Source organism: Amphiura filiformis, chromosome 7, assembly GCF_039555335.1.
Source record: "Amphiura filiformis chromosome 7, Afil_fr2py, whole genome shotgun sequence".
NCBI lineage: Eukaryota > Metazoa > Echinodermata > Ophiuroidea > Amphilepidida > Amphiuridae > Amphiura > Amphiura filiformis.
In genome coordinates, this window is record NC_092634.1 from 55,383,080 (window position 1) to 55,631,424 (window position 248,345).

Genomic DNA, 248,345 nt, shown 5'->3' on the forward strand with positions numbered 1-248,345 from the left:
GGCAGATAGATATTCCAGTGAATGGCTCTTTTCAGAGCCATCAGTAGGCAACGAACGGTCTACATGTCTGATGTCCCTGATGTCTCATTCTTAGGTACTTTGTCCTGAAGAAGTCACAGCTACTCCTGACGAAAGCTTGACAGTTCCAAACTTGTCCGACAGCGAACTCGCTATAAACTTACTAGTTGTTATGAACCCCCGTCGTAAAAGCCTGTCCCACAATTTATATTTGTTTACTGCCTTGCATCGATTAACAATCACTAATATACAAAACCAGGCTGTTTCGGTCACTAAAAACTACTAAATACGTGTTAATATATGACGTTTAATGTCCATATAAGGAGTGTGACCATATGTCCAGCACCTCCTGGGAGATACTGAAGGGATGTTGCAGCCAAACAAAATTGTTTCGCTTGCTCAAGATCGCAATAGTTGGAGAAACCTCCGCAGCCGACTGATGATGATGATGATGACCATTGACACAGAATTGTAACGAGTCGAGTCATTTCATGATCGTGTCAAGATATTTTTAGGAATTGGTCAAGTCAAAAGATCTAGTGACGCTAACCCTAACTCTTTATCACCCTAACCCGATATCCGAACCATAACCCCAATCCTAACCTAATCCCTTACCCGTATAGTGCTATTCCGGTTAAAATCCAGGCCGTTTATGGAATACTTGACCTTAATCTTACACAGGGAGCATTAATTTCAAATAGGGTTACCTGAATGGGTGACTCCATTTTGAAATCCCTTTGTGTGAGATTAAGGTCATGTCTTCCATTAAGGGGTGTATGGATTTCAACTGAAATATCCTTTATATCTATTTTTTGGGATGCGGCACTTGAACCATGGATATAGTGAAGGAGCTTTATTGATCTCCCCTTCAAAAAAAATAATGCTGAATTTCTTTGACCTTGTGCAGTTAGGTCGTCTACCTCTATAATAATTATTTTTTGTCGTCATTTTTTCCTAAATAGATATATAGATAGATACTTGCAGCTGCATAGGTCAATGAACGCGCACGTGTAATAATTATTAGCGATTATGAAAGCAAATAATTATCATGTAATTATTTCCTTTTTCCGCGATTTGATTAATTTCATCGCGATTTATTTACTGGTTGCGAATGTCAATTGTTGAATGTTTAGGGTGTGCGCTTCGTAGCTGGAAGTCCCTGTGTTGTTGTTTAACATGTTTAATGGTTTATGGAATGATGTGCGGCTAGTGCCCAGGCTAGTGTCAGCGACAACCTGTAAAGTGTGCTGAGGCTGTGGATCAACGTCTTTGCGTAGCGCACTATAAATTAAATCACTGCGTGCCGTGGTATATTCAAAAATTGTTTTTACCTATTGCTATGGTAGTTCATCCGATTATTACGTAACTTCGCTATCGTATATAATTATGTGCTGAATACTGATCTGGATTATTTGTCAATCCGCATCAACATGATCAATTCATGCAGTCTGATTCTTAGTCTTAGTGCGCAGATCGTTATCAGTATAACTATATAAACAGTGGCGGCGCTACGGGGGAGGAGGCATTTCCCCCTCCAATATCCCCCCCATTTTACCCCCATCCCACCCTCTCCACCCCACTTTTGAGTCAAAACTCCCAAAATCACGTAAATTTCCACTTGCGGCAATTTTGCACGAAATTTGTCGACTTTGCCCTCCCCCCCCTGAAATTCACTTTTCCCCAATGCCCCCCGAACCTGTAACTCATAGGTGCTGATCTGGATTAATTGGCAATCCACATTGATATGGATTCACATTGATACGGATTCACAAGTATCGTGCAGATGTCTCACAAGGATCAACATCTCCCCTATGCAGGAAATCCATGGTGGCCTTGGCTGGGGCATTTACCCGAGGAGCTTCGTTTTGACGCAAACATATTTATCAAGCTTGATCAGCTAAAGGGGAAGGGGAAATGTTTGTCTTGAGGACTCTGAAAAATATGGTGACCTTGAGCAAGAGAAAACTTTATATTATCACTATAACTAAACTTGACAATCGGGGATTTTATACAATGTTTTGATGTTGTATGTTGATAGACCTGAACTTTTTCTGCTTTCTGCGAGTTAAATATCTGATTGTGTGTTCGAACCCTGGTAGTGGCTAGTATACGCTTTCATGCGTGGGAAAATTGAGTTAGCTTGAAATTCCCCTGTTCCTGGACAAAGAACTTGCTGCTATAATTGTCTCGTTGTATTAACCCGTACAAAACTCGGGGAGCTGATTCTGGTTGCGATGGTCATTTGTGGAATGTCTAGGGTGTGCGCTCTTGAAGCAGCAAAGTCCCTGTGTTGTTGTTAAATGGTAAGTGTGGGCCGTAGTGGTCAGCGACAACCTGTAAAGTATGCTGAGGCTTGTAGATCAACGTCTAGGCGTTGTGCCTGTGCGTAGCGCACTATAAATCACTGCGTTTTTTCAATTTTTTTTGCCCAAAGCACGGTGTTTTTCGTGCTAAAAAGGAAGATGCACGGGGCAATTATGGGCTTATTTTTACTTCTATTAGGATTTTCAGGAGACACCCCCCCCCCCTCCGTGGAAAAAATTCGGACACATAAGTCAAAAACGCATAGCCACATCCTCGATAACAATATACCTATGTTACTGTGTTTTGTTTTGTCTTTTGGCTTGTTTTTTTTTTTGTAATAATCATATCAGAAAGGCCTGAATCATAATAAGACTTCCTTGTATACTTTTTTGCAGATTGACATACATGATGTACTTTTATTTACGCGCAGCCCAGTTGGTTGTTTTGGACCATGTTTTTGATAGAAAAAGCATTTTAACAATTATTGACGCAAAATGCTTTTAATAATATGACCGTTTCAATCTTCATAAGCCGTAATTATATCGAGGGTTTAACGCAACAGAGGGCTATCTGCAATAGCTGCCCTATGGACAATTCGACCATTTCTGCATTCTATATTGTACACATATGACATCTGGCAGCTATTACAGATAGCCCTTTGTTACTAAACCCTCGATATATAGACCGGATCCATTTGGGAAGTAAATGTTCAGAAGTCACATTTACTTTTAACTTGTTATTCATTAAGATATCCGTAAAACATTATAAGCACGTGTAACCAATATCAAGCGTACTTTCTGTATACTGATATAGGCCTATTCCAACATCATTTTCAAGGTTAACAAAAATGTGAAACAATAATTATGATTTTGTACTAGTCCTGGAAAAATGACTCTCTATTTATAGGCCTATACTTAACTTTTAAGGAAAGTTTCAAGTTTTTGTCAATTTTGGAAAGAAGGTGCAAAACCACATAGGCTACTTATAACGTGTTTTTAATCGCAGAACAATGTAAATGTTATTTGCAGCATTCTAACAATTAACAGGGCATTTCGTGATCCATAGCATCATCCCCCACTTTTCTCGTCGAGATTTTTATATCACTGGAAACCTCTGGCTACATAATGTTTACGTAGGCCTACAAACAAAATTCTTTCAGATGAATTCGTTTAGCAAAGATATCGTGATTTGAATTTCGTTCTGGTAGGCCTATACCAGAACGAAATTACAACACATTGTCTGTGGAGCAGTGTAATACATTATAATCATATCATGCATAACTCGCAAACGCAAAATCGGAATCAACTGAATTTTTGGGAATAAGCTTTTTTCGTGGATATCTACTGAAAAATGTCATAAAAAGAGGTTGCTAGGATCACGAAATACTCCTTTAAGCCACACAAATTTCTACGTATTTACGTCCCGTTCCGGAACTCCATGTGAAATATTCTAACTTGAATTCTTCTTCATTATATTTACCAAATACTGTTAGAAAATTAATGGTCTTTTATAATGTTCAACTACAGTTTGAAACAGACTTTTCAGCTTTTAGATATTAACCTTTAAAATTCGGTAAAGTTGTTTTTGGACTACCCTGTATTGATATAGGAAGGTACGAAGTGGATTTTAATAGTAGGCCTATATAGGATGCTCGTCACGTATACGAGGCTGACGAAACTGTCCAATTTAGAATATGCTATCTACTGAAGATAGCACCAACCCAGCAAACACAAAAACGTTTTAAAAACGTTTTAAATAAGTTATATTTTGGCTTTTGGTTTAGGAAAAAACGTTTTAATAACATTAAAATGTCGGGTTATATAAAGGTCATGAAAACGTTTTAAAACGTTTTGTATGAAAACACACTACAACAATATTTTTAAAATGTTTTCAAAATGGTATTGTAAACTATTTTTGCAAACATTTTTTGCAAAATATTTTGTCAACACTTAAATAACATTATGTTAAAATATTTGCACCCAGCAAACACAGAAATGTTCTTAAAATGTTTTGTTCAAAACGTTTTAATAACATTTAAATGTCGGGTTATATAAAGGTCATGAAAACGTTTTTAAAACGTTATTGCAAATATTTTGGGCAAATATTTTTCGCAAAATATTTTTTCAATCCCAAAATAACATTCTGTTTAGAATGTTTGGTATCAAGTTTTCAAAAATGTTTTTGGAATGTTATTAAAACGTTTTATACCCTTTACATAACCCGACATTTTAACATTTTCTGTAAAACATTTTGTGTTTGCTGGGGCAGCCTTATCAAAAAATGTTTTTCAATGTTATGAAAACGTTTTATACTCTTAATATACCCTTTATATAACCCGACATTTAAACGTTTTCTGACAACCTTTTATAACCTTTTGCGAATGATGTAGAAAACGTTTTGTGTTTGCTGGGAAGCTGTGTGTGCGTGTAGGGTGGGTCGTTTTGGAAGACTAGACGAAATAATGGTCGCTGAGAATATCCAGTGCCAGTGCCACTGGCAAGGGAAGGGGTATGAACGTTTGGACAGTATTTATTGTGGGACATTAGAGCACATCAGACATATCGAATTGCATTCTGAATACGAAGAATGTCCTTCTGATATCAAATAATTTTGATTTTTGAAATTCGCAATGTAATACACATTTTATGGCAAATCATTAAAATTGATATTTTTGATATTTAACAGTACCGGTACTTGAAGTAAACTTTATAAATCTAATGATATATTCTTAAAGTGTATGTAGGTGGGATGAAAAGCCGACGATCAATTGAAAATTTTGACCTTTCGTATTGAAGATATGGATTTTTTTCCCAAAACACACAAAAAATGGGTCTTTTTGATAAATTTTTCAATTGATCGTCGGCTTTTCCTCCCAGCTACATACACTTTAAGAATATATCATTAGATTTATAAAATTTATTTCGAGGACTGTTATATATCAAAAATTTGAAAAATATCAAATTTTAATAATTTGTCATAAAATTTGTATTATACCGTGAATTTCAAAAAATGAAAATTATTTGATATCAGAAAGACATGCTTCGTTAATGTAATTCGACATGCCTGAGGTGCTCTCATGTCCCACAAAAAATACTGTCGAAACGCCATAAACGCTCATTCTAGATCCATTAATGAAGACCACGTATCAAAACATTGTAGGCCTAAATATTATCTCGATGCATAGGTTACCAATCGCATAAAGAAATTGCATATTAATCTCCCGCGTGTAGCACTACCATGACTACGAGGGATGTGCCACAAACACGGGTCTTATTTTTGGACCTAACTGAAGCCCAAATTTCAATTTTCATTTCAAGATTTCGTAACAATTTCTTGAATTTGGCCAAATATCTGGGATTCAGGTATACAAATGGGTCATATTTTCTTGGAAAATTGGTATATGGGTCCACTTTCAAATTATTGGAGACATGCATCCATACCCAAACCAAACTTGAGTCACCCCTCCCCTTCCCCCTCCCCATCAATCCATTAATTCTATAAGATGAATCAAAATGGTGGCGTCTATGCAGTGAATAGTATTCAATCACTAACTCAAATGAACAAAACAAATGTCATCTGAAACCCAAGACATTCGATCTGAAATATAAGATTTTGTCAAAAAAAAAAAAAACATCTCCGTGTCACGTTTAATCAGGACCATCTCCGTTTTTGATAATCACACTACATTGAATCACATTCATATAGCAAAATGCGAGGCATTTTTTTTTTCAATCCATAAAATTAGTTTTTTCTGTGACATTGTTTCTCTCCGTTCTCCGTCAGATTCTTCATCTCGCTAAGATCTCAACATGCTCACCTGATGAGACACAGTTCATTAACCTTGATATATACATATTCATAAAAATGACCTCTGAGTATGTTGGGTACAAAAACGCATACTTCACAATTTGAGGTCAAATTTTGGAAGTTAATACTGTTCACGCGGTTGTCGACTGTAGAAGACAAGTTAAAAAATTTCTTTAAAATTTGAAAAATTTCTTTAAAATTTGAAAAATTTCTTTAAAATTTGAAAAATTTCTTTAAAATTTGAAAAATTTCTTTAAAATTTTAAAAATTTCTTTAAAATTTGACAAATTTCTTTAAAATTTGACAAATTTCTTTAAAATTTGACAAATTTCTTTACAATTTGAAACATTTCTTTACAATTTGAAAAATTTCTTTAAAATTTAAAAAAATTCTTTACAATTTTAAAACTTTCTTTACAGTTTTAAAAATTTCTTTACAATTTGAACAATTTCTTTAAAATGTTAAAAATTTCTTTAAAATTTCTTTAAAATTTCAAAAATATATTTAAAATTTCTAAAATTTCTTTACAATTCGACTGCAGACGACAAGTTCAAAATGTCATTTCAGAATTGTAGCCTGCATTGGAATTACGATACTAGTATTTGGAATCAGCACGAAAAATGCATTAAAACGAGTACAAACAAGCCCTTTATTGGTTCAGTAGTTCTTGAGATAGCGCTTGATATTTGAGGAAAATAACACAAAATTTGGACTTTTCATGTTGAAGCCTATGGCTGTAATGAACTCATCCTTTGGAGTCGAGATCATGCATTTTGGCTGGTAGTGATATAATACACACTATAAGAGGTCGGTGTCCTACTGGGTTTTGAACGTGAACTGCTGAATGAATCATTCTTACATTCAACAACATGATCTATAGGGCTTCTACTGCTCAATCCCCATTCCAGAAAAATACAGCACTATTTTTTTTTGATTAAAAAAATATTATCCTGTTTTGCCAAATGAAACATAGCTGAATCCTAATCCTTTAGTTAGTCCTAACTGGCAATAAAAGTCAAATGTTAATATTTTTGCAATTTGAGGGAAAATGGTCCAAAAACATGCAATTTTGCATGTTTTCTTACAATTGTAGTCACAAAATTGTAAGACTTGGCACAATTCTAAGCATTCAACATTTTGAGTATATGGTAAGAATTAGCTCATAAATTTAATATTATATGTTATTTTTGCTAATTGGTTATGAAAAAGATTGGAAAATGTGTTTTCCAAAAGTTAGAATGCATAACTGGAAATTAGTCTTTGTTCAAGTCTTTAGGCTTGATTGTCACAGAATACGAAAAAGGTCGAAAAACGCCCTAAATATGCATGTTTTTGGTCCTTATTTCAACAAATTGACCAAATATTAAAATTTTACTTTCATTGCCAGTTAGGACTAATAAACTAAAGGATTAGGATTTAGCTATGTTTCATTTGGCAAAACAGGATAATATTTTTTAATCCAAAAAAATTAGTTCTGTATTTTTCTGGAATGGGGAATAGTGCTGAGCAAGACTGTAAAATGGTCAATGATCAGTGATTCCATGTATGATAAAAATAAAAAGAAGTAACATTGACAGTTATTTTTTTTTCTTTATTTCCGACGGGGGAAAGGACGATCACGTTTCACATTTTCAATCCTGGGGTTGTTTCTCTTACACCGACCTTGCTTCCAGGTATATGCTGAAAACGTATGTCTGTGATTGAATGACGTCTGTGGATGATTTGGACTGTTTTATTACCTGATGAAAGAATTATGTTTGATAAGACCTTGGATGTCGTGAGGGAATGACAAAACTGACATGTTTTATTTTAGATTGGTATTATTCGGGTATCTACGGTAGATAGCAGATTATTTTTAACAAATCGTTGTAACATGAACACGCGAGTAGTGTGTCATACCTCATTCAATTGTGTATTGTTGTAAAGAGCTGATATGCAAAAGGTCTTCCTTCCATCCCGGGGCTTTCATCCGCGTTAAAAAACACACTTTTTTGGATCCTTAGGGAACGGTCATTAATTACGCCAGGAGACAATGGGGGCATTTTAGGGGGAATGTGAAATTTTTTGTGTGAGGAAGAGGGAGGAATCCGACACTATTTACTTTGCCAGGAAAGAGGGGGAAATGCGAAATTTTGAATGGAGAAATTTTATAACATAGGCCTAGGCCTAAGCATGAATTTTGAATGGAAGCCAAGGGGGGCACATCTGAATCCCACATTTCCCCCGGCGTAAAGAGTGACTGGTCCCTTGTTGGATGGGGGACATCATGGTGTCGAGATGACATTTTTAAAACAAGTTCAGAAAACACTACAAACTTTTTTTTTTCCTACAAACAACCCCATGGAAAACCAATTGGGTTCTTTGTAGAACAAAAAGTTCTTTAGCCAAGAAAATGGTTCTTGTAGAACCTTATGCTTGAAGGAACCATTCAGAAAGATTCCTTAAATGGTTCTAAGTAGAACAGAAATAAACGTTATTTGGCCAACAAAATAATTTTATATAGAACCAAAATGGGTTAACACTCCTTTAAACTTTTCGTAACTTTGTTATGAGTCCCTGAATTAATTTATTTAAATTTAAAGGTTCTTTATAGAACTTTTCAAGGTTCTTTATAGAACTTCAAACATTGCTATATGGTGCTGTATACGGGACAAAAAGGTTCTAAGTTGCGCCTTTTTTTCTAAGAGTGCTATATCAAGAACATCGTCATCTTAAAGGTCGTATGAATAGCTTAAAAATAATGCTGATCAGTACCCTTATTTATAAAAGTGAAAACTGAATACATTGTCATACATAATACTTAACTATGTCTTTCTGTTATCCTTGACCCAATCGAAGGTCAAGTTCGGTATTGATCTAATTTTCACTCGGAAGCTCTTTCTTACACATCACTGAACAGTACATTAAAGCACACGTGAATTGATATAAATCGTCCGGAGCTTTGTTTTAAAATCATTAAAAGCATGTAATAATTAAATCAGCCCTTCAATATCAAATTAAGGATCTGTGATTCTTTGAGCACGTGTTTATGCTTTTGTTTGCCCAGTGACGTACCGACCGGGTGGGGCACCCCCGGGTGAGGTAGCACTCAGAAAAAACTCCAGTCCAATTTGACGAGACATCTGTAGTAAAATAAGATCTTACGAGATTTCAAGTTCATTTTCAGAAATTATGTCGATTTTTTGACCCAATCCGTGAGTGTGTCAGTTAATGTATTGGTCTGTTTTACAAATTTGTATAGACCTTCTGTTAAATTATGGTCTCATATGAACAGTTCAAATGCAACTTGAACACAATGCACGCTTTCCGTGTCCCGGTTGACCATGAACTGATATTTGCTGATTGTAAAATTGACGATTAGGCCTATCAATTTTTATGAGACGGCGTGTATGTAGGGATGGGATGTGTGTGCCTGTCTGAGGGTTGTGTAGGCCTACATTTATATATGTGTTGGTGACTGGGTTTGGTGAGGTATATTATAGTAATTCCTTGAATTGCTAAATTAGTAAAACGCCCTATTAATTGTCACGTTATTCTGTAGAATTATCAGATCTTAATGAAAGGGGATCGAATCATTTGGTGTCGAAATAATTTATATCAACAAGCGATGTACATATTACGGTCACTTTTGTTAAATATATATAATTTACCCGGGCTAATTATTTTGTTGTATATAAAAATTATAGAAGAAATGCTTTTATTTGTTCTTGGGAGTTTACTGTCTACTTAAGATAAGTATACAATTACGAGTATAAATTATGAAAGCAGGTGTTTTTTCATAACATCCCAGCAAACACACGTTTTACAGAAAATGTTTGAATGTATGGTTATATAAAGGGTATAGAAACGTTTTATATAATGGGTATAGGGTATATAAACGTAAAGGGTATATAAACGTTTTATATAAAGGGTATATAAACGTTTTAATAGCATTCAAAAAAATTTGAAAACTTGATGCAAAACATTCTCACAGAATGTTATTTATAAGTGTTGACAAAATATTTTGCAAAAATGTTTGCCCAACATATTTTACAATAACATTTTAAAAACGTATTCATGGCCTTTATATAACCCGATATTTAAATGTTATTAAAACGATTTGAATAAACGTTTTGAGCAAGGGTCGGTCTTCGGTGAACGGAACGACTCTTTTCAGAGCCACCGAAAACTTTTGCATATAGCAGATATGCGAGGTCAGATTGTTGACAAGGGAAAGTCTTCAGTGAATGGCTCTTTTCAAGGCCATCAAAACGTTTACATTACCAGATAAGCGACGTCTGTTTATTCTCTGTTGACAAGGGGCAGATAGATATTCCAGTGAATGGCTCTTTTCAGAGCCATCAGTAGGCAACGAACGGTCTACATGTCTCATGTCCCTGATGTCTCATTCTTAGGTACTTTGTCCTGAAGAAGTCACAGCTACTCCTGACGAAAGCTTGACAGTTCCAAACTTGTCCGACAGCGAACTCGCTATAAACTTACTAGTTGTTATGAACCCCCGTCGTAAAAGCCTGTCCCACAATTTATATTTGTTTACTGCCTTGTATCGATTAACAATCACTAATATACAAAACCAGGCTGTTTCGGTCACTAAAAACTACTAAATACGTGTTAATATATGACGTTTAATGTCCATATAAGGAGTGTGACCATATGTCCAGCACCTCCTGGGAGATACTGAAAGGATGTTGCAGCCAAACAAAATTGTTTCGCTTGCTCAAGATCGCAATAGTTGGAGAAACCTCCGCAGCCGACTGATGATGATGATGATGACCATTGACACAGAATTGTAACGAGTCGAGTCATTTCATGATCGTGTCAAGATATTTTTAGGAATTGGTCAAGTCAAAAGATCTAGTGACGCTAACCCTAACTCTTTATCACCCTAACCCGATATCCGAACCATAACCCCAATCCTAACCTAATCCCTTACCCGTATAGTGCTATTCCGGTTAAAATCCAGGCCGTTTATGGAATACTTGACCTTAATCTTACACAGGGAGCATTAATTTCAAATAGGGTTACCTGAATGGGTGACTCCATTTTGAAATCCCTTTGTGTGAGATTAAGGTCATGTCTTCCATTAAGGGGTGTATGGATTTCAACTGAAATATCCTTTATATCTATTTTTTGGGATGCGGCACTTGAACCATAGTGAAGGAGCTTTATTGATCTCCCCTTCAAAAAAAATAATGCTGAATTTCTTTGACCTTGTGCAGTTAGGTCGTCTACCTCTATAATAATTATTTTTTGTCGTCATTTTTTCCTAAATAGATATATAGATAGATACTTGCAGCTGCATAGGTCAATGAACGCGCACGTGTAATAATTATTAGCGATTATGAAAGCAAATAATTATCATGTAATTATTTCCTTTTTCCGCGATTTGATTAATTTCATCGCGATTTATTTACTGGTTGCGAATGTCAATTGTTGAATGTTTAGGGTGTGCGCTTCGTAGCTGGAAGTCCCTGTGTTGTTGTTTAACATGTTTAATGGTTTATGGAATGATGTGCGGCTAGTGCCCAGGCTAGTGTCAGCGACAACCTGTAAAGTGTGCTGAGGCTGTGGATCAACGTCTATGCGTAGCGCACTATAAATTAAATCACTGCGTGCCGTGGTATATTCAAAAATTGTTTTTACCTATTGCTATGGTAGTTCATCCGATTATTACGTAACTTCGCTATCGTATATAATTATGTGCTGAATACTGATCTGGATTATTTGTCAATCCGCATCAACATGATCAATTCATGCAGTCTGATTCTTAGTCTTAGTGCGCAGATCGTTATCAGTATAACTATATAAACAGTGGCGGCGCTACGGGGGAGGAGGCATTTCCCCCTCCAATATCCCCCCCCATTTTACCCCCATCCCACCCCCTCCACCCCACTTTTGAGTCAAAACTCCCAAAATCACGTAAATTTCCACTTGCGGCAATTTTGCACGAAATTTGTCGACTTTGCCCTCTCCCCTGAAATTCACTTTTCCCCAATGCCCCCCGAACCTGTAACTCATAGGTGCTGATCTGGATTAATTGGCAATCCACATTGATATGGATTCACAAGTATCGTGCAGATGTCTCACAAGGATCAACATCTCCCCTATGCAGGAAATCCATGGTGGCCTTGGCTGGGGCATTTACCCGAGGAGCTTCGTTTTGACGCAAACATTTATCAAGCTTGATCAGCTAAAGGGGAAGGGGAAATGTTTGTCTTGAGGACTCTGAAAAATATGGTGACCTTGAGCAAGAGAAAACTTTATATTATCACTATAACTAAACTTGACAATCAGGGATTTTATACAATGTTTTGATGTTGTATGTTGATAGACCTGAACTTTTTCTGCTTTCTGCGAGTTAAATATCTGATTGTGTGTTCGAACCCTGGTAGTGGCTAGTATACGCTTTCATGCGTGGGAAAATTGAGTTAGCTTGAAATTCCCCTGTTCCTGGACAAAGAACTTGCTGCTATAATTGTCTCGTTGTATTAACCCATACGAAACTCGGGGAGCTGATCCTGGTTGCGATGGTCATTTGTGGAATGTCTAGGGTGTGTGCTCTTGAAGCTGCAAAGTCCCTGTGTTGTTGTTAAATGGTAAGTGTGGGCCGTAGTGGTCAGCGACAACCTGTAAAGTATGCTGAGGCTTGTAGATCAACGTCTAGGCGTTGTGCCTGTGCGTAGCGCACTATAAATCACTGCGTTTTTTCAATTTTTTTTGCCCAAATCACGGTGTTTTTCGTGCTAAAAAGGAAGATGCACGGGGCAATTATGGGCTTATTTTTACTTCTATTAGGATTTTCAGGAGACACCCCCTCCGTGGAAAAAAATTCGGACACATAAGTCAAAAACGCATAGCCACATCGTCGATAACAATATACCTATGTTACTGTGTTTTGTTTTGTCTTTTGGCTTGTTTTTTTTGTAATAATCATATCAGAAAGGCCTAAATCATAAGACTTCCTTGTATACTTTTTTGCAGATTGACATACATGATGTACTTTTATTTACGCGCAGCCCAGTTGGTTGTTTTGGACCATGTTTTTGATAGAAAAAGCATTTTAACAATTATTGACGCAAAATGCTTTTAATAATATGACCGTTTCAATCTTCATAAAGCCGTAATTATATCGAGGGTTTAACGCAACAGAGGGCTATCTGCAATAGCTGCCCTATGGACAATTCGACCATTTCTGCATTCTATATTGTACACATATGACATCTGGCAGCTATTACAGATAGCCCTTTGTTACTAAACCCTCGATATATAGACCGGATCCATTTGGGAAGTAAATGTTCAGAAGTCACATTTACTTTTAACTTGTTATTCATTAAGATGCGTAAAACATTATAAGCACGTGTAGCCAATATCAAATGTACTTTCTGTATGATATATAGGCCTATTCCAACATCATTTTCAAAGTTAACAAAAATGTGAAACAATAATTATGATTTTGTACTAGTCCTGGAAAAATGACTCTCTATTTATAGACCTATACTTAACTTTTAAGGAAAGTTTCAAGTTTTTGTCAATTTTGGAAAGAAGGTGCAAAACCACATACTTATAACGTGTTTTTAATCGCAGAACAATGTAAATGTTATTTGCAGCATTCTAACAATTAACAGGGCTTTTTATATCACTGGAAACCTCTGGCTACATAATGTTTACGTAGGCCTACAAACAAAATTCTTGCAGATGAATTCGTTTAGCAAAGATATCGTGATTTGAATTTCGTTCTGGTAGGCCTATACCAGAACGAAATTACAACACATTGTCTGTGGAGCAGTGTAATACATTATAATCATATCATGCATAACTCGCAAACGCAAAATCGGAATCAACTGAATTTTTGGGAATATGCTTTTTTCGTGGATATCTACTGAAAAATGTCATAAAAAGAGGTTGCTAGGATCACGAAATACTCCTTTAAGCCACGCAAATTTCTACGTATTTACGTCCCGTTCCGGAACTCCATGTGAAATATTCTAACTTGAATTCTTCTTCATTATATTTACCAAATACTGTTAGAAAATTAATGGTCTTTTATAATGTTCAACTACAGTTTGAAACAGATTTTTCAGCTTTTAGATATTAACCTTTAAAATTCGGTAAAGTTGTTTTTGGACTACCCTGTATTGATATAGGAAGGTACGAAGTGGATTTTAATAGTAGGCCTACAGTATATAGGATGCTCGTCACGTTACGTATACGAGGCTGACGAAACTGTCCAATTTAGAATATGCTATCTACTGAAGATAGCACCAAGCTGTGTGTGCGTGTAGGGTGGGTCGTTTTGGAAGACTAGACGAAATAATGGTCGCTGAGAATATCCAGTGCCAGTGCCACTGGCAAGGGAAGGGTATGAACGTTTGGACAGTATTTATTGTGGGACATTAGAGCACATCAGACATATCGAATTGCATTCTGAATACGAAGAATGTCCTTCTGATATCAAATAATTTTGATTTTTTGAAATTCGCAATGTAATACCCATTTTATGGCAAATCATTAAAAATTGATATTTTTGATATTTAACAGTACCGGTACTTGAAGTAAACTTTATAAATCTGATGATTTATACTTAAAGTGTATGTAGGTGGGATGAAAAGCCGACGATCAATTGAAAATTTTGACCTTTCGTATTGAAGATATGGATTTTTTTCCCAAAACACACAAAAAATGGGTCTTTTTGGGAAATTTTTCAATTGATCGTCGGCTTTTCCTCCCAGCTACATACACTTTAAGAATATATCATTAGATTTATAAAATTTATTTCGAGGACTGTTATATATCAAAAATTTGAAAAATATCAAATTTTAATAATTTGTCATAAAATTTGTATTATACCGTGAATTTCAAAAAATGAAAATTATTTGATATCAGAAAGACATGCTTCGTTAATGCAATTCGATATGCCTGAGGTGCTCTCATGTCCCACAAAAAATACTGTCGAAACGCCATAAACGCTCATTCTAGATCCATTAATGAAGACCGCGTATCAAAACATTGTAGGCCTAAATATTATCTCGATGCATAGGTTACCAATCGCATAAAGAAATTGCATATTAATCTCCCGCGTGTAGCACTACCATGACTACGAGGGATGTGCCACAAACACGGGTCTTATTTTTGGACCTCTTTAATAGTATAACAATTGCCCCCTTTTCAGCCATTGTGGTATAAAAATGGGTCTCTTTTTTCACATTTTTCGAAGAAAATACCTAACTGAAGCCCAAATTTCAATTTTCATTTCAAGATTTCGTAACAATTTCTTGAATTTGGCCAAATATCTGGGATTCAGGTATACAAATGGGTCATATTTTCTTGGAAAATTGGTATATGGGTCCACTTTCAAATTATTGGAGACATGCATCCATACCCAAACCAAACTTGAGTCACCCTCCCTTCCCCTCCCCATCAATCCATTAATTCTATAAGATGAATCAAAATGGTGGCGTCTATGCAGTGAATAGTATTCAATCACTAACTCAAATGAACAAAACAAATGTCATCTGAAACCCAAGACATTCGATCTGAAATATAAGATTTTGTCAAAAAAAAAAAAAACATCTCCGTGTCACGTTTAATCAGGACCATCTCCGTTTTTGATAATCATACTACATTGAATCACATTCATATAGCAAAATGCGAGGCATTTTTTTTTTCAATCCATAAAATTAGTTTTTTCTGTGACATTTTTTCTCTCCGTTCTCCGTCAGATTTTTCATCTCGCTAAGACCTCAACATGCTCACCTGATGAGACACAGTTCATTAACCTTGATATATACATATTCATAAAAATGACCTCTGAGTATGTTGGGTACAAAAAACGCATACTTCACAATTTGAGGTCAAATTTTGGAAGTTAATACTGTTCACGCGGTTGTCGACTGCAGAAGACAAGTTAAAAAAATTTCTTTAAAATTTGAAAAATTTCTTTAAAATGTGAAAAATTTCTTTAAAATGTGAAAAATTTCTTTAAAATTTGACAAATTTCTTTAAAATTTGACAAATTTCTTTAAAATTTGAAAAATTTCTTTAAAATTTGAAAAATTTCTTTACAATTTGAAAAATTTCTTCAAAATTTAAAAAATTTCTTTACAATTTGAAAAATTTCTTAACAATTTGAAAAATTTCTTTAAAATTTGAAAAATTTCTTTAAAATTTGAAAAATTTCTTTAAAATTTGAAAAATTTCTTTAAAATTTTGAAAAATTTCTTTAAAATTTTGAAAAATTTCTTTAAAATTTGAAAAATTTCTTTAAAATTTCTTTAAAATTTCCAAATTTTCTTTAAAATTTCAAAATATATTTAAAATTTCTAAAATTTCTTTACAATTCTACTGCAGACGACAAGTTCAAAATGTTCTTTAAGAATTCAAAATTTCAGAATTGTAGCCTGCATTGGAATTACGATATTTGAAATCAGCACGAAAAATGCATTAAAACGAGTACAAACAAGTCCTTTATTGGCTCAGTAGTTCTTGAGATAGAGCTTGATATTTGAGGAAAATAACACAAAATTTGGACTTTTCATGTTGAAGCCTATGGCTGTAATGAACTGTAATGAACTCATCCTTTGGAGTCGAGATCATGCATTTTGGCTGGTAGTGATATATATAATACACACAATAAGAGGTCGGTGTCCTACAGGGTTTTGAACGTGAACTGCTGAATGAATCATTCTTACATTCAACAACATGATCTATAATAGGGCTTCAACTGCTCACTCCCCATTCCAGAAAAATACAGCACTATTTTTTTATTAAAAAAATATTATCCTGTTTTGCCAAATGAAACATAGCTAAATCCTAATCCTTTAGTTAGTCCTAACTGGCAATAAAAGTCAAATTTTAATATTTTTGCAATTTGAGGGAAAATGGTCCAAAAACATGCAATTTTGCATGTTTTCTTACACATGTAGTCACAAAATTGTATGACTTGGCACAAGTCTAAGCATTCAAAATCTTGAGTATATGGTAAGAATTAGCTCATAAATTTAATATTATATGTTATTTTTGCTAATTGGTTATGAAAAAGATTGGAAAATGTGTTTTCGAAAAGTTAGAATGCATAAATGGAAATTAGTCTTTGCTCAAGTCTTTAGGCTTGATTGTCACATAATACGAAAAAGGTCGAAAAACGCCCTAAAAATGCATGTTTTTGGTCCTTATTTCAACAAATTGACCAAATATTAAAATTTTACTTTCATTGCCAGTTAGGACTAATAAACTAAAGGATTAGGATTTAGCTATGTTTCATTTGGCAACACAGAATAATATTTTTTTAATCCAAAAAAATTAGTTCTGTATTTTTCTGGAATGGCGAGTAGTGCTGAGCAAGACTGTAAAATGGTCAATGATCCGTGATTCCATGTATGATAAAAATAAAAAGAAGTAACATTGACAGTATTTTTTTTTCTTTATTTTCGACGGGGAAAGGACGATCACGTTTCACATTTTCAATCCTGGGGTTGTTTCTCTTACACCGACCTTTGCTTTAATGCTTCCAGGTATATGCTAAAAACGTATGTCTGTGATTGAATGACGTCTGTGGATGATTTGGACTGTTTTATTACCTGATGAAAGAATTATGTTTGATAAGACCTTGGATGTCGTGAGGGAATGACAAAACTGACGTGTTTTATTTTAGACTGTATTATTCGGGTATCTACGGTAGATAGCAGATTATTTTTAACAAATCGTTGTAACATGAACACGCGGGTAGTGTGTCATACCTCATTCAATTGTGTATTGTTGTAAAGGGCTGATATATGCAAAAGGTCTTGCTTCCATCCCGGGGCTTCCATTCACGTTTTTTTTTTTTTTTCAAAATAAAACTTTAGGTGGATCCTTAGGGAACGGTCATTATTTACGCCAGGGGAGAATGGACGATTTTAGGGGGGAATGCGAATTTTTTTGCGTGAGCAGGAGGGAAGAATCTGAATATTTTTGTCAGGAAAGATGGGGAATACAACATTTCAAATTGAGAAATTGTGTAAGATAAGGGGGAACACGGAGATTTTGAACAAAAGCGAATTCACTCGGTCGGACATCCGGGAACATTGTCCCCTTCGTCCCCTTTGCACAAGCTAGCGCATAGCAACCAGCTCGAGAAAGGGGAACTGCACATGCGTACACTGGTTTTACAAGGTTATTTCCCCTTTGTGACGTCAGCCCGACCGAGAGAATGGGGGAACGCGAACAAATTTGAATCCCCCATTCACCCGGCGTAAATAGTGACCGGTCCCTTATCGAATGGGGGACACCATTTTGTCGAGATGACATATTTAAAACAAGTTCAGGGGAATACAGCATTTTAAATGTTGAAAAAAAAATGAAGATAAAGGGGAACACGGAGTTTTTGAACGAAAGCGAATGGGGGGGACGCGGACAAATTTGAATCCCCCATTCACCCGACATAAATTGTGACCGGTCCCTTATCGGATGGGGGACACCATGGTGTCGAGATGACATTTTAAAAACAAGTTCAGAAAACACTACAAACTTTTTTTTCCTACAAACAACCCCATGGAAACCAATGGGGTTCTTTGTAGAACAAAAAAGTTCTTTAGCCAAGAAAATGGTTCTTTGTAGAACCTTAAGCTTGAAGGAACCATTCAGAAAGATTCCTTAAATGGTTCTAAGTAGAACAGAAATAAAGGTTCTTTGCCCAACAAAATGATTTTAGAACCAAAATGGGTTAACACTCCTTTACACTTTTCATAACTTTGTTATGAGTCCCTGAATTAATGTATTTAAATTTAAAGGTTCTTTATAGAACTTTTCAAGGTACTTTATAGAACTTAAACATTGCTATATGGTGCTGTATACGGGACAAAAAGGTTCTAAGTTGCGCCTTTTTGTTCTAAGAGTGCTATATCAAGAACAGATCGTCATCTTAAAGGTCGTATGAATAGCTTAGAAATAATGCTGATCAGTACCCTTATTTATAAAAGTGAAAACTGAATACATTGTCATACATAATACTTAACTATGTCTTTCTGTTATCCTTGACCCAATCGAAGGTCAAGTTCGGTATTGATCTAATTTTCACTCGGAAGCTCTTTCTTACACATCACTGAACAGTACATTAAAGCACACGTGAATGGATATAAATCGTCCGGAGCTTTGTTTTAAAAATCATTAAAAGCATGTAATAATTCTCGCTATTCGCAATAAGGACGCCGCCAGCGGTTTGCGATGTATCATGGGAAAAATCGTGATGTATCATGGGAAAAGGTCGACATCCAAGACCGCGCAATACGAATATTACCATGCTATTACATAGGAACACGTGACAATATTTTTTAGTTTGTCAAAATAAAGGTGTTACACGCGAATCGATACTCAATAATACTTAATAATGTGATTTGAAATGTGCACAATTAATTTTTTCTCTATCGATTTGCGTGTAATACCGTTATATTGACAAACTAAAAATATTGTCACGTGTTCCTATGTAATAGCATGGTAATATTCGTATTGCGCGGACTTGATGTCGACCTTTTCCCATGATACATCACGATTTTTCCCATGATACATCGCAAACCGCTGGCGGCGCCCTTATTGCGAATAGCGAGAATTAAATCAGCCCTTCAATATCAAATTAAGGATCTGTGATTCTTTGAGCACGTGTTTATGCTTTTGTTTGCCCAGTGGCGTACCGACCGGGTGGGGCACCCCCGGGTGAGGTAGCACTCAGAAAAAACTCCAGTCCAATTTGACGAGACATCTCTAGTAAAATAAGATCTTACGAGATTTCAAGTTCATTTTCAGAAATTATGTCGATTTTTGACACTTTCGGGTCAAATTTGACATAATTTAATTCATGTAAAATTTGACTAGAAATTTACAATGAGTTCATATTTTACTGAAAAGTTAGAGTCAAATTCGATTAGAGCGTTTCTGAGAGTCACCCCCCCCACAAAAAAAATCGCCCGGTATGCATAGACTACGCTACGTTCCGCTTGCCATTTACATTAGCATACACTACAGACATTACTGGAGTAACACCATATTGGTGTCAACACACAGTACCAAAAGTGAGTAACGCAGGAGCCAATCAGCTCGTCGCGCTCTATAACATAACATGCTATTCGTTTTTAGGTTGTTTTATATTTTATATAAAATTATCTGGGGCTATCTTCAGAAGACAGAACAGCATTTAATGATTATCTTATATGCATTTTTTTAAATAGACAACATAAAACGAGGGATCTGAATCGCATATCTGGGGCTATCTTCAGTAGACAGCACAGCATTTAATGCTGTCTTGTAGGCCTACTGTTACACAACGCGTTTAAATAAGTGAATTAAAACGCGTAATAATTGATTCAGTAGATAATGGTATATACAATTACACAACACATTTAAATAAGTGAATTAAAAGCGAACAATGCATTATCTGGCACTGTCCTCATGCGACAGCACGACATTTGACAACCATTTTTATAAACTGTTGATAGCATCGTATGTTTTCTATTGTTGGCATAATTTATGTGCTATCTACTGCTGAAAGCATCATATGTTTTCTACTGTTGACATAATTTATGTGCTATCTACTGCTGATAGCATCGTATGTTTTCTATTGTTGGCATAATTTATGTGCTATCTACTGCTGATAGCATCGTATGTTTTCAATTGTTGATATAATTTATGTGCTATCTACTTCTGATAGCGTCGTATGTTTTCTATTGTTGGCATAAATTATGTGCTATCTACTGCTGATAGCATTGTATGTTTTCTATTGTTGGCATAATTTATATGCTATCTACTGCTGATAGCATCGTATGTTTTCTATTGTTGGCATAATTTATGTGCTATCTACTGCTGATAGTATCGTATGTTTTCTATCGGTGACATAATTTATGTGCTATCTACTGCTGATAGCACCGTATAATTTATATTGTTAACATAATTTATGTGCTATCTACTGTTGATAGCATCGTATGTTTTCTATCGTTGACAAAATTTATGTGCTATCTACTGCTGATAGCATCGTATGTTTTCTATCGTTGACAAAATTTATGTGCTATCTACTGCTGATAGCATCGTATGTTTTCTATCGGTGACATAATCTATGTGCTATCTACTGCTGATAGCATCGTATGTTTTCTATTGTTGACATAATTTATGTGCTATCTACTGCTGATAGCATCGTATGTTTTCTATTGGTGACATAATTTATGTGCTATCTACTGCTGATAGCATCGTATGTTTTCTATCGTTGACATAATTTATGTGCTATCTACTGCTGATAGCATCGTATGTTTTCTATTGTTGGCATAATTTATGTGCTATCTACTGATGATAGCATCGTATGTTTTCAATTATTGATATAATTTATGTGCTATCTACTTCTGATAGCGTCGTATGTTTTCTATTGTTGGCATAAATTATGTGCTATCTACTGCTGATAGCATTGTATGTTTTCTATTGTTGGCATAATTTATATGCTATCTACTGCTGATAGCATCGTATGTTTTCTATTGTTGGCATAATTTATGTGCTATCTACTGCTGATAGCATCGTATGTTTTCTATCGGTGACATAATTTATGTGCTATCTACTGCTGATAGCACCGTGTAATTTATATTGTTAACATAATTTATGTGCTATCTACTGTTGATAGCATCGTATGTTTTCTATCGTTGACAAAATTTATGTGCTATCTACTGCTGATAGCATCGTATGTTTTCTACCATTGACATAATTTATGTGCTATCTACTGCTGATAGCATCGTATGTTTTCTATTGGTGACATAATTTATGTGCTATCTACTGCTGATAGCATCGTATGTTTTCTATCGTTGACATAATTTATGTGCTATCTACTGCTGATAGCATCGTATGTTTTCTATGTGTGACGTAATTTCTGTGCTATCTACTGCTGATAGCATCGTATGTTTTCTATCGGTGAAATAATTTATGTGCTATCTACTGCTGATAGCATCATATGTACTGTTGACATAATTTAAGTGCTATCTACTGCTGATAGCATCGTATGTTTTCTATTGTTGGCATAAATTATGTGCTATCTACTGTTGATAGCATCGTATGTCTTCTATCGTTGACATAATTTATGTGCTTTCTACTGCTGATAGCATCGTATGTTTTCTAGTGTTGACATAATTTATGCGCTATCTACTGCTGATAGCATCGTATGTCTTCTATCATTGACATAATTTATGTGCTATCTACTGCTGATAGCATCGTATGTTTTCTATCCTTGACATAATTTATGTGCTATCTACTGCTGATAGCATCGTATGTTTTCTATTGTTGGCATAATTTATGTGCTATCTACTGCTGATAGCATAGTATGTGTTTTGTTGTTGGCATAATTTATGTGCTATCTACTGCTGATAGCATAGTATGTTTTCTATTGTTGACATAATATATGTGCTATCTACTGCTGATAGCATCGTATGTTTTCTATTGTTGACATAATTTATGTGCTATCTACTGCTGATAGCATCGTATATTTTCTATTGCTGACATAATTTATGTGCTATCTACTGCTGATAGCATCGTATGTTTTCTATTGTTGGCATAAATTATGTGCTATCTACTGTTGATAGCATCGTATGTCTTCTATCGTTGACATCATTTATGTGCTTCTATCGGTGACATAATTTATGTGCTATCTACTGCTGATAGCATCGTATATTTTCTATTGCTGACATAATTTATGTGCTATCTACTGTTGATAGCATCGTATGTCTTCTATCGTTGACATCATTTATGTGCTATCTACTGCTGATAGCATCGTATGTTTTCTATCGGTGACATAATTTATGTGCTATCTACTGCTGATAGCACCGTATAATTTATATTGTTAACATAATTTATGTGCTATCTACTGTTGATAGCATCGTATGTTTTCTATCGTTGACAAAATTTATGTGCTATCTACTGCTGATAGCATCGTATGTTTTCTACCATTGACATAATTTATGTGCTATCTACTGCTGATAGCATCGTATATTTTCTATTGTTGACATAATTTATGTGCTATCTACTGCTGATAGCTCCGTACGTTTTCTATCGTTGACATAATTTATGTGCTATCTACTGCTGATAGCATCGTATGTTTTCTATGTGTGACGTAATTTCTGTGCTATCTACTGCTGATAGCATCGTATGTTTTCTATCGGTGAAATAATTTATGTGCTATCTACTGCTGATAGCATCATATGTTTTTACTGTTGACATAATTTAAGTGCTATCTACTGCTGATAGCATCGTATGTTTTCTATTGTTGGCATAAATTATGTGCTATCTACTGTTGATAGCATCGTATGTTTTCTATTGGTGACATAATTTATGTGCTATCTACTGCTGATAGCATCGTATGTTTTCTATCGTTGACATAATTTATGTGCTATCTACTGCTGATAGCATCGTATGTTTTCTATGTGTGACGTAATTTCTGTGCTATCTACTGCTGATAGCATCGTATGTTTTCTATCGGTGAAATAATTTATGTGCTATCTACTGCTGATAGCATCATATGTTTTTACTGTTGACATAATTTAAGTGCTATCTACTGCTGATAGCATCGTATGTTTTCTATTGTTGGCATAAATTATGTGCTATCTACTGTTGATAGCATCGTATGTCTTCTATCGTTGACATAATTTATGTGCTTTCTACTGCTGATAGCATCGTATGTTTTCTAGTGTTGACATAATTTATGCGCTATCTACTGCTGATAGCATCGTATGTCTTCTATCATTGACATAATTTATGTGCTATCTACTGCTGATAGCATCGTATGTTTTCTATCCTTGACATAATTTATGTGCTATCTACTGCTGATAGCATCGTATGTTTTCTATTGTTGGCATAATTTATGTGCTATCTACTGCTGATAGCATAGTATGTGTTTTGTTGTTGGCATAATTTATGTGCTATCTACTGCTGATAGCATAGTATGTTTTCTATTGTTGACATAATATATGTGCTATCTACTGCTGATAGCATCGTATGTTTTCTATTGTTGACATAATTTATGTGCTATCTACTGCTGATAGCATCGTATATTTTCTATTGCTGACATAATTTATGTGCTATCTACTGCTGATAGCATCGTATGTTTTCTATTGTTGACATAATTTATGTGCTATCTACTGCTGATAGCATCGTATGTCTTCTATCGGTGACATAATTTATGTGCTATCTACTGCTGATAGCATCGTATATTTTCTATTGCTGACATAATTTATGTGCTATCTACTGTTGATAGCATCGTATGTCTTCTATCGTTGACATCATTTATGTGCTATCTACTGCTGATAGCATCGTATGTTTTCTATCGGTGACATAATTTATGTGCTATCTACTGCTGATAGCACCGTATAATTTATATTGTTAACATAATTTATGTGCTATCTACTGTTGATAGCATCGTATGTTTTCTATCGTTGACAAAATTTATGTGCTATCTACTGCTGATAGCATCGTATGTTTTCTACCATTGACATAATTTATGTGCTATCTACTGCTGATAGCATCGTATATTTTCTATTGTTGACATAATTTATGTGCTATCTACTGCTGATAGCACCGTACGTTTTCTATCGTTGACATAATTTATGTGCTATCTACTGCTGATAGCATCGTATGTTTTCTATGTGTGACGTAATTTCTGTGCTATCTACTGCTGATAGCATCGTATGTTTTCTATCGGTGAAATAATTTATGTGCTATCTACTGCTGATAGCATCATATGTTTTTTACTGTTGACATAATTTAAGTGCTATCTACTGCTGATAGCATCGTATGTTTTCTATTGTTGGCATAAATTATGTGCTATCTACTGTTGATAGCATCGTATGTCTTCTATCGTTGACATAATTTATGTGCTTTCTACTGCTGATAGCATCGTATGTTTTCTAGTGTTGACATAATTTATGCGCTATCTACTGCTGATAGCATCGTATGTCTTCTATCATTGACATAATTTATGTGCTATCTACTGCTGATAGCATCGTATGTTTTCTATCCTTGACATAATTTATGTGCTATCTACTGCTGATAGCATCGTATGTTTTCTATTGTTGGCATAATTTATGTGCTATCTACTGCTGATAGCATAGTATGTGTTTTGTTGTTGGCATAATTTATGTGCTATCTACTGCTGATAGCATCGTATGTTTTCTATTGTTGACATCATTTATGTGCTATCTACTGCTGATAGCATCGTATGTTTTCTATTGTTGACATAATTTATGTGCTATCTACTGCTGATAGCATCGTTTATTTTCTATTGCTGACATAATTTATGTGCTATCTACTGCTGATAGCTTTGTATGTTTTCTATTGTTGGCATAACTTATATGCTATCTACTGTTGATAGCATCGTATGTCTTCTATCGTTGACATCATTTATGTGCTATCTACTGCTGATAGCATCGTATGTTTTCTATCGGTGACATAATTTATGTGCTATCTACTGCTGATAGCATCGTATGTTTTCTATTGTTGACATAATTTATGTGCTATCTACTGCTGATAGCATCGTATGTTTTCTATTGTTGACATAATTTATGTGCTATCTACTGCTGATAGCATCGTATGTTTTCTATTGTTGGCATAATTTATGTGCTATCTACTGCTGATAGCATAGTATGTGTTTTGTTGTTGGCATAATTTATGTGCTATCTACTGCTGATAGCATCGTATGTTTTCTATTGTTGACATCATTTATGTGCTATCTACTGCTGATAGCATCGTATGTTTTCTATTGTTGACATAATTTATGTGCTATCTACTGCTGATAGCATCGTTTATTTTCTATTGCTGACATAATTTATGTGCTATCTACTGCTGATAGCATCGTATGTTTTCTATTGTTGGCATAAATTATGTGCTATCTACTGTTGATAGCATCGTATGTCTTCTATCGTTGACATCATTTATGTGCTATCTACTGCTGATAGCATCGTATGTTTTCTATCGGTGACATAATTTATGTGCTATCTACTGCTGATAGCATCGTATGTTTTCTATTGTTGACATCATTTATGTGCTATCTACTGCTGATAGCATCGTATGTTTTCTATTGTTGACATAATTTATGTGCTATCTACTGCTGATAGCATCGTTTATTTTCTATTGCTGACATAATTTATGTGCTATCTACTGCTGATAGCATCGTATGTTTTCTATTGTTGGCATAAATTATGTGCTATCTACTGTTGATAGCATCGTATGTCTTCTATCGTTGACATCATTTATGTGCTATCTACTGCTGATAGCATCGTATGTTTTCTATCGGTGACATAATTTATGTGCTATCTACTGCTGATAGCATCGTATGTTTTCTATTGTTGGCATAAATTATGTGCTATCTACTGTTGATAGCATCGTATGTCTTCTATCGTTGACATCATTTATGTGCTATCTACTGCTGATAGCATCGTATGTTTTCTACCATTGACATAATTTATGTGCTATCTACTGCTGATAGCATCGTATGTTTTCTATTGTTGACATAATTTATGCGCTATCTACTGCTGATAGCATCGTATGTTTTCTATCATTGACATAATTTATGTGCTATCTACTGCTGATAGCATCGTACGTTTTCTATCATTGACATAATTTATTTGCTATCTACTGTTGATAGCATCGTATGTTTTCTATCGTTGACATAATTTATTTGCTATCTACTGCTGATAGCATCGTATGTTTTCTATCGGTGACATAATTTATTTGCTATCTACTGCTGATAGCATCGTATGTTTTCTATCGTTGACATAATTTATTTGCTATCTACTGCTGATAGCATCGTATGTTTTCTATCGGTGACATAATTTATTTGCTATCTACTGCTGATAGCATCGTATGTTTTCTATCGGTGACATAATTTATGTGCTATCTACTGCTGATAGCATCGTACGTTTTCTATCATTGACATAATTTATTTGCTATCTACTGTTGATAGCATCGTATGTTTTCTATCGTTGACATAATTCATGTGCTATCTACTGCTGATAGCATCGTATGTTTTCTATTGCTGACATAATTTATGTGCTATCTACTGCTGATAGCACCGTATATTTTCTATTGTTGACATAATTAATGTGCTATCTACTGCTGATAGCATCGTACATTTTATATTGTTGATATAATGTATAGGCCTATATGTGTTATCTACTGCTGATAGCATGATATGTTTTCTATTGTTGACTAATTTATGTGATAGCTGATAGCATTATGCGCCATTTTTTGTCTATTAAAGCCATATTATAACATTTCTGTAAAAATGGATTAGTATTTATTTTCCATAAAATGTTAGGTTTTACTGTCAGATATGTCCCCTTTTAATTTTGAGCCGAACAAGTGAGGTAAAGCATAGAAAATTGGAATTTACTACTAGCGCCCATGCATGTTACTCCCGCGGTTATAATACGGTACTATCCTCGGGCTGTGTGTGTATGTGTATCCCGCACGCCGTGTACGTACTGTGCATACATGTTCGACTAATATTTCCATCGTAATAATAAAACGCCGTTTCCATCGTTTTATTCAAAATCTCGGATTTTGGCAAAACTACAGCACATAAAGTCTTGATTTTTGCAGAGTATCTTTATTGACTAAAGTACATTACAATCGTGTAAAAACCAGAATTTAAATTTTTTTTGAGGGCGTTCTCCACAGCAAATGTTATAATATGGCTTTAATAAATCCAAAGGGAAAATGTTCTGATTTAATTGTTAACGGATTATTCAGCGTCAGTTTTAAAATTCCAAGTATGAAATAAGCACCACAAACTCGCGTTTAATACACTGATACTGTGATAGGGAATAAATTAAAATATGCATAGAAGCGACTATTTAACCATGCTAATTACGTATTTTCGTTGCTACCAATATTAAATGATATAAAAAGAAATCCAGTAATAACAGCTAGATTCAAGGTTGCATTAAGGCTAAATGGGCTATTCCAGTTGAGACCCATACACCCCTGCCCCCTACACTCATAGAAATGACTTGTTCGCCTTGATGGCGCAATTCAAAAGGAGTATAAAGTTTGGACAACTCAAAAATAGTGTAAAAGTTGCCAAAACAAAATTCATTTTAGTTATCCGAACTTAAAAAATGCTGAAAAAACTCAAAAAGTTCCGTCAACTAATCAACTTTGTTGGCATTACTTAAAAAGTTGATGTAAGTCGTTGCGTCAACTTTTTAAGTAATGCCAACTTCTGAATTCAAGTTCAGGGAACTTAGAAAAATAAACAAGGTTCAAAGAACCAATTAGTTGAGTTATTGTAACTCAACATGTAAGTTGATGTAACTCGTTCATATTAAGTTACTGGTACTTATTGTTTTGAGTTATTCCAATTTGGTACTTTGTTACTTAATTCACGTAATTGGATCATTTTCTGCACAATTAGCAGTATTCAAATATTTATTTTTGTAATCAGTGCAAAATTTTGTATACTATAGCACACCTCTAGAAAATTATGCTAACCTAGTTTCGTTTTCTGAGTTGTAACAACTCAATAAAGTAAGTGCAAATGAGTGCGACTAACATAATGATATCGAGTCAGCGTTACTCAAAATTGTACGCGTTGGCATTACTCGGAAAGTTGACGCAACGACTTACATCAACTTACTGAGTAGGCCCTAATGCCAACGAACAATTTCTATGAGTGTATGGAATACATGATCTTAATCTCAACACAAGGGGTGTAGATTCCAAATGGAATCACTCATATAACCCCATTTGAAATTCACACTCCCTTCGAGGGAGATTAAAGTCATGTCTTCCATAGGGGGTGTATGGATTTTAACTAAGATATCGCAATGTACTTTCAGTCCTCCGACCTCGACGTACGTGTCCTTGTTCATTGCACTTTTTCCCGCGGTTGTCACGCCGTGATGATGAAAAGACGCATAAAACTTATAGTGATGGGATCCATTAAACTGAAGAGAGTGGACAATTAGCTGGTTCGAAAATGATGAAGTCCAACAGTGCGTACTTAACCCCTTATGCGCCGGTCATGGCAGCGACAATAACTTTTCATTTCATTCTTGTTTAACATGACCATATTTGGAAGTTTCGAGACATGCATAAAAATGAGTCCAAACCTGACGAAAACTTGGTTCAGTATTTTGGTCAATTCTTATAAAATATACATTTCCAATTTTGAACAGTGTTAAAAGAAAATCAAAACACGCGCAGTGCATGCTATGCCACCGTCCGTCTAATGCATACTTTTAATTTGACCGTATTCGATGCAGCATGTCTTCGTTATTTAAGCTATTCTCATTCTATTTCCAGCCAAAACTTCTAACGAATGTTTGATGACGTAAACTCGATAATATATTATTTCACCAGACATTCGACATCAAGTGTGTGATTGTCCGTCAACAAACATTCGTTAGAAGATAAAATAGAATCGAAATATATTGAATACTTGTTGAAAGAATATTCTTCGTCAAATATTTGGAGTATATATCGGCCTTTAAAGCATTGCCAGAGCGTCCGTGCGTGAAGGTCACACGCCTGCCTGCAGGAAGGACTATTTTGTGATTTTGTCCATATCATCATGCTCAGAGATCGCCTGGGGGATTGGAGGGACAGAGAGATAGGGAACTATGGCTCTGCCATAAAACGCAGTATATAGGCCCATGAACAAATTTCAAAACATACACTCTCAGAAGAAAAGGTGCAACTTAAAACCTTTTTTTTTGTCCCGTATACATCACCATAGCAATGTCCAAGTTATAAACAACCTTGAAAAGTTGTATAAAGATTTAATTCAGGGACTCATAACAAAGTTAAGAAAAGTGAAAATGAGTGTTAACCCTTTTTGATTAAAAAAAATCCCTTTCCTGGCTAAAGAACCCTTTTTCTGTTCTTTATAGAACCAAAAAAGTTCTTTAGCCGAAAATGGTTCTTTGTAGAACCTTAAATAGAAGAACCCTAAGTAGAACAGAAAAAAAAGGTTCTTTAGCCAAGAAAATGAGTTTTAGTACAAAATAGGGTTAACACTTCTTTTCACTTTTCTTAACTTTGTGATGAGTCCCTGAATTAATTAGAAAGTCCCTATTCTTGTTTAAATCTTAAACGGTTCTTTATAGAACTTTATTTTGAGAACTATATTTTGAGTAGCCTAGTCTGTCCCCCAATGTAAAGTACCGTATCTGCTACTACATAACAAATCAGTTACTGCATTTTGGGGAAGCAGATATAGCAAATTGCAAGGCCAGTGTATGTCACGGTTATTACCTATTTTAGGCATGGGTCAGCATAGACGATTTATCACGGGAATAAAAAGTTCGCAGTAATCTATAGTAGAAATCGAATTTGTGTTGATATGCTCAGATGGAGCAATGAAGCATGCAAGGTCGTCCTGATGATTGGATTATTCTATTTGAAATACATACACCCCCGTGGAAGACATGACATTAATCTCTTACACAGGTAGTGTGAATTTCAAATGGGGTGGGGTGAGCGGGTGATTCTGTTTAAAATCTACTCCCCTGTGTGGGAGATTAAGGTCATGTTTTTCATAGGGGGTGTATGGGTTTCAGCTGGAATAGCCCTTTGAGTACAAGGTTTCGTACATGTATTTATTGGAGAGTTGACGAGTTGCAGTTTTGGTGTCAAAATACGTGTTTATCGTAGATTTCTTTTAAAAATACTAAACAAGTTTTCATAGAAAATTCGGGAAAAAATGAAACTTGTATGCAATCTACACCGTGGAGAGGGCCAACGAACGCTTAAACTACTGCTACGTCATAGGCCTGTTTGTGAATATTCTAAATCATACTACTATACGTCACTTTCGGTATAAATCTTGGATTGGTGAAGCTCGGTCATAATATAATATTATTTCCAGGCTTCCGTCTACAGAATCAAAATCTTGTATTTAATCAGGTTATTCACACGTAGTATTAGGTATTTTTTACGTTCAGTCTATACACTGAAGATAACATTGTGCTACCGACTGAAGATAACATAGTGCTATCTACTGAAGATAACATTGTGCTATCTACTGAAGATAACGTTGTGCTATCTACTGAAGATAACATTGTGCTATCTAATGAAGATAGCATTGTGCTATCTACTGAAGATAACATTGTGCTATCTAATGAAGATAGCATCGTGCTAGCTACTGAAGATAACATTGTGATATCTACTGAAGATAACATTGTGATATCTACTGAAGATAACGTTGTGCTTTCTTTGAAGATAACATTGTGATATATACTGAAGATACCATTGTGATATCTACTGAAGATAACACTGTACTATCTACTGAAGATAACATTGTGATATCTACTGAAGATAACATTGTGCTATCTACTGAAGATAATTGTGCTATCTACTGAAGATAACATTGTGCTATCTACTGAAGATAACATTGTGCTATCTACAGAAGACAGCATGGTACTGTCTACTGAAGAGAATGTAGCATTGTGACATCTACTGAAGATAATATTGTGCTATCTACTGAAGATAACATTGTGAGATATACTTAAGATAACATTGTGCTATCTAATGAAGATATCATTATACTATATACTGAATATCGCATTGTACTATATACTGAATATTGTATTGCACTGCCTACTGAAGGTAGCATTGTGCTATATATTTAATTTTACTGGCTACTGAAGATAGCATTATGATATCTACTGATGGTAATTGAAGATAACATTGTGCTATCTACTGAAGACAGCATTGTACTATATATTGAATATCGCAATGTACTGTCTAATGATATCTAATATATCTAATGAAGATAACATTGTGCTATCTACAGGAGATAACATTGTAATGTCTAATGAAGATAGCATTGTACTATAGACTGAAGATCTCATTGTTCTGTCTACTGACGATAGCATTGTGTTACCATGAAAATATTGTCATGAAAAAGTAGAATTCGGAGATTTTTACAGAAAATTTGAAACTTGTCGTCTGCAGTCTACATCGTGGAGAGGGCTAACAAACGCTTGAACTTACTTGAACTTACATGGGCCTATTTGTGAATATTCTAAATCACACGGCTACGTCACTTTCGGTAATCTTGGATTGGTGAAACTCGGTCATAATATAATATTATCTCCAGGCTTCCGCCTACAGTGTCAACATCCTGTATGTAAATGAATAATCAGGTTATACAAACGTAGTATATTTAGGTCTTATGTACTTTCAGTCATGGTTGGAAGCCACTATTAAACTTATAGATAATCGAAAAAAAACGGGGTTTTTTGGCCCAAAATTTTTACGGTCACCATAACAAAAAATTTCTTGAGTAAAAAGGTTTTTTTATTATTTTTTAAAAACTAGATTTAAATATCTAAAACCCGTTTGTTTATTTTTTAAATTATGACCAATTTCATCAAAAATATATGAAATTTGGGCCAAAATCAGGCTTTTTTATATTTATTTTGCAAAATTGATACTTTTACATACTCTAGACCAAGACCAACAATTTAGAAGTTTTGAGGCCCAAAGGTTTCCATAATTCCAGGGTTAAGACCATCCTTAATTAATACGATTTCGGTCAAATTTTAATTTGGATATACTTTGCCAAATATTATTAACAACTGTCAGGAATGTTTTCTGGTCATTTTAAGCCAAACTAATGAGGTAATGAAAGAAAACTTACTTAAGAAAACTGTGGTGTTTTATTGGGGGAGTTTGTCATTATGACTTGATTCAAATTTGCTCTGTTGTCCTAAAAATACAATGAATTTGGCTGAATCCAATTAGGTGTGCAAACATTACAAATATGCCAAAAACAAACACGTTTGAAGAAAATTTACAAAACTCAAGGATCGTACATATGGCTTTGGTATATTTAGCTTTATGAAAGTATACGAATTAAACTATTTCATTGCTTCAAAGTGGAAATATATATATTTTAAGTCACAAAAGTCCTAAAATATTAAGGTATTTTGAAAACCTCATGTATATCTTCAATACGAAAGGTAAAGACTTTCATATGATGGTCGGTATTTCCCTTTTTCATCCCAGTCCCAGCTACATACACTTTAAGTTCATGGTATCAGATTGATCAAGTTTACTTCGAGGACTGTAACGACTGTTAAATGTTAAAAATATCAATTTTTAGTAATTTGTCATAAAGTTTGTATTATATCGTATATCGCACATTTCAAAAATATCTAAATTATTTGATATCAAAAGGACGCACATTCCTCGTATTATATTCAGCAATCAATTTGGTGTGTCTGATGTGCTCTCAGGTCCCGCAAAAAGTACTGTGTAAAGGTAGGTGACCGAGCCCTTAAAAATATATCGATCATGCTTGATCATGAACAATTTCAATAGTAACTGTATTATGTAGTACTGACATACTATTGAAATAAACTGGTAGATTAAAAAAAAAGATACTTAAGACTTTATTTTGATTGCATTTACAATTATGCCATTATTTGCTGCTATCTACTGAAGATAGCATTGTGCTATATATTGAAGATATAATTGTGCTATCTACTGAAGATAGCATTGTGCTATCTTCTGAAGATAACATTGTGCTATCTTCTGAAGATAGCACGGTGCTATCTTCTGAAGATAACATTGTGCTATCTTCTGAAGATAACATTGTGCTTTCTACTGAAGATAGCATTGTGCTATCTACTGAAGATAGCATTGTGCTATCTTCTGAAGATAGCACGGTGCTGTCTACTGGAGATTGGATCAATGGCATCGTCTCGTCGGGTTGGGAATATACCTCAAACTTAGCCCCCCCGTTGCTCCAAAGTCAGAATAAAAAATCATCGAAATACCCACTTTTGGGTGCAAAACTGTTCGGATATGTGCCCTTCCCCGAATTTGCGGCCAGACCTGTTATTGTGACCTCGTTATACCGTTGATTGCGATTTTGCGTTTGCGAGTTATGCATGATCATGTGTATTACACTGCTCCACAGGCGATGTGTTGTAATTTCGAATTAATCTGCAAGAATTTACATTAACATTATGTAGTTTCGAATTAATCTGCAAGAATTTACATTAACATTATGTAGCCAGAGGTTTCCAGTGATAAAAAAATCTCAACTTATTTTGAGAAAAGTGGGGGGATGATGCTGTGGATCACGAAATGCCCTTTTAAAGAATATAAATTTAATTATATCTGTTTTGGATGCGTGGCATTTTTTTGTTGTAATTATTTGATAAGAAATTATGAAAATCTGTTAAAAACATGAACTAAACTATTTTTACTAAAATATAAACTATTGCCAAAATAGTATTTGACCAGGTAATTACAAGTAATTTCAATGTTTGCAAGTCTTTCCCAGTTATTTTTGGTATCAGAGATGCCACTTTTCCTTCTTTTGCATTAATTCCTTCTTTTATAAAGTCAAAATTTCTGCACTTTTAATTAATTATCTTCAGCCCATTTTGGGACTTTTTATCCAAATTTATACATTATTTCGGGTGTTAAGTTTGTGTTTTATCTTCATGTATTTTTATTATCAAACAAAGAAATCACAGAAAAATCACAAGAAATCACAAGGAAAAAACAAAAAAAGCAGCATACAAAAATAGATTACAGTGGGACAACTAAAATAATATACAAGTGAAAAACAAGATCCACAATGTGCATGGGAAAAGAGAGAGTTACAATTCAAATCTCCATTTTTTAAAATGCACAGATAATTTACCTTTCCTCTTAGCAATATAATATTCGGTATCTTTAAGAACATTCAGAAAATGAAACGAAAGTAGGTTTTTTGTCCTGAAATTTACAGATGGATATCACTAGGATCCACAACATGCTCATCTATCAAGGCACAGTTCTTTAACCCCAATACATTTGTACATTCATTGAATGACCTTTGAAAACTTTGGGTACTAAAACTCATACTCTGCAACTTTAGGTCAAATTTTACACTATGATTGTTTAATTGAGGTTATTGAACTATGTCATTGGGATGAGGCCATTGTGGTCCATATAGTGTATGATATTTCAAACATAAGCAAATGTATGTGATATATTTATCTAAGGGCACTCCAAATAATTGATCAAATGTTGACAAATCAAAATCAATGTCATGTTTAACTTTGATAACTTGAACAATTGCCTCCCAAATAGGTTTAACAATATCACAATTGCAAAAAATGTGAGAAGAAGTTTCCGGAAATTTATCACAAAAAGCACAGTTGGGAGAATTTTTTCTTTTGATTTTAAATAAAAAATCATTAAAAGCAATGGCATCATGAAAAAATTTGAAATAAAATGAACGTAATTTGGAACTAATGGAACATTTGAAATTCCTAAGATGAATTTTTTTCACAATGTTTCAGGGTTTTTGAGTGGACCTAAGTGGCATCACCGGTATTTTCCACCCAAGCCGGTAAATGAATTTACTAGAATTTGGCAATATATGGGCAGCCCTGAATTATATTGACCTATTTCCCAAATATAATTAAAATGTTTATTTCGCCAATTCTTATACTGGTATTAAAGTAAATAACAACATAGGCCACAATGTTGCACAAAATAATAAAAGACCCATGTAGAATCACAGTCGAAAAGTGTAAGAAGTAATGAACAAAAAATAACTTGTATTTTTTTCAACATTGCAGGAAATTATTTTCATAATTAGGCCTATAACGGGAATTATAAGAAGGCCTAATAATATTTCCTATGCATGCTCAAAGACTTGAAATGAGCAAATTATGTATACTAGTATCTGGAATAGGTTCCAAATAATGTTCAAGTTTATTAAAATACAGGTCTCATTCAAGAATCCACATTTATGAGTTCAATGAATTCTTTCAGGTTTTGTGTGGAAATTGCTCAAAATAGAGTTCAATGAATTCTTTCAGGTTTTCTGTGGAAATTGCTCAAAATAATAAGTTTTAGCTTCCTGTACCATTGTGTACTATGTGATATTTATTCCTACTATGAAGTTGTAAATATGGTAAATAAATAAATCTTAAGAAAAGAGAAATCACTTTCATTTATTCAACAACACTTTCAAAATGCAAGTTGATTTCAAGAGATGCACCATGGTACTAGTTTTATGATAATTATTAATGGTGCCCAGTTTTATGTGGGCAAAATAATTTACTGGGTGGGCACTTTTGGGCAATGGGCAAGTTGAATTTACTGGGTGGGCAAAATAATTTACTGGGTGGGCAATTGCCCACCCAGTTAACATGCTATTTACCTCCTTGGCTAATCTACTGAGATATATCATTGTGCTAATCTACTGAGATATATCATTGTGCTAATCTACTGAAATATATCATTGTGCTAATCTACTGAGATATAGCATTGTGCTAATCTACTGAGATATAGCATTGTGCTAATCTACTGAGATATAGCATTGTGCTAATCTACTGAGATATAGCATTGTGTCAATCTACTGAGATATAGCATTGCGCTAATCTACTGAGATATAGCATTGTGCTAATCTACTGAGATATAGCATTGCAATATCTATTGAAGATAGTATTGTATTACCGACTGAGGATAATATAATATACTATCTACTGAAGATATCATTGTGCTACCTGCTAAGATGACATTGTGATATCTACTGAAGATAACATTATACTAACCACTGAAGTTGACATTGTACTATCTACTGAAGATAGTATTATACTATGTACTGAAAATAACATTGTAATATCTACTGAAGATAGCATTGTACTATATACTGAAGATTGCATTCAGATCGCAGCTATCTCAAGAACCACTGAACCAATACCAGGCTTACTTGTACTCATTTTAATGCATTTTTTCATGCTGATTCCAAATAATGGTTATGAAAATGTACAATTCGGAAAAAATGAAACTTGTATGCAGTCTACATCCGTGGAGAGGGCCAACGAGCGCTTAAACTACTGCTACACCATAGGCCTATTTGTGAATATACTAAATCATACTGCTACGTCACTTTCGGTATTCTTGGATTGGTGAAACTCGGTCATAATATAATATTATTTCCAGGCTTCCGCCTGCAGTGTCAACATCCTGTATGTAAATGAATAATCAGGTTATTACACGTAGTATATTAGGTCTTCTATCTACTGAAGATAACATTGTGATATCTACTGAAGATAACGTTGTGCTATCTACTGAAGATAACATTGTGCTATAATCTACTGAATACAACATTGTGCTATATACTGAAGAAAGCATTGTGCTATCTACTGAAGATAACATTGTGCTATCTACTGAAGATAACATTGTGCTATCTACTGAAGATAACATTGTGCTATCTACTGAAGATAACATTGTGATATCTACTGAAGATATCTACTGAAGATAACATTGTGCTATCTACTGAAGATAACATTGTGCTATCTACTGAAGATAACATTGTGCTATCTACTGAAGATAACATTGTGCTATCTACTGAAGATAACATTGTGCTATCTACTGAAGATAACATTGTGCTATCTACTGAAGATAACATTGTACTATCTACTGAAGAGAACATTGTGCTATCTACTGAAGATAACATTGTGCTATCTACTGAAGACAGCATGGTACTGTAATATAAATATCAACAAACAATATGCGATGGCTATTATTACAACGCAGGTTCAATATCCGCCCAATGAACCATTTTAACTTTTACTTTCACACAAAAAGCAATATATAGCGTAACTGATACGCTATATGTATATACTGAAATATAGATCCATTTGGTCTTAATTATGTTTAACTCTCTCACTTCATTATCGTTAATGTTTTTTATCATTCATTTGTGACTTGTTTAATATAGCTTTATATAATTTTGAAAGAAATTGTCGCTAAATGCAAACGAAAATGTTTTTGCATCAAAATCGTTCATTCTGTTGATCATCTTATTTTCGTCGTTGACTTCTTCGTCGTTCTCTCCTCTTTTTTCTTTATTTTCTTCTTCTTTTCACCTTTCTCATTTTCTTCTTCTCCTCCTTATCATTATTATTATCATCATTTTATTATTATCATTATTATTATTATTATTATTATTATTATTATTATTATTATTATTATTATTATTATTATTATTATTATTATTATTATTATTATTATTATTATTATTATTATTATTATTATTATTAGACTACGCGATCACCCTATATAATAATTTACCGGTCCAATTAATCTCAAGGATTTTTATCCTCGATACGGGGGCGATACAAAACAGTGGTATTTTCAGCGACTGTTACACACCGTATATTTTTATACACCCCTATTAAAAGGTGGCACACAGGATCACTCAAAGTAGGAAATTTTAGACATTGTTTTGTATTGTATCTTTAAAAGTAATGATGATAAGTACATACAAGTACACATTTTCAGAAAGGAAATGATGCAAAGAATCCAACTAGCATGGCAGATTTCTGCAAAAATTAACACTTTTTGAGAAAAGCGCCAAACTTGATTTTCATGCCAATTTTTTTCGGTCCGCTATAACAACTTATACCCTAAATATCGAAATTGACAAAAATGGCATATCTGTGTTCTAAAGACGCAAATCTAGAAAGTGTTTTCTCAAATTTTTTCTTCGTTTTGAAAATATACCTTAAATTATCTCAAATTTTGGTCAAAATTGAAAAAAAAATCAAATTTTGATCTTTTTTGACCCATATTTTTAAAACGAAGAAAAAATTCAAAAATTTAAGAAAACAATTTCTAGATGCGTGTCTTTAGAACAAAAATATGCATTTTCATCCATTTTGATATTTTGGGTAAGTTGTTATGGCGGACCGAAAAAATTGGCATGAAAATCAAGTTTGGCGCTTTCTCAAAAGTGTTCATTTTGCAGAAATCTGCCGTGCTAGTTGGATTCTTTGCATCATTTCCTTTCTGAGATATCGTGAAATTTGAATTTCGTTCTGGTATACCAGAACGAAATTGCAACACATTGTCTATGGAGCAATGTAATACACATAATCATGCATAACTTGCAAACGCAAAATTGGAATCAACTGACATTTTGGGAATAAGCTTTTTTTCGTGGATATCTACTGAAAAATGTCTTAAAAAGAGGATGCTATGATCACGAAATACTCCTTTAAAGTGTTCAATAGTAAAATGGTCATAAAGAGTTTATATAATTAGATGTTTAGTGACAATGAAAGTTCTATTGAATACAACTCAACTTGCATAATTATAATTGCTCACTTAATATTGAACAATTCTGATTTTGGAAGCTGCCAGTTTATTGATCGCGAAAGCCCGAGTACAAAATCCGACTATGTACACTTGGGAAGCTAACAAACAGAGGGAGTACGGTGACTGAAAATTAATATCAGATGTGAAAATCTATCAATTGCACACAAATTAATACAAATCAGAGTTTTATGCTTAAATGTAATAGCCAGAGTATGCAAAATGGGCAAGTGAACTACGTAGAAGTCTAGTTGCCCCCCCCAGTAAAAACCCCAAAATACAAATAATTCCACTTTTTGCAGCAATTTTGCGCAAAATTTGTTGACCCCCCTGAAATTAACTTTGCCCCCCTCCCCCCGAAAAAATTCCTGGCGACGCCACTGCACTGTTGATATGATCCCATAATCATTCACATGCAGCGGGAACAACAGCAACAGCAGCAGCCGCAACAACAACAGCGACGACGACTACAACAACAACGACATCAATAACAACAACAATAATAACACCACCAACAACAATAAGAACAACATCAATAACATCAACAACAGCAGCAACAACAACAACATCAAAACAACAACATCAACAAAGAGTAGCAGCAACAACATCAAGACAACAACAACAAACAGCATGCCACCATAAAGACCCACCCACTATCGTAATAAGCCATATATTATCCAAATATCCAAATTATCCGAAATATGCAAATTATCCGAAATATCTAAAATATCCTCAGTAGTCCTAATCATATTCAAATGATCTCAATCAAAATAACAATAATATCCAAATTATCCGAAAATATCCACATTATCCTAACTAGCCACAATAATATAATTATCTGAAATATCCAAAATATCCTCAGAAGGCCTAATCATATATTCAAAAGCAAAATTATCCTTATTAGCCTTAATAATATCCAAATTATCTTAAATATCCATATTATCCTAATTAGCCACAATATGTGCACATTAGCCATAATAATATCCAAATTATCTTAAATATCCATATTATCCTAATTAGCCACAATATGTGCACATTAGCCATAATAATATCCAAATTATCTAAAATATCCAAATGATCAGAAATATCCTAATTATCTGAATGAAAAATATCCTCATTAGGCCTAATACTATCCAAAATTATCTGAAATATCAAAATTATCTGAAATATCCTCATAATTATGCCCATGAATATTCAAATTATCTGAAATATCAAAATTATCCTAATTATAGTCATAATAATCCATATGATCTAAAATATCCAAATATCTGAATTATCTAAAATATGCAAATAATCAGAAATATCCTAATTATCTGAATGAAAAATATCCTCATTAGGCCTAATACTATCCAAATTATCTGAAATATCAAAATTATCTGAAATATCCTCATATAATTATGCCTATGAATATTCAAATTATCTGAAATATCAAAATTATCCTAATTATAGTCATAATATCCAAATGATCTAAAATATCCAAATATCTGAAATATAAAAATATCCATATTTTAGCGTTGATAATATCTGAAATATCCAAATATATCAAATATAAAAATATCCATAATAGCCGTAGGCCTATAATTGATAATATCCAAATTATCTAAAATATCCAAATATCTAAAATAACAATAGGTGCAACTATTATCCAAGTTATCCATAATAATATCCAGATAAGTTAAATAGATATTATTTTAAATATCTTAATAGCTCAATAGCTAAAGCTAATTGGATATTTGTCAGGATAATTTAGATAGTTACAATCCCGCACCTAAATGAATCTAACTTAATTTATGTAGCCAAAGTAAAATTAGTGAATCTACTAACTTGAAACTTTAACAGTTATGATGAATGTTAGTAGATATTCGTGATTTAGTATTTACTATGTAGGGGCCGCTGCATGTTTCCATTATTTTTTTATAAATGTAAATCCTTTGGCTTTCCCCATCCCAGACCATTCCCGTTTTATTTGTATACATTCAATACTTCCGCGTCTACAAAATACACGAGTGTAAATATCACAATCCATATTCAGGGGCCATGCAATTAATCAACTTGTTCCAGTTTCCGCCAATCACAGTACAAAAGTTGACATAATGAAGGCCGTTTAACCAATCAACGAAGCGCTTACTAAATAGGTCAGGGGTAACGAACTTGGGAGCCGTGGGGTTTCCACTATACTATTCATAAGGCTGCCACATGTTTATGTATGGTGAATTTGTGTCATTCAATATACGTGCTGTAGCGCTGTGGAGTACTATACAACCGATTTTCGCAGAGATCTGTCCATTTCTGCCAATTTTTGGAATAATTGGATATATTTACTGAAGGTATGTGTACTTGTTAATGATATCATGCAGTATGTATCGTTGATTTGGTGTTAAAATACTGCAAAATAGCAATTTACAGCAAAAATTTGCGCGATCTTTGTACTGTGCTGTGCTAGCTCATACAAGAGTGCTGCCTGTGCTGTTATGTTTACAATACGGGAGTGGATTGCCGAAGCCCTGTGCGAGCGTGTGTGTACATTGCATTGAAACGAAACAATATACGTTCATTGCCAAATATAAGTATATTGTCAGCAATATTAGATAATTTTCTGTTAATTTAAAACTCAGGGTTTTATCGTGACCAAATATATCGCTGTGTCTTAACTGTTTAGTTTGAATTATACCGCAAGGTCGTTTCATACAAACTGTATCAGCGTAGCGATGTCAGTGACCTCAGCGGCTTAAGACGGGGTTGCTGATTATGCTCGCTTACCGCACACGTACGCCAAAGTACGGGTCGCTAAAATCCTGACGTCAGTGAATATTAATACTGGTAAACTTCGGCCTAGAAAAAGTATTCCACATTAAAGACAATAGTCAATTTTACAGTCAGTGGAAATTATTGTTTGCTAGGTTATGACATGAAAATTGCAGTTTAATTTAGAATAGGTTAAGACAGAACTTTCGTACATGATCAGGACACTCCTGTATATTTTCATTATTTTGGTGGCAGGAGAGGGATTTGGTGGCAGGAGAGGGATTTGGTGGCAGGAGAGGGATTTGGCCCTTCTCCCAGCACGCAGTTCCTTATAAACCCTTGCATGACCTTTTAATTTCTTGGATAAAAAAATCATACCCTATTTCTGGAAGTCAAAGGTTGAGCAATGATTGACTTATAGATGTATTGAACTGTGTCATTGGAAATGGTGCTATTTTGGATTTTAGGGGTGATGAAAACAAATGCAATTTTAAATGCAAGAAGCCTTTAGTTAGAAGGACCACCTTAAAAATATTGATGCAATGTCAGTTTGATAAAATTTGGTTTAGGGTATCAATCCAGAGGGATGTGTCCCCCATGGCCCCACCTTTGGCACAATGACTAGTTTTTGTTCTTTTCAATTCAACTACTTTTTGACAATTCGGGCGGCCAAATGTGCCCCAACATTTGAAGACCGATTGACGCTAATGGTGGGAGGATTAGGCTGGAATAAAAACTTAAAAACTAAGGATTGCCAAATATTTTTCATCATAAATTTGAAGAAAAAAAATGTATATTCCTACAAATACAAAATGCAGGAAGGGCACTACAAATTTATAGGCCTACATATTTCATTTTTGCACCACATACCAGTATTGTAGGCCATCTCTCTACTGTCTATGATTGCATGTAGGCCATGATTTCTTTGTCATAGACCTACAGACTGCAGTGTGTATGCTTTGTTCCAAGCCCTAAATTCTTCTTCCCCTGAAGGTTTTTGACCTATAAATATTTACTCAGGATGTCAGAATATTGACCTGATTATATAACTCCTAATGAGTTGGGTAACATTAAATGGACAACAAAGAATGTCTGCCAAGGTCACTTTTGCTCTGGCCAATGACTGGACATTGGTCATTTGTATACAAATGTAAATTAGGCTCAAGGTTACTCAAATGTCAATAAGTCAATACAAGCAAAAGAAGTAGGAGACCTGGTCATTGATTGATTAATCAAGATTCTTAGCAATCTTGCAGTGGTGAATACCATTGCAAGTCACTCAAGGCCTACTTAGAATTTTGTGCAAGAACTGAATTATGATAAACAATTATAAGTAATTTGTATAAATCAAATCCAAGAAAGCCCTGGCAAGTATGAAGTAAAACATCTGTGGTTGGTGACAAATCAAATTAATCATTCAAGTTGCTCATTTACAACAGAAACTACCGGTACTACTAGCAAGCACAATATTCCCTGGGACACTTGTTCATATTTCGCACACACAAGCTTAAATAATAAGCGTCCATAGGAGTTCATCATAAATGATATTTAGATTCAGACCTATTTCAATCCTCTCCCACCCCACCAAGAGCAAACAATATTGTAGCACATTTTAAAATTGAAGCATTTGGTGTAGGGGTATGGGGAGGATCGTTAAACAGAAGTGCCCCAGCAATTTTGCACTTAGGAAGTTAGGACGTCATCATGTTCATTCTTTGTCAGGCCTCAGTCACCAACTCTCAAAACAGGCCCTAAAAGCCGCAGGGGGGGGGGAGTTACTCACATATAAGGTATACAGGGATGTGCCGCTCTAGAGGGGCGCTTTTTTGCACGAAAACCCTAAACGTGGGTCGTCCCGGTTTGAGAAAAAATCCTCAAACATGAGTCCTGATTTGAAATTTGGCATTCGGTGAGAGCAAAATGTAAAAGGTCATTGGGTGAGAGCATGATTTCTGGCATTCGGTGAGAGCAAAATGTAAAAAAATATGGGGTCATTGGGTGAGAGCATGATTTCTGGCATTAGGTGAGAGCAAAATGTAAAAAATATGGGGTCATTGGGTGAGAGCATGATTTCTGGCATTCGGTGAGAGCAAAATTTAAAAAATATGGGGTCATTGGGTAAGAGCATGATTTCTGGCATTCGGTGAGAGCAAAATGTAAAAAATATGGGGTCATTGGGTGAAAACATGACCTTTTTTTAAACCTTTGGGTGTAGGGTGAGAGCCAAAACAGCGCCACAGAAACCTCGAACATTGACTCTCTAGTTCTAAATGGTTTCAAATTTCTTTGTTTTTTCAAAATAACTAACAAAATCAGTGATAAATGAAAGTTGCTGTTCAAATTGAAAAATTAGGGTCTTTGGGTGACAGATCAAATGGAAAAATAAGGGGTCTGCGACTGCGTGTGACAGCATATGTTCGTAAACAAATATGGGGGTGATTGGGTGACCTCGACGCTGAAAAAGGGGTCTTAACAATAACAGCCCTCTCCCCCCGGGGTGTAGGGAGGGGGTGTATGGATTTTAAGTGGAATAGCCCAATAATCCAGTTTGTTTTCAAAGATGAGTTGCAGCATTTGGGCCACATGTTGTGTAAACAAACCACAACTGAACAAGATTGATTCTGGTTTCCTGAACCCAAACCACATCCATCTGTGACCTTTTCACATGGCAGATAGAGTTCTAGTCACTAGGCTCTACATCATGCTCATCTATCAGGGCACAGTTCTTTAACTCCAATACATTTATACATTCATTGAATGACCTTTGAAAATTTGGGTACAAAAACTCATACTCTGCAACTTGAGGTCAAATTTTGTACTATGATTGTTTAATTGAGGTTAGAGAACTGTGTCATTGGGATGAGGTCATTGTGGTCCATAGTGAGTGTGAAGATGTTACATGATTTACATCTCAATTAAGATAAAGGTACCTTTCTTTGTCATGCCCTATTTGATTGCTGATCACAAAAAAAGGATGGCAACCCCTTTTTGCTAAGTCAGGTCTCCTATAAATTGGTCAGAACAAAGATTGAGTATCTTTGGTCAGAAACAAAGATTGAGTATCTTTGGTCAGAAGATGATTTGTTTTTGGTGCCCAACAGGGCCGTGCATTTGGGGGGGGTGCGGGGTGCGACTGCACCTCCCAAATTTGCAAAAGTATACAAAAAGTCCCAAAATCAGGTTTTTTACGTTTTTTTGGTCAAAGAAGGTCCAAATTTGGGGGGAAAAGTCCACTTTTCACAAAATTGCCCCCCTTGGAAAAAAGTCCACTTTTTCAAAATCAGCACCCCCAAAAAATCCTGCGTCGGGCCTGGTGCCCAATGTTGCATAATTTACAATGTTGCATAATTTTTGTTAAATTCAAAGTATTCAAAAAACAAACTTATAAAAATTAAAAATAAAAAGTAGACCTACATGTATACCCATCAAAACCAGAGCATATTATAAAGAATTTTGGTTTTATTCATAATTTTTTTTTAAAAAGGAGCCTATATGAAAATATTGGTTAAAAAAAGCAGGGTTCTTGATTTTCAATTTTAAAATAATTTTTCCTTCCTCCGTATTGGTCCATGAGCAATGACAATAAATGTGCAGGTCCCTATAATCGACATCTGCAGGACTACATGTACTGCACTCTGTGACAGGTATCAGGTGAAGGTCGGATACATGTACTGGTTTTTCGTTGCTCAGAAATAGTCAAAATATAAATCAGCCATTGAAATTAGTCCAATTATGGCAATTATCCATCTGACTAAGTTCCATGGTAGAATTTACACACAGTAGCATATAAACTTTGACCCAGAAGAGCATGTTCCAGGAACCCAGCATCATACCCAGGTCAATTTCAAGGGTATTGTAGTGTGCAAGGTCAGGGTCAGTTACATAATTTTAGAAATTTCGCAAACCTTGCCCTACCACAACAAAAGGGTGTAATAACCATACTGTCTATGTTGTAACTTTAATATCCTTCAATATATCTATTAAATGTGCTATATATAGATATATTCAGAGAACGGCTAAAACCCAATGACCGCTCCACTCAACCAAAAAAAAGGCTCTAGGAATCTTGTCTAAAACCCCACGCCCAAAGTAACTTAAAACCATGATGTAATCACTCCATATTTAGAACAGTAATGGACTTTTTTGGGGGAAAGTGGCCTGGTCATTTGGGCATTGTTAATTTGTTATGATCAAAAGGCCTATCTATAGTAGTGTAGCTGTCATTTGGACTAAAATTGAGGTTTTTTTTGCCACTGTCCTACATTGTGCATACTCTAAATGGCTCCATGTTCAGTTGTATAAATACTTTAATAGGTCTCAGCCTATAGAATACTATTACTACTACTTGAAGACCCCTAATTCAAACCCTAAACCCTACTACTAGACTACTAGCCAATGGTTTTGGCCATTTAAAAATCTCAAAATAAACAATTTGTTAGTTGCACTGTTTTGTGTGGATTCTACAGGTTTAAATTCACTATGGACCACAATGGCCTCAAACCAATGGCATAGTCCAATAACCTCAATTAAACAATCATAATGCAAAATTTGACCTCAAGTTGCAGAGTATGAGTTTTTGTACCCAAATTTTCAAAAGTCATTCAATGAACGTACAAATGTATTGGGGTTAAAGAACTGTGCACTAACAGATGAGAATGTTGTGGATCCTAGTATTTGGCTTGGTTTGGTACAGGCACTACCAGCTGCAGAACCAGCCTTGAACTATAAAGTTTTGGTCTGATGAATTGGTCAAGGTTGTGTTTATTCTCCATTCTAGATCATTAGTTTTGGATAAAAATGGTTAAATTTCTTTGAAAAGTGTAGTATGCAAGTCTTGTCTGCAAAATCTGCGACCACTTTCAGGATTTATTGTGTTATTCAGACCCGTAACAGCCCTGTGGTAAGGTGCAACTATATATATAGGCCTACACGTACATCTCAGGATTTTTCGACAAGATATCTCTGCTGAATTCGGTAAGGTGAGATTACAATGTATGATATTGGTAATTTTTACCTTAGTGAACTGGACTCATTCAAGCACAAAGCTTAGATTAGTGTAAACTGTTCTGTTGATTGTCGGAAATTACCACATTGCTTATTATTACTTGAATCATTTGTGATTGTTAAGGGGGGGTACTACACTTCTGCACAATTTTGTGCCTATTTTTGCATTTTTCTCAAAAATTATAGAGCATTGGTGACAAGTAAGATATGTATATTATAGGGGCAAGGACTACAACTACTGCACTGGAAATTTTATTTCAGCACAGGCAACAGTTGTGGAGTTACAGTCAAAAATGAGGGAAAACCAATATTTGATCAATAAATCAATAACTACTTGCCTTGAGTTGCTGAATTTTCAGTGGCAGTAGTTGTAGTTCTTGCCCCTATCATATGCATATCTTACTTGTCACCAATGCGCTATAATTTTTGAGAAAAATGCAAAAATAGACACAAAATTGGCCAGGGGTGTTAGTAGTACCACCTTAAATGCATAGGATTTATTGTTTGTGCTGAATGAAACATGGGTAGATTTTGTGATGGTAATCATTGATTGGTAGAGAAATGTTTTTAAGGGTAGTTTTTCTGGTTGTGCTCAACTTGTTTTATAGGTTGGGTTTTAAGAAGTTTTGTTCATTCTGTCCAAAAAGTGTACATAATTTTTTTTTTCAAAATGCTTTCAGAGTGAAACTTGATTAGGGCAGGGATGTGAAGAAGGAGGGGGGGGGGGAGGAGGTCATCAATCCCTATTGCATGTGTACACTACATGTATATATGTAGTTATTCTTTTCATAATGGCCAGAATCATATTTTGCTTTGTTAGATAGGCCGGCCTGCAACATGCACGTGTCATTGACCATTATCAGTGATAATAGGTGGGGCTTTAAATGATTATTTTAAGGGTTTTAAATCACCTAATAATCTGTAATATGATTGTTATTTCCTATGAATATATCACCTGTTGCACCAGCAAACTATAGTCTACACAGTTCTGTGTTGTTAGAAACACTGCTTTACCCAGTACTGGCAAGGCAGTAGTTAGGGTTTAGGGTTAGGACATGGAAAGGTGATTATAAGCTCGTATTTAGGGTATAAAATGACAGAGAGTTAAAAATAAGGTGCCAAGTTTATGTGTAAATACTTGATTTTTATTTCTAGCAGGGTCAGAATTTCGTTTCACAGTGCTAGAATGCAGTCTTGATTCTTGCAGAATAACTTTGCAGTTGCAGGAATCATTTGATTCTTGCAAATCAACTTTTGTGTAAACTACAAAAGTTTGTGAGAATCAACTTTGATTCACACAAATCTGTTTACGGGAATCTTTGCGAGAATTGATTCTCGGATTTAGTATATAGGGGAACTATGGTGTACGAAGTATGGGGAACTAAAGCAAATTATTAAAAAACTTTAAAACAATATAACACATAAAAAATATAACACCACAAAATCAAATCAAGAAGTGTATTCAGTGGCATAGATTTCTTTTTGTCATGGGGTTGGAAAAAAATCAAGCAACTTTTGGCGACAGAGTAAGTTTATGGTACAAATGTGTGAAAAGTGTTCGAAAAATGTTGCCATCGAAGCTAAAATGATGAAATATGGTTCAAAAGTAGAACAAATTTGTGTGAAGAGCTAAAAAATTGGAACTTTTTAGTCTAAAATGGCCAAAATATTATGAGTTTTATTTGGTGAAATACCAACATACAGGTGTCAACATGAGGGGGAAGGGTGTCCGGTGTGTGTGATTGGACCATCACCCCTCATCAAAATAATGGGGGATTCGTCTCCAATCCCCTCGGTTCTACGTCTATCATGGTTGCATTGCTAACAATGGCATATAACTTGTCAAACATTAGCAACTCGCCTGTACAAATTTCACACATGGCAAGAAGCACACACAACAGCTACTATTTTTGTAATAAAAAAACGTAATTTGAGCATTGGAATGGAACATTACTTGACACCCTGTGCCAGACCAAGTCTATCCAATTATATAGCCTATACCCCATTTTAGGAAGCTTATGACATAAAGGGAAATAGCCAATCGGTCTATCTCATGAAATCTAGCACTACGTTAGATCATCAATTATAAGGAGTCCGCTGTTAAACCTCTCCAGAGGCTTGCGCTTTGTATCCCCAAATAGTCTCCATCCAGTGACTTAATTCAGTCACCTCCATTCAACGACCATAGCTCGAAATTTGACCTCAAGTTGTGGAGTATGAGTTTTTGTACCCAACACACTCAAAGGTCGTTCTATTACATGTAGAAGTATATTGGGGTTAAAGAACTCTGTACTGACAGATGAGTTTGTTCAAAATCCAAGTGGTACTGACTGGTCATTTGGTGATTCCTGGTGTTACTAAAAGATCCATGGACTTGTGGAAATGCAATGGTGACGGTAGGAAAAGAAGTCGGTTTAGTCGGGGATCATCGTGAGTGTCTGAGAGCGCCTGTTGATTCCAAAATAAGGTAGCAGAATCTTCCCCAGCGGAAAAACACCCAAGGTCAACTCGTTCTTGCACTTTTTGGGATCTAAGAACTTAATCCCAGATTTGCGGTGAAAAATGTTATTATAATGAAACAAGTGTCTGTTTCAGTTATATATTAAAGGTGATATTGTAATTATTTTAGATTTTTACACCCATATTTTTCGGTGACAAACAGCAGTGTAGCCAGGGAAAGGGGGTGGAGGTGGTCAAGAGGGGCTATTACCCCTGTGAGAAGTCTGCCCCCCCCTATGGGATGCTGGCCACCCTGATTATATGTAAGATATTTAGGCCTCTTGTACTTTTCCCTCTGTTGAAAGTTGCTTTGCCCCCCTCTGAGAAATCCTGGCTATGTTACTGGTGATAAAGCACAAGTGTGTGAAATGTGTTTGATGCACAGTGGTGTTATAAGTTATAAAATAATACAGACATAATGGTAATGTCAATATTGTTTTCAGGGGGAGCAAGGAATGAGGAAGAAACTGCCATCTCAGATGGTGAGACTGATGGCATTTTCTTATCTCAATTGCTATGTTTGTATGGTTGCCATCGGATACGCTATGAGTTGGAATGGTCTGATTGTCAAACGGCACAGTTCATTTAAAACATCTATTCAACATCTAGCTCAAAAAAAAAAGCAAAACGAGTATAAACTATGTATACACATAATATTCAATTCTTTGTGTTTTCTTTATTTCACTTTATTTCGCAGAACGTTAACTAATAAACAGATTTGGATATGGATCCGCAGGATAGCAAGGAGCCGCCGTGTAACTGCCCGGACCGGACAAAAGATGGGAGTATACTCTACAATTTACTAGCGAGTTCACCGGACTCCCCGGATACAGTCCAACACACAACAGAAAGATGTCCCATGGTGCATATGGTGAATAACGTATGGAGAAGATCGTGTCCCACCAACAATAGCGCCACCAATGCCACCGCCAGCTCGTCAACGTCACCTCCGTACCCGCCGTCGTTGGTCATTCTCAGACATGCTGAGGATACGTATCAGCAAGCAGCGCAGCTGCTGTTGAAAACCGTGGACTTTGTACGAAATTTACCCGCGATGCAGCGGCTGTGCACACACGACAGAGTCACGCTGCTCCAGCACTGCTGGGCCGAACTATTGGTACTTACCATGACGCAGTACAGATTCGAATTTGAAACCGAAGAACTCACGCTGCTCAGCAGCAGTAGCCATGACGACCAAAATCCGTGCAGCTGTTCCCATGGCAATGCTGAGAGCATGCTGGTTAAATGCTTGGTGGCGCTTCAAGGAATCCCAACGAAATCCGATGTGCATATGATCAATAGTTTCTTTACCAAATGTGATTTGTTACAATTGGAAGATAAGGAATACGCGTACCTTAAGGCCACTATATTATTCAATCCAGGTAAGAAAACAAACAAGATTATATATTTCACTTTTTTTTGTCTGCTCAACAATGTTGCATTGTTGTCCCATGCAGTGCGGCAACTATCAGTAATAATGATATCGTCATGTAAAGTGATAATTTTGGCATCAATCAAGTTGTTTTTTCTCTGATTAATACCAACTTATCAGATGATGATTTCTTGGAATGCCCCCTCCCCTGGGATGAAGTGTCACAGGACAAAGTGGCAACCAACATAAACCTTTTTCCAATGACATCAGATAATGATTTCTTGGGCTGTCACCCCCCCCCCCACCCCGATGAAGTTGAAAACCGGCAACATCATTTATAAACTGATAATTTGGGCATCAATCAAGCTGTTTTTTCTCACATGCCCAACTTATCAGATAATGATTTCTTGGGCTGGCCCCACTCCCCCTCCCCCTGGGGATGAAGTGGCAAAACTGGCAACATCATCATGTAAACTGATAATTCGGGCATAAATCAAGCTGTATTTTCTCTGATGCCCATTACCCAACTTTAACTTATCATTTATTGATTTCTGCCCCCCTTCCTCTGTGGATGAAATGGCACAGGTTCATGAAGCAACATAGGCCTTTTCCAATGATGTCATGTAATGATAAGATGGACATGGGAGAAGAACTACATGTAGGCCTAGCTTGATTTTGAAGATTATGTTGGCGGCTACTCAAACAATTGGGGCGCATCATGCAACACTGATCAGGCACATGGGAAAAAGGGGTTCATGGGAAAAAGATGTGCTACATGTATAAACAATTATTTTTACAGTCCTGTAGAAGTCGGTGTCACACATGAAAGCTGACAACCTTTCTTGAACTATCAGTAGGTCAAGGAAAAGGAAACCTTTGAAACTCCTTGCATTTTTCCAAGGATTTGTAGGGTACTTTGAAATCAAAAATAAGGTCAAGTTTATTAAAATATTAAAGTAATGGCATGATTTGGTACAAATTGACTGTGCCCCTATTGAAGTAATTTGTGTGGTGGGGAAAAATCACAATTTCCAGGATCTGTGGGAAAAATCAAGAAATGTGAGAGTCTGAGACTCTTTTTTTAGATCATTATACTACAATGTAGTATGCTGAAGTATCCCAGGACCACTTTGAGTGAAAATTTTGAACCATTTTGCGCCTTACGCGGAAATATACCAAGACCATTACGCACACACTTCAATATCGCTTTTGAAATCGAAAAGACAACTTTTGTGAACAGCTTGTCTCACAGGACTCATTGAAGTATTGTGAGTATATGAGCAAAGAAAAGCAAATTATGCGCAGAGATCAGGCTTGGGTTTTTCCGGAAATGATATCCAGCGATAATTATGATATGGAAAACATACTTGCGGGATTCGTTGCGGGAATGGGAATTGGTCCACAATTGTACAACCGGAATGACTGTATAATAAAAGAGCACTTCACGATCTCCAAGGTGTTGTTGACTTGGTTTGATGGCGAGATCAAATGTATAGTTGAATATACATTTTGAAATGGACTATTCCAGATGAAATCCATACACCCTTTGTGGAAACCATAACCTTAATCTCCCACACAGGGAGTGTAAATTTCAAATGGGGTTACCTGAATGGGTGATTCCATTTGAAATTCAAACTCCCCCTGTGTGGGAGATTAAGGTTGTGTATTCCACAGGGGTACATGATGAGTTTCAAGTGGAATAGCCCAATGTGTGTGTACATGGACTTGCCTTTAAGACTGAACTATAGAGGTGTGTTTACGTTGCAGGTCGGCATGGCCATCTTGTAGGTACATGTTTTCTGTGTCCATCTATTATGTCAAAGCTAAGTTTGCTACTGACGCTATGTATATTAAAAATAAGATTCACTACATGTCAAAAACAAAATAAGGTTTGCTAGGGTTAAATTCAGGATTGTTGCTAGGGTTAGATATAAAATTAGGGTAAGGATACATGTAAGGGTTAGAATTATTGTAATAATTGTAACCCTTACTATGTTAAATCTAACCCTAATAATACATTTAAAACATTAAAATGTTAGGGTTAGATTTAAACCTTTCATATTTGACATATGAAGAGCAAATTTAGAGCTTATTTCCAAACCATGTTAAGCCCACCAACACATGTTTCTGATTTATCTGTGCGATATTGCAATGGGTTGTGATGCTATAGGTATTATAATTTCAGTTGGATGTACCATTACAAGGCAAACAGTGGATGGATGCACAGTAACAATACTGTGTGAGGCCTTTGATTCCCAAATGAGAACAATAGTCTGCATATTGTTAACCAGCATTGTTGTGGTAAGAAATGGCTTGCAGATGGTACAACTCATTGTTGCTAATGTCAAACTTGTCAAAGAAATTGTGATTGTATCACGCAAGTAAATGAGAAACATGTGGTTGTGGACTTCACATGGTTTGGAAATAAGCTCTTCATATAGTCAGGGACTGATATAGCGAACCTTATTTCTGACAAAGTGTGCACCAAACTGCAGGCTACACATACCTTTTTACATTTTATACATTTCGTTTTTCAATTTATTTCACTTAGCAATAGGGGAATTAATACAAGTTATGGATCCTACTATTATGTGGTTGTGCCTGTCTGCTATAAATGGTCATGGTTATTTTGTTTTATTTGGACGATTTCTTGTCTCGACATGAGACGCGCCATAACCTTGATGCGTATGATCGTAAACCAGCTACATTGCCCTAGACATGATAAATAGTCGGCAATTAATACAAATTAATAGCACAGGTCGTAGACTTGTAGCCTTGAGAATGTTAGTAACCTTTGCGTTTACCTTGAAAGGGATAACATTTAATGATTATGCGTGAACCTTTATTTATCTAGTTAGATTCCTATCGCCATGTTAGAGTCGTCCGTAAATCGTGCAAGCTCGCTATTTGTATCAGAACCACAAGTAGTGTGCAATGTGAGTAAACTTTACACATGAAAGTGGCCAAATATAGCCCGTGTGTTATCGGTCACTCCTTCACATACGCCCATGCAGCTATGTCTTGCTATCGGTCAGTCACTCACTCGCTCTCAACCATAGCAACCTTGCACTTTTGGACTTTGATTGTTTTCAGTTTGCAAACTACTAGTATCTGAACTGTCCTCCGAGCTCTGTACAGTGTGTATTTTTAAATGAATCATATAGGGCCTATTCTTAATTTTCCAACGTGCTGTGTGAAACTTGTACATGTATAAGCTAATAATAATAATGACAACAACAACAACAATAATTTTGTTCTGGTACACCAGAATGTAATTCAAATTTGACATCCTATAAACGAGATTGCTTTTGTACGGAGGTTGTCTGCCTCCCCTATCCCTGAAACACAAGTGTGAAATTAAAAAAATCAAACCTGAACGATCAAGTTTTTTTTACAAGCATAATTTGCATTTCCCCCAGGCCCATAGCCAGGCGGGTGCAGGGGTGTGACGTACCCCCCCCCCCAATTTGCAAAAGTATACAAAAAGTCCAAAAGTTTAAGAATTTGCAAGCGTAGCGAGCCAAAATTTTTTAAGCTTTTTTGGTTAAAAAAGGTCTAAATTTGGGGAAGAAAGTCCACTTTTCACAGAATTGCCCTACCCCCCTTGGAAAAAAGTCAACCGTTTCAAATCGGCACCCCGCACAAAATATCCTGGCTATGGTCCTGTCCCCCTCAATGAATGAAAGGACTTTCGTTTAGGATGTCATCATACTTCTATGCATGCAGGAGCATAACACATGTACATGTTTGCAAAAATATATGTTCCATAGAAAGGAGATGGAAATTATATTTTTGCTCAAAATCACTCGTATAATGTTCTCAGATAGCTGGCGAATAGACTTTGCCGCATTCATGTATTCATGATATTCAGCAGAGAAATACGAAAGGCAATGAAATAAAAGCAATTTAACATTCTAATGATTTCCATAATTCCATTCAATTTTCTGCTCCGATAAATCATACACTAAAAAATACAGACCTTAGTCAAATTTGCTACTTCCATTAAAATTTTGCAAATGAAAATAATAAATTGCATACTTTACATCTATAAATATTGTAAAATGATTTTGAAAAAAATCATATGAAGTAGGAAATTAGGGAAAATTCAGCCCAGACATAGAGTATTTAATAATAGATACTTGTGTGTGCCAGGGTTTGTTGTCCTAGGGTTTTGCCTTGGCAGCTATACAGCTAGAGAGGGAAGAAGCTGCTGTGTACTGAGCCAGCTGTACTTGCACTTTGACTGTGTGCGAGTAGAGTCGATGCTAGTCGAACATGAAGGTGATGTTGTAAGATAACGCTGGAGGCCAACGTCCTTGAAGTTTTATACGCTCTGATAATTTGATAAGTATTAGGCTTGAACGTCTTTAGACTCAAATGGATTTTCCAATTAGCCATGATTACTCCCAACCCCATGCATTCTCCGTCAACGAGTGTGTACTTTTTTTTCATCTGTCATTCCGTCGCTAGCTTCCTCATGTGGGTTTTATTTGTTTTAATATAAAATAGCATGTAGTGTAGCCATTTTCTTAATTATGCATGCGTTTTGTATCGTAAGCATTAATGTATGGAGTGAAAAAATATGCAATGGAGGTAAAACTTTAATATTAGGAAACAGATTTATGAATGATTTTAAGGTGGTACTACACCCCCTGATAAATTTTGTGACTAATTTTGCATTTTTCTCAAAAAATAACTACACACTCGGGTAACAAAAGGTTATATAGGGGCAAGGAATCCAATTACTTCACTGAAATTTCAGTGATTCAAGACAAGTGGTTCATTATATATATGTTAAGAAATGAGGTACATTCTAGTGGTACCTCTTTTCTTATCATAAATAACGTACCGCTTGTCTTGAGTCATTGAAATTCCAATGTAGTAACTGGATTCCTTGCCCCTATAATATACGTAACTTTTGTTACCAGTGTGTTGTTATTTTTTGAGAAAAATGCAAAAATAGTCACAAATTTATCGAGGGGTGTAGTACCACCTTAAAGCTATGTTTTCTTAGACACTGTAATTTATGCGTGAGCATGTGTGGATTATCGGTGATTATTAACTACATTGAACTAATAATGACAGTGAACATGCATGAATGCATGCAGATTTATAATTATTAATTAATGAAATGGATTTGTGATTTTATGATGTGAATATAAGTACTCAAGCAGGCTGTTCAATTGAAATTCCATACACCCCTATTAAAGACATGACCTTAATCTCCCACACAGGGAGTGTAGACTTCAAATGGAGTCACCCATTCAGGTAACCACATTTGAAATTCACACTCCCTGTTTGGAAGATTAAGGGTTTGTCTTCCATAGGGGGTGTGTGATTTTAACTGAAATTGCCCAATATAGATAGTGATTCTAATATCATCTTGCTGAAAGGCATTCACTCAATCTCTTAATTGGTAAAGCTCAGGGGGAGGGAGGGAGGTAAATAATCAACTTTGGGTTAAGTACTAGGGATGCGCCTCAGAGAATCTGAAAATTTACACATGTACCAATTTTCCAAGCAAATTGGACCCACTTTTATACCCGAGGCTCATTAGAGGATATTTTTTTCCGACCAATATTGACATAGAAAAGGGGGACATTGTTATCGCGAAGTCTGAATCTTTGGCTTTCGAAAAGTTGCAGGAGATTGCTCAGACACACATTTTAAGTGAGGGTTTGTTGTTATGGACACATTAAGGTGGTACTACACCCCTGGCAAATTTTGTGCCTATTTTTGCATATTTCTCAAAAATTAAAGCGCATTGGTGACAACTTGACAAGTAAGATATAATGTATATTATAGGGGCAAGGACTACAACTACTGCACTGAAAATTTTATTTCAGCACAGACAACAAATAGTCACAAATTTATCAAGGGGTGTAGTACCACCTTAAGGGCAGTAAATTGAATACTAGTATTGGGTTTTGTGACTTGTGTGAGTTGTGTCTGTGGATGATTTTTAAAACATCTGCAAATTTCAACATTTTGAATCAGATTGTGCTTGTTTTGAACTCTTTTATCTTGTTTGTTTATTGTCTGTTTATCTTGTTTACTTTATTTTTTGTCAATGCGCATCTGATTCTGTTCTTATTTACCTTGACCCATTATGTCTATCTCCTTAAAAAGTAGGTTTGTTTTTACTGTCCATGCATGAGCGTAATATTTTCTTTTGATGAAATTTGCAAGTATAGATCTCCGGAAAGCATTGAAGGTATATGGTACAAAAAATGTATGCTGCAGTTTTTGTCTCTCTCTCTCAGAAGATATATAGTTATATTAGGCACCGGAGTTTTGCGCGGTTCGCGCAAAAGCGCACATTTTCGCGCATTTGGGTGTCCAAAGCGCATTTTGGGTTCCATCGAGAATGTTCACGATTTTGACCCATCGATAAGCTTAAAGTTAAAACTTACGATTTTATGCCCCAAATCGGCAGCATTTACAAGAAAATTCACGCAATATTGGTTCTAACTTCACTTATGTACATCAAAATACAAATAACGATCATTAAACCAAGCATAATGTGGGGAAATTTGCCCTTGCTTTCGACATTTCGATCGACGATTTGTGATGGTCGCCATCTTTATTTTTTATTTTTCCAGAAACTGGAAATGAACCGAAGTCGTTCAGAATTGATTGACAGGCCATGGTTTTACCGATGTTTTTCTCGTGTTTTGCATTGATAACATGGGATCACGCATTTTAGCGCATTTTGACCTATTTTTTACGCATTTTCGCAAGATTTTGAAAAGTGGTCAGCGATTTTGCCGCTTTTAAATCGCTAAAACTCCGGTGCCTAAGTTATATGGTCTGTATCGTAGGAAAAATACTATGGTCTGTTTAATTTGTCTCGTGCCATATCTCCAACACGACGATGGGACGTGATGACCGGACCATGCCACTGTATTCTGTAGATGAAACCAATCCCCATGACAACGGACAGTAAATCATAACCGCCAACCGGGCCCGGATAATGACCCCGCTATGACCACTATACATTTGTTGCACGTATAGATAGTCGGGATTATCATATATATCCCCACGTCGAAAGGACTGTATATGATTGACCCAACCATGACTGCCATATTATTATATTATGTAATAAAAAAAATGAGAAAAAAAAACCCACCAGGACTGTCCCTTGGTCACAACAATGGGGAATATCAATGAGAACGGAAAACACATAATTCCCAGTAGTGCGTCCGGTGCCTGCGATAAGTGCCATTACTGGCAGACACCGTCCGTGATTATATAAATAGACTGAGTGGACATGAATCGCAATCATCCCGACCCTAAGGACACAGTCCTGTAACCTCAATATGATTATGCAACCAGAGAATAACCTCTGGATGTTTTGGTTAATGAGCTGTGGTACTAGGGTTGAGGCTGTTGTGGCTCATCGTGTCATATCGGGTTCCTGGATAGGATGTATCATCCATTGTCTTGTCCTCATCGTTCTCGGGTAGCTCACTCGCTTGGACATTAGCCTCGTCTGTGCGAATTGGTTATTCCAGTTGAAATCCATACACCCCCTATGGAAGACACTACCTTAATCTTGCACACAGGGAGTGTGAATTTAAAATGGGGCTACCTGATGAATGGGTGACACCATTTTAAATTTACATGTACACCCCCTGTGTGGAAGATTAAGGTCATGTCTTCCACAGGGGGTGTGTGGATTTAAACTGGAATAGCTCTACATTGGGTGGTGTAAGCAGGCAGTATGTGCAGAAAAATGATGCGGGCAAGATTTAAACGACTGGGGATAATGCTAGCCATGGGTGTTAACCCTGACCGGGCAGCGATTTTGTGTGCATGTACGTTTGGATCATTGCGCAATCCGATCACGTGGGATGTTTGGGCAAGCAGTCGTTTTGTGCTGTTAGATTTTGTTGGATTGGAGTTAGTTAGGGTTAACAACTCTCAATGTTATCCCAGTTTAAGGGAAAGAGTGCCCTAATAGGCTGAATTTGTGCTGATTCAGCATAAATTTACATTTTTCTGTCACTATTTGACCTGAAAATATTTTGCCAAAGGGTTTGGGTGAAACGTATCCCCTGGTCACATCTCTGTTGCCTTTGATGAAGAGTTGAATGATTGGAAAAATTATTTCAAATTTTTGAAAATATACAATTTTGCTAGAAAACAAATTACATGTAAGAAGTTTTCAGCAAAATCATTCTGACCATGTCCACCCTAATCATACTCCCTTAATGCTAACCCCTAATCTAAGCCCTAACCTGAAACCCTAGTTATAAACCTTGCTAACCCTAATCTTAAATCTTTAATTTAATCTGTACTGTTTATAAGATGATCACAAAGTCTGAGCACTCGCATAAACATGATAAAATCTTCACTACATGATTTTATAAGCGTGAAATAAGTTTTATAATTATAAAATCAAACTTGTGTCTGTCAAGGTGAGCTAATAAAAAGTAATAATAGAGGATCTTAGAATGTTTGATGAATCGTCGTGGGCAACAGTAATAGCAATGGAGTTTAAATATAGCACTTGGCTGGAGTGATGCTAAGTACTGTGGCTTTTTTTCTTACGGCGGCGATTTTCTGGGACAAGTACGGTACGTTTGAGAGCCTTATTATGTGGCTTCAGGCAAGGCCAGCTCTATAGTCGACTCAAGATGATGGTACGAGAATTACCGGCCGTTGTGCATTGGTGTTGCATTATGTTACATAATTTAGATAAGTGATATATTTCTTATTTCATGATGTAGTAGAAAGAGTTTAGATTTGGCATACCAATATATTGAATGTGATTTGGAGTATGTTTAATTCATTAGGGAATAGAAAAGATAGTAAGATACCGGAATATACTCTATTAGTCGCCACCCTTTATTGAACGCCCCACCATTATTTTTTAAACCAAAATGTTTAAAAAATACTGAAACTTCCATCTTGTGTGAGGGATGAAATCAAAACTCAACCAGCGGTTGACTGCCATTTCCGCCCGGTTCTGTCTGGTTTCCAATTTATGTTTAGAAAGTAAGCTTACTATGGATATGTAGTTCTCAGGAGGATAATGAAGTCAACATCTAAAGGTGCACATTTTTCTTGGGTAAAGTTTTTTGGCCTGCCTAGCAAATTTGATTGCTCTCCTGTCCTGGGTCTCTACCCTATTTACTTTTTTTAGATAACCTCCAACACCAACCTTCATAGTTCATTTTTTCAATCAAAATTTTACTCCTCCCCTAATCATGACAAATGAAAATCGAAGTAGCACTCTATTATCAATATCATAACTACACCTTTATCATGGCAGTTCCTCATTTGCTCGCACTATTCCTTTTTAAAGGAATTTTTTTATTGGCCAATATTTGGTTAGCTTGATGGCGAAGTAAAGATCAGATATGGGAAAATCTTGAAATGCAGATAGCATCTTAATAAGTCAAGATGGGTTTTATAAGATTTATAAGGCAATGACCCTTCTCTCAAACTAAAACCAGCATTACTCTCATCCAAAATGCATGAACTAGTTACGATTACATTGACTCAGTTATGCCGCCAACATAATTAATTTAATTGAACATAAAGATTCATTATTATTTTTAAGGGGTGTGAGTGTTCAGTTTATAAGCTGATTTCAGCCTATTTATTGCCAAAATTTAAGCATTTTCTATTATTTTCATCCCATATTTGGGATTTTTACCCGATGTTACACTGTTTTTCATCTTTTTGGGCGAGAAACCTCTATCTTGACAATTCATTTGCTCGCCCTATTCCTTTTAAAGGAATTTTATTTAGTAATCTTCCTCTTTTATTGTCTGAGGCCTCTCACACCCCTGTTAATTATTGTCTTAAATTTCAATCATAAGTTTGCAATGTGATCTGTTGTGCAAACTGTAAGTGTATTCTTGATTCCGTTTAAAACTGGATGTTTTAGTTTGTGTACATTCTGAAGTATGGTATTACTTTTATTCAAACATGTTGTGATATATACACCATAAACAACAATGTACCGTATTCGTCCGAGTATAGTCCCATGTTCGAGTATAGTCCCACCCCCCATTTTTCTCAAAATTCCAGAAATTGTAAAAAAAAAAAACCACATTTTTTTAAAAGTTTTTTATCGGTTTCTTTTTGTCCAGGGACACTCCAAAACCCCCCAAAAACCTTTTTTTTTTTTTTTTGAAATTGAGTATAATCCCACCCCCAATTGTGAAAAATTTTCACCTAAAAAACGGGTGGGACTATACTCGGACCAATACGGTAATACTAATACTGTACTACATGTAGTATTAAAGTAAGCAAGATAAGAGCTTATCGCTAAGCTTTGTTTTCAGCTCAGCTCAAAATGACTCTACTTTTGCTTCAAACTGAAATTTTACTCTTCACGCCCCCTGAAAATCCATCAACTTTTGTTGTTTGGTTCATAATGGTTAATCGTTTTGACTCAAGCATGAAACGTTAATACAACCTTACAATACAAAATGATTTTTCCCGAGGCTTGTTTTTTTGTTTTCCTTTCAAACTTGCTGGAGGCTTCGCACTGTTGTTGATTCAGGTCTGATCAGGAAATCAAAAGAAAACACGAGGCTGTTGGAAAGAAAACACAGGGCTGTTTGATAGAAAATAAAACCCTGTTCTTGAAAAGAAAATCATCAGAAAGAGAAAGCTGGAAGATAGAGGCTTGAAGAGAAGAAATAGTCTTCAAGATAAAGTGTAATTAAGATGAAGGTTGGGTTCTATATCAATATTGGACATGTTTTATTCATAAAAATTGGGTGGGAAAATGAAGGCAAATTGAAGTGATGTAATTTAATATTTGCAATTATTGGGGCATTGCTCTTTGATTTCATGAGGATCTTAATTATGATCAACCTTCACTGCACAGTTATCTTAATCCTAATATACTTGTACATTTCAAGAGTGAACTTTGACTGCTGGGTATAAAACTCATATTCAACAATGTGAGGTTAACTTAGTGAGATATGATTGAATGCAGGTTATACTATGCAGTTAGGAATGAGGCAGTTTTGGCTCATAAGTGCTTTGGTAGCATCATGCAAGCAGAAGTAAGTTTCATTGTTTTCGTAAGAAAATTCAAATCGATTGCAAGAAAATAACAAGACATTGCAAATTCACTCACTATTTTGCCCTAAAAATAAATCTTTTTGTAAGCCAGTGGCATACATTATCATGGGTATAACAGGAGCATAGCGTTTTGCTTGGAAACATTATTGAAAATGAGAATTACGGTAGATTGAAATAAGTGACAAAAAATTCACTTCATGACAAATTCCTGGCATGTTAGAAAGTAGAAACTAAAAAAAAAAAATTATTATGCTCCACACATTGTTCCTGCTTTTAGGATGGCTTGCAAAATGTTGGTAGTTTAACATAACAATTTTATACTAAACAGTGAATCGTCCCATGAATCGTTCATGGTGGATATTAGTTGTTTAAAAATAGCTTCTTTATTTTACGTAATTTGCTGTTAATTGTGTAAAATACTTCACAAATCATAACAATAATGTTGATTTCAAGACCGTAAATATGAGACGTGATCAAATATCGTAAAATGGGCCATTCGTCACGGAAAATCAATTTTCATTTTCATTTTTTTTATGCATTTCACATTTGTGTACATTTATTAGTTTTACAATAATGCTAAAATAAAATGTTGTCAAAGTAGGTTACGTTTCCTTAGAAACAAATTATTTCTACATTGCTGAAAACAATGAATGTACCGGTATAGAGAATTTGTCCTCTATTTTTCAGTCATAACTCAAAAACTTTTTTTGATATACTGTAAAAGTGGAAACTTTTGCGGTACAATAATTTTCATGCTTCAATGCAACAAATTTTTGGTATCAATAAATATTTGAAGTCAAAATATTTGTCATCAACAAATATTTGTTCAAAAATAAAAATCACTTTTATCAGATTGAATAATGAATGAAATTATTCCACATCAAATATGAAAAAGAAGTCTGAACCAGGCTTTATGATAGAACCTTGCTTTTTAATCTTTAAAATTGTTTTCCAATATTTAATGGATTTTCAGAGAATTGCATAAAACATTTCCGTTGCTTTTCTAATCTTTTAAAATAAAAAAAATGTAGTCTGAATCTTTGACAAAGTGCAAATGTGAAAATCTTTGTATTCTGAATATAATTTCCTATTATCGTATATACGTGCTAAATCAAGCATTGACGAGTGTGTGTTTGTTGAATATTGATACATTTAATCAGCATTTATAGTGCCATTAGTTATCAAAAGGTTACAGGATTTGCAGTTGAAAAAATGGGCTATTCCTGTTGAAATCCTTAAACCCCCTGTGGAAGACATGTTACCAGTAATCTCCCACAGAGGGGGTGCAGATTGCAAATGGAGTCACCCATTCAGGTAACCCCATATGAAATTCACACTCTCTGTGTGGAAGATTAAGGTAATGCCTTCCACAGGGGGAATGTGAATTTCAACTGGAATGGCCTAATCTAACTTTACAGTTGAAAAATTGGGCTATTCCAGTTGAATTCCATACACCCACTGTGGAAGACATTACCTTAATCTCCCACACAGGGGGTGTAGATTTCAAATGGAGTCACATATTCAGGGAACCCCATTTGAAATTCACACTCCCTGTGTGGAAGATTAAGGTAATGCCTTCCATAGGGGTGGGTGGATTTCAGTTGGAATGGCCTAATCTAACTTGCAGTGTGCGGATGAAAGTCACAAGTAATCATTCCTCCGATTTAGTAAAATCGTCTGTAAAGGGAGACCCCGAAAAATTTTTCGCGATGAATTTTTTTTGCATCAGGCCCCCCTTACAAGTGTTTGTGAACGGTCCCTAAGTGAATAGAGGGAAAGAGGGATTGATGGAGGGTGGGAGAGGGAGAACATGATAGAGATCAACAGAGAGGGAGGGAGGGAGAAAGAGAGAGAGAGAGGAGGAGGAGGGGTAGAGAGAGATGAATGGAAAGATACAGAGATAGATATAGAGGTATGGAGGGAGGAAGAGCACCCCCACACTATAATTGTACTAAGGGAGTGAGACCAGGCATCAGACAGCATGAGAGGTATATTTAGTCCTCAAAATACAGGAAAGAACCGTGGTGGTTCTTCCCTGGTTTATTTTTTACACTTTTGAATATAGGGATTTAGGGTTAGGGTTAGGTCAGGAGTTAGAGTTAGGGTTTAAATAACCAGAAACAACTAGAAACAAGCCTGGGGAAATTCGCTAGAATCTTCAGAGTGTCTTACACTATTACAACATATTCCGCTCCTATACTTTTGCATTGGGAAGAACTTTGTGCAAAATGGTCGTATTATACAGTTCAGTATGAGAGTGAAGAGAAAATAATGCAAGGTCACAGGAGAGAAAGGGCAAAGAGAATAGGAAAAGAGTGGGGAGTAAGTGGGATGAAGAAAGCAAAATGGATATATAAAGACTAGTAAAGTGATGGAATGGTAATATAACAGGGAATCAGGCTTGATTACATGCATGGGTGAACCACCCACGTCTGTCTTGGCAGCCCTTGCACTCTCGCGTCTTACGACCCGACTCGTTGAATCATCAAAAATAACCTCAGCCAGACGGACATGTGACTTGGGATGAACTGTGTGTTATTAGAACATTGTACTTTAGGTATCTGGCAAAATATTAAATGAGGGGTTATTTTTGTCAAAACAAATTGTACAAATTTGAAATTTTTGTCTGAACAATAATTTAGGTTTCGTCACACTAATTTTTTCCTGCTTTGAAGAAACTTTGGGTACATTGTACATGTATGTACTTTGCATGTCTCTAGATTTGTGACATATATTTTTGCAAGAAATAATTTTGGATGAAGGAGGACTGATTTGTAAGTGCAGTACATGGGTGCACTACACTAAATCCTTCCGCATTTGGTGTAACCCTTCATAGTTCCGGTAAAAAATAGCACCTATGCGAAATATATCGGCGTCCCGAGGGAACCAAATTTGAGTGACTCTTGGTTGTTTTGATAAAAAGATAGAATAGGAGCTCAACATTACATATCTGTTCAGAAAATTTTCTGAATCGAATGTGCATGGGTAATAGGCCCTCGGAACAATATCATGGCCGGAACTGGTAATGAGGCGAGCGTGTCGGCTGAAATTCGGGATGGCGCTGTTCAGGAGTTCGTATATCTCAAGTTTGTCTTAACTTGTCCCGAAAAATTAAATTTAAATAAAAGTTTAATCTTTATTTAAGACATTGGTTTGATCAAAATATTAAAAATGTTGTTACATGGGGTAGAAAAACAAACTTACTTTCTTGTATTTTCCGTGTATTTCAATGGGACGATTATTTAGTGGTGTGTGCCCACATGGACAAGAAAGGAGTTCTCCACATTTTGGTGTATTTGCAGCATGTAGGGCGTTGGTGCTGGTGCTGCACTAATTCTGAGGACTCCAACAATATATAACAGCACACCGACACACTGCGGACCTTATGCTTAAGGAGGACCTAAATACGCATCCTCGCTACGGAAACCTAATTAAACAGCGAAAAATGAGGTCTTATACCCTACTACCCCCTAGATAGCTTATGTCCTCACAGTGTTAACCGTTTTAACACTTAGGACATTTGGACTATTTCGTAATTTTTCAGGTCCTCGGAAATATTAGTAAGGCAAGTAGGTGTGTGCATGCTGTTTTTAAAGTTGCTAGCATCATAATGACATGGGGGCAAGTGCCCCAATCAGTCAAAATTAGGCAAACTCCTTCAAAAAATATGTAAAAATGTCCCCCATCAGATAGCTCATGCTATGTATGCCACTATTTGGTTTATCAAATCTTGTTTGCATATTTTACTGTCTTTTTTAGGTTTTTAGCAGAAATTTATTATAAGACTAATCAAGAAAAAAAAACATTTGAAACAACAATAAGATCAATGTGGTATTCTACAGGCAATTTGGGTGCACACTTAATAATATTCACATAATGTTCACATCATTAATAAAAATCCCTTTAAAAAGGGATGTGCTGGGCCAAGTTGCTCGCACTGAGTAATATATTTCTTATCATTAAAAAACACACCATAACTTAAAATAGCGTTTTGAGGAGCACCTGATATATTAATAGAGGAAGCTTGGTAATGTAAAGTATAGTTTCAATCATTTAACGATACTTCATCTTCAATCATGTGTGGGTGTTTGTATTAAGTGTATATTAGGAAACAATTTGCGCAAGGTACATTTTACTTTGCACAGCCTGTATTAGAGCCGCTTAAAATTAATGTTTTGGTTCTCGTCCGGAGGATTTTCATGAATTGATGAGCATTGTTTAGTTTTCAGTCTTTTACAAACGGAGGAGGTCCTTTTATTAAATGTGAGATTCTGAGGGATAAGCATTACAAAAAGTTATCCAAAAGGTTGTTCTCTAATCAACTTATTTATCTGTATAAAGTTTTCCTAAAAAATCCCAGAAATTTAGGTTGGAGGCAGTGGTGTAGCCAAGACTTTTTCAGAGGGGGGGGGGCAAATTTCAGGTGGGCAAACTTTGACAAAAATGGGCTAAAATTACAAAGAAAAGCCTCTCACAAGGGGGGGGGCAAGACTTCTCAATGTTGGTAGGCATTAAGTAGAAAATAAGATTTTAAAGGAAATAAAATACAATTTTCAGGAGCAACAAACAATTAAGTTATATGTAATATGGCCTGATTTTAATGCCCTGGCAGTATAATAATGCTTGGCTAAAATAATATGTAAGGATTACATTTTACAATAATACATTTTATGTTTTGATTAAATTATTTTTAGCTGGAAGTGTTTAGTCTGATTGCGAATAGATGGCAGATATGATTTTGATATTTTTTACAAGGTCATCTTCTTCACGCTTATAAATAATATGCGAGAAAATTTATAATATTTTGTCTACAATTTCTAGTGTTTGTCATATTTAGACTAAACATAATTGTTTTCTCAGGTATATAGGTACGAAAACTTTCACTGTTTGCAGGCAGCAATTTTGCGGAAAAATAAAATCACTACCCCCCCCCCAAATTTCTGGTAAAACAATAGTATTTTTTGATGATGAAAGTTATTTGAGGTGTGAATGAGGATTTTGAATGTTGGTCTATTAAGAAAAAGTGAGCAGTGAAATTGTTTCTATTCATCCTCTGTGATAGTAATTGATGTCGTCGTTTTTGTCGTGACAGTGTTTTTGTTTAATTTTACATAACTTCTTAGTAATATCTTGCAACAAGACAAGCAGGGACATTATTTATTGCTTCGCTGTGTTGACATTTGCAAAAATTAATCCTCATTTGTCAAAATGTGATTTCAAATAGAAACATTTGCTTTTCCTTTTAAACGGGCAATGACTCCTAAAGCTATGTTCCAAAGTTATCCTCAGCTGTTACGGTAAAGGGCTATCTTATCAGGGTTGGCGATTTTTTTGATTTAAAAAAAAAATCAAAAAAATTGATTTATTTGATTTAAATTGGATTTTTTTTATTTAAATCAGATTTTTTTAAATTTAAATCGATTTTTTAATATTTTTTTTTATCCCAAGAACTGCTATACCCCATGATAAAGTCTAAAGAGACCAGTGGAATGCTAGACATATGCACAATCCTATCAGGTATTTACAAAAAATCAAAACATGTTTTCAGAAATCATGGGGAAAAAACCTGTTGAATTCTGCACCTCGAAAATGATTTGTTAGCAATAGATAAAATGACATCATAGAGGTATTTAATTGTATCCAAAATGTGTAGAAATATTACAAATGAAGTAAAACAGGCAATTCAAGATAGAAATTAACTTAAATTTATCAAAAACGGTAAAAACTAAAAAGTTGATTTAAATCAGTGATTTAAAAAAAAATCATTTGATTTAAATTGTGATTTAAATCGTGATTTGAATCAATTGATTTAAATCGCACCAACCCTGTATCTTATATTTACTTCCCTAACATGTTACTTCCTTTTGACGTATCTCTTTTTTATGAACTTTTTTCAATGACGTTCGCATGGTAAAAGGTAGGATCATTCATTGTTAATTTGGAAAAAAAAAAAGAAAAAAACAACAACAAAATAATGACAGTTTGTTATCCTTCATATGCAAACCATTAATTACTGTTTACCTCTCCATCTATCACATATTATAGATGCATTGGTTTTCTATGCATTTATAATATGTGATAGATGAATAGGTAAACACAAGTTAATGGGTTTGCATATTAAGGATAACAAACCGTAATTTGTTCGTAATTTTTCTAATTTTTTTTTTCAAATTGACTGTGAATGATCCTAGCACTTCAGAATAGGTCCAGTGGTTCTCCAAAGTCGCCGAGAACTTTTTGATTTTTTTTACTGATATCCGATCCGATATCGAAAATATCGGGCCGATGCGATATCCGATATGATTATCGGTTGAGCCCTAGTAAAAGGGTGTAACTTTTTCAGACAAGATACTTTACTTACTTTTGCCAAAGTATGTGCCAAAAATGGACCACAATGGCCTCATCCCAATGGCATAGTTCAATAACCTCAATTAAACAATCAGTGCAACCTCAAATTTCAGAGTATGAGTTTTGTACTCAAAATTGTCAAAGGTCATTCAATGAATGTACAAATGTATTGGAGTAATTTATGTAGAGAGGACAGTAAAATATTTTTAATCCGCTTTATTATTTGATTTCACGATTTTGAGCACAAAATAACAATTTTTGCATGTCATAAATTTCGTGCTAGCTTGGAAGCGTGCGAAAAGTGTAAGAATTAATGTAGCATGAAAACTTCCAACTTACTTTACTGTTCCGTAGGTGAAGGATTCATTCATATCAATTTCATGGTACAGAGACAAAATAAGATAAAAATACATAAACGTTTGTTTAATCTATTGTTATATATATGTGTAAATTTCATCCTTGAAAAACAGGAAATGAAACTTGCAGCAAGATTTGTTCCTCCGATATGAAAATCGGTCGTCTCGGATTTCATCTCGTAATCATCCATATATGCATAGTGCTTCTCAAGGAGGTTACGTAGATATGTCGTCCATTTGCGAATCAAGATACAAATCTTCAAGCAAGCGTGGTATTACCGCACGTGGATGCGTTACACAACTCACGAATGGCACCAAGTGTCACGGCCGGCCAGCAGATGTTAATTTTTCAGTGGGGTCATTATCTACATATCATTATATATATATGCAATTCCTAAGTGTGAAGAATCACTTGCCACTATGATCATTTATAAATAATCTCGAGATGTTCTGCCTAAGTTATGGACATGGCATAAGCATGTTTGTACTTGATTTTAAAAGAATAAAACATACTGATTTTGAAAAGTTACTTGATAGTAGTCACATTTTTGGAGTGTAGTATTTTGCGGTCAACTTCTGCACAGAGAGAATTAAAGCTTACTAGGCGGTTACCCGTATTTGGCGGTTCTCGACTGGGCGCGATTACCAGGCTGATGGTGACTGCACCCCCTGGGTGACCCCAGATGACCCCAAAATGACCTTCCCAAAATTTTGGCTTGAAATAGTGGGCTTTTCCATTTAAAATCCACACTCCCCTGTGGAAGATTTAGCTAAAGTCTTCCACAGAGGGAGTACAAGTTTTGAATAGAATAGACAATTGGGTAACTTCCATTTGAAATACTCACTCCAGTTGTGGAAGATATAGGTAAAGCCATAATACAGGGGAGTATGGGTTTCAAAATGAATAAGACTCAGTACACCGGTCGATCTTACCGTTTCCGATGTTGATTAAGATACTTCTTGCATCGATCCCGAGATGCGGAAAAACCAATAGTCATTTTGTCCCACATAAATGAATAAATAACAAAACCCCGATCCCCGGTGGACTCACCCAAAAGGTGACGTCACACCATATGATCGTCCCTTATCCTCCTTGGTCTCCGTCCGACACAGTCGTGCCCATCGATTAGTCATAGCACTGTGTATCAATTTCTCGACCAAAGGCGAGATATACTGATTGTAGTTTCACACCTTAGGTAAAACCAAACCGGTATTGTTCGACTGAGGATAGTTTTGACGGCATTTTCTGGCGAAAAAGTGACAAAAAAGCGATCCAAAACTTAGCTACATATCGTGCCTCCGTTTGTATACGGGACACGAGCAATTCAAAATGGCCGCTCGTTGGCGCCATTCATTTTGTTTCCCACATAAAACAACCATTGCAGCCTGTAAGTTACAATAGATGTTTGTACATACACATTGTATTTCATGTACGGTAGGTTATTGTTGCTATGTTAGGGTGATTACTCTATCGTTATGTCTTCATTACCGTCCAATAAAGACGAGTTAATCAGATATTCATACGGTGGGGATTGGTAGGGACCCGTCTGACATTTTAGTAATAAAGTTAGCCAGTCCTTACTTTACCACTAACGTTAGCGACCAGCCTCCGTGCTCAGGTTTGCTTACTGGGCTTGAGTCGGCGTGTTGGGGGGTAGTGCCCCCTCCCTTTTCTCCTCGCTTCGCCTCGGCCCTGTCGGGCTTGCCCTTCCCTGGTGACGGAGCGGGACCCACACCCGCTTTGTTTCACCCACAGGGAGTGCTCACGATCTTCTAGATGTCTTTCTTTTGCTTAGGACTCTCCGAGTTCCAGCTTGACGATTGGGATAGGCTCCGTCATCGCCATAAGGCGAAGAAGAAATCTACCAAGGGCACTGGTAAGGTCGATCACGGTGGATTCTGCTGTGACAGCCCCTATGGGTCATGGCAGGTCTGCTTAAGGGGCTCCGGTCCCCGGACAAGCAAGCGCGGTTCCTTCGGGACTGCTAAGCGCGTCCAAAGGCTCAGCAGCCAGCGAAAGCACTGACTATACGTCGGAGCAAAGTAGCAGGCAGCAGAGCGGTAACCACCAGCGAAAACCCTAAGCGGGTTTTGCAGCAGGAGGATACCAGTCGATCACGGTAGATTCTGCTGTGACAGCCCCTATGGGTCATGGCAGGTCTGCTTAAGGGGCTCCGGTCCCGGACAAGCAGGCGGTTCCTTCGAGGACTGCTAAGCGGCGTCCAAAGGCTCAGCAGCCAGCGAAAGCACTGACTATACGTCGGAGCAAAGTAGCAGGCAGCAGAGCGGTAACCACCAGCGAAAACCCTAGCGGGTTTTGTAGCAGGAGGATACCAGTCCTCTAGCGAAAATCCTCACGGGTTTTTAGCAGGAGGACACCCGTCTGTTGCAGGCATATCTACGGGCTCAAACAGCCACAGTAGTAGCCAGCGGACGGGCAGCATGCAAGGTACCCGGGCTTGCCTGGGTTGAACCCTAGCATGCATGGGTTCAACAGAGATGATACCGCTGACTAACGCTGTGGGTGTAGTCTTAGCAGAACCAACTGGGGTTGTCACGGCAGCGTTCCATGGCGGGACCGCCGAGTGATACCCTGGGCCCTAGAATAGCTGCTGGCTGTCCACAGGGACTGGCTGGCGATTATTCAGGGGTTGGGCTCGCAGTCTCTCACGGGACAGCGACCCAGGTGCATTCGGTGGCAGCTACAAGGACGGGCTACGGCTTGACTTCAGTGGTAGCCGCTATGCACCCGCCCATAGCTGCCGTGAGTGGTCCGCCACACACAGCGACCTTGGGCGAAGCTCTAGAGGGTACAGTAAGTAGCTTGAACAGCCTAGCTGATCAACAACCCACTTATGTCCTCGAGAGCCAGCGGAGCGTGGGTGATCCATTACCGTCAATGGGTCAATTACCCTCTCTTGATCGATCACTGTCAAATCAACAGGGCATAGCTCCATTGATTGGCGCTGCCTATTCAGGTGGCGAGGTGATTGATCGGGGTATGCTGCGCTCAGCTACCCGTGGTACTAGGCAAGCTCCCTCTAGCCAAGGGACAGCCGGTATAGCGGGGTACCCATACACGGCTTGATCCCCTTGCGGGGAGCGCAGTGAGGCATGGGTACAGTGGTACACAGCCGGGAGCCCTCACGGGCACCTACGCTGGAACCACGCATACAGCGGTACACAACCGGGAACCCTCACGGTACCCATGCTAGTACAAGCGCCGGTACCACGCCAGCACACAGCTTGATCCCCCAAACAGGGAACGCGTGTGGCGAGGGTACAGCGGTCCACAGTTGGGAACCCTCACGGGTACCACGCTGATACCGCACCGGTACCGCAGCACTCGCTTTAGTCGCCACAGTCTCTGTGGCAACAAGGGGGAGGCGGTGCTGGTACTGCAGTACCATGGGGTTACCCTGGTGGCGGATCCTTTCAGGGTCAGCTGCCGGCTGGGTATGCCCCGGGGTACCCGCCGCAGGGTGTTTCTTCCACGGCCTAGCACCGTGGCAAGTGTCGCCTAGCGATGGCCACGCAGTACCAACATCAGCTGTTGACCAGGCCAGCCGGCATGGGGCTAACTCAGATCTTGATCAGGGTAGGCCCCATGCTGCTAGCGCTAGGACGACGGCTGCGAGAGCATGCGGACCCAGTGGTGCCATGGCGGATACCTCAGGGTCTTGCGGGAGTACTCCCTCTTCTGCTGGCAGGTGGTCGGCGAGCCACACAGTGGTTATGCCTTCTTACCCGCTTTCAGATGCCCGTCCTCAGTTACCGTCATCGCCATCGGAGCATGATCACGGATACTGTGGGCGAGGAAAGGAGTCGGATCGGAAGCTGAGTCCGGTGGTGACATCACTACAATCTCCTTCCCCGCTGCCCCGCGAGGGGAGCAGCAGCACTGAGCGTCCTCCGGACACCCCCTAGGGGGGAGTCCATGGAGGAGGACCAGGGGATCCTTTCAGTAGGATGCTCAGCTGCTGCTTCCTCACAGGGGGCGCCTGCACTCTCATTCCCGGCAAACCTCACGGGTAGATATCGTGGGGCTGTCGAGCTCAGTAGAGCTATGGCGCCCAGCGTGCTTGCACGCTTCCTCTGCGTGTAACGCGGGAGGACCACGGGACCTACCTGAGGGGATCCGAGAGGGACCCAGATGCCGTCAAGCGTATCACGCTCAGACAACATCTGAGCTCTTCCGCGAGGTGAGCCTATTAGCGGTGCTAACAGCTAGCCTCAACGAGAGCTCCATGGGCCTAGCCCATAGGGTGTCCACTCAGCGCCGGGGGGAGGGGCCTGCCACCCCAATCGCTCAACGCGATGGAAAGGCAGGGTCCTTTTTCTCTTTGGATGCTTCTGCGCTACGGTGGAGGACCGTGCAAAGAAGCTACCAACGGGAGCACTCTGAAGAGGTCGGAAACTGCCCTTACCATGGGTAGGAGCTCCGACTTCAGCAGGCCGTGCACCACCAACAGTACCCGAGCCCACTACCTCTGCAGCACCCATTTCTGGGAGGCGCAAGGGTAGCACAGGAACAGCTGGCAAGCCCGAAGAAGAGCAAGCGCTCTTCCAAGGGAAGCTAGGCAGAGCATTCCTGGGGGGCTCAGCGTTTTTCCACAGGGGATCTCCCAGTGGGCGACCGCTTATGGCTTTCACCCAGAGGTGGGAAACCATCTCTTTGGCGCCTGGGTATGGTCAGTGGTGAGTGGGGGTTACAGACTGGCAACCCAGTCTCCCCACATTCGTCTGCACATTTCAGAGGTCCACAGTAGTGCCGTCAGGCGGCCCCCAGCGTCCGGGCACTACTGACAGGGATCACACAGCTTCTCACGAAGCGGGCGATTGTCCCGGTCTACCCCCGTTCTACTGGGTGATCTTGGAGCCATTGGCTCCAAGGAAGACTGGCGACGGAGCCCCATCCGAACCGCAGGCTGTTGAACACGTTCTTCAGGCCCAAGAGGTTCAGAATGGGGACTCTCGCCTCGGTGCTAGCCTGCCCCATCAGGGGCATGGGAACAACATCGCTAGATCTCTCGGACGCCTATCTGCATATGCCAATCGCCTCTCAAGATCGGAGGCATCTGCGCTCTAGGTACAGGATCAAAATTACCAGTTTTGATACCGCCATCCGCCTGTCCATCTCTCCCAGGGTGTTTAACACTCTTGGTCAGAGCGGTGGCAGCGTACCTGAAGCACAGGGGTGTCAACATCAGTTGCTACCTGGACGTTTGGCTCATATCTGGGACGCACTCCACTGAAGACTACGGGTCTCATGGGGTTGATAGTCCGTGGGGTGCGGACCCTGGATTTTTGATCAGCTCAAAAAAGTCCAGCGTGGTCCCGACGCAGACACCACCACTATTTGTAGGGGCCCAGATCACCCTCACGGAGGGGTTCGCGTGCTCTCACCCGGCGGGTGATTTAACATGGTGCGGTGTGCCTGACTCTTGGCGAGTCTCGGGCAAAACCCGCTGTGGCATGGATGAAGGTGGTAGGCCTAATGGCCAGTATGGTAGACCTCGTACTGTACTGCCGTTTCTCGTTAGGCTTACCCAACTACACCTTCTAGCCTGCTTGCAGGCCCAGTCGTCACCAATATCCCTCGCGGTTCCGTTGTCGGAGATCGGCGAGAGAACTCTGGTGGTGGACCCATCAGCCCAATTTGACCCAGGGTGTCAGGTTTCCTGCACCCCGGTATGTCACGTAGTGAGCGACCATAGCGTCAAAAGCGGGGCTGGGGGTCCACATCCACGGAGACTCCGTCTCGGGCCTATGGGGGCCATAGAGACAGAGTTTCACATCAACCTCCCTCGCTTACGAGGAGGTGATCGTGGAATCACATACCGTTGTCCTGACGGATAACACAACCGTGGTAGCCTACCCCAACAGACAAGGGGACTCCGGGCCACCACGATTGAGCCTGCATGCACGACACCTGATAGGGTGGTGCAAGTTCAGGCAGATTACGATGAGAGCGATACACATCGCGGGCGTCACCAGCATCCTCGCGCACAATCTGTCACGAGGAAGGGTGTCGGGACCAGCAGAATGGTCCCTTGCTCCGCAGGTCGCTCAGACGATCTTCAAGGGGATGTACCTCCCCTCGAAAGATCTGTTCGCATCTCATCGCAATCATCCACTGCCGGTGTACTGCTCAAGGGTCGCGGACCCCCAAGCATTCACCGTGGACGCTCTGTCCATAGACTGGGGAGGATGACAGCTTATGCAGTCCCTCCGATCTCACTACTCATGAGGGTGGTGGCCAAGATCGGGTGGGAAGACTGCATTGTCATTCTGCTAGCGGCAAGGCCGCTGGCACTCCCAGTACCAGATCTACTCCGGATGCCCGGAGCGGAGGTACCCAGTCTATCACTAGAGCACCTGCAGTTAGCTGCATGGCCCTTACCAGGGAACACGCAGCGGAGGATACTTTTCATCAGAAGCTGTTTTTCTCATCGCCGGGGCTAGGCGGAAGTCTACCCTCCGTACGTATAGCCAGAGTCTGGCTCCATACTACGCTTGGTGCAATGAGACAAATAGCTCTCCCGCTAGAGCCTCTGTGCTGCTAGTTCCGGAGTTTCTGACAGAAAAGTTCCAAGCAAGACTTCAGCGGGCCACTGGGGCCAGCTATAAGTCAGCTGTCCTCTCCATTCACCGAGGTTTCGAGGCGGGTTAGACTATCATAGCCGATGGTTACCTTATTAGTCTACGCCTCGACGGTATGTTCAACGAGTGTCTACCAAAAAGGAAAGTGATCCTCCTAAGGGATCCCAACACAGTCTTAGATTACTTTAAGGGTCACCTTTTGACCTTCCGTCAAAAGCGGCGCTTAAATACGTAACTCTCAAGATGGCTTTCCGGTTTGGCGTTGGCTTCGGACGGCGGTGCTGAGTTGCACACGGTCTCGAGGTTAGCTTCCGTGTTCACAAACACTGGAGCGACACTGTTTCGGCGCTCTGTTCTCGTGACTACTGAGCGGCGCGCGGTGCATACCGACATTCGTCCCTCTCCAATCCCCAGGGTTGGGCAAGGTTCGGCTGAAGCCAAAGATAGGCGGGGGTGTCCGATAAAGCGCTGCAGCACTATTTCTTCGAACACAAGCCTTGCGAGGACTCACGACCGCATTCATCACCCTTACAGAGCCTTTCGGTCCAGCCGCTGTCGCAATGGCTGGTCCAGGTGTTGGGGGGGTCCGGGGGATCGGGAAGGTTTCGCGTCCCACGGCCCACTCGACACGAGCTATCTCATCATCTTGGGTATACCGTTCGGTTGTCCCTTGAGGAGATCTAGCAGGCGGTGTCCCGGAAGCCACCTTCGCCCTTCTCTACGATACTTCCGTTTACGTTAGTAATCAGAGACGGGGCGGGAGGTTTACCGGGACATTGTTCGACGATCATAATACGGTGGTGTACGGGTACCAGGTTTTCAGACTATACAGAATACTCAGCATGGTAAGAACCAGTGTCGCTATTCTTAACCACCAAACTTATTAAGTAAGGAGGTTTATGTCTGTGATCGCGTGGTCTTTTTGTTTCCCGACCGTTGGGGGAAAATATTTTCTGACCTCGCGAAAACCATCGTTTACCGCTCGATCCCTGATCAGATGCTGACCAATCTTGTACCTCCATCCGTCGGTTACTTGCTAGATCGATCTTTCAGATGTTGATGCAAGAAGTATCTTAATCAACATCGGAACGGTAAGATCGACCGGTGTACTGAGTCTAGTCCCAAACAGAAATGTTTGGTAGACTCATAACCGTGCGATCTTACCTTTCCGATGTTGATTATCCCGACCCCGCCACCCCTACAAGTTTGGTCCGGTGGGGATCCCAAGTCGGATAAGGGCGATCATATGGTGTGACGTCACCTTTTGGGTGAGTCCACCGGGGATCGGGGTTTTGTTATTTATTCATTTATGTGGGACAAAATGACTATTGGTTTTTCCGCATCTCGGGATCGATGCAAGAAGTATCTTAATCAACATCGGAAAGGTAAGATCGCACCGGTTATGAGTCTACCAAACATTTCTGTTTGGGACTATTCTGACCAATTACATATGAAAAACATACTCCCCCTGTGGAAGATATTTCCAAAATCTTCCACAGGGGTAGCGTGGATTTTGATTAGAATAGCCCATTAGTGCAGCACAGGCTTAACAGAGTAGCTGTATATTAAACTACTGTAACTGATTCCCAGATTTTCTTGAAAGATCTACCACTAGGATCCACAACATGCTCATCTACCAGGGACACAATTCTTTAATCCCAATACATTTGCACATTCACTGAATGACCTTTGAAACTCATACTGGGCTACTTGAGGCCAAATTTTGCACTGTGATTGTTTAATTGAGGTTATTGAACTATGCCATTGAGATGAGGCCATTGTACTGCACTGACACATGCATATGAAACACTAAACTCTATATCTGTTTGAATGCATTGACACAACATGCTCATCTACCAGGGACACAATTCTTTAATCCCAATACATTTGCACATTCACTGAATGACCTTTGAAACTCATACTGGGCTACTTGAGGCCAAATTTTGCACTGTGATTGTTTAATTGAGGTTATTGAACTATGCCATTGAGATGAGGCCATTGTACTGCACTGACACATGCATATGAAACACTAAACTCTACATCTGTTTGAATGCATTGACACATTATGCTTGAAGAACCAGTAATGACTGAACTAATTTGATAACATTGACACAAATCACAACTAATTCCAATGCATTTTTATGCAATTAAATATAATCATAAAAATGATTAAATCTTCTATTTTTTATGTTATTGTTGCAAAATTTAAGAATAAACATCTTTGTCTTAAGAGGATTGAGCACTACAGATCACAACAACTAATTCCAATGCATTTTTCATAATTTTTATGCAAATATAATCATAAAAATGATTAAATCTTCTATTTTTATGTTATTGTTGCAAAATTTAAGAATAAACATCTTGTGTAATGGTCTTAAGAGGATTGAGCACTACAGAGAGGCTGTTTGTATAAGAGTCCATCTTGATCCGCACGGATGATGCGATTGGCTAACGCAAGGGCAAGTGACCTCAGGTGATTTCCCGTTTATGCCGTTTTCAAAGAAAAATATGATCCAAATTGACTGTAGGGAAACACTTTAGTACAAGGAAAACAAAGAGTGGCTATTTTGCCATCGCAGTGTTGACTTCATCAGTGTCCGTTATGTAATAGCGCGTGGGATGGATTTAGTCAAGGACGGTCAAGTCCGTATAAAATCGGCCGTCGTGTCCGGTTACTGAGAGAGATTACTCCTGGGTTGATGATAATGGAGGAGGGGAAATTGCCAACATTTTAAACATGGATTTGTGATATTAAATTGTTGATGACAGTGATTGTGGGATGTTTAGATAAATTATGAATCAACAGTTTTACACATAAATATTAACTTTTGTAATAGCCTCTGCTTTGGTCTTCTAGCAAGAGATTTGAGTATAAAAAATGACAAAGGTCTTGTATTAAACATAACAGTACCAAATATCACAAACTACAAGAGCCTAGGTGCCTCCCCTTTTAGTGGGGTGGGGTGCAGGGGCGGGCTACACAATGTACACATACAATGTAGGACACAATTTGGGGGAATACTGCCCTTAGCCTTGTGTATCTCTTTTTTCAAAATTTTAAGAGGAAAGATTATGTATTCGGAGATGCTATTCCAGTTGAGATCTTTACTCCTATTGAAGACATTTAATCGTCCACACAGGGAGTGTGAATTTCAGATTGCTAAATGGGTGAATCCATTTGAAATTCACACTCCCTATGTGGAAGATTAAGGGAATGTCTTCCACAGGGGTGTATGGATTTCAATTGGAATAGCCCATTGCACAAGGAAGAGAAAGTAAAACAAGTGAACGGAAATTAAGCAGCAGCAAAAAAACAAAACACTGTACATTCTATCAGTCTCGAGCTTAGGGTCACTTGTGGTCAACTGCAATGTCTAATGGCCGAAGTACACTGACCGCAGTGGACTATGCAGTTTTTCATAGATGGACGCACCAATGATTGTTTAATTAGTTTTTGTAACTCTGAATCATCTTCAATTTTTTTTCTTCCTTTTATTCTCACAAGTTTCGTCGGCCATGTTTGTCCGTCAAGTTATTTCAAGCTCATAGTAGAGTTAAGCTTAAAGGTCTTTGACATGGTTCTTATTCGCCTGGATTACGGTGTACTTTGGAAAGACTTTTGTTGAATCATTAATTTTGCCCTGGGGGATGCTTGCTTTGTCTTTTGTGTTAAAAGTGACTTAAATTTGAAACACTCAGAAACTCGGGGCAGGCATACTGTTTTAAACCACTGAAGGAGAAGAATTCTATGTTGAAACATTACAAACATACAGTCAGGCCCATATGCAGGGGGTGCTGCAGCCTCCCAAAAATTGTCAGTTCCAAAAAAAATAATAAAAAATTACAAGTGTAGGCAGCAAAAAAAAAAGTTTCTTTGTATGTTTATAGTCAAATAAGGTCCAAATGTTTTGAAAAATTTTCACAAAATTGCCCCCCCCCCCATAAAAAAGGTCCACTTTTTCAAAATCCACCCCCACCCCCAAAATCCTGTGTTCTGGTTATACAAGCTGTATCAAAATTGATTGGTATCTCAGTTTTTCTATTTTTCATTGATATTGTTTGAGTCTGACACATCAAAATTCAACATAAGATCCAAATAATTTGTAGATTAATTGTATAACAAGTCACAAATTATACTTTCTGGACATTTCAAGAATATCCAGTGTTGCATCTGGAAGATAGCTTTTCAATAAAACATAAAAATTGATGGGTACCAACGTTGTCAATAAAATTTCATTCATTCATTTATGTCAAATACAAAATTCTCTATTTGTCTCAAGACCTGAATTGAAATTCACCCTACTCTTGAGTCTTGACTCTTAACCCTATGATTACTACATGTACTTGCTGATTGGTTAGAAGAAGATTCATTATGATTTATTAAGCCAATCAGCAACATGGTAAGAATGGTGGTGGGGTTGAAGAGGATTGAGCTTAAAATACTTAGAAGCTGCATTTTAATTGGTCACTCAGATGACTATAACGCATAATGAACCAATCAGGAATGCTCTAGGAGCAGTAAGTTTTCAGGGGGTTAATAACATTTGTATACCTGTCACTCTGAACCACAATGGCCTCATCCCAATGGCATAGTTCAATAACCTCAATTAAACAATCATAGTGCAACATTTGATCTCAAGTTGCAGAGTATGAGTTTTTGTATCCAAATTTTCAGAGGTCATTCATTGAATGTACAAATGTATTGGGGTTAAAGAATTGTGCCCTGATAGATGAGCATGTTGTGGATCCTAGTGTGTACTGTACCAAACAGGTACATGTAGCTGACTGACTGTGGTATGCACAGACCATCACATTGAACCAAGCGCACTCTTCTAGCTCTATTTACTCTGCCCTAATAAAAGCTGCGAGGGAAAAACGATTCAACGCTTACGCTTGGGTCATTGAGGTGTCTCATTTGAAATTCACATTGTCTCACGAGCCTTGTTTTTGTAAAAAATAAAGTAATTTTAATCAAGCTATTTAGCTTAATATTAGAGAGGAAGAGCTGCTGAATTCTGCAGCACATGTACTGCGCAGAATTTGCTGTTGTTTTAGTTTCTGTTATTAGCAAACGTGAGCTGGAAAGGATTAATTTTAGTTGGCAGTTTCGCAGTCACGTTTGCAGCATCGTTTTAAAATTCTTGTCTTGTTTTAATCCCGAAGCTCGAGTTGAATGCTCCAGATAGAGATATAAATACATGCAGTATTTGTATTGAAAGTTTTGGAAATGTGACCTTTTATAGAGTTATATGTATATCAATTTTAATAATATTTTATGTAATTTTAATCTTTTTGTCAGATTCTTGGGAAAAAGGGATTTTAAAATTAATTGTAAGTGAGCTAATCCAGGATTTGTTTAGTTTTATTAGATATTTTGTCGTAAAAAATTGATCGTTTTTGAGAGTAGTATTATGGATTTAACTCTCACCATGCGGGTGTCGACCGGAGACGATAAGTTTCGATTTTTTTTTATTCAAAAATTTCAGAATTGTAAACTTTCATGACCATATTTGGAATCGGCATGAAAAATGCATTTAAATGAGTACAAACAAGCCTAGTATTGGTTCAGTAGTTCTTACGATAGCGCTTGATTTTATGTTGAAACCTATGGCCAGCATGCAGATCATTAAGTATGTCAGGCAGCAATTAATAGGAAATGGCCAATAAGTGGGTCATTGTTATAATATACATTGCAGGTCTTACTGATTTTTCCGTGGCTGCTTTTTTACTTCACGCTACATGTAGCTTTCTCTTCGTCCTTTTTTCACGTCTTGCAACCACACTTGAAGGAAAAAAAACCTGGTTATTGATTTCGCCCGTTTCGCTGGATAAGAAACCCGATCCCGTGGCGCTTGACTCGTAAGAAATAAAGGAAATGCTTTTTTGGCTTTTTGGTCTGCTGCAAAATTACCTTTTAGTGTGTTAGATTTCACCTGAAATGCATTGTGGGTATTATATTTTTTAATGTACTAAAAGGCATGTACAGTTGATATGTCGTGGGCTACGGAACATTGTATTGAGGTTGAGCGAAAGGGTCGAGGAGAAATTCAAGAGAACGGCGTTGTGAAAAAATAATGCACTTTCATAAATTGGATCAGGGATGTATTCTTTGAAACCGAATTAAGTGAAGAAGACAGACGTATTGTGCGATGAAAAGTTGTTTTTTCACCGATTTCTTTTTGGTTAATGGAAGGTGCCTGCATTGACTATTCAAATTACCTTTCTTTTGAACCAAAATTGTTTGGATTTTTGAATAGTGTATCTAAGCCTTTTGTGTCAATTCGGTGCTTTTTATATTAAAAGCACTTAGATAAATTAGTTGTGATTGGCAAACATTATTTTTCTTTTATAAGCTTAAGGGCAATGTGTTTCATTGCCTGGATTTTTTTTTTTTTTTTGGAGGGAAAAGGTATTTTGGCAATGTTTGAATAAATCTGTGAGTTTCACTCGTCAGTATGTCGAATGATATCAATATCTTTGACGTCTGATTGGTTTATTGATAACATCATCCTCAGTGGCAAAATCCATAAACATACGTAATAAGAATTGATTTGGGGTGTACACCTGAAAAATTAACGCTTGGAAAGTAACATTTTGTTTCATTTTCATTTTAAATCCATTTTTTGTTCGATTTGAGATTTAGGCCACTATAACTCATCAAATATACAAACATTTAAAGAAAATATGTGCTGTTTTTTTATCATAGTTACAAAAATATACGTAAGATTTGTTTTAAAGTAAGGTGTCAATTAAAAGCTAGTATTATAGGGTAGATATTGGTGGCCTTAACAAGTTTGAAAATGGCGTATATCGCCTTTTGGATCAGAATTCTTTAAGTATTCTATTTTGATGAGAGCAGATCTAATGCGCCCATTGCAGTACTTTCCCAGGAGTACTTTTTGCATTACTTTATGTGTAAATTTCAAAATTGCCAGTTTTTTGATTGGTTGGTTCACTCAGACGGATCACTACTGTATACATTGTTATTTTCACAAGGGTGTCCTTGCTCATTAAGAACCAAAACAAGTTCTTTGAGCTCCAATGCACCCTTTTGGTTCTGTCAAAATGTTTCAGACTTGCATAGAATCCGTTAAGAATACATGTAGTTTAGAACCTTTTAGTCTAACCAAAAGAGGTTCTAAACTATTCTGTAAAGGTTTTGTAAACTTGAAAATGGTTCTTCAAAGAATCAAAAAGAGTCATTTCAAGCTCAAATAACTGAAAAGAGTTCTAAAGGACATAAAAGGGTTCTACAGAACCGAAAAGTGTTGCAAGTCGAACATATATTTGAGTGATGCAAATATTTACATGTATGTATGTATGCAAGTTTCTAGGAAATTTGTAAGATTTCAGGACATTTTATTAACTTTATCACTGTCTGTTGATAGGTAAAGGAATGTTTAACCATTTCAGGGAATTTTGACCAATTAACCAGCATAGTAGTTAAATTGATGTGCATTGGAATATTGTGTCTATGGTTTTTTAAGCAAGTAGCACGGAGTGTCAATCGACATGTGCTTATTTGTCACTTTGAGTTTTCTCTCTTGTTCGAGTAATTGGACTGACAAGAATCGTTCCCAATTTCACTTTAAATGGTGGTAGTTTAAGACCGCTTAAAATAAACTCACAGATGTCGCAAGGACGCAAGCCCAGTTGTTTAACCCCATGAGAACTACCTGCCGATTGGTCAAAAAGAAGTTTTCATTATCAATTGGACCAATCAGCAAGATTGTTAGAATAATTCCACCAAAAATTGGGGTAAATTATTTCCAAAGCTCCATTCTGATTGGTGATTAAAGTGAAGATATCATGTAATTGACCAATCAGAGGCAATGTTACATGGCAGGTAGTGCTCAGGAGGTAAACACAACATCTTAGCATAGAATCTGTGATCTTACACTCCCACTTTGTTGCATCACCATGACTCATGGAAGTGATATAAGGGTCATGCGATCAGTGACTCCACTACCCACGGTTGTTTGATGGGATCATTTATTAGTTTTTCAAACAAAACATAATGTACATCCAAATTTTAGGCTTAAAGAGCTAAAAGCGAAATCATGCTAATGTATACAGATGCTTTTGAGTCATTCGCAACTTTAATTTCCCCTCTTTTACAAAATTATTCACTTTTATAGCAGTTTTTAAGCTTTTTCGGATATAAAATGTGCCTATTTGATGACAAAATTGGTGGCGCTATTTAGTTACTGGAAATTACTCTTTCAAGCTTTTAATACAAATAATTCCTTTTATAGTTTGATCAAATATGTTTATAAAATTTCCTTGTTGCTTGTTTCAACTATCCCAGCTGTTTTAATGGCAGTATTAATCACCTACCTCTTGCAAAAAGAGAAATATGATTTAGGATAAATAGCGCCATCTATAGACTCAGTACACCGGTCGATCTTACCGTTTCCGATGTTGATTAAGATACTTCTTGCATCGATCCCGAGATGCGGAAAAACCAATAGTCATTTTGTCCCACATAAATGAATAAATAACAAAAACCCCGATCCCCGGTGGACTCACCCAAAAGGTGACGTCACACCATATGATCGTCCTTATCCTCCTTGGTCTCCGACTGACACAGACGTGCCTATCGATTGTTCATAGCACTGTGTATCAATTTCTCGACCAAAGGCGAGATATACGGTTGTAGTTTCACACCTTAGGTAAAACCAAACCGGTATTGTTCGGCTGAGGATAGTTTTGACGGCATTTTCTGGCGAAAAAGTGACAAAAAACCGATCCAAAACTTAGCTACATATCGTGCCTCCGTTTGTATACGGGACACACGAGCAATTCAAAATGGCCGCTCGTTGACGCCATTCATTTTGTTTCCCACGTAAAACAACCATTGCAGCCTGTAAGTTACAATAGATGTTTGTATACATACACATTGTATTTCATGTACGGTAGGTTATTGTTGCTATGTTAGGGTGATTACTCTATCGTTATGTCTTCATTACCGTCCAATAAAGACGAGTTAATCAGATATTCATACGGTGGGGATTGGTAGGGACCCGTCTGACATTTTAGTAATAAAGTTAGCCAGTCCTTACTTTACCACTAACGTTAGCGACCAGCCTCCGTGCTCAGGTTTGCTTACTGGGCTTGAGTCGCGTGTTGGGGGGTAGTGCCCCCTCCCTTTTCTCCTCGCTTCGCCTCGGCCCTGTCGGGCTTGCCCTTCCCTGGTGACGGAGCGGGACCCACACCCGCTCTGTTTCACCCACAGGGAGTGCTCACGATCTTCTAGATGTCTTTCTTTTGCTTAGGACTCTCCGAGTTCCAGCTTGACGATTGGGATAGGCTCCGTCATCGCCATAAGACGAAGAAGAAATCTACCAAGGGCACTGGTAAGGTCGACACGGTGGATTCTGCTGTGACAGCCCCTATGGGTCATAAGAGGTCTGCTCCAGGGGGCTCCGGTCCCCGGACAAGCAGGCGGTTCCTTCGGGACTGCTAAGCGCGTCCAAAGGCTCAGCAGCCAGCGAAAGCACTGACTATGTCGGAGCGGACGTAGCAGGCAGCAGAGCGGTGTAACCACCAGCGAAAACCCTAGCGGGTTTTGCAGCAGGAGGATACCAGTCGATACGGTAGATTCTGCTGTGACAGCCCCTATGGGTCATGGCAGGTCTGCTTAAGGGGGCTCCGGTCCCGGACAAGCAGGCGGTTCCTTCGGGACTGCTAGCGCGTCCAAAGGCTCAGCAGCCAGCGAAAGCACTGACTATACGTCGGAGCAAAGTAGCAGGCAGCAGAGCGGTAACCACCAGCGAAAACCCTAGCGGGTTTTGTAGCAGGAGGATACCAGCCCTCTAGCGAAAATCCTCACGGGTTTTTAGCAGGAGGACACCCGTCTGTTGCAGGCATATCTACGGGCTCAAACAGCCACAGTAGTAGCCAGCGACGGGCAGCATGCAAGGGTACCCGGCTTGCCTGGGTTGAACCCTAGCATGCATGGGTTCAGCAGAGAGCGATACCGCTGCTAACGCTGTGGGTGTAGTCTTAGCAGAACCAACTGGGGTTGTCACACGGCAGCGCTTCCATGGCGGGACCGCCGAGTGATACCCTGGGCCCTAGAATAGCTGCTGGCTGTCCACAGGGACTGGCTGGCGATTATTCAGGGGTTGGGCTCGCAGTCTCTCACGGGACAGCGACCCAGGTGCATTCGGTGGCAGCTACAAAGACGAGCTACGGCTTGACTTCAGTGGTAGCCGCTATGCACCCGCCCATAGCTGCCGTGAGTGGTCCGCCACACACAGCGACCTTAAGGCGAAGCTCTAGAGGGTACAGTAAGTAGCTTGAACAGCCTAGCTGATCAACAACCCACTTATGTCCTCGAGAGCCAGCGGAGCGTGGGTGATCCATTACCGTCAATGGGTCAATTACCCTCTCTTGATCGATCACTGTCAAATCAACAGGGCATAGCTCCATTGATTGACGCTGCCTATTCAGGTGGCGAGGTGATTGATCGGGGTATGCACGCCAGCTACCCGTGGTACTAGGCAAGCTCCCTCTAGCCAAGGGACAGCCGGTATAGCGGGTACCCATACACACGGCTTGATCCCCTTGCGGGAACGCAGTGAGGCATGGGTACAGTGGTACACAGCCGGGAGCCCTCACGGGCACCTACGCTAGTACCGCGCCGGTACCACGCCAGCACACAGCTTGATCCCCAAGCAGGGAACGCAGTGTGGCGAGGGTACAGCGGTCCACAGTTGGGAACCCTCACGGGTACCCACGCTGATACCGCACCGGTACCGCAGCACCCGCGTTAGTCGCCACAGTCTCTGTGGCAACAAGGGGGGGGGGGGGGAGGCGGTGCTGGTACTGCAGTACCATGGGGTTACCCTGGTGGCGGAGCCTTTCAGGGTCAGCTGCGGGCGGGTATGCCCCGTGGTACCCGCCGCAGGGTGTTTCTTCCACGGCCCAGCACCGTGGCAAGTGTCGCCAGCGATGGCCACGCAGTACCAACATCAGCTGTTGACCAGGCCAGCCGGCATGGGGCTAACCCAGATCTTGATCAGGGTAGGCCCGTGCTGCTAGCGCTAGGACGACGGCTGCGAGAGCATCTTGGGACCCAGTGGTGCCATGGCGGATACCTCAGGGTCTTGCGGAGTACTCCCTCTTCTGCTGGCAGGTAGTCGGCGAGCCACACAGTGGTTATGCCTTCTTACCCGCTTTCAGATGCCCGTCCTCAGTTACCGTCATCATCCAGAGCATGATACGGATACTGTGGGCGAGGGAAAGGAGTCGGAAGCCGAGTCCGGTAGTGACATCACTACAGTCTCCTGCCCCCGCTGCCCCGCGAGGGGAGCAACAGCACTGATCTTCCTCCGGACACCCCTAAGGGGAGTCCATGGAGGAGGACCAGGGGATCCTTTCAGTAGGATGCTCAGCTGCTGCTTCCTCACAGGGGACGCCTGCACTCTCATTCCCGCAAAACCTCACGGGTAGATATCGTGGGCTGTCGAGCTCAGTAGAGCTATGGCGCCGCTGCGTGCTGCGCTTCCTCTGCGTGTAACGCGGGAGGACCACGGGACCTACCTGAGGGGATCCGCGAGGGACCCAGATGTCGCCCAGCGTATCACGCTCAGACAACATCTGAGCTCTTCCAGCGAGGTGAGCCTATTAGCAGTGCTAACAGCTAGCCTCAACGAGAGCTCCATGGGCCTAGCCCATAGGGTGTCCACTCAGCGCCGGGGAGGGGCCTGCCACTCCAATCGCTCAACGCGATGGAAAGGCAGGGTCCTTTTTCTCTTTGGATGCTTCTGCGCTACGGTGGAGGACCGTGCAAAGAAGCTACCAACGGGAGCACTCTGAAGAGGTCGGAAACTGCCCTTACCATGGGTAGGAGCTCCGACTTCAGCAGGCCGTGCACCACCAACAGTACCCGAGCCCACTACCTCTGCAGCACCCATTTCTGGGAGGCGCAAGGGTAGCACAGGAACAGCTGGCAAGCCCGAAGAAGAGCAAGCGCTCTTCCAAGGGAAGCTAGGCAGAGCATTCCTGGGGGCTCAGCGGTTTTTCCACAGGGGATCTCCCAGTGGACGACCGCTTATGGCTTTCACCCAGGGGTGGGAAACCATCTCTTTGAGCGCCTGGGTATGGTCAGTGGTGAGTGGGGGTTACAGACTGGCAACCCAGTCTCCCCACATTCGTTTGCACATTTCAGAGGTCCACAGTAGTGCCGTCAGACGGCCCCCAGCGTCGGGCACTACTGACAGGGATCACACAGCTTCTCACGAAGCGGGCGATTGTCCCGGTCTACCCCCCGTTCTACGGGCGATCTTGGAGCCATTGGCTCCAAGGAAGACCGGCGACGGAGCCTCATCCGAACCGCAGGCTGTTGAACACGTTCTTCAGGCCCAAGAGGTTCAGAATGGGGACTCTCGCCTCGGTGCTAGCCTGCCCCATCAGGGGCATGGGAACAGCATCGCTAGATCTCTCGGACGCCTATCTGCATATGCCAATCGCCTCTCAAGATCGGAGGCATCTGCGCTTCTAGGTACAGGATCAAAATTACCAGTTTTGATACCGCCATCCGCCTGTCCATCTCTCCCAGGGTGTTTAACACTCTTGGTCAGAGCGGTGGCAGCGTACCTGAAGCACAGGGGTGTCAACATCAGTTGCTACCTGGACGTTTGGCTCATATACGGACGCACTCCACTGAAGACTACGGGTCTCATGGGGTTGATAGTCCGTGGGTGCGGGACCCTGGATTTTTGATCAGCTCAAAAAGTCCAGCGTGGTCCCGACGCAGACACCACTATTTGTAGGGGCCCAGATCACCCTCACGGAGGGGTTCGCGGTGCTCTCACCCGAGCGGTGACGAACATGGTGCGGTGTGCCTGACTCTTGGCCGAGTCTCGGGCAAAACCGCTGTGGCATGGATGAAGGTGGTAGGCCTAATGGCCAGTATGGTAGACCTCGTACTGTACTGCCGCTTTCTACGTTAGGCTTACCCAACTACACCTTCTAGCCTGCTTGCAGGCCCAGTCGTCACCAATATCCTCGCGTTCCGTTGTCGGAGATCGCGCGAGAGGAACTCTGGTGGTGGACCCATCAGCCCAATTTGACCCAGGGTGTCAGGTTTCCTGCACCCCGGTATGTCACGTAGTGACGACCATAGCGCCAAAAGCGGGCTGGGGGTCCACATCCACGGAGACTCTGTCTCGGCCTATGGGGCCATAGAGACAGAGTTTCACATCAACCTCCTCGCTTACGAGGAGGTGATCGTGGAATCACATACCGTTGTCCTGACGGATAACACAACCGTGGTAGCCTACCCCAACAGACAAGGGGACTCCGGGCCACCACGATTGAGCCTGCATGCACGACACCTTATAGGGTGGTGCAAGTTCAGGCAGATTACGATGAGAGCGATACACATCGCGGGCGTCACCAGCATCCTCGCGCACAATCTGTCACGAGGAAGGGTGTCGGGACCAGCAGAATGGTCCCTTGTTCATAGGTCGCTCAGACGATCTTCAAGGGGATCCACCAACCCTCGAAAGATCTGTTCGCATCTCATCGCAATCATCCACTGCCGGTGTACTGCTCAAGGGTCGCGGACCCCCAAGCATTCACCGTGGCCGCTCTGTCCATAGACTGGGGAGGGATGACAGCTTATGCAGTCCCTCCGATCTCACTACTCATGAGGGTGGTGGCCAAGATCGGGTGGGAAGACTGCATTGTCATTCTGCTAGCGGCAAGGCCGCTGGCACTCCCCGAGGTACCAGATCTACTCCGGATGCCCGGAGCGGAGGTACCCAGTCTATCACTAGGGCACCTGCAGTTAGCTGCATGGCCCTTACCAGGAACACGCGAGCGGAGGGATACTTTTCATCAGAAGCTGTTTTTCTCATCGCCGGGCTAGACGGAAGTCTACCCTCCGTGACGTATAGCCAGAGTCTGGCTCCATACTACGCTTGGTGCAATGAGACAAATAGCTCTCCCGCTAGAGCCTCTGTGCTGCTAGTTCCGGAGTTTCTGACAGAAAAGTTCCAAGCAAGACTTCAGCGGGCCACTGGGGCCAGCTATAAGTCAGCTGTCCTCTCCATTCACCGAGGTTTCGAGGCGGGTCGACTATCATAGCCGATGGTTACCTTATTAGTCTACGCCTCGACGGTATGTTCAACGCAGTGTCTACCAAAAGGAAAGTGATCCTCCTAAGGGATCCCAACACAGTCTTAGATTACTTTAAGGGTCACCCTTTTGACCTTCCGTCCAAAAGCGGCTTAAATACGTAACTCTCAAGATGGCTTTCCGGTTTGGCGTTGGCTTCGGACGGCGGTGCTGAGTTGCACACGGTCTCGAGGTTAGCTTCCGTGTTCACAAACACTGGAGCGACACTGTTTCGGCGCTCTGTTCTCGTGACTACTGAACGGGCGCGGTGCATACCGACATTCGTCCCTCTCCAATCCCCAGGGTTGGGCAAGGTTCGCTGAAGCCAAAGATAGGCTGGGGTGTCCGATAAGGCGCTGCAGCACTATTTCTTCCGAACACAAGCCTTGCGAGGACTCACGACCGCATTCATCACCCTTACAGAGCCTTTCGGTCCAGCCGCTGTCGCAATGGCTGGTCCAGGTGTTCGTGGGGGCCGGGGGATCGCGAAGGATTCGCGTCCCACGACCCACTCGACACGAGCTATCTCATCATCTTGGGTATACCGTTCGGTTGTCCCTTGAGGAGATCTAGCAGGCGGTGTCCCGAAGCCACCTTCGCCCTTCTCTACGATACTTCCGCTTACGTTAGTAATCAGAGACGGGCGGGAGGTTTACCGGGACATTGTTCGGCGATCATAATACGGTGGTGTACGGGTACCAGGTTTTCAGACTATACAGAATACTCAGCATGGTAAGAACCAGTGTCGCTATTCTTAACCACCAAACTTATTAAGTAAGGAGGTTTATGTCTGTGATCGCGTGGTCTTTTTGTTTCCCGACCGTTGGGGAAAATATTTTCTGACCTCGCGAAAACCATCGTTACCGCTCCCGATCCCTGATCAGATGCTGACCAATCTTGTACCTCCATCCGTCGGTTACTTGCTAGATCGATCTTTCAGATGTTGATGCAAGAAGTATCTTAATCAACATCGAAGCGGTAAGATCGACCGGTGTACTGAGTCTAGTCCCAAACAAAATGTTTGGTAGACTCATAACCGTGCGATCTTACCTTTCCGATGTTGATTATCCCGACCCCGCCACCCCTACAAGTTTGGTCCGGTAGGGGATCCCAAGTCGGATAAGGGACGATCATATGGTGTGACGTCACCTTTTGGGTGAGTCCACCGGGGATCGGGGTTTTTGTTATTTATTCATTTATGTGGGACAAAATGACTATTGGTTTTTCCGCATCTCGGGATCGATGCAAGAAGTATCTTAATCAACATCGGAAAGGTAAGATCGCACCGGTTATGAGTCTACCAAACATTTTTGTTTGGGACTAGTTTGCATTTAGTTAATAATGAAGCCAATTCTATACACATCAAACAACCGTGTACCAAGTCATCTGAGAGTCAGAAGACATGGTCATAAGGTATGTACACATTACTTTCAGTTTCTGTGTGCTATGTGAGACATATTATTGCCCAAGTGTTGAACAGTCAGGCAGACCAATGTCCTTTAGAGGAGTCCCTGCCAAACAGTTCTTCTGTCTGGGGTGAACCAAACCTGCCTGGTTATCAAGTTAAGTAGAGACAAGGTTATCTCTGAATTTTATAGGTGACCCATTCCATGTCAACTCAGGGATGTGCACATAGCACCTCTTCAATTTTTTTCTCCATAGAGTTGTACACATTTTTTTCACATGTGTGGTGGTAGATATTGATGAGAAAGTAAAATCCGAAAATTTGAGCTTCATACTCCATTTAGTTTTCCATGGCATCAATTTGAAATTTACCTGAAGTTAGCATAAAAATGTGTCAAATTGTCTGAAATTGGTTTTCAGGGGGATCAAAAAGTACAAAAAATGTACAATTGTGGTTTTGCATGGGTAATATCTCAGCTAAAAGTATTCTAATGGGCTTCAATATTGGCATCAAGAGTAATGTCTCTTTTACTTTAAAGGGCTCTGACTGGCAAAAAATGGACAAAAAAATGTCCATTTTTACTTTTGGAGTTCTGACCTCCAAAGTTGGTCCTGGATGGACGGTTGCATTTTGAGGGCCCTCATATCTTTTAAAGTAAAGGAGTTACAAGTTTTCTGATGCCAGATTTGAATTTATACAAATAAGTATCCCAGGATACATACTTTTCAAAGTTGTAAAGGGTTCCCTTTATACATTTATGGACCTCCAAACGCCAATGTTCAGACAATTTGATCACATCAACTTTTTATGCTGACCTCTCCTTTCAAATTGATGCCACGGAAAACTTGAAATGGAGTATGAAGCTCAAATTTTAGGATTTTACTTTCTCATCAATATCTACCACCACACAGAAAAAGAAAAATTGAAGAGGTGCTATGTGCACATCCCTGGAGTTGACATGGAATGGGTCAGGTGCTAATTGATGCAATATAACATTAAAACAACAATTAGTCAAAGATAACTTTGTCACTGATTAATTTGATGACCAGGCAGGTTTGGTTCACCCCATAAGAACTGCTCTGGCTCAGCGCTTCCTCTTTAAACATTTGCGCTGTGCTGAGACACACTTGCTCAAGCCAGGCTGATTTGAGCCGTAAGCAAACTGGGCTATATGGAATTATTTCTTCACACAGGGAGTGTGAATTTCAAATGGGGCTACCTGAATTGGTAACTCCATTCTACACTCCCTGTATAGAAGATTAAGGACATGTATTCCATTAGAGGGTGTATAGATTTTAGTTGGAATAGCCATAATTTGCAAATACATATAAAGACTCTTTTGTTTAATATACAATAACATTGTTTAATATTTTTTTTTTTATTCGTGTCTGGAATAATTTGGCCCACATTATTTCTTTATAATGTTATTTTCCAGGGGGACCACTAAAAGTTCTGCATATTTCATAATCAACACCTCGTTCTTCTACGCTTTATAATATGTCAGTTCGTTGCACACCATGTAGCGTATGTTGTATGACTGATTTTGATACCTGTACATGTTTAATGTAAGGGGATTGGAAACCCGTAGAGATTGTAGGGCAGTTGCCGCTTTAATCAACAATTTGGGCTACATTGATGAACGAGTTTTGCCACACCTTCCATATTGTTGCCAGCTATTATTCATCCAAATAAACAAAAGTATAGAAATTAAACATGTTTATAATTGAAAATTTACAAATTTCAATTTTGTTTCTGAAGAATTCAAAAATTTCAGGATTGTAAATGTTCATGACCATATTTGAAATCAGCATCAAAAATGCATTAAAATGAGTACAAACAAGCCTAGTATTGGTTTAGTCGTTCTTAAGATAACTTGATATTTTGCGAAAATATCTCAAAACTTGGGACTTTTTATGATGAAGCCTATGACTTAAGCACGCAGAGCATTCAGGAACTCAATGGAACTTCAGACCAAACATTGGCAAGTTTTGCTTCACCATTTAAAAATAAGTGACAAACAATTTGAAAATTTGTGTCGAAGCATGGTCGAAGTAATTGTGGTGAAATTTGTATCACAACAGCGGCTGCACTCCACAACAACGTCCCCATGTATCCAGAAAGTTAAGGAGTTTCCCCCAAAGACAGCCGGAGGCAAGCATCTTTCTCTACCTCAGTGTTGCTTTATATGAGGTGGCCCTAAAGACTGGAGAGGTCATTGACTGGATCAGATACCAGACGAAACAACATCTGTGGGCTCGCCACAAGTTGGACGTGTCCATTTGTCTGTAGAGAAATAGGACACGGGAACTTGTGTGTGCTTCAGATTGAAAGAAATTTGTCTTCAGGTGCTTGCTCAGTGCTGGTTCAAAATTAGTGCACAATTACAGTAAATGTTTTTCGTTTTGTCGCGATCCTTGCGACGTTACAAGCTTATGCTTGTTATGTATAATGTGTACCTGCTGTCAGAATGGATCACTCCGCTCTGAACTTTGCAAATGAAAGGTCATGCGTCTTCGTTGTTCGGTTGCAATCAATCCTGTGTTCCAGATAACTATCCATCTCTTCAACAAGTCTACAGGTTACACTAGGGGCATGATTGGAGTGATTTTAGGACAGTTTGTGGAAGAGATGTAGCAACCAATATAGATAGATGGATAAAGAAAAAACAGAAGATATCTTGCACTTCCCACAATGCATTTCTTTCATTACCATTTCCTGTACTGATTTGCTATCTAGTGCAACATGGGGCGATAATGAGAAAAAGTATGTCAGTGGACAGCACATCCAGATCTTGCAAAATATGTTTACTTCTTGACCATCGACCCATGTTTACCCAATCTCTCAACATGAAAACAAAGTGAACCTGTATGAAGTAGCAGGAGTATCATTTGATGTATATAGTGAGTGGACTGATGCATCATTTTGCAAAGGATTCTGGGAAGGGTAATATATCTTCTCTGGATAGATGGATAGAGAACGGGAGTTGAAAGAAAGTGTACATGTGTGTGTTGAGCTTAATGGTTTAGGGTAAGGTTGGGTGAAGAAAGTTCATAACCACTAGGGGCTCGGTTTAAGCCATAGTACACAGACAATCCGGACCCTCCAGGTGACTAAAGCTCGTCCCCGCCTTTTTTATATGCCAAGGCCAGTGGTACCCAAAGGGGACAGACACTATAAACATAATCCCGATAAAAAGAAAGGATCAAAATCACCCTATTTGGTAAAGAAATTGCTTTGACGTCACCGGGGCTGGATGGATCATGGTGCCTGACCCAGAATGAACCAATGTTGAACTTGCAGATGTACGAGAATTGTCTCGTACTTGAAGACAATAGTTCACGGTGATCAGTTGATAGATTCTGGGATGTCATCTTAAAACGTAATTTTAGTTGACACTTACGATGGATTGAAGCTCCTTATTTCTAAGTAACTTGAAGGTCAATGTTAAATGAGTTCATAGATGTATTCTAAATATTGACAACACAATAGAAGCCGACGATAACCTTAATTTGAGGCGCAGGGTTGCAATTTTAATTCTCTGCATACTAGCCATAGGCTTCAATATAAAAAAGTTTTGAGATATTTTCTCAAAATAGCAAGAGCTATCTTGAGAACCACTGAACCAATACTACATGTAGGTTTGTTTGTACTTATTTTAATGCATTTTCAATGCTGATGCCAAATATGATCATGAAAATTTACTTTCCTGAAATATTTGAATTTTGAAAACAGAATTTGAAACTTGTCGTTTGCAGTCGACACCGGTGTGGAGAGTGTTAATTTGAGGCGCAGGGTTGCAGTTTTTAAGTCCAAATTTCCATAAGCTGTTTCAAAAAATGACTACTCTTTAATAAATTAAATTAATTTCAAGAGATGGTGTGCGGATAATATTTGAGAATTAATTAATTAATGGACCAACTGTTAATTAGTTATGTAGCATAATAATTATTCAACTCTATCTAATTTCCTTTGCCATAAAATTTGTATTATATCGTGAATTTCAAAAAATCTAAATTATTTGATATCAGGAGGACATTCCTCATATTCAGAATGCAATTTGGTGTGTCTGATGTGCCCTCGGTCCCACAAAAATACTGTTCAAAGGTGGGTGACCGAACCCTTAAACCATGCGAGTCTACACCCACATCCCTGATTAACTTCTGGAAGGAAAAGTGTGACAATTTTTTGTTCTAGACTAATACTTGATACACTTTTTGTTTCAAACATAGCAGGTCATTGTCTGGGTGTGAAGAGTTTCAGTTCTTAGGCCAAAAAAAAAATATTGTTGTGTTGCCCTCAAGTGGGAAAATGGGAAATTTGGGTCGGACGGTTGGATTTCTTTTTTTTTTTTTTTTTTTTTTTTTCAAACCTTCATAATGCTTCTTCAATTAGGGGACATTTGTCAATTTTGACTTCTGGATACCTGTTAGACATCAATTAAAGACTAGTCTTTCAATAACAGTTTTTTTAACAAATCTGTAAAAATCATCATTCAAAAAAAAAAAAAAAAAAATGCCGACCCTGATTTTTCAGGATTTAGGGTAGAGGCTAAGGGTAACAAAACAATTTTTTTTTTTTGCCTTATATTCAATGCATTTGAGTTCAAATGAAGTGACTGATACACATGGGGGTGGTGATATCGTGATGGTTGTGAAGTACGTGATTTTCTAAGAAAGCAGGAAAAAATGGAAAATTGTCTTGATATTGCGAGGTTGATTTACATTATCGGATATAGAAAATGATATATTCCTTACTGTTTTAAATAGTAGGACATTCAACTCCTATAAGAATAAAAAAACCCTTGGCTCTAAATTGCTTAAAGCCCGATCCTGACTCCACTTTGCGATGCGATGCTATAAAAATTGTAATCTGAGCCAGGTTTTTACGAGCTCAGCGGTGAAAATTCTCACCACGCGGTGGAAATTTGGGTCCGTGAAAAAGTTGAACAATGTTCAACTTTTTCGCTTCGCGCTGCGATATCGCAGCCGTGCACGTTTGTGATTGGCTGCTGGAAAATCAAGGTTGGTAGAATGACTTTAAAAGGAGATGCAGACCCCACGTGCTTTTAAAACATCACAACATTGCGCGATGAAATTAAAATGTACATTTAATTTCATCGCGCGATCTGAGATGTTTGAAAAGCATCGCAGCATCGCATCGCACTGCGAAGTGGAGTCGGGATCGGGCTTAAGTCCACGAATGGCTCAGGACACACAATCTATAAAGTGAATGCTAGTGAATGGGGAATAAGCTCTGGGGTATCATCTCCCTAAAAATATTTTTTTGCTCTTTTTATGATGAAAAAATCGTTAATTTTTTTTGTGTGTGCTGGGCAGCCAGCGTCAGTTGTGGGCGAGGATGCCCGGCGCCGCCCACTGTAGCTACAACCCTTATGAAATGGGAACCAACCAAGAAATCAACTTTCATTAATAGCCTTATCAAAAGGAAAACTAACTGTGATCAAGAAAGTATCTTGTGACATTAATCCCATGAGAACTACCTGCCTATTTGGCAAAAAGAAGTTTTCATTATCACTTGGACCAATCAGCAACATTGTTAAAAAAATTTCATCATGCAAAAAAAAATTAGGTGAATTATTTACAAAGCTCCATTCTGATTGGTGATTAAAATGAAGATATCATGTAATTGACCAATCAGAGGCAATGTTAGATCGGCTGGTAGTGCTCAGGGGGTTAAAAGACAACAATATTGTCTAGTCATGACTTTATGTGCTAATGCCAAAAGTTCAGAAAAAATGTTGTGGAGAAAAACAAGAAAGTGGCTTTGAACGCTTGAATTAAGAAATATTGTTAAGTCATGCTTATGCGCAGAGACCTACAATCGAATAAATTGTTCTTGAGTAAATGGAGCAAACACCTCGATAAGGCGGACAGGATGATCTATTTATTCAGCAATTCAGCTTGCCCCAGCCAGAACTCCTTGTAATATAAATAATTACGCAAACATTAGAGGACATGACCACACGACAGGCAAAGCTTAAAGCTTCCCACCGATCGTTGGCTGCTTGGCAAAAAATACGACAACAACCAAGACTCTCCGTTTTAGGTTCACAAGTGCACTGTTTAATCGGTTAGCATGTACTAATAATAGTATGGATCGACTGGAACATCGCACTGACCCAGAAGAGAAAGATGTTTATATCCCACAATGCCGTGCGAAGTTGAATGCTCTGCATCCTGGCCATAAGCTTCAATGTCAAGTTTTGAGATATTTTCATAGACTATCACGAGCTATCTTAAGAACCACTGAACCAATACTAGGCTTTTTGTACTCATTTTAATGCTTTTTTCATGCTGATTCCAAATATGGTCATGAAAATGTATAATTCTGAAATTGGTTGAATTTGTAAAGAAAATTTGGAACTTCATCTGCAGGTGACACCTATGTTAGAAGAGGGTTAAGCATAATTAATGGGGATACCATACCCCGTCCCCAGCCCAGTTGCATGTTGTGGTGTAGGCCTATTTGTTTAGAATTCTGTAAATAAAATACTTTCCCAAAAAGGGTACAAAAATCTGAATTTTTAAAAATGTGTCCATTGCATTGTGGGAATCTATATACTGGCTGTCCGTTGACCCAGAATTTCCATGTACCCTCAGATGCTTGACATGTGGGGTTCAAATCTTAATGAAAAAGCACATCAACTTATCAAAATAAAGGCGGAACTGGCATATCGGGTGTTTAATATCATTTCTACAGTGGTCTGCTGATATGCGCAGTAGTATTGAAAAAAGTAGTTGTGCTGTAAAATGATTTTTTTTTGCATTCAAATTGCAAGCAATTACAAATATCATGCGGGATGTAATTTGTAGGCCTTTTTTGTGAAAGTTTTTTGCTATTATTAATATTTTTTGCTATTATTAATATATGAGACCAGATCTGGTCCAATCCGGCTAAAGTCGGCAATAATAAAACTTGAGATATTTAGCAAATAGTAAAGAAGGAAAAAACAATTAAAAACATACGAAAATGGACAATAAAAAAGGATCATAACTTTGCCACCGAGTATTCAAGAGACCTGGGAATTCAACATCAGTAATTGTAGGTATACTGAGCAAGTTAAGTAATGGTAGTATTACTCAATTTTCAAAATTTCTGACTTTAGCCTGAGTGGATCAAATTGGGTCACATATTAAAGTAGACATTTTCAAGTTACATAATTTTCACCAAACTTGCATGAAATTAAAAAATACCGAAAATTGTTAGTGTGTGGGCCATGTAGAAAACTTGAATGAAATTAACGTGAAATTGAAATAAAGTAAAAATGTTTGAAATTGCTTTCGCGCAAAAACTTAAACATAAAAATGAGATGTTTTGGTAATTGAAAATATAAAATAAAAATATGAAACACTGACATGGTCAGTATCGCCTTAATTAGGAATCTTCCTTTAGGCTTATCATAATACAGATGTGTGGGAGCCCATACAATATTAAACATTGCACATACAGAGATGTTGTATTAAATAACCAATGTATGACCCCGGGTAATGCTGATACAACTTGAGTGCGTACTTAATATAGACGATGCTGCGATAAACAAAAAAAAGCGGCTTCTTACTGGCCGGAATCAATTTTTTTTTCGTTATCTTCATCTCATGTAATATTGTTGCACATTTTGTACTTAATAACACTAGGATCCACAACATGCTCATCTATCAGGGCGCAGTTCTTTAACCCCAATACATTTACACATTCATTGAATGACCTTTGAACATTTGGGTACAAAAGCTTGTACTTTGCGCAACTTGAGGTCAAATTTTGCACTATGATTGTTTAATTGAGGTTAGAGAACTATGTCATTGGGATGAGGTCATTGTGAATTGCATTTTATGGTGCCCGGAGAATGCGGAGATGATTAGTAGTATTATTGTCATATTTTGTGGAAACAATAAAATACAAAATGTAATGTTTGGGTCGGTTTTATCGCAAAATCAATTTTAATGATATCCGACTTGTTGTTGTTCGGTTACATCAATATCTTTGTGCATGTTGTGATTTCAGGTTGCAGTTTAATTACATGGAAAAGTTTATATCTATTAAAAAAAAAAAGGCGATATAATATATTTTTTAAATAATTTTTATCGCAAATTGATTTGAGAATGAATTGCCTCACGGAATCGGTAAGGTTCTTTTAGTCTAGTTATATGACCCGAGGTGTGAGGTGGTTAAACTTACAAGGTGTGCGTTATAAATTTTGTAATTTGTATAGATATTATATTTTCAAAATTAATCACAAATTTTCTGCTGAAATTTGTCATGAAAGTTTATGACTGATCACTGTAAAATGACTGGAGGGTATTTTGGGTGAATCAACATGGGAGTCTGATCCGAATTAATGCGCACTTATGAGATGCGGACCGATGTGGACTTCTCTTGTGTGCACAGATGGCATAAGAGCCTACACTAAAGTGGCAAGTTTTCCGTGTAATGGAAAACTGACAAATCCATGGAATTTAAGAAAAAAACAGAAAACACAGAAATTCGCGGAAAACATGTACATGTATTTCCTATAGAAAAATAAGAAATGAAGAGGAAATAATGAGAATGTGAGGTAAAAATAATGAAAATGAAGTCCGTCTTCAAAGATATCAGGCTTAAAACAACTAAAAATATAATGCAAGTAACTTCTTTTTACCCTGAATGTGAACACGGAATTGAAATTACATCACGGAATATAGTATTTAAAACTACACACGGAAAATTGTGGAATTTGTTGTCTTAACTCGCAGAAAACTTGTCACTCTAGCCTACACGCATGCACCATAATGCTCTGTGACGTACTTATCAGAAATAGGCCCACTCAGTGGCATGCACAAAGGGGGGGAGGGGCCATTGCTCCCCACTTTTGTTGGTCATTCATTAGGGGGCGTTAAAACGTCAAAATTTGCTCCTAATCAGACTCCATTCGGGGGAACTCAACAACCTGGCCCCCCCACTTTAAATGTGCTGCGCACGCCACTGGGCCCACTACGCGATAATTTCCCAGATGCGGATCCGAGTACCATGTAGATGTGCATTGATCCTGATCATGCATCCCATATAGTCGCCCAATATCAGATGCATTATGATGATGTGGGATGGGAACAAATTGTCACAGTTGATATAAAATCCAAATTTGAAATCAATTACTTGATGAAGATAATTTGTGGATAGTAAGAACATTTAGTGAGATGTGGGTACTTTTCAACTAGCACAGATTCTACCCCTAACTAGAAAGATAGGGGCATATCCAGAGGGGTACAGAGGGTGCACACATACCCCGGGGTCTATGTCTGAAACATGCAAAATCAACCTATTTGGGGGCTATTCTTGATGCTACACTGACCCAGGGGTATAAGGTTTCTGGGAACCTTAATTTTAAAAGGAACATGTTTTCACTGGTATTATTTTGCATAATTTACAATGCAGCAGTGCAGCACTTGAAACTCTCAAACGGCTATTCCTGTTGAAATCCACACCCCCTATGGAAAACATGCTCTTGGTGTAGATTTCAAATAGGGTCACCCATTCAGATAACCCCATTTGAAATTCACACTCCCTATCTTCCATACGGGGTGTGTGAATTTTAACTGGAACAGCTCATATATGTCAACTACAGTCTAATGATAGTATTTTAGACACAATTAGAAACTGAAATTTATTAAATATTAGACATTAATTATAAATTCCCAAAGCTGCTGTCAATATCTAAGTCACTGAACACTGTGCTAATCGGTGCATAAAAAAACATAGCAGTATTAACAAACATGAATGAAATTTGTGGGGTTTTTTCAACATGAAAAAAAACCCCAGATGGACAAAAATGGTCAGAAAATTTTAAATTTTGCATTTTTTTGATCGAACTTGTCACCATCTCTTTATCAAATTTATACATTTTACATTTTTGTCAAAACTTGTCACTGTCATGTAGCTATAGGCCTACATTTTTGTCAGAAAATCAATCGCCAATCTCCCTACCAAATTTGTGCAGATTACATTTTTGTTTTAATATCAAAACTTGTCATTCTCTCCTGAAACCAAATTGTGCAGATTATATTTTTTCTCAGAAAATTATCACTCCTCCTTACCGAAATTTGTGCAGATTACAGAAAGATTGTGAGCATTGGGGATGGTTTAAAACAGTTTTCAATACACGTAGGGTTTCAAACCAATATTCTCATCTGGAGGACACAGTTCCTTAACTCCATATATTTGTATATTCATCGAATGAACTTTGAATTTTTTGAGTACAAAAACTCATCTCCATAACTGGAGGTCAAATTGTGAGATATGATTGTTGATTAAGGTTTAAAGAACTGTGACACTGCGAGTGAGTCTATTTATGGATCATTGTACCTGTGCGTACCATTACCCGTTCCAATTCCTGATCAAAAAAAACTGTCATTAAATTTTCATCGTTATCTATAATATCAGTTTCCAAAATACATTAGCTTTTCAAGGTCTTTTTGTGCATGAAGTTGATTATCACCGATCAGCGAATTTCAGGGTATTCTTTGGAAAGAAATAAGCCATACAGTGCTAAGAGAAAAGAGCTCTACAGCGCTTCAAGGGATGGAAATTAGTGCCATGTATTCAAAACAGATCGTATTTTTTTAGGTCAAAAATGGAAAGGATTTCAATAGTTAATGTCCTGGCAGCGCTGGGAGAGTTGATACATGTGGTGAAATGTCAGGGAATGGGTTATAGATGAGCATGAGCGCCGCGGATGTGCTGCATGCACGCCTGTGTTACCTTACAGTCTGAAAATGTAAAAGCCCTGGTTTAGAAATGTGGTAACTTTATACTAGAAACACTCTCAAGTGTCCTTGGCTGACCCATTTCTTAAGGTCATGTACGTTCACCAGGCCAGGATAGTCTCGATCCAAGTCTGCGCTGGTTGTCGTTGCATTGTGCAGGGTAGAGTATACTCATCGTCCTTGAAGACGAAGGGAGGGGGCTTTATCGTTAGCCTAGTATAAGTGTAAGATGAAATTGATGGATAACAAAAGAAAAATCTGGAGCAATCGTACATATTGTCAGCGATGTAGAGATATTGATGTTGATAAAAAGCAAAGTTTGGATGAGAAACGGGTTAGACTGCCGCTAGTGATTGCCTGCAAGTTAATGATTTATAAGCCGACTGCATTAAGAGTATAAAAACAATGGATAGAGCTTTGCCACAGACTAAGCTAAGTCTGTGCTTGCATTTTAGCTCTGACAAGGACTTGGCTGTTCATAATAGTTCAGCAAATTAGAGATAATTTGGTGGCGGAGTTTTTTTCATGTTCACATTTCTCTCTGTCGTTGACAGTGCTGTCGTGATCGTGACTGTTAGGATGAGAAGAAGAATTATGTGAAGAATTATATGGTATTAGGGAAAAAGTGGATAGGATATTTATACGTATGTATTCAATACGGCATACGAGATTATCTTCTTAAGATTTTCTTGAAATTTTAAACATGATACAGGCAATTAGAGACCTTTATTGTAAGATATTTAAAAAAGATTGATGAAAAACTAAAGAGGAAATTTGAGATGTAATGTCACAACAAAAGGATGAGGATAATAAATCATCATGATATCAACAAAACGAACTGCCATGCTGCCATTGGGTGATAAATGAATGGTTTTAATGAAATGAGCTTACAGGTAGTCTTCATCATGGCCCCGTAATTTTTTTTTCGATGTAGAAAATAGTGTTTTAATAATCTCTGTATAATAATGCATTTTGTGCAGATTGTCAACATTGTCCCAATTGCTACGCATAGCCTACACTATAAGAATACAGATTGACTTCATCATGTTCATCATAGCTTTTAATTTTGTGATGTAGAGAATATTTTTTATAATCTCTGTTTTTGTGGAGGTTGTCATCGTAATCCCAATTGCTAGGCATGATCAAATGCAACTCATGGGATACATATTGGGACTTTTCGCTACAGGTCTGATCTACATATTGTTTTTCTAAATATGAAATTTGGCATGAAACAGTTTGTCTTGGGACTAAGTCAAAATGCAACTTTGCGAAGCTGTAGCTACTTAAGTTTAGACAATTATGTTAATCTCTAGCTTAGCAACCATCATATGAATTTCACCTTGGCACTAAGTCAGAGTACTACTTTGCCAAGCTTCAGAATTACGCTTAAGACAATTGGTTTAATCTCAAGCTTAACAATCATGATATGAATTTCACCTTGGCACTAAAGTCGATGTACAACTCTGTGAAGCTCTAGTTAAGCTTAGACAATTTGGTTTAATCTCAAGCTTAACAACCGTCATATGAATTTCACCTTGGCTTTAAGTCAATGTACTACTTTGCCAAGCTCAAGAATTAAGCTTAAGACAACTGGTTTAATCTCAAGCTTAACAACCATCATATGAATTTCACCTTGGCACTAAAGTCGATGTACAGCTCTGTGAAGCTCTCAGTTAAGCTTAGACAATGTGGTTAATCTTTGCAACCATCCCATTCATGAGTGAGACTTAACAACTACTGACATTAGGCCCCCACCGATCATGAAATCTCATCAGTTTCAAGGTCTTATTAATTGAATCATAATGTTGGCATAAAAAAGCAGTAAAGTACAAGTTCACTGTACATGAAGTGCAATGTCTGCCTGCTGGTATTTTGCATCGTGAAATGGTTTAGGCGTACATTAAAATCAAAATTGTATTCATTCAAACATTGTTTGCATAATGTTACATTATTAGATGTGTGCAGTCAATTTCTATCTACCCTTGAGATGTTCTGGTATTATTGCATTAAAGCCTGATGAATTTGAGAAATTGAAAAATAAAAGTTGTGTACGTACATGTACCCCCTCCCCCTCCCCCTCCCACCACACACCCACCCCTGCCTTCACTCATACTCACACACACCTCCACCCCTACCAATATTGAAACTTTTGTGTATTTTTTTCAAAACAGCCCTTAACACATTTTTGGCACACATGAACATAATTTTACTGTAAATCAAAATCGAAAGAAAAGCAAAATATTCTTAGAAGTTGGACATTACAAATGACCGCTTGGTTTGGGAACAAATAATTACGTCTACCGATTTGTCTGTCCTTTTGTCTGTATCGGAACGGTTGGGTAGTCAAGCGCTTCGTTTGGAAGAGAATCTCACCAAAAGGACAAGCCATTTTTCAGGTCAAGGTTCTCTCAGTTGGTGGTGAAGAGCAGTGCATTTGCACAACACAGCTGCATGCCGTACCTGATGCGAAAGAATGATAATTTGAAAACGACAAAGCTTCACGATTGTATGAAAAAGCTTTTTGTAAAAAGAGCAGTTTCTTACATCAGAGAGAAATCTAAAGTTGATCTTTTTAAGGAGGTGAAAACATAACATGTTATGACTTGCTGGGTAACTTTCTTTTTCTACAAGTTGAAGAAACTGGTTTACTTTATTGAAGTAGATTAAAAACACTAGAAATACTGACAGTAAAAATATTTTGAGTATAATTGCCCATCTATTTTATTATTTGCAGTCCAAGGACATTTTTCTTTTATGATGGTTGTGATATTGAACTCCAGCCTGTTTGTTTTGTGGTGGCAATCTTGGTCTGATTATTTTTAATAATGAATATGCATAGTTCACGTGTGTGGCGTGATCGTACAGATTTGTCAGAGATGCTAGTTTTCAGAAAATTTCCTAATTTTGGAGAATTTTGTACAGAAGTTTTATTTACATTTTCATGGTTTGAAACTGACAACACTAACTGGCAGGGGTGGGTTGCATGGTGGGAGTGGGGTACATTTTTCTTGTGGTTTGCGTCACAGAGAACTCGGTATGTGTGTGTTTTTAATTTTCCCTCTTCTGGCGTGGTGAAAGTGAGAACAGTGTCCTTGACGATGTCTTTGACCTCATCACCATATTTTGCAGCTGGGCATTCTCTTCATAATGTAATTGCATCCCTCTGTGCCTGTGGGTGATGAACATGTGCCATTGAACTTGGTGCACTAATTATGATGTTGTTATAGAAATTGAAGAGATTAATATCATCATGCAGGCCAGGTTTGCATTGAAGTGTCCTTGATGAACATGTGTTTGGTTTGCATTTTATTAAAATATTAGATGTTGTTGAATAATTCCTTTGTATAAATATATTCCATTATTACCATGTTCAAGATCAGTTGACTGATGATTGAAATTTTCTTGCATAAATGTTTTTGTTGGTAATGGAAAGTAATCTGTTTCAGTCATGGTGGTTTTGACCAGTCTGCATGGAGCTGCCATTTTTTTATACCGAAGCAAGATTTTTGATGTATGCATTTGCGCAACATGCAAGAATGTTTTCACATGACATGGAGTAATACAGTAATTAAAGCATGTGGTGAAAGGTATACAAGCAAACAAAAACAATAGCCTACATGCTTTGCAAGTACAACCATGTTTTGAGATGACCATGTAAAGGGTTAGTGAGCTATGTAGGGGCCTATCTCGTAAAGGAAGGAAAATGTAAATGTGAAAAATCTGAAATGCGATAAATCGGCATTATGGCTCATTTTTTGTGACACTTTTATTAAATAACCAATTCTATTTAAAATCACACTCTCCCTGTGGAAGATGTGGGAAATATCTTCCACAGGGGGAGTATGAATTTCAAATGGAATGAACAGTGAACATATTAGGCAGTTCCATTTGAATTTCATACACCTTCTGACTCTGAGAAAAATTTAACACAAATCTTCCACAGAGGGAGGATGAGCCTCAAATAGAGTTAGTCCATTTCAAAGTCATACTCCCCTGTGTAGGAATTTTCCAAAATCTTCCACAGGAGTAGTGGAATTTGGCCCAATTGCCCAGTCACATATTTATTAATCCACAACCTGTACAATTTGGTTCAGTTTTTGTGACAGAAATATTGCAAGTAGGGTATGTCTAATGAAATCTGTGAATCTTTAAAATTGAGGTAACTGTAATACTATTTTTCAAGTTTATAGTCTCTTTATCACTGTAAAAACAGTGTTTATAAACAGTGGCGGCACCAAGAATGTTTTTGAGAGGGCATGGGGGGGGGCCAAATCAAACAAATTTTGAGTGTGTCAGTTACGCCATACGCAAAGCGCAGTTCGCAGAGTGTACACCATTCTATAATAATCCATGATGTTATGAATTCCGCCTATTACAAGCTGATCAGAGTATAGCTGTCATGATGATGTTAATACTGAAGATGATGAATTGACTCATTTGAGGTTATGATGTTGTTGATGATGATGAAATTGGCGATGTAACCATGTGATAGAACATGATGAGTAAATGTTCAGGTTATGTCTTGGCCTCCCACATGCAACTTCCTCATTTCATGTTTAAACTTGACATAGAGATAGTGATGCAAGGGACCACCATCTACCAAGATAACAAGATGATGGAAGAAGTGTTGATGAGGAGGATGATAGATGAAGATGAGGATGATGATTGGTCCTGGTTTATGGTCCGATTTCTGATGTCATAGTTCATTAACCTGTATTCAATACTGATAGCTCAAAATGTCACCTGAAGTTGTGGGGGATGAGTTTGTGTACCCAACATATTCAAAGGTCATTCAATGAGTGTATAAATATATTGGGTTTAAGAACTGTGCCTTGTTAGATGAGCTTGTTTGGCATACCAGTGATGCTGGACACCAAGGAAACTTTTCTAGGATGAAGATGTATGGTTATGAGGTGATGAGATGAAGATGATGATGGTGTTTGGTATGAGACCCATCTGCATTATGGGATCCAAAACATTCTCATCTATATGTGCAGAATTCATTAACCCCAATACATTTGCACATTCATTGAATGACCTTTGAAAATTTGAGCAGTACAAAACTTATACTCTGCAACATGAGGTCAAATTTTGCACTCTGATTGAATAATTGAGGTTATTGAACTATGCCATTGGGATGAGGCTATTGGGGTGCATAGTGTAAAGAGGATTCCTTCATCCACACTGAACTTGGAAAAGGTCACAAGGACTGTTACTCGGATGATAAAGGATGATGATGCATGTAGCTCAGATTATGGTATAAGGTGACGAGCTACATGTATACGGGATGCGGTTACCACCATCGTATCATCTCGGCCGTAAGGGTTTCCTCATCGCTCACGGCAGACTTGTGTCATTCATCGATAGGATGCGGTAGTTGCAGACAGTCATCATGTATAGCTAGTTGCATCATGGTTCTCAAGTTGGGTCTTGTGGCTAAATTATTAAATGCTTAGTAAGCATTGCTTAACATATTCATTATTCAGTGTCCTTAAAGATTGATAGTATATATCATGTCTTCAGTCTTCCTTCAGGTCATAATGGTGAATTTGGTTCATGTAATATTTTACCCAATTTCATCTACTTAAGCTCTATAACCTTAACCCTCCCCACACGAGTGTCGACCGCAGTTTTAAATTTTCTTTAAAAATTCAAAAATTTCGGAAATGTAAATTTTCATGACCATATTTGGAATCAGTATGAAAAATGCATTAAAATGAGTACAAACAAGCCTGGTATTGGTTCAGTGGTTCTTGAGATAGCTTTTGATATTTTGAGAAAATATCTTAAAACTCACAACTTTTTATGTTGAAGCCTATGGCTAGCATACAGAGCATTAAGCTTGTTGTCATGTATCAGGAGGATGTTTAAGACCCAGAAGCAAGACTTGACAAGATTTTATCAGGACTATGTTTTAAGGCGAGTTGGATGGCAAGGACCATATTTTTTCCAGTTTTAACTGCTGCAGTGTACTTGTTAATTTTAATACATTGATTTAGGAAATGAGTCAGGGAAGCCAATTTATAGGGCCTATGTGGTTCTTTTTAGTTAAGACGAAAAATTACATGCACACACACCCACTATTACGGGTGTTTGCCTCGAAACGTGGTCACGTGGACAAAGTGTAGGACTATGCAAACATGGACGTCCGAGACCGCATTCAATCGACAAACAGAGGACGTTTTTGTGTGTATGTGTATGAGATGCAATTTTACCTAGCAACTGCGGACAGTATATTTTATGCACGATTAGAGGTTGTATCTCGCAAATGCATTATAGGCCTACATGCAATTGTGGTCGTTGTAACAGGCCTCCAAAACCAAGGAAGATCCCCCCTTGCACTGTGGTCCACGGTTTAAATGTAAAATGTCTTGTGCGTGTCCTCATTTGTCGGTAAACACATATGCCCCCTACACCCCCCCCCCCACACACACACCCACAAAAATCACCACTTTTACAGTCGCTGATCTGAGAAGATATCGTACACTTCCCATAATGCATTTCTCATTAATTTCCTACACTGATCTGCTGTGGTGCAACATAGGTCGATAGTGATGAAATGTACCTCAGAGAACAGAGAGCACATCCAGGTCTTGCAAAATATGTTTATTGACCCATTTTTAACCAGACTATTCTCAACATGAAGACAAAGGGAACCTGTACGAAGTAATGGGAGTGTCACTATGAAATGAGGTGATTTATCATGTTGCAAAGGATTTTGGGAAGGGTAACATATCTTCTCTGGTAGTTGATCATGTTAGTTTTCTATGTAGACTAGCCTCAAGTTACTCTACATATGACAGCCAATCACATATTGAGTTACATCACTCCCATTAGAGTGTCCTTGGTGTTGATTCAAAGTGGTGTGCTGAAGGTCTTGGCCATGTTTGGCAGGGTGAAGGTTTGTCTGGGATAGTGATTAATAGGTCTGTATTTTTAGTTTGACCATGACCATGTCCCTGTGTATTTGTGATACCACATTGAACAGACTTGTGTTTGACCCATTTTGTGCAGTATTTTGTCAGTATCACTATGGACCACAATAGCCTCATCCCAATGGCATAGTCCAATAACCTCAATTACATAATCATAATATAAAATTTGACCTCAAGTTGCAGAGTATGAGTTTTAGTACCCAATTTTTCAAAGGTCACTCAATGAATGTACAAATGTATTGGGGTTAAAGAACTGTGCCCTGATAGATGAACATGTTGTGGATCCTAATGAATGCTTTGAGTAAACTTTGTGCTGTAAAGGGGGGGGGGAGGGGCACTCAACTTTGGAAGTAACGGGTATGTGCCTACCGGAGTCGCGAAGTAGGGGCCTATCGGGTACAAAGCGTTATTTTAAAAAGGGGTCATTGGGTACAAACAAAATAAAAAGGGGGTCATTGGGTACAATATTTTGAAAAAAGGGGGTCAAAGAGTATAAGAAATAAAAAAAAGGGTCATCGGGTAGAAAATTTTGAAAAAATGGAGCAAAACTTTGAAAATTTCGGCATAATTTTGAAAAAATGGAGCAAAATTTGACAGTTTCGGCATTTTGTTGTTGCATTTTGATTTGAAAAAGGGGGTCATTGGGTAGCCGCAACTAAAAAAAAGGGGGTCATCGGGTATGGCTTTTAAAAAAAGGGGGTCATCGGGTATAGTCGACTTCAAAAAAGGGGGCCTATTGACAGGCACATACCGTCACTTCCAAAGTTGAGTGCCCCCCCGGGGCTGTAAAACTGTGCAAGGGGTAACTTGAGCATGCAGAGGTAACTTTGTCAAATTTGTGAGGGTCATGTTTTGTCAAGTTTAACTGGATATAGGCCTACATGTAAAACATCAGGAATTGATTTTCTTTTGAAAGGAAGAATTTTGATTGGAAGAAAATCAGTTTCTGATAGATTTCATTTAGAGTTGAACTTGTGAAAATGGCCTGCAAAAAACAGCAAAAGTTGCCCCCTGCATGCAAAAAAGTCCTCCCCCCCGTTTATCTATTTTATTACCCCTTCTTAGGGTACAGCTGATTGTCGATGATATTCTTGGAGTTTACAAAGATATTTTACATCAGTGCTGTTATGTTTCTCTTTGTTAGGCTATTTTATCAATGACTTCAGACTTTTGTTGGCCTATATACCATTTTGACAAAGTTTTGGAGTTTTACATGGTGTCCTAATCCTATACTTATCTCAGGAGTTAAAAAGACTTTTTCTCCAAACTGATCAACAACAAAGATTCGAGCTTCACATTAAGATCATCACAACAAAGCTTTACAATCTATCCACAATAGCTGCCATGTGTCGTATTTTGAGTTGTGTACAATATAGAATACAGAAATTGTCAAATGTCTTCAAGGCAGCTATTGCAGATCACCTTCTTTCTACTCCTAGATGTGATCATCAAGGGCACAAGCAAGTCAACCATAGCAACAAAGCTTCTTGAGTTAAAATTTGAAAATTTTGAGGAAAAAAATCCCATTTTAATGGTTTTAAGACCAAGAAACACCCAACAAAAAAACTCAGTTTCCTGTGAGACTCAACTAAATGTAACTCGACAACATACTATAATGTTATCAGCAAAACATGAGCTGAGGCTCGGAGATTATCTTTGGGCAACATAACATTACCCCTTTGGTTATTAGAATATGACTCATGAATGGTGCGTCTACCAGGTGCAGATTGGCGGGGGACAAAGCCCCTTGCGAGGAGGGGGACGGATCATGCTTATCTTTTCTTTTTTTCATCCAAAAGCAACATTATTTTCCATTTTCACGCATTTGATGGATGACATTACAAAGAGGAAGAAGCACATATGGGAATGCTAAAAAATGGGTTAACAAATTCACACACTATTTGCTCAAAAAATTGACTATCTAAGGCATGAAATCTGATCCTATTCTATTGTTGTAATATCGTCGCTAGAAAAAAAATGTACTTGTTAAAAAAATCATGAAATATTGAAACATTTCCCCAATTTTCTCTTCGCCTGTGGAGCTGAACGTGGTATGGTGTTGCGTCGTGACGCGTGACTTTTGCAAAAAGCTGAAAACCTTTAGGGCGTTATGTTGTTTTTGCAGGCGAGCAATCTGAATTGCACAAGGGACGCATCCTGCCGTGGAGTTTTTGTGTATAGTCATATGATCAGACTTGGTATATGAAGCGCTAATGATTTCGATGAAAGAAGAAGAGAGATGTTCGTCAACCTGGTGGGCCTATTTATATGGGGGTGTTGTGTTGTTTTATATCCCATCTGTTGGCAATTTCATACTTATGTTTTGAAATGAACATTAATGTTTCCAGGTTCTTGTAGATTTGTCGCAGGCTCAGTTTCGAAATGCATCTGTCAAAGGTGCAATAGGCAATTCCAGTTTAAACCTGTGCGCCCTGTTTGGAAAATGTAGCCTTGATCTTTCACACAGGTGGTGTAGATTTCAAATGAAGTCACCGTTCAGATAACCCCATTTGAAATTCACACTCCCTGTGTGGAAGATATATAAGATTACATCTTCCATGGGGTGCATAAATTTCAACTGGAATAACCCAAATTGAATTCTATAGCAGAAACAACTGCAATCTTGAAAGCAAATTATCAAAGTCTTTAAAACTTTTCAACAAAGAAGAGGTGCATGAGGAATAGGGAAGAAGGGAGGGATAAAAAGGGGAAATTCCCCATTTTGCCTGTAAGTACATATATATTGACCAGATTATACAGTTTTAGAGTGCATCTCAAATTCAAATGTTGTTTGCTGCATCCTACACACTCAACAGTGCTACCCTCCCAAAATGGAAACTTCTTGGTTTACAAGCCTGTATGTAAACTATTCCCTCCATTGCGCCATACCTCTTTAGATGGAAGTAGATAAGTTGCACTAAGAGGGAAATAACTTGGAAGGTTCAGTTGTACCAGGTTACACACATGAGTCAAAGCACCAAGACAAGTTCAAGGTTTTTCTCAATAATGCTATTACTCAATAGCATTTTTCACACGTCTAGTTCATCTTAAGAGTTCACTTACTTTGAGTGACAGTAATCCCACAAAACACCAAGTTGCGTTTGTTTTCACCTACAAACGTGGACTTTGAGTCCTCGCTTATGTAGTGAAAAACCACACATAGTGAGCAGTGGACATCACGATCGTAAGACAGCAGCAGAGGGTGCTAATATATAGGCCTACAGCATAAGGCATATGGAGTAGGGTCCTCTATCGTAGGTGTAATACCAGGTCCACGGTTAGCGGTGAAATATCACAGAAGTCCACATTTAGATTATGATATGTCTGTGTGTGGGTCCACGGTTTCACCTTCAACAACCACACACAATATGGGTCCACGGTTGTCGGTGAAAATGTGTAGGGGTGTGTGCGATTGCACCAAGTTGATTACCGAGTACAGAAGGACAAAGTTTTAGTCATTTGCAATTATTGAACTATTGATAAGTCATAAGTTTAGACTTTGCAATGCAGATAAAATCTTACTATTTCCAAAATCTTGAGAAAATGACCACTCATGTGAACACACCTAAAACATCTTAGTGCCAAGTAATTAATGCTTCCTACAAGGACACTGCCCAATGACCATAATCTACAACCTTTCTCTCAAGTTCAATATGTCTTTGCTTGGCTAAAGTTCAAGGACTTTGGTCCTGAACTTGTTGTTATTTTTGTTTTTATTTTCTTTGAAATAATCAAGATTTGTGGCTGGCGTGTTTTGTTTAATTGGTTGTTTTGATTTGTCGTTTTGGACTGTATATTGACCAAGATGCTGTTGACCAGGCATGACCATGCTGTTGACCAGGCATGACAATGCTGTTGACCATGACGCTGGGTTTACTCAAATATGTTTACTGAAGCTTTGTATTATGAAATAGTTTTGATTACCTGAAATTATTTCACTATATTATTAATTGGTCATATACACATACAGCCATATACACCCCCTCCCCGCATACTGGCTCACATCCCAACACCCCCTCTTGTACCATATATCGATTGGGGACACAGAACCTATTTTGGGACATACAATTCTAGCCTAAAACCCACCAACTGGGGACCTTTGTGTGTCTATTGGGGACATTTGGGTCCACATGCGTGTGGGCTTGTGAACACCAACAAATGGGGACATCTTCTGGTCTAAAACCCAAGTGGGGACATCTGACGATCCCCTCCCCCCCCCACCCATGGCTAAAAGTGCCAAAAATGGCATTAATTAAGTCTGGTTGTCAAGAGGTGTATGGCATGGACATAGTTTTGTGTGTTTTGGCACACCCCCTCCCTACACCCCGGCCCCCGGCGACACAAATACCAAAACACACCAACCAGCTTAGAGCACACATTCATATAGTTCATACCTCGCATCCAGGGTATGAGAGGTTTCAAATAAGTTTACAGATTCCACAGGGGTACAATGTAGGACTCTCATGCCCCCTCCATGGATCAGCACAAACACATAGCCCTACACCCCCCCCCATCGACACAAATACCCAAACACACCAGCCAGCTTAGTTAGAGCACACATTCATATAGTTCATACCTCTCATCCAGGGTATGAGAGGTTTCAAATAAGTTTACAGATTCCACAGGGGTACAATGTAGGACTCTCACACCCCCTCCTTGGATCAGCACACTGAACTCCCAACCTACTACTTGGTTTAATGATGCAAATACATGCTCTCACAAACACAAACAGACATCCTTAACTCGAGTACACAAACCGAATGAAAATGGAAACATGGAGAAATAAAGACAACACAGGATAACTTGAAAACCCAAGTTGAAACACAATAAGCTCGAGAGTTGAATGCAACATATTTTGTTACAGCATAGATTTTGTAGTGTATCTATGGTTTCATGTAGGAGTCCCATAGCAGCTCATTATGAAATTGGGACAGGAAAACACGTAAACAATAGAGTATAACAAGAAGAAAAGTATTGATGCTCAAATCACTGCAGAGACTGATCACTAGGATCCACAACATGCTCATCTATAAGGGCAGAGTTCGTTAACCCCAATACTTGTGTACATTCATTGAATGACCTTTGACAATTTGGGTACAAAAACTCATACTCTTGTAAGTTGAGGTCAAGTTGTGCATTATGATTGTTTGATTGAGGTTATTGAATTATGTCATTGGGATGAGGCCATAGTGTAAGATCTCAAACATGCTCATCTGTCAATACACAGTTCTAAAAGCGCAATAGGTTTGTACATGCATAGAATGACCTTTGGGTGTGTTGGGTACAAAAACTCATACTCCACAATTTGAGGTCAACTTATGAGTTATGAGGGTTAAATTGGGGTTAATGAACCATGCATTAAGATGAGATTGTTTTATAGGCTTATCATAGAGAGCAAAATAAGAACAATTATCTTTGTTCCCGATGTTTGCAAAATCACTGGGAATTTAGAAATCTAGAACCGATGTTGTAACTAAATCGTTTTTTTTTTAAACATCAGTTGTTCATTCTTAGCAACTTTTCACATCAAAAAGAGAGATCTTGTCTACTTTTTGGTTTATTTTATGGCACAGAAGATATCTTACCCTTCCCAGAATCCTTTGCAACATGTTACTTCACCTCATTTCATCAAATGACACTCCTATTACTTTGTACAGGTTCCCATTGTTTTCATTTTGAGAATAGACTGGTTAAACACGGGTCGATAGTCAAGAAATAAGCATATTTTGCAGGATCTGGATGTGCTCTGTTCATTGAGGTACTTTTTGTCACTCATTAGCGACCTATGTTGCACTAGATAGCAAATCAGTACCGTAAGGAAATTGAAATAGAAGAAATGCATTGTGGGAAGTGTAAGATATCGGGGAAAGATGTTTCTGATTTGGAAGTTATTGCCAGGCACCTTCTTTTGTCAAAAGTTTATGTTTTGTTTCTAAGTATACTCTGATTTTTTTTAATAGGATTTTACGATGGGAGTTCATAACAATTAACTAGTACGTTTTTAGCAGGCTTGCCATTGGATAAGTTTAGAACTATAACTGTCAAGCTTTCATCAGGAGTAGCTCTGAGTTCTGACTTCTTCAGGACAAAGAACCTAAAGTATGAGACATGTAGTTCTCTTGTTGCCTACTGATGGCTCTGAAAAGAGCTGTTCACTGGACCAAGAGTAAAGCTTCTCTGGATAATAATAGATACTAACGCAACAGAGCTCAAAAGTAACGCTAGATTCGCTCAGCTATGTTGGTATCCATTTTCAGTGTCTGACAATCTTCATTCTTCACCCATGAATAGCACATCACAAGACAGGAAACCAAAACACCAAATAGGCTCTAAAAATACCTTAAGTATAGTAAACATGTTTTTAGTAAACAAGTATCATAACTGTGGCAAAACAAATTGACTGAAATATATAGAAAATACCAGGATACAGCCTTTAGCTGTGTAACACTCTGACATTCACATTTTTTTCACTTTCACGATAATGTGCACGGAACATAATTACATCTCAGGGGTTGTTCATTGTCATCGGCGACTGATTACCCCAAATCGCGAATATTGTTGTGAAAATTGACAGGCGGAAAAGCTTGTAGATGACAATCAGCTGCCAATCACTCGCATTCTTCTCGCTGCTTTCTGGAACAGCATTTCCTTACGGTTGCTTAATGAGATACCTATAAAGGTACCAAATTACCTCACATTATTTTCATTCATTTTAATGTTTTTACTACAAATTTGTACAAACATGACAATATAGCTGTGTATAGACTTACACTGTACATCAAGTGCACTGTGTTTTGCAATAAGTTCTGCATAGCCATTTTTCAACCAAAAAAACACAGCATAGCAGGGTTTTTGGCCATAGGAAGCTACAACAAACTTTTTTTTAATCTTGTCATTGGCAGCACCAGAACTGCCAAATGAGAGGGAGTGGGGTGAAGCAAGCAATTATTGTGGGTTTTGTGGGTGGGTGGGGTGTGTGTGTGTGTGTGCATATGGGAGGGTCCCCCAAGCATGAAGTATCATCTAGGGGCCAGCCCTTGATGTGGGTACAGAGGGAAAAGCCCCCAGACGCTTAAAAGTTGGATGTTTCAGGGGTGACAAATCAAGCCCCCAGGGAGGTATCAGTGGTTTTAAAAAATTGTATTCATGTAAACTGTCAACTTCATGTATCTGAGAGACAAAATAGATCAGTCATTGTTTCGTGAATGATGTATCACATGATGAAAACAAAAATGACAAAGATGAGCATGACAAACAAACTCATCTGTCAGGGCACAATTCCATAACCCCAATATGTTTGTACATTCATAGAGTGACCTTTGAATGTGTTGGGTACTGAATCTCATACTCAAACTTAAGGTCGGATTTTGAGCTATGATTGTTGAATGGAGATTTATGAACTGTACCATTGGCAATGAGAGTATTTTGGCTCAGAGCGATGAAGCTTCTACCTCAGAGGAAAAATGTATCAACTTAATGAAATATCACTATAGCGTTAAAATGATCCATGGTACAGTTTATAAGACAGAAAGGTAACAGCGTGCCTGACTTTGATGTCTGGTAAATCCGTTTGAGGGTTGAGTGTCCTTTAAATGGAACACAAATACGCTGGCAATGTGGCTAATAAACACCTCAAAAAAAGAAAGTCCCCACTTGTTCGAGTAGTCATGAGTGTAATTAATTCAAAGCAATGCATGTGATATGAATGTGTGAATAATTTGGTAGCTGCAGTGTGTCAAAGAAGTAAGAATGATTGTGAAATTAGTGTTTGACTGAAATTATTGCGATTTGAAAGTTACAGTGTCATTTACTGTGTGGTGTGAAAGGATACATTCTAATAGGTTTCGGGACTATCAGCCAAGTATGATGCTCTCTAAACTGATTAGACCATGATCAATTCTAGTTTGATGACACTGACCCCAACTTTTCAAAGACATTAGTTTATAGTGCACCACACAACCTTGTTTTGAACATCAATTTTTCGATCATTCCGATTTATTTTTACACAAGTTTGGTTTCATCACAGCACAGACCCTAGAAAAAGTGGTATCATGAACAAACTGATCATCATGTTCATATCAATGTTGATGCGTCAATTATACTTGTGCTTAAAAATTGGGGACTTTCTTTTTTTAAGGCCTTTGCCTATTTTGTAATACCTTCCCACCACTTCCATGATCCATCAAACGTTTCTCAAAATAATTTGCAAGTAGGAAACAAAACATCCCCTTTTCTCACATGGCAGAACTACTGGTCTATCCCACAGATTGCGTATAATAAACCACAAGCGTTTTTCTCAAAAAACTCTTTATTCCATTTCATGATATACAGGTAGTCATAGTAGTGGTACAGTTAATTTGAGATCTATCAGTAAGACCTTAATTTCCAATACATGGGGTGTAGATTTCAAATGGAGTCGCCCCATTCAGGTAACCGCATTTGAAATTCACACTCCCTGTGTTAGAGATTAAGGCTATGACTTTCATGGGGGCGTATGGATTTCAACTGGAATAGCCGTATAGGACTGTGTTGTTGGGAACAGAGGACCGTGGGAATGGACAAGGGAACTGAAAGAGATGGAAGACTGATATGAGAGAGAACTCGCAAAAACAAAAGTGGGAGAGAGAAAAACAGGGAAAGATAAAATCTCAAAGAATTAGATTGCACAATGTGAGAATCAAACTTGATTCTTGCATGTTGTTTGCCAGAATCATTTCATTCTCATTTCTTGCTGTGTAAAAATGACAAGTCCACATCAAGCCTGGAAATAAGCAGACTGGAACCAGGAGCAATTTGTTTTTGAACATTGCTCCTGGTTCACTCGGATTCTACAAGCACCTGGAGCAATATTTGAAGAAGCAGGAGCAATTTTCAAGTAGTAGATCCTTTTCTGCATATCATTCCACCACTACTGCATCAAGTGCAAATACTGGAAAAGATAAAAAAAAGTGCAAATACTGGAACCAGGAGCAATTTTCTTTTCTAAAATAAATTGCTCCTGGTTCATGTGAATTTTACAAGAACCAGGAGCAATTGGTGGCTTTATGAGGGCAAATTTGTTCCCCGCATCCGCTTTTTTCCAGGCTTGGTTTACATACACTTGTTTATGAGAATCTCTGCGAGAAGCAATTCATATCACAGACTCTCATCGAAATTCTATCCCTCCGCTAAAAGAGGATGAGAGAGAGAGAGTCGAGATGAAGAGTGTGAATGGATGAGAGAATGTCAGACACTGTGGACCACAATAACCTCATCCCAATGGCATAGTCCAATAACCTTAATTACATAATCATAGTGCAAAATTTGACCTTAAGTTGCAGAGTATGAGTTTTTTGTACCCACATTTTCAAAGGTTATTCAATGAATGTCCAAATGTGTTGGGCTTAAAGAACTGTGCCCCTGATAGATGAGCATGTTGTGGATCCTAGTGAGAGAAGTCAGGAGCGGAGATGACAAAAGAGAAGGCACAGAAAGAATCAAAATGGAGAGGGGATAAAAAGTGAGGGATAGAATTCAAAACCCAAGCAAATGATACACTTGGGTTTCAAATATGCTCATGTGTCATGCCACAGTTCCATGACCCCAATATGTTTGCACATTCACAGTATGACCTTTAAATGTGTTGGGTACAAAAACTCATACTCTACAACTGGAGGATAACTTTGGAGTGATGGTTGTTAAATGAGGGTTATTGGACTATGTCATTGGGAGTGAGAGTATTTTTGGCTCATAGTGGTTGGGCTATTCCAGTTGAAATCCAAACACCCCCTATGGAAGAAATCCAAATACCCCCTATGGAAGACATGACCTTAATCTTCCATACAGGGAGTGTGAATTTCAAATTGGGTTACTTGAATGTGTGACTCTTTGAAATCTACACACTCTGTGTGGACGATTAAGGTCAAAGACTGTCTGGACTTCCACAGGGGGAGTATGGATTCCAACCGGAATTGCCCAGTAGATGAGAGATGGAAGAAGAGAGATTGAAGGACAGCTAGCTAGAGAGAGAAGAGAAGTAGAGAAATAGAAGTAAAGAGTATTAAGTGCACAGGTGTCAATTCATTACTTGAATGCAAAAAGGTCGTAAGTACAGAGTAGTAACAAAGTATTTACAGCTTTCTTGGGTTCACGCATCGAATTCTCCTCAACTAAAGAAGGAGTGTTTTTTCCGATGTCCTAATTATATCGCATGAATAAGACATGAGACATTCATGTTACAACAGTCTCTCCAAAAATAGGCTAATGACTCGTAAGCCAACGGCCGACCACAGGGATTGGATGCACCCTACCGTCGCATTGCACGGTCGTCGAAAGCAGCGGCACAGCAGGGTCGGGGCTGTCTCGGGTCGTTGTCTCATAGTGTGCATCTCATTACCAGGCACACCATGTATGTTACGCATACGCATCCTAGGGGCGTATAATGTGCTTACCGAAACATTTTTCATGTGCTGCGAATGTTGTGTATTGTGTTATGTTGTCACTGGGGTGACTAATGCCTAGGATGTAGAGCACTAGTTTATAATGGTGTTATTCTTTGCCGCGGTATAGTGGATAATTTACATGTTGAGTCTCGATTTGCAAACTTTGCTGGCGTTGATAAAAGACGACACCTCTCCTATTGAAATTCAATAAATCGGCAGCACCCATTTTGATTTAGACGAAGCTTTTGATTACGTTGATGAGACGAAGAGATAAGACTCTTCGCGAAAGACAAAAAATATAAGAATGTCGTTGAACCGAACCTGGGAGAAAAGTGGCTTTGTTTATGAATGTCATACTTCTGTGCATAATCAATGTGCTGATAGAATCCCCCAGGACATATTTTTCATTATCCCACTTTAAAGGCAAGGGCTTTATTCCCGTACATTCAACCCCGACAGTCTCACCAGTCTGCGTTAAAAAATTAATCCGGTATACGAAAACCTATAACATTGAAATCCCTGTGTTAAGCCAGGATGAAGTTTATAACAGCAAATCATTTCCTGAGCAGTACCATGATGTAATGTTATTCTAAAAAGCAATGTCCTGAATTTAGCGTTCATAGACATGATGCAATGTTTATGTAAAGAACACTCTTCGTCACGTCTCTTTGTCCCGAGCCATTTGATTGTTTTCACAGGTCAGTCCACGGCCAGGACCCTGACCCCTGTCCGATCCAATTCCTCTATCTTCACTTTCAATCCTCTCTCTCTCCGTCCACCACGTGCCAGCTTTTGTTTGAGCGTGTCGAGAATTAGTCAATTTGCCCTATTCGGTTCATACTCATTCAACCGCTCGGGTTCATTCAATTTTGTTGAATAGTGTGGATTTTTCTTTTCATTCATTATCGCACCAGCTGAATTGCTTTTCACAATATAAAAAGATTTTTTTCATAATGAAAAGAGTGAAAAAAATGGCAACGTTTTTTGTTAAAAAAAGAAAAGAATATATGGATTGTACCTTCTGTTGAAAACAACATGAGGAGAAATTATATCCTAGGGGTACTCTCATACTAGTCATACACTATGGACCACAATGGCCTCATCCCAATGGCATAGTTCAATAACCTCAATTAAACATGCATAGTGCAAAATTTGACCTCAAGTTGCAGAGTATGAGTTTTTGTACCCAAATTTTCAAAAGTCATTCAGTGAATGTGCAAATGTATTGGGGCTATAAATAGGCAACTGATAGATGAGCATGTTGTGGATCCTAGTACTAGTCATAGCACAGCCAAAGTTCATTGACACAAAATCACTATTGTTGTCTTTACAGTGATTTAGGTGTGAGTATTAATACCCCCCAAACACCTGTCAAGTTTCAGTGTAGATATAGTTACACATTATGGTATTGAACTTTGTCTTTGAGATGAGGTCTGAGGAACAGCAAATAGTATAGTTTACATTAATCATGACCATCATGATATCCCTCAAAACGTCAGAACATTTTCCGCATAACCATAGATAAAAATATGCGTAAAATATTTTAGCAATGGGCTATTCCAGTTGAAATGTACACTAGATTTTGGAAATATCTTCCACAGGGGGAGTGTGTTTTTAAAATGTAATTTGTCAAAAGTTAATCATTTTGAAACCCATACTCCCTCTGTATTATGGCTTTACCCAATTGTCTATTCTATTCAAAACTTATACTCCCTCTGTGGAAGACTTTCGCTAAATCTTCCACAGGGGTAGTGTGGATTTTAAATGGAATAGCCCAGTGGAGAGGATGGAATGATTTTTGATATCAAAAGACATAGCGATAGAAAAACACAGGATTCGTTCAAAAATTAAAATTAAAAAGTGATAGTGGTTGCGATGACCAACCCAAGGCGCCTTTAAGGAAAAACAAGGATATTGTTTCTGTGGCGACCATAGCCGAGCCGTTAATTGGGTCAGGCGGCGTGGGTATTAATAAAACCCTATTTATTTAACCCAGATTCTGGCCAGCCTGGCTTGAGGCAAAGGATTTTTTTTTTATTCTCAAGCAAACTAATACCGACTGGGCGATTCCTTTAAAATCCAACGGTTAATTGCGGTGTGCTACAAGGTCACGGGTGAGATAGAATTACTTAAGTGAGCGGAAAATGGATGATATAATGATCGTAATTATTTCACAAATTTAACTACATTACCATTGTATGGGGAAAGTGGGAGGAAACTGATACTTTACTACAGGATAAGATGCTGGGTTGGTGATCAGATTCTTTATTCACCTACACCAGATGAAACAACATTTGGAATTTTGATTATAAAATTTTAAAATTTTGATAATGGGTTGAAAAATGAGAAATGGACGATTGACAGACTTGATGAATATATATTTGCCAACTCATTAAAATTTTATTAAAGAGAAATTCTGTTGGATGTTTTCTTCTTTCTATTGATTTGAAGAGGTGGATGTGTGTCCAGGATTTTAAAAGATGAGGAGCCAATGGGCTGTTTCATTTGAAATCTTCACTCCCTCTGTGAAAGATTTAGCTGAAGTCTTCCACAGAGGGAGTGTGGGGTGCAGATAGAATAGACAATTGGGTTACTTTCATTTGAAATACTCATTCTAGTTGTGGACGATATCGATATAGGTAAAGCCGAATAAAGGGAGAGCATGGTTTCTTGGCCCATTCCATTTGAAAAACATGCATCGACTGCTCTGTGCCAGAAGTGGGTAAGTGCAATAGCGAGCATGTGTAGCTGCCAATTGTGTAAAATCAGTAAAATATACTGTGTGTAAATTACTAAATGTTCACAGGGCAGCCATTGCACTTACCAACTTCTGGCACTGAGCAGGCGACAAGTACACTTGTCTGTGGAAGATGTTTCTTTTAATCGCCTACAGGGATGGTACCGGTAGTCAAATTGAATAGTCCCAATGTTCCCATTCCCCAGACTTATTTTATTTACTCCCCTGAGTTGAAGCCAAATTGGCCAGACAAAGATGGAAGGGAAACCCCCAAAATGTCCTTTAAAGTTTCATTTCATAGCTGACCACTCCCTGTCTGTAACAAAACTGGAAGTGGGTAAAAAAAGCATATTTTTCAAGAGCATAGGAAAACCGTAATGAACATTTTGAGCCCCTTCCCTTCTAATGCAACTAGTTTTGTTTATAGGACGTCATCGATCTTTTGGGTTGTTTGCCAGGACTGGGTGTGATTCACCCGACTGGTAGACAAAAGTGGGTGTAGGGGCGTGTTTGGCCCCCTTTTGTGCACGTCATTGTTAAGGGAAAGAAGAGAGAAGGTGGTCAGGAAGTGGGGAGAATACATAGCTATGCATGGCATTTACCATGAAATTGTTGTAGTTTTTAAGTTTCAAGTTTTTATTTGGAAATTGCTTTTACATCAGTGGCACTCATCTATCCGATGGTGCATCCAAGACATTAAATATATACAAACAAAACTGTATTAAACAAAATAAAATCAAAGGATACTCGACAAGCAAAAGGTACAAATAAATAAATGCCTTGAATAAAGAAATATCTTGAGAACCGTAAGTATATTTTCAAAATGCTGATTTCTGCTTGATCACAGCACTATGGTGATTTTGAGGTTTGAGAATACTGAAATGTGTTTTTCAAAGTTGGCAGCCCTGTATACATAGCTATACATGGCTATGACATGGTTACATATGGCTATACATGGCCATACATAGCTATCCATGGCTATACATAGCTATCCATGGCTATACATAGCTATGCATGACTATACATAGCTATGCATGGCTATACATAACTATGCATGGCTATACATAGCTATGCATGGCTATACATAACTATGCATGGCTATACATAGCTATGCATGGCTATACATATAGCTATGCATGGTATTCCTGACCATAACCCATAACAAATGAGCTACAGCACCAGTGGTGCTCTTGTTTATTTTTAATTAAGGGTAGACGAGGTATTGTTGGTCGAAGCAACCTAAAAATCGATTTTCATTATCTAGATCCATATATTATTGAAATATTGCAAAAGTTCATTCTACAAATCGTATACTTGCAAACTTGCTTAATTTATTGTTGTTAATGAGTTATGTACGTTTTACAAAAGTGTTGTTGTTTCAGCCCTCTTTACAACATAACTCAAGAACCGCAACACCTATAAAAGTATATCTGATATTTTAATTCTTCTACACACTCGCTATGAATTGAGCAGTGCAGTTTTTGCCAAAGCTCACTACCATTCGTAAGATGCTGTGAACTACCAAATCACAACAGTTTTAAATAATTAATAACCTTAAGTTGTACATTTTATTGTAGCCTAAGATGTAGTGTAAGTTGTACTTTTAAGATCATTTGTAAAGCACTTTGTTCATACTTATGCTAAGGCGCTATATAAATTCCGCTTATTGTATTGTATTGTATTGTATTGTATTGTATTGTATTGTATTGTATTGTATTGTATTGTATTGTATTGTATTGTAGGAGGAAGATGAATATAGGAGGAATGGATGGAGTGAGTGATGAAAATGGAAGAGAGGAAGGAAGAAGAAAGATGGAGAAGAGGGAGGAAGAAGGAAGAAGAAAGATGGAAAGATTCAGACAAGACAAAATGTAAGAAGAAAAGTGATGAGTCATTGAGAGTATTACATATTGAACATACCAATATTTTTTTAGCGTCACTAAATCTTTATTTGGTCAACTTTCGCATTAATGCTAAAAATACCTTGGATTTCCCCCTAAACCGGAAGGCTAGATGTGCTACAGTAACGTAAGAGGTAAATCATGTATTAGTCTTGTGCCTAGTCTATTTAGGTCAATCATTGTTAAGCTTATAGTTGGAAACCCCCATTGCGGTATATACCATATTATAGTGCAATGAAGATGATATTCGGATTACAAATATCGGGGGTTTTCCGCGGGCAAGAATGAATTTTGCAATTCAAAGTGGAAATAATGTTACATCAGACTTGTATTATTTGAGATACACTAAAAAATGTGTGTGTGATTTAAGTTTGTGTTTGTTTACATGTTTTATCAATATCATGAGAGAGACTTCCAGGCATGATAGCTAATTACCATTTCAAGTTCAAGTGGCCGCAATCACTTTCATATTTTTCTGGTCTAGAAACATCAGGATGTGATGTGGAATGGACATACCACTTTAATAGACACTAAAAATGTTTGTCTCATAAGTTTATGTTTGTTTGCATGTCCTATCACCTATAGACGTCCAGACCTAATACCTGCTAATCACCATTTCAAGTTCAAGTCACGGCAATGACTTTCATATTTTTCTAGTCTAGAAACATCAGGATATGATAGGTGAGGTATGGATACATATGATGATATGAAGTGTAGTCCTTGAACGGACCCAGAACTGCCAGTCACAGGCCAGACATCCCGCCCAACATCAAGGTCATACTTATGTCTGGCTTTTTTTTCAAAGTGCAGGAATGCCCGTAGTGAAATAGCTGCTGTCAGTGCGTTTCTATGCTGTAGGTTTGTTGAACTGAAGTTAAACAGGCCTTGAATACATTAGCGTATGTACACACAGGCTACAGGCACGCATTTGTGCTCACCCCTACCCCGCCCCACCCAACACACACACCCCTACACAAATCATCACTGGTTTTTACATTACAAGTGTATAGACCCCCCCATAATGTGGACATTGGCGAATTACTTGCTGCTTTGCATCCTGACTAATTCTGGCAACTGTGGATGTCCTCGGTTGCAGGATAGTGCCCCCATTTAGGTGGTAAAAGCACATATCAAAGTCCAAACTTGAAATGATTGTTCTCCGAAAGTTGCTATGTTGTCAAAAATGACCTAGAAATTCATTTTGGATAAAGATATTTTTGCTGCATTAATTTTTTGTGATTTCAACTGTTCGGAATAGTTTGGTGTTTCTTATATTCACAAATACAAACAGTACATGGGTAAAAAATATTTTCGCGGACTTTTAAATTTGCTGTTCTGAAATTAACTGCGGAAAGCACGAAAATTAAAACTGTGCAAAAATTTCCCCTCTATCACTATAGACCACAATGGCCTCAACCCAATGGCATAGTTCAATAACCTCAATTAAACAATCATAGTGCAAAATTTGACCTCAAGTTGCAGAGTATGAGTTTTTGTACCCAAATTTTCAAAGGTCATTCAATTAATGTGCAAATGTATTGGGGTTAAAGAACTGTGCCTTGATATATGAGCATGTTGTGGATCCGAAACTGTGTGTCACGTAGTTACGAGAGAGAAAATCTACACATGGCAGCTATGTCAAATACACAACTTTTTCAGTTCATAATTGGCCGACATAACAATTGCATTACTTAGACATAAACATCATAATTCTATGTAGCACCATTCCTATAATCAAAACACTTAACAATCCAAAAATAAATTTCTTCGTTGTGAAAAAAAAAGCGGGCCAGCAAATTGGTTCGTTTTTATTGACGATTTATGTGATTTGCCCAGCACTGGAACATGTCAAGTGTATAATAGAACAATAGCAAATTTAACCAATTCTTTATTATGTGAACATGGTTTTGTGTCAAAACTCGTCATTTTGGATATTAATTTTAGCGTTTACAAGGAGCTATTCCAGTTGAAATCCATACACCCCCTATGGAAGATATGACCTTAATCTGACACACAGGGGTGAATTTGGCAAATGGAGTCATCCAATTTAGGTGACCCTATTTGAAATTCGCACTCCTGTGTGGAAGATTAAGGTCATGTCAGGGTGTATGGGTTTCAACGAATAGCCCAACTACATTAATGTGACAGGTGATTGGGAAATGTATCAATGTTCATTATAAAAGGGTCAATGAAGTGATTGTGGCACTGTTAATTTTTCTGGGGAAGGGGGACAATGTGAAATATGGGGGGAGTTTGTCTACAGGTTACCCAAAATAGTGTGAATTTTGGTTGCAACTTGGGAGGGGGAACTTAAATGGTAGGAAAAAAGCACCCTCCCCGTCCTATGTGAACCTCATTCCTGGGAAAATAATCAAAAAAGTCCACTTTTTCAAAATCAGCACACCCCAAATGAAATCCTGCATACGGGCCTGCCTTCGGTAGTTTGCTTTCACATTCAGCAATTGTTCCATTGGCTATAATTTATGATGCTTGTTATAATTGATGCCTGTTCCAAAAATGTCACAATTTGAATTTTGATGATTTTTATGGTGTTCTATAGTTAGCAAATCACCCAAGTACCCCTTTAATTGGACCCATGTTTCCATGTCAGGTTGATTATTGTTCAGTTACATTGAGTACCTGTACCTCATTATCTGTCAAATGTGTGAAGGGGTCAAGCAATTTGGGTCATATATTCATTATTTCATGTAACAGACTTGAAAATATCACTGATATTAGACTTGAATTCCAAAGAGAATGGACCCCAAGAGTACCAACTCTGTCATTTTTGTGTCACTCATGGAGGGCAAAATAGTATACCTCTGGATTAAGGACCATCCATGTCAGGATTTTAACAAATTTAGTAGATCGGCCACTCAATATCGATAAAAATTAAATATTGATTTTCCTCTCAATTTTTGTGATCTGAAAATTCATGTTACTAAAAGCATCAAAAAGTAGAGTGTGGAATATTATAAACTTTGAACTGCGCTAAAGTAAGGCAACAATTATTGATTCCAGAGGTTTTGACATTTCAAAATGTGTCTGTTGTGTTCTAGTGTAATAGCAGCAGTGGCTTTATTGACAACTTAGATATATTGATTTTCTTCAAAAGTGATATCGGTGATATCGAAATATTATTGGGATAGTTGATTCCGTGATTATTATCGATATATTGACGGTCCTTACTCCAGATTATTTTGCTACACGCCCAGTAAGCTTTGATTTAAAGTGTGCGCTTGCTGGTGTTGTGCGAGTAATGTGGTATGTGTACAAATCTTTGCAACGCTCAAGCTTGAAGACGCAACTTATCGTTCGATATCAGGTTTTTGCCGACTCCATGAAGACATTTTATATATTAATTATTATGTTTTCTAATTGGGTTTATTTTCTCTTTTTCTCTCTCTTCCATGTTTGCTGTTTCTTGTCAAAATGGTTCTTTACGCCATCTTTATTTGTGATACATTAACAGGTAAGATACATCCTTAACAGACACTATATGGACCACAATGGCCTCATCCCAATGGCATAGTTCAATAACCTCAATTAAACAATCATAGTGCAAAATGTGACCTCAAGTTTCAGAGTACGAGTTTTTGTACCCAAATTTTCAAAGGTCATTCAATGAATGTGCAAATGTATTGGGGTTAAAGAACTGTGCTTTGATAGATGAGCATGTTGTGGATCCTAGTGAGAGGAATGACATAATTTAAAACGAAAGCAACTTTTACATAAATTAAAATTTCTATCAACAGGTTTTGATAGAATAGAAAGTTATAATTAAAGACAGAGATAAAAAGAATTTATCGCGTCTGATGTCACTGTCAATTACGGTCCTTGATTGGTTTACATAGGTTAATAGCGCGTAAAAGGAAGACTGATCTATCTGGTGCTGATTGGAGAAAAGGAATAGCAACAAATGGCGAAAAATTACGTACTTTTACAAGGCAAAAAGCAGCTTTTCTAGGCATTGTGGACATGGTGCCTTCGGTTATGAAAGTTTCCTACTATAAAGACCTAACTTTTGAGATGGTTAAATGCATGTTTCAAGGTGCAAAATTAACAACGTTAACGTTCAGCAAGTCATCATCACGACACTTGTAAAGAAGCCGTGCTCGAGTTTGATTGACAGATGACGTCAGACGCGATAAATTCTTTTTATCTCAGTCTGTCTCTGTCCAGCAATTTTCACAGAAAGAAATTCTCAACTGATGTCTGGAAAAATTGCTAATTACTTAGGAAAAAATGGCAAATTGGGCAGGGGGAGGGGGGATTGCACGGAAATGTTAAATATCACTGAGAAATTTTGGAGAAAATTGTATTTTTCAGGGGAATTGCAAGGAGAAAGGCAAATTGCATGTCGCATTGCAGGACTTTCACACCACGAAAATCACTGGTCAACTTCCACATACCTGGAATGAACAGTTTTCAATTTCTTGTATATAAATGTAGATGAATTGAGATGAAGGCACTTACTATCTTTAAAAAGTGTGACCTTAAATTGCATTCATAATATGAAAGTATTATAGCCTTGTTGTGTGTATGCCCTCTACAGTCACAAATTATCCATTCAGAGAGAATGATCAACAATTGATGTTAAAAAATAATCAGAATCACCAATACAGCTCTCAAATTGAAATTTTGATCATGAAGAGGTGCAAATTTGAAATATTGCAACAATTATTTTTGAAAAGCAAAGTTTGTTAATTTAATTTGCATACTGACGAAGAGAAACATTTATACATTGCATACATCCACATGCCATTATTTTAATATCAATAATTTGATGTTGCAGAGTGAATTTCTGGGAAAAAAATGTCATAATAGATATTAACTTCATGTATATCTGCAATAATTGTTATCGCAATTAAAATGTCAAGGTCATTATTGATTGTCATAATATTCATGATATTATGATCCTTTTTTAAGTGTGTGTGTGGGTAAATTGAATTGATAGATGAGTTGGAAATGCAATTATTCAAATAGCCCAGTTATATAAAACAGTGATGGGTGTAAATTGTGTGTGTATAGCATAAAGATCAGCCATTTGAGAAATGTTTTGAGAGTGGAAATGTATTATTAGAATGCTATTATTAAACAGCATGAAGATTTGACCAATTTTGTTAAGCAACACAATATTGCATCACATCTGTAAATGCACAGTACTGAGTTCCATTGACAGAGTTAAGGTCTATAGTAGAACTGGCTCATCATAGGGACCCCACCTGTTGTGTTTCATGCCCACGTAATGTCCCCTCCCCCACCCCTGGAGCCCAGAAACTGTTAACTGCATGGGGTGTGGCACTCTGGGAAGCTGAGTGCTTCAAAAATGTCCACAGTTGGCAAAATTTGTATAAAGTTACAGAGACAGGGGGGGGGGGGCTTAAGCTACTCCTTGGGCATGTCACTGCCCCCCCCAAAAAAAAAAAAAATACATTATCCCATTCTTGCCTAGTCCCATTCCTGGTGTCACCACTGAAATTGGATTATAAATGTGTTTTATGTAAACAATAACTTGAATTATAAAAGGGAAAGGACTAAAAATAACATGTGAACCAATATAGGAAACTGAATGTCATTGAACCAGGCAAGTTTATGTATAGTCTGTGAGAGTGATGAGTTCCGGTGAGTGGGTGCAGTGGTTCACTCTCTCTGGATATTTGGTGTGCCAATTGAAGCATTTTCCCCAAATTGGCCCAATTTTGTCTCAAAAATCCTCAAATTGATCATATTGTAATGCAGAATTTTCACTGGGCCAACATTGTGATAATTGTGGCATCTGCGTTAGGGCCTAATTATCCTAAGTGAGTGGGTATGTGGTTGGTTGATTGGTTTGTTGAGGTGGGATAAATCCTGGTTTTAGGTATCATAATCACGAAAGTCCCAGAAAAGGGTTTCAGAAAACTCCAAAATTTATTTCAGCCCCAAACCCTGGAAATGGTAGGAAAATTTTATTCTTTTTGCAATCTTTTAAGGTCTCCTGCATAATGTGCATCATTGTAGCAATTTTTAATCCTGATTGGAGTATTTTTGGCACTTTTGACACAAAGTATGTGAACCCAACTAAGAAGACTCAAAATATTCATTATAATAATGATAAAAAAATATAATTTTTTCATTCTTCAGTTTTGCCAATATCATGTTTAAGGGCAGCTGATAAATTGTTTTGGCATAAACACATTCAACAGTTCAAGGAAATATATATGACAGCAAAATATTTCCCGACTTCCTTCATTCCATCAACTTTAGCTCTGACCTTGGTGCGGTCACTTAAACCAGCCGATACCGACTTCGAAACAGCAAATGTTTTTTAACAGTGTCCTTGAACAGTGGTTTGTTTCCACGATGCACCCATTGTAACTGGCCAGCGGATCGTGCATTCTATTTTTAACATCCTTTGTTCAGCTGGTTGTCAACAGACCGACAATCATGCCGAGAGGGGGAATTGAACGATGGCGTTGACCCCTTCCCCAGACTGGAAAACAGCCATTATTGTATGTGGCCTAAATTCTGTGTGCAAACTGTGAGTGTGTCATGAAATAAAAAGCCAAATTCTTGTTGGCACGCATACAGTGCAGTATGATTGAGAAAAAGTATTTATCTCTTGTTGCGTGAAGTTCTGTTTCATTTTACAGAACGGGATATATGTAGGTAGGCCTATATCATACTCATTTACAGAACGTGATATATGTAGGTAGGCCTATATCATACTCATTTACAGAACGTGATATATGTAGGTAGGCCTATATCATACTCATTTACAGAACGTGATATATGTAGGTAGGCCTATATCATACTCATTTACAGAATGTGATATATGTAGGTAGGCCTATATCATACTCATTTACAGAACGTGATATATGTAGGTAGGCCTATATCATACTCATTTACAGAACGTGATATATGTAGGTAGGCCTATATCATACTCATTTACAGAACGTGATATATGTAGGTAGGCCTATATCATACTCATTTACAGAACGTGATATATGTAGGTAGGCCTATATCATACTCATTTACAGAACGTGATATATGTAGGTAGGCCTATATCATACTCATTTAGAACGTGATATATGTAGGTAGGCCTATATCATACTCATTTACAGAACGTGATATATGTAGGTAGGCCTATATCATACTCATTTACAGAACGTGATATATGTAGGTAGGCCTATATCATACTCATTTAGAACGTGATATATGTAGGTAGGCCTATATCATACTCATTTAGAATGTGATATATGTAGGTAGGCCTATATCATACTCATTTACAGAACGTGATATATGTAGGTAGGCCTATATCATACTCATTTACAGAACGTGATATATGTAGGTAGGCCTATATCATACTCATTTAGAACGTGATATATGTAGGTAGGCCTATATCATACTCATTTAGAACGTGATATATGTAGGTAGGCCTATATCATACTCATTTACAGAACGTGATATATGTAGGTAGGCCTATATCATACTCATTTAGAACGGGATATATGTAGGTAGGCCTATATCATACTCATTTACAGAACGTGATATATGTAGGTAGGCCTATATCATACTCATTTAGAACGTGATATATGTAGGTAGGCCTATATCATACTCATTTAGAATGTGATATATGTAGGTAGGCCTATATCATACTCATTTAGAACGTGATATATGTAGGTAGGCCTATATCATACTCATTTACAGAACGTGATATATGTAGGTAGGCCTATATCATACTCATTTACAGAACGTGATATATGTAGGTAGGCCTATATCATACTCATTTAGAACGTGATATATGTAGGTAGGCCTATATCATACTCATTTACAGAACGTGATATATGTAGGTAGGCCTATATCATACTCATTTACAGAACGTGATATATGTAGGTAGGCCTATATCATACTCATTTAGAACGTGATATATGTAGGTAGGCCTATATCATACTCATTTAGAACGTGATATATGTAGGTAGGCCTATATCATACTCATTTAGAGCTCAAAATAGGATATTCCAGTTCAAAACATGACCTTAATCTTACTGATTGTAATAAAATAAATGAAGAGATTTCATATTTCTATATTATGTTGAGAAAGAAGTCTGGTAGACTTGGAAACATCTACAGGTAGTGAGTACTGTTTTATTGGACTAGAAATATGAAATCTCTTCATTTATGACCTTAATCTTCCATACAGGGAGTGAGAATTTCAAATGGGGTTATCTGCAATTCTGCATTCCTCATACCATAGACCCTTATCAAGTTATCATTAATGAATTGCAGGATCGAGCTTTAAAATTGAACGTAAAATGATGCAGGTGGAGACGAGAACCAAAAAATTAACTTTATACAGCCTAAAAGTTTCAATTTATGTATAGCTTTCTCAATTACTTCCAAGAGACCATATTTATTATACTCCCTGAGCTATTTGCCTTTAGATAACTTGGCAGATAGACAAGGAGATATTTTTAGTTGAACTCTTTTAAATGTGCCAGGTGTCGGACTACAACAAGGGATCAGCGAGAACCCCCAGTGCGATGCATTTAGCTAAGGGTCACAGACGTAAAGAACTGGGAACCAGGCTGTGAAAATAGTGTTTTCTGAAATGTGGACAAATTTTTTTGGGTGATATTTGATTTTCAATTGCTTGGAGCTTAATGCTATAAAATGATGACTACGATGTTGAATATTGATGATTGGTTTTTATGCCTCCACCGCGAGGCAAACTGTTTTTGCACTGTCCGTCCGTCCGGATGCTGTATCCCTTTACTTTTTTTTGGGTGGGGTTCAAGGTCATATACTAAGGTCAAAGGTCAATCTGAGGTCAAATTACAAAAACTGTCGTATGGACATGAAACTTGGTGGATACAGTAAACATTTAGCCAAATTTTATGAAGGTCACGTGCATGCATGCCATGTGATGTGATGACGCAATCACCCTTGGCACACTTTCTTTGGCGGGGCCAACAAAAGACCTGTGGCTACCGGTTGTCAACTTATTGATTGGCACGCGAGGGGTCTCGGGTTCGAATCACGACCAGAGCAAACAACTTTATTCCTTCCTTCTTTCCCTTCCAGTCACCAAAAAACCCTTGAGCGTTAGAGTTAGGTCATTACCAACAAAATGCACTCCTGGTTTGATAAAAAGATTGGTCAAAATATGGAAAATTCTGCCAAAATACAGATTTGACAACTTTTATGTACATGTAAAAAATTGTGCAAAAATTGATAAAAATAATAAGAAAAAGTTTGTTATGAAATAGCATAGCTTCATTAAACCCAAATTTTTTAATAGATGACTTTTTCTGTTTATAAAGCTTACTTTGTAGACAAGAACTTATATGATTCCTAAAATTTCTCAATTGTCAACTTGGCCCAGGTGCATGAGATCCCATCTCATGCATTGCATACATACATGATCCCAGAGTCATTCTCTAATATTAAATTACCAATTTTTTTCTTCAACGACAATCAATCTCAAAGATGTTTGAATAAGAGAAAGATTTTGTGATGTATTCTAAAACTTTAAACTGTTTCAGGCATGTCAGACACAGTACATAGTGCTTAAGATTATTTTCCAAGATTGTACACTGATCGAGGCGCATGAATTTCCAAACGGAGAAAACATTCTCGTCGACTTTAGCATAAGATATCATCATGATGTAAATCTTCAAGTTTATTTAGTCCAATACAACATAACCCAATTAGGGCTAGATTACCGATGAAAGATTCATGGGCTCGCCAAAATTGGGACAAGCATGCGCAGAGGAGCGCTTCATCGGCCTTGAATTGTGCATGAGATAATGTGACAGCTATTTTATATTTTGCGGTGAGTTTATTTCGATCGTAATTTGTTACGACTGATCAAAAGCTGTGTGCTATATATATTCACAATGAGCTGTGATATCCGCCATGTGTAAGGATAATTTGAGGAAATATATTTTTGTGAGCTAGACTGTTTTAGAAATTTCATGTTGTGTGAATTTAGATTACTGTGAAAATAAGTGCCTGCCTGATATGGTGGATGAGGAAAGTTTTTTTTTCTGGGTATTAAGTCGTGATACACTAGGATCCACAACATGCTCATCTATCAGGGGCACAATTCTTTAACCCCAATACATTTGTACATTTATTGAATGACCTTTGAACATTTGGGTATGAAAACTCATACTCTGCAACTTGAGGTCAAATTTTGCAGTATGATTGTTTAATTGAGGTTATTGAACTTTGCAATTGGGATGAGGCCATTGTGGTCCATAGCGATACTGGGTCATTGAAATTGCAATTCGAACAATGAGATGTTTACGTGATTCGAGATGAGGTTTATATTGATAACACTTTGGGTGATGCACATGGTGTGCCAGCTGTATATGCTATTGGGTTATGCAAATTTGACCGTAAATTTAGGCGAGAAAAAATAACGGGGATACTGGAAATCAGAAAATCAAAATGATTATGCAAGTCAAGATTAGGGGTTGTGTGATTGTTTTAATGCATCTGTCAGCTGGCGGAATTATTTTTATCCATAATTTAACAAATAAGTGGTTAAGAGGTCATTCACTAGGATCCACAACCTGCTCATCTATCAGGGGCACAGTTCTTTAACCCCAATGCATTTGTACATTCATTGCACAACCTTAGCGATTTTGGGTACACAAACTCATACTCTGCAACTTGAGGTCAAATTTTGCTCTATGATTGTTTAATTGAGGTTATTGAACTATGGCACTGGGATGAGGCCATCGTGGTCCATAGTGATTATGGTTGCATTTTTGCAGAGAGACCAACCTGTTTGTATGGGGCTTGAAAGAGATTTGAGTGAGTTGCTGGCTAGTGCTGCAATTAATACAGGGATGTAAGTTTTTTTGGGTTTTTTTTACGGATTTCTGTTTTTTTCCCGGAATCTGGATTTTGCCAAATTTTTTTATGGTCCATGAATCAGAATCTGTAAAGTACCCAACTTGTGGTTAGCCTGATATTCACTGCAGTACTGGAACATTGATTTTAGTATATTTCATGTTATGAGCTCAATTAAGCATTGACAATGGTAGTGGAAATGACTAGTGTTCCAATTCACAAACACAATGAATGACTGGTATCGCCACAAAAGTGACTAAGTTTAGTGTTAAAAATTGAAATTGAGATTTCTGAGGAATGTAACTCAATGGGGTTGAACTGGCTGTGGGTTGAACTACAATTTACAAGTGCAATAGAAGGCAGGCTCTAAAATGGGATGCAATCAAGCAAAATGAGTCGGATGTCGGGAATATTGATCTTGAGATATATAGGCAATTATAGTATTCAACTTCATTTGTATTTTATTTTTCTGAGCCAACACTAAAATGACCATCTCTGGAACCATAAGTCTAATTATGATGGGAATTTTAGCGAAATAAAGCTCTGAGAATGGCTCGTGGAATGAGATTGAAAACTGAATTATGATATTCTTCTTCTTCTTCCGGTACTGTGCAAAACCTCAAAAGAGTATAGACGCACATTGACCGACATCAGACTCATTTAGCTTGATCGTATCACAAATGGGTCAAAAACCTGTGTAATTTAGGCTTCACCAGTCCGGTCCGACTGCCTGATCAGGAAGTACTGTCGAATGAGGCAGCATGATGCCGAGTCAAGCAACACAGGCTTTGGGAACCCTTCCTAATTTGGCTAAAGGACTAAATTGTTCATGGTGATTTTATAAAAGATCGGTGGAAATTTTACATTGACACACATGAGCTACATGTAAGTTGACAATTTTTCACAGGCGAAAAAAAAATTCCACCAGGAGGAAAATTTAAATAACAAAACAATTTCTAACGTTTTTTAAAAAATTTGATTTAAATATGCAAATTAACTTTATTTTAACGAAAATTGATGAAAAAATACTACTAATTGTACATTCATTGATAATTTTATATATTTTACCTACTTCTTTACTCTAAACCAAGAAATAACGGTATATTAAAAGATGCTCTATTTGAAATAGAGCATTACATTGTGGGATACCATGCTGCCTGACTCGGCAACATGCTGCCTGATTCGGCAGTACTTCCTGATCAGGCAGTCGGACCGGACTGTTCACAGAGTTTCTTGAAAATAATGGCTTATTTTGAAAACTGCTGTCAGTTTTTCGAAAAACAGTGTTTATCGCTTGAACAACACTGATTATAGTCCGATGTATACTCCACTTCGCCACTTCGCGAGAAGCTGTGATGAAAAAATTAATTTGCAGCTTCGCGCGAAGGCATGCATGTATACTTCATCAAAATATCACCGAGTATCGCGAAGAATTGTTGCCCACTCTGTGCTTTCATATAGAAACTTCGAAGTCGTAAAATTTCAGCTCAAATTACTTCGCGGCCTGCGAAATCGTGGTCGCGAAGTGGAGTATACATCGGACTTATCGCCTCGATAATTTTTGTAAATCTAGCTTGCCATAGACATTGCAATAACTTTTACCTTCTCTCTTAAAGTGCAAAGTTCAGTGGCTAAAGAAATGCTATTTTTAGCTCTGAACAATAAAAGAAAAAAAAATAATAAGGCCAAGTTCGCAAGCTTTGGTCAGCTGTGTCTGAACCATGACATTGACGGGATCTCCTACTGGTCAAGACCTTGACACGGTCCAAACTAGATCGAATTTCTCCAGTTTCGTTATATTATTTCTAACTAATTTACTGGTGATACTGAATTGTGCTTGAAAGATTTTGTCAAGTGTGAAAGACCTTTTTTTCCTTCCAAATTTAATATTATAATGGAAGAATAGTATCCAGAGTAACATTTTTAAATTTTCATTAAGATCGTAATGTCAAATTTGTTCAATAATTATGTAGACATTCAAATTTTGGATTTGTCTACATAATTATTGAACTTAATTAACGTTGAGCATGGTTTCAGTGACAATTCAGTTATGCAATAAGTTATGCAATATACATGTTTTAAGTTAAGGGGGTACTACACCCCTGCCCAATTTTGTGCCTATTTTTGAATTTTTCTCAAAAATTATAGCGCATTGGGGACAAGTAAGATATGTATATTATAGGGGCAAGGACTACAACTACTGTACTGGAAATTTTATTTCAGCACAGACAACAGTTGTGGAGTTACAGTAAAAATGAGGGAAAACCAATATTTGATCAATAAATCAATAACTACTTGCTTTGAGTTGCTGAATTTTCAGTATAGTAGTTGTAGTCCTTGCCCCTATAGTATACATATCTTGTCACTAATGTGCTATAAATTTTGAGGAAAAATGCAAAAATAAGGCCAAAAATTGGCCAGGGGTGTAGTACCCCCTTAAGGATTTGAGCCCTCATTTGATAAAATTAAATTGCAAAGTCACTAAGTGTGTAAATTGCAATCAGTGGACGTGTGCCTTTAATTATGGGACAGAGATGGTCACCATGGTCGGAGGACTTTGATCCTACCTCGTAGCATACTATTCAAGCACTTCCCCTCCACACCCCATGCGCGGATTTAGAGGGGGCACAGCCGGCCTGCGTGCCCCCCTTTGGCGGATCCCAAAAATAAAAAAAGAAGAAAAGAAAGAGAAGGAAAGGAGGGAAAGAAAAGAGGAAAAAAAGAAAGGGAAAAAAGAAAAGAAAAGAAAGAAAACGTATCAACGTGAAAATCCTCGGGCCTATAGCCTAATAAATCTGTAGTGAGTATCATACACCGGGTGACACTCTCCAGGCGCGGATTCAGGGGGGCGGCCCTGCCTCCCCTCCCAAAAAAAAGAGGAAAAGAGAGAAGAGAAAAGGAGAAGGGGGAAAGTTAAATTGCACGTAATTAGTATAGGCCCATGCCAAATAAACCGCACAGTAGCTCACAGTCTGGTCTATCAAAAGTAGGCCCTATAATACTAGTATATAGGCCGGATTCTTTTAGGCAGTACTTGTTGATTTCTGCTGGCCCGCCGATGATGCAAGGCCAGGGCCCGTCACATTTTGTCACCAAAGTCAGTATTTTGAGTACGGACTCCATGCTGACTTCGATCCATGCATGCTTTAAATTGCGAATCTCCGAGTCTTAGGCTATTAAAGTGTCAGTGTAACATTTTACAAATGTGACACGATCTGGTCCATGGGGGTAAAAGGCGGCAAATTTGAAACTGAGATAAAGGTAAAAATATGGAATAAAAAAAAACAATAACATACATAAGAAAATAGACATCAAAAACTTCATAACTTTAGAACCAAGTATGCTAGACCTTTGGCGTTTTCAGTACATGGTAGCCTATTGTATGTGTAATGTAAAAATTACAGTAACTCAATTTTCAAAAATGCCTCCTTTGGCCCCCATGGAGCAGATCGTGTCACAAATTGAGTTCGGCCCTGTTATGTTTTATAAAGCGATGATATACTCTCGTATAGTGTAAAACAGATGCACCAAATGGCTTCAATTGGACCTTCAAAATTTCCAAATTTCGGAGGGGGAACATCAGACACCCCCTGTCTATATAAACAACTGCCCATTTTCGCTTCTGTTTATATTTCACACCCAGCACTCTGAATTTATACAATAACAGTGAAAAAAGGTGGCTTCAATTGCATATTGGCCTGTCATTTCACAAATTTTATATTTTGGCTTTTTCAAACTCAAATTTTACACCATAATAGTGCCAAAATAGTCCACCAAATGGCTTCAATTAGGTTTTTATTTTGCAAATGTTTCTCATTTCTCAGGGGCATCCCCTCAGACACCCCCCCCATGTCGCGCAAAGTTACGGGTACACATACAGCAATACTTTTCCAAAGAGGTCAAAACTTGTCCACGAATGGCTTCAATTGGGCCGTTTTTGGCAAATTTTAGGCTTTTTTCAAACTTAAATTTTACACAAGAATGTTAACAAAATGGTCCACCAAATGGCTTCAATTGGGTCTTCATTTTCCAAAAGTTTCTCACTTCTGAGGGGGGGGGCACATCCCCTTCAGACACCCCCCTCTTGTCATGCGCCATTTTTTATTTTCAGGAGTGTGCCTCCTTTCTCGAAATCCTGTATCCGCCTCTGCCACACCCTACAGGAAATTTGTGACGTTGGTGGGGATTGTTAAATGGGATTACATAAGGATTATCAGATTGGTGCGCTCGAGTGGTAGGGGCGTGCAACGTTATCTCCTGTACCCTGCAACCCAGGGATTGGTTGGTACAATGTAGACTAACAATCAACAGTCAACATTAATGGGTATATTTTCACGGGAAAATTTTCTGGACACGTGACCAATGGGTATCAATGTAAGTGCGACCTCGAGCCTGATCTTTGACCCCCGGCGGTGACCTCGCTATTCAAGTCTTAGTAATTTTGAATTGGAATAGTATTCTTGGCTGCAATTTCGATAGAAATTTATGTCTTGCAAATTTATTAAATATCATGCAATCTTAATTTCTTCACAATATCATCAAAACGTAATTTCAAAAATATCTACCTACGGAAAAAAATATTTATCTACGGAAACTCTTACCATAATATTATTAACTTGCGACAAGTTACTTATTTTGCATCAAATTAAGAATTCTTCCTATTCAAATACATTGGTAGACCACCGCTGTGCTCGGGGTCACATTCCATAATGCTAATATGTCTGCGCCCATGGATGTCACGTGTCCAGAAAATTTTCCCGTGAAAATGTACCTATTAATTCTGACTGATCAATGGGATGGTGTAAATTACAATATTGATGGTCAACATCGTCAGAGGACTTCAATCCTACTCAGTACACCCCCACCGTATAGGAAATATATGACGGTGGTGGGGATTGTTAACTGGGATTATATAGGGATTATCGATTGGTGTTCAAGAGGTAGGGGCATGTAACGCTACTCTGCAACCCGGGGATTGGTTGGTACAATATAGACTAACAATCAATGGGATGGGGGAAGGGCATGTAATGCTTACAGGGACACCAGGCCATGTACTATAAATTGTGATTTGCCTTCATTAGATAGCTTTCACATTTGGATTTCAAGTTTATTACCACATCAGAAACATTTTAATTTAAACATATTTTAGGGTGTTCTACTTTTTAATAAATCACCACTCATTCCTTTAATTTTGAACTCCTCCATCCAGCTTATTTGCTCACCACCACGGTTGAAAACGAACAAGCAATAAATATGTGGAGCAAAGGTAGCAGGCGCCTGCAATTTTCCCATCTGCATTGATTGATTAGCTCACCCTTTTACCTTCTAATGGCCGATGTTTGACTCGCTGACCGACCTTGAAAAGTGGGTCACGTCAACTCTAGGGTTTTAGTCGCTTTTCTCTTTTCATCAATTTTCACTAAATCCGGGTGAGTGAGTTGAGGCACACACATACAACCAGGGAGGTTGTTAGCCGAGATACAGGGCAGAGATTTGGGGCTTCCCATAATGCTTTGCTATTAGTGTATTCACTATGGACCACAATAGCCTCATCCCAATGGCATAGTTCAATAACCTCAATTAAATGTATAGTAGGACAAATTCTGACCATCATGCAATGAATGTACAAATGTATTGGGGTTAAAAAAGTGCACCCTGATAGATGAGCATGTGGCTCCTAGTGTAAAGTGCATTTTGAGGGTTTAGGACCAGAAGTCCCTATTTGCAATAGCTGCCCCATAGATATTTTAATAATTTCTGCATTCTGTAGTGTGTACATCTAAAAATATGACACTTGGCAGCTATTGCAGATACATTTGTAGGGCATCCTGGTCTTAAACCATTGATTTATAACCAGCACAAAAATAATGTCATATTATGTCATTTGAGTATTGAACACTATTCTGACTACACATGCCTTGAATTTTGCATTTTCTAGGGCATTCATTTTCAAGGCCAATATTAGCAAAGGGTACAATGTACTGAAGAATGCTTTTTTACATCAAGGGGCACCTAGGCCAACTGTAAGAGCAAAGGAGGCCCTTTGGCCTTGGTGGCCTCACTGAATTTTGAAGCTTGGTGCAGCAACCCTAGTTCAGTACTTCTAATGCTTTATTGCTGACCATAAGGCTTCAATGTAAGTCTTGACAGATATTTTCTCAAAAATATCAAGTGCTATCTCAAGAACCACTGAACCAATACTAGGCTTGTTTGTATTCATTTTAATTCATTTTTCATACCGATTCCAAATACATATGGTCTTGGAATGTAAATGAAATTTTTTAATTTTTTAATGAAAATTTGGAACTTGTCGTCTGCAGCCGACATCCTCGTGGAGGGGTTAATTCCACATGCATCATGGGTAGGCTTGAATACCTGCTCTTACTGAGATATATAGGCATGAGACAGGCGGATCTTCAGGCATGAGAATTAGCCAGGTGCTGAGTGATCCTATTCAAGCACATCTACATTTTGAAAGGAAAAAAAAAAATAGGTTGGGACTTTTTGCTAGACAAAAAATATTCTGTTTTTAGTGAAAAAGGAAATTTAAGCTAAGCTGATCTTATTGCAAGGTTATGGTTTTATAATGTTCAACGATTTTAATTTTTCTTTATGAAAGGACAGGACAGTGTTATAATTATATGAAATGTTATATTCTTTGAATCTTTGTTCATTAATATGTGTGATTTTGTTTTACTCGGAAGTGTTTTCACATATTTTTGTGTTACTCATTTTGTTTTTCATATGATATTAATGATGAATCTCAAATCATAGACCTGTACTGCCCTTATATGCTGATGTTATCATTGCGAAGCTGTGTTTGCAATTGCCAATGTTCACACTGAGGGCCATGGGTGCCTAGTTCACACTTGCAAAGTTAGTTCAATCGATAAGGCGTTCGACTGTGGTGCGAGAGGTTGCGGGTTCGAACCCTGGTGGTGGTGGTTACGTCTCTCGTGGAAAAATTGAGTTAACTTGAAATTCCCCTGGACTAGGAACTTACTGCTAATTGTCTCGTTGTAACCCGTACGAAACTCGGGGAGCTGATCCTGGTTGCGATGGTTATTTGTGGAATGTCTAGGGTGTCAGCAAAGTCCCTTTATTCTGCGTGTTTCTACTGAGGGCCAAATTCCGTGCCGTGCTGTGCCGTGCCGGGTCATACCGGGTAACAAACCCAGTAGAAACGATCTGGGTAATCGGTTGCCGTGTCATGCCGGGTCATGTGCTCGCCTTTCGTGATCCACCTCGCATGAACTTGATGAAGTAAAATGGATATAGTCTAGGCCTACTTCTTTATAGGTAATGAGTTGGTTATATTCTGGCTGTAAATTAATTATCATAATAGCCAATTACTAGATCCACTGGTAAATCAATGCAATTTGGATTTTACGAAAACACTATTGTGATTGTTGGTCATATGCCATGAGTTGCCATGCGTGGACATTTAAATTTAGGATACAACCGTCAAATCTGTTTTCCGTACTTCCGGTTTACAGGAAAAAATGCCGTGCATCGCGGAGACACAGCTTTCTGGTCTCAGTAGAAACAAGCTGGGTAACGGTGGCCGGATTATGATCGGTATTTTGTGCCCGGAAAATAGCGGGTCAAAAAGCTGTACGCTCAGTATAAACACGCTGACAGTTGTTAAATGGTTTATGGAATGATGTTGGGCCATAGTGATCAGCGACAACCTGTAAAGTTTGCTGAGGCTTGTGGATCAACGTCCAGGCGTTGTGCCTGTCGTAAGCGCTGCACAAAAAATCACTGCACTTTTTTCTTTCTTTTTTTGCCCCTTCTCAGGTTATTTCAGACTAGTTAATAGTAATCTTGTATAGAATTAGGTGCCCATTCGTAGCACGTATCCGCCATCTTGCTACCAAAACGAGCATTCGCATTTCCAAAAATTGCATTTTTGTTTCTAGCGCTTTTTTAGCAATGCGCCAAGGGTTTTTTTTAATACAAAGTTTATGCGCTAATTTAAGCACACGAAAACAGCGCCTTATCTGTTATTGCCTGTAATATAGTTTTATCCAGAATTGTTTATTTGCAAAAGCAATATTCAACAGAATTGTTATGTTTTGTGGTCAAAAGGTTTGAAAATTAATTGTTGTCCATGAAGTTTTCAAGAAAATAGCCTATTCATTTGGAATTTCACTTAAGTTGCCCAAATAGGGTATTCCAGTTGAAATCCATACACCCCCTATGGAAGATGTGACCTTAATCTTGAACAGGGAGTGTCAGGCCTACAGAAATCCAGCAACCGAGGGGTGCGAATCGGAATTCTTGGTGAGCTTAAGAAATGATCATAAACATGTAAATATAACATACATATTGAAGCTTACATGGTCAAATATGGTTTAAATTTGAACATAATTTGTGCGAAGCAGGCCTAAATTTGAATTTTTTTTAAGCTGATGGTCAAATATCACATGCACACAGGTGTTTCTCTTCTCTTTATCTCCAACTTCTCTTATTCTTTTTTTTGATACCGGGGCATGCACCCGTTTAAAAAGGGCTGTATACACTACTGAGTGTGAATTTCAAATAGGAATACCTGAATGGGTGACTCCATTTGAAATCTACACCCCCTGTGTGGGAGATTAAGGTCATGTCTTCCATAGGGGGTGTATGGATTTCAACTGGAATAGCCCAAATTTAATGGCATCATAGTTCATCGAAAAGAAGCACAGAGGGTAGTCTTTGTCAAAGACTGACTCGAGATAGTGTCGGACTCACATCAAGGGGGGTGGCCGCGAAGCCGCGAATTCAAGCTGGTGGCAGTATCTGAGCCGCCAGCCGCAAGCGCTGGTTTCCGAGAGTGTGTGGTTCCCAGTAGTTTCTCTCCCTATGGATAATATAGGTACACGGTCTGTAACACAGACTACACAGAGGGAAGCAAAACAAAAACTAAATAAATCTTAATACAATATGCTCTAATGAACTTTGTAAACTTTTAACTGTACATAAAAGTAACCGTTTCCAGAGAAACAAGCATTAAAATTAAATTTTGCTGCAAAAATAGTAAATTGATCTCAATATCCTCATCTTTCAGTCCATAGTTCATTTACTCACTATGTAAGCACAAAAACTAATAATTAATACGGTACTGTCTGTAATAAGCATCCTGGGATGTGCAATTTTTCGAAAGGGTGAGTTTATTAGAAGCAAAATATCACTCACTGAACAAATGTTTCTATCTAGAAACACTGATCCATTGGCTATGCACTCGCAAAATTGGCGATGTTGCTGAAAATAAGTCATGAAACTGTGAATTTTTAATCGATTTGTGCATTTTGTTGGCTGTCCATTTTCCCGATTTCTACTTGGAATTACATGAAATTTCTCTGTTTTTCCATAAAACAGAACTTTTGGCTAGTTATACATGTATACTCAACAAGTTCATTAGATCAAGTTTGACTGTAGTTGAACCACGTACACCATTGAAAGTGAGATTATTTTTGACTCCCAGTTGTGTCAACAGAGAGCAAAAGGTAAAGGGGGTAATCAGCCAAAGGTTTATTTATATAACTTTTGTTTTTGAAGGAGTTAGTAGTTAGCTGACAGTCATGGGGTCATCTGAGCTGCCATCTATATGGCTTTACACTATTTATGAGACCTCTAATTGAACCTATTCCATTGTAATTTGCACTCCAACATTTGTCTGTTGCAAATATATACTCGTAACTTTGAAAAGTGGGGGTGCAAAATTGTACCTTTGGAAGGTGTGTGACCAGATATTCAAATGATATTGCATATTTTGCACTTTAACTCTCTCCAAGCGGGTGTCGACTGCAGACGACAAGTTTAAAAAAATTTTAATTCACAAATTTCAGAATTGTAAATTTTCATGACCATATTTGGAATCAGCATGAAAAATGCATAAAAATGAGTACAAACAAGCCCAGTATTGGTTCAGTGGTTTTTGTTGAGATAGCTCTTGATATTTTGAGAGAATATCTCAAAACGTTGACTTTTTATGTTGAAGCCTATGGCTAGCACACAGAGCACTTAAGAAAGGTATAATTTTGAAAGTTTGGCCAGTACACGATATTGATTCTGTCACCAAACGTGAACCATGCAAGATAAAACATTCTATCTGTATAAAGTAAATGTACACTGTGTGTGGTGTATATAACCATAGATTTAAAATCTATGAGATAACATAAATCTCATAATTCCTGAAATTATTAATAATGCATATTATATCTGATATATGGCACATCTCACACCTGGTATCCAAAGGATAATTATAAATCCGCCATTAAGGCCCATTATTGCCAACAATTATACACAAGCTTTGTAAATTTTCATAGAAATTTGATCAACCATAACATAAACATGATGTCATTTAACTGCATGATTTATATGAACAAATAGCGAGTAATAAATTAACACTAGAGTCAGGATTTTATGCTCTGGTGGATTTTAGTCACATGAAAGTGGACCAAAATGTACTATCACAAAAAATTGAAGTTAGAGACACAATATATCAGTGATTCCGTAATGTTGAAGGAAGGTGATCTAATATATTTTGGAAAATCAAATTCTTTAAACGTACATATAATCCCTTTCAAGCATTAATGCAAAAAGAACATGTTAATGTTGCTTGTAAATGTGACTAATTCCTCACGGAAATGATTGAAAATGTGAAACTGGCAGTGTTTTTAATAATGATAATCATCATGATCATGTAATAAATTAATATCAAATGAGAGATCCTATTTTTCTCATTAATATATTGAAATTAGAAGTTCCAAATCAGTGTATTTCCAAATATATCATCCAAAACTGTTGAATTAGTCTCAAATGTGGTATACCACAGTCAAGACTAATTCAACACTGTTTTGATGATTTCTCGTGAAATATACCGATTTCTAACGCCGAATTTTAATATGTTAATGAGAAAAATATGAGCTTTCACCTGATACCAAAATCTGCATTTTGATGGGGTAAAGTTGGGGGGATGAGGCTAACAATCAGGTTTAAAATATTTGGGAGTGAAGATTGGTTTTTTTACAGCTTGGTAACATTAGGTTATCATGGTTATATGCAGTTTAAGTTCAAATCAATAAACTTTTGAAATGAAAAAAGTAAGAAATTAAACCGAGCAAGAAATGAGATGATGTACATGTGTAGGTGATTTTATGTGTTATTTTATTGGCAAATTGACACCTCATTTAAAAGAAAAATACCTCATAAAATTCCCCATCAAATTAAACTACTTTGTCAATGTCTTTATCACAGTCATATTGGCTCCTTTGGCACCCATGCAAATATATCTGGAACAAAAATTATATATGTACATAAATACACTGTTAAAAAAGTAATTGTTACTCAATGTTTTTCAACTTGGAATACTTTACATGCTAGCCATAGGCATCAACGTAAAAAGTCCTAGTTTTGAGATATTTTCTCAAAATATCAAGCGCTATCTCAAGAACCACTGAACCAATAAATGTTTATACTCATTGTAATGCATTTTTCATGCTGATTCCAAATATGGTCACGTTACTGTATAAATCTGAATTTTTTGAAAATTTCTGCATGCAGTCGACACTGTTAGTACGGTATTAAATAACTTGACTTTTGGGTGAATAAGTTTATTTTTCAATGAATGCGTTTAATATCCAGATGCTTTTATTCATCAGTTGTATTGTAACATAGACCCTATAGGTCTATGGTTGTAACATCCACAGACCCCGTCATATCCAGGATTCATGGGGGGGGGGGAGCTCAAAACAGCTGGACGCTATTGTATCTGAGATATGTAATAGCGAAGAAATAAATATATTTAAAATCTGATCCACTGATAGAAAAGAAAAAATATGAAACATCAGGGTATTGCCACATGATTTTACAGCGAAGTTCAAGTTGAAAGCTTTTAACAACAATACATACTGGAAAATGCAATTTCTCTTGTTTCATTGAAAAGCATAATTTGGGCAAGCAAAATTGCTTTTTCAGTACATTACTCTGTATACATTTTAAAGCTTCATCATTGTTGTTTCTTGCTATAAGTAGTTGTAAATATAACTGGCCATGAAGTTATTTTCAAACCGATATTTGATTCCGTTTTCAATCGTCTTAATGGCTTTTATGGCGCCATTAAGAAAGTCATCGTCAGGTGACGGATTGTAAACATGAAATTCCATATTGCGCATAATGCTTGCTTGTAGTGGTGTAGTTGTCGAAATTTTGAATACAAAATGGCTTAAATTTAATCAAAAGTACACATTTTAAAATGCAAAACGTGTTCACTTGAGACACAGTGACTCTTTTTTGTTAATTCAATACAAAGTTGATTGTATCACAGGTGATTGTTGTATTCTTTTTGCAAGATTATATAATTACTTATTGGAGACAACTAAACCTCCGATGTCTTCAAAGATGGGTGGTCAGATTTTTAAAAAAATATCATTGTGTTTTCTACATATTTGTTTGTTTGTTTGTTTGTTTATTTATTTATTTATTTATTTATTTATTTATTTTTATTTATTTATTTATTTATTTATTTATTTATTTATTTATTTATTTATTTATTTATTTATTTATTTATTTATTTATTTATTTATTTATTTATTTATTTATTTATTTATTTATTATTTAACCTGGGGTGACCAATCAATACACTGGCACTGTTCTCCCTTGGTTCCCAGGTGATCTAATTGAGGCCTGATCCATTTCAAAATGTTTGAGTTATATGAGCAGTTTTGATTTGATTTTTGAGAAGCAAAAATGTGTATAAGTACCATTTTTTACCACATTTTTGTTCACACTATCTGACAAAACATATTGGGCATTAGATTTTACTGGGGTAATGAGAATATTATAAGCTTTCTTCTGATACCAAAATCTCAGTTTTGATATGATGACACACTGAGGACATTTGGATTTTAAACATTTTCATCATTTTTCAGATACTCTGACATACGTGATGCAAGGGGGGGGTGTTTAAAAGTGTCTGAATTGCAAATTATCTTGATTTTGATTATTTTTTTTGAAAGTTTAATTAAACATGTTAAAAGAAAGATAAAATGCAACAACAGATAGATTTTGAAGTAAAAAGGTTATAATTATTGCCGGGTCTGCATAATCTACATGATATTATTTTGTCTTTGTGCATAATTATCTCTTTCATATTAAAAAAAAATTATGGGGTTAAATTGTTTAAAATATTTTGAAAATATAGATATTAAATTACCTGGTAATATAGAAATTGTGGAAACATTGATAATTTCGAAATAATGCAGACAAAGATTTTTTATCAAATGCTGGTGTAGCTCGTTCCATTTTGTTTGCACCTATGTACACATTGCCTAATATGACTGTCTGAAAATTACATTTGAACAAGCGATTCCGTTCCATATATGGGCATAATTTAAACACAAATTAATGGGCCAGGACTTATTTTCAGACTGCCCCCGTTCAAACATAGCCCTGATAGCGCTATGGACCACAATGGCCTCATCCCAATGGCATAGTTTAGTAACCTCAATTAAACAATCAGAGTACAAAAATTGACCTCAAGTTGTAGAGTATGAGTTTTTGTACCCAAATTTTCAAAGTTCATTTAATCAATGTACAAATGTATTGGGGCTAAAGAACTGTGGACTAATAGATGAGAATGTTTTGGATCCTAGTGTAGCATGAAGCACATTCAAAATTAAATTGCCACGTTTTTTCCCCTTTTCGGTAGCAAGTATAATAGAATACAAGATAATAATTACAAAATATAGGCGTCGTACGTGAGTGTGCGTCCTCATCAACTCCCTGGAGCAGAGTGAGGGGAAAAAATCATCTCTTTTGTATTATTATTTTTCTTTTTCTTTTACAGAATGTGTGTTTGAACACCATTTTTATGACATTAATTTTTTCCAGTTAATGTTTTTCATGGCTAGGTTATGCATGTTGCAGCATGCTCCACTTGAAGGGGGAAAATGTTGACGTAATTTTTTATCGATAATCATTTCTTTCGGTCCCTAGCGATAATAAACGACTTACATTAGTGTCTATAAATCATCACTAGGATCCACAACATGTTCATCTATCAGGGCACAGTTCTTTAACCCCAATACATTTGTACATTCATTGAATTACCTTAGAAAATTTGGGTATAAATACTCATATTCTGCAACTTGAGGTCAAATTTTGCACTATGATTGTTTCATTGAGGTTATTGAACTATGCCATTGAAATGAGGCCATTGTGGTCCATAGTTCATGCGATTTTAGGAGGATATTGAGTCGTTCATCCAAATTGATCTATTGTTTATGAAATTTTAAGACAGTAAGCTTACATGAAAATTTAAACATTGGCTACATGTTGTTGGCGTCATCTCATTCCCAGAGGGGCAGGGTTAGATAATTAAACAAAAATTGTTGTTTTGCCCCAAGGATTGATGGGTATGATATTGGAAACCTGGATTATTGAGCGCATTGTGGCAAGTTGACAATCGAAAGGTTACGAAACTGTGTCACACGGTCCAGAAGGGTTTTGGTAACTTTTGAAAAACTTGAATTGCTTTTTAGGTAAGCTTACATGGTTTTGTCTGGTGATTGTTCTGTATGTTTTGTCAATTCATATCCACATTTCCCCCTTATTATCGTCAACCTCCGTTCCACCATTGGGATTTTTTTTAAATAATAAAACAACATAGGAAGTTTAAGAGAAAGTAAGGAAATGCAGAAGCAGGACACATATATTGGGAAATGTGGGGGAAAATCAGGTGTAGGAAATGTATTGAAATATTTTTTATACATAAAAATGAGATTTGAATCCCCAGACCCGACTGTGCATGATGAATACACTGTTGCCACGCTTTTAGTCAGAGTTGCCATGAAATGCATTACTTGCACCGTTTTGGCTAATGTCAAAAATGGCCTGCCATACTGCAGAAAAAGTTGGCACACTAAACTGATATTTGGGCTACTATAGCTGGTATCAAGAAGCAGTGTTAAATTTCCATAATTTTGCCATTTTTCTGAGGATATTTAGTAGGCTAACTGCAGAGAGCTTACAGTTTTCAAGTGTTTTATGGCTATTTCATTGACGGAAGCCTGTGATTGAAAATTCCGGGAATCCAGGAGAATCCTTCTAGGGAAATTAAGGCATTTGGAGGGAATTAAATGCTGCTTCTTCAGAAAAATAAATGAAGAAACGTTGTAAACATTACTAACTTTTTTAGGAATTTGGCTTTAAATTGGTCCCAGAAGTGTTAATTTTTTTAGACCTGATCGACACATCTGATCACTATTTGGAAAATTGTTATCTTAATTGGGTGATTTTTATGCTCAATTCAGTAAAATCACCCAAGTAGTTTGATTTTGGGCTACTTCCTATTTGTATGACTGGAACTTGGGCTATGTTAGTACCACTTGCTGCTACTTTAACCCTAACACTGACCCATGCTTTTTGGTATCGGAAGTCAGAGAAGATCCGAATTTTTCAAGAAGAAGAAGAATTTTTGACTTGGCACCCCCGGGATTCGAACCTCGACCCTCGCATGCCAAGCTTAACGATCGCGGACCGGTAGCTGCTCGGGTTATTGCTGCCCGGCCAGCAATTCCGTGAGCATATCACACTTCGGTGATTGCGTCATCATGAGACCCTGGGATGCATGCATGTTATGAATTTTTCATCGTGGTATTTTGTGATTTTTACTGGTGTTAGGGTTAATGCCTTGATCGATGTGCCTGTGGTCTAAAAAACTGGCAACACTAATAATGCTGAGGTGAATACACTGGTGTTTGATGTAGCGCATAGCATGTCACCATAGAAAGCGATAAAACAGCTACTAATGGTTGGGCTACGAGTTTATTTCTACTCGGCTAAAAGAGTGTAACTACATTTAAAACGATGCGGGTTTGCTTGCAGTTTCATCATCAATAGATGAGTCTAAAAATGTCAACAGAAGGCAGTATCTCATTCTTAATGATGTCTAAATCATTTATTTTCAGAAGGATGAATTAAAGGGTTGAAGACCCCGTTTACACAGAGCATGAAGTCGACTTTATTTTTCAACTCAACTTTATTTGTGTGTAAGCAGATTCGACGCATTTTGAACTCGACTTCAGAAGTCGACCCGGAGCAACTTTTTTCAAATTAAAACAAATTTTTGCAGTTTAAATGAATCTGAATCCAGTCACTCTATAACGAAAAAAAATTTGATTTCATTTCATAAATCAAAAATGTATCAAAATTAAAAATACACACGATGACACAGTAAACAATCCATCTTTTTATGGTGAAGACGACTAATAGCCTAAAATTATCATCGTCGTACCCGGCTGGCATACAATGTAACTAGAGATGAAGACGATTTTTTTCTGTCATTTATCCATTGATCATTCTCACTTTATTAATACCCTGTCACAATGCAAACAAATTTACCCCATTATTTCCCCATCACTGCACACCCCATACCAAAAGTAGCTTCCCTGATGAACACCACCCTCCAACTCAGGATGCTGCGTGCCTGGCTTTATCATCATCAACAACATCAGGCTATTCCTGTTGAAATCCTTACACCCCTATGAAAGACATGACTTTAATCACCGACACAGGGGATGTAGATTTCAAATGGATCAATTCAGATATCCCATTTGAAATTCACACTCTATGTGTGGAAGATTAAGGTCATGTCTTCCACAGGGGGTGTGTAGATGTCAACAGGAATAGCCCATCACATCTCCCACTTCAGGTTTTTGTCTTTTTAATTGATGTAAAAATGAGGGAAAACATAAGGAGAAATGAAGGTGTCTGACTGTTGAAATTGAGTTTAATTTGACCCGATTGGCAAGGACGGTGAAGGGCTGTGAAAGTTGATGTGTGAATAGCGAGGGTGAGGGCATTTTGTGTGAGCGTCATAGCGTGGGGAGGCACAATTGGGAATTTTTTTTAGAGGTGCGATTTTTGGTTTTAGGGGAAATTGAGGGGAAACGTGATGTGATTTTGAGTGGATGATGGAGTATGTGGTGTTGTCACCAATGTCAATTTTGACACAAAAAGTTATAATAGATTTTGTGGGATATTTTCGCTGGGTTCATTTTTTGTGATTTGATCAATTCCGGACAGTTTATGGGTGTTTAATTTGTGTTTCCAAATTATATTCACATCAAGTTCACATTCACATTATGTGTAATAAATTTTTCACGGAGTTAAGAATTTGCAGCTGCCTGTTCAATCACAAAAAGTGCGAAAATTAAACACCTGCGAAAATTTCCTGCTATATACAGTATTTTGCCTATAAAACAATAGTATCTCAGATATTCTCATCTGTCAGGACACAGTTCCCTTGTCCCAATATTTTTATACACTCATAGAATGAACTTTGAATGTGTTAGGTACTAAACTCATACCTACAACTTGAGGTCAAATTTTGAACTATGATTGTTGAATTAGAGTTACGGAACTGTGCCATTTGGAGATGAGACTATTTGGAGCAGATTCACTGATCCAGTCCAGGGCCAGTTCACTATATTCCAATACAAATTAGGAACAATAAATTCTGAGTTTGCTGCATGAAAGATTGCAATATTTTGTAAATTTTTCAAAACTTTAGTAAAATGTTATATTTAAACCTGTATGTCTATTACTATTATTAGCAGAAAGAATATATGTGAAGGATGCGGGAACGAGTCTCACCGTATTCCAACGTGATAGACATGAGTGAATATTTTAAAATTTGAAATAGCACTCCTTTGTTTTTCGATAAAATGGAAGCGACACTATAATGACAACATTTTTGTAAGGCAGAATAAAGAAGCTGCGATGCGTACATATGATGCAGGAGGGGAATTGCAAGGTGCTAGTTTAATTTTTTTGGGGAAAACTGAGTCATGAATATGTTACGATGTAGTCAAGAATTGGGAATATTGCCGTTATCTATATTGATGTGGAGCATAGTCAAATTGGCAACTTCAAGATTTTTTTGGAAAATGTCGTAATTTTATATTTTCATGACTATATTAGTAATCAGCACAACCTGTGCATTAAAATGAGTACAAACAAACCTAGTATTGGTTCAGTGGTTCTTGAGATGAATTTTCAAAAAAAAATTCCCAAGGATTTTGTGAGTCTTTTGTCGTCACGTTTGCATCTCAAAACCAACAATAAACTCTATTATTGGTTCGAGATATAACAGGAAGTAATGCATCAGGTATTGAGAGGAGGGAGACGATGACCTCTGGGAGGGGGTGAATTTCAGGACGACACCGATGACTCACAGCGTGGCTCGGTGCCAACGGGATTTGATGGTGGTATCAAATTGCATGTCAATTTCGGTTTCATTTCCACCAATTTTTTTTTCTGTCTTTTTCTTTTCAATTTCATGCAAGAGAAGGCAAAATCAATAGATGTTTAATCACAGAGGGATTGGAGGATGCTGTCGGGGATGGAAAATATGTAGATTGATTTTGTCCCCTTCCCTTGATTGTCTCTCAGCCCATGTGGCCCTTTACGGTCTGTTTGAATGTCTGTGCGTCTGCCCTTTGTTCTGATTCCTCTATGTAAATATGTACTTAAATATTTTTGCATATTATGTATGATGCATATTGGGAGCGATTAATATAATGCTTTTAGGCCTAGGTCTGGACCAATAGGGACCATTGAATCAGGTCAATGCACAGTAACCATGGTAACATGTAGGCCTAAAATGGGCCTGCTCTTTTATGTCATCGTTAGAGTGAAATTGCTTAGTGAAATCCAAGGTAGTCCCATTTACTGGGGTCCTTAGAGAAAGCTTGCTGGTACATGTACAATGTACAGTGTGGGCCAAAAACAACTTTACCCAATTTAAAAGGTTCATATCTCAAAATTGAAAAGTCTGCTGCAAATTGTTTTCACATATTCGTAAAGAACATCTTCTTTAGAGTATTTGGGGGAAAAACTATCCAAAAATGTATTAAATTAAAAACGTGACGTTAGTTTTAAATCAAAGAGTCAAAATTAACTTTGTCCACGCGAAGGCCTAAGCTGTCACGTCGCATCACTTGCAATGGCGAGTTCGATAAAGAATGAGAACCACTCAGTATACGCACAAATTTGTTCAGCAATTTTATATAACACAATCAAATAAATCAAACATGAACAATTTTTAAATTTTTACCTTGACATTTAAAAATGTCAAGCTATGATATTTCGTCATGATGTGCAGCTTTCACGCTACAATTCTCTTCAAATATGCGCAAAGCAGTAACCTCAGACCTGATTTTTTTGTCATTACGAAATGTTATCTACAAGAAAGTTTGAAGTTATTGAACTTATTGTTCGGCAAATTGTTGCATCAACAACTGACTCTGTTAGGTCGCTAGCACCTTCACTTTATCAAACTATCGGGGAAAAAATGGGTCAACCTTTTCCAACTGTTGATGAAGGGGGCGGCAAAATTGACCTTTTCTACAGCTATTGGGGGAGAAGCGGCCACGGTACGCCACTGCTAACTGAGACTACCAACCTTCCTCACGTTCGAGATGAGTTCCAGTTTTATCCCTGGGTTACCATGGGACATTCGATGTGTTCATCTGTGTAATTATTGTGCATTGAGGTAGTCTTGTTTGGAATACAAAAAATGGTAATATTTCATTTGATATTATTTTACAGTGGTGAAAGTTTCCCCGTTCTCGACACATTTCTTTTTAATATATAAAAGTTTTCTGCTCCTTGACACAGTTGACAGGAGCCACTTCGAAACGGTGACACGTGAAAATGAAATTGTTTTATATTTTAAGTTTTTAACGATCATGTTCGTGACCCATATTTTCCTGCATAGTGCATGGAATATGAATTTCAACTCAACACACTTTTCTATTTTGCTAGCTTTTAAAAACGGGCTTTTAAAAATTTTCCCCCAGTTTCTGTTAAAGGTTATAAAAGCGCCACATGTTTGAGTTACATCTCGAAAAAATGATGTAAAATTGATTTCCGTGCATGAGCGTACATTTGTTATGATTGTCCGTGTTTGACGATCACTTGAGTTTCAGCAGAAGTTACTCGGCAGCGTGTTTACGTAAGACTGGGAAATGGTATTGGTATTATGAATTGGATGGGAAAAAATGGATCGGTGCCCAGGAAAAAAATAATATGAAAGTTTTGACAAGGTTGAAGTGTGTGCAAATAGTTGACTCACTTTCAGTTGGAGTTGAATGCCCTAGCTTTTCTCACTGTAGGATCCACAACATGCTCATCTATCAGGGGCACAGTTCTTTAACCCCAATACATTTGCACATTCATTGAATGACCTTTGAAACTTTAGGTACAAAATCTCATACTCTGCAACTTGAGGTCAAGTTTTGCACTGTGATTGTTTAATTGAGGTTATTGGACTATGCCTTTGGGATGAGGCCATTGTGGTCCATAGTGTCTTGTTAGATCTCAAACATGGCAATCTCTAGGACACAGTTCCTTTAAAACCCCAATATGCTTCTACACTTGTACAAAACCTCATACTCCTCAATTTGAGGTCAACTTTTGAGATATGATTGTCCAATGGAGGTCAATGAGCTGTGCTACTGGATTGAGGCTATTTTGGTTCATGGTGAGTAGTGAGGGGGAAAGTGGCCTAAAATTGGATTAGATTATTTTAAAGAGAAATACTAGGAATTGTTAAAACTGGCGTGAAAATGCGATTACTGGATTCTGAAAAAATGACCACATTCACTGGGTATATGATGTAATTGTGTGGCCTGCATTGAATGAATGAGTGAATGAATGAATGGTTTGTAAGTAATTGAGACTGAGCTATATATATAGTAGAGCAGCCATACAGTCGCTTTTTTACAGTATTTTTGAAAAGCGTTCATATTAGCCCACAGATGACTCGCTAGATGACTTCATTAAGAAATAGTTTTACGGATTCTGTAATCGCTAAAGCATGAAGTTTGGCGATATTATAAACTGCTATCACTGGTTTCTTGTAAGATTGAGACATCTGGCGATGACAATATTCCCAATTCTCAGGTGACGTGCGAGTGGTATAAACCAGCGTGCGAAATAAAATCCATCCATATGGCCAAATGCCTGCGAAAATGACCACTGGTCAGCTTATTTGCAATCCTGTGGACCGTGCAACTCTGATGCTAATCTGCAGAATATTTTGCATCAGTATGGATGAATCAAAATATATCTAACTAATCTTTTTCTTTTTCTTTTCTTTTTTGAGAATCATTACAAAAAATTATTCCTTCATTCTCATCAAATTTTGAAGTTTTTGATTCAAATTTTGAACCTCAAATCGTTATTTTAGAAAGCCCAATGTGGCGTAGGCAATATCTCACAGAATTGTCTCATGCAACTGAGATCGTCGCTGCCTTATACTGATCAAAGGAGCTCCATTTTGGTATCTTTATTGCAGCATTGATAGTACATTGTATATGCACTAACGAATGTCTTGAAACCAAAAGGCAAGATACTGATAAAAAGAGCCCAAATATGCTTCTTTTCTGTGGGATTGGCAACACGGCACAAGTATCTCTTGAAACCAAAAGCATCTATACTGTTAACACTGGAGCCCAATTTGGCTTTATAACTCCAGCAATACTGGCATAATAGCAACGGCTGGCTATTCCAGTTGAAATCCATTCACCCCCTATGGAAGACAGCACCTACCTTAATCTCCCACATCTTGAAATGTACATTCCCTGTGTAGATTAAGGTCTTCCATAAGGGGCATATGGATTTCAACTGGAATAGCCCAATATACCTCTCTGAATGAGTGACTCCATTTGAAATCTACACTCCCTGTGTGGGAGATTAAGCTGATGTCTTAAAGGGGTGTATGGATATCAACTAGAATAGCCCATTTTTACAGAAGTGTCTTCTGGAACTTAAAAGCATCTCATCTTTGACAGATCACACCAAGACTGTTGAAAGCGGAAATTTTCGCGGTACATTAATTTTCGTGCACAACACAACTACCGCAAAAATAAAAAAATGCAAATATGTGCTTTTAATGTATAGGTCTGTGTAAGAAAACTCAAAATCGCAAAATTAAAAACAAGCAATGTAGTTCGAAATCGACAAAGCGCGAAAAATTACACACGTGAAAATAACCACTTTTACAGTATATCTTGTCATTTATTATTGAATGTATTTTTAGCAATATTTGTATAATTTACATCGTTGTCTCATTGTTATCTGTTGATGCGCAACACCAACATGCCACAAATAAAGCAATATAATTGAATTAGCAAACAAGTTTTTTGATGAAATTTCATCTCTTAAAAGTCTGGTAGCCATGGTATCAAAAGTATCAGACACTATGGACCACAATGGCCTCATTCCAAAGGCATAATTCAATAACCTCAATTAAACAATCATAGTGCAAAATTAGATCTCAAGTTGCTGAGTATGAGTTTTAGTACCCAAATTTGCAAAGGTCATTCAATGAATGTGCAAATGTATTGGGGTTAAAGAACTGTGCCCCTGATAGATGAGCATGTTGTGGATCCTTAGTGAGATCAACTGAACCAAAATGAGGACAGTGTCATTATAAATTTCTCAAGTGTTTTTATTACCATTTTAATTCCATTTTACTCTGTTACTGATTTAGTGGTAATATTCGCATGATTTATTTAATTTTTCATGCAAGATCAATTTCATAACTGTTTTGAAAATAATACTTTGATTTTTCCTTGTTTTTTAAATCGTTAATTTCAAGTTTTCTGTATTAAAAATTAGAATTTCACAAATTTTGAATTTCACACAAGTTTTTTATTGCAAAAAGTGTGTACTGTATTTGACATTATACTTAGCGCCCTGGGCGTTAGTCATGGGGTGCGCTTATTAAAACAATGGATTGAAAGCAGGCCTATACGCAGGGTCGGGGAGGGTGAGGCTGCACCAGTCTTAAATTATTTTGATCTACTGAATTTGCACTTTGTGCACTAAAGTTGGTGCTTATTAAAATGATAAAATGATAGTCAAAAGGGGAATTTACACACAGAAGAAACATTCAACATACAGTATAAGCCTATATCTGAAGTGGCAAGGTGTAAATGGAAAATATAGGCCTAGTATTTAGACATTATTTGTCCAATTTCATTTATTCATCAGGCACATTGAAAAAGGGGTGCTTAGACAACTTTCACTTGCAACATATCATGTGAGGCATTTATTAGGGGAGGGCGCTAATTAGATTGATTATGCATGCTGTAAAATTAATGTTGCTCAAATTTTCTACTTTCTGCATAAATACCTGGCCATGAACATGAACATAATGAAATCTCTACCATACCACACAGCATGAGTAAACACTGAACCAGTGTTACTAACACTGTGATTTGGTAGCCCATTGAGTAACAGTTGAAGATTTTTCCCTGTAATTTTTGACCATTTATCCTATAGAAACCAGTGGTTAGGAACTAAATTGGGTGACTTTTTTCGACATTGGTCGCCACAATTTTCAGGAGTTGTATGTTTGGTTGAAACCAATGGACAAGAGAAAAATTGGGTGACTTTTCGCCCACGATTTGGGTTGAAAGTTGTTGTCAATCCCATTCTGAGCATTACTGAGCCAATGTCCTTGAGATGTATAAATGGCATGCCCTGCTGTGCTCATAAGCCAGAGCTTGCTTGCCAGACAGTCATCTATCCCAAGGGGGTGGTTTGACCTAATTTAAGGACAAGGCCCCTGAGCTCAAGTCAATCCAAGTACTTTGCCCTGTAACATGGATGGGTTGCAATGTGCTAGTGTAAATTAGATGGGATCATCTAAGATTCATCGATCACACAGATGTGATGATGATGCATGCATAATACATTGTACACAAGGCAATGTTTCTACATGAATAAGTTAACCTAATATTATCAATAGTACATTAACATTGTTGTAAAATATCTTTGATGTAGTTATTATTTTACCATTGCGTCATTATTTTAAGAATGCATATCTCCATTCAAGATTCAAGAATCACTCATTGTACCAGGATAAAGATAAATGTGTATAAAGCATAATACAAATTTGCAATTTTGATGTTATTATAAAATCTGAAATAGGTGCCAAAAAGGGAGACAAAATGAAAATACTTATCCCACGTTAAGGTCATGATGAGACTCCCTCCCCCTGATCTACCAAAGAAATGTAAACTGCTGATCTTCAGTGCAACAGCAGAGTCTGTTAACCATGGATGTGAAACCTGGACCATGACTCCCAAACTATCTAAGGGATGAAACCAAAACACGACCGGCGGTTCCAGGTGGTTCTGTCCAGTTGGAGCCGGTTTCTATTGTTCGAAACAATGGAACGCGGTCCAACCGGCGGCCGAGTTTTGATTTCATCCCTAAAGAGATGGGATGGCTGTTAGTTACACCCAAATGCTTAGGGCAGTCAGTATCCATTGGAAAGAGCACATAACTTGAGCAACAAAGTTACAAAGAGCTGTACCGAGACGTTCCAAGCCTCAGAAAAGATCAGAGGAAGAATGACACACTTTTCTGGAAACTGTTTCAAGAGTACATTGTAAGAGCAAAATGTTTGCCAAACTGATCAATATTATTGGACACTCAAACATGAAGCAAAACACCCTGGTGGTAGACCATGCCTTTCATAATCCTGGACCCCACCAAGGGCCCTTAAGCGGGCCCATGGACCCCAGGCCATGAGGGGCGAGAGCTCCACATGCTACGCTTCGCATTCATCAGTTAATTCAGTTTGCATTCCAGTTTTTTTTTTAAAGTCCGATCTCATGCCTGATAAGCCTGAAAGTAATTCTGACCTGGGAACTACGACAGGACAGGATAACTTGGAGAGCTGTGGTGGTTCAAGAAAACCACCTGAACTTTAGCCACCAAGTAAGCATTAAGCCCCCCCCCCCACCTCCCCTGTGGGTTGGTACACCAACTGGTTTCAATGTTTGATGAACAAAACAAGACTAAAATCTAGAGGCAAGTTCTCACATACAATCTACTGTAACTAAAAATAGCGATACAAAACCCGCAAGAGTTTTTTTTCAGGACTGCAGCCGAGCAGTTTCTTTCTATCGCATTGGGCCTGCCTTTATGTAAACTAATGTTTGTTGTATTAAACTTTTAACAAAAGAGCAACTCCTTTTAGTTTATCGCTGTAATGACAAGTACACTATTGTGAAGAGCAGGAAGCAAACGTGTGTGCAATAGTAAAAAAATTGAATTATTTCCTCTTTAGCACCCTTGTATTTTTGGTCGTCGTTCATAGATGTAGGCTACATTGTTGTATCACCCTATTACACGATACACAATTGTTTCATTGTTACAGAGCAATTCGCTGGGGAGTAGCGTAAAGAGTAATAAGTCACGTTCTTTGGTAGCCATGCCAAAGAGTAAGTAGGCAGGGGATATTTTGTGATGAACTGTTTGGTTAGCACCTATGTTGTGGATATCGACTGATCAGTGCCAGAAGAGGGTAAGTGCAATAGCTGCCCTGTGAACATTTGGCAATTTACACACAATATATTGTACTGATCTACACATGGCAGCTATTGCACTTACCCACTTCTAGCACTGAGCAGTCAATATGTGACTGGTTTTCTTTCTCCTGGTACATTGGCCTAGATACGTTGGATCTCAAAATATTCTCATCTGTCAGTGTGCAGTTCATTAACCCTAATATGTTTGTATATTGGTAGATTAACCTTTGAATGAGTTGAGGACAAACATCATACTCATCAACTTGAGGTCAAATTTTGAACTATGTTTGTTAGATGGAGGTTAAAGAACTTTGGTGCTGGGTATGAGATCATTTCGGCTCATCCAATACATTGGGCTATTCCAGTTAGCATCCATACACCCCCTATGGAAGACATAATCTTAAAACCTCCCACACAGGGGGGTGTAGATTTCAATTGGAGTCACTCACTCATTTAGGCAACCCCATTTAAAATTCACCCTCTGCATGTGTTGGGAGATTACCGGTAAGGTTGTGTCTTCCACAGGGGGTGTAGGGATTTTAACTGGAATAGCACCACATTTTGTGTCACGGTTTGGTGAAGTGGTGCTCGTATGAACCAATTTCCCATCTTGATAGCAACAGGGTTGTTTTTAGGGGGATTTGTGGTGCTACAGCGAGCTGCAGAGGTGTTTGTTTGTTTGGGTAGAGTTTAATAGGACAGTAGGGTGTTGAAACACTTTTGAAACAAAAGTTAAAGATAAGTTTATTCAGCGTTGCCATACCCACCATTTTGTAGCCCAGTGTTGCAACATTTTGAGATTGTCATGGTGCTATTTGATTGTTTTTCGTCCGCAAAATAACAATAAAAGGTGACTTACCAACATTTGCCACCATGATTTTTTTGTAGATTCTTGCCGCATATAGTAAGAAGTTTTGGTTGATTTTGCGATGATTTGGGCTGAATTTCTGGCATCCCTGAGTGTAGTTGATCTAGATACATAAATGATGAGAGGTCGAGGAGTTTCTGTTCGATCGGATTTTCCCATCGTTACGAGTTTTAGATGGCAGTGAAAGGTGGTGGTTTGGGGATTTTGGAAGCGATTTGAAGATGTTATGGTTGTGTTAAATAGGGCAGTAGGGTGCAGAAAAACTGATAAAACACAAAATATGAAAATAGATGTGTTGTTCTAGTTTTTGTAGACACAATATTACAAAGGAAAAAAGCAATTTGGTGTTTGATCTGTTTCCTATCCATAGGCGTAGGTTGTGGTGTTAGGTAGGTATGGGAATTTGGTGGTAATTCTAGAGAAGTGTTTGTTTGGTTTTATTGTATTTTATAATGTTTGAGTTCAAAGTTAGGGAGCAAAGTAGTACAAAGTTGTAAGATGTCAAGTTTTGGAGGCTGATTTTCAAGATTGTTTATTGGCATTTAATGTATTTTGTGACTAAAATCTGGGATTTATTTTACTGATTTCAAGACATGATCTGCTCTGAAATTTACTGAAAAATTGTTGTAATTTGGTAATTCTCAAATTTGGCAAAAATTGGTCAAATTTCTTGAATATACTTGAGCCAAAATGTCCCAAAACATGAAATTTTGAGAACAAAATGTTTAATTCTGATAAAAACATGGGCATCGGGTATATAAATGGGTCCCACTTTCAGTCTTGGAGGTACATCTAAACATTTTTCTGGTTTTAACCATTTAACTCAAAAACTGCCTACTTCTTTTAAAATTATTAATAGGCCTACATTGATCATAGTGAAAATGAGTCAAGGAAGCCAATAATCCCATTTAAATTTCCATAGGCCTTGTGGTTCTTGACTTTTAAGAACCACAAGGCCAATAATATATCTCTCAAGATGAAAATGCCCCCCATCTTGAGAAAAGTCATGCACATGGGGGGGGGAAACCCATATCAAGCCTTGGATCTCCTTAATAGAACCTAGTACCCTCTTGTGTGTCAGCTTTATTTGTCTCAATATTTAAATGCAAACACAGTTATTAGGTCATGCTCCCTTTGGAACCACCTTAATATTTTATGATAATTATGCAAATTTGTTATCCGATTCTTGCCAAATAAGGACTGGGAGCAGACTGTTAGAAGTATGACTGATGAAAAAAAGGGTCCAAGAGGTAAAAATTCCACTTCCTGCATGTGTACCTCTCCAACTGGCAACCAATTGTTCATTTCACTGTCTGTCCACAGCAATTTAATAATACAATGCCAAGGTTATTATTGTTATACAGTTGTTCCCATTTTTCATTCCAACTCGGTGAATTCCTCAACTATTACAATCTCACGTAACCGAATTGATTTTACTTTGATTCCACCAAATCAAAACAACCTTCAGTACGTGTTTGAAATCGGTAACCGAAAAATCAATAATCAACAGTGGAAACTTACATTGCATCATTAACGATGCTGGTAAAAAACACTCCCAAGGTCGAAACAAGAAAGCAATTTGAGCATGGATGTCAATTGCAATTATTATACTATTATGTTTTTAAATTTTCAATATTTCTACATGTAACAACAAAAAAGGTAACAATGTTCCAATTTCACTCGTTATAGTGACTTAATTTGCAAGGATATATACATGCCTAGTATTGGTACAGGGGTTCTTGTGAAAAGATGCTTTAAATCATAGTCCTTTTTGAAGGCCTATGTTTGTACCCAAACTTGTTTGTACTCATTTGAATGCATTTTTCATGCTGATTCCAAATATGGTCATGAAAATTAACATTTCTGACATTTTTGAATTTTGAAAACAAAATTTTAAACTGGTCGTCTGCAGTCGACACCCGCCTGAAGGCGTATTTTAAAAGCGATTTTCTGTATAAAATATTTTGTCAAGCTGGACCACTAAACAATCAATAATTTGATAGAATGATATGATCACAGTATGTCATATCTTTTGCAAAAACATGTAAAAAACTTGGTCGGAAAATGTAAATTACTAGCCGTCTACTGCTAGAGTGGTACCATGCTGAATTTGACAACCTTGTTGTGGGATAATGAACTGAATAGCAGAGTATAGTATGAGCATTCATGTTGTTACCAGGCATCCTGACACAATACATGGGAGGGATAGTAATAAACTAAATAGCAGGGGAGGATAGTAATTAACCGAATAGCAGAGTCTTGAGCCTTAATGTTGTTACCAGGTATCCAGACACATTACAGGGGAGGGATAGTAATAAACTGAATAGCAGAATATTTAGCATTAATGTTGTTACAAGGTATCCGGACACATTACAGGGGAGGGATAGTAATAAACTGAATAGCAGAGTATACAATGAACATTAATGTTGCCGAGGCATCCGGTCACATTACTTACGTATCATCTCTTTGTACTCCTAAGATGAATAATAAATCACCAATATTTTGTGTGCATGTTTTTATAGTTTATGGAGATACAGTAATGTCTGAACATGTAACCTACACTGTGCTTGACAAATTGGCCTACATCTATTCATCCATAATACTCTCATACCTCAAGGCACAGTTTCAGTATCCATATTTAGTATAAAGTGTGACATTTGACATACAGTATTAAAGAGATGAGATGTTGGTATCCAAAGATGAAAGGTCATATGTAGAGTGTTGAAATCTGTATTAGGGTCATAGAACTTTGACTCTGGAGTTGAGCATATTCTACATTCATATACCTGTCTATAATCTGACATTATGAATCCATTCAATCAAGAAACATATCTCTTACCATCCAACCCGCCCACTTTTCCTTTTTTTTTCACCTTTTTTCTTCCTTTTAGTTTTAACAAACCGTGGTCCATCAAATCGACATGACATTTGGGTTGGTCGACTGTTCATATGGTAACGTTTTTTTGTTATGGAGCTTTCAGCGGTCCGTGCCGAGTCGTGCGATCATGCCAGGGAGATGTTTACCAATGCTTGACCCAATTGCAACACAAATAAAAGGCTGCTATTTCTCATATATTTGCCTAGTTTCTTGCGAGACTTACATAGCTCTCACCCAGTTATAATGCTCTGTGTGCATGCTAGCCATAAGCTTAGTATCCAAGATACGAGATGTTTTCTCAAAATATCAAGAGATAATTAAGAACCACCGAACCAATACTAGGCTTGTTTGTACTCATTTTAATGCATTTATCGTGCTGATTCCAAATATGGTCATGAAAATTTACAATTCTAAAATTTTTGAATTTTTGAATTATTTTTTTAAATTTGTCGTCTGCAATCGACATCCGTGTGGAGAGGGCTAAACGTAATCAATTTGATGAGTTTGATGGCGTTTTTTTGTAATGTGGAACACAGTGCTATGGTCGATAATATGTTATCAAATTCAAGGTTGAGGACATGATGGCGTTTTTATCCTCTTCCCGATCTTTGGCAGTCCCCATCCATCTTTATGCACCCCCATGTTTATTTGCTGGGGTTGTCTATTGATTTCAAGCTTCGAGGGTATGCATGCCTGATTCTGGAACACGCAGTTAGTAGCTGATCATTTTCTCCTTTCCTTGCACTTTTTTGTAACCATATGAACTTACCAGCACTTCAAAACAGATCTGTTGGTTGATGGTTGAATTTCTCGGTTACGATAAGGAGGATTATGTGTTACCATGGTTACGAGAGGACTAAAACTGATGTGATGCGTAATATTGGGCAAAAAGTATGTCCTAGTTAAATGTGACAGAATTGTTGTTGGAGCTATTATATTATAGTGTATGGCAACAAATGTTAAGGTTAAATTTTAATGATATTAATTTTACACACTTTTATTATGCAAATTTAAATATGGTCATTGTGTATTTACTTTGCAAGCTCTTTATTGGGCTTACATACTGATCATTCACTGCATTGGTTTTACATGTTTGGGTGATATTTAAAGCAATTCTCAAAGCAAAATCGTGATGCTTTATGTGCAACTCATATAAACCCATTCAGTGATCCCAGCAAATTTAAATTGTGTATAAATTGCCTAAAAGTGTGGGATAAGTCATTAAAACTGTCTTTAGGTATTTAAATAAAAACTTTGGTAAAAAAATGAGAAAAATAGCAGTATTGATTAAGTTGAAGCTGCATTCAAATAGATGAAGCTAAGAGAAATTATCAATTTATTAAAGTAAAATGTCTTATTTGTCTTTAATATGCTTTCAGCTTAAACAGGAAGCCCGCTTGGCCAGTTCACCCCAGAAGAACTGACTACTGTTACTTAATTGTAGGCCAATGTTAGCACATCTATGACATTAACATTTAAAGATGCCAAAATCTGAATTTTGATGAGTTTTGCGATCCTCGGGATGAGCAAATCACGGAATAGGCCTTTACAGCTGAACATACTTTTAGTAACCAACTGAATGCCATTGCCAAGTATTCCTACCAAGTCTATCATTTGTCAACATAATGACAGATAGATAACCTTGTACACTTCAATTGCTTCATTGATCAAAATGAAAAGAAATATCATTTAATGCCAACAATTGAAAAATCCACCAAATGGGGTTTAGACACAATCAAGAAATAAAAATAAATTACTAAGTAATTCCTAGCTGTGTTATCGACCTTGAAGTTGCATAAAGTAGAACATACAACAGACAATAGCGGTTTTTGACAAAAGACTATTTTCGTTGAAGGGGGAGGAGTATTCTGGCCTTGGTCTAATGGATAGAGAATTATGGTATAGGGAACAGCAGGTGAACTACAGGTTAATTTAATGTCTTCCCAGCATGCAATGCAACATTAGTGCACAATTTTTACATTCAAATGTACAGGATGAAAATGGTCATTTGGAGGTGACACTTTTCTCATCTGAATTGATATTATGTATTTGAATATAGTGACACCAAAATTTTTTATAAATTGTGTCATTTTCAAAACTTTCATATAAAAATGAGTTGAAACCAAAAAAGTTTCGAGCATGTGTATGCATGCAAAATATGTTGCTGTGTACATGTACAACCTTGACCCATAACACAGCACGATATGACCTCATATATATTGTAAGCTATTTCAAACCAGGACCAGGAGTTAAACGGCTCGTTGGTATCTGCCCAATGAGGTAGAAAGGATAGAGTGCCCTGCTCGCCGAATCTGTGAAGCCGGTTTGGGTCCCAGTTTGGGTGCTGTATACTTATACACAAAGTTGAACAAATCATGTATTAAAAGGCATTAAATTTCCCAGTATACCAATGTTTTTATCAAAAATTGCTGAATTATAAAGGCAAACACGCCTGAATCTGGTATTTCATCAGTGTTGCCACGCTAAACAACTCTACCACTTTCCGAAATTTAGCCATCAGTCGACGTTCCTGTAGCGCCCGCATGGCAACAGGCGAATGAACTAGATTTAGGAGCGTGCTTGCCTTTATTATTCAGCAATTTTTTGATAAAAAAAATGGTACACAGTTAAGTTGAATATGCTAAAACAAGTAATTTATTTAATTTTATTAATCCATACATGCTAGAGTAAATTCAGTTCCCATTTTAGTTGTATTTGATGCTGATTTTGTTAGGTCCCTTCATTTCATATTTGGCTTATTCAGTGTGTGATTGTCAATGAAACGGCAACGTTCGAGCTCAGCGATCTATGTTTTTCTACATCATTGTATCTGCCATAGTTTGCAATGCATGATGGGATATTACCAGTCAACCTCTGCAGGTGACCTATTTACTATTTTGGGAAGTCTTTTGAACATTACACTGGTCTCACCTGTCACATAAATGTAGGTACTTTTTTCGTAGCCATTCTGATTTCACAAACTTAATTGTCTGAGTTAAAAGTGGCATAGCCAAGGGTACAGACTTTGGGGCCGGAATTTTTGAGAAGCAAAATCGGGATGGCAAAAAAGTGAAATCGGAAAGCCAAAAAGATGAAAATGTTTGGCCCTATGGTCTACTCTTGTATTAAATATTGCCAATTTTAACAATATAATTAGGCCTATAATTGAATATGAATAGGATCAAGACTCCTGCTATAGGCACATCCCTGTGTCCAATACGCGATTTTCTTTTCTTGGACTCACTGTTCAACAAGCTGCAATGTGTTATTACTAGCAGCATTTGGCAGTGGCAAGATTATTTTTGGGGTGCATTGCAATAGGGGAGCAAAGTCAATTTTAGTAAATTGCTAGTTACACCAGGCGTATGTGTCCACAATGTGAATGCAACATAAATTCTGTTACATAACATGTCTAACTAAATTTACCATATCAACCTTCTGACTATTGGTTGTATTGTAATTTTGCCTTCAGTTTACATTGGTATAGTCAGACATAATATCCCACATCATGTCCTGAGATCATTTTGTATAAAAGCTTTCTAAAATGCATGGGGTAGGATATTGCATAAAGGTTTCAGACCATGAAAAGGATGGTGAAAATAAATACCTGTAAAATAATCGGACATAGAGTTCAGTACTCTCTTGTGTTGCACTGAGGTTCAAGGACTAAACAGCATGCTAACAGTTTGTGAAGAAAACAATGTCCCACCATGTGTCTATCGGGAAAACTGTCACATATATAGAGGGTGCACTTCCTATATTTGTGACAGGCAAGCCCTAAATGTTCTTTAAAGATTTAGTGTGGTCTTTGCTTAGCATAATAATGTATTGTATTAAATATAAAAGAAACACCATGTATAAATTTAAAACTAAATGTTTGAAGCAGCCATCGTTGTGTACATTTTAAAACCTGGCAATTTTATTTCAAAATACTTCCTGTTTGACATTGGCCTAAATATAAGTACTGATGCCATATTCTATTTTACTTAATTAGCGCCCAGATTCAGCACCCATAAGTCAACCACTATGGTGGGGGATTACTATAGTATCAAAAACGATGAAATAAAAGAAAAAAAATGAGATTTAAGCAATAAAATACAGTGTATCTGAAGGAAAATCATTATACAACTGAAAGTCTGAAGGTTTAGGTGGTAAATTTATTTAGACATGTTTAATATGTAACAGAATTTAAGTTGCATTCACATTGTTGGACATACGCCCGGCAGAACTTGGTCTGTAAAAGTTGCTAGGAGTAGCAGTAGCCGGGAGCAGTAGGCGCAGCATGGAGTAGTGACAGTGTGAATGATGGTCAGCGTAAGTTCTGCCAGGCGTGAAATCCATAATCCGACCATTTACTAGTTTTGGCTAGGGAGTTAGGTATTTTGCAATGTGAATGCTGCTACGCCTGGTACCTGGTGAAGTTTGATCTCTTTTGGTCAGAAGCGAAGAAATTACATTTTGCGTGGTTGATAAAAACCAAAGTGGTAACCAATGTTTACGCTTACCAGAAGCGAATGCTTGGTGGAACTCGACGTACTGCTAGTGCTAGGAGTAGGCTACATGTAGGTGTGGACACATGGTATAGGAGTAGGGAAAATATTTGGGAACCTGCCTGGTTATCAAATTAATCAATGGCAAGGTTATCTCTGAATTTGACAGGTGCTAATTGTTGTTTAAATGTTATTGTAAAGGTGCATACAAATAAACAACTATTTTTGTCTTTCTCTCTTTTCCTTTTCATATCCTGTTCTTCATGTCCGGTTTCTCAATGGACTGATTTTACTCTTCGAACAGGTGAGTGTTGTGTATGAGATTGACCATTGTAAGGGAACAAATCAAAATATCAGTGTCTTATAAATGCAAGTTAGGTTTCATAGCTGACCCCTTCCCTTAAGCCTCCAGCATACTTTGCCGCAGTGACAAGCGGCAGGGTGTTTCAACCAATGACAAGCCTTTATTGTGTCCGTTTGTCTGCAGTGCGCGTGCGCCACGCCGCTCAGCGGCAAGAGGCAGGGTAGTATGAAACCAGCATTACCCGTCTGTATCAAAACCAGAAATGGGCCAAAATAACATCCAATGGGTTTATAGAGCATTCGCCTATTGCACGGTTACGCCATGATGCAAGGACAGCCTCGAACTAGCATGACACCAAAGGAAGAATTACATAACTTTATGCAATGTTATTTGACTGGTTCAATTCCCATTTATGCATGCTGCCAGATTGAGGCTCTCCTTGCCACGCTCCTCGCACATTGGCGGAACCATGCAATGGGTGAATAGGAGAAATGTGAATCAAATTTGAGAAAGGTTTTTAACGCAAGTCTGTACATACATAATGACAGCCAGTGAAAGAAATTCACTGACCATCCCAAGATTTTAACCTGGGACCTTGGGATCAAATTTTTAACCCCTCCCCCTATAGCTGACAAAACTGGTTTCATTCATAGGACTTCTTTGATCTTTTGGTTTGTTCTTAATGTATCCATAATTAAAGGAATAGATACAATTGAAGACCGAATTAAAATGACTAGTTTGCATATGACATCCTGTCAACCAGACCAAAAATGCCGTACTGTGCAGGTCAGCAACCAATCATGCCGCCCCTTTGGCCTTACCTCAGACGCAAACTAGTCTTTATATTTCTGTCTTTGATTATAGACCAAATTATTGTTGTTGAAGCTAGTCAGTGTAGAAATTGAATTAGATTGAAATTCCGCTGGAAAGGAACTTACTGCTAATTGTCTAGTTGTAACCCGTACAAAACTCGGGGAGCTAATCCTGGTTGCAAAGGTTAATTGTGGAATGTCTAGGGTGTGCGCTTCTTAGCAGCAAGTCCCCTGTGTTGTTGTTTAATGGTTTATGGAATGATGTGGGCCGTCAGCGACAACCTGTGAAGTGTGCTGAGGCTTGTGGATCAATGTCTAGGCATTGTGACTGCGTAGCGCACTATAAATCACTGTGCTTTTTAAATCCAAGATGGGGGGATGGGGGTGTTAGGGGAGTCGTTGTGTCTTGGACAAAGGATAGGATAAATTATTCACACATTTTCATTTTTACAGTAGCTGTGTTGAGCATGAACAGTGCAAAAATTAATTTTCCGCAAAAAATGTCCGCTTAACTGTGGAGGCCTATCATTTTACCAAATTGCTTTTCAAATTTATTGCCAAATGCTTTTTATAAATGCCAAATTCATTATCAAATTGTAAAAATTCACTATGATGATGACCTTGATGTGTTTGTCATACTTAAAATAACAAGATCTGATGGATTTTTTTAAAGCCTGGCTAGTGTGCCATGCTGGCTATAAAGTGCAATATCAATTATGTTGTCTAGCTATAGCCTTGATGTTGCAATCATTGTAATTGACATGGTAAACAATGCAAGGTCATCATATAGCTGTATGGCCTTCATTTTGAACTTGAAGCTTCAATCATTTTTCGAATGTATTGTATAAGAATAATAATCATTGGCCAATTTTGCTTCGTTGAGTTTATGTGTGCGTTTGTTTTCACCTACAAACGTGGACTTTGAGTCCATACTTTTGATGTGAAAAAACACACATAGCGAACTGTGGACGTCCACGGTCATACAAAGACAGCGGCAGAGGGTGCTATACAGCTTAAATTTGCATATGGAGTAGGATTCTCTATTGTAGGTGTAATATCAGGTCCACGGTTTAGCAGTGAAACATCACAGAAGTCCACGTTTGGATTATGATATGTCTGTGTGTTTTTCACTGTATAAACAACCACACACACAATAACGGGTCCACGGTTGTCGGTGAAAATGTGTAGAGGTTTGTGGGTGGGGGTGAGTCAGTGTGTCATGGGGGACGTGTTGGGGTGTATGGAACTGCATTGTAAAAACCTGCAAAACATTAGACACCTGTGGTGGGAGCCCGGGGGTGGGAGGCTCTTAGTGGAAATAAGGGTGCAAGGATGTGCGGCAGATTCGGGGTGCAGTTTTAGCCATTTAGTTGGTGCATTTTCAGCCATTTTGGTTTGATGGTGGCAAGACTTCAAGGGGAAAGCTGCCCCTAACCCTGGCTACACCACTGCTGTATTGTTGTTGTACCATATCTTTGATAGTTTTATCATTTCAATCAATATAGAAAATACTGCCCAGAAAGCAAGTACACAACATTTTCTCTCTCTCTCACTCTCTCTCCTTGCCATCAGGGGCTGTGACTTGTTTATTAATTTCAGTCTTCAAAATAAGATCACTGCCTATCTACCCACTCTGATGGCGCGGCCTTGGACAGCAATAAAATGATTATTTCAAATAACACTTCATGCATAGAAAATAAGTAGGACACAGATTCATTACTAGTTTAATGTTATTCCAAGGACTGTGAATTGCATGTTGGTAATGTTCTTGCCCTGTTCACATAGAAAATTTTCCTCTTTCAACGAACCTCAAATGGAGATTAAAAATCGTTTTTTCCATGTGTACGCACTTTTCTGCCTTCGACAAAGATTATAATTGCTTCGTTCAACGAAGCTAAAAAGGTTGTTTCGACGAAGGAATACTTCGTTCGACGAAGCTAATTTTGTAATGTGCATGCTTGCTTTGATGAAGAAAAGTGATCATGTGACAAGTGACCCTCGTCGGCTTTAATAATAGCCGGGCGTTAAGAGCTTCGTAATAAGTATGGTGCAATGTCTTTGCAATGTGTACGCATGCTTAATTAGTTAATCAAGATTAACTTATTTTTGTCAAATGAAGAAATTTTCTAATGTGAACAGGGTCCTTGTTACATTTGATTCAGGCTAGTATGCAGTGTGTAGCAGACGGTGGGGAAAACCCCTCCCCCATAGTCCCTCCAAAACAAGTTGGCTTTTCCCGTGTAGGATAAAGAAAAACAAGAACTGTCTTTAAAAAAGACAACACCACGAATGAAGATCATGTTTCATAGTTGATAAGTGTCTGGAATGCTGGTTTTCTGTTTTGTGTATATTAATGGGGTAGGAAATAAATACCATTTATTACTTGGTACTACCAGGGAAGTGAGATCCCTGGTACTACCAAGGACAAACTGAGAAATAGTGTGAAATACTCAAAAGAATTTTTCTTGTTGAAAGCTGAATTTACTTTCAAAATGTGTGCTATAGGCCTAAATATGTTTGATTCATAATTTTAACAAAAAGCTCAATGTCTATTGGCTGGAAATATCATGCTAAGAGAAAATAAATTTTGAAAAAAATTTATCAAAGTTGAAGTTCTTTTAAGATCCAAATCAAACTGTTATTTGTATTATTTATATTGTTATATTTTAAGAATGTATACGTGCAAGACAACATCTTGTGCCTGGTTTGTCCATGACATTTTAACATGTTGAACCAAGCATAGATCCTAGATGAACCAAACTAAGTTAATTGGTGATATTTCACTCATGGATATGTGCCACAGTCCATAGACTGCACAGTCCTAGATATTTCAATCCAATTGTATGTGAAGGAAGTGCAATAGTCTATGGTAATGAAGGGAAATCACACAGACTTCACTATTTTTCTGTCAAATTTTACAAGTATTAAATGATATGGTTATTGTTTGTTTACCTTGACTTCTTGAAGTGAAAACATGACAGTGGTGAGTCTGGTGACTTACAGGGCTGTTCCGGTTGAAATACATACACCCCCTGTGGAAGACATGACATTAATTTCCCACACAGGGAGTATGAGTTTCAAATGGGGTTACCTGAATGGGTGACTCCATTTGAAATCTACACCTCCTGTGTGGGAGATTAAGGCATGTGTTCCATAGGGGGTGTATAGATTTCAACTGGAATAGCCTGTAGTACAGACATTTCGCACAAGGGTTATCTGGGTCAAGAGGATCATCATCAAATTTAAATCGACAATGGAAATGACACTGCTATTGTTGGTATTAATTACTGTTTTTTTTTAATTGTAAGCCAGAAACCCCCACAGTTCACAAAAATGTATATAATTTTAAAATTCATTTAATTATTATTTGAAGTATTTAGGTATGTGACCTTTCAAAAAAGAAAAATCCTAGCCTGGACTGTGAGCATAGATTTTTGACAAATCTGACTCATCTCGGTCTGTCTTTCTATCTGTCTGTCTTTTTCCGAGTCTATCTGCCTATTGTGTTGGCTATCTGTCATTTATTTGTCTGTTTTCTTTTACTCTGTCTCTTGTCTCTATTTTCTCTTGATGAATGAATATGTCTGGTTTCTGATAATCATTTCTCAATGTATTTATGTCCTTTTAATGTCCCGTCTCAGTCTTGCCTCCTTGTCTTTATGTGATGTCCGACAATTACTTTTCTTTGTAATTATGTCCTTTATTCTGTCTCAACTTGTCTTTTTGTGCTTAAATCTGTCTGGAGTCTGACAATCATTTTCCAAGTATTTTTACCCTTTATCCCATCGCAACTTGTCTTTCTGTGCTTAAAATCTGCCTGGTGTCTGACAGTCATTTATTAAAGTTTTTATGCCCTTTATCCTGTCTCAACTTGTCTTTTTGTGCTTACATTTGTCTGTCTGACAATCATATCTCAAAGTTTTTATGCCCTTTATTCCTTCTCAACTTGTCTTTCTGTGCTTAAATCTGTCTGGGGTGTCTGACAATAATTTTTCTTTGTATTTATGTCCTTTATTTTGTCTCAACTTGTCTCTCTTTGAATAAATCTGTCTGGTGTCTGACAATCAGTTCTCAAAGTTTTCATGCCCTTTATTCCATCTCAACTTGTTTGTCTGTGCTTAAATATGTCTGTCTGACAATCATTTCTCAAAGTACGTCTCCTCATATCACTTCTCGACTTGTCTCACTCGCAATTTGTGCCTTTGGGGAATAACTTGTAGCGCTCATTAAATAAAGTCACGCTCCTTACACGACAGAGTCACTAACGGCAAGGCTGTCTAACTTTGCTCCACGCAGAAATCTGTCGAGATGTTAGCGCAACAAGGCCATATCTGCGATAGCTGCCCTGTGGATATTTTGACGATGTCTGCAGTCTACATTATACACATCTATACAAGTATGACACCAGGCAGCTATTGTATATGGGGCATTGTGGCATCTATGTGCAATAGCTGCTTGGAGATATTTTGACAATTTCTGCATTCTATAATTATTGTACATATCTACATAGTATGACACATAGCAGCTACTGCAGATGGGGCATTCCAGCATCAACCCGTACAAATACGTTGTTGTTGTAAGCTTTCATGAATATTTTCTGCCCACACTGGCGAAAGCAAGGCTATATAGTGCGATGGAAGTCTTGTTTAGTAAACTATTTAGGATCATTGGGTAAACTAACCTTGTTTTTAAATGGATGGCTTTCTGTCCACAAGCAGTGAGCGGTGATGTAAATAATGCATCTTTATATATGGATGGCTTGATTCTTGAATAAATGGGCTAGTCTATGCTGGTAGCATCTTGACTGCGCTATAGACCAAATTCAAGACGGATTGTTTGTTAGTATGTACTGGTGAGAATGCATTGTTTATAGGCTTAAGTTTAACCCTACCACTACTAGATGATACAAAACAATAGATCACGAAGCGACTGTAAGGCCATGCATCCCACATGAATCCTGCCAAACTACGTATACAGACGATGCATCCCACATGAATCCTGCCAAACTACGTATACAGACGATGCATCCCACATGAATCCTGCCAAACTACGTATACAGACGATGCATCCCACATGAATCCTGTCAAACTACGTATACAGACGATGCATCCCACATGAATCCTGCCAAACTACGTATACAGACGATGCATCCCACATGAATCCTGCCAATCTACGTATACAGACGATGCATCCCACATGAATCCTGCCAAACTACGTATACAGACGATGCATCCCACATGAATCCTGCCAAACTACGTATACAGACGATGCATCCCACATGAATCCTGCCAAACTACGTATACAGACGATGCATCCCACATGAATCCTGCCAAACTACGTATACAGACGATGCATCCCACATGAATCCTGCCAAACCGCGTATACAGACGATGCATCCCACATGAATCCTGCCAAACTACGTATACAGACGATGCATCCCACATGAATCCTGCCAAACTACGTATACAGACGATGCATCCCACATGAATCCTGCCAAACTACGTATACAGACTAAACCATTGACCAGGTCATGGTCACACACATGGCTTGCTATACCCATTCTGCTGCTTGGCCCCTGCGGGGTTGATGGATCAACTTCAAAACTCGGGTGGGGAAACAACTTCTCTCTTCATGTTCGTTCTTCCTTCCTTGTTTCCTTCTACTTACATGTAGGCAAAAAGCAGAAAGGGATTTGGGGTAAATGCATATGAAAACCTGAAACTAGTTCCTATGTCAAAATTGGATTTACAGTTCCTAAGATGGCGGGGGGGGGGGAGGCAACAATCAAATTGAAATTTGAAAATATGAACATATAGGTTCATTTGTATTGAAAAGGGCAGGTGCCCTCAATCAAAATAAGTTTTAAAAAATCAACACCATGCTCGCATCGAATATCATGAAACAATTATTTCTTTCCTATTGTTTATAATCAAATTTATAATTGAGAGTCATATTAAACTTTGTTGAAGAAGTAGGACATTCATTGCGGGTAATAAACAGTCTGGAGAAATCGCTGCGGGCACGGATCAGTAGCTGCACAATGTATCATCCTAATAATAATGCAGTTAACTAGGTCTTGCTATGTCATACATGAAACATCCTGTGATTGTCACTTGTATGACACATATTTTTTGTAACAAAATGCATGCAGATAGCTAGCTATTCAGAGCAAGGGTTGCACTAACTTGCGCCATGGGGTCGTAGGCGCATTCTGGTAGCTTTTGGCGGACAAAATTATCATTCAGAGGTTGCCAAGGGGTCATTTAAACCCTTTATTTCTATTGTTTTGGATCCATTGTTTCACAAAATTTCAAATTTTTGACCCCTTGTTTGAAAACCTAGCGCTATCCCTGATTCAGAGCTTATACTGTTAACTTTAATAGCTTGCCCATCGGTCCAGTTGTTGTGCTTTTCAACTTGCCTGTATGAACTTGTCAGATTCCAGTTGTTCCCCTTGAATTGTAAGATGAGGGCAAGCTTCCACTATGGACCATAATGGCCTCATCCCAATGGCATAGTTCAATAACCTCAATTAAACAATCATAGTGCAAAATTTGACCTAAGTTACGTGGTATGAGTTTTTGTACCCAAATTTTCAACGGCCATTCAATGAATGTACAAATGTATTGGGGTTAAAGAAATGTGACATGATAGATGAGCATGTTGTGGATCCTCAAGTGTCTTATTTATCACAGAGCACACAGGTTTCTGTGCTCTGCTTTTATTTTCATAAAATGAAACCCCATCCATACAAATAAACAGACTATGTTACAAATACTAAGATATAAGCTTGTATTAGACATCCGTACAAGAAAACATATCTCAGGCGTTAAATATTACTGGGGTAATGAGAAAAATATGAGCTTTCTTCTGATACCAAAATCTCAGTTTTTGATCACACGGGTTTTTGATGAAGAAAATGGGGGATGAGGCTGTCGATCCAGTCACGTGTCCCCTGCTTTGCAGGTTCAAAAACTTGTGCAAATTTCAAATTGTCCCCTGCACTTTCACCTGTACCCATTCACTTCAAGTTCGAATTGAAAGGATTAATTTGGTCAAGGGAAAACTATGTTACAATGTCATGAAATATGACCAGTGAATCAGATCACCTCATACTAGATTATGAGGTGATTTGAGGCCAACATCCTAACATTACTATGTGATCATAGTACGATGACACATCAGAGTTGCCACAGCTGCAATTTTGTAGCCCAATCAGGTGAATTTTGGAAGATTTGCAATGTTAATTTTACCGTTATTTCCTTATCCCATAAAAACCTGGGGGTGGGGTTCTTAGCAGAAAGGTGGTAACAGGGATGTGCAGCTGAGATGGGGTAGACTTTCAGGCTTTTTTATATAGCTATGGGTGATCACAGTGTTCAGAAAACTGGTTTAGGATCTAGTGTTTCTTCTCAAGCAATCTGGAGAAAGTGCAGATATTTCAGCAAATTTTTTTCGAAAAGTTTGCAGAAATTTTCCAGAATTGGGCAAATTTAACTGTATTTAACTGTATTTTGGAAATAAGCATATATTTTGGGAGGCTCCTTTTTGTCAGTTGGTATATTTTTGGGTTATGTTTTCAAAATCCCAGCTGTGAATCCCTACCAGAACTAAAATCAAGAAACCCCCATAGAAATCAGTGTTTTGAAAATTCACTATGCACTTCTTGAATTTGAACTTGGTTATAAAGAGTTAATATGGTCAAGGAAACATTAACAATGACATTAACACTGTGACCTGCTAAAAATTGGGTTCAGATTAATATGTTAGATTTTTAATATTTAAAGGCTTACATCCCGATACTGAATTGTTCTGTGGATGACACACTGAGTCGCTGTCACTTTGGTCAAGGAAGTGCAATGTTAGGATGCCATGTTACTGTGCAGACCATTAATGTCATTTCACATTAGGTTTTGGGGTTAGTGATGTGACCTAGTTTAGTTTTCGTGTCGTGAGGCCTACATAGAAATGTTTTTAAGGATGCTGTTGTGTTTTTAGTTGTGATTGAAGGACACACCTAGGTTTCATTATCATTGCGGTATAGGACTTTTTTATTTTTTCGGAGAAGAGCAGGTACGGCAACTACTTGATTATATTTCTACATGTTCATACTACATACTCTGAACATTTTAGAAAATTTGTACGAGTCCAGTTTTTTTTATCACATTTTTGTTCCTAAAATGGGGGTTATAGCGCCCTCAACAGGTACTCTCTCCATAGGGCTACATGTAAAGACCAGTTATAGACAAATGGCCATAAAATAAAATGGACTAGGTCATTTTTCCTCAAATTTTGCATATGATGTAGATTTAACATCTGGAATGTAATGCAAGTGGTGTCGTTGCTGCTCTTCTAAATTCATTTATAAAATGTCCGCCCCAGACCAAGGTGGACAGTGCGAATGCTATATTATTATCTGGCATGTCTGGCTTGTCATCAAAAACATTGTACAGGGATGTGCCACATCTAGACTCTTGAATGTTGACTATTTATCAATGGCAGGAAAATGCCAATCACAGGAATGGTCTATTCAAAAGTAAATTTTACGACATGAATATTTATTTATTTATTTATTTATTTATTATGCTTCATCACTGGCTCATATACACTACAGCATCTGATTGGTGTTGCCAATCTCATTCAAAGTTTCAGTGATAAAAAATCCTTTGTAAAATTATGTATTTTTCTGTACAATGTTACCCTGGTGTGGATATACCAAACAAACTACTTCACTTCTTTAATGATCTTTCTGTACTGTGCCGTGTCATGACACCCAAATACACACATTAATTTTGACTGTCTCACAGCCATTGACAATGATTTCCTGATATATTGGGCCGTTCCACTTGAAATCCCCCCTCCACTGTCGAAGATGGCACTATCTTAATTTCAGTTGAACTAAATAGTCAATCAAGATTTTTTGTCTATTTTATGTTAAGATACAGTTTTAAAGCAATAATGTGTACTTTGCTCCACACCAACCCCCTCTATTTTTCTTGAATTTCTCCTTTTCGCATGATTGTAATGCCCACTGGTGTACTCAAATACCATGTGTAAGCCTGAAGTGCCTTAATTACAGTAAAGTTTATAATAATTGGGAATCCCCCATTTTATTCGCCAAGTTCCGCCATAGAGCTCCACAGTTTAGCAGCTAAATGGTTTTCTTTCATTTTACCTCATTATTTCAGCATGATCAATAAACCTCCTTGACAGTTGTTAATTATGTAATAAATTTTGGCAAAGAATAACAAAATTCAAATTTGACCGAAATCATACATTTATGGCTTTAAAACTGGAAAATATTTTTGAACATGGTTGTATTCTAAAATATTCCTCATGGGGATTTTGGTTATCAAATGGTATAACACATTTCACCTTTTTTCGGCAGGATCCCAAACATGCTCTCATCTCCCAGGCATAGTTCCTTAACCCTGATATACTTATATCCCTGTACAATTGACCTTTGAATGTGTTTGTTATAAAAACTCATACTCCACAACTTGAGGTCAAATATCGAGCTATGCTTGTTTGAATGAAGTAACTGAACTTGGCCATTAGCAGTGAGATCGATTCAGCTCCTAGTGTTTGCAGACTTTATAGAGATGCTACTTTTATTGATCTCGGTGTGCCATCTCCCTGGATATGGGCTCTGAATAGAATTATTATGGATACAAGTATCAGAGAGGCTGACTATCATGAACTTGTGAATGTAGGTCTCCTCATTCATGGAACTGTTTGTATGGAAGTTGAAAGGTTCATGGCTGCTTTAGGAAGGTAGATATGTTTAGTGTTTTAAAGGGATATGGTTTGATTTCATGAAGTCACATTTTTCTTCAAACTCAGTATGGTGATAGGATATGGTGGCCTTGAGAGTGAACCATTGTAAGGGCATTCTGCCATTGGTTCCATGTAAAGAGCCTGTTGGTCAATGTGGTTGGTAAACCAGACGTTTTTTTAGGCAAGTTGATGGGAATAGTTAAAGTTTCTTTTTCAGACCTCAAACTTTTCCTCTTTTTTAGCGGATTTCAGCTTTTTATGTTGATCAAATTAACATGTTTTCTTTTATTTTCAGCCCAATTTGAGCCATTTTACCCTAATTTTACGCTCTTTTGCAGCTTTTTCAAGCATTTCCAGCGTGTTTCATTAACGGTTGGTTTCAGGTCTGTTTTTTAATAAAATTATTGTAGAATTTGCAAAGACTGGTGCAGTATTAACAAGAACTTACTAAAACAAAAAGCGTTAGCACTATAGGTATCATTAATTAATGCCTGTATTATGAACTACAAGTGACGACTCTAATGTGTTAAAACCAACAACATGTATTATGTTCAAATAGCAGGTGATATCATTTGTGGTACTTATGTGAGCAGACGATGGTATCGGTTTTGTTGTTTTGGTCTAGTTTCCGTTCCTATAGCGATATTATATACGTTGACACATATGCCTAGTTTATATGGATGGGTTTTGATACTTAATTATAGATATGTATTCAAGCTGCATTTTCGTGATCACCTTACCAAGAGGAGACTTTACTTTTGAGAGGCCGATAAACTTATTAATGTTTTTACCCAGGAAAACTTTTTTTGTTACGGAATGATGACTTGTCATATTTGCCAAGATAGCCATTTTAACCCCCTGAGCACTACCTGCCGATCTAACATTGCCTCTGATTGGTCCATTACATGATATCTTCACTTTAATCACCAATCAGAATGGAGCTTTGCAAATAATTCATCCCATTTTTTTGTGTGTTGGAAATTATTCTAACAATGTTGCTGATTGGTCCAATTGATAATGAAGACTTCTTTTTGGCCAATCGGCAGGTAGTTCTCATAGGTTTAAGAGTCACTTGTATGTCAAGTTGCAGTATTATCACTGGTGTACAAGGACTTTTAAAAAGTAATTAAAAGCAAGTATTTTTCATTAACCCAACTCGACTGAAACTCATTAAAGCTTGCTAAACCACTGCGCATGCATGCATGCATTTCATGTGATACCATGACACAATGAGCCGAAGTCATATACCCGAATCGCTGGTGGACCATCGAAACCCCTGTGGCTACAGATTGGTGATCTCCCGCATGCGAGGGGTCCAAGGTTTGAATCCCTGGGGTACCAAGTGACTTCTTTGTTCATCTTTTTTCCTTTTTTATTTCTTCTTTCACTTCCCATAGCAAAAACAACATGGGTTGGGTTCAAGGGTTAATGTACAGTGGACTGAAAGCAAGTACTCCGCACTTGTATTCGTACCCTACGCAAGTATGTTACTGTTATGAGTTGCGATGAGCACACCTAAAACCGCTGGTAGCGATCAGTCAAGAGGCCTGACGAAAAACCCACAGAAAAGCACCCATGCTCTCTTCATCCCTCTTCCTCTCCTCTGAATACCTGTAGATTTTTAAATCCACAATTTCATTTCTTATTTTTAAATTTTGGCATTTGTTTTTTGTTTGCTTTATTAGTTAGTTTTTGCCCAATATGCAAACAACTATATTTTGCATAAATTTCATACCTCAGCTCTGACCAAGCATCTACAAATAATTATTAAGTTCATTGTTTGTTTGTATAAAGGTCAGGCCACCTTCGCACTGGTGCATGCTGGGAGGATTATTTTTGGATAAGAGAAAAAAAGCTGCCCTCGCCCACACGCAAAACGGTCAGGTCTTCAAAGCCAAACATAGATTTAATTTTCTGCATTTAAGTTCATTCACTGCAGCAATCGGTTACTAATACTCTAAAATTAGAGCCAGGACATATGAGGACAAGTTTCAGTTATTGTTAACCAGCAGGGGGTGACGAACCAGAAAGAATCGGAAGAGTGCACTTTTTCATGCTAGTTTTATTTCTCTCACTATTTCTTTGCATTTTTCTTTCCTCATTTTAATATACGTTAGTTTCTTTCTTCTTTCTTTCTTTCTTTCTTTCTTTCTTTCTTTCTTTCTTTCTTTCTTTCTTTCTTTCTTTCTTTCTTTCTTTCTTTCTTTCTTTCTTTCTTTCTTTCCTTTCCTTTCCTTTTCTTTTCTTTTCTTTTCTTTTCTTTTCTTTTCTTTTCTTTTCTTTTCTTTTCTTTCTTTTCTTTTCTTTTCTTTTCTTTTCTTTTCTTTTCTTTTCTTTTTTTCTTTTCTTTTCTTTTCTTTTCTTTTCTTTGTCCATTTGTTCTTTCTTTTCATTCTTTGTTTTCTCTATCCTTTTTATTTAAAATTCTTTTTACTTTTTCTGGATTTTTTTCCATTTGTCTAAACTTGTGTATACTTTCAGACTTTTATAAGCTTGATACAATATTACTCGGTAATATGTTTTGATTTGAACATCTGGAATTCACACTCCCTGCAATGGGAGATAAAGGACATGTCTTCCATAGGGAGTGTAGGGATTTCAACTGGAATAGCCCAAATGAATAGGATTTATTATGTGTGCCTTTCAGAACAGGATTCTCAATACAAAACAGTATCTGTTTTTCTGTGTGTTTAAAAGGGGATAGAGAGAAGGAACAGAAGGAATGAAATGGGAAGAGATGAAAGGAGAAAGAGGTTTAAAAGGGTGAAACACAGTATGATATGCGGTGGTTTCATCATGCGGTGAAACACAGTATGATATGCGGTGGTTTCATCATGTGGTGAAACACAGTATGATATGCGGTGGTTTCATCATGTGGTGGTTTAAAAGGGTGAAACACAGTATGATATGCGGTGGTTTCATCATGTGGTGGTTTTACAAGAAGAATGATTATTGTATTCAATCACATGTTGGATTGAAAACCATTTCTTTATAAAATTACCTAAACGACCATTAGTCAAGGCCACGAAAACAAACCAACGAACAAAGAAAGTTTAATGGAAGGCAATGAACTAGATGCATTTATGCTTGCTCATAGCTTCAAAATACCATGACACACACCAGTTATGCTCAGACGGGCATACAATTCTTGAGAATTGTAATTACTAAGTCAATCCCCAACTGTGAGTCTACACGAGTCCATTGAAGACTAGAACCCTTGAGTTTTGCGATGCCCAATGACGTCAGCTTTGGAATTACAACTGGAAGCTTACTTTGACCTGTCTAGCGATTTTTGATTTGAATTGTTCGGGTTTTGACAACCCTGGATAACCCAAGAAAGCCTCTATTGAAGCTTATTTCCATTGGGGTCCCTTTGAACAGCGGGACGGGTTGGGGACAGTCAGGGGTTAACACCCTACTCTTTACGAAACTGGCTGCGAAATACATGTACAGGTATAATGGCTCTCTGCACATGGGACCGACGGCTTAACGTCCCCTCTGAAGGATGGAGTACTTTCATGATTCATTTACCCAATTCTTAATGAACCATGGGGAGAGCAGAAGTCTGAATTTAAAATCTACAGAGGTTGCCAATTAATTTCAGACTTTTTTTTCCCAAGTCAATATCCCATTCCCAGCAAATCGAATTGAACCCGGGACCTCATGCACTAAAGGCAAGTACCCTAACCATTGCGCCACGCTCTAGCTCCATGCACCCAATTTAACCATATAATTAAACCAAGGTCATAGGTTAAGCTCCGTAATTGGGAATCACAAAATAGCTTGTTCACACGGCAGCAGGACTCAAAGGCCTTTTGTGGATCGCTCAGGATATCACAAAATCCCCTATATTTCTTGGGAGATTAAGGTCATGTCTTCCATAGATCTCAAATCCGATGTATGGGAGATTAAGGTCATGTCTTCCATAGTGGGGGTATGGATCTCAAATTCACAGTGTTATAACACTGTGAATTTCCGCAAGTTTTTGCTTGAGAACCGCTTTACTTAGGTAAAAATCAATCCATGTGGACGTGCCAGATGACACACACTTTTGAATAAAATTGAATATTTAAAATGAGGTGATATGAGTCCAACTTAATCATTCCTTTTACATAATATTATTAAAGGGAATTAAGGCATGTCGGAGGGGAGCATGGCTAGCAATGTTTGCACTCAAATATTGAGACAAAATAAAGACGAATGGTATACACGAATCCGACTTGACACATTGCTACACCTCACTGGCGGCCATAGCTGGGGGCCTTCCATCCATTTTATGCGATGCCAGTATCACAGGCATGCAGCGTTTACCGATCCTGTGACGCGGCGCAAGTGCTCCGATGCGCTCGTGATAGTGGGCGTATTGGATCGCAATCGAAACGAACTAAGCTAGTTTGGCGCAGATGGCTCCAGCTATGGCCGACTTAATCCTGATCTTGGTTCGTCGTATTCATCTATATGGATTCTATAAAGGAGATCCCAAGGCTTTGATAGGCCTAAGTGCCATCACACTCGCTTTTAAAATGAAAACTAAGTGGAGCTTTTTAACACCAGGAACCACAGGCTAAAATGGAAGAAACCCTTTGCTTGTATTTGTCTTGTCTCTTTGATGATTCCCATTTCTTTCCTATTATAAAATGTTGTGGCGATGCAAATCAGGCTCTACGTGCAGGACTAAAGTGACTGTTCATTTTTCCAAGGACACCCATGTTAACCCTCTTCACATCGGTGTCGTCTGCAGACGACCAGTTCAAATTTTCCTTACAAATTCAAAAATTTCAGAATTGTACATTTTCATGACCATATTTGGAAACAGCATGAAAAATGCATTAAAATGAGTACAAACAATCCTAGTATTGGTTCAGCGGTTCTTGAGATAGCTCTTGATAATTTGACAAACTGTCTCAAAATTTCAGACTTCTATGCTGAAGCTGTAGCCAGCAAACAAGGCATTGCAAGTAAACTCTGCAACTGGGCCATTGAACTTAAAACAGTCTGGGCAAAAACCATGTTGGATTCTGAGGGCGCTAACTCAGACCGACAGCTACTTGAGTGAACTGGAATTAGTTGCTGGGTGAACGGAGTCTCCAGTTCCTTTTTGCGCACACAGTGACACAATTTAAACTCAAAGTAAACCTACCAAGGTCGTTTCTGTTTGGGCTGAATGAAAACAAACAAGGTGCAGAAATGGAACATTTCTATTTTTGTGGTTTTCAGCTAAACTAGTTTTACGTAAGTCAGTCTGGGATTGTCTTTTTGCATGGGCGTAGTTTTGATCTTTCTTTCAGTCAACACTTCCGATTTGTGGCAATTCTTTGTACAAACAAAAAGGGTGGGGGAAATTTGCCACCAATTGGGCCAAAAAAAGGTTAAGGTCATAGCCAAAACATGTATGCCTATAATTCGCTTAATAAATAGCCCAAATAGTTGTGAATTAGGTATATCACTTCATGTTTTAAATCAGTTTTAGAAGTGTGTACAAACTTAAAACTTTTCAGGATGTCAAAAAAATAAAAAAAAAAAAAAAATTCTCCCCCACCACTGGCTACGCCACTGATCATGTTAGTTTACTAAATTACCAGTGTTCGAATTTAGGAAAAATAAATGGTTGTCCCACGGACAACCAGGTTACAATTTTTGGTTGTCCGTCTAAGTTTCTGGTTGTCCGTAGGCCTACAAATGTGACTTTTGGCTAGATTTATGGTTGTCCGGCGGACAACCGAATCAGTATTTTTGGTTGTCCGGCGACTTTTTTAGTTGTCCCGGACAACCAAAATTTCGAACGCTGTAAATTACATTTGTGTAAAATTCAGATTTTTTTTAAACATTGAGGGCATCTGCCTCAGTAAATATTATTAATATAATATTAATTAATTGGGCAAGAATATGCAATGTAAAAAAAAGGAAATTGATTTTGCTCTACTTAATGCCTCATTTAGCTTCATCGCTATGATCATATGAGAACAGTCAATATAATTTTACTATGTTATCAGGTCATGGTTAAATAGCGAACAAATTATAAGACTGAAATTGATTTTTTTGTTGGATGTCATTTTGGTCTAGTTTGGTGGTACAGTTATTTGCTCAAGGTCAGTAGGAGTTGAGGGGGGATCGAGTCAGGTTTGGTTCAGCCTTGCCCTCCTGAGTGATGTACAGATCCCATGTTTTTGTGTGCATTGCAGGCATTTCTCCTGGTAGCACTGGTGGTTTTTGTTTGGGGGAAGGGGAGGGGCATTGGGGGAAGTGAATTTGGGGGGGCAAAATCAACAAATTTGCTCAAAATTGCTGCATAAATGGAAATTTTCGTAAATTTGGATTTTTACTGGGGGGGGCAAGAGTTCTTTCTGACTGGGGGGCATATTCCGCCCAGATGCCACCACTGCCTGGTAGAGTAATTCTTGGAGCAGGTCAGGAGAACGACTTTGCCCCCCCCCTTGCATATTTTATTTCACAATCATATATCAATAAAAGGCCTGTAGATCCCAAAATAAGAATTGTTCAATGAGTGAATCCTTATTATAATTATGCCAAAATAATTTGCATTTGATAACATATGATATGACTTTACTTTTACTCCCACTAATAAAAACCCTTTTTTGGACCATTTATCGAATACTTATGAAGTTATGATAAACGTCTGTATAATTGTGAGTGTGACTGAATGCGTTCATCATAATTGATAACATATTTTTTTATTTATCAAAAACGTAGTGTTATTTGATTTCTAAAGAATATTTGTTGTAATTCTCGCTTTGGAACCTACATGTTCTAAATCAATAAATATCACGACAAAATAATTGATAATTAACACAAATATGTGACACACTGGCAGCAGGCACAAGCTTACTGTTGTTTTTGTTGATTTTCGAGAGGAGTCACGATCGGTGTCAAATTATTCTCCATTTATAAGATTGCAATAAAAACGATTCAATAAATGATATTGTTATGTTCAAAATTATTGATTGCACAGGCGTGTTATTATCCTCCCAAGGTTACGAGCTAACGTCATGAAATTATTCCATTTTGTGACAATTAGAGCATGTATGCGAACTGACCACAATGGCCTCATCCCAATGGCATAGTTCAATAACCTTAATTAAACATCATAGTGTTAAATTTGACCTCAAATTGCGGAGTATGAGTTTTTGTACCGGAATTTTCAAAGGTCATTCAATGAATATACAAATGTATTCGGGATAAAGAACTGTGCCCTGATAGATGAGAATGTTGTGGATCCTAGTGAAAAAAAGAATACATTAAAGCTTTTGTAAAAAGTTGCACAATATTGGTGAAGCAAAAAAAAGCCAATGATTTTGTTTCCACGATTCGCAGTCCTAAAATCATGGCTGGGCAAGAGGCTAAGCTGTGAAGTGGGTCAATTAATGCTGGACTACTAGACTCATGACAAATCTGGGTCAGAACAAGCTACATGTCAACAGGTTGGAATGGCATAATCAAGTGCATAATGATTTATGTTAAAATTGACACCAGGTTTGCTGCATTGCAGTGAAACGTTCAAGGCCAGATGATTGAGGCAAACATTTATAGTGTCACACCTCCTGTCTCGGTGGTGCTTGCGTCACTTGTTCCTTAAATATGAACATGAATGTTTATATGATAAATGGATCATAATGTAATTGAAGGGATAATAAATATATTATTAGTGGAGTTGATTGGGAATAAAAGGGAATTTCCCATCGAGAATCATTAAGTAATCGTAACATGGAAGTACTAAAAGCTGGTTTAAATATCATTGGTATTAGGCCAAAAGAAATCACAAGTTTGCTTGATATATTCTACCCAGACTGTAGGCTTTTATAACTCAAGCAGGGACTAGGCAAGATTTGGGCACTATATATACCTACGTTTTCCTGTTTTTGAAACCCATCATTATACCAATTTTTCACACAAAAAAACCAACAACAACCAAAAGCATCTAAATATGCCCACATTGGACCCTTTTTAGAGAAATTTTGTCCATATCTGCTCAATTGGGCACATTCAACTGGTCTCCACTGAAAACCCACCCATCGATACACCAAAAGTCGCTGAAAAGGTACCCCCCCTGGAAAAGTTGACATCACTGCACAACAACAACATTTTGTTATTATAACCTTTTTAAATTCATAAATCACCATCAATAAATGCAAATCTCCCCCACCTTGATCTCGTTAAGCCATTGTACTAGGCCTACTCACTTTATTGCAAGGAATAATCAACTTTTGTATTTTAGTTAGGTACCTATTCATTTATTGTTAAAATTTGTCGACACAAAAAATCCAATGGAAAGGAATAATGCATATGAAATACAATGGCACAGAATATAATGTATATTTCCAATCACGAAATTTACAGGTATAATAAAATAAAAATGTAAAATCACATGATCATGTAACCGGGAGCTACATGTATGAGTAACTCATCCAAAAATGAGAGCAATGAAGTAAATAGACCAGAAATCACGAGATATGAATGACCTTGTAACCTAATTATATTAACCGCAATATTTCTTTTTAAAAAGAAGTCGTAAACATCAAAAAACATTTGATGAGTGCTACGTGAATAACGTGACTTAATTGAGATGTGACGGTAATAACTTTTATTTTCTGGAAGAATTGAAAAATTTGCATTATTGGATGCAAATAAAGGATTTTTTGAAGGTTGTGAGATGAATTTCATGAATAATGTTTGTATGAAATGTACGTATCACTGCGTAAGTGTTTGACATGTTACAGGTTTTATGGTTGGCAGCATAAATTATTTTCATGTAATATTCAGTTTTTGACTTACGAAATACAAAAATCACTATATTGTAGGCACATCATTGACAGTATGGTAAAATATCACTATCATGATATGAAAATAATATCACAATATTATCGTGGATGGCGGTATCGCGCATTCTTTGCGCAAAGGGGTGATCATCTGCCCCCTGCCCCCACACTTTCGTCAGTCAGTCAGAGGGAATGCACTCAGTCGGGGGAATTCTAGGGCTACCAATTATGGTGAATAAAGCAAGACAAAAAAATTTGAGCAGTCGCCGGTTTACTTCTGGCCGGCGTAAACATCGGCTACCACTTCCGGTATTTCTTTGACCTTTTTCAACTACGCGATATCCTGCAATATGTAATTTCGTAGTTTCGGACCAAAAAAGGTCAAACTTACACCCGGTGGCAGGTGTACCAGCGTTCACATTGCAAGTTACGCCTGGTGGAGATTACACCCAGCTCACTAAATCAGGCGTCGGATGTACTTGTGGCGGAACTTACGCTGACCATCGTTCACACCACTACTCCTGGCAGTGCCTACCGCTACTCCTAGCTTCTTGCGCCGACCAGATTCCGCCTGGCCTACGTCGGACTATGTAAACACAGCTACCTTGCTGTATGAAGACACCATGATAGTGTCGGAAACTACGACACTGCTAACCAAGACTTGGCGTCTTCATTCAGAACACTACACTGATAGTGTCCGAAGCTGTAAGGCACTGCTAGTCAAGTTAGCTCAATCCTTAAGGCGTTCGACTATGGTGCGAGAGGTTGCGGGTTCGAACCCTGGCGGTTCCTAGTATGGTCTTGTGGAAAAATTGAGTTAGCGTGAAATTCCCCTGGACAAGGAACTTACAAGTCTCGTTGTAACCCGTACGAAACCCGGGGAGCTGATCCTGGTTGCGATGGTTATTTGTGGAATGTCTAGGGTGTGTGCTCTTGTAGCAGCAAAGTCCCTGATTTGTTGTTAAATGGTTTATGGAATTGTGTCTGTGCGTAGCGCACTATAAATCACTGCGCATGACTCTGAAAAAGGCAGGTTTCTTTAGCATTCTGCTGTTTGTTTCTTATATGCAATGGCAACTGTCTTGTTTATGTAATTGAATCTATTCAGTCCATTGATTGATGCACAACTAATTAATTGAATGATTCATTTAAGAATTGATTGACCAGGTAAAGTGGCCTTGCCCTCTGGATTCATTTACTATTATTAGGACATCAACTGCAGTGCCTATTGGATTTGACCACTGGCATTAACACCAGCACTGACCATGACTTTCAATTGACCAATAACTGACCAATAATTGTTAGAATTAAACCTTGCCCTGAAGTTCATTGCTGGACAGTGTCCACTAATGTCCACTATAATGAAACTGACCACTTTGGGCAATTCTGTTACATGGTTAGCAGTGGTGGCCTAAATTACATTTGATAGCCATGGCCTGAGTATTGAGTTCAAGATTTTTGCAAGTGATCATATCATGGTGTACAACTAATTGTAGCCACAATATTGTGTGAATTATGTTTGTTGGGATGCTTTACATTATTAACATGATTAAGGTTAGTAACTATTTTAGACTGTTGTGATTTGGTAGTTCACAGCATCTTGCAAACTGTAGTGAGGTTTGGGAAAATTTGCTTTGCACATTTCATAGTTAATTATTTGTTGGTGGGGTGTTGACACGGAAGTCGGAAGTCGACTTCAAAACAAATTGTGAATGCAACCTTTACGCCTTTACTTGCTCATGCTTCAAATAACGATTATGAACTCAACAAAAGTGCTCTGGATTAAAAATCATTAGAAATTAACTTCTGAAGTTGAGTTCAAAACAGCATGACCCTGTTTATACACACAAGTTGAATTCAATTTCAAATACGGCTAAAGTTGACTTCTGGCTCTGTGTAAAAGGGCCATAATTAGTAAGTTAACATACTAAGTAAAATTCAACCAAAAGGTTGGGAAACTTGTGATGCGATGTAATGTTGGTAAATAAAAACAAAGCAAAACAAATAAACAAACTGAAAGTCCATCCTGAACAACCAACTTTAGTACTGTCAGGCAAAAACATGAAGAAGGAATGCTCCTAATTATTATACAGACCAGCTGGTCACAAATTGGTCTCATTAGTAAAGTACAATGTCTTCTTGACCTCACATGAGGTCAAAGGCCTTAGCCATGAACTTGAGTGACCATAGCATTGACCTCTAGTAGTCAGTGTTGTTTTTCAATTCATTGTACTTTGGGTGCCAAACTGTGTGTTAAACTGTTTTCATTACCCTAGCAAATAGCATTCATTTTCACTAATTATTAAATGTGTTGCATGTGGAACATGTTTTGAAGTGCAAAAAGTGAATTTTTATTTTTAGGTGTTCAATATAAAATATTTGACTGAATCTTTTATCATTTATCAACTGTGCATGTTTATTTTTATAGGCATTCACTTAATTTAGGGAGGGCGGGTTAGTGTAATGGTCTTCTCACTCGCTTCTCACCGCTGTGGCCGGGGTTTAATTCCCTGTGGTGCCACATGTGAGTTTGGTTGCCGATCCTATTGCTCGTTCTTGCAGGTTTTTCTCCGGGTGCTCCGGTTTTCCTCCTGCATCTAAAATGATAAAATCTTCCTATATCCCTGTCCCGTCATATTCGGATGGCATCCCTTGAATTTAGTAGCCTCTGAGCACTATTGGGCTTAGCCTGTCTTTGGCCGAATTTTATAAATAAATAAAATTAAATGTATTGCTCCGTCAATATTGGGTTTACCTGTGCTTTTCTACTTATGCAACATGTTATAAATAAATGAATTTCATTTTTACATTAGGCATGTGTAATTGCCATTTTATATGATCAAGTTAAACAAAATATTAATGTGTTCCAGAAATGGTGACAAACAAAGAAACTTTTCACCTTTATTTTTCAATAATCTATAACCATTAGGTATTTGTTCACAACCAGAAAACAAAGATCGATAAGTCCATATGGATACACCTGATTTCATGGTAGCATAACTTGCATGTATTGATTTTAAAAAATGTTTGTATTATTATTACGTATTATTTTGCAAATGCTGGCAGTAAATAACCTTGACCGTGCAGAAAGAAAAGCCTTAATAGGTATGTGCACGTAAAGGGCTTTGCTCAAGTGACGCGGTTCTCAAGCAAAAACTTGGGGAAATCTGCTGATGACGGCATACAGGTAAGAGCTGCGAAAAGTCAAAATCAGGAGTCTGAAAAAATCTAGAAATGTGAGAAGTTACTGCAATTTAGGGGTCGTTTAGGGCTAAAAATATCCTAAAGCTCAAAAGGAAGAATATCATGTTTTACCCAGAGTTCAATAAATTACATACGGTAGTCTAGTATTAATAGTAATCTGAACTTGGTACTCTGATTTTGTGTTAATGTCAATTCCTATTGTTGCAGTATGCAGAAAAGGACTGTGAACTTTACCATGTGTGATATGTAATTTTCTTCTGTTGCATAAGCCTTATGTAAAAAAAAATATAACTAAATATATAACGCTTCCGAGCATGTCAATTGTCAAGTGATATTGACATTTATATAAACCAAAAAAGATTGGTGTGAAGGTCTATGCTCCTTGTACAAGATATTTGAGTAAATTTTTCTCCTGGAGGAGGTCCTCCCTGCTTGAAAGTGTACAGGGATGTGCCACAGTGTTTTTTTTGTGGTTTCAGTGATTTTGGTATATCGATGGGTGGGGTTTCCAGTGAAGACCAATTCCACCCAATTGGGCTCGTTTGGACAAAATTGCCCTTAAAAGTGCCCAATTTGGGCCAATTAAGTTGCTATTTGGGTACTTTTTATGTTCTTAAAAGCACTCAATTTGGGCAAATTAAGTTGCTATTTGGGTACTTTTTATGAAAAATTGGTATACTGATGGGTTGCAAAAACAGCGAAATTTAGTTGAGAAAGTCACCATCGGAAAGTCTGTGTGGCACATCGCCGTACAGATATTTTCGATGAACCCCCAGCACTACCCCACCACACCAGATTTTCCCAGACCCAGTCAGTTTAAGAGATCCATGATTTGAAAAATGATTAAATGGGGGCTGAAAGAAGTTAAATTGGATAGGCCGATTTTGGGTGATGTTTACAGATCTGCATCTCCTCTGCCCCTCTCCTTTCTAGATTTGCTTCTGACATATTAAAAACAGATTTACTATCTTAATATTTGGGTGTTGTTTCAGATTTTTGCAAGGGAGTAAACTTGTGATATTTTGAAAGACCAGCAAGGATCTCAAATTCATATTGTTTTAATACCATAAGAAACATACACAATGGTAACCATGGTAACAGGTGCAAGTTTTGAATAGATTGTGCTTTGCACAGGTAACTGCAACTTTTTGTCAACAGAGGGCAGCAGATAGTTTTAACAGTCCTGTCAACATTGTAGTTGGCTTTAGCTGTTGGATTTAGGTATCATCTGTAGCTGTAAATGTGTCAAACTCTTCCCGATAAATGCAAACATTAAAAGTAAGGTTGTGAATAGAGACCAGGTGGCAGAATGGTTATTGTTTCAGGCAACTGCATCAAGATTGTTAGTTTCTTGAATGTTTTAGCATAGTAGGCCGAAAAATGCAACTCAAATTTAAGTTAGTCAAAACAAAAGCAGTTCAATTCTTGTCAACTTGATTTGGGATCTGTACCTGCTCTCAAGTAATACTGCCCCATTAGGCTCTAGAAGTAGGGGGAATACATTGTTGAAGAGAATGAAAAAAAATCAAGCGGTATATCATTATTTTTAGCATCCTCTTTTTAGGGTATGTGTCAATAGATATGCAAGAAAAAAAGCTTATTTCCAAAATTTCATTTGATTCAGGCGCATATCTTGGGCTGTCGACATTTGAATTCCATTTAAAATCTTCACTACCCTGTGGAAGATTTAGCTGAAAGTCTTCCACAGATGGAGTATGAGTTTCAAGTAGAATAGACAGCTGTGTTACTTCCATTTGAAATGCTTACTCCAGTTGTGGCCGATACAGGTAAAGCTATAATACAGGGGGAGTATGCATGGGTTTCAATTACATTTGAAAAGCATACTCCCTCAGTTAAAGATATTTCCCAAACCTTCCACAGGGGTAGTGTGGATTTCAACTGGAATAGCCCGATGTAACTAACCATTCAAATTTGCAGGGCTGGAAAAAATGCAATATTTCCCAGGAACATCATAAAAATTTCCCTCCAAGTTTGCAAAATTTCCCTCCAGTATTGAAAATGTTCCCATTATTTCTTATGTATTTCTTTGTTTAGAAGACAAAAATATCCCTCCAAATAGAAAAAATAGAAAAAATGTCCTGGGAACATGGTTCCCAAGTTCCTCACTTTTTCCAGGCATGCAAATTTGCTTCTCAATGCCATGCAATTGATAGAACCAAACGCCGAAGAACAAGTATAAATTTAATTACCGAACGAGACAACAGATTGTGGTTCATGTAAAAAACATGAAGCGAATAACTTCTGTGAGAAATGATTTGTCAATTGTCTTCTGACTTGAGTCTAAAATAGAATAGTTCAACCTTGACTTACTTTAAAATATTGATAGGAATTGTCAAACCTTAGCCAAAAACTTGACAAGGATGATGATGTAATGTTAACAAGTTACCTTGAACTCTTAAAGGGATATTCGGCCATTTAAAGTGAAAATGCGTAATTCATTTGGATGTTGTTCATCTTTCTCCTGCAATTGAACTAGAGAAACATGAGACCCATGTTTTTTTTTTTTCAGAAAGAAAAAAAAAAAAAAAGGAAAGAAGATGAACAAAGAAGTCACTTGGCACCCCAGGGATTCGAACCTCGACCCTTCACATGCCATGCAGAAGATCACCAACCTGTAGCCACGGCTAGCGATTCCCTGGGTATATATGACTTAGGCTGATTGTGTCATCGCATTTCGAAGTGACTGTATATAACTTAAAAAGCAATTTCAATTGGCTTTCATCAAGATTTGGATTTTGTAGGATTAAGGTTACTTTTTAAGGTTCACCTTGACTTACTTATTGATAGGAGTAAAGGCCAATTCAGACTCCACGTCATGCATTGCGGCTGCGATATCGAGGGCTAATATGAGCTACGTTTTTACGAGCTAAACGGTGAAATTCCTCATTGCCGGTCTAATTTTGAGTGGCGATGAGAGTTGAATTTTGTTCAACTTTTTTGCTCTCTCTTGCGATATTGCAGCCATGCAAGCTTGCGATTGGCTGCTGTAAAATCAAAGTCCGCAGAATGACCTTAATGCCTGGTTGAAACTCAACATCGGGCCATGATAGTACACTGCAGTACATTTTAAAAAGCTTCACAGCATCGCAGATGTTGCCATTCGAGTCTGAATCAGACTTAAATCAAAACTTGGCAATGTAATGTTGTTAGCTGGCTTGAACTTAAAATGACAATTTCAATTAGATCTTGTCAAGATTTGGGGGTTTAGGGTTAGGGTTACTTTTTAAGGTTGAATGGAGCCAAAACTTGGATAGATGATCAAACTTTGTCATGTTTCCAAAGCTACCTTGAACTTTAATAACTAAGTTTCAGTCAAATTTCATCAAGAATGCTTTTTTTTAGGATTAAGAGTTATTTTAAGGTGGTACCTGGTACTACACCCCTGATAAATTTTGAGACTAATTTTGCATTTTTCTCAAAAATAACTACACACTGGTAACCAAAGTTATGTTTATTAATTATAGGGGCAAGGAATCCAATTACTTCACTGAAATTTCAGTGATTCAAGACAAGTGGTGCATTATAGGCCTATATGTTAAGAAATGAGGTAGGCCTACATTCGCGCGGTACCTCTTATGTTATCATAAATAATGTACTAATTGTCTTGAGTCACTGAAATTCCAGTGTAGTAACTGGATTCCTTGCCCCTATAACTTTTGTTACCTGAGTGTTATTATTTTTTGAGAAAAATGCAAAATAGTCACAAATTTATCAAGGGGTGTAGTACCACCCTAAATATTCAGTGATATGGTTATGAAGGGCAAGGTACAGTGTTAGTCATGAACCTTGTATGAGTTTGTAGATGTATGAGTTTGTAGATGCATAGATCTATACTAAAATGTCTGTGAGGGTATGCATTGGCTACAGCCTGATCATGCGTTATATAATTTATGAGCAAGAATTGAAAATAGATCTTTAAAAAAGAAGTATTTTTAGATAAACTTTACTTGTTGTTATGGATCATAGCAACCTTGACAATGTGTGTCAAATTCAATGGGTTTTCTGCTCAACTAGTCAACTGCATCAAATTCAATTAATGACATTGGGCCACTGCCAATGGTGTCTGTCTCCTGCAGCTAGTCTAGAAAATATTTTTAAATAAAAATTCCTTTAAAAAAGGAATGGGGCGCCCAAATTATGTGAGCTTGGACGTGATATGGTGAATTCCATGGCATGGTGTTTAGATTTGGTCCCGGGATTTGGTATCATAATGATTTTTTCTAGGGAAGAGTAGAAGATGATCAAATGCAAGACAAATGTGTTTGATTGGGGAAGGTGTATCACAGGACCGTTTTGGATGAAATAAATTGAATTGGAATGAAGCTGTCGTGTCAATTTGCGATTATGTGGGGTGGGGAGTTCAATTTTGGGGCATATTGTAGTGATGATATTGCTTTGGATATTGAATATTGTTGAATTTACGTTATGCAGGGGTATATGATGGATAGTATAGAAGAGGATCTACCCTATGTTGACCAAAAGAAAAGTTTTTATGAATGTATAACGTCTGTGATACATATACATCATAACGTCTATGATACATATACATCATCTACTTGCTAATACACTGAAAATCTAATAGAGATGAAGGATAAAAGACAATTACAGAACATTCATTCTTCAAAAGTAGCTATATGGGTATACAATGTTTACAAGATAAGAACGTTAATGTTTTGTACATGAACGTAACATCTTTGATACATAGTTGTTAACACACTGAAAATCTGACTAGAGATTTACAATTTGATGATATCCAAAAGAATACTTACTAACTTAGCATTGAAGAATTAAAATAATTACAGAACTTTCATTTGTTAACATACACGTAGCAATGATTAACAATGTTGAAAATACAAGCGTAACGTTTTGTTCATAAACATAACATCCTCGACACATCTAGGATCCGCATAATTTGTTGATTAATGTCATAAACAGTCACAAAAGATTTATGGTCTGATCATTTTATCATTTTAAGGGGACCCGATATTGCATTTGGAAGAACCAGGCTTTTCAATTACTATCAAAACTGCTGGGTACCAAACTTTTGATACAGCTTGTATAGTAATTTGTTCTAATTTCCATGCAAAAGGAGCCAGTTGTTTCATCCTTAAAACAAATAGGCTACACCATAATTTCCAATTACCCCATGCAGATAGATAAGACCTTGGTAAGATAAGCGTGTTAATTGTTATGTCACTATCACTATCTTGATCTTGATAAGATGCCTGACTTTGAAACTTTGGGTACAAAAACTCATACTCTGCAAGTTAGGTCAAATTTTGCACTATGATTGTTTATTTGAGCTTATTGGACTATGCCATTCAGATTAGGCTATTGTAATCCATAGTGTTGGTCACCGTCTATCGGGTTCTAAGAGGCGGTAAACTGGTTACAAAGGTCAAAGTGGTTACAAAGGTCAAAGGTCTCGATTTATTTGGTGTTTTACAAATCCATTAATTTTGTCTTTTAAACAAAGAATATACGCACACCATTTTATGCTGTGCATAACAGAAAACAATAATAAAATAAAATCCAAGCATATTGTGGATTTATTTCTGAGCAAGGGCATAATTTTAGCAAAATAGCACAACAATTGCGGAGTAAATCTAGTAAGACTGAAATTAGAAGCTACTCACAAGTACATGCCTATATTGTGGGACGCCTCCGTAGAGGGCGCCCCAAAAACCTGAAATATGTGAATATACATATTTCAAAAGACAACACTTTGGCTGAACTTGGGGCCTTGGCATTGTCGCCATACCCCCAGGATTCTGGTAGCAAATTGGCATTTTTTTTGCTGAAAAATATTTTTTTTACCCATTTCAAACAATGTCTTTTGAAGAGGACTATTTTGTAGTGATGTAGGACTCCAGTCCTGGACTTAATTTCAAGGACTCGACGGTGCTCCGCTCAGATTCGGGATCGGCTTTTGATATTTTGAGAAAATATTTCAAAACTTGCTTGTGGAAAGGTTATGTAACTATTATTAGATGTAAATTATTAGATAGGCCTACACATTACCATATCCTTCAGGGTTTAGTTTGCAAGGTTTTCCTGATATATATATGGTGAAAAAGACCCCAAAGAGAAATGGGGACAATTTGATTCGTTAAGAATTGCTGATTTTGTGTCTGGCTTCATGATCATTGGTATATGTTGCATATTGAGACTGTCTGTCTCTTGATCAAGGTCAGTTAAATAATCACTTGATGGAAAATGGGACACACGACCTTGATTCAGATTGTTAACCATTTATAATATTGTTGCGTTGCCCATAGTAACCAATATTAGAGAGTTTTATTTATTTATTTATTTCAAACATGATGAACATGACTGTTGTTGTATTTGATAATAAAGTGATTCTATTCTTTATTGGATACTTTCAAATCCAGAATCAGGACCCCCGGCTCAAGTGGTGGCACCAGAAAAGAACAAGGGGGGGGGTAATTTCAGAGGAGGGTAAAAGTCAACATATTGCGCACAAAATTGCCACAAAAAGTGGAAATTTTCTTAATTTTTGGTCCTGAACAAAAAGATTCCTCTGTGAGTTGAGGCTTTCTGGTTCTCAACCCTCGATAACATGATGTACGCGCATACTTCCAGGCAAGGAACAATGGGCATTGCTGACAAATAAAACTGCTTGGCAATGACATCACATGTCAACTCATCTATATGTAGGGATAGTTAATTAGACAAATATACACTATTATTTCCTGTTGTTCCGTTTCCTATTATGTGTGATTGTTAGGGTGTGGATAATGATGGTAATTTTATCAGGTGGGCAATGTAGAGTATATTAACCCCATGAGAACTACCTGCCGATTGGCCAAAATGAATAATCGGGTTTTTATTGAGGCAACTTCAGTAAAAACCAAAATTGTCATTGGTGCAATACATTCCCGGGCTTCCGAGTTTTAAAGGGTTTCCCTTTGTTTGAGGTATTTTGGTCATAATAATGGGCGGAGCCACAGAAGAGGGGTCGCGTGCCAAGAGCCAATCATAGACGGCTATTTGGGGGGCGTGGACCCTCGTCTCAAATTTCATTCCCGGGAAAAATTCACAAGCTGTTTTGATACCGTCCGATGAGGTGGTCAAATATTAAAAACCCACCCACCACTCCCAAGGATAGGGCATCGTTCCTAACCCTTTTTTTTTTTTTTATTCAAAATTATATTCAATATGTAATGTCCATTCCAAATTACGCTGTTTGGAAATTGATTTGGGTTGTCCCACTTCATGACAAAAGGCTAAACTTCGGATTTAAGTGTCCGTTTCAAATTAGGTCCAAGCCAAATTATGCTGTTTGGGAATTGAAGTGGGTCGTCTCACTTCAGGACCGTAAATGGCATCAGATGATATAGCTGTCTGATTAAGTAAAAAGGGTATCAGATGATATTGCTGTCTGATACATATATGATTTCAATGATTGATATATATTGCTTTTAAAGAATAAGCCAGATGATATAGCTGTCTGAGGCGCTAATGAATTTGAATTTATATCTATTTAAAATATCAGATGATATAGCTGTCTGAATTGATATTAAAAGTATAAAGTTACACAGTTGATTTCCTGTCAACTGTGTATACTCAGATAATACAGCCATCTGAGGTAATATTTAAAGTATGAAGAAATATAATTACAGTTGATTTTTTATCAACTGTATATATATAGTTAAATAAAATATGAGAAGTTCATTGAACTTGATATTTAGAAAATACAAATTGCCCAGATGATATAGCTGTCTGAGGCAAAAAAATCTCAGATGATGTCGCTGTCTGAGGCGATATTGAAAGTATTAAGAAAATAAATTACAGTTGATTTCTGTCAACTGTCCACATTGAAAATAAATAAGAAAATCGGATGGTATCAATCCAGCGATTGCAAAAATTTTTCCTGCGTGTCGTTGTTGTTATTGCTTCCATAGGACAATGAATATTGTGTCCAATTTTGAACCAATCAAGGAGTGTATTAGTAAACTTATCTGCAAATTATGCAAGTTTGACCACAAAAGCCTAGTCATAATTTGCAATTGAATGAGCATTTGAAGTTTTCAACCAATCAGAAATGCTGTTAGATGACCAGTAGTGTCCATGGGGTTAACATGCCGTGAAAGAAGTTGATATCTGATCAAAATTTTCCCCATTCTACCCCCTCCCCCATATGACATGATCCTATTTACTCGCACATTAACCACATATGATGTCACAATAGTCCTAAATTTGTCAGTGATAGGTAATTAGACAAATATAGCACTATTTCCTTGTTGTTCCATTTCCTGTGTGTGAATGCGATTGTTAGGGTGGTAATGATTGCTAACCTAATTACGTACGGGCAAATACAAAATGTTTCATATGTTTGTTTGTTTAGGTTGAGTTTGATCAATATGATACTTTGTATAAAGGATGAATTGGATGTTATGCCTGAAAAATAAATTTAGGGCATTTTTTCCTCTCAAAAATGCATTTTAGGGTGTTGTTTTATCCACACCCCTCCCGTGGCGGGCCTCCCCAACACACATAATGCTTTTAAAGGCCGGCAAACAAAGACCTAGGATATTCCAACAAAGAACTTTGAGCTTGTTTAATACTGACCACCTCGCATCACAGCACTTTTGTACATTGGCGTAGCCAGGGGGCAGGTGCCCCCTGTAAGAAGTCCCCCTCTGAAAAAGTCCAGGTATGCTACGCCACTGCTTTTCTATTCCCAGGGCTGCATTTTAAGTGCTCTCACTGCTGCCGTGCAATTGAAGCAAGGTAAATGATTCACTATACCTATGTATTTGGTGCACGGGAAGGGCCTAAGTCCAGAAAACTTTTTTGTGACCTCCAATACGTATGTCGGAAACACTAGATGTAAAATACAGGGTGGGCCATTAAAAAGTTCACACTTTTTTGATGGCTTATTTCTCAAAAGTGCAAACACATATTGAAATAAGTTGAACATATTTGTAAACCTCTATGTCTGGACTGTCATTGCTGAAAAGGGCATTAACATCCATGGTCTAATTACAAAATGGCGGCCATTTGAAGCAAAAGAGTAAAAAACCACTTTGCACACACGTAAGTCAAATGGAGCGGATGATCACGCGATATATGGTGGTCGCTGGTTCACACCACAATGGATTAGGAACAAAGGAAGAAAAATAACAGTACGCATGAAAGTTCTGTCAATATTTCTCTTGTAAATTAACCATATTTATATAAATATTTCTTTTTCAAACAGAATATGTAGCCTTCCAGTTGAACAGAATATGTAACAGTAGCTTTAAATAATCTGCGCAGTTAACGTTTGTTTGCAGTCGCATTCTAGATAATGTGCATAATTTTATACCCGAGTCTTCATGATCGGCGACTAGGAAGTCTGGTATTCGGAAACTGGTTCGGCCATGCATTCAGGACAGAGCGCACCTTTCCGGTTCTTGAAATTTCCTCCTCGGTGAAAATTCGTTCCTCCTTTGTAAACTGCCGCATTTTGAACAGCAAGAATCACCTCAAAGTACTTACGGGTATCTCTAACATGAATGACAAGAACGCATGCATAAGGCATTTTAAATTTGAAGTTCCCTCCAAAACTAGTGTATTTGTTATGTAAATGAGCATGTCCAATCAGCCTTTTGTGTCAATTTCACAGGTGAATGATTTTCAAACAGTAAACAACTACACGCATGAGACCGATGACCCGGCAATGACACTCAAGTAAATGCATATAGAGTCATCAAACTTTTTTGAAACTTGCTTAAGCCTAAAAACTTAATATGCATGATCATTGTCTATAGTCTTACGTGTGTGCAAAGTGGTTTTTGACTTCTCTGCTTTAAATGGTCGCCATTTTGTAATTAGACCATGGATGTTAATGCCCTTTTCAGCAATGACAGTCCAGACATAGAGGTTTACAAATATGTTCAACTTATTTCAATATGTGTTTTCATTTCTGAGAAATAAGCCATCGAAAAAGTGTGAACTTTTTAATGGCCCACCCTGTATCTTAAGGAAACATTGGATAGTATCTTGCTGGTGAACGGGTAAAGGTATAAATTGCGAGTGTGAGTTGCAATGTCAACTCGCAAACAACTCGCAACTTTCTTTGACAACTCACAAATTTCAACTCGCAGATTTCAACTCGAACTCGCAACTCGCACATTATCCACACCCGCTGTGAACCCTGCGATGAACTCTTCGTGATGATAGTGAAACTATTTAATAGAAGGAATAAGACCTGTACAAAGCAGCAAAATGCTAAACCTCAAGCTTGGCAAGAACCCAATACAATTAACTAAATTTGGATCTTCTTTAGAACTAAAAAAGTGCTGAGATAAGCTCTCTGCACTTGTAAGTAGAGTTTAGACCAGTACGTGTCATCTCAGCGACAGGTGTCATGAGATTATTCAAATTGGGCAATTCCATTTAAAATCCATACCCTGTTGAAATCCTTACACCCCCTATTAAGGTCATGTCTTCCACAGGGGGGAATTCAACTGGGATAGCCCATTGAAGGTCCCGGACACAAATGCTTTTCTTGAGCCACAGAGTAGATTTCTTCAATGGACATGCAATGCTATTTATATTAGCTGTTAGATTGATGTACTTAGATCCAGGGGGGGGGCACTCCAACTTTGGAGGTGACGCGTATGTAGGGCTGTTAAGACCCCCTTTTCAGTGTCGCTGTCACCCAAAGACCCCATATTTTGTTACGAACACATGTTCTATCACCCAAAGACCCCCTATTTTTTTTTTGATCTGTCACCCAAAGACCCTTACAAGTTCAATTTTAACAGCAACTTTCATTTATCATTGATTTTGTCACTTATTTTGAAAAAACAAAAGAAATTTGAAGCCGAACTAGAAATTCAATTTTGGAGGTTTCTGTGGCGCTGTTTCGGCTCTCACCCAAAGATTCCATTTTCATGTTCTCACCCAATGACCCCATATTTCTCACATTTTGCTCTCACCGAATGCCCCTTGGTGCGAAAGTGCCAGCCCTACACCTATATCCATTTCAAATTGAAGTGCCCCCCCCCCTGGGACTTAGATGTGATTTTTTTGGGGGGGGGGGGGGTAAATGCACTGCCTCTTCCCCATACATGTCTTCAAGCTGTTTGACTATCTGCAGCGCATGCTCAATTGAACCAAATCAGCTCAGTATATAGTATATCCCACTCTGAACCTATTTGACCACCCAAATGAAAAGGCTGTAACTTTCATCCAAGAAAAAAGAAGGAAGGAAAAGGAGAAAGAAGGAAAGAAAGAAGGAAGGAAATAAATAAATAAATAAATAAAGAAATATATAAATAAAGAAGAAAGAATGAAGGATAAAGAGAATAAAGATAAGGAAAGAAAGAAAGGAATGGAAATGTTTGGTAGAAAGCATGAAAAGAAAGAATGGAAGAGAGTGACTACATAGTCTTGACTGCTATTTTATAGGAACCCATTGACTTCATGTTGTGATCATTTTGATCATGGTTCCGAACACAGATAGTGTGAACCAGTTGACCTGGTAACAAGCAAGTTTGACGTCACACTACGTCTGTGGATATCATGGTCCATTGGTCTTGATAGATCCACAAATTAATATTGATGAAATTTTCCAATCTAAGATTTGTTCGATCATGCTCATGACATCAAGTATTTGGTGCATTAAAATGAGGACAAACATGAGTAGAGTTGGAGATGCACAGTGAAATTTTTGTGATCAATCGTTGAATTTGCTATTCTGGTACTCAAGGTAGTCATGTAGAAAGCATTAATGCACAGACAGAGCACATGAATCATGATGCAACATATAGAACATAGGGTTATTAGGGAGTTTCCTCTGGCAGTGCCAAGAAAACATGTGTTTACTTTTTACCACCACTTGGGAGGAAACCGCAATCTGTAGTTATCTGTAGTTATTTTAGTTTTTAAGTTATTTTAAAAAAACAGCTAACCTCAGAGACATAAAAGTGCATGAAAAGTTAGATAGATTTTGCTAATCTCTCTCTAGAAGCAACTTAGGCCAGCCTTCTTTGTGTATCATGTTCAGCCACTCCTGCAGAATCTTTCTTCCTGCAGAGTCTTTCTTCCTTCCCAGCTTTTTTCAGCCGGTACTCACCCATTTACATCCAGGTGAAGTAAATCAAATGGGGGTTAAGTGCCTGCCCAAGGACACAACACATTGGCTGCGATGTGATTCGAACCAATGACCCTATGATTACGGGTCCGATCATTAAACTGCTAAGCCACTGTGTTCCCTGACATAATCGTAATCCTTCTCTATTGTTTTAAACTCTTAGTGCTCGTCTTATTGGGATATTGCGTTTAAAATCCACACTCCCCCTGTGGAAGAGTTTTGAAATATCTTCCACAGGGGGAGTATGAATTTCAAGTGGAATGAACACATTAGCCAGCTCCATTTGAATTTCATACACCCTCTAAGAAAGATTCAAGCTTTTATCTTCCACACCTTCCACAGAGGAGGGAGGGTTTTAATTAGAGTTGGTTAATGTGCCAACTCCATTTGAAATTCATACTCCCCCTGTGGAGGATATTTCCAAAATCTTCCACAGGGGTAGTGTGGATTTTAAAGGGAATCGCCCATTGCGTCTGACAGGTTGATAATTGCAGAACCAATTTTGAGATGCGTCAGCTGAACGTGGTGAAGAAAAAAGTATTTTTATTCTTTAAATTATTCTCTAGAAACCTCATAGAGACATGTGTTAATCCATCTTCGTTTAGCAAAGTTGCACTGCAAAATCCGTCGTTGGGCAGGAAAAAACGTCCTATGCGCTTTTGGCCCCTGAACATGTTTAAAACAAAACTGTCAACAGGTTACATAGGAGGTTTTGCTTTAAAACATGTTCAGAGGCCAATGACACAGCTGTATCATCTGGACATGACATTGAAAAGGCATCATTATCATCCATCAGTCAGTGTTACCAAATCCACTATTTTGTAGCCCAATTGGGCTGCTTGTGAATATTTTCTCCCACCATCTTTATCTTATAGAAACTAATGTGTTATTTTGGGGCTACTTTGAATATATTAGCCACTAGTTTTGACCACTTCTTGTCCCATAGAAACCAATGGTAAAGAGCAAATTTGGGCTACTCCTAATATTTTCACCACTTAGTTTTGACCACTTGTCCCATGTAACCCAATATGGTTGAGAGAAAATTTGGGCTACTTTCTAATATTTTCACCACTAGTTTTGACCACTTCTTTTTCTTTCAATATTTATTGATTTTTATTCAAAAACAAGAAGGAATTAAGACAATTAACAACAAATCACACATAAAAAAAAAATTTTTAAAGTAGCAAAAATGGTTAGTAGTTTTGACCACTTCTTGTCCCATGTAACCCAATGGTTAAGAGAAAATTTGGGCTACTTTCTAATATTTTTACCACTAATTTTGATGAAATGAGGTGATGCATCATGTTGCAAAGGATTCTGGGAAGGGTAAGGCATCGTCTCTGACACACTATACTCTACTGGAATTTTCTTGTTTTTGGCCGATTACTAACACTGCAAAAGATTTCTTACAAATGGATTATTAAAATATACCAAAGATGACCTATCCGTTGTTTAGTTAAATAAAAGTTACCATGGTTATTTCTCCTCTCACTTTTCTTTTCAACTTCGTCAATACCAATCAGTCACACGTTTGAACAGAGGTATAATGAACTCTCTCTTCTTCCTTTTGCGAAGGTCTTAAGGTGAAAGAAAAAGATTTATTTGATTTTTGAGATTTTTAGATGAAGATAAATTTGTAAGTCCATGTATAAGGTTGTATCTACACATAAATGATATGGCAAGAAAAGTTATGTTGGTGCAATGTGACCTGCTGTAATATTTAGGAGGGAAAGATATTTGAGGTTGGGAAAAGCACCCAAATTTTTCATTTTGGGTGCATTTTGAAAAGTTATTGGAAAATGCACCCAAAGTCACACAATTTGGGTGTATTTTAGACATTGATACTTTTTGTGTTTCTTTTCACAAAACCACCCACATGTAAAGTGCACAAAACCAATAAAAATGGAGCAGTATCACCTTAATACTAAGTTGAGCAGTGTTGACGTAACATATACAATGCATTATGTCAAACGATTCCAAAAATAAAACTGCAAGTTCAGTGACCGCGTGAACGAGCAACGAGCGTTCCTTTTATACTTGCTCTTCTGTTAATACACAAATTGCTTCACTGTCTTGGTGAGCAAACAGATTGATTCGTTAATTGCTGTGCTTTGGCTCACGTAATGGCTTTTATTTGCAATTTGTATGCAAAAAAAGAGCATTTGTTGAATTGTTTCTTTTGGTTTTTAGCGACAACTTTTTTTTGTTCTTTTTTTGTAAAGCTTGGATGGTCATCCACGTGTCAGACACTGCACGTTAGGAATGGAATTAACTAAAAAGAGCAGGTGGGGATATTACTTTTAAGTGTTTTATTTTAAGCAAGGCTAAGGCTAGTGTAATGATAAAGAAAAGGGAAAGTTCAATTAAAGGTCGTTGGTCAGATTTTTTTTCATATTCTGTTTTCTATCTATCTTTCTATTTTGATTTTACTTGATCCCATAGATATACATTACTCCAGCGGTTTTGATACAAGAATCAAAAACGTGTAAGGTGTTAAATTTTACTGGGGTAATGACCAAAATCTCAGTTTTAACGAGTAAAAATAGGGGATGAGGCTGTTTATCAGGTCACACACCTTTAAAAATGCTATCAGTGATTTATTAAAATCAAAAAAGTCAGATTTTTTAATATTTGTGAAAACCCTGCAAGTAAGGACAAATTCAAAGTTTCTCCCCCTAATTTGATTATTTTTCAAATCCTGGACTCATCCTGGTACATATACTTGACGTTGACACCCACCAAATTATAGGCATTTTCCATTTTCCCCTTTCTACACCCATACAGGCAATATAACGCAAACAAAAACAGAAGCACCATCCATAGGAAGGAAGCACAGCCCTTGGATCACGTAAATCCAAATTCTGGAAATAATGCACCATATGTTTATGGGATGGGAGCTTTAATGTGCCCATCGCTTATCCTGTGCCTGTTATTTATGTGGAAAAGTTTTGTTTTTTTATCTTTTTGCTGATGGCCTGAGAAAATGGGGGTGGTTTTGCTTTCTGTGGTATTTTTACAATTTTAACAACAGGATGCAATAGTGGTAGCTTGTCAGGTTGAAATTATGGTAACGACCTGTTAGTCCAAAGGGTCATTTGTCTGAAAAGGGTGGGCATTTTACAGTGGCGTAGGCAGGGGGGAAGAGTGCCCCCCCCCCCCTAGAAAATTTTCCGGGACAAACTGGGGATGGTAAAGAGCAAAATGTCCTTAAATGACCACAAATGGGACAAAAAATTGACAAATGGGGACAAAAATCAGGCTTGGAAACGGTAAAGAGTAAAATGTCTTTAAAATGACCAAAAATGGGACAAAAAATGGACAAATTGAGACAAAAATCTGGCCTTGGGAACGGTAAAGAGTAAAATGTCTTTAAAATGACCAAAAATGGGACAAAAAATTGACAAATGGGGACGAAAATCTGGCCTTGGCCCTAAATGAAGACGAAAATTTGGCGTTGCGCCCTCACACCAAAATCCTGGCTAGCTATGCCACTGGCATTCTAGGTTTAATAGGATTAGGTTTAAGAACACAAACACACACCTTAATTCACCTTAGGAACACCCAGCCTTACAAACTACATGCCAGTAATCATGATATCACACATGTATACAGACGATGGTGGACGACAGTCATTTAATGCGGCAACAGCTGATAGCGTAAACAAAACAGACAATATGACGGCAACACTGCCTGGACGTTGGCCGCCCCGAGCTGAGGTGCATTTTTAGCTCTATTGGCCCCCGTTACAGAAAAAAAAATGCACAAAATATATTTCCCAGTGCACTGTATACATTTTCACATGAAAATATATAATTTTTGATTCAAAATGAATGTGAAGGGAAAAAAAAAATTTTAGCCGGGAGCAGTGTTTACTCTCTCTGGAAATTGAGTGCGCCAAATGAAGCATTACTCCCCAAAATTGACTAAATTTTGTCTCAGTAATTCCTCAAATTGACTAATTGTAATACAGCATTGCAAATTGTTGTGGGCCAAATATAATTTTCACTGGGCCAAATTTGAGACATACAGCCTCTGAGTGAACACTGGCCGGGAGTGGGAATCGATCTAGGGACCCTTGGCGTCGCAGGCGAACATGTTAACCACTACATCACGAACACATTGATACACGTGGAGGGAAATTTTCTGTATATATCATAACATATTGTGCGTTATTCATACAAAAAATTCAAAAAACAGTACTTACAATGAGGTTCACTGTCGAACCTCAACGGATTTAGACTGATAAAATAGTGCTTGATAACATGCATACACTTTTTGAATTATTTGAGACATTTTTGTGTTTACATGTAAAACCAATGATGACGTCAAAATTCAGTCAATCTTGGCCGGCCCGCCCTGCATGTACACACTTTATCAGGACCCTCATGAGATGACAAAAGTCAAGTAATCATTAGAAAGTCTAGCGACTGGAAGGGACAAGGGCACAAACCCTCTGAAGCCGTGTGACCACCCCTCCTAAAGTGGCCATGGGGCAAATCCACTGATCACTTAATATTTCATCCAATAGATGAGTTGACTTCTGATGTCATTGCACGCATCATCACAATTTCCATTGTGTTTTGCCTGGCAGTATGCACGCGCATCATATTTTGTTCAGGGCCCGTGCTTTTAAAACTACCGCTACATCACATGAAGGCTATTGAACATGAACAGTGTAGTGGTTGTATGCAGTTCGCTCAAGCATATCCCCAAGCATGGGGAGGCGGGTTAGTGTAGTGGTCTTCTCACTCGCTTCTCACCGCTGTGGCCGGGGTTCAATTCCCCACGGCGCCACATGTGAGTTTGGTTGCCGATCCATGCTCGTCCTCGCAGGTTTTTCTCCGGGTGCTCCGGTTTTCCTCCTGCATCTAAAATCAGACCTCTTCCCATATCCCTGTCCCATCATATCCGGATGGCGTCCCTTAAATTTAGTAGCCTCTGAGCACTATTGGGATTAGCCTGGCTTCGTGAATGTTATAAATATAAATAAAATAAAAATATCGATATGCCGGGATCGATATGCCAGTCCTTGCCTTTGTTGATAAACATTGAGATCAAATCATCTATAGAAAATAATCTTCATACTTCAATGATGATGTAATGGTCAGCCTAACAAATTAACATAATTGAATACATAATTACTTCCTGTGCACATGATGATGATGTAAGAAATGTATGGGTGGGGTTAAGGGGATGACACACCGACTGAATCGTAAGACAAAAAGGTGGCCTTTGCAATTGTTTGTCATAAAAAGTTAGTTGGAAATAAAACAATAGTAATTATGTTAACAGTATCAGTAAAAGTCAGGTCCTTAAAAAAATGAGTCTTTATGACAAACTCTTCTGATGTCACTGACCATTATATAATTATCTTATTATGAAGAGAAGGTCCTAATAGCCTTATTGTACATTTTCATGAATGGATGAATAGTGCATTCACTGATCACTGGCCTTCGCACCTTTGTTTCTTTATCTACTATTCTTAGTCAGTGGGAGTGGTCTAGTTCGTAGACACATTTCTGATTGGACAATCGCATGATTTTGGGTGCCGTCTATCAGGCCGTAGACGACCCCACGTCATCATGCGTCTTGATAATCCGTAAAACGCGTGTAGAGATGCGCGTATACATGTATCGCGCTGGATGCGAAGACTAGTGCGGAATACGCGAACGCGCTAGCAGTACGCGCAACAGAATACGTAAAGTTGTAAACAAGTTTCGTTAATTTTATAATGAGGGAAGTTTTTATGACGGTAACTTAGTTTTTGCTTTAAAAAAATTGTTTACAGTTATTAAAATAATATTTAACTGACTAAGAATGAGAATAAACGATAGGAATTTTTATTTTGCCTATCCTCTACCTACATGTATGATGGCGACAGGCAGGTCCAATATTTTTATCGTAGTGGATACCGGCTGCGCCGGCATCCACTACTCAAAATATTGGACCTGCCTGTCGTCTATCACACGGTAGAGGATAGGCAAAATAAAAATTCCTATCGTTTATTCTCTAACTAGTAGTACTACTACTCCTTTAATAATATTAGGCCAGTTTTTACAACAAAAAAGTCAGGGTCTGGTCTATTTTTAAGATTGATTGGATTACACCAAAAAAATCAGTAGCTTGGTCACAATGCCCTCAATAGTTTGAAATCAAAAGAAAAGGCTTTCAGTTCAGGAAAATTACATAGATAACAAACAAATAAACAAAAAGGATAACATCGTCACTGTTAAAACTGTTCATTCATTACTTTATTTGTAACTTGGACTGTTAGCAAAAAAATAATTAAGCCAAAAAATAATTATTTAGCACCATACAAAGTTAACTCTGATGAGTGGTGTTGAAAAGTTATGTTTCTTTATAATAATTTATTGTTAATATTACAGGGACATTTTGTGATCCACAGCCTAATCCCCCCCCCCCCTCTTTTTTCAGAAAATGAGATTTTTATACCACCTCTTGGGCTACATAAGTGTTTATGTGCACAAAATTTCTTGCAGATTAATTCATTAGCAAAAATATCATGAAATTTGAATTATGTTCTGGTACACCAGAACAAAATTGCAACACATTGTCATTTGAATAGTGTAATACAAATAATCATGCATAACTCGCAAACACAAAATCAGAAATTTTGGGAATAAGCTTTTTTTTGTGGATATCTACTGAAAATGTCATAAAAAGAGGATGCTAGGATCACAAAATACTCCTTTAAGCTAATTAACTTTTGAAACTTCACAATCGAAACAAATACTATAACAAAAGTTAAATAGCAATCGTTATGAATTTTAAAAAAAATTCTCACAAGTTTCAATTGTATGGAGCAAATTGTACAAAATATTCCTTCTTAGTATTGTTTTAATGTACTGTTCCAGTCATAGAAAAGTTTATATTCTGAGTCACATTCTGGGATCTCAGGCATGTCATCCTGATTTACGGCAAGGTCTTCATGATGTTTTAGGCCCTGTTTGAAATGCATATTTTTAGCCCCAAAATCGGTAGAACGAATCAGAGAACCAGGAAATTAAGTTAGCGAGAAATACTGCCGTAAACTTTTCACCCAGCCAGTGTCAGATAACATATCTGTAAATTCGATGATGGCTTGTTCTACCTTAAAATAGATTGCAATGAGTTAGATATGAGGCATTTGAGAAAAGGTATATTTGTATTTTTTGTAGGTTTGAGAAAATTGCTAATCATGAATCATGTTTGGGGGAGAGTAGGAGGTATGAAAGCTTTTGAAGAGGACAGAAATAGGTGTGGATGTAAGATAATGCGATGTCTGTGTGCGTAGTATGACGTAGAAAAAGGTCCGGGCATTTGGCAAAGGCTCAGTGATTCTAATCCCGGGATCTTGGAGTTGATGTCGTATGATTAGGGAGGGCTTAAGTGTAATATCATGTAATCGACACTACTCATGAATATATAAATAGGTGTGGCTTGTCATGAACATGTCTGCGATTTGTATTGATTGATGTCGATTTAGATTTGCTAAATGCATACCATTACTCATTTGTTTGTTTGTTTGTTTGTAACAACTATCTTTGTAATCATCAATTTTATTATTTTGATATAAAGGAGGATTTTGTTATGAACCTATAGGTAGATATACATTTCTAGGCAACACAAATTTGTTTAAATCAGTTTTTATTGTAAGTTAATCTTCAGCATTTTGCTTGAGCCAGTCCCATTAGGACCTAAGTGTATCTGCATATGGAATGACCATTTAAACATGTTAAAAGAAACAGACAAAGAAAAAATAGAAAAAGTACGGTACAGAATAAAGAGAGTACAAATTTTATAATGAAATAAATCCAAATTGTTATGAAATTAAATAATCTAATATTAATAATAACATAGAAATAGGTGAAGAGAACGGAAATGCAATCAACACACAATGCTTTGTCTACCTTTTCTCCTGCTTTTATATAAATTGGTGTCTATTTTTACTGCAAAATTAGTACCAGTGTAAAAAACGACCTTGAATGGTTTACTTTGCTTCTATCTTGATAAAAATGCCCTTTAAAAGGGAAAGCCAGCCTCAATGTAGAAGAGGTCTTGTAATTAGTTTTGGTCAATGTGAAAGGCATTTTTAGGATCACGCTTACATCTACATGACAGTCCACCAAACCATCAACGATGAGAACATGCACACTGAAACAGCAGAAAACATTAATTCCTAATCTCATGTCAACTCTTTTAATTCATTACATGTACTCCAAATTGTTCTGGTCTGTTTGTTTTGTTGTTGTTGTTGTTGTCGTTGGTTTTTTTTTCTTTTCAGCTTTTTACCCACGATATCTCAATTTCCAATTTTGTAATACCAGAACTTACGAACTCAATATCTTCGCTTAGGAATGTCCGATTTCACTGCTTGATATATACACTGCCGGTTTGAGTTAACTTACATGTACATTTTATTTTAAAATAACTTAATTAATTAAGAATGTATAGTTTAAGCCTACTATATTATAATAGATAGTGGCCAGCACATTTATAAAGGACTGGTTACTCACTACAATCTTCACTCTTAAACTGTGTTTTTCTGAATGTGCTGATCATGTTGATTGCTAGTCGGAAACTCCTGCGAAGCTATGGACATGGCATCTTACATACTCCATTCTATAACAGTCTGCCTAGTGCCTTGTGTGTTTTCTCTTCAATCATTTTGTTGAATGTAATTTTATGAATCAAATAGTTATGTGTCATTTTATTTATAATAAAGAAGTTATTAAATTAATAAAGTAAGACAATTTATTTATCTATAAGTGCATGTCAAATGGGGTACATTGTTCAATACTATATGCATAAATTATGCCCATATTATAGCTAGGCCCTAAAACTTTATTTTGCATCGGATTTTTCCGTTGAAAAGACAAAACTGATGTTTATGATAGCAACCATTTCATCAATAACATTTTGAGTCATTTTATCCATAAAACGACACAGGATATGATAGATAACTCCTTTCCCATCAATATGGTCCAAATGATCACAGATTGTTGAGAACTTATGATCCGGGGATATGATGAAGATTTTGATTCTATAGATCTATTATCAACATGATATCACGCTGTTCAGTGGTCAAGGAGTAAGGACCCCCAGTCAAGGCCACTGATATGACATCATAGGTGATGTCAGATTTTCTTATGCTGACCATATGATGCTATATATATTAACTATTATTGTTACATTTAGGCCTTTAAATTTCTAAAGTCATAATTAATTAGTTCAAACATAACTTTGGTAATACTCACTCGTTTTCGTTCGTTGAAACGGCAAAACATACTTACTTTTCCTAACAAATCAAATTAAAATATTTTTAAAAACATTTAACCACAAAAAGTAAAAAAAAAAAATCATTCCAATACCACTAAAATATAATCTCTTGAGTAAACTGACCCCAAACCTGAAACAGGTACCAGCCCCGAATGGGCTGGCGAAAAAGGGAAAAAATGCCATATAAGGTTGGACTATTAAAGAATAAGGTGAAGAAGGAAACACTTGTTTATGGAAAGAAAATGTGCCTTAAACTTTATAACTGTTTATTCTCAGATGAAGGCTGATGAGGGCGCTGTGCTAGTTCATTGGTAGTTTTCAGTGGCTGGTAATTTTCACTGGCATTATAAAATTGATTAATTGATTGAATTGGTAGGCCTATAGGTATTGAAGGGATAATAGGCCAACAGTCATTTTTCCAGTAAAATAGATTTCAATTTTGACATCCTTTTGGTTTTTCCACACCATAAGTTTCACAAGTTCAATTCAAAGAAAAGGGTGACCCATATAGTATTAATAGTCAAATGGTCAAACTAGGGTAGTTCTTCCACCATAGCTGGACTTTGAAATAATAATATGGTCAGAACTGGGCCAGCTTTAACAGAAATGGGCCAGTACTGGGCCAGTAAAAATGCTGCACAAACCATCAAGCTAATCAGCTGCTATAAGAATTATATGCAACAAAAAACCAGATCAGAGTCAAAAATAGTGTGAAATTGATTAATACTTTTACAACAGTTGTTTCCCGTGGTTGTTTCTTGACTAATGCAAGAACAAAAAAACTGGTCCCTTTAAGTTAGACTAGGGTGTGGCATTGAGAAGATAAACCTACGTCCTTGCAGCAAAGATTTGATTACATAAGATATAGCTTGAATTGCAAGGAGGAAGGATGCATCGCCATAGTAACAAAATAGTCCTCGATGGAGGACCCTTATTTGTGTTTTTGTTTTTCGCAAGGTTAATTAAGCCAGGAGGCCTTTGTGTAGACCTTTGTTTCAAGAACAATTAGTGGTAGCACAATTTATAGGCATATATCTATATTTGACTTATTATTAAGAAACCTTATTATGATAAAGCAGGGAGATCAATTTTTCAATGCCATTTTATGGTCTGTTTATCAGGCATTATGATGTCTGATAAATTCTAATATCAAGAACAATATTAGACCATATCTATGATTAGACCTACTCATACGTTTTTATTTTTGGATAAAAATAAATATAGAGGAAAATGTTGTTCCATCAATGCCATATAGGGCTTTAATATATATTTACAGACTTTTGATGTTGTAACTTACATTTTAAGAAACTATGTTTATTGATTGATACATTTGGTTTCAGATATTATTAATTTTATTTATTGAACCATCAATGATCAATGTATTTAAAATTATCATTATATTGTGTACTAGTTAGCCCCTACAGGATTTAATGTACTCAAAGGTATAGGCCTATAGGGCTACTATATTCTTTTTTTATTTTAATTCTGTTCGGCTGAAATTGTTCTTTTTACTCATGATTTCTCCTCAAAGGTATAAAAGGTTGTTTAATAGTTTAGTCCTAATTATAAAACTAGAAAAATGAATTACATTTAGTTCAATATTTTAAGTGGCTTTACATATTTAATAAATTCATATGAAGAGCAAACAAGTTATTAAAACAAAAACAACTAGTTAGATTTAACTTTTAAACATACTTTTATATGTACTTGGAAACTTAATATTTTCCAATTTATTCTCTTACATTACATGCTAATCATTTTAATTACAAATGCAAGGAAAAAACACCAAGGCTATCTTCAGTAGAAACCTTGGAATGTACTGAGTTAATACAGCTGTTTTAATTGGTCCAAGATTGGGCCAAGCAGTGATTACACCAACTCTCTGATTGGCTAATCAGAGTTTTTACTCATTTGCATATACATCACTCAAGGCTGTCTGCCTACAGTCTGATCAAATAAGGTCATTTGATTGGTCGAGTCTTCACAGCAGACTTGTTAATCAATACTATATCTACATGTGGTGGTGTAGTGACTGTGTGAAAGGTTAACAAGCACATTTTCATTGATATGTTTTCCTGTGCTAAAAACAAGCCACTATCCACTGAACATGTATAGTGAGTGTCTGTATACACTACATGTAGCCCACGCATTAGCTAAACTCTATACAAGGCCACTTCACTCCAAGCTGTGATCAGTTTGTCTCCGAGCATTCACAGAACCACACGTGCCTCACATCCCGGCCCTTGATCTGCACACACAGCTTTCTACACACGTGTGTGCGTTCGTTGGTTCAAGCACACTACTACTATATGCTATTGCTGCTGTGAACACTGTTTACTGGTGTGATTGTTGGTGAACTTTTAAAAAAGTTCTGAATTTATCGAAAGTGAAGGAGAAATATCGTATCCGACTTCAAATTTTATTGGCAGCAATTTGAGATAGATATCGTATGTGTCAAGCATTGCAGGCTATATTGAGAGGAGAAGCGTGTTTGTGAAGGACTGGACTGGTGTATTGGTTTCCGATTGACTGGCTACCTATTGTTGTGCATTGTGTTATAACAAATGCAATATTTGTACTCTCACAATATTTAATTGACTGAATGAAGAAGTTTGGCCTTCTCTCTACTACTACTACTACTACTAGCTGTCATTTCTAGTGTTACAACTGTCATTGTGTTCTTCAGTTGTGTTTAGACGGTCTGAGTGGTGGACCGTTTTTTCGGACTATTGCCAGCTTAGTACTACAAGTCGGTTACGACTAAATTCTCATTGTGGCGCTTCTAGCATCCATCCTCCACATGTCGAAAGCAGACGTACAGATCAGCCAGCCTCTAAACCTGGCGCTACCATCAAAGACCAAAGCTAAAATGGCCGCTCGTGCATGAGTGCAACTCCAAGAGGCACAGGCCAGAATGATGAATGGACACGGACAGAACTGCAGGTGCCCACAAATAGACAACAAAAGTAGCATCTTGTACAGGTTGCTCACAGGCACAAACAGTTATCCATCAGCCACAGACATGCACGATTCGTGTCACGGACGTTGTGGGTGCGGTTCCCCCACAAGGCTGATGGAGAGTAAATTAAAACTACTACTAGAAGAATCCAAGAAAGAACAGATAGTACAAGTGCAATAGCGTTTTTTGTGTGTGTTCATCGTTAACTCTATTTAATTGTGTAGGTATGTGATCATTTAAAACTAAGTAGTTTGATTTAAGAGTTAAATCACTCTGATATTTTAAGTTTATGGTAATTTGTCTCAAATACATGTAAAGATAAGAGTGCTGGGAAATGTGAACTATTTGGGTTCATAGCTTAATAGATACATGTATGTGATGGTTGGTTATTCAATGGTCAATTAAGGTACTGCTGCTTCAGGTTGCTTTTGTTATGGACTGGATAATGTGTCTAGTTGTCTAAATTTTCAGAGTTTTGTTTACTTCAGTCTTTTAAAGATATTGGAAAGGGGATACCCCCAGATGTATTTTTCATGATGTAGGGTTGCTCATCAGATATGTCTGTGGTGTATCATTATAGCATTAGAATGTTGCGTAACTTGCGTTTAACTTGGCATAAAAATGAAGCAATTTAATAATTTTCACTGACAATGTTATATACACAAAACATGCATGTTTTCTTGAATATCGATCTGCCCTTCAAACAGACTTACAATCAACTTTATTATATCTCATTGTAGGCTATATAACAAGCCATATTCTCTACTCTGTATCTCTCATTGTAGGCTAAAAAAAGCCATACTCTATTTATTTTGAGGGTGAAAAGATAATTCAGGAAGTTCAGGAAATCATTAAAAAAAACACCAAAAAAAAAAAAGACAAACTTCTGACCAAATGTACTTCCTTGTTTGAACAGACATAATGGATGTCATATTTTCTTTTCAAGGAATTTACCGAGTCAACATAAACGGTGGCAATATGTATTGACAATAGCAGGGTAAAAAAAAGTTTTATTCAATCGTATGAATAATTGTAGTCAATCGGGCAAGAAAAGGTCACAGTCGGCCACCAACAGAGAAAATTCCCCTTATTTTGTTCCTAAAAAAGAATAGTTGATAGTCAAGTGCAAATCGACGATGTCATTGACTCAGTGATGGTATTGTCTTGCGAGTAAAAAACCCGGGATGACGTTATTTATATTGTAGTGTTATGAGGATGTACTTGGCTGTGTGAATTGCGCAATTGCTATTGTTTGGAATACAATGGCAATTGTGTGATTTATATGGAATTGCAGGCGTTATGAACGTCGATTCATATGCTATGTTAACAGATATTGGCAAGTTAACAATTATTAAAGGCATAATGTCTGATTTGCTCCACAGCGACACCCTCAATTTCTACTTTATGCTATGTGTGTGATCGTAATCCCCAATGGTGTACTAAAATACCATGTGAAAGACTAAGCCTGAAGTGCTTTAAAGAGGAAGCCCCACTTGAGCAATTCTTCTGGGGTGAACCAAACCTGCATGGTTATCAAATTAATCAGTGACAAAGTTATCTCTGAATTTGACAGATGTGCTTATTGATGCAATAACATTGAAACACCAATTAGCTGTCACTGATTCATTTGATAACCAGGCAAGTTTGATTCACCTCAGAAGAACTACTCTGGCGGAGCTTCCTTTTAATTACAGTAAAATTTATCTAGAGTTTTTGTGTTTTTTATTCACCAATTCCCACACACGCTGTGGTTTTCTTTCATTTTACTTAATTATTTCGGTTTAAAATTATCAGAAAACCTTCTTGACAGTTATCTACATAATAGTTTTGGCACAGAATAACATAATTAAAATTTGACCAAATCATACATTATGGCTTTAAGTTGCATGCAGTTTTAGAAATGTCCATTTCGTCATAGGCCTTCAAATGTGTTTGAGGGCCTTTGATTTGTCAAGTAAAATACTGACTAGTATTGATTCAGTGCATGAAGCTACTTGCCTCATGTTCAGTGGTTCTAGAAAAACACTAAACATTCATTGTCCATGACTTCAACCCATTAATTGTTGAAAAGTTATTTTTAACTGAAACTAAAACTTTTTGTCAATGATATTGACATACTATGACAACTTCAGCGTATTTTGATCTAGATTTCGAGTTCTGTTTGAGCATCTGGTGAAATAATGTAATTTAGCAACAAATCTTTTGCCAATTATCATCTATCATGTTGAAATGAGAGAAATACTTTTAAAAAAATTCAAAAAGAATCATCTTGAAATGACCGTCATCCATATTGATCATTAACTTACGCACATCTTTCTAGAGGGTAGAAAACACCAACAGTATGTTTGAACCACCAATGGTGCAGTGCGTATTAACGCTGGTGTCCTTGGCAAATTTTTACCCTTTTGCGCTTTGGCGTAACAGCTGTCATCTGCAAAGTACAACATCCTTGTCATACACTAATGACCTTGTATCAGCCTTGAGATGGCTCCTGTCGCTGCGAAAAACAATCTTTTTTTTTCACTGCACATGATACCAGTGTTAACCATAGAAACTGCTTTACTATTCACTAGATCCACACACAACATGCTCATCTATCAGGGGAACAGTTCTTAAACCCGATACATTTGTACATTCATTGAATGACCTTTGAAAATTTGGGTACAAAAACTCATACTCAGCAACTTGAGGTCAAATTTTGCACTATGATTATGTAATCGAGGTTATTGGACTATGACATTGGGATGAGGCTCTTGTGGTCCATAGTGATTGCTTACCTAAATATCCAGCAAGGCAAGGCCACTAAAATCAAGGGTTTAGGGTACAGATCCTGGGATAGAGCTAGAATGTTGTATCTGCAATAGCTGCCAAGTGTCATTTTCTATAGATGTGTACAATATTACAATGCAGAAATTGTCGAATGTCTTTACGGCAGCTATTACCAATCATGGCCTTCTGTGATAACCCCTTGTGATTTTGGTTACATGTTTGAAAAAGTAGAATTTTTTGCGTGATTAATTATTTGGTTACACTTCGACTGTTTCAATTGTTGTTCAATTCTTGCTTCTTTATAGGCCCACACAAAAGTATGAAAGTTCAAACTTTTGGAACCTATTGTAAAAGTAATGGTTTTGCACTTGTAAACGAAGTTGATCCCGACGACATGAAGGGGTATTATAAGACGCTATTTATAGCTTCGTTTCGTAGAAATGAGGTAACTTTTTCATTATTCATTATTTGTCTGCCTTTCATTATATGACCAACACGCATGTAAAATGTGTTGTTATTTGCCGCTCACTCACTTGAAGATGGATGTTTAGCCCAAATGAGATTCAAAAGTATATTAAAAAGAGTCTGCAACTTAGTGCAAGGTTGACAGCAAAATGTATGTTTTGATTTTGATTTTTCCACAAAATATAAAGGGATATTCATAATTGTTTTTGCAAATATAACCAAGTTTTCATTGGTATTTTTTGGAAAATCACAATAATGAATTCAAGTGAGGGTCAGAAAATGAAGTGAGGGCGGGTGACGGGAAACTCAAAATCGACTTTCCTTGGCCTAATACGTGCATTATGTGTCAGAAGGTTGGCAATGATAAAGCCTTATTTGTTATTTGATTCACATTGATCTTTTGCATTGGATAAAATCTTTTGGTAGTTGATTATGACGGCCGTAATTGAAATCTGAAATTAAACGCCGTGGCTTGTTTTGATGTTAGCAAGACCAAGGTCATGTTATATGATGGCTTTTTGCGCATAAAATGTCAATTAAATCAAGAGTAGAAAATTAAAGTGATGTTACACTTTCTGAAGGACAGTGTGTGGTTTGATGAGCTGTTACAGTGTGGGTGTGTGTCGGGAGTGAGTGGGGGAGGGGTGTTGGTGGGTGTGTCTTCTTTTGGGTGTGTGTGTGCACACAAGTTTGGGTATGTTTTCAGGTCCAGATGTGATATCTTGCAAAAACAATTTAATAACACATTTGCTGATAGGGGTTAACTTGACATCACTATGGACCACAATGGCCTCATCCCAATGGCATAGTTCAATAACCTCAATTAAACAATTGCAGTGCAAAATTTGACCTCAAGTTGCAGAGTATGAGTTTTTGTACCCAAATTTTCAAAGGTCATACAATGTATGTACAAATGTATTGGGGTTAAAGAACTGTGCCCTGATAGATGAGCATATTGTGGGTCCTAGTGCATAACTTATGGAACAATACAATATATTGTATATGATCAAGTTGTCACGTTAATCAAAAACTTGACACTTCACTATATTTTCCAATATTACATGTATCTATTTTTCTCTGGTAACAAACATCACCAGTCGTCGATCGTGGTAATGTAATAATCGCGTCCTTGCTCAGCTCAGTTGCTTATTTGCTTTCACCCACCATACTGCCTAGAATTTGTTTCTTTTAATCATTTCCGTACCTCAACGCTGAAGGTCATTGCTAGCGTACCTGGCCTACTTTCAGTCGGCGCATGGCCAAATAGACAGCGAGGCATATTTCACGCTAGTATGAACACTCTTGCAGTGTGGTTTTATAGCACGTAGGTTTAGTGGCCTTGGACCTTCCAAAAAGCAATATCGTTTGACATTGAATCTGCTATTTTTATCTATTTTTACTTTTTCTTTTTAAAATGTTGATGATGGATTTCTGTTGGCAAAGCACGGGCAATATTAGTTGTGACAATGGTTGCTGGTTTGTGTTGTTGTGATGTTTTCAAGGGATATTGTGTTGATTAACTGTTTTAGATCTTTTGGCTGATAATGTCAAGTTTGGTGGAATAATAATGTGATAAATATAGATATGTTTAAATGCTCCAAATATTTAATGAATCTTACTCTTATGTAGAAGATATATGTTCGAATATGATGAGTTATACATGGATTGGTAAACCACATGTTTCACAACTTGAACTGTTTTTAAGGTTGGGTGAATTGTACTCAGTCTTTGAATAACTCAATTGATGGTTGATAAAACCCCATTCCATTGAAAATGGAATAACGCAGGAGATTTGACGCAACATTTGAGTTGTTCATTTGGGTTAGTGTTGGTGTTGGGTAAAAAATAACCCAGTGTTTGTACTTTGTAGCAGTGTAACATACGAGATGCATGCAGTTCAGGTTTTATCAGATTTTATTCAATTTAATCAACTTTTGAATGCTTTCTTGCTGTAACAATCGCATTACTAACATTTTTCTCTATTTCTTTTTCTTTCCGTTTTCTACAGATATTCCTGGTCTGATAAACCCAGGCCTGGTCGAGTCCCTTCAGAGTGAGGCGCAGCTCTCGCTGAACGAGTACGTGGCCGCGATGCACCCCGCCGATCCACTGCGATTCGCCTGTCCTACTCAGTCTTCCTCCGTTAAACATTCGATCTCGCGTGGTGAGCCAGCTGTTCTTTCGCGAGCTAATTGGCGACGTGTCAATGGAGGACCTCTTGAAGCAAATGCTTCTGTTACACTGAGTTCACAGCTCAAAGGTCATCACTAGAGTAGAAACCATTTTGGGGATGTTGTAGTGCTGTTCAGATTGACATTATAAAATGTTACATAAATTTTTAATGAAAAATTGAGTAAATTAATGTATTATATAAATTAAAATTATCGATATAAGTAGCACACGAAAAGCACTTGTAAAAAAGAATAGGAACACAGCACTAACATACACCTCCACATTGGTTATCTACAACTGTGAGTACCTTAAAACACTTAAACCGATGACGCCCTTTAAACCCTCTCCACCGATTCACTCACGAGGGCGGGTGTCATCGTCACAGAATCGAACCCACCACTGACCGATTGAGTCATTCCGCCTCCATATTTGCATATATTAGGTGGTATAAAACTTTTTACCTACATGATGTAAATCTTTTCATTTGGTTAAGTTATTTATGATAAAGAAAAATAGAAGAAATGTTTTTTGTGTTCTTGTACATTTCACTTGAAAAGAAGCTTCAAACTTCTACAGTGTTATAATATGTGATGGTTTTTTTCTAAGCTTGGTGTTAACAAATTCTGTGTTTAGATCTACCATTGCTTTGTCATATCTGCAAAGTGTTTAAGCTTTAATCGGTTGAATAATTTTTCCCTAAAATTTTTTCACTTCTTCTTGACACTTAATCCAGCATTTTCTAACGTAAAACATGCACATGTTTTTCCGACTTTTCTCGGAAAAGTTTGTCAATACCAAAAAAATGTATATCACTTCATCGGTAACATAGTTGCATCAACTCATTACCCATAATACACCATGCTGGCTTGTCTAGCTGTTGAAATCCACTGAAAATTATTTCCTACAGTAATTATAATTTAACCTTTTCTTTGTTAGAATCAATCAAATGCAAATTGTCATTGTAACCTCTTTGTCCGTTTTGTACAAATGTTATAAAAAGCAAAACACTAAAGTATGTATGCAAATTGCAAAACATGGAGCGGAAAAAATATCTAGAAATTGTGTAAGATATATTTTAAAAAAGACAGCAATTGGAAGACTAGTATATCACTTTTTTGTACCTACCTTAACCTGTACATGTACAGCTTATAATATATTCAAGCTAAGTTAAGACCACTAGAGGTGATGTCGTAGATGCGTATATTACTATGTGTGCACGTCATTATTTAAAGAAAGGGTATAACTTACATTGAATAGACTATAATAAGCTTTAATTAATCCTCAACTTTTAATGCAGCTGCCGCCAAATTTTAAAAAGAGTTTTACCTTTACGCGAGAAATATGCAGTTCCGGTTGAAATCCGTACTCCCCCTATGGAACACATGACCTTAATCGCCCACACAAAGGGCGTAGATTGTAAATGGAGTCACCCATATTCAGGTAACCCCACTTGAAATTCACACTCCCTGTGTTGGAAGATTAAGGTCATGTTTTCCATAGGGGGTGTAGGGATATCAACCGGAATAGCCCATCTAATCTAGTAGGCCTGTGAAAGGCAAGGATGCGGATTGGGTCGAGACGCAAGTAGTGTGAATTTGAAAAGGTAACCAAGACATTGGATCTATATTTTGTTTGTTGTTGTCATGGTTACTGCTATTTTTTTCTTGTAAAAAAGAGTTACAAACGGTGTGCATCCTGGTTAAACTGAAATAAGATAATGTTGCTAAGTTATACCATAACTGAAATATTATATTATATACCCATTCATGTCCTTACCTTTTTTGGCTTCAAAAAATATCTTAGCAACAGATAATCCCATGGATGTTGCCACATTGAAAGGTTTTGGCCTAGATTTGCATGATAGAATTTATTTTTGTTTTTTCATGTCATTTCGACCCTTTTTGTACTATATAGGCCTACACCATACCATTTGCTAGAGCAGGGACTGTAGTCATATGTAAAAAATTTATTTTATGAAACATTTAAATTTGTAGCATGTTTCACTAGGATTGAATGTTTTCACATTTTGCAAAGATACAATATATGTTTAACCCCATGAGAACTACCTGCCTATTGGTCAAAAAGAAGTTTTCATTGGACCAATCAGCAACATTGTTACAATAATTTCATTTCATTTCATTTTTATTTAGCACTCAATATACATCAAAAATTGCAAACAAAAAGAAAATACAATAGATTGCACATTATGGATAAAATACTTTAAAATCTACTGTACATGTATGTAATTCAGGTACCAGAATAAACTATTGCACGAGGTGACAATGGAATAAATACCAATGAGTACCAAGGATAGCCCAAAAAGCCTTCCGAAGAAAGCTTAATTCCATTGGGGTCCTTGTAAGGCAAAAAACAATAAAGCAGCTGCAGCAATGAAATTGGGATGAATTATGCAAAAAAATTGGGATGAATTATTTGCAAAACTCCATTCTGATTGGTGATTAAAATGAAGATAACATGTAATTGACCAATCAGAGGTAATGTTAGATAGGCAGGTAGTGCTCAGGGGTTTACTCAGCAACTTCAGAACATGTTAGTGCCTCTTATCAACGGTATAGTGATGGATTATGATGATGATTATTCTGGTACAATATTTGGGCCATCACTATCGGTTTGATACTTGGCAAGAAATAATTCTGAAAAGTGTCGACCAGGGGTAGCACTAAAATCTTTCAAATATGGGTCCAAAACAATAGAAATAAGGGGTTCAAATGACCGTTTAGCAACCTCTACATGGTAATTTTGTGCGCTAAAGCTACAAGAATGCACCTATGACCGCATGGCGCATAACACAATCTCTGGTGTCAACACTAGAAAGTATTTGCTTATATTTGATAGAGAAATTAAGCGCACTTCTGTGTAATTTTCCCCATATTTACACAATAAAAGGATCACTAAGATAATCACATAACTTTTCAGTGGGGAAAACATTTTTTTTTGATCAAACAAACAAATCGAACGGCACTTTGATTTAATATAATTTTGAAATTATAAATATGAAATTTTGTAATATGTGAAAATATTTCTATGTAGTACCAGTTAGGTCCTTACAGTAGCAGTGCAATTGGTTAGGAAGATATTTTGTAGTAATTTTTTTTTCGCTTGGGTATCAGCGATGTCAGCCCTCTGTTTAAAAGGGACTCGGACCAGGAATTGGTGTAAATCAGTAAATGACAGGAGGCTGTATAAAAGATATTGATAAGATTATTTGAATTGTTTTTGTGAAAAAGAGTTTACCTAATATAATTAATATTTTGCATTCTAAAATGTAATTCTGTATTTTGTTGTTAAAGAAAACTGTTTATTAGTTTGTATCGCTTTGTATTGTTCTGTTTCCCTGACCTATATATAGTAATGTCAGCCTTGTGGTATGCATCACTTAAAAGTTCACAATAAGCTGCAATCTCTGCTATTCAAATTTTTGGTAAATCCCGTTTACAAGCTTTTGCATGTGGACCCATGACGTCATGCCAATGTGCACATTGTCAGCGAACATCGTTACTGCACATTTCAAATATGCACATCGGCGCGAGGACATCGGGAGTCCAAAATGCCAAGGCTTATGGGATTTGTGTCAATGTGTCTCTAGTGAACAACAGTGAATAGGTTATCCCCTGTAAGCTTACTCTCAATTTTTTGCTTAGGACACAACATTTTGCAAGAATATGGGCCTCACTCACAGTCAGTCACCAGTAATTCCTAAAATCTGTTGCAAGTGAAACCAAAGTTATATCATCAAACAGTTGAAAGTCTACTAAGTTGATATAGTGACCAAAGGTTGAATTTGCGAATAAGTTTTAACAAAGAAACTTTATTGCTATAGCATTATTAATTATGGTCTTGAGAATACAGAGCTAAGAGCATCATTTGTGTTTTTGTTTTTCTTTGTTTTTAATAAAATGTTAACTTTTTTGAGTTGTTGATAAAATAAGTGTTATGATAAACGAGTGCATTTAATCTACCCCGTAAAATGAAATATGGTATAGGCCTACATATGTCCTTTGTACTAAAACAAGTAAGAAATCAACTTGGTTCCAAACATATTGAGTTTGATACACACTTAATAGAATGCTGCATACTCCCCCCATTTGGGGCATCTATAAACATCTCAACTGTCTGTTTAAGAAAGAATATTTTATTGAAAATAACACAAAAAGTTTACTCAGCAGTTAGTTGTTTATAGATGCCCCAATGTCGAGGTAAAAATTACCCTCTTTTTTCTCAGTGAATATAGAATCACATTCTATCTGTTGCATAAACAGGTACTCTGCTTTGGTATTAACTCAAAATAAATGCCAAGCAAGCATTTATTTAAAATGGCCTTGGAATGGTTGCATAACTTCCTTTAATTGCTTCCCATAGATCAATGAACTTTACCCATCACCTAACCCTACTTCAGTCCCTCCCCCTTTATCCATGGTGAGTCTTACCGCATCTTAGTAGAAACATTAAACAAGGGGTGGGTGATCTATCTAGGGCCCTCAACGATGTCCAATGCAGCCCACAAGATCTCACAAACAATATTTATAATAAAGCAAAATGCATCTCGTCAAACTGCTTTGCAATATGGCTTCCAGGATCAATAAAAATCCCTTTAAAAGGGATGTACTGGGACAAGGTTGTTTACGAGGAGTAATATCATATTTCTTAATAGGGGAAAATGGGTGGCTACTCCTGAATTAAACCAACAATCAATGGCCTTAGGACAATCTTAAAATATGAGTAGCTGTGTAGGACAATCATATAAAAAATGTTACATATTGATTACAACAGGGGGGAAGACACAAACTGCTACAAAATATTCAAATTTTAAACACTAACTTTCTTTCACAAACATCAGAGCTAGAAAAAATGTGAATTTCCAAGGAATATAAACTCAAAATTTCCCACTAAGAAGATAAGATTTCCCTTCAATGTGTTAATTTTCAAATGCCACATTTCCCAGGAATGAAGTTCCAAATTCCCCAATTTGTCCTGGTATGACAAATACAGGGAACTTAAGATAGTGATATTTCCCCTATCACTATCACACCCCCTATCACATGACTTTTGAAGTAATACCAATATTGGGCTATTCCAGTTGAAATCCATGCCCCCATGAAGACATGACCTTAATCTTCTACTCATGGAGTGTGATTTTCAGGTGGGTGATTCCGTTTTAAATCTACACCCCCTGCATAGGAGATTAAGGTCATGTCTTCCTTAGGGGTGTACTCATTTGGAAGGTTCACAAATGGAAGGTTTCTACAACAGTAGCATAACTCAAAACTCTTTGATTCTATAACTGAATCCCTGCAAAATATTCCAATAAATTCAATTACGTAGAGTGTGTTTTCATATGGGGAGACTGGTCAAACAAAATTATAAAAACTGTTCTTGGCATTATGTTTGCTTTTGGTGAAGGCCGGGAAAAGGGCAAAGACGGGGGAAAAAGGGCAAAGACACCAAACCTGAATGTCCTTGTGATGATCTAACAGGACTAGACAAAATGGATATTATTCTAAATTCTATAATCCACACATAAAAAAATATTAATACTATAGTCCTAATTACCAAAAGAAGGCCACAGCCTGGGGTTAATGATGAGTTAAATTCCCAAGAAAAATGTAAATTTCGAATTTTTTAAATAGGATAAAACTTCAGGGATGAATTAACAAGGCGAGTTTAAGTAGTAGGACAGAGTTCAGTCCAAACTGGAGTTATACATCATCTTATACAAAGAGGAATTACAAATATTTGTTAAATTGCTCATTAAGTCATTACAAATGCATGACTTGTATAAAGTGATCAAATGTTATTATCATAAAATATTCAATGTATTTAGCCTTGGATCAGATATTGGTTTTGCTGTCTGCTGCTAGTATTTTAAATAAGTCCTTGATATATTAGTGACAAAAGTTATGTCACTATTGCTTGTTTTGTTTAATCTATCGCAAGGTCATTGCATTAAAGGAAACTTTATCAAAATTATCAATTTTACAGCCAACATGCTAAAAACTGGATAAGGGTGTGGTTCCTTGTTTGTTTTATGTTTGTTCAATGTGGAGACACACTTGGGTCTTGATGGGACCGGGCATTAAAGCACTCTGGCGTATATGGACATAAACAAAGCTGTAGCCAAGGGATGGGGGGGGGGCTTGTAACAAACAAATGCCTCCACCCCCCCAAAATAATAATAATAAATGCCAATCTGAAAAAAGGGCCACTTTTTTCTGTTAAAAAAAAATCAGCCCTTTTTTTAAAGAAAAACAAACAAAAGGAAAACAAACAAAAGGTGAACTTTTTTCTGTAAAAACATTAAAATCAGCCTTTTTTTGGAAGGAAAAATTCACAAAAGGTCCACTTTTTTGACACTTTTCCAGTCACCGCTACCATAAAAACAACAGCACATGAATATTTTCCTTTTGCGTATAGTTCAATGTACAGAAGCTTGGAATCTGGAATTTTAAAACAAGGGAAACTGTTCAAAATTGACAGAGCACAACAAATTCATCACAGGAATATGTCCACTTTTAGAATGAACATAGGTAGTGCTTGTGAGTTCATTCACCTCAGATCTTGTGGAATACTGTAGAAGTGGACATTTTAGTGTGATTAATTTTTTGCACTTTGCCAATTTTTTACCGTTTCCTTTGTTTTTAAATTCTAATTTTCCTTACAATTGACCTATAAACAAAAGGAATATATTCTCGCGTTATTATTTTCATGGTAGAAGCTTGGAACGCGAAAAGCGTGAAAATAAACCTAGCTCAAAAATTTCTCTTATAGTATCTTGTTTGAGGGATAGACCTTGAAATTAATATAAAGCTTTTTATCCACAGGACAGCTGAAGACTTTAATTCATTGATCAAAATCGGCTCTTTTATTGATCAAATATTCAATAGATAACTATGGAAAGAATTATATTTATTGTGATACCAATTTATAATAAGTTAAGACATACTAGATATCTTAATATCTTACCAACAAAAACTATGAAAGGGAGATGTGTTTTTTAAGAAATTTAAGTGGTTTGCACTTGTTTAAGGCTACAAAAAGTCTATTTTGATTTTCTGTCCGCCGTCCACACTTCCGGGCCTGCCCTTGCATGAATTCATTATTGTGATTTTCCGAAAATAAAACTAAACTGATAAATTTTGAAGAAAAAAAATGATGAATATCTGTGCATTTTAGTGGAAAAATCAAGCATCCATTTTGCTACCAGCGATTCAGTCAACTCGTTGCGATAGATAAGTGAGTGAGTGAGCGATACATAACAACACAATTTACACTTGCGTTTGGTCAAATAATGAAAGTTACAAAAATAATGAATAATGAAAAAGTTACCTCATTAGTTTTCAGAAATTTCGTGACAGGAAACTCAAGATACAGTAGCTTAAAGTTCTTTATCTTCTTCAGATATATTAGAAAAAATACCAGGAATCTATTTTAACGAAAAATGTTAGAGGATTGGTGGCATCATCAAGGACCAGTATCTCTGCAATTTTTTCTCTGCAAAGTATTTGTAAGGAGTTGATCTCTCATGATGCAAAAGTTTTTTATTCATTCTAATCCAGTCTTAATTTGAATATTTAAATGAGTCCTGTTATTTTGTGAAAGAAAGTTGATGTGTTAGTTGAAAAAACATGAATCATTTTGATTATCACTTTTTCCAGCAGCAAAGTGGATCTTTCCCCATTTCCCTAAATCTTTGTCACATGACCGAATACGGAACAAATCACACTTTTTTTTGGAGACTGAGGGAAGATCTATATTATTGCACTGCATACATTTCACACATGCTGTAAAGCATTTTTGTAAAATAAAAACAACCAAGAAACAATACAAATTAAAAATGGAAATAGTTATAGAAGTTTAGGTATGATGTGCCACAAAACACCCAGCACCAAAGAAGGGAAGAAATATTTTCCAACACTTAATGTTTCTAGACATGGAAAAAAGGTGTTGAAATGGTAGTCAAATGGTCATTAAATTATATATTACATGATGAATAATTCTGTTTAAAATCAAATTTACAGTGGAAAGTAATAATTCAAAAGTTTTCTTTAAAAAAGGGAAAGTTTTGAAAGATATAATAATTATCAATTTATCTTTAAGAAAAAATAGTTATTTTTCTTATACTACATGTATATGTAGTTGTAGTGTGTTGTAGCACTGTCTGCAGAACTCAAGCGAGCATCATCCCCAGAGTATCTCGCTCCTGTTTATTTGTTGCAATTTTAGTACTGTTCACCCTGGGAATGATGAACTTGGGATTATTTTTTTCAAAACAAATGTTTGTTTCTTTGTTTGTTTGTGTATTATTTTAGCAGCTGAGCAATTTCAAACAAGAAATAAACCTTGTATTTATGTATCCAATCTGAAGTATTATGTTAATGTAGTAATTTACATGAATTTGAATATTATCGATGGAAATTTGCATACTTTTTTGAAAACTATCGTAGTTATATGCAATGTACATACTGTACATGTACAGTCCCAAGATTGTTGTGTTGTATTAGATTTCTTTGTGGGAAGATATTTTTGACACTTGTGGTCCTGTGGAACAAATAATAGTAATGTTAAAAATTTGTAATATTATCAATTATCCATTTATTTGACGGAAAACATCTACAGATCAGTATGCAAATGTTGCTTTTAATTAAGTCAAGAAATTTGCATATATGTTAATTTAAATTTGGCAAAATTAAAACTGCTAATATTGATATGCTGTATAAGTAGCTATTTGTGAGGACTTTTTCAGGTTTTAATCATTGCATTGATTCAAAATCTGTTAAATCTGATAATGCAATATTTTTTGACCAAATTTACTGTATTTTTAATACATATAAGTAATTACTTATACAGCATATGTGCAGTAGAATGTGACTGTCATGTGGCCCAGTTTCTATCATACATTGTTACAGGAATGGTTTATAGTACCTACATGTATATTATGGCAAAAAAAGTAAAAAGGAGAGAAATCATGATTTGAATGATAGTTACCAATTGTGTGGTTTTTTTCACCAAAGTGATGATATTTTGATACAAAAGAGATGAAGTCCACAATGTCATAATAGGTTAAGCTGCTGGCTTCAGATGTATTTTTTAAAGTCGGTGCGCCCATATCCTGCAATGATTTTGTGGTAGTGCTGGGCTCAATCAGATGTTGGTAGTTAGTGCCGAGCAAAATCAGATGTTGAATTACACAGTGCCTATAACGAACAGTTTTACAGCTGATACCATCCCACCTTACTATAGTCTTTTACTACCTATAAGAAATAATGGTACAGTCCAATATTGCTAGAAATGTTTACTTTAAGAAAAAGATAAAAATGATATTGTCTATCGATATTCAACCTGTAAAAGTGGTACTTTTCACGACATTAAGTTTCACTCATCAAAACGCTTGAGCATATAACACCTGTTTTATAATACTTATTTTGAATCGGATAAACAACAAATTTTCTCATTTCTGTGGCCTACACACTACATAAAATTTTCAATGTACTTATTTTCAGGAAAGCGCACAGAAGTCTGAAAATCTGTGAAAGTCAGTGAAAAATACCACTTGTACGGTAACTCAATTTGCTGCGTAGATATATTTTGCTGCGATACTTGTGTGGTACTTTTGTCTTGTACATCCATGTTTTTCTGACGAGAGATTTATCGTTGTTATTTGCTGTACATTTGAATGCTGTCACCCCCTCCCCTTGTATATAGTTTATTTATAAACAGATCTTGCTCTTTATGAGACGTCGAGTTGTACTGAGATGATGTTGCCGGTTTCTTTTCATCTATTTCCATGTTTGTTGTTGTTATTGTTTTAAGACCAAAAAATAATAACTGTATCAGCAGATAATTGCAGTATAAGTTACACCACACATGAGATTATTTTGTATAAATTTACACAAAAATAAGATATTTGAGGTATCTATATAATGTATGTTGAAAATCCAACTTTGTAGCCAACATAAGGCTAATGAAAGTTGATTCCAAGTTTCCTGTCGCCTGACTCCCTTATTCTCTGATTGCCCTGTGAATTGGGCCATTCCAGTAGAAATCCATACACCCCCTATGGAAGATGTGACCTTAATCACCCACACAGGGAGTGTGAATTTCAAAATGGGGTTACCTGAATGGGTGACTCCATTTGAAATCTACACTCCCTGTGTGGGAGATTAAGGTTGGTCTGTGTGATTCCAACAGGAATAGCTCATTCTTTGCCCAGTTGCACGAAATCTTTTTCGTCACTTTTTCTGTCACTTTTATGTTGAAAAATCTTGTGGGACTAGAAAAGGGGCATTTATTGGAGGATATATACGGTATGTATTTTTAATCTTGACCCACAACACTATTTGAAGAAGACTTAGACCTTGGTATTTCTTACTATTTTCCTCGTAGGGTTTCTTCTTTTCATTATTATGTGTATCCTTTGTTATGAACACAAAGAGCGGTCAACTCTTTGACACAAACGTGCACTGATTAGATTGCAGGCTTGGGTTCTTGGAATTGGAAGTCCGGGTGTAGATCAATAATTATGAGGATATTATTTCCCTGGTTCTATAAAATATATTACATGTTTTCAAAATGGGCATGATGTGGAAATATGGCCACCAACATCTGCCCTATTATAATGCTAGCTTTGAATTGACAGCATACTTTAAAAAAAACAGTGTATATTTTTGAAATTATTATCAAAAATCGAACATATTATCTCATTATGTTCTTTATATCTCAAAGCCACACTATCATCATCTCAGAAGAAGGTGAAGGTGTGGCATCTGAGGTATGTCTAAGGTATATATCTGACAGCCACACTATCATCATCTCAGAAGAAGGTGAAGGTGTGGCATCTGAGGTATGTCTAAGGTATATATATCTCAAAGCGAGAAGAATAGATATATCGGTTTTGCATCTAAACTCTTCGGATGAGCCGAATTCTCAAAACAAGGTGGTCCTGATTTTCCTGCTTTTGTAATAATACTCCACCATGACACTACAAGTTTATACAACTCATATTTGCTTGATATATCACATTTATAAGAATAAATAGCCACTACTTATAACATACCAATGAAATGACAAATTGTTGTATTTATCAGTGAACAAATAAAGGGTTATTTGTTGAATTTGTTGGACACTATGATGTCAGTCTGTTAAGACTTTTGAGTTAGACCTTCAAGTGTTGTCAAAATAAGGGCATCCACGTTGGTCAAGAAGATATTTTACCCTTCCCAGAATCCTTTGCAACATGTTGCATCACTTCATTACATCAAATGTCACTTCTTTTACTTTATATAGTTCCCTTTGTTTTCATGTCGAGAATAGACTGGCTAAACATGGGCCGATAGTCAAGAAATGAGCATAATTTAAGAGATCTGGATGTGCTCTGTTAATTCAGGTACTTTTTGTCACTGTCAACCCATGTTGCGCTAGATAGCAAATCAGTACAGAAAATTGAAATGGAAGAAATGCATTGTGGGAAGTGTAAGATATCTTATCTGGGCATCACTAAAGGATGTCCATATATTCAATAATATTTTGTTTTTATTAATGGGAAATAAGAAAATTTGTTATTTTGAGAAAACTTTGCTTCTCCAGGTCGCCTTTCTAGGCCTGTCCAACAATTATGATACAATATATCCTCATGTTCAACAATTATGATACAATATATCATTTCAAGATTTTCCATGTCGTTGGATGTAATTCTGTGTCATCATAAAGCATGTGTGCTAAGATTTTACTGTATTGCAGAATACTCCATATCGAGGATTGGAGCCAATAGGTCCTATCTGTAATAGCTGGCTGCCTTATAGACATTTTGATAATTTCTGTATTCTATACTAGTATACACATCTAAAAATATAACTCCTAGCAGCTATTGCAGATAGGGCTTTATTGTCCTAAACCAACCAGATATTGGTGTCAAATAGTCTACAAAACCTCCCAAATGTCTCCTAAAATAAGCCCTTAATAATTACTAAATAAATTATGTACCTGAAATGTTTAATTTTCTACCTCTTTTATCATTATTTTTTTCACTGTGGCATTGTCTTGTTTCACGTCCTCACCAGTAATGTCATTGTATTATTATTCCAACAAGTGTTTAAACTCATTTGGTAAAAACAGTGATGACATTGCTGTATAAAGGACTTGAATACTAAGGTTATAAATTTGAAAGTAAAATGTGGCACACTGGTATATGGTCTTTGAGGTTTAGCAGCTTAATATGATATTAAGAAGAAGATAGAGGTTCACGATAATAAATTGAAGAATGAACACACACCTGCACACACCCTTACATTTGTGCATATATATTACAATTCCAGTGCTTTTTCGACTTGAAGAAGGCTTTTGATACAGAAGACCCAAATTTAAGTCTTGGTATTAAACCGGGCCTTTAGACTGTGGCAATACAAAAAAAACGCATTACATTCAGAGAATGGCTATCTTCTCTGGCTAAACATAGTGACAACTGCTAAACCCAGTGCCCCACTCCACCTGACTGGTTACTGGGATTAAATAGCGGGTCTCATGTTTAAAAAGCCCTGTGGTAGGGCTATAGGAACTATGTCATGTACATGTAAATGCACCCCCACAAACACAAATGTTTGATCTTACCATGGATCTCACCAAGCATACATGCAGGATCCAGTTCCTGCTATCTTCAGAAGATAGCATTTTTGTACTACAAAAGACTCTGAAAGTAAGTTAAACATTTTCAAACTTAAAAATGCAACCTCTCAAAGACCATGTACCAGAAAGTCAATATCTCATGATGATGATCTGGAACATCGGTGAGTGACATAAGCATCAAACATGCACCATTTTATTCATATCTTATGTGAGAGCAATGAAGTAATGAATGTTGTCACTCAATGATGCGCTCAGAACTCAGCTTTCATAGCCACAATGGTGTAACTGAAATTTAATGCCAAGAAGAGTCAACAATTATGTGTAAACCCTCAAAAACCTGAAATGTTTTAAAAGAATGTTTGTTTCAAATTGCAATTTCTTCAAACATTTATGTCATTTATTATGTGTGGCTGTTAGATGGTTATTTATTTAACAAAAAAGCCTGGTATGAACAAACACTACATTCGTTATAGTTGAAAAATAAACACATTGAAAAATATGATATTTGCTTGAGAGTTTGTTTATTTGTTTGTTTGTCTGTAATCATGGTAATGAATTAATGTAAATTAGTGTTTCTTTGAGTGAAAAAACAGCACCATCTTATTTTATTTAGCCTATTATTTGCCAACCTGCATGGCATAGGATCTCAATAGTACGGGGTTCAGTGGCGTACCGTGGCCGCTCCTACCCGGGGGGCTGAAGGAAATTCAATTTTACCGCCCCTTTCTCAACAGCCCGAAAAGGTTGACCCAATTTTTTTTTCCGGTCGTTTGAAAAAGTGAAGAGCAAAAAAAAACAAAAAAAGGATTATAAGCTCTAGCGCCCTAAAAGCAACACATTTTGAGGTATAGTACAACATTTTTATAACTTTTTATACTTATCAAAATTTGTCCGTCCTTTTTTCTTTACTAATTCTTTTTGCCGCCCCTTCGTTTGCCACCCCCTGCTTTTACCCCGGGGGGCTGGTGCCCCCAAAGCCCCCAAAAATACGCGCATGGGGTTAAGACTATTAGCCTTTTCAAAATATGGCGTACACAATAGGAGGGCAGTATTCAATCTGGGTAAAACCCGGCAAATTCAAGACTTTAACCATTTCATGCAGTGCCATCCTATTGTGTCCGCCATATCTCGAAAAGGGGGTGGGCAGTTTTGCATGATTTTTTCTTTGGGACACATTGCATGTTTGAAGTCGGCACAAAATCACTTGCAATATGATATTTTAGGTTATAATAATGAAGAATGAAAAAAAGGCACTTCTTTTTCCAAGCAAAAAAATTGAATTTTGAAATTTGGCTGTATTCTAATTTCCTACAGATCCTCATTGGTGTTTACGTAGTTAGATTTAAAAACATTTTTGATCAATTAATTGTTAAAGATATAAACACTTATCAATAAAACAATTACACTTTTATATTATATTGTATTTTACAAAGCTAAACAAAATACTCAATAAAATTGCAAAAGCATCATCTGATTGAGAAACAGAAAATGTGCTATTCCAGTTGAAATCCATACACTCCAGTCCCTATAGACAATGATAGAAGACATGGCCTTCACGTTTGGACAGTACTTTCTGTGGGACATGAGAGCACATCGGACATATTGAAATGCATTCTGAATAGGAGGAATATCCTGATATCAAATAATTTTGATTTTTTGAAATTCCCGAACAGTCATCAAAGTAAACTTTATAAATCTAATGATATGTACTGTGTATGTAGCTGGGATGAAAAGCCGACGATCAATTAAAAATCCTATTGAAGGTATACATTTTTCCCCGAAAGACCTAATTAAATTGTTTTGGGGGAAAATCCATATTTTCAATCCGAAAGGTCAAAATTTTCAATTGATCGTCGGCTTTTCATCCCAGCTACATATAACATACACTTTAAGAACATATCATTAGATCAAAAATATCAATTTTTAATCATTTGCAACAAAACGTGCATTATATCGCGAATTTCAAAAAAATCAAAATTATTTTGATATCAGAAGGACATCTTCGTATTCGATATGTCTGATGTGCTCTCATGTACCACAAAAAAACTGTCGAAACGTTCATACCAGAAACGCAAATTTATATGCTCTATGGGCCTATGGCCAAAATGGAGATGATGGTCAATCACCCTCACCCAGTCCCCTACAGCCGGGCCTACAGCTTCCATTCCGGAAGAAATCAACTAGTCATCGTGTAACTATTTTAATTAGCATTCATGCCATTATTCATCATTTATGATGCAATTGTTGATTAAAAGAAATGAATGTGTTCATGTGGGTTAGTGTTTATCTAAGAGCTATCTTGTCATTGTAAACATTATGATTACGTATATGGTGACCTTCACAAGCCAAACATATCTTCCAAGAAACAAACCCAAGGCCATGCCGACTTCATTAATTATAACCTTCGTACCAGTTTGTGCCTTTAGACGATCTGTACAAAATTTGGGTTTATTCAAGATTTGTGGATTTATCAAAAGTGTAATCCGGCCCCGGATAATGGATAAGAAACATGAAGTAACTGCCCTCGGACATCCAAAAGGCAAGGTGGAATTCAGAATTAGAAGCATTTTGGAAGTGCTCTATGCATGATGTACCAATCGGAGGGGGGGGGGGGCTAACTTTTTATTGCCATTGTGTGTTCGATGTCTCGGCCTCAGGTCTGGGCCCTCCCCCTTCCCCCATTTACAAATGTTTAATTGTATTGAAAAGAGAGCATCATGACCCACATAGTGACACATTTGATATTCATAACAATTTTGTCACCCCCTTATATGCCAAAAACCACATCGGGTCTCTTCCAAAGAAATTGGCACACCTCTGAGGCCTAAACCATGTTAAACCATCGAGATGGTTAAACTGATGTAGGCCTACACGCAATAATAAAGTAAAGACCTTTCAACATGTTCCATGACTGAGTCTTTAGCCTGGGTCTTTAGTTCCGCCTTTTACTAGGCCTATACATACAGAAAACATACATTGCAATTAAGATATTTAGAAAATATTTAGCCGCTTGATCGATTATAATCGATCAATCAATAAACAATGTTCTGGACCATTCATAGTTTATTACATTACAACAAGTAAAATTAGAATTTCAAATAAACAGTATAGTCGTCTGTGCGATTTGTTTCCGATATTTGGTACATTTGAAAAATGAAAGGAAAAAGGAAATTAAATTGCGCTAGTTTGGCCTTCAAATGTTGCGCAGACAGCTAAAGAAATCGATTTCTGCTAGGCAAGGACATTGTCTGATTGTAAATAAATATATGGAACCAACATACTAACATACATGTACATTATATTGGAAAGTTGCGACTTGGTAATAACTTAACCTATATACACACAGGAAAAAAAGATGAAAATCGAATAAGCTCGGTCGGCGTCAAGCAAACCATATCATTGCCATGATTGAGAAGAGAGTATAAACAAACAAACAAAAATAGTGCTGTCGATTTAGAAACTAAAAACTGATCTGATGACACATGGTTGGTTGGATTTTTTGAACCCCCCCCCCCCCACTTAGCTTAGGCCTATACATGAGAGAAAAAAAATCTTTCCCCGCTATCACAAAAACAAACAAAAAACACCCTTTCACATGAATTAAGAAAATAATTGTAAACCAATATACTGTAAGTGAGGACATTATTCTATAATACCACATGTACAATGTGAGGACAGTATCAATATAAAACATCAAGGCCGCAGGGCCGGCAGGCCCGAGGCCAAAGACTCCCATACGACGAGTAAACACTCCAAGTGAGTTCCAATATAGAAGGAAAGCCCAGTGACTTTGACACCATAGAATATATGTTCTACTTTTTAAAACTTTTAGGCCCTATCGGGGGTTAATTTATAGTTTAAGCTTTTTGGATGTATACATATTTCGCGGTTAGTAGTTCTTTGTTGCCCTGCGGGGCAATCTAGTTGGATATCCAAATGTAGCGGTTAGTGTGCCTTTTTAACGAAAAAATAACCACATTCATATTAAGAGACCATCTTAAAATCTATACATTTACTGACGACATTATTCTATAGTTTTACCTTGTAGTAAAGTAAAGACAGCAGCATACATACGTACACGAAACAACTAATTTATATTAGACAAAATCCTTGGTTAATTTATAGTACAAGGTTGCTGTGACTGGTTTCCGCCTTTTATTTACACCGCGCACTATTGCCGAGACGGTTATATAATGCAAAAGATCTATATACACGCGTATTAATTTGTAATTACAAAGAAAAATATTGAAATTATAGACAATGTATTACGTATATTGATTTATGTATTTCATGTTTTGTAACCTATTAAACCATACTTCTGAACTATGCCGTTACGGTTGACTTGCTTTTTTCGATCAAACTTCTGTTTTCTTTTTACCCCCCCATGTTTTTTAATTGCTTGTTTAATCGTGCACCCCTCGGCCTCCCCCCTTTCGACTTGCAAAAAATTGCTTGCCCCACTCTTGCCCTGTCATAAATCGACGAACTCTCCTCATTTTGCCAAGGGGGGGGGGGGGCAGATAGGCAACCCGCAGACTCGTAAAGTGTGTACTTTTTAGTTTTGCACACAACAAAGGCCAAACCAAAAACAGTCAACATAAGCTACAACAAAGCAATATTAAACTATCAACGAGTTTTTTGTTTTGTTTTTTTGTTTGTTTGTTTTTTGTTTTGTTTTGTTGTTGTTTGTTTGTTTTTTTGTTGTTGTTGTTTTGGGGTGGGGTAAATGTTATTTTGTTTTATCATCCCAATCTAGCTCTAGGGTATACTATAGGGCCTTAAACCGTTGCTCTGCTAAACCCAGTGACCGCTCCCCCACAAAAAAGTTTTAGCGGTTCTGGGGTAGGGCTAAGCCAATCTGGCCCTGTGGTAAACCCACTAGGTATATCATGGGTATTAAACCCAGCCCTGTGGAACATCATTATACGCTGGCGAAGTTACGTAATAATCGGATTAACTACCATAGCAATAGGTGAAAACAATTTTTGAATATACCGCGCTGCACTGATACGTTCACGCGGTACCTCTTCATTGAACCATATCATGCTGATCACTTGCTGTAAGATCTTTGAAAAGACCAGTATTGTATTCAATCTATGATTGCAGATATACACAGGTGATGAGTGTAACCTGCTTGTAGTGCAGCGCGATATGTTCAAAATTGTTTTCACCTATTGCTATGGTAAATAATCCGATTAATTACGTAACTTCGCCAGCGTATATAGATGATACAGGGTGTCTCAATTTGATGCAACGGGAAAATTTTCGTCCAAATGTGTTTTTGTTTTCAATTCAGCATCGAAGTGGTTACGTAATTCTCTTGGTTACCGGATCACGCTACTTTGGTATGCCTTCGAGTGCCATATACTTTATGTGGTGATCATTTCGATCGTGGTTCATTACTCTAGCGCGTGATCCCGTTGACATAGTAACATTATGTAACTTCGATACTGAATTCCCGTTCATCGCATATGTATCGATCCCTCCATTATGAATGATGTGCTTATTTCATTTGAAGAACCAGAAACCTTTTGAAATTGCCGTATTTTCTACAAAGACCTTGATATCCCAACGTCATGCGTCTCCATGTAATACATGGCGACACAATATTCAATTCATTCCATTAACCTATAATACCAATCTCAAATATATGTATTTTAATGTTCATATGTTACGTGTAATTAAATGAATATGAAACCCAAGGCAACATTAATATTACATTTGTTTATCAATTTGCGTAGATAGTCCTGGTTGAAATTAAATTAGGTTGTTTGAATTTGCTTGATTTCCTTTCGATTTTTCGAAAAAATGAAATAATATAAATTTGCCAGTCCATACAATTTGAGATGTTTATATCAAAATGTTTTAGATGTTATATTCTATACCAATTTCAGATATAAATGTTTTTAGATGTTTCATGTACTTGAGAATAAACTGATATTCAAGGTTGCAATAAATGGGCAATTGTTTGTCAAAATAAATGACAATCTTCATAATCAATATTGACAATAAACAACGTGATTCTCTCATTCAATTTGCAGTTAATTTTGACATTTTTGGTTGCAGACTGATGTTTGTTAAAATGATTGTCCCGTGTTTTTCTTTAATAGCCAATGGAATCAGATAAATATGGGGTATTATTTTGAAGGGGGGGGGTAGACATTGCCAACAAATTTGGCAATTGTTGTCCATAAAATAGACTAATTGTGTACATTTCTTTTTTAGTTTGGTTTCTAAACTGGGCTGGAGTAAGTTAAAGTTGATTTGAAAAAGGTTCGAAACCCTACTTTTGGCCTCTAGTTCTGTTTTTAAGCACATATTGAGATATTTTACACTTTTCCCACTGCAATAGATATGCTTTGCATTTCCTATCTTTATTTGCTTACTATGCTATTAATGTTACAATAATTGTTTTAAAGAAGAAAATTTTATCCAAACGGTTGCATTTCAGCGCATCACATGGGCGCCCAAGCTCCCATTGGGCGCCTATTCCTTTTTTAAAGGAATTTTTATTATATCACAAAGTGGGACATCGACATAAAGCATATAAGTTTCTTCTGTGCCTCCCAATCTTTATCTTATATGGTGTATCTTGTATATTAATTTCTCTCTATCTCGGGTCTCGTTTCCCTACACAATCTTGAAGGTTTCTTGTGTTATCATCAAAGTTGGCAATATAAGGGACGCACCATTAGATACTCAGGGGAGGGGGGGTAGGAAGTTGGGGTCGGGGAAAGAAATGTTGTTTCGTCGCCGAAGGCGGCGAAGTTGTTTTTTCCGCCGCTGAAGGCAGCAAGTTTTTTTTTAATTTCATGCATTTATACACAGTTAGGTGGGGAAGTTTTTTTTTGTTTTGTTTTTTTAGTGTTGGTGGGGAAAGTTTTTTTTTTGCTCATATAGTGGGTGAAGTGGTTTTTTTTCAAAAACTTCCTACCCCACCCTGAGAATCTAATGATGCGTCCCTAAAGGAAGGGTAAGGCAAACTGCCAATCGTAAGATAACACGTGGCCTTGCTATGAAGGTTATTTTGTTCTCCTCGCTCATTGACTATATAATTATATGTTATGTCAATTAATGACGTACATAAGAGTCACATGTATCTCAGGGTGATGCATATTATTATCATTCCAGAAATATGTTACATTTTCTGAAATATGTGAACAAATTTTAAGCCTATACTTTTTTAATTGATTTGTAATCTTCAATATTCAACGTATTTTATTTGAAATAAAAATGAGGTTTTTTTGGTGTGTTTGTGTTTTTTATACTTAGGCCAGTATAAAATACTGTCCTACGGTGTGTGATGTACGGATCTGTCGCTGAAGCATTGTGCTTGTTTAGGCCGAGTAAAAAAATACATGTTTCTCGTCCGCGCCCTCCTCCTTTTTGAAGATTTTACAAATTTCTTTTTATTTTGTAAACTTTCAGTTATAACTTGTTGAAAAAGATGTTTCAGAAGTTGAAACTTATTTTACGGCTTTCTAAATGCATAATACATCATTTCAGAAGAGTTTTGTGATCACTAGAGGGCCTACCTCCCAAAACTATAGAATAAAAAGGGCCTCCTCCTTTTCTCAGATATCAATCTGTATGTCGAATACCCAAAATATGGTGCCAAATACAGGTTTTTAGCGTCGTTTTCCAATAAAAAATAGAAAATAAAAATCCCCTCATCCTCCTAATTTTCAAAAACCCGGACGAGAAACATATTTTTATTTTTACTTGGCCTTATACAAAATGTTATATGTTTGTACATAAAATCAGTCAAACTCTGAAACTCTCAGCTATTGTGAATCGGATAGCAACGTTTGCCCACTATTTTTTGTGGGACCTGAGAGCACATCAGACATATCGAATTGCATTGTAATATCAAATAATTTTGATTGATTTATTTTTAATTCGCGATATCATACAAATTTTATGGCAAACTATTAGAATTTTATAATATTGTTAATATTTAACAATATTCGAAGTAAACTTTATAAAAATGTAATAATTTGTACTTAAGGGATCTGGAATGAGCGTTTTGAGCGTTTCGACAATATTTTTTGTGGGACATGAGAGCACATCAGACATATTGCATTCTGAATACGAAGAATGTCTTTCTAAAATCAAATAATTTTCATTTTTTGAAATTCCCGATATAAAAATAATACAAATTTTATGACAAATTATTAAAATTTGATATTTTTCACATTTGTGATATATAACAGTCCTCGAAGTAAATTTTATAAATCTAAAGATATATTCTTAAAGTGTATGTAGCAGGGATGAAAAGCCGACGATCAATTGAAAATTTTGACCTTTCATATTGAAGATCTTCAATACGAAAGGCCAACATTTTCAATTGATCGTTGGCTTCTCATCCCACCTACATACACTTTTACGTATATCATCAGATTTATAAAGTTTACTTCGAGTACTGTTATATATCAAAAATATCAATTTTTAATCATTTGCCAAAAATGTGTATTACATTGCGAATTTCAGAAAATCAAAATTATTTGATATCAGAAGGACATTCTTCGTATTCAGAATGCAATTTGATATGTCTGAAATGTCCCACAATAAATACTGTCCAAACGTTCATACCCCATCCCTTAAAAGTGTATTTCATGAAAAGCCGACCATCAATTGACATTTTTTGACCTTTCGTATTGAAGATATCTAAGACCTAATTTTGTGTGTGTGTGTGTGTGTTTTTAGGAAAAAATCTATATCAATACAAAAGGTGAAAATTTTCATATGATGGACGGTTTTTCATCCAGCTACATACACTTTAAGTACATATCATTTAATAGATTTATACAATTTACTTCGAGGACTGTTAAATTTCAAAAATATCAATTTTAAGTACGAGAAAATATATTCCCACAAATGCTCTAGTATTCCTGGTATCAAGGATAAAATGGTTACATGTACAAATTCGCATCATAAGAAACACTTCTGACATTGAGGTTATTCTACCAATGTGGCAATGCACTATTCAGTCATTCGCCAAAGTTAAAATTTATTATTTTTTATTGAACAAAAAAATGTAAAGAAAAATAGAGAAAGGTCATAATTAATAAAATGTTGTCCTTATAATTACGATTGTCCTTGATGTAGGTCATCTCACCGTGAATTAGCCAAACTAGACTGGTGCAGGTGTCTTGCTTAAAACAAAAGGCCAGGACAGAATCATTTCGACCTCGTACGCAAAATAAGGGCGTGGCCCCGAATAACCTCCAACGCCAAGGACGTTTGTACGTTAAATCAGCAAAGAAAGCGAAGTTTGGAAATCGTCGTTTCGCGCTTTTGTTTTAAACAGATTTCCAAGTTCATGTTGTGTTATTTTGTACAAGTTCATTGCCATTATAATAATTAAAACGTCCAAGGCTGTTTTGTGTATTGTTTTGAGGTATTTTGGAATTGAGAATTTGGTTGTACTTCAATGTCAACTTTTGTAGTATTCGGTTGAAGTTCATTGTCATTTAATAATATGCCCTATAGTTATTGTACGTTCTATTTTCATTTTTGGTGTGAAAGAATTCAAATGATAACAGCATCTGATTAAAGCGTGTCAAGGGGACAAACGCAGAAAATTATTACCAATTTTTTTAAACGTTTACTATAAACGCGTTTTTGGGGTTTTTTTTGGTTATAAACGTTTCATACGTTTTTAAAATGTTTTATATACAAGAACTTTTTCACAAATTTTAGTGTCAAAATGTTGTTGCAAAATGTTTTGGCAAATATTTGTCCACAATATTTTGTCAACACTTATATAAAATTATATTAGAATGTTTTGCATTAAGTTTTCCCGTTTGTTTTCTAAATGTTATTAAAACGTTTTATACAATTTTTAAAGTATATAAAACGTTTAAAATACCTTTTAAATAGTAATAATATAACCCAACAATATGTAAACGTTTTCTGTGATACGTTTCGTCACATGTATTCCAGAACTGTATAGCGCTCATTCTTTTGGATTAAAACAAAATATTATCCTAAATGAAACATTATACATACCCTAATCCTTTAGTTAGAACTAGGCCAATATAGGCTATCAAAATTAAATAGTTGACCAATTTGGGAAATAAGGACCCAAACATGCATTTTTAGCCAAAAAACGTGCATTTCTCATTGGGCGTTTGTCGTATGCTATGTCATGACAATCAAGCCCAAAAACTTATTTCTGGGTATGCATTCTAAATAGCCTATATCATGATATTGTCAATTGTCAAATTAAACATAAGAGCAAACTCTTAGCTATACACTCAATAGTTTGTGAATTTTGTGACTGCAATTGTATAAGAAAACATTTTTATGGCCAAATATTTCCAAATATTAAAATAGTGGAAAAGAGGGCATATGGATATGTGCAACATATTTGGGGTGAATTTTCAGGTTTTTTTGTTTTGGTATCATGAACTTTGGGTCGCAATTGTCAAAAAAAAAACAGGTTTAGAGATGGGTGTTTCTAAATTTTCTCAAAACACTGGAAAAAGTACATAATAAATTCTTCGTCGCTTTTTAACGAAATTTCCCGAAATTTTTCAAGAATTGGGCAAATTTACCCGTAATTTTGACGAGAAACTTTTTCGTCAAATTATATATTTTCATGATTTTTTCGGAATCACACCAGCCGCGCATCCAGACTCTTTCATCCCTTGTTTGTCCCATTTTTCTCCTAATTAACGCCTTCTTATAATGACAATGACCGTACGAGACTTGATTATTTTTCTCACTCATTTGATCTGACCTTTTAGTGGTTTACATGGTCCCTTGTGTGACCTCGACATCGTTTTTTGATTAAATCCCCTCAAAATTTGAATCGGTAATCAGACGTTTTCTGTTTTATATAAGATGCATTTTTCGCAATAAACGAGATATGTGCCAGCCTGCGTGTTTTATATATGGTGTGTCACCACAGTGGTGTGTCACTGACCCGATAGAGATTATAGAAATTTTCTTATACATGGAGATGAGAAAATACTGATTCTGTGTGAAAGTCCCTTATTATAGTTAGATGTTTCGTATTACAAGTTTTCAAAAAAATGTTAATGTTTTAAAATGTTTGTTACCCTTTATATATTATAGTAACTGGACATTTAAATGTATTTATGTAAAATGGTTTGTGTTTGCGATAATTGAAGCGTAAATAAAAAAAATAGACCACAAAAACGCGATCAGTAAGCACTACTTGTGAGTATTACTCGACCGGCCGACCGCGCGCGTTATATTCATTTTACAAATAGTGCACCTGCAGCTGTGAGAGCCCTGATGCTGTGAGAGCACTGGCATGATAGCATTTCTGTTTGACCCCAGATGACCTTGGTGTAATTTTTTTCATGCCCCCCTCATACAAAGGATTCCACCTATCAAGTTTCAGCCCAATAGGGCAAAGTTTAAATTTAGCCCCTACATGACCTTTGACCTTGGTTGACCTCAATTTTATTTTGCGCATATATTCCCCTCGCATCAAGGATTCCACTCACCAATTTTGAGCCCGATAGGACAAAGTTTGAAATCCATGACCTTTGACCTTTGACCTCGGATGACCTCCATATAATGTTTTTCATGCTCCCCTCATACGAAGGTTTCGACCCACCAAGTTTGAGCCCGATCGGACAAAGTTTGACATTTGACCCCTCCGTAATGACCTTTGACCTCGGTTGACCTCGATTTTATTTCGCGCATTATATTCCCCTCCTATCAAGGATCCCACCCACCAAGTTTGGGCCCGATCGGACAAGTTTGAAATTTTGACCTTTGACCTTGACCTCCGATGACCCTCAAAAGCACATGGCCAACATGCTTTTCCCAATACCTACCTATATCCAAAATTTCAGCACGATGCGTCGAAGTGCGGCGAAACGCATAGCCGGACAGACAGACAGACAGATAGATAGATACACAGATACACAGATACACAGATACACAGATAGAGACCGCTTATTATTTTATTAGTACTAGTGCACCTGCAGCTGTGAGAGCCCTGACATGATAGCAATACTGTTTGACCCCAGATGACCTATGACCTGCGTGCAATTTTTTCATGCTCCCCTCATACGAAGGATTCCACCTATCAAGTTTAAGCCCAATAGGGCAAAGTTGAAATTTAGCCCCTACATGACCTTTGACCTTGGTTGACCTCAATTTTGTTTTTGCGCATATATTCCACTCAGTATCAAGGATCCCACCCACCAAGTTTGAGCCCGATAGGACAAAGTTTGAAATCCATGACCTTTGACCTCGGATGACCTCCATATAATGTTTTTCATGCTCCCCTCATACAAAGGTTTCGACCCACCAAGTTTGAGCCCGATCGGACAAAGTTTGAAATTTGACCCCTCCGTAATGACCTTTGACCGCGGTCGACCTCGATTTTATTTCGTGCATTATATTCCCCTCCTATCAAGGATCCCACCCACCAAGTTTGGGCCCGATCGGACAAAGTTTGAAATTTTGACCTTTGACCTTGACCTCCGATGACCTTTAAAACCACATGGTCAAAATGCTTTTCCCAATACCTATCCATATCCGAAATTTCGGCTTGATGCGTCGAAGCGCGGCAAAACGCATAGCCGGACAGACAGACAGACAGACAGATAGACAGAGACCGCTTATTATTTTAGTAGTACTAGTGCACCTGCAGCTGTGAGAGCCCTGATGCTGAGAGCACTGGCATGATAGCATGTCTGTTTGACCCCAGATGACCTTGGTGTATTTTTTTTCATGCCCCCCTCATACAAAGGATTCCACCTATCAAGTTTAAGCCCAATAGGGCAAAGTTTAAATTTAGCCCCTACATGACCTTTGACCTTGGTTGACCTCAATGTTATTTTGCGCATATATTCCCCTCACATCAAGGATTCCACCCACCAATTTTGAGCCAGATAGGACAAAGTTTGAAATCCATGACCTTTGACCTCGGATGACCTCCATATAATGTTTGTCATGCTCCCCTCATACGAAGGATTCCACCCACCAAGTTTGAGCCCGATCGGACAAAGTTTGAAATTTGACCCCTCAGTAATGACCTTTGACCTCGATCGACCTCGATTTTATTTCGGGCATATATTCCCCGCGTATCAAGGATCCCACCCACCAAGTTTGGGCTCGATCGGACAAAGTTTGAAATTTTGACCTTTGACCTTGACCTCCGATGACCTTTAAAACCACATGGGCAACATGCTTTTCCCAATACCTATCAATATCCCAAATTTCGGGTCGATGCGGCGAAGCGCGGCGAAACGCATAGCCGGACAGACAGACAGATAGACAGATAGACAGAGACCGCTTATTATTTTAGTAGTACTAGTGCACCTGCAGCTGTGAGAGCACTGGCATGATAGCGATACTGTTTGACCCCAGATGACCTTTGACCTCGGATGACCTCGGTGTAATTTTTTTCATGCTCCCCTCATACAAAGGATTCCACCTATCAAGATTAAGCCCAATAGGGCAAAGTTTAAATTTGGCCCCTACATGACCTTTGACCTCGGTTGACCTCAATTTTGTTTTGCGCATATATTCCCCTCGTATCAAGGATTCCACCCACCAAGTTTGAGCCCGATAGGACAAAGTTTGAAATCTATGACCTTTGACCTTTGACCTCGGATGACCTCCATATAATGTTTTTCATGGTCCCCTCATACGAAGGTTTCGACCCACCAAGTTTGAGCCCGATCGGACAAAGTTTGAAATTTGACCCCTCCGTAATGACCTTTGACCTCGGTTGACCTCGATTTTATTTAGCGCATTATATTCCCCTCCTATCAAGGATTCCACCCACCAAGTTTGGGCCCGATCGGACAAAGTTTGAAATTTTGACCTTTGACCTTGACCTCCGATGACCTTCAAAACTACCCGGTAAACAGCGCACGCCCGATACCCATCTATGTGTGAAATATCGGAACGATGCGTCAAAGCACGGCGGAACGCATAGCCGGACAGACAGACAGACAGACGGACAGATAACGCTTATGATTATTATAGTATAGACTAGTGCACCTGCGGCTATGAGAGCCCAGATGCTGTGAGAGCACTGGCATGATAGCGATACTGTTTGACCCCAGATGACCTTTGAACTTGGATGACCTTGGTGCAATTTTTTTCATGCTCCCCTGTCATACGAAGGATTCCACCTATCAAGTTTAAGCCCAATAGGGCAAAGTTTAAATTTAGCCCCTACATGACCTTTGACCTCGGTTGACCTCAATTTTGTTTTGCGCATATATTCCCCTCGTAGCAAGGATTGCACCCACGAAGTTTGAACCCGATAGGACAAAGTTGGAAATCCATGACCTTTGACCTTTGACCTCGGATGACCTCCATATAATGTTTTTCATGCTCCCCTCATATGAAGGTTTCGACCCACCAAGTTTGAACCCGATCGGACAAAGTTTGCAATTTGACCCCCTCCGTAATGACCTTTGACCTCGGTTGACCTCGCTTTTATTTTGGACATATATTTCCCCTCCTATCAAGGATCCCACCCACCAAGTTCGGGCCCGATCGGACAAAGTTTGAAATCTGTGACCTTTCACCTTGACCTCCGATGACCTTCAAAACTACCCGGTAAACAGCACACGCCCGGTACCCATCTATGTCCGAAATATCGGAATGATGCGTCGAAGCGCGGAGAAACGCATTGCCATCGAACACACAGAGCTCATTATTTTCTTAATGCTAGTGCCCCTGTAGCTTTGCAGCAACGCATTCTGGGTAGACATTACAGTGCATTTCAAATTGGGCAAACAGCCAAAAGCTGAATGAAACTTGTCCAGAGTTGCCCATTACACATCTTTGTATCCACTTGCTGCTGCTTTTGCTATCCAGTTGGGGTATTTTCCCCCCTAGATGACCTTTGACCTCGAGGGGGCACTTCGAAAACCACCCGGTTAACTTGCTTTTCCCGTCACCTATCCATATCCGAAATTTCGGCTCGAAGCGCGGCGGAACGCATAGCCGGACACATAGCCGGACAGACAGACAGATACACAGATAGAGACCGCTTATTATTTTATTAGTATAGATAGATAGATATATCAATTAAACTGCTCCAAAATGGGATCAAGGCCAATTTCTGCATTATAAAACTAAAAATAATATTAATTTCTTAAAATA

At 37.5% G+C, this 248,345-nt stretch overlaps 1 protein-coding gene across 1 annotated transcript; it reads left to right on the forward strand.

Moving 5' to 3' along the window:
- Nucleotides 1-41,438: 41,438 nt before the first annotated feature.
- Nucleotides 41,439-223,489, forward strand: LOC140157363 (nuclear receptor subfamily 0 group B member 2-like). The gene is given in 4 exon segments (XM_072180532.1): nucleotides 41,439-41,561; nucleotides 50,180-50,864; nucleotides 220,432-220,543; nucleotides 220,545-223,489. Coding segments are annotated over 3 exon segments (894 nt in total). The 5' UTR covers nucleotides 41,439-41,561; nucleotides 50,180-50,206; the 3' UTR covers nucleotides 220,669-223,489.
- Nucleotides 223,490-248,345: the final 24,856 nt, after the last annotated feature.